This window comes from Cloeon dipterum, chromosome 4, assembly GCF_949628265.1.
Source record: "Cloeon dipterum chromosome 4, ieCloDipt1.1, whole genome shotgun sequence".
Lineage (NCBI taxonomy): Eukaryota > Metazoa > Arthropoda > Insecta > Ephemeroptera > Baetidae > Cloeon > Cloeon dipterum.
Window position 1 is genome coordinate 8,441,519 of NC_088789.1, and position 236,484 is coordinate 8,678,002.

The 236,484-nt window shown below is 39.4% G+C and overlaps 34 protein-coding genes and 2 long non-coding RNA genes across 58 annotated transcripts; 18 read left to right on the plus strand and 18 right to left on the minus strand.

Moving 5' to 3' along the window:
- Positions 1-1,144: 1,144 nt before the first annotated feature.
- LOC135943635 (ras-related protein Rab-32-like) lies at positions 1,145-24,573 on the minus strand. 2 transcript variants are annotated; one of them, XM_065490277.1, is made up of 7 exons: positions 24,286-24,570; positions 14,118-14,150; positions 11,959-12,055; positions 11,315-11,371; positions 3,529-3,589; positions 3,072-3,255; positions 1,145-1,418 (listed from the first exon to the last, which is right to left on the minus strand). In XM_065490277.1, exons 1-7 carry the CDS (start codon positions 24,419-24,421, stop codon positions 1,255-1,257), a joined length of 732 nt encoding a protein of 243 aa, XP_065346349.1. In that variant the 5' UTR covers positions 24,422-24,570; the 3' UTR covers positions 1,145-1,254. The 2 variants fall into 2 exon arrangements, with proteins under 2 accessions (XP_065346349.1, XP_065346350.1); XM_065490278.1 differs by lacking the exon at positions 14,118-14,150 and having other exon boundaries at positions 24,286-24,573.
- A 369-nt stretch (positions 24,574-24,942) lies between these two features.
- On the minus strand, positions 24,943-26,298 carry Phf5a (PHD finger protein 5a). Its single transcript, XM_065488532.1, has 3 exons — positions 26,106-26,298; positions 25,665-25,855; positions 24,943-25,149 (listed from the first exon to the last, which is right to left on the minus strand). The coding sequence occupies exons 1-3, from the start codon at positions 26,155-26,157 to the stop codon at positions 25,060-25,062; spliced, it is 333 nt and encodes a 110-aa protein (XP_065344604.1). The 5' UTR covers positions 26,158-26,298; the 3' UTR covers positions 24,943-25,059.
- Positions 26,299-26,930: 632 nt separating this feature from the next.
- Positions 26,931-34,156, plus strand: LOC135942412 (mediator of RNA polymerase II transcription subunit 25-like). Its single transcript, XM_065488529.1, has 12 exons — positions 26,931-27,089; positions 28,485-28,621; positions 28,687-28,732; positions 28,790-28,914; positions 28,964-29,183; positions 29,235-29,787; positions 30,885-31,377; positions 31,429-31,591; positions 31,812-32,303; positions 32,658-32,966; positions 33,101-33,283; positions 33,705-34,156. Exons 2-12 carry the CDS (start codon positions 28,503-28,505, stop codon positions 33,843-33,845), a joined length of 2,844 nt encoding a protein of 947 aa, XP_065344601.1. The 5' UTR covers positions 26,931-27,089; positions 28,485-28,502; the 3' UTR covers positions 33,846-34,156.
- Positions 34,157-35,610: 1,454 nt separating this feature from the next.
- Positions 35,611-43,438, plus strand: LOC135942413 (uncharacterized). Its single transcript, XM_065488530.1, has 3 exons — positions 35,611-35,640; positions 37,160-37,339; positions 40,526-43,438. The coding sequence occupies exons 2-3, from the start codon at positions 37,178-37,180 to the stop codon at positions 42,995-42,997; spliced, it is 2,634 nt and encodes an 877-aa protein (XP_065344602.1). The 5' UTR covers positions 35,611-35,640; positions 37,160-37,177; the 3' UTR covers positions 42,998-43,438.
- A 1,044-nt stretch (positions 43,439-44,482) lies between these two features.
- Positions 44,483-46,768, plus strand: LOC135942361 (nuclear transcription factor Y subunit beta-like). The gene is made up of 4 exons (XM_065488434.1): positions 44,483-44,686; positions 44,821-45,003; positions 45,425-45,492; positions 46,753-46,768. Exons 1-4 carry the CDS (start codon positions 44,483-44,485, stop codon positions 46,766-46,768), a joined length of 471 nt encoding a protein of 156 aa, XP_065344506.1.
- Positions 46,769-46,910: 142 nt separating this feature from the next.
- LOC135944520 (uncharacterized) lies at positions 46,911-52,789 on the plus strand. Of its 3 annotated transcripts, XM_065491525.1 has the most exons (4): positions 46,911-46,970; positions 47,338-47,417; positions 48,984-49,163; positions 49,704-52,789. In XM_065491525.1, the coding sequence occupies exons 2-4, from the start codon at positions 47,340-47,342 to the stop codon at positions 52,167-52,169; spliced, it is 2,724 nt and encodes a 907-aa protein (XP_065347597.1). In that variant the 5' UTR covers positions 46,911-46,970; positions 47,338-47,339; the 3' UTR covers positions 52,170-52,789. The 3 variants fall into 3 exon arrangements, with proteins under 3 accessions (XP_065347597.1, XP_065347600.1, XP_065347598.1); XM_065491528.1 differs by lacking the exon at positions 47,338-47,417 and having other exon boundaries at positions 46,926-46,970; XM_065491526.1 differs by lacking the exon at positions 46,911-46,970 and having other exon boundaries at positions 47,187-47,417.
- An 885-nt stretch (positions 52,790-53,674) lies between these two features.
- LOC135944535 (uncharacterized) lies at positions 53,675-55,460 on the minus strand. 2 transcript variants are annotated; one of them, XM_065491557.1, is made up of 3 exons: positions 55,129-55,460; positions 54,741-55,059; positions 53,675-54,383 (listed from the first exon to the last, which is right to left on the minus strand). In XM_065491557.1, the coding sequence occupies exons 2-3, from the start codon at positions 54,989-54,991 to the stop codon at positions 53,795-53,797; spliced, it is 840 nt and encodes a 279-aa protein (XP_065347629.1). In that variant the 5' UTR covers positions 54,992-55,059; positions 55,129-55,460; the 3' UTR covers positions 53,675-53,794. The 2 variants fall into 2 exon arrangements, with proteins under 2 accessions (XP_065347629.1, XP_065347628.1); XM_065491556.1 differs by having other exon boundaries at positions 54,741-55,460.
- A 379-nt stretch (positions 55,461-55,839) lies between these two features.
- On the minus strand, positions 55,840-57,717 carry LOC135944534 (uncharacterized). Its single transcript, XM_065491555.1, has 3 exons — positions 57,589-57,717; positions 56,887-57,268; positions 55,840-56,726 (listed from the first exon to the last, which is right to left on the minus strand). The coding sequence occupies exons 2-3, from the start codon at positions 57,243-57,245 to the stop codon at positions 56,063-56,065; spliced, it is 1,023 nt and encodes a 340-aa protein (XP_065347627.1). The 5' UTR covers positions 57,246-57,268; positions 57,589-57,717; the 3' UTR covers positions 55,840-56,062.
- A 318-nt stretch (positions 57,718-58,035) lies between these two features.
- Positions 58,036-63,820, minus strand: RtGEF (Rho-type guanine nucleotide exchange factor). 4 transcript variants are annotated; one of them, XM_065491539.1, is made up of 14 exons: positions 63,617-63,794; positions 63,199-63,268; positions 63,010-63,145; positions 62,763-62,952; positions 62,489-62,704; positions 62,168-62,366; positions 61,891-62,112; positions 61,496-61,574; positions 61,301-61,439; positions 61,174-61,246; positions 59,433-59,640; positions 59,285-59,374; positions 58,614-58,704; positions 58,036-58,350 (listed from the first exon to the last, which is right to left on the minus strand). In XM_065491539.1, exons 2-14 carry the CDS (start codon positions 63,259-63,261, stop codon positions 58,122-58,124), a joined length of 1,935 nt encoding a protein of 644 aa, XP_065347611.1. In that variant the 5' UTR covers positions 63,262-63,268; positions 63,617-63,794; the 3' UTR covers positions 58,036-58,121. The 4 variants fall into 4 exon arrangements, 3 of the variants coding, with proteins under 3 accessions (XP_065347611.1, XP_065347610.1, XP_065347609.1); XM_065491538.1 differs by having other exon boundaries at positions 62,763-63,145; positions 63,199-63,287; positions 63,617-63,817; XM_065491537.1 differs by having other exon boundaries at positions 62,763-63,145; positions 63,617-63,813.
- A 168-nt stretch (positions 63,821-63,988) lies between these two features.
- LOC135944533 (histone PARylation factor 1) lies at positions 63,989-65,970 on the minus strand. Its single transcript, XM_065491553.1, has 6 exons — positions 65,781-65,970; positions 65,215-65,488; positions 64,877-65,159; positions 64,520-64,752; positions 64,208-64,461; positions 63,989-64,149 (listed from the first exon to the last, which is right to left on the minus strand). Exons 1-6 carry the CDS (start codon positions 65,883-65,885, stop codon positions 64,099-64,101), a joined length of 1,200 nt encoding a protein of 399 aa, XP_065347625.1. The 5' UTR covers positions 65,886-65,970; the 3' UTR covers positions 63,989-64,098.
- Positions 65,971-66,263: 293 nt separating this feature from the next.
- Positions 66,264-69,958, plus strand: LOC135944527 (T-complex protein 1 subunit beta-like). Its single transcript, XM_065491544.1, has 8 exons — positions 66,264-66,408; positions 67,117-67,426; positions 67,490-67,619; positions 67,675-67,978; positions 68,276-68,403; positions 68,457-68,809; positions 69,293-69,496; positions 69,550-69,958. Exons 1-8 carry the CDS (start codon positions 66,406-66,408, stop codon positions 69,720-69,722), a joined length of 1,605 nt encoding a protein of 534 aa, XP_065347616.1. The 5' UTR covers positions 66,264-66,405; the 3' UTR covers positions 69,723-69,958.
- LOC135944526 (cytochrome P450 9e2-like) lies at positions 69,947-72,734 on the minus strand. Of its 2 annotated transcripts, XM_065491543.1 has the most exons (8): positions 72,576-72,734; positions 72,029-72,240; positions 71,805-71,962; positions 71,550-71,756; positions 71,143-71,495; positions 70,718-70,942; positions 70,404-70,655; positions 69,947-70,177 (listed from the first exon to the last, which is right to left on the minus strand). In XM_065491543.1, the coding sequence occupies exons 2-8, from the start codon at positions 72,206-72,208 to the stop codon at positions 69,984-69,986; spliced, it is 1,569 nt and encodes a 522-aa protein (XP_065347615.1). In that variant the 5' UTR covers positions 72,209-72,240; positions 72,576-72,734; the 3' UTR covers positions 69,947-69,983. The 2 variants fall into 2 exon arrangements, with proteins under 2 accessions (XP_065347615.1, XP_065347614.1); XM_065491542.1 differs by having other exon boundaries at positions 72,029-72,734.
- Positions 72,735-72,909: 175 nt separating this feature from the next.
- Positions 72,910-75,520, plus strand: LOC135944528 (cytochrome P450 9e2-like). Its single transcript, XM_065491545.1, has 8 exons — positions 72,910-73,100; positions 73,377-73,575; positions 73,635-73,792; positions 73,982-74,344; positions 74,399-74,556; positions 74,671-74,892; positions 74,948-75,199; positions 75,252-75,520. The coding sequence occupies exons 2-8, from the start codon at positions 73,378-73,380 to the stop codon at positions 75,428-75,430; spliced, it is 1,530 nt and encodes a 509-aa protein (XP_065347617.1). The 5' UTR covers positions 72,910-73,100; position 73,377; the 3' UTR covers positions 75,431-75,520.
- A 14-nt stretch (positions 75,521-75,534) lies between these two features.
- LOC135944536 (ribonuclease P/MRP protein subunit POP5-like) lies at positions 75,535-77,106 on the minus strand. 3 transcript variants are annotated; one of them, XM_065491560.1, is made up of 3 exons: positions 76,965-77,106; positions 75,967-76,184; positions 75,535-75,896 (listed from the first exon to the last, which is right to left on the minus strand). In XM_065491560.1, the coding sequence occupies exons 2-3, from the start codon at positions 76,159-76,161 to the stop codon at positions 75,624-75,626; spliced, it is 468 nt and encodes a 155-aa protein (XP_065347632.1). In that variant the 5' UTR covers positions 76,162-76,184; positions 76,965-77,106; the 3' UTR covers positions 75,535-75,623. The 3 variants fall into 3 exon arrangements, with proteins under 3 accessions (XP_065347632.1, XP_065347630.1, XP_065347631.1); XM_065491558.1 differs by lacking the exon at positions 76,965-77,106 and adding an exon at positions 76,671-76,756; XM_065491559.1 differs by lacking the exon at positions 76,965-77,106 and adding an exon at positions 76,274-76,559.
- LOC135944519 (transient receptor potential cation channel protein painless-like) lies at positions 76,965-81,266 on the minus strand. Its single transcript, XM_065491524.1, has 4 exons — positions 81,229-81,266; positions 80,593-80,777; positions 79,910-80,529; positions 76,965-79,854 (listed from the first exon to the last, which is right to left on the minus strand). The coding sequence occupies exons 2-4, from the start codon at positions 80,743-80,745 to the stop codon at positions 77,901-77,903; spliced, it is 2,727 nt and encodes a 908-aa protein (XP_065347596.1). The 5' UTR covers positions 80,746-80,777; positions 81,229-81,266; the 3' UTR covers positions 76,965-77,900.
- Positions 81,267-83,410: 2,144 nt separating this feature from the next.
- LOC135944530 (uncharacterized) lies at positions 83,411-86,610 on the minus strand. The gene is made up of 6 exons (XM_065491549.1): positions 86,477-86,610; positions 85,187-85,313; positions 84,642-85,042; positions 84,278-84,591; positions 83,875-84,076; positions 83,411-83,811 (listed from the first exon to the last, which is right to left on the minus strand). The coding sequence occupies exons 2-6, from the start codon at positions 85,292-85,294 to the stop codon at positions 83,487-83,489; spliced, it is 1,350 nt and encodes a 449-aa protein (XP_065347621.1). The 5' UTR covers positions 85,295-85,313; positions 86,477-86,610; the 3' UTR covers positions 83,411-83,486.
- A 612-nt stretch (positions 86,611-87,222) lies between these two features.
- On the minus strand, positions 87,223-91,320 carry LOC135944529 (trichohyalin-like). Of its 3 annotated transcripts, none has more exons than XM_065491547.1 (9): positions 91,059-91,320; positions 90,894-90,982; positions 90,297-90,428; positions 89,904-90,246; positions 89,213-89,369; positions 89,091-89,164; positions 88,586-88,734; positions 88,419-88,535; positions 87,223-87,938 (listed from the first exon to the last, which is right to left on the minus strand). In XM_065491547.1, the coding sequence occupies exons 1-9, from the start codon at positions 91,117-91,119 to the stop codon at positions 87,717-87,719; spliced, it is 1,344 nt and encodes a 447-aa protein (XP_065347619.1). In that variant the 5' UTR covers positions 91,120-91,320; the 3' UTR covers positions 87,223-87,716. The 3 variants fall into 3 exon arrangements, with proteins under 3 accessions (XP_065347619.1, XP_065347618.1, XP_065347620.1); XM_065491546.1 differs by having other exon boundaries at positions 89,022-89,164; positions 91,059-91,319; XM_065491548.1 differs by lacking the exons at positions 87,223-87,938; positions 88,419-88,535; positions 88,586-88,734 and adding an exon at positions 88,807-88,907 and having other exon boundaries at positions 89,022-89,164.
- A 1,273-nt stretch (positions 91,321-92,593) lies between these two features.
- LOC135944532 (proton-coupled zinc antiporter SLC30A2-like) lies at positions 92,594-100,047 on the plus strand. 3 transcript variants are annotated; one of them, XM_065491552.1, is made up of 9 exons: positions 92,594-92,715; positions 93,506-93,763; positions 95,093-95,244; positions 97,606-97,716; positions 97,769-98,069; positions 98,451-98,658; positions 98,988-99,093; positions 99,157-99,291; positions 99,646-100,047. In XM_065491552.1, the coding sequence occupies exons 2-9, from the start codon at positions 93,741-93,743 to the stop codon at positions 99,783-99,785; spliced, it is 1,176 nt and encodes a 391-aa protein (XP_065347624.1). In that variant the 5' UTR covers positions 92,594-92,715; positions 93,506-93,740; the 3' UTR covers positions 99,786-100,047. The 3 variants fall into 3 exon arrangements, with proteins under 3 accessions (XP_065347624.1, XP_065347622.1, XP_065347623.1); XM_065491550.1 differs by lacking the exons at positions 92,594-92,715; positions 93,506-93,763 and adding an exon at positions 94,125-94,219; XM_065491551.1 differs by lacking the exons at positions 92,594-92,715; positions 93,506-93,763 and adding an exon at positions 94,856-95,024.
- Positions 100,048-100,079: 32 nt separating this feature from the next.
- On the minus strand, positions 100,080-103,045 carry Ir21a (Ionotropic receptor 21a). The gene is made up of 9 exons (XM_065488435.1): positions 102,887-103,045; positions 102,621-102,829; positions 102,381-102,529; positions 102,060-102,325; positions 101,886-102,009; positions 101,365-101,548; positions 101,087-101,267; positions 100,612-100,874; positions 100,080-100,272 (listed from the first exon to the last, which is right to left on the minus strand). The coding sequence occupies exons 1-9, from the start codon at positions 103,020-103,022 to the stop codon at positions 100,087-100,089; spliced, it is 1,698 nt and encodes a 565-aa protein (XP_065344507.1). The 5' UTR covers positions 103,023-103,045; the 3' UTR covers positions 100,080-100,086.
- A 1,900-nt stretch (positions 103,046-104,945) lies between these two features.
- On the minus strand, positions 104,946-122,442 carry LOC135944522 (uncharacterized). Of its 6 annotated transcripts, XM_065491531.1 has the most exons (20): positions 122,212-122,433; positions 114,388-114,493; positions 111,205-111,262; positions 111,066-111,136; positions 110,554-110,733; positions 110,137-110,346; positions 109,972-110,076; positions 109,592-109,696; positions 109,435-109,539; positions 109,281-109,385; positions 109,119-109,223; positions 108,960-109,064; positions 108,796-108,900; positions 108,625-108,729; positions 108,458-108,562; positions 108,182-108,391; positions 108,016-108,120; positions 107,852-107,956; positions 106,871-107,133; positions 104,946-105,824 (listed from the first exon to the last, which is right to left on the minus strand). In XM_065491531.1, the coding sequence occupies exons 2-20, from the start codon at positions 114,491-114,493 to the stop codon at positions 105,555-105,557; spliced, it is 2,523 nt and encodes an 840-aa protein (XP_065347603.1). In that variant the 5' UTR covers positions 122,212-122,433; the 3' UTR covers positions 104,946-105,554. The 6 variants fall into 6 exon arrangements, with proteins under 6 accessions (XP_065347603.1, XP_065347602.1, XP_065347604.1 ...); XM_065491530.1 differs by having other exon boundaries at positions 108,625-108,900; positions 122,212-122,442; XM_065491532.1 differs by lacking the exon at positions 107,852-107,956 and having other exon boundaries at positions 122,212-122,436.
- Positions 122,443-124,632: 2,190 nt separating this feature from the next.
- On the plus strand, positions 124,633-129,243 carry LOC135944523 (transient receptor potential cation channel protein painless-like). Its single transcript, XM_065491536.1, has 7 exons — positions 124,633-124,670; positions 125,340-125,520; positions 125,574-126,007; positions 126,580-126,921; positions 127,361-127,989; positions 128,044-128,392; positions 128,444-129,243. Exons 1-7 carry the CDS (start codon positions 124,660-124,662, stop codon positions 129,060-129,062), a joined length of 2,565 nt encoding a protein of 854 aa, XP_065347608.1. The 5' UTR covers positions 124,633-124,659; the 3' UTR covers positions 129,063-129,243.
- Positions 129,244-129,896: 653 nt separating this feature from the next.
- On the plus strand, positions 129,897-134,186 carry LOC135944521 (transient receptor potential cation channel protein painless-like). Its single transcript, XM_065491529.1, has 3 exons — positions 129,897-130,156; positions 130,548-130,688; positions 131,228-134,186. Exons 2-3 carry the CDS (start codon positions 130,557-130,559, stop codon positions 133,793-133,795), a joined length of 2,700 nt encoding a protein of 899 aa, XP_065347601.1. The 5' UTR covers positions 129,897-130,156; positions 130,548-130,556; the 3' UTR covers positions 133,796-134,186.
- Positions 134,187-136,185: 1,999 nt separating this feature from the next.
- LOC135942947 (transient receptor potential cation channel protein painless-like) lies at positions 136,186-142,493 on the plus strand. The gene is made up of 7 exons (XM_065489305.1): positions 136,186-136,397; positions 136,864-137,018; positions 137,380-139,952; positions 140,733-141,493; positions 141,549-141,630; positions 141,686-141,769; positions 141,845-142,493. The coding sequence occupies exons 2-4, from the start codon at positions 136,872-136,874 to the stop codon at positions 140,770-140,772; spliced, it is 2,760 nt and encodes a 919-aa protein (XP_065345377.1). The 5' UTR covers positions 136,186-136,397; positions 136,864-136,871; the 3' UTR covers positions 140,773-141,493; positions 141,549-141,630; positions 141,686-141,769; positions 141,845-142,493.
- A 578-nt stretch (positions 142,494-143,071) lies between these two features.
- On the plus strand, positions 143,072-149,168 carry LOC135943441 (transient receptor potential cation channel protein painless-like). Its single transcript, XM_065489972.1, has 5 exons — positions 143,072-143,255; positions 144,492-144,632; positions 144,784-148,122; positions 148,261-148,303; positions 148,444-149,168. The coding sequence occupies exons 2-3, from the start codon at positions 144,501-144,503 to the stop codon at positions 147,355-147,357; spliced, it is 2,706 nt and encodes a 901-aa protein (XP_065346044.1). The 5' UTR covers positions 143,072-143,255; positions 144,492-144,500; the 3' UTR covers positions 147,358-148,122; positions 148,261-148,303; positions 148,444-149,168.
- A 578-nt stretch (positions 149,169-149,746) lies between these two features.
- LOC135944518 (transient receptor potential cation channel protein painless-like) lies at positions 149,747-154,390 on the plus strand. Its single transcript, XM_065491523.1, has 3 exons — positions 149,747-150,093; positions 150,641-150,853; positions 151,223-154,390. Exons 2-3 carry the CDS (start codon positions 150,674-150,676, stop codon positions 153,794-153,796), a joined length of 2,754 nt encoding a protein of 917 aa, XP_065347595.1. The 5' UTR covers positions 149,747-150,093; positions 150,641-150,673; the 3' UTR covers positions 153,797-154,390.
- A 65-nt stretch (positions 154,391-154,455) lies between these two features.
- On the plus strand, positions 154,456-155,458 carry LOC135944537 (uncharacterized). Its single transcript, XR_010575344.1, has 2 exons — positions 154,456-155,052; positions 155,115-155,458. It is a non-coding gene; the product is annotated as an uncharacterized LOC135944537 (long non-coding RNA).
- A 448-nt stretch (positions 155,459-155,906) lies between these two features.
- On the plus strand, positions 155,907-161,332 carry LOC135944517 (uncharacterized). Its single transcript, XM_065491522.1, has 3 exons — positions 155,907-156,219; positions 157,935-158,155; positions 158,324-161,332. The coding sequence occupies exons 1-3, from the start codon at positions 155,922-155,924 to the stop codon at positions 160,916-160,918; spliced, it is 3,114 nt and encodes a 1,037-aa protein (XP_065347594.1). The 5' UTR covers positions 155,907-155,921; the 3' UTR covers positions 160,919-161,332.
- A 392-nt stretch (positions 161,333-161,724) lies between these two features.
- Rtel1 (Regulator of telomere elongation helicase 1) lies at positions 161,725-166,332 on the minus strand. The gene is made up of 14 exons (XM_065491258.1): positions 165,932-166,332; positions 165,618-165,831; positions 165,013-165,440; positions 164,848-164,952; positions 164,397-164,795; positions 164,017-164,132; positions 163,592-163,961; positions 163,418-163,537; positions 163,227-163,364; positions 162,929-163,168; positions 162,511-162,846; positions 162,271-162,456; positions 162,067-162,211; positions 161,725-162,012 (listed from the first exon to the last, which is right to left on the minus strand). Exons 1-14 carry the CDS (start codon positions 166,031-166,033, stop codon positions 161,933-161,935), a joined length of 2,979 nt encoding a protein of 992 aa, XP_065347330.1. The 5' UTR covers positions 166,034-166,332; the 3' UTR covers positions 161,725-161,932.
- Positions 166,333-167,104: 772 nt separating this feature from the next.
- Positions 167,105-182,643, minus strand: AlaRS-m (alanine--tRNA ligase, mitochondrial). 2 transcript variants are annotated; one of them, XM_065491260.1, is made up of 12 exons: positions 182,279-182,643; positions 170,583-170,756; positions 170,387-170,532; positions 170,025-170,322; positions 169,842-169,972; positions 169,680-169,792; positions 169,433-169,623; positions 169,216-169,381; positions 168,870-169,160; positions 167,894-168,621; positions 167,616-167,840; positions 167,105-167,561 (listed from the first exon to the last, which is right to left on the minus strand). In XM_065491260.1, exons 2-12 carry the CDS (start codon positions 170,616-170,618, stop codon positions 167,331-167,333), a joined length of 2,556 nt encoding a protein of 851 aa, XP_065347332.1. In that variant the 5' UTR covers positions 170,619-170,756; positions 182,279-182,643; the 3' UTR covers positions 167,105-167,330. The 2 variants fall into 2 exon arrangements, with proteins under 2 accessions (XP_065347332.1, XP_065347331.1); XM_065491259.1 differs by lacking the exon at positions 182,279-182,643 and adding an exon at positions 170,887-171,214.
- Positions 171,555-173,183, plus strand: LOC135944383 (pseudouridylate synthase 1 homolog). The gene is made up of 7 exons (XM_065491264.1): positions 171,555-171,814; positions 171,866-172,082; positions 172,145-172,418; positions 172,471-172,606; positions 172,663-172,782; positions 172,837-172,979; positions 173,031-173,183. The coding sequence occupies exons 1-7, from the start codon at positions 171,665-171,667 to the stop codon at positions 173,080-173,082; spliced, it is 1,092 nt and encodes a 363-aa protein (XP_065347336.1). The 5' UTR covers positions 171,555-171,664; the 3' UTR covers positions 173,083-173,183.
- On the plus strand, positions 173,479-182,285 carry LOC135944380 (transient receptor potential channel pyrexia-like). Of its 2 annotated transcripts, none has more exons than XM_065491262.1 (4): positions 173,479-173,741; positions 174,907-175,065; positions 175,295-179,590; positions 181,489-182,285. In XM_065491262.1, exons 2-3 carry the CDS (start codon positions 174,907-174,909, stop codon positions 177,860-177,862), a joined length of 2,727 nt encoding a protein of 908 aa, XP_065347334.1. In that variant the 5' UTR covers positions 173,479-173,741; the 3' UTR covers positions 177,863-179,590; positions 181,489-182,285. The 2 variants fall into 2 exon arrangements, with proteins under 2 accessions (XP_065347334.1, XP_065347333.1); XM_065491261.1 differs by lacking the exon at positions 181,489-182,285 and adding an exon at positions 180,786-181,050.
- A 602-nt stretch (positions 182,644-183,245) lies between the features above and the next one.
- On the plus strand, positions 183,246-184,513 carry LOC135944384 (RING finger protein 141-like). Of its 2 annotated transcripts, none has more exons than XM_065491265.1 (4): positions 183,246-183,567; positions 183,622-183,793; positions 183,847-184,061; positions 184,123-184,513. In XM_065491265.1, the coding sequence occupies exons 1-4, from the start codon at positions 183,431-183,433 to the stop codon at positions 184,268-184,270; spliced, it is 672 nt and encodes a 223-aa protein (XP_065347337.1). In that variant the 5' UTR covers positions 183,246-183,430; the 3' UTR covers positions 184,271-184,513. The 2 variants fall into 2 exon arrangements, with proteins under 2 accessions (XP_065347337.1, XP_065347339.1); XM_065491267.1 differs by having other exon boundaries at positions 183,381-183,567; positions 183,612-183,793.
- Positions 184,501-187,360, minus strand: LOC135944382 (protein SPT2 homolog). Its single transcript, XM_065491263.1, has 7 exons — positions 187,088-187,360; positions 186,882-187,025; positions 186,628-186,748; positions 186,193-186,553; positions 184,900-186,072; positions 184,760-184,842; positions 184,501-184,695 (listed from the first exon to the last, which is right to left on the minus strand). The coding sequence occupies exons 1-7, from the start codon at positions 187,163-187,165 to the stop codon at positions 184,613-184,615; spliced, it is 2,043 nt and encodes a 680-aa protein (XP_065347335.1). The 5' UTR covers positions 187,166-187,360; the 3' UTR covers positions 184,501-184,612.
- A 1,458-nt stretch (positions 187,361-188,818) lies between these two features.
- On the plus strand, positions 188,819-200,026 carry LOC135942178 (uncharacterized). Its single transcript, XM_065488171.1, has 12 exons — positions 188,819-188,931; positions 190,832-190,884; positions 191,083-191,161; positions 191,223-191,419; positions 191,490-191,632; positions 192,405-192,546; positions 192,600-192,807; positions 193,374-193,624; positions 193,709-193,920; positions 193,984-194,053; positions 194,103-199,581; positions 199,640-200,026. The coding sequence occupies exons 3-11, from the start codon at positions 191,127-191,129 to the stop codon at positions 197,948-197,950; spliced, it is 5,106 nt and encodes a 1,701-aa protein (XP_065344243.1). The 5' UTR covers positions 188,819-188,931; positions 190,832-190,884; positions 191,083-191,126; the 3' UTR covers positions 197,951-199,581; positions 199,640-200,026.
- Position 200,027: 1 nt separating this feature from the next.
- Positions 200,028-209,245, minus strand: LOC135942179 (protein inscuteable homolog). Its single transcript, XM_065488173.1, has 9 exons — positions 209,033-209,245; positions 207,190-207,743; positions 202,749-202,964; positions 201,765-202,118; positions 201,378-201,570; positions 201,149-201,320; positions 200,728-201,088; positions 200,419-200,542; positions 200,028-200,356 (listed from the first exon to the last, which is right to left on the minus strand). The coding sequence occupies exons 2-9, from the start codon at positions 207,723-207,725 to the stop codon at positions 200,225-200,227; spliced, it is 2,088 nt and encodes a 695-aa protein (XP_065344245.1). The 5' UTR covers positions 207,726-207,743; positions 209,033-209,245; the 3' UTR covers positions 200,028-200,224.
- A 13,903-nt stretch (positions 209,246-223,148) lies between these two features.
- Positions 223,149-224,327, minus strand: LOC135944373 (uncharacterized). Its single transcript, XR_010575324.1, has 6 exons — positions 224,257-224,327; positions 223,940-224,204; positions 223,766-223,880; positions 223,632-223,704; positions 223,319-223,579; positions 223,149-223,265 (listed from the first exon to the last, which is right to left on the minus strand). It is a non-coding gene; the product is annotated as an uncharacterized LOC135944373 (long non-coding RNA).
- Between the last annotated feature and the right edge of the window lie 12,157 nt (positions 224,328-236,484).

Genomic DNA, 236,484 nt, shown 5'->3' on the forward strand with positions numbered 1-236,484 from the left:
ACTCGGCGGGCGGGCGGACGTGCGTGCGTTTAATTGTCGAAACGCGCGGGCTTTTGTCGCGGAAATTTCACTTTATATATGGCCAAAAACAAACCCGCGTGCATGCAAGAGTGTAATCCGCGCGTCGCCCTTGATAAAATACCCGCCGCGGCTGCTTTTATGCCTCCTTTTGTGTCGTCCAAATCTGCGTTGCTGCACGCGGCTCGAATTCTGCAGTCGAAATTCGAAAATACCCAACCTATCCATACTCTACTCAATCAATGGCCGTTCCATGCTTTTCAGAGGGGCAAATTAAATCTGCTCTAGACTCTGAATTTTGGCCAAGGTTAAAGAAAAAATATTCTTTGGTGAATATAAAGTTCAATGGCAGTGTTTTTAATGCTGATAATATCTTCCAGTAATTGCTGCGTGAAATTAGTTCCAGGATTTTCCATTTGGTCAGCAGGTTTCTCAGTAATTGCATGCTCAAAGTTCACAAGCTAATTGTTCTCTGAAATGTCGAACACCGTGGAGAGGATGCCTCGTTGTTACTTAAGTTTGCTCCAGTGAAGCGCATTTCTCGTGGGACTAATGTTAATAATTAACATTAAAGGGCATCACAGCCTTCAAGTTGAATTCCATGCCGTCGGTAATGTTGAATACTTCATTATCAGCAACAATATAGTGATGAAAACTACATACGTCGCTTAACCTGTTAATCATTAACGATGTACTGGGAAAAAATTGTGTTTGAAATATGCAATTTTTCCGGCTGTTCTTGGCCGCTTATTACATTTTATCATATAACAAGTTTGAAGCGCAATTTATTCTCAAGGACGTGTCTTCAGCAAAATTAGAACAGATTCGATAAATTTTCCGGCACAATTCCTTCCCAAGGAGAGTTTCAAAATTATATTTCCAGAGAAAAACGAGTTAACGCGCCCAGGAAGAAAGAAGTCCGCCACCGTTCGATCTGGTCTTGATTTTCGTTGAATTGGCTCTTCTCAATTTTCGCGCGGACTGAATTCCGTCCGTACGAACATTCAGCAGCTGACGCGGCGTGAACGCTTTTTCGCGCACAAAGGAAGAATTTTCGGCGGCCGAGCGAGCTAACGAATGAATGAAAGGCCGCTTCCGTCCTCAATATACATACATACACATATGCTGCGCTCTAGGGCTTTTTATTATATAAATATACATGCATATCGGACTGTTTTGAACAGAGTGGGTTGGTGGGTGGGCGGGCGGGCGGGCAGGGGATGATTGGATTGCGAGTTATCCGCAGCCGCACGGCTTCTCGTTGAGGATGAATCTGTTGAGCGGCGACGAGGTGCTGCTGGCGTCCAAGGCGTTGGGTTCTTGCAGCACGATCGAGTCCTTGGTCGCCTCGACCGCCTTCATCTCCAGCACCTGTTCCACCAGATACGCCATCGCCTCGTCTGCAAAATCCACGCACTCGACTCAAAGGCACGTACATATGCTCTCTCTATTAAAAATTTCCCTAGCAAAATGTTCAAGAGAGGCGAATTTTTTTTTATTTCGGAACGCCATTCAGTCGGAAAATTTAGTTTTACGCTCAAACTGGGTCTTTTTTTTACTCCCGGTGTTATTTGCTGTCGTTGGGCTTTGAGTTCTTTCAAAATGGGCGATTCGCAGCAGGAAAAAGTGTAAAATGCCCATAAAAATGAATCAATATCAGCTCAAGGACGGTGGAGTTGAAAAAGCCTTCATTTCCTCTTCTTTTTACCAGCATCAATAACGCAGCTGTCGCATGTGTATTTCTAAAATTGACTTTTCCACGTGCCCGTCACATTCCTCGCTTCATTTCACCACGTATCGCGGCCCGAGGCAATGTTCTCTTTCGCGTAAGAGCGCATAATCATTTCGATACTTCAATATTTTTCAGCGGCATACACTCGGGATGGCGCATTTTAGTCAAACGAAACGTTTGCTTTGGAGGAAACGTGATATCCCTTTTAGATACTTTTCTCAATCATGCAAATGTGCTCTTTCATATCTCAGAACGTACCAGATAAAATTGCTACAAGCATGCTAGAATCAGCTATACCTTCACGACTCTTTCCCCCTTTAAGGGTATGAGCTATTTTTACAATCCCGAGCTGGAAATTTTCTTTCACCAAAAAGCAAATTCTTGAAAGAGTTAAAGGCTACTCGTTGGAAAAATAAATTGAATAAATATTCTGAGTGCTTACGTACTTAAATCGTAAGCAGTTTTTGCAGTTGACTTTCAAGCCGTGCCACCATGTGACTCCAAATTCCTGAATCTAATTGCACATATGATTTAACTCAGTGAAAACATTATTGAGGACTGACGGCTAGAGGTACAAAATCGAGGAAAAGTCTTGCACGTTCTTTCACTGCACAGCGGCCCCTTAGACCTTTCCATGAGCAGCACTGAATTCATGCCACCTTAGAAAACCATTGACTGCATTCAATGCTGAGCTCGGTAAAAAGATTACACGAAACGAAATTTTAAGAAAGCGCGCCACTCATCCTCCTTGTGACAAAACTTTATCTTACAAAAACTCACAAACCTAAAATTTCATCCAATCTTAAAGGATGAAAATCTTTCACGAAAAATCCAGGGACATTCAAAGACGGCGGTGGGCTCCAACCCTACAAAGATGATTTTTGGCAAGGTTTCCCATTTGAGAATTTAATTTAGAAAACAGACACTGCAGAAACAACACACAGGGAGTTTAATTTAAATAAAAATCTAACTTTTGCAAATGGCTCTCCTCTGTGTAGATTTTGCATAGGATGGGCATGGGTGCCTAATTAAGTTAATTAAAAACCATTTTTTAGTTATCTTCTATTCTCAAAGTTTGAAATTGTTAATTGTTTGAACGTGAAATTAATCCTGCTTAAGTTCTATTAAAATAATGATTTTACGTGAGCCTTAAAAAAGGCAATAGTCAACCCAAGAGCAAAGTGAAAGTAAACTAAAGTTTGCAACCCCGAGCATGCAAATCCACTGGAAACAAACATGAATATTTTTCCGGGCCAGCGGCCGCCGTGAGAGCGCAGTTGGCCCAAGGCGTTTTCACTGACGAGCACACACACACACTCACCTATGTTTACATTTTCCTTGGCTGAAGTGATGAACCACGCGCCAATCGCGTACTCCCTGCAATACCTGCTAATGACGTCAGTCTGGATTATGCCATCGGTGAGATCACTCTTGTTCGCCATCAGCACGATCGGAATCGGCGATCCGTCCGGCAGGCTCACTTTTTCCCTGATGTCCTGGATCCACTGAAAGCCGAGAGCGGTTGGTTGAGTGCGTGTTTTGCTCGGCACATATGCCCGAATTCCCGCCCGCTGTCGCCGCCGCTTCTCTTAATCTGTGATTCTGCTCTGCGCGTGACTTATTATGCGGAAAACTATCCAATTTCGTCGGGCTTGTCGCCTCAAAGCGGCCTAATGCGCGCGTTCGCTGTGCAGAATCAATTTGAGTACACACGCGGGGGAGCCGCGTGAAAAGACTACTTATCACAAACCATAAACCGTGTTCTTCTCGGTGCTCACCTTGTGCGCCAATTGAAACGTCTCCATCCGCGAGACGTCAAACACGACGGCGGCTGCCACCCTGCAAATTGGGAATTTCGGCTTGATTCATCACGTCATTTGGAAGCGTGGCAGTGAAGTGTTTTTGATTAGTTTCTCGAGTGGGATTGCTGAAAGCAATTGAGGTGTGTGGGTTTATACCGAATTGAATAGGAAGAAGAGAGAAAATCGAGAATTTTCTACGCCCGCGTATTGCATCAGAGGGGGACTTTGTGGGAAAATAATTAAAATTGACAGTTTTGTGTTTGATACTTTTAAATTAAATTCCACATCAAACCACGCGTAGGCGGGTGCCATGACAAGGTTTTTCACATAATGACCACTGCGTGGGATGCAGCAAATTGGAATTAAAACGCTTTTGCAACATTACGCCGAACACTCTGCCTGATTAATTTTCCGCTCTCTCATGAAAATTCCAAGTCCTTTCTCTCGGAACGAAAGTTCCGCATCGCTTTTAAGAAGAAACAATTCAAAAAACCACTAAAATAAATTTTAGCGCGTCTAAACAGTCGGTGGAGAGCAAACAAACGATGAAATTATAAAGTTAAGAGTGGCGGAAAGCTTCCACTCTCCCTCTGGAATCCTCTTATTCGCGTTTGGATGCAATTGGAGCAGCGTAAAAACATCGTTTATTTACCCCCCCCCCCCCCTCGGGAGTGTGTATAGGTGTGCATATCTTTTTTGGTGGAAATTAAGTGCTAGGTTTTAAATGTTGGCTGCCGGCTGTCAGCTGGGCGAAGGTACACTCTTAACAAGTCTTCACTCTGCGGCACATCGGCGGGACTCCCTCATCCAACCAGCCCTTGCTCTCTCTCTCCTCTGCTAGCATGCGATGCGCTATGTGATGTGTGTGTGTGAGAGAGAGCCTCACATTGGCAAGAGTGCTTTCAAGCATAAGCGTCATAAACCTTTTTCTCCAGCTGACACTCGAGTGCCATTTCCAATCTCTAAAATCTGGAGGGCGCGCGCACACGCACGCATTCCTTCTTTTTCCTCCGCAAGTGATCGTTCTTCTTTATAAACTTCAAGTTTTCGCCAGAGGTGAATTATTCATCGCCCCGCAAACGCCAAATTCTGCTGTGAGAGCCCCCAGCTCAAGCAGAGGGCTCTTCTTCGGGATTTTTTCTAAGTTTATACGCTTGTGCGTGGCGTGCGTGTGTGTTTGGGAAACACGCTTCTCATTTATAGGCATGGCATTCTCGTCAAAACGCCGCTTGCACATCGTCGCCCGTCACCGCCGCACCGCGCGCTTCGTGTCGCACACACGCCGCGTTCCCAGGGGCAATTTCGCATTCTGATTTATGCCAGCAGGTTAAATTCAACTATTTCAGAGTGGAACTGTCGCTTTTTTATGAATAAATCCGCAGATCGCGTATGGTAAAAGGTGTCATTTCTCATTCCATCGCAGAGATGGGGAGTCTTGGAAATGGGACTGCCGTTACTTCATCCTGAATCTTGAGAGTGCACAAATTTGCGCTCAAAATATTTACATATTAAACTGAACGACAGGCATATCGTTAGAACCATAAATATCTTGAAAATGTGGTTCACGCCAGATGATTCTCATAAAATTCGGCAAATATTAATGTCTACATTCAATATCTTTGAGTTACAAAATATAACTTATTTTTTACTCTCAGCAGAATGTTAAATTTAATTTTTGGCATTGGTCTCACAAAAATACAAAAATTTTTGGCCACTATTTCATACACACAGCAAGATCTATTATATTCGGAAATACCAAGTACGTTTTTCCTCAACATTTATTTTGTGGCTTCAAATTAAACTTCTTTCGTGATTTTTTTGAAACTTATCCCGTCCAGGCTAAATATTAACCCTATTCTAGATGGAAAATAATAGGGCTCTAATTTCAGCTTTTAGGAGCAACAATAATCCTCGATGGGATCAGTAGAAAATCGCTATCCCATTCTAAACTGAGCAATAAAAGGTGGGAACAGCAGTGCGCACGCAGAGAGTGAAATATGGTCTAGCAATACCACTGAAAAGCACTTTCCGCAACTATATTTGTCTTTTACTACGGACAATTCCACTCGAATGACACATGAAACCTCCAAGCGGATAAAAATAGCAGTAAAGTGCAGGAATTTACGCTCAATTCAGCTGCAACGCAATGCACGTCAATCGCGCAGTTAAGGGCAGGACTGTTGAAATTCGTTTAGCACGTCATCCTTTGCTGAATGGAATAAGAAAAAAAGGCACGTTTTTTGTCTCAAATGTACACTTGGTTGTCAGCAATTCTGGCGAAAACAACGACGTAAATCCGACGCCCTCTTCAATTCCTCTCCAGTTTTATCAGCCATAAAGTGGCAACTTTGTTTACGTCCGTCCGTCCATCCGGGCTCGCACCCTAACCCCTGCACGTGACGAAAATAGGCAACCGGCCCGACGCGCGCGTCAGACAAAAAGCCTAAATTTAATCTCAAGGAATGAGCATAATATTTCGCAGCAGAAGCAGCCGTTGACACTCACTCGGAGGCGGGCGAGCGGGCGGGTGCGCTTCTTCATAACGAGAGGAAATGAAATCCGGGCCTTATCTCGACGACGGGAAAAAACTGTTTTTACAACGAGCCATGGAAAGGGGTGAAGGGTGGCTCTGGATTTCACTTTCATCGCAATACATCTTGCCACTTTCATCGGCCCTCTCGGGCGGCGGCGCGGCTCGAGAGTGAGCGATACGAAGGCGACGTGTTTTAGGCAAACTGCTTCCGTGACAAAACCACCCTGCTGTTCGACGACACCCTCTCTTCAAAGGGGGAGACAAAAAGGACGTGCGCAATTATCGCCCTATCACCGGCACATCATTAGTGGGCAAAACTACACTGTAGCCGGGGCCGGGACGTATCGAGCCGCCGGAGCGGCGCACAACAACTACACAATATAAAACGGCACTTTTTCGCAGCCAGAAAAAGCTTGTGTCCCCGGTGACTTTCGTCGGATGGCATTATCACACCAATAAATTGCGGGCACCAAAAAAAGCAGCTTAAATTTTTGCCTCTGCGTCATCGCTTGCTGCTGCTGATGGCAACCATGGGCGCGAAGAGGGTCAGTAAAGGGTGGACGCACAGGCAACCCTCTTTTGTCCCAAAACCAGTGTAATTAGATTAATTATGGCAGTTTTTATTCTACCCCTAACTTTTCTGGCATCTTCTGGTGTGCTTTTTTTGCAAAAAAATAAACACAATAATTTAATTCAACAGAGCCCCCATTTATACTTTGGCTATACACATCTTTTCTAAGCCCGTTAAAATGTTCAACATAAGGCAAAGATTGAACAAATTTGACCAAAGTTTAATGCGTATAATGGTAATTGTAATCTAAAAGTCCTATTTCGGAATTTTTCATAATTACTTGTTCGTGTAGCTTTTTCAATAAAAATATCAACGCTAATGGGGTATTTTGTCTGACATTAAACTGTTTCTTATATCTATGGAGTCTATCATTTTTTCAATTATCAGATATTTCTTCAAATTTTAGAATACAATTTTTATGATAAAATATGTAAATTAGATTCTTGATATAATTATGCCAATGAAGGCAGAAGCTTGCGAATTTGTCATAATTTTCAGAAGATATTAAATGCAGCTTCCTCGGTGAATGTACATTTCTGTAGAAATACAGAAAAATAAACAGCTCGCTACACACCAAGGAAGCTAATAATGAATATCTTCTGAAAATGAAAAATTAGAACTTACAAGGGAAGATATTCTGAACACTTCATAAACAATTTTGAGAACTTTTAAATTCTAAAAATGTCTTAATAACAATTTTTGAACTCCCAAAATTCATTGCTTCAGCTTAGGATGCCTTCCCTAGAAAGTTTGAGTAAGTTAAGATACATTTTTCAGATTTTTTAATGTTCACTAACTTGAAATCATTGCAAAGGAAAAATAGCTCTGAAATATGCAGTAGCAAATTCATTTCTGATTTAAGAAACGTTATTTCTGCATTTAGTAAAATTGGAATTTATGTTCATTTTACAGCTAGAGCAGTTGAGGGCTACCCGCGTGTCCGTGTCACATTGCCGCTATTGTGCAGTCGCCTGATTACGGAGCAAATGAGTGTGAATGGCGCAAATGTAAATAGCACGGTGGCGGCATAGTTTTGCATCAGTATCATGCCGTTGGGTGCGATTCGCAGGCGCGTCCCAATCAAAATTATATGCTGAAGAATGAGTACATATGTACAGCGTGCACGCGCTTCTATTGCCGAGTGCTGCTAATGCAAGAGGTGCGCGTTAGGGTTTCCATCCGCCTTGTTAAAACTCGGGTCACGCTCGCAAAGAGTGAAAATTGATCGATCTTTGCCTGATAAATTCCACTGCCGCTGTGTGTGCCAAATTCAATGCATATTTATGAGCGGTTGATAAAAACAGACCAGTTTGTCACCCGTCCAATTAAAATTGGCCTTCGCATTCGCTGCGATATGATTTAAATCATTGTTGTACAAAGATCATAACTCACTAATTGTGATTTTCTAATTCAAATTTATTGCCATAATTTTGGACTTTTAACCAAAATGTTGCGGATTTGCATAGTGTAAAATTGTAAAATAATTATTTCAAGCAGATTAATTAAGCTGTACGGTTCACACAGACTCTCAACTCCAATCAGGTGGATTAATTTGTATTCAGGGGTTTAAATTCAATTTGAATATTTTGATTTGGGAAGCCTAATTATTTAAAATTAAGGTTACAAATTGAATATTTGACATGGATGGCTTCTTTGAGGTTTTATACATAATGCTTTATAAAAAGCTTAATTTTAAATTACATTTTTGAATCAAATTTTTTCCAATTATAAAAAAACGTGGCTTTTCCCCGAAATTTCCAGCCTCTAAATATGCTCTGAATCTGAATTTCTGTAGTTTTTTTTTTTAAATTTATCTACTTGAATAACTTCCTTCACTTTATATTCTTACTCAATGTTAGAGATGCTGTAGATGCTACCTAATAACCATCCGTTATTCAAGTATTTCATGGTACCAACCCTTTCTTGCCGTTTTAAAGTCGAGTATATTCGGCAAATCGCTTTTTTAGCATAGTAAGGAGACCCTTTGAAAATACATTTAAATCGTATGGGGAAAGTTCAGATAAACCAATAAATGGTCGTCTTCCAAGAGTATTTAAATAATCGCATTCACATGCAGAAAAAACTGGATGAACGAGAGTACGACCTTTCAAAATCGGGTCCACCGAAGCCGAAAAACAGGGGTGAGATAATCGCAAATTCTTGGCAACCTTGTCAGATTGCAATAAAGTGCAAAAGCATCTGACCGTAAGGCCCCTTTTGCCGGATATAGACGCGCAACCACAAAGGGGGAAACTTGACTAATTTCCGTACGCACGGCTGACCAAGGAATTGAAAAGACGAGACCGCCTATCCGCCCTTTGGCTCTGCGCCTTATCTAATTCGGCGTGCTGGAAACCGGTTGAGGTAGGCAGATAAGTTTGCGCTTAGCAGGAAACTTTATCACGTCGCAGCGGCAAGAAGAAGAGATCAATCTGAACTCTGGCAGCGTGTAATTTATCGTTTGTTCTTTCGTTCTCCAGCCCGCCTACCCGCCCGCCCGCCCGCCTTTTCACCCGCGCGGCCAGATTGATTCTCTCTCAATGAGTTATGCACACATATCGCGAAAAGTGTGTGGTAAGCCTCTCCTACGCGCGTGTGTGCTCCATCCGGTCGACAAGCGCCATCAACCTTCATTAAAACCTTCTTGCTCTGCTAGCAACCGTTTATTTTCACTAAGCCACCACTGCTGGGGTGCGTTAGTCGTCGGCGCGGAAAATCGTGCGGCTTATTTAGAGTTGGAGTGCAAGCAGAAGGAGAAGTCGTTGCCTATATATGCTGGGTGTCAGGACAACTGCCATTCGGGCCCAGACTGATTAAACAATACACACGTCTCCTTTCTCCCATATAGCGCTGGAATGCGTTTTGATCAAATGGGAGCCCTCCATTTTGAGAATGGTTGGTATTAGCGGTGTTCTCGTAGTAATTCTCCTAAGATGGCACTAGACGTGAAGAGGGTGTCTTACAAGGATTTTAATTGCAACGTAAGAGTAAAAGTGGCTCGAAATGCTCACAAAGCTCAACGGGCTGAGAGGCGCACCGGCGCCGACTTGCCAATTGCTGCTTTTCTCACCTTTCCAGCGGCTTTAATATCGTTTGACAAAATTGTGCTATTATTGTTGCCCTGCAGTTGATATAGGGGTACATTTTTACTAAGGCAATAAAAAACACATAAAACTCCTAAACCCCTTTTCGACGCACATTCAACGACCTGGATCATCGAGATGAACAAGAAGATGAAGATATGAAGATTATTATTAATTGATGAATAAATTTTATAATTATATATTGAATAAAACCAAAAATATTTTTGGGTAGTGCCTTCTTTACTAACAATAAGGGAAAAGTTTTTAAGTGGTTAAGTGCCCAAAAACTGTTTTCTAGTTCAACGTTACCGCCTGTGGAACAACCTCCCACCGAATTTGTGTCACAATGAAAATCAAAGTGCTTTACAAGGAATTAATTTTTAAAAGAACAGTTCTTCAAGGAATATTGAACCACCTATATTTTAACAATAATATTCAAACTGAATTTATTTTGTCTGGATATAGTAATGTATGGGGCAAAATGATCCTGCATAACCACAATAAAGATTACTTTGAAACTATAACCCAAAAAACCATTCAATCAGATGGGGATTTTGCAATCGGATGGGGTGCATGTGAGAACATCATCACCTGAGTGTACTACCATGCTGAATGTCAAAATAAATTTGAATTACTTCCTACCCTATAGCATTTACCAGACGTTAGAGACGTCACAAAGTATACTGATCGCAATCTCCGTGTCTACTTTTTTTAGATTTTGTTCTCGTTAAGACAGTGGCCTATTTTAAAAATTCCAATGGCTCAAAATAGTTTTATTTTTTGTATATATTTCGCTTAATATGTGAATTTATTTTTTGTAAGTAATTATATCATTTAAACACGTCGGAATGATTATCTTTCGGGATCTACTTCCTATTGTCTTTCTGGCCGCATTCGCCCAAAACAGAAGACTCGGGGCCCCAGAAGGTATAATAAATAAAAATTAAGGGGAATCTAGAGATGTTAGAACTGTGGAGTCTGACGGTGAATACTGCTTGGGGAATTGCGAGTGAAATAATGTGGCCGCTAATTCACCGAGGAAATCTTGGAGCGAGTGTCGCAGCCTGCACTCGAGTGGGTCCTGGCATGGGGTACAAAGGGTGCACACACGGCGCCAGAGGGGGGCGGACAATCGCGCGTTCTCTCGCACAACACGCTGCGAACAGAGGCTCCAAGAGAGCAACAGTTGAATGTTTGCTCAGTCTGCGAGAATTTCCTGTGTGTTTTGGAAATGGCAAACGGCCATTATACTCTCTGGCGAGGAAAAATTGCTCTGCAGTGTAGTTAGTGGTACTGGCTGGGTTCTCGCTGACATGAGAGGTATAATATGAGTGTGTTTGTCCGTCTATCTCGTTGATGAGGCCGCTCTCGGTTAATGAAATAGGAGCGGGTGCGCGTGTTTGGCTTTCAACCAGTATTTTTCGCGCGACTAATAACACGAACAGGTCGGCCGGGTGGCACATCAGCCAAAATTTGAATGGAGCTTCCCATTCGCTAATGGTTTGGAATTTCGTGTGTTAGTGAGGGAGAGTCTGGATGTGTTTTGTGTAGTTGAGCAGCGAAAACCGCACTTACGCGTATTTGTAATAAACTCTGGTCATGTAGCCGTACCTCTCGTGCCCAGCAATATCCCTGCAACATTAGAATATGCGGCGATCATTAAATTAAGGTTTATGCATTAACCCTGTCCAATAAAAAGCAATGCGTGGGGAGAAGCCCTGTTTTTTTGCAGCAACAAAAATCGTGAAGAATTGTGGAGCGTGAAATCCTGCGCAGCTGTTGAATAAACAAACTGGCGGCAGGCCAAATGGCCCATAAATTAATTAATTTGCTTTCCAGTACGAGAATTTAAAACGCTTTAAAAAAACTTTCGCAGACTTTTATTCACTTTGCTTTATTCGAGCACAATTGCGTTATTAATTCTCCAGTCAGTATTTGCATATTCTTCCCTTACCAAAGCATTAAAAAATCATTAGGCACCACCACAATGGCATATCTAAGACGCTATTTCCGTATTTACATCAAAGGCAGCAGAGGGCAAAATTCAATAATTTTCCCATTAAGCTGGAGAGCAAAAGTATGAGAAGTCGAGTGGGTAAAAACGAGGAAGATTGAATATAAGGAATTTTATTATCAGTCCCAATGACGCAATGGCGAAAAGACTGGGAAAATCGAAAAGGCTTATTGTATCGCACAAAGGAGCGGAAAATCGAATTTACCAAAGCTGTAAGTTAATTTTGGTTGTTCTGTTCCACCTGAGCTGCTTCAAAGAAAAGTCTGCGCCGATTGTGATTTTGTACGTCGGAGAAAATCTGCCTGCAACGAAAGGAAGAGAGGGATTCAGATACAAGGCAGCCACGCTCCGCCGAAAATCTACTGTAAAATTCATGAAACAATAAATTCTGCATAAAATGTTATAGCTCGCATGACAGCCGAGGAGAAATAAAGAAAGCTTGGCGAGAAAAAGAGTGAAACACGCGCAGTAAGGAAATGTGTCAGGAGCAGCTGCAACCGCTTGACAAATTTCTCCTGGAAAACCGCGCTCGCGATACATATGCCGGGGCGAAATCATAAATTATAATATTGCATTTCAAAATCAAAACACTTTCTTTGCCTTTATATATGAAAATTTACTGACTCGAAAAAAATAACACAAATTTACGGGAAAGTGGAAGCTAGAAGAGAAAATAACTAAGATGAATTTATAAAATATTTCTCTATCAATGTTCCGCTTCTGAGCCCATAAAGACTTTGCAAAGGAAGAGATTTTGGCATTGCCACGGCAACGTTTTGCAGAAAAAAAGATGAGTAAACCGATCTGAGCAGCTGATGAAAAAGTGGAGCTTGCGACGGGCGGACGACCAGTTTTCCTTTTTTGCATTCGTTCGTTGGGCATTATTTGCAAGGCAATGTAGCAGCTAGGTAGGTCTTGAAGCGACTCAAAGGAAAAAGCTCAGCGTATCAAATTAAAGTGTCTCGTTGGCAGACTGAAGGGAGCGTTCCGACGCGCGTGCTCTATTCTTATCTCAAACTTGCACACCCAAAACAAACTCACGCTCGCTGGATTGATTTATTGAGCAAATAAGTAAGTGGCGGGGCACACGACGGGCAGCCCAAAAAGACCAGACCCCGAATATATACGTGTGCATGCTGCTCGCAAATTAAGTTTTGCGCCGCTTGTAAACAAACAAATTGTCTGTTTCGCGCGGATTACCGTGCTTTTTCTTCGCTAGCCAGACAGATAATGTGCCGCGTTTCCCGGGGAAGTTCTGCAATTTGCTTCGGCCCATTTTTCACCGCGTGCACCGCATTGTTGTCGGATTGTATTTATTCATGAAAAGTTCCTCCGCGGGCTTCCATTAAAAAACTCATTTGCAGCGTGATGACAATCGGCACATCAGTCGCATCGCTCCGTTTACGACAGAATAACAATAATGAAGAATTCCTCATAAAATCGCTCTTTTAATTAAAACTTCCGGTATCGCAGCAGCAGGCCTGCATGGAGGTGATAAAAATGTTGTTTTCTGCCTGAATTTCCAGGAGTCGCAAGGGAATTTTGTAATTATTAGCTTGCGAATTATAAATAAATTAATTATCTGCGTCAACCTTCATTCTGTAACTAATGTGTATATGTATATATATATTATTAAATGTTTATATATATATATATATATATATATATATATATATATATATATATATATATATATATATATATAAACATTTAATCAACAGCTAAAGCAGACTATACACTTCCATTATACGAATTATGGTCACAGCCTGATTGCTTCTGTTTTCATTAATTGAATGGAAACACTGCTATGCTAAGCGCTTGTTTCCTGCTCTATTTGTGAGGTAATTGCCGAAAATTTGGGGCGGTGGTTTGGCGAACTTCCCTCGTTAACGACAGCATTTGCATATCGCGCGGCGGACACGTCGTTCGGAACACGCGCAACGGTGGGGAACAGATCTGGCTGCTCGTTGTCGAAATTAAATTGCACGCGAGTGACTCCACGGCCGAGGCTAAACCCGACGAGGTAAGACGCCTTTTGCAACTGCCGGTGGTAAAAGTAATTAACTTTGATTGCTATCGGGTTAGAAGAACTTGTCGAACGGAAGGGTTGAGCGACCCACTTTTTCTACTCGCCCTTTTTTATTTTTATTCCGTCTTCTCCTTCGGTTTTTTCATCAATTTAGGGTCAGCGGTGCTTGGCTAATTGAAAGTCGCGTCTCTCGCTCTCTTTCTCCCTCACACTGACACGAGGCAAACGCCGTAATTGCCTGCTCGCGAGAGCGAGCTAGCACGGTCGAAAAGCTAGTTTTTGCGTGTTGTCTGAGCACGAGCACGTACAGGGGAAATACAAAATTAGCAACTCACCCTCGGTGTATCTTTTCACGATGGCCGTTTTTCCTGTTCAAACAGAGAAAGAAAGGTATGCAGTGGTTATTAAAGGGGAACTATTGCTCTTTGTGTGTGATAGAAGTGCTTAATGAACCTACTCGTTTCTAATCTAACATCAAAAGAGGTGCAAGTGCGAGAGATTCACTCGAGGGAAAACTTGGCAAACTGCGTTGTGGAAAATCATTGCGCAGTGCTTTGACTTCATTTTCATCGGCATAGAATATAAGCGTGCAGTTAAATTATCGTTTTCTTATATTTCTTGGAATAAGTTCAGTTAGTATTAACCAGTAAGTCAACTTTTCCCCATGCGTCTCTAATAGTCAGATCAATATTAACATTATTGGCTTGGGAATTTAGATCTTTTTTTCGGCAAAAAATGTCGAAGTATATTTATAGTATCTTTAAAAAATGGACAGGCTTCTACGATCTTCTCTGAGTGCAAGTTAATATCTTGGGATGGTCAGAAATTTCTAACACTGTGGAAGCGGCGATTGCCAACAACTGCTATCAATGAAATACAAATTCAAATGTTGCAAAAATCGTCCTACAATTGAAACAACAATAAAAATTCAGCCCTTCGTCGGAAGTTACTGGCAATCGTCGCTTCTGCAGAGTAAATAGTACTTCAAGAAGTGTCAAAACTTCTGCAATATTAACATTATTGTAGAGGAAGAATAAACAACAATAATTAGGAGGAAATTATTATTGTCTGTTTTCGTGTGTATTTATCCATGATTTAGTTGGCCAAGAGAATACTGTATGTACATATAACTATGGAAGAAAATATCCCCAGGTCACAGTCAATGAAAAATATTTGAAACGACAAAGAGTTAATGTTCATACGCAAGCTTGCAATCTTCTCTTTAAGATGTAAATATGGAAGCAGATTGGATTCTAATATTTTCCTTGTTATTGAAAAATAATACTTTCAATCAAAAGGGTACAGCACCCTCACTTGATCATTACATCCACAAAATTGATTCATGATTTCAACCCAATTCCATAATAAAAAATAGCAGGACAAATAAGCAGCGAAAATTGCTTAAGAGACCAGCTTTAAATCAATGCATCCAGAAATATAATAATATCATTGGAATCGAGTCGCAATGCAATACAAACTTTTGTTAAGAAGGGTATAACCTAATTTAATTAAATATAGTTATAATCATGGATTTAAGAGTTCCGAGTGCATTCCAAGCATTGAAGAAACCCCGCTTTGCAACTCCTGTTGTCCCTTTCCTGTTCAGCATGAAACTGAATGATAAATTCCAAAGAAATACATGGGAGGTGAATAAGAGGCTTACCGAAGATTAATTTGGATCGAAGCTCTGTGGAAATTGATTCGAATACGCAAGTTGCGTGTGAAATGTTGAAAATGTTACATGTAGCTCACAATCAGTTTTCAACTCAAATATTTCGCAGTAAATAAATATTTTACGAGAAAATCCGGTTCATATAAATTAAAATTTAGACTTGAAAGCAGGCTCGCTAAAAAACGAGTGACGTGCGATCAGAATATCAAAAGTGAGGCGGCGGGCGCACAGAAGGCAATAATAAATCGCGTTACGTGCACGCAGTTAAATAAACTTGAATGGCGGTGAATCTGGCATGTGGGCAAAAATGTTGTCCAAACTTCCATCACCGCTCGCTCGCATTCATCAAAAATGATGATGCATGATATATGTTGTATGACCCCCCTCGGGCGAGTTTTGGTGTAGGCGGCGTCGTCTGCTGGTGGCGGACTGATCCCGGAACCAAATCCGATTAAATTGATTGCGCGCGGCGTCGATTATCGAGAGGATCAGCGAGCGGAAAAGTTGTGCAGTTGCATTTTTATATGAAGCAGATTGCTGACTGCGCGCGCCAGCACACGCCGTTTTGTAAATTCTGTCGCGAATAAATCACCGGGGCGCGACATTATTGGGCGTTAAAATCAATTTGCGGCTGCTGGGGAGCGAGAGGGATGAGGTATTAAAGCGGTATAATCGCCCGTTTCGTCGCAAACAGTGCGCGAGAAAAAAATTGCCAACGAGGGCAGCATTGGAAATGAGAACGGCAAAAAACGATCACGACAATCGCATAAATCATTTGAATAATAAGCGCCATCCAATGAATGAATGAATGTGTTTTGATTACATTAATGACGGCTGGTTTATTTTAGTCTCCAGTTTTCGGGGATGGAGAGAGTTAATTTATTTTATTCATATTTTATCCTGCCTGAAAAAGCAATTTGTCCAAGAGGTAATTATATATTTTTGATTAAGTATCAGCACAGAGTCTTGGTAGTATAATGCGTGCACAATGACTGTATTCTCAGAACTCTGTTAAGTAGAATAAAAGGGGAATTTAAATGATAATTTTGTGCCGAATCACAGCCAGCTATGCCTTCAAAAAGTGTTTCTTAAGCTATAAAATGATAATGTACAACCGCACGAAAAGAAACTTCAGGCCTATTTTTTAAAAAACAGGCCAACACGAGAGTTATACACCATCCCAGCACAAGTTTCTCTATTTAAATTATGTTTTTCCCCGGTAATTTACGTAAACGTTTCAAAATAACTTTGTTTTTAAGGAATTTCAGATGGATTAATTAATTTATAGAGTGATCCAGATGGATACGACTTTTAAGATCTGATTAAAAAAGGTGACTAAACAGGCAATTAAAGGTTTTTTTGGAAAATGTAACAATTGAAAATTATTAGAATTGTTGACTTCAAAAAGAAGTTGATGTGCAATAAACAAAAGAGGGCCTTTTGATTCAATTAAAAAAAAATAATGCCAATTTTCTCCAAGATTCACAGCGCTTGACCATATTTCTTGGCAGATTTCGATTCCTCTAATCGAGATCCATCTTCAATTCAATTCAGTTAAAATCTCTAAAACGGGTCAAAAAAATATTTCAATTTCAATTGTGTGTTGTGTGCTTAATAAGATTTCAATTACTAAACCGGGGTTTTGAAGAATCAATCCTCTTTTATAATAAGTTCCGTTTTCATAACAATGCACCGAGCTAGAGAGACTAAAAATAGTAATTCTCTCAAAATGTACTATTTCGACTTCAAAAATGAAAATTATTTTCACCAAAAACCACTTGTCTGAAATCCGGAATTAGCCATGGGAAATCGCAAGACTGAAACAAATAGATTAATGGTTCACCTGTCTCATTATTTTGTGGCTTCACATAATCTTAGACGTTGTTCTAATGGCTTCAAATGACATTATTAGCATAGCGATGGGAAGCTCCAACAAAATCAAGTTGACCGTCTTAATTTCAAAGCCCTTTATCCCTATTATCATCGCGAGAGAATAATTTGTTAAAGGAGGAAAATGCATTTGTGTCGCAAAATCTCAAAGTTCTCAAAGTTTGCTTTATATGCTGCAAGTGTAAATATCGTGATGTCTTATGTAGCTAGTTTTACTGCCGGCCATGAACAATGAAATCGTGCAATCGACTTAGTCTTGTTTTACATAAGTACATGTGAGCTACATAAAGACCTATTCAAATTCCTGAGTATATGTGTTCATGCTTTGCTATCAGAGACGCTAAATCTTGATACAAAGGCATGAACAATGTTGATGTTTTGAGTCAAGAGGTGCAACACGCAACCCACACATTACCACGCTATTCAAAGCAAGAAAGGAAGCGAAAATCAAAGCAAATTAATTTGGACAATCTGGATGTTTTAAAAAGATCAAACGCACTGCATGGTGCGTTACAATATTTTGTTATTTCTTGATGTGAGGAAAATAGCTGGTTTTGGATTAAAGTGTTCGACCCAAACCGTATCAGCGAGATCGGCTTTTCAGATAATTTTGCTGACCAGCGCAAATTATTTATTCTGGCTCTCAAAGGGAAGCCGCATGATATACATTCGAACCGTGTGCTGGCGGCAGAGGTACTCAATCACATTAAATTATGCCTAATTTCCCCTGGAGGGTATCGCGATGACAGCTGCTGGCGCGGTCTGTGATTCAGCCTTGCCCTTGCTGCTTTTCAATGAAATATAATATGAAAAACGGCTCCGTCGAGAGCCGGAATTAGCTGAGAAATCAGCAACGAATGTGAGAGTGTGTACAACGCTAATTTGCACGTTACACGGACCATTATTTTTCACGCACGTTTTAATTTGAATAAAAAACCGGCAGTCAGCCGTGCTTTTATGCAAATTTCATGGAGAGCAGCTCTTTTGCTGCTCGGCACAAAGAGAGCGCCCTTTTTGCCTACCCCCATTAACGGGGAAAACATCGCTCGTTTTTCTCTCACTCTCCACGCCGCGACGAGGGGTTGTGAAAAATGGTCGATTTTGTTTCAGGCATTATTTGCGATGAGGGCACTTAATAATGCCTGCTTCACGTACATAAAGGAAACTCAAGCCTGAAATGAGAGATGCAAGCAGCTCATTTAGACATTCTTGCGGCTGGGCGCTTGACAAAATATTCTTTGGTTGCAAAAACGAGCCCAAGAGCGGGGAAGATTAATTGAGGCGAAATATTCAACGCTGCTTTTCTTTTCATTTTGCCGAAAATATGTGAGCAACAATGGCTGGCATGTAATATATAACATTGTCAACCGCTCGATGATTGCTACTCTTCTGTGGTATTTTAAAAATGATAACCAGTCTGTTTCCGGCATTTACAAAAAATATTTGCAACGAATGAGTTTATCTCTGTATGAAACGGCTTAGAATGTTGCAAGAAACACAGCGTCGCCTTGGTTTTTTGTCTGAATTTTTGTTCAAAGGAATGGAAAGATATATTTTAACATTTTTAAAATCAAATCAGGTTTCGTTCTTTGATAATTAAGCCTTCCGTCCTGGTTATTAAAAGAGATAAAACCTTAATCATTCTTTGATTAAATTTTTTTTATTCTTAGATTTAAGAAAATTTACCCTTTGTCTAGATTTGCGAGATCAAGTCCGGTGTTTTGCCTCTCAAAATGGTTTTCAAAGACACAGGAGGTTGTTAAGATGATCTTTTTGCCAGTTCTCAGTGGTTTATTTTTCTTAATTAATTGTAAGAGCAATCATTCCTTAAAATTAGGACACAAATAAATTTCACAAGCATGTATATGTAAAAATTACAACATATTTTTTACCTTTCATAGGGCAGGATTATACATTGTTACGGTTTTGGAAATAATTTAAATTCAGGGCTCAGATTGTTTACGTTTACTCGAACCTAAATAATATTGACAGCTCAAAAGGAAATCAATAAACTTGTCACGTAATATTTCCACATTTAGGAGAGCTATAAGTTTTTTGTCAAAATACCCGGTTTTTTTAAAGTGACAGTAACTGTATCTAGCATCAATAGAGCTTATAGAAAGCAAAAAATAAAATAGCAATTGTAAATTGTAAGCGACCGACTTTTATACCCAAGTGTACCAGCGTGCAGAGCAGCTTCAAAAAATTGAGTTAATTTCTTGCTGGTAAGAGTGCCTTTTGAAAATCCCATTTCAATGCGTTAAAAGATGTACTTTCCTTCCTTATAATCGGCTCGAGAAAGCTCTTTCTCACACTCTTCATAACGCATTTGCAAAATCAATGAAGCGTGTCTCTGTTTCACGCCCCCGCACTTGTCGCCAGGAAAAGAGAGCTTGAGTGGGCGCGCGGAAAAACCTGGCAGAGGGTGCTTCAAAAGTGCTGGTGGTTTGTTTTCCGAAAACAGATCTTTTTGTTTATCCAAATCTGCTTGAATGATAAGACTTTTCTCCTCTGCTGCGTTACATACAATGATCTGGCGGAATATTTTCAGTGAAAATACACGACCTCAAAAATGAATTCCTCTACGACGACGACGTAGCAGACACTGCTGAGCAGAGAGTGGAGAGAATAAGTTCGCTCCGGTGAATTTGGGGCCCACCTCGCTCTCGTCAAATTACACCGAATGCCACGTTTGTTCAGTGCACGCTTCAATGGGCAGCAAAATCCGCAAGGCACGAGATGTAGCAGCTAATTAAAGACGGGCCAAGAACTTATAATGTTGAGAGCAAGCGAGGGATGTGAAAAATGAATGAGCCAGCATTTTAATCCAACATAAATTGTTAAATATAACTGAGTTTTAAATATGTTGGTTGTGTTTTATGGCCATGATTTTTAATACTTCAACGAATTTATAAAAGCTAGGCTCAATTTGAGAAATCCAAAAAATAATTTTATTAAACAGATAAAATGTAAAATATGGGGAGGGGGTTCGCAGCCTCGTCACCAGAGACAAATCATTTTGGGTTTATTTTGCTGTTAGCAGCTTTATAAGCGAACCTTAGGAACGATTTTTATTTTTAACATTTTGGCCACAGTTGAACTTTTAATTAAAAATCGATTAATTTATGAGCTGATCTTCATCTAGAATGTAAATATAGAACTGTGTTTCACATCCCCCAAATGAAAGGGATGAAAGCAATGCTGTTGCCGTGTACACTTTCTCAATCAGCATTGTCTCGCGCCCGTCGGACTGGAGATGCCAAATCGAAAGAGAAGCGGCGCAGATTGAAACACGCGCATACGATTTGCATGAGATCTGCTGCGAATTTTGTACTTTTCACGGCGAGCTGCGGAATATTTGCCTGCAAGCTTCTCTTGAATTCGTTCTCTCTTCTTTTCGCGCTGGATTGAGACGAACGCCGGCGAGCAAAAGCGGAGATTTTGCATTTTCCCGCAAAGAGCAGCAAAAGCTGCGAGCGCGAGTGCTTAACGAGTCTTTTTGCAATGAAATTTCCATCTTAAAGGCGCGCACACTTAACTTGTACTCGTTTGTCTGTGATTTGTTGTAGACAAGACGCGAAATTCTATCGTGAAGGCAAAGCAATTTTTGAAATTAATTCTTCAACTTTTACAATTTGGTTAATTCCTTGTTAAAGTTTTAATTCGATGAAGTTTAAGATATAATGTCGTTTATGTGTAATCTAATAAAATTCCTAGAACCCCCAGAAAGTTTTGTGAAAGATTTTTAATTAAAATTTACTTTGCGTCTCTGTTAAGAAGTAATTTTAATGATTGAAAGACATTTTGATTTACCGTAGCAATTAACACAGCTTGTCTGAACTGTCCGAACTGTCAAAATTCAGTTTCGTTGGTTAACGTGCAGATGCTTGAACTGTATTTTAATGCTTTACTGTCATTATTTGGTTTCTTAAAATTAATATTTCTAAAATGTTTCAAATTACTGGAATATTTTAGGATGCATTTTAATAATTTGAGCTAGTTTTATAAATGTGAAAATTTAAGAATAGTATTAATGAGAAGATCATCTATATTAAGCAAAAAATATTTCACTGTCTGATATGTTTTTACTGAAAAGTGCAGGTTTTATAATCACCCCACCGCAAAATCGATTAGAACAATCATGCCATGGCTTATTTCGTGTAAATTTCGGTTGCAGGCTAATTTATTCGGAAACTTTTGGGTTGATGTATCTGCATACTTTCAGCTTTAATAACAACTGTTCGTGTGCACCTTAAATTTAATGACTTGTGTCCTGGCACTTAAAAAAATAAGATAAAAATAAAATTTTTAAATTCCTGCATATGAAATTTCCTTCGAAAATAGCCCGGAAAACGTGCCAAATCAGCTGCTTCAACTGTTGAGCACATTTTTGTGTGCGCATTCCACTTTATTTGGAATCCGCGCAATATCAGCAATTTCGCAGGAACGTGCGCGATTTCGCTTCCGGTCTTTAACGGATTATAATTTTATATAAATACATAATGTGGTGCGCTCTTGCCGGGAATCACACCAGCATTGACAAGGCCGTCGCGATTTATTCATAAAAAGCAGCGGCTGCACGTGTATGCACACTGCACTCTTATATATTCATCGAGAGCAGCGCGCAGCAAAGGGACATTGCTCCAATTCCGCGTACGCGCTTGCCGCTGGCGCGCATTATGCAGCCGCGCTCTATATATATAGCTTCTATATCTAAACACTGTAGTGAGCAGCTTTAGAATTACGACATTCGCCGGCTCGGGATTAATGAGAGCGATATATATTTTTTAATGTCAACCGGAGCTTGTTTTCGCTGGTTCAATACAAGGCGATAAATTTGCAAGCAAAGCGAGTGCAACATCATCAATGATCTACCATCCCTGTCAGAGTGTTCGCGTCGCGCTCGCTTTAGTCTGGAGCTGTCAATGTCGGAACACTGTGTTCCAGTTATGTACTGCTGGATGTTAAATTGAGTTATTACAGGTTATTATTTTGCATCGAATAACAAACGACCGGCGAATTTTTCCTCCTTATTTCGCTTGGAGCTACTTCGCCTGGACAGAAAAGGTCATCGGAGAATAATATCGGAATCCGTTTACTTCGAACCCCTTTGAAATTGGAGAAGATAATGTCTTTGCGCGTGGGAATGAGCTCTACATTGTCAGGAGAATATCAGGTCCTAGTCAATATTTGTTGTTCGCCAATTCATAACAATTTTTCCCATGGGCTCTCGGGGGGAGGGGGTGACAGTGGAAATTTGTATTATTTCTGGTATATATTATATTTGAAAAAAATTAAACATTTTTAACGTTTGTATTTTTATTTTAATTTCTATGCAGTTAAGATTTTTAACGAAAAAAAAATTTGGTTGGATACAAAGTGAAACAAGGGCAGAAACAAGGTGAAACAGAAAGTGAAAAAATTGCATGAGTCATAGTTGCTTTATAATTTTTCGTGTTACGGTAATACATTCTCTTTGTATGCATGGACACAAAATACTATTTGTTTTGCTGCGATTAGCAGCTTGCCGAGCACCAGCCGATAACTCGTCCGAATTGGCTGAACTTGTATAAGGTTGTAAATAAATATTTCCTTTAAAAAAGATGCATGCGCCTTTTGTAGAATTTATAAAATGTTAAGGAATCTGCAGCTGCGCTGCTCAATGAAAAAAAATACACTGTATAAATGTAGAACTTGGAGATTGAAAGATGCATATTTTTCGCAGCGCATATGCACAACCTGATACTCACTTTTAAAATACGCACAATGACAATGCTGCATTTCTCTGCTATTTAAGTGCCTGCAATAACCTACAATGTGCTATATTGATGTGGAAAAATGTCTGCGAGTTTTCTAGTAAAACCAATTTCATTTTTTTAAGTCTAACACGAAAATGTTTCCATTTTATGAGATAATCGCAAAATTTCTAATATATTCCAAATTGATAAATCAGTGTAATCATCAGTGCAACGGGAATTGGGTCTGGATCTGTTTTAATCAACGAAGTTCATTCAAACAAAAATTGTGAGATTAAATTTTTATTTTGTCTGTATGTGACCTGCTGGTTTATGAGATGTTTGTATATTTAATTATTGTTGTTGGAAGAAATGAGACCATCTTTATAGCAAATAGAGGTTGCTCAAAGAATAGAAAAATGCAACTCTTGTAATTGCCATATTTAATTATTAAACTCTTGCTGTTCTGAGTTCTGACAATCAATTTTGCTATATATTTACTTATACAGCATTTGAAATTTGAGTTTGTTTTTAAATAACCTCGATTTCATGCGAAATTTAGGATTGGGGCCTTACAACATGCTATTTCAGCATGCGCATCCTCAAAAGACAACCGAAATTGGAAGCATTTTTAATGCTTTTCCTGCTTTTCATTCATTTAGCTGTGAGAGGAGACATTAATTTAGATGAAGCCGTCCTTCCAAGCATGTTTAGCTGACACTAAAGTTTTGAAACTGATATTTCTTTTTCTTTACAAAGTTCGTTCATTAGTTAAGAATAATATTCTTAACTACATATTATGTAGAATTCTTTCAGAAAAACATCGATACCATGGACCATGATCAAGTCATCGAGCACGTCTCTAGTCTAAAAATAGTTGTGAATAAACGTACTATACCCACAAACCGCAGGAGAGGCAAAGAAGGGAAAAATATCGAGGAAAATTACGCTGATCAGTCGACATTCACCTTAATTTTTCACTTACAATTAGAATGAAATATTGAAAAATATGAGATGATTTGAGTGCTCAAATTTATTTCCCAAACTTTTATTATAACAATATATCAATACGTTTATATTAAAAAATTCAAGCATAAATAGTTGTACTGATTTGGATTCTCGGGGCAATTTTCATGCGCGCGATTACAGCACTACAAGACACTATAGGAGTCGTGGGAAAAAAATATTCAAACGTGTCTCGCTTACCAACACCAAATTCACCAACGATGAGGAATTTGAAGAGCAGCTCGCTGCAGAGCAGAGGCGGTGACTCGCACCGCGTGAACTGCCAGCAGGGCTCATTGCCAGGGTCATCAGGGGAGGTGCTGCAGGACTTGTCCATGTGCGCTGAAATCCCTTCATACACTAGCGGCAGACAATTTTACAACCTCGGCCGACGAAATGCGACACCACTCTGTCAATCTACCTATATAAACTTGGTTTTATACACTTCTGTGCAGCCCGCTCAGGTTCTCCCTGCCTCACTTTCCGCATTGTGCGGACTGCCAGTGCTGTCATAGAGCAGGAGATGGCGACACCCTGCCTTGTCTTATCGGGTTTCAACGGCCTGCTTTATTGCAAATTTTAAGCTTATTCGATTTGCTGTCTTTGCGGGGTTTATAATAACAACTGTTGGCACTGAAAAGGGCTCAACGATGTCAATATGCTTATGTTGCAAGGCAACATCTTTGCATTTATAATCCACCACATGCTTTTCTAAGGAAGGGTTTGGTTTCATACTACAGGAACTAGAATAAACCCCCCAGGAGCGTAACATGAGGCTCAACACATTTTTAAGTAATAAAATTGTATATCGTTCATATTGTTTTGACATTGGTTTAAAAAAAATTATCTTTCATCAAGTTCATCAGTTTCCTCAGATTTTATTTATGGAACAGTAAAATGAGAAATATTAATACAATTTTACTTATTTGAAATGTGGAATTTGTTAAACAATGATCGCAGAACATGTCCAAACGTCTATCTCCTCTTGAATCCGTATTTCTTGCGCTCGTAGAAGAGATCTGTTTTTGAGCTTCCCAAGTTTACAATTTTTGGGCATCCATCTCTCTGAAATAATGATTAGAAGTTGGTTAAATATATTGGTTAAGAAAAACCATAAAATAAAAACCTTATACTAAAATACCGCTAAAGATCTTGTTTGGATTTTAGCAAAAATGGTCTAGCAATTCATATTAAAATTTCTAATAAATTGTGAATCTGATTTTGAAATGATGACAGACCACAGCAATGTGTTTTAATTAACAATGAATCAGAAACCAACATGCAGTCAATTTTTTCTCTTTCATATGTTTGAAAATCCGATTAGAAATATTTGTATACATTTTTTTTAAATTCCATCAACTTTGAAAAAAAAACACTTTAGACTAGTCTCAAACCGCGAATATAGATCCAATTCGTGATAATGTAACTATAATATTATAAAAAACTGTTTGCATGATTTTTATGATAGTAAAATGATACAATCATGAAATAATGTTAAGCTACATTAAACTGGACTTCTTATGATGAGAAATCTTTTTTGATGTAGTTTTTTTTTTAATTTAAAAATATAATATACGCACATCTTTCTCCTGAATAGTACACTCTTTGCAGTAGTAAGCGTCCGAGACGCCCGGTCCTCCGCAGATGACGCATCGGCCTTGGTATGATCCATAATTGCACTCATCGCAGATTCTAACCAGCGTGCAGGGTCGCACATAGGAGTCGCAAATCACGCACTTGCCATCGCACTTTTCACATAACCGGCCAATAGCTGTAAATAAAATGGAATTTAAAATACAATTACAAGACGAACATAAAAAAGGGTGCCGGACGGCGTTGGAATAGTGCACAATTTGATCACGCCTTATCGCTTATCGTGTAGTGCAGAGCAAAGCTATTATGTATTATAATTTTTATGTATTAAAGTTGAAATAATATTATATCATTCGGGACACTCAGCTTGAGGCAAAATAAAGTCCATTGGAGCAAGTGTGTGCAAAATTTGTTGAGCAGAAACATACCAACGCCTGGCTGTTTACGGCAAAAAATCAAATCGGGATGATGCTTAGCCATGTTGCCTGTGAAGTATGATTATAAAACAAAAAGTTCCGTTCGACTTGGTAAATATGAGCTAAAACTCATCCAAGGGAAAAGCAAAACAGTGGGATCTTCAAGCTGCTCTGCTCATGTATTTCGAACGATGTAAACACAAATGCCGGCTGCTCCAATCTGATTGGTGGCAGCCCAAAACAAAACATTATCTTCGTGAAAATAAAAGACCCGCGAATTTCAAATCTTGGAAAGAGTTCCACCAACAAAAGCAGTCTTATCTCCCGGAATCATGAGTGTTAAAAGCCCTCTGTTCTTGTGCTATCCTATTATATCCTCATCAATCATCAATTTTGGTCTTATGAATGATTTCATCGATTGGCGTTGTAATTTGTTCGTTTGAAGTTGAAACAAACTTTTACTATTTACACCTTTACATTTACAATCCATGTGGCTTGGTCTTCACAAAATACAGGGAGAATAGGAGTGAAATAGTCTATACCAGACAGCATACGATAAGGACAGTCCCTGCTCAGTGCTCACTCATATGGAGCGTCCGTGAGCAAGCTAAGAAGTTCAGCATCCACTGGCAGGTGGCAGGATGATAGCTTTTTCAGCTAATCAGAGGCCGTCTTGGAGTTTGTTGCCTGTTACGCCCACGAAAAACTCCGATACACACCCCTCATCGCCTCCCTCTGCACGTGGGCGTAACAGGCTGCGCCGTATAGCTGAGAGAGGGGAAAAATTCCCGTCTGTAAATATGTCGGTGTCCGCCAGTCCTAGCTAAACCATCCTTACCATACAACAACGATAACATAAAAACAAAAGGAAAAGAAAGACGGAAGAACAGGAAGAACAGCGGTGCTGTGTGATTGGTGTGGATGTGACTAGGCGAGGAAAACGGCCAGATCAAGGACGAGAGTGGACGAGCCAACAATAATTTTGGCTCTCGTCGGGTGTGTTCTAATTTTTCCAAAATCTTGTGATGATTATAAATTATGTGCATATACATCATAGATACTAAAACGCGCTTCAACGTCATCTCAAGCTGCAACCCACCCCCAATGTGCGAGACTTAAGGTTTCTACGGCAAATCTTGTCTCCCTAATATGTATAATATGTAACTTTATTCATGTATGTATCTCATTTTAATATAATTATTATGATTAATTGGGTTGTGGCATTAAAGGGTTGACGTTTTTTTAATTTTCTTTGAGCTAAATTAAACTTTTCGAGATTATATTATGCTCTGAGATAGGATGATTGCGGCCTACTCGCGAAAAATCACGTGTTGTCAATTTCCAAAACACACCGCTGAGTAACGTGGGCCTCTGTGGGACAAGCTCCTGTCAGTTCAGCTATAAGAACTTTGTTTAATAACAAAAACCGATCAAGACTCGATTTGCTGTGTGTATTAAACAAACTCTTGAGAGCGGTTATTAGCTCCATTGGGTGGGTATGAAATGGGCTTGTCACCTCATGTATTGTTTTCCCTGAACCCCTGATATGTACAGCTTAAAATTGAGGTGACAATCCTTTCTCAGACCCACTCATTGAATTTTCCCATATTCTGCATTAATTATTCTTTTATATTTTACTTTCAACCAAAGTCCTAGAAAATAGAAGAGAACACAAAAGGCTGTCAAACTGTATTCTACAATAATTATAATTTTGTGATTTCATAACACTTATGGGTCTAAGATAAGCTTGTCACCTTAATTTAAGGCCGCCCCCTCACTCTCATAATAATAACATTGATGCACGGGTTTCATTGGAGGAAGCCAGCCCAGAAAAGAAGAAACTCATGTTACTGCCCTAGCTCCGTGTCTTTTATTCAAACGCTGGCCATTTGTCCCGTAAAATTGATTCACACATGCAAGTGCAAACTAGCAAGCAGCGAGTCAAACTACTTTCGCAATCCTCCCAAGTTCAAAATTTAATCGACCATTTCCTTGTAATGATAGTCCAGCGTAGGCAGCAACAAGGCGCTTATCAGCATGCACTCTAATCCTTAATATCACTAGAATTGTCACATTTCAAGTGCGAGCTAGCCTAAGGCTTGTGGGGAAATTTTACTGACCATTTTTGAGCATTCTTGAAAAGTTCATTTATGAAACAGGCTAAAAATCTTGGGCAAGGTTTATTAAGCCAGGGCTCGATATTAGTCACGTCTGATATACCTTCATGCTATATGAGAAAGTGTCAAACGAAAATTTACCTATTTAAAATATCATGTAAATTTTATGTATTAGCTCAAGTTTTACTTACAATTAGAATAATTAATTTATGCATACGTGAAGTAACTTCTGTTGTTTTTTAACATATCAGTGCCATATGCTCTTATTTTTCAGGAAGTCTGACAGCCCATAATGGTTTTAGGAAACTCTGAACTTAACATGGCTGATGTTGTCATTGTCGTTGAAGGCACAGGTTCAAATGGTGCATATATAAATGACCTCAAAGTCAACTACATACTTCCTACATTGGAGTAAGCCTTATTATTTGAATTACTTGTGTCCTGTCACAAATTGACACGTTTTTTTGTCAATCCAGGTATTTTAATCAAGGTTCAATTGAGGATAAAGACTACATTCCAGAAGTAAGCATTCAAATTTACTTTAAGAATTAACACAACATGATCAAATCATCATTTCAGAGTTCCACAACACTGTACGCTCTAGTTATTTTCCATGCAACTGACTGTGTCCCTTACCTGACAACAGAATGCTTTGGACCTTTTCCAACACCTCAAAAATTCCTCGTCATGTTGGAGTCCTTGGAGTAAGAGATCTTGAGCTAGAAATTACTCTATAACTGAAATCATCTCTAGATTTATAGGTGGCAGGGGCGCATCACACGCTCACATAGCTGAAGGTCTGGCCACTGCTATGCAGTGTTTTGATGACCTACAGCTGAAGAGAGAAGCCAACGCAAGCCCTCAAAAGCATTGCCTACTTATCAGCAATTCGCCTCCGTACAGCGTCCCAACTGCAGAATCGCAAAACTACTCGGGCAACACAGCAGAGCAAATGGCCGCCTTGATGCAGGAGGTGAGATAAGATTGCACCTTAAAAACCAAAATAAAATATTATGCTTTGCAGAATGGAGTGAATCTGTCAATCATATCGCCACGGAAAATCCCAACGCTGTTTAAGCTTTTCGAAAAAGGCGGGGGCGACCTTGCAGCCTCGCAGACTAAAAACTACGCCAAAGACCCACGCCATCTGGTCCTCCTGAAGGGATTCAGTCTGAAAGAGCGACCCGTGAGTCCCATCCCGCCGCAGCCCACGGTGATGCCTACCGCAAACTTAGGCAGTCCCGCACCCCCGCAGCCGCACCCTCCTCAGGCGAACGCTCCCCCTGTCTTCCGGCCGTCAATGGCGCCTAACAGACCACCGCTTGGTTTCCCTCAGAACCAGCAGCAGCAGCCTTTCAGAATGGAACAGCCTCAGATGCGACCTGGAATGAACCCCAGGTGGCCTCAGGCACAGCAGACCATGATGCAGGCGCAGCCAATGCGGCCGGCCATGCCTCAGCAGCAGCAGCAGCAGCCGCAAGCACAGCAGCCAAGTCCCCTGATTGCGCAGCTCCAGCAACCTCCTGCAGGAGTGAATGTTATTGGACAGCCAGGAATGAATCAACAGTTCCCACCAGGTTTGTCCAATTTATTTACACATATCAGAATTTCCTCTTAACCTACAAAGATGGGTTCCTATTTTAATTTACACTGCTTCCCTCTTTTTTGGGTCAAATTTTTTATTCTATTGATCCACATTTTGTGGGCAGATACCAAATTGATTATAAGGGCACTCGAAAACAAGCTTGTAGGAGTGGGTGTCAGAACTGTCAGATGATTGAAACACAACAAGTAAATCAAATATATCTATTTTTTATTTCACAAAATCAACAAGTGGTCGTGAAATCCAGTGTTAAAATGTTGTGTACAGTAAGAGAAAGTGTGAAAGAAATTACCACCGCTCTCAACATCTTCACTCTTCCAGCTAAAGCATCAGCTGTCTGCACGGCATTCCCTTTTCTCGCTCATGTCCCCCTCCAGTGCCTCACATGTACAATTATTCAGAATGAAATTGGGTTTAACTTTGTTGTTATAACCTACGGTGCATCAATTAGTGAAAAGTAATTAGTCACTTATTTAGACTAATTTAAAGTCAATTTTGCCGGAATAAATTGGAATCTAATTTTCTGGAAATTGAGATTTTGGAACTTAAATGGGAAACGTCTGGAAGTTTCAAGTACCAAGTAGTAGTGGAGAGAATCACCACAAGCTTGACCTATTCAATGACGACACATTGTAATTTAAGTATGTGAATTCAAAAGATATAGCAACTCATGTTAAAAAGAGAATAATTTAATTTATGAGTTTAGAGTTTAGTCTTTGTTACTTTTAGCAAATTGATCATTTTGATGGAGAAATCAGGCGGGAAATTCAGAGTTTTTTTAGAAATTTTGCTTTACCATTTCCTTTGCAGTTAGACAACATTAGTATTGTTTGGGTCTTATGGGCTACTACATTATTCTCCTAATGTTAAGCAACCTGTTTGTTTTAATTATTTTATCTTGATTCTTGGTAGATGCCAATGATGGCAGAATTACGTGTGGCAGTCATAATTGTAAAACAATTATAACAAATTAATGTAGCTCCCTTGATGTGTAGCGAGCTCTGACCCTTTTTTTAATTTAAATTAAAAGGCTGAAGCTATTTTATTACAATTCTCAAAAACTTGTTCCAGGTGGCAACATGATGAACCCCATGCAGCAGCAAATGGCGCAGAACATCCGCATGCCGACAAATCCCGCGGTTGCAGCGCAACAAACGCCCGCACAATTGCCTCAGCAACAAGCTAGCCAAAACCAGCCAACGCCGCAAATGTCTGGCATGCAAAACCAACCACTGGTCCAGCCTCAAACCATGAACCCTCAAATGGCCCAGCAGCAGCAACAACAACAACAACAACAACAACAACAGCAGCAGCAGCAGCAGCAGCAACAGCAACAACAGCAACAACAGCAATTGGGCGGAGTGCAGACCCAAATGCAAGGCCAGCAGGCGCCGGGCCAGGTGCTGGCTGGAATGCAACAGCCTGCCGGTGGCAGGGAGAGACAGACCATCTGGTCTGGCTTGTTGGAATGGATGGAGAAAAATAGAAATTCTGACGCACAAAGGACGTCCAGAAGCGTTCCCTGCCAGGTCTCAGCAAATACTAAAGATGGCGAGCCTGAGTTGTGAGTTTTTACAAAATCATTTGGATGTATTTTTTATTCTTAATTGTTTAGGCGAGCGGATGGTTGGCCGTCCAAGCTTTTGATGCAGCTGATGCCGAAACAGTTGATTGGAAGTATCGGAGGAACATATTTGAAGAATTCTAAATCAGTTTTATTCCACCCGCAACCCTGTGAGGCTCTGGACGCTTTAACTAGAGTCATGAGTTCTGGTTTTGTAAGTATCTGTCTGATGAATTTTGTCACTACACTCCTCACTCAATCATGATGACACTGAACGGATATTTGAAGTGGGTTTGAGGTCCCAGTTTCACATTGGTCGATCACCTTGCTAACTCATGAAACCACTTACACAACCTGAATTGAGCCATCAACCGCTTTCATCGCTTCTCTAATATTCAGTGTTTCAAAAATTCAACTATAATTCATAATTCCAGGCTGGATGTGTACACTTCACAAGCCAACCCTCAAGTGCTTGTGAACTCAAAGTTCTCATCCTGCTATACACTGCAGAAAAACGCGCTTACTTGGGCTTCATACCTAATGACCAGACAGCCTTTGTGGAGCGCCTTCGCAAAGTAATTCAGCACCAAAAGTCCACCCAAGCCATCCGGCAGGGGCAGACTGGCGGCCCAGGAATGGTTCCTGTGGGGCCATCGCCTGGACTTGGCCCGGCCATGGGCCAGATGCAGGCGCCCATGCAGCAGCAGCAGCAGCAAGCACAGCAACAGCAGCAGCAACAACAGCAACAACAACAACAGCAGCAACAACAGAAACAACAGCAGGGCATGATGATGACTTCGCAGACCAATCCAATGGTCATGGGTGGCGTCCAACTGACTCAAAATAATGTTCCCGGGCAGATGCAGCCGCAGATGGCAAATATTGGCCAGCAGAGGCCGCAGATGAACGTTCAACCTGGATTTGAGGTTAATATAAGCATCATCTTTTGGGAATTAACGTGAAAATGATAAAACTTCTAGTTTTAGGTTGACCTGAAAAATTAAACAGTTTTTTATGCTTTACGTATTATGCATAATGTTAAGGCAAAATATGACAGCTTTCATAGTTTGAATGGAGGTGGAAAATCAGGTCAGGGTGAAATAGGAAATATATTTTATCGTAACTTAAAATCGTGGTGTGGTCACAAAAGGTGGCTATTTTTTAACATCATTTTTGGATGTATCACGTTTAGTACACGAATAGTACCATTATTAATGCATGTTGTGTCATAGTAAAAAATTGAATAGCTAAATAAATGCAACAAATCTTATCAATTTCAGGCTGGAGAAATGGCTGCGGGACAGCAGCCTGGCATGATAAGGACTCAGGGCATGATGCCCACGCAGCAAGGCCAGCAAACCGGCATGGTTAGCGCAGAAGCTATGCAGCAGCAGCAGCAGCCAGGTCCAATCAGAGCCATGCTTGGCCCAACACAGCAGCAAATCAGGCCGCTGCTGCAGCAATCGCAGCCTAACATAGAAGAGGCCAGACAGCAGAACCTGCGGAAAATACAGCAGCTGCGACACACTCTGGAGCAGGCCCAGCAGCAAGAACAGCAGTACAGCCGTCAAATGATGGAGGTTATCGGGGTAAATATCGACTTACCTGCTCTATTTTAAATATAGTCAAGCTTTTCTTTCAATTAGCATGTTGTGAACTAATTTTGCTCTAGTACTAACTCTTTGTTGAGATTGGCATTTAATTTTGCTCATCATGTTAATAGTTCCATGGTGATTCTTTGAACCTCCAAGAAGAGCAGCAAAACCAGCTTCGCGCCCAGCTGCAGAGACAGATGAATATGGCTCAGCCCATGCAACCACAAGGTATGGCCCCGCAGCAACGAATGATCCGACCTAGCGGACCTGCCATGACAAGTAACCCTGGACTGAGACATCTGTTGCAACAGGTACACCATTTCTGCATCTCTTCCTGGAATATTATGAATTAGCTGAATTCAATTAAAAATTTTCTCTTTTGAACTGGCTACTTTAGTTGTAATTAGTTTAGAAAGAAGGATCATCTCAACATTATGGTGTCCAGTTTCCAACTCTATAAAATCAACTCTTAATTTTACTTTATGTCAAAATAATCAAAAGATAGATAGGTATGTGATTTATTATATATTTTGCCCTAATTTATAGCACCTTAAATGTGACTTGCTTCAAGCTGAACTTAATGTAACGCTGTTTCTAAAACATTAAACGCAATGCCAGCCAGGCACAAATATAATGTAGAAATTTCGAACTGAAAGAGTCGCAAGCCGCAACTTAGTGAACTTCTTATTTGATTTCTAAGATAAATCTTAAAGGACTTGATAAATATTTCAGCAACCACAGTATCGTCAGCAGCAACAACAGCAGCAGGTGATAGGGATGAATCAGATGGGTGGACCACGGCAAATGAACCCCCAGCAACCTCAACAGCAAACCCAACAGTTTCAAGAGGATGCCTACGACTTTCTTGGATAGCTTCTCTACTAGCTGATAAATTTTTGTACGATATACATTTTTAAAGATCTTAATGAGTTGTTAACAATTTTCTGACATCTCTGTAAAAATGGTTCTTTGACCGTAAAGTCAGTATGAAACGATTGGATATTTTTAGCTTCATTTAATTTGTAGAAATAAATCAAGATTATACCATTTGAACTTTTAAGCAAGTTGTGTCATTAATAATTGCAGTGTATTATCTTAGTTTCATATATTATATTGGTGATGTCATTTAATGATGCAATACTTAAATTAAATCAGATTAAATCATAGACAGCAGGATGACAGTATTTAACTAATTTTACTTATTTATTCTTCCCAATTTGTTTATCGCCGAGATGCATATTTTAATGTGCATAGTGCAGCTATTCAAAATAAGAAAAAAAAATATTTTAACTCATGGTCAGCGATCTACGACTTGATTAAAACTAAGCAATGTACAGTTGAGAGCATGAAAAGAATCTCTACTTTTTGATATTGCCAGACTGCGCTCTTCAGGCAGCCCTTTTCCCCCTCAATCACCTGCTCCTGACTTGTTTTTTGCTATCATCTGCTATCTGATTTTGTTTCATATGTATAGCACTACTTGCATTCTACAATTTCAGCGTTTGGCATCTTTGATCTTAGGTTTGACACCATTAATGAAGATTTAACAAACTGTTTTAGTTATTTAAAAAAAGGTTTTTTTAATGTAAAATTGGCTCCTGCGCGTGTTAAGTTTTGTTGTAAAATAATTGTACCTCTCAAAGCAATCTATATTTGCTTTCTAATATCTTGAAATTTTTTCTTTAAATAAGTCCTATATGAAGTTAATGACGAGGAAAAAGTTAGCACAAGCACCGCTAATAACTAATAATAACCCTTGGGAATTTTCGTGAACATACTTAATCTGGCAATCAGCTCTCAGGCTTCATCAAGCTATGCTATATATACTACATTCACACGTCGTGAAATGATTTGGTCAGTTAGAAGCAGGTTTCAGAAATTAAGAAAATGGAAATTTCTACAATGCCAGACTAGTTTATGCGTGGTCCAGGTTGCATTACAAATATGATACACATACACTATTTTGCTATCTTGTTTGTTTCCCTGCGTTGCGCGCAGCTGCGCGCGTAAGTTCTTGCAGAACGCATTAATTAAAAGGAAGCCTAAAAATGCGTATTCCAAATAATTATCATTCAAAGTGTTAAAAGTTTATAGTACAATTATATTTCTTAAAGCATTAAAAAGCGTGATTATGATTTCATCATAATTTTTATGTCTTTTGACTGCATTATTCGGAAAAAGGACACTGAATAAGTCTGCTGCTCCTACTCCTACATTAGAAAGTAAGAGAGAAAACATTTAAAATTTTCTAGTGATTTTTGGAACAAGAATTAATAAATTTATTTTCGGTACGGTCAGTGTGGGCTGATGGCTGATTAACCACTCGCTTATTAAATATCAAGTATGGTAGTGTTTCAGTTACAGCGTCCACGCACTTTTTGTGACTCAATTAGTGGCCACTTAACAAATGTTTATTTCACAGAGCATTATTTCACACTTTTTTACAGAGCTTACCAGGCGTGAGCCTAAAATAAAGCAGAAACGTGGGCACGTACCGTTATCCAAACCTGTCAAGAAAAAAATGCAAAATAAATGTTCTCCAATAACAATAATGAAGGGTGGACGCTCCACCCACTCGTTTTTCTTCATACAATCACTCCGTTTTGCTTTAACAAGTCATTTTCGCAGTAAAGCGCTTTGTGGACAACCGTCAGCCAAGCATCTGCAGGTGAACTTATTTTTTGCTTTTCTCACTGTTCTATGTACTTTTTATATAGGAGCTCTTGATAAACGTTATAGATATTTTACCATTAAATTTTGCTCAAGAAGTGAAAGCTTTTTTTAATATCTACTAAAAAGTATACCTCGATCGGGATTAAGCCATACCTTTGACTCGTCAGCAACCGTTTTTAAAATGATCAAATATTTTGTAATCATTTACTTTTTGCAACATTCTTTTAATTTAAGGAAAAACACATCTGCTATCATGCCTCTTACTGTGGATCTTGTTATTATTTATATTTTTCTTTCATTGTGTCGCAGGTATTAAAATACCACTCTTGTATGATTTTCTTTCTGCTTCACAGAAATGTTCTATTTTCTCGAGGAAATCTCTAGTAATGCCCAAAAGTGGTGCCGCAGAAACAAGAGTAAACTATATTTAAGTGATAAACCATGAACGAGAAGATTCACGAAATGTTATTACCTCATTTTTTAAATAAGTAATTATTTTTCCTGTTTATTTAATTAATATGTTTTATATTTATTGACTCTTGCACGTGTTAACTTTTGTTTTAAAATAATGGCCCCTCTCGAAGCGACCTATTCGCTTTCCATCTTGAAATGATTTCTAAAAATAAAATAAAATGAATGATGAGGAAAGAGTATGTAGCACAAACACCGTTAAAACCCTTGGGAATTTTCTTGGTGTATCTCGTTCTGGCAAAGTGGAAACTTGGATCAAAATTTAAGTAATCAAATAGTTTCTCCAATCTAAATTCTCATTTAAAAAATAAAATCGGAGTCTTTTGAAGCTGTTGGCTAGATTCCCAAAAAATATAAATTATATAATACGCAAAGGATGTGGGGTTGCCACTGTGTGAAGAGCGATATAGTGATGCAAGTTAATAATAAATACCGTGCGCTATTTAAACAGAGAGCGATTTTGGTTTGCATTTACATTCTCGGGGCAAAGTAAAGCTGTCAATGTCTACTCTCTACTACACACTTATTTATATTGAATTTATTCGCAATGAAACTATGTTTAAGTTACGAATGTTTTCAAACAATTCAGTTCATAATTCTTTTAAATTAATGTTAACATAATTATTAGCCTTTTAAAACGATTTCAAGGTTGTGTTTCAAGAAGTTCTCCCCATATTGAGCCATACAAACTTGCAAAAACATTCTGGCTGGCCCTTCATTTTTACGATAAACTTGACAGTGATAAATTGCTACTGTGTGAAAAGTGAAAATCTGAGTGACATTTTTATCTCTCCAAATTTTTACAACTTGTTTTTTTAGAAAAAAGCGAAAAGCATTTTGCTGTTGCTACTTTGCACGTATACGTGTTTATGGTCTGTCTACGCGACTATCGTAACCATTATGTCTTATTTCTTTGTAAAATGACAACCAAATGTCATGAATTCATTCGTATGATCTAGATTTATTAGCAAATATAACACATTACAAATTTTGCTCACCTTTTTTCTAGAGATTAAAATATCGCAATTTTCAATATTTTGTAGGATTTGATCGTCAAAAAGATGCCGATTTTGGATAAGATGTGGAAGATACGTGAAAATGTAGAGCAAGCGCTCCGATTAGATGACCTTTTGGAATTTCAAAATATTTTATCCAACGAACAAATCAGCGACTCTATTCTTTCTGAATTACTCTTCAACATTTGTTCGACGGAAAACGTAAAAGTAAGTTTTGCGTAAACACAGTTAGAAACAGAAATCACCTTTGCACATAAATAGATCATCATGATATTGTGTGTGTATGTTATATGATTTCTATACAATTATTTTTTGATTGCTGGTTTTTTCTATGGGGAAAAAGAAATAGAAATCTTTGACATAATATGAACTCTGATTTTTTATCCTTTAAAATCCCCTGGTGAAGGTAAAATGTATTTGAGCCACATTCCGTCAAAGCAACAAATTTCTGTCCGGGGGTCGATGGATTTTGATGAATTTTTTTTTTGCGGTAATTTGGCCCTAATTGTACTACAATACAATTGAGAAAACTCCGACTTTCCAATTTTTGCGGGTGTTGCGGGTGTTAAAGGGTCAAAATCTGGGAATTTTGAGTACTTCATAACTTTGCTCAGGGTGGTCCTAGAACAAAAATTAAAAAACTCGCAAACTCGTCTTAACAAGACAAACAACTTTTACATTGACCTCAAAGTGGTAGGTCAAAGGTCAAGGTCATAAAAATTGATTTTTTTTATTTTGAACTCAAATTTGAAAATGAATATATCGAAATTTTTTATTTTTTTCATGACCATTTTGTAGAGCATAAAAAATTGAGTTAAAAACGTTAAAATTTGGAATGGCGTTTTGCCTCATTTTTTTAATAAAAAATGAAAACTTCGAAAACCCTTGTTTTTCGAGGTTGGTAAAAAACGATGATTGACCAAATCTCGACTTCTAGTCATCCGAATTTAAAAAACCGCATACCGTTAGACTCCTCTCGACGTCCCTAAGTGCATTAAAGGGGTATGAGACCCACCAACCCCCAACCCCCTTTTAACCCCCTAAATAACGTGAAATTTAGAATTTTTCGTCCGTTTCAACAACTTAACACGACGTTGACGAGTAATTGTCTTCTTCAAACCAATTCATTAACTTAGTTCACTCAAAGACGAGTCAAATGGAACTTATTTTTTGTAAATAGGACCACCACAACCTGAGATTCGGGTGCACAAAGATTTTTTTCCAAACGCGATGCAATAAAATTCTGGATGATCGACCAAATCTCGACTTCTAATCATCTGATTTTGAAAAACCGCATACCGTTAGACTCGTCTTGACATCCCCAAGTGTACTAAAGGGGTATGAGACCCACCAACCCCCAACCCTCATTTCGCCCCCTTAATAAATGTGAAATTTGGCATTTTTTCGGTCGTTTCAACACCTTTATCTTGACGTTGACGAGTAATTGTCTTCTTCAAACCGCAATTCATTAACTTAGTTCACTCAAAGACGAGTCAAATGGAACTTATTTTTTGTAAATAGGACCACCACAACCTGAGATTCGGGTGCACAAAGATTTTTTTCCAAACGCGATGCAATAAAATTCTGGATGATCGACCAAATCTCGACTTCTAATCATCTGATTTTGAAAAACCGCATACCGTTAGACTCGTCTTGACATCCCCAAGTGTACTAAAGGGGTATGAGACCCACCAACCCCCAACCCCCATTTAACCCCCTTAATAACGGGAAATTTAGCATTCTTTCGTCCGTTTCAACACCTTAGCACGACGTTGACGAGTAATTGTCTTCTTTAAACCAATTTAGTTACTTAGTTCACTTCAATACGAGTCAAACGGTACTTAATTTTTGTAAATAGGACCACCTTTTTGTGTTTTGTTCGAGATTTGGTGCTCACCGAGCATTTTAATGCATCCGCGTCTTAATAAAAAACTTTGTGCCACACAAATATCAGGTTGTAGTGGTCCTATTTTCAAAAATTAAGTATCGTTTGAATCTTTTTGAAGTGAACTAAGTAAATGAATTGGTTTGAAGAAGATAATTACTCGTCAACGTCATGATAAGGTGTTGAAACGACCGAAAAAATGCTAAATTTCACATTATTAAGGGGGTTAAATGGGGGTTGGGGGTTGGTGGGTCTCATACCCCTTTAGTACACTTGGGGATGTCAAGACGAGTCTAACGGTATGCGGTTTTTCAAAATCAGATGATTAGAAGTCGAGATTTGGTCGATCATCCAGAATTTTATTGCTTTGCGTTTGGAAAAAAAATTTTGTGCACCCGAATCTCAGGTTGTGGTGGTCCTATTTACAAAAAATAAGTTCCATTTGACTCGTCTTTGAGTGAACTAAGTTAATGAATTGGTTTGAAGAAGACAATTACTCGTCAACGTCGTGTTAAGGTGTTGAAACGGACGAAAAATTCTAAATTTCACGTTATTTAGGGGGTTAAAAGGGGGTTGGGGGTTGGTGGGTCTCATACCCCTTTAATGCACTTAGGGACGTCGAGAGGAGTCTAACGGTATGCGGTTTTTTAAATTCGGATGACTAGAAGTCGAGATTTGGTCAATCATCGTTTTTTACCAACCTCGAAAAACAAGGGTTTTCGAAGTTTTCATTTTTTATTAAAAAAATGAGGCAAAACGCCATTCCAAATTTTAACGTTTTTAACTCAATTTTTTATGCTCTACAAAATGGTCATGAAAAAAATAAAAAATTTCGATATATTCATTTTCAAATTTGAGTTCAAAATAAAAAAAATCAATTTTTATGACCTTGACCTTTGACCTACCACTTTGAGGTCAATGTAAAAGTTGTTTGTCTTGTTAAGACGAGTTTGCGGGTTTTTTAATTTTTGTTCTAGGACCACCCTGAGCAAAGTTATGAAGTACTCAAAATTCTCAGATTTTGACCCTTTAACGCCCGCAAAACCCGCAAAAATTGGAAAGTCGGAGTTTTCTCAATTGTATTGTAGTACAATTAGGGCCAAATTACCGCAAAAAAATTCATCAAAATCCATCGACCCCCGGACAGAAATTTGTTGCTTTGACGGAATGTGGCTCATTTCTATCTCACGAATTAGTTGACTGGCAACTCCACCAAGATGCACTCTGGAAATTTTCTGATTGTGAATTAAAAATTTAAGTATAATTTTAAAAACTCAATCTGTCTACAAATCTGAATCAGATTTAACACAGCATTGTGTCGGTAACGTCACTCAATGCACTAGATTTTTCTCAGTGTCTAAACACTCAACAGTTTTATCACCGCAATTTATTTGTCAATTATTAATAATATCGGCATTTTTTTATAAATTATCAATGCACTCTCTGCTTTTTTTATAAAAATCAACCTCTATGTTTAAATTTCTAATATCGAAAAATTATTTTGAAAGGAGGAAACCCTTCACCGATTTGCTGCCGAGATTCTCGATCGCCACAACGTGCACCGAAGTAGTGGGCAAATCGCGACGCACGCAGCAGCCCTGCGAGGCCACTACCGTCTCCTGCATCTCTTAATTAATCACCCTGAGCACCCTGCCGATGCGACTCTTCTTAACCAATATGGCGAAACGATAATCCACTGCATCATTATCGGATTATTGCAACGCAAAGAAAGCACGTGCAAAGCCTTTTTCAGGAAGATATTCAGTAACGGAGACACGATGGAAGAAAATGCTCTGAAGAGCGTGCATATGCTGAGCGATAAGAATTGCGACGTGCACGCTAAAGTTGACTTGTATGGTACGCCGTATTCGACCGTTCATCTGGCAGCCAAATTTAAACTCTGGAAGCTGGTTGACTTTTTCTTGTTGCAAGGTGTCAATATCGAAGCAAAATTCGATGACATCACGGCCAGAGAATTAATAAAAGCTGCTCACCCTGACTGGGTGAAAATGTACAAAAGCTGCAAAGATTACTACTATTCCGAAGATAGCTTAGATGGCAGAGAAGACTTGGTCTACACCCTGCAGAAACCGTTGCTTAGTGCTGCGGAAAAAACGCCGTTTTTCTCGACCTGGCTGCAGAAGAACTCTTCTAATCTCAGAGTCAATGAATCCTTCAAGGGAAAATTCACCCTGCTTGAGTGTGCAGTAAAGAACCGCCTGCTAGATGTGACCCGCTTGCTCATTTCGAAAGGGGCCGATCCCAATCCAGCTCTTTTCGCAGCAATTGCTGCCGGACCAAAACACTTTGGTCTGCTTACAGAATCCGAAACTAAAATTGATGTAGCCATGGTCGTCCAAGGTAGTCGCAAACACACCCTTCTCCACAGAGCGATCGTGTCAACCAAGCCTAACGTGGACGTGGTCAAGTACTTGTTGAAAGAGGGAAAGGAAAGGATTCCGCACTTTTTCGACTGGATCAACGCCAAGGACGGTCAGGGCAAAACGGCGCTGAAGCACGCTTCCAAATACATGCTGAACGACATCGTCGACGTCCTTCTTTCAAATGGGGCCAGCGTGTTTATAGCAAGCAATGACGGCAGATCTGCTCTTAGCCACATGGAGCCTGAATTCTTGGAACAAAAACTCAACAACTATTTACAATTGAGCAAATCACATAGCGGTAACGTATGTGTCGAGATAGATTTTGCGTTTTTCGACGATGCACAAAAAGAATACCGCGCCAGAAAAAAGGGGGGCATGCTTCCTGACGTAGAGCCATTGATCACGGTAGCCAACTCGCAGTACCAAAAGCATCTACTGCAGCACCCAGTCATAAAGGCTTTTCTTTATTTGAAGTGGCGGCGCCTCAGCTGGATATATTGGTGTAATCTGGCTTCTTATCTGGTGTATGCTGCATCCGTCTACTCTTTGCTATTCAGCATTGATTTCAGGAGAGCCGGCACAAAAGCACCATCGTCTAATACGTCTAATAGCTCGTCAAACATCCGTCCAGAGATCATCAGCCCATATATGCCTAGTTATTTTTTCGACCTCACAATCGTAACCTTTGTCTTCACAGTTATTTTAACTATCAGAGAACTCATTCAATTTTTACTGTTCGCCAAAAAGTACATTTTCATATTAGATAACTGGCTTGACCTAGTAACTCTTGTAATGACCTATTGGTTCATGATTGTCCCGAACAACAGAGAACTGGCATCCTTTCTTGCACTCATTCTGGCTCTGAACGTAATGATACTAATGGGTCACCACCCTCAACTGGCCGTTTCCATCCGGTTGCTCTTTGAAGTAGCAAAGACATTTTTCAAGTATTTCTTTGTTTATATGATATTAATCATAGCTTTCGGTTTCGCCTTCGCATACTATGTCACAACATCCGAGTGTCAAATAAAAGGCAACTGCGATACGTCCTATAACAGAGTTATCTTCTCCATTTTCAGGACGCTCACCATGTTCGCTGGTGGTTTTGAAACTGGCAACCTTCAATTTGAGAAGGCGTCCCACGCTGGCCGCATTATCTATTTAATCTTTGTATTTTTGGTACCAATCGTAGTAGTGAGCCTGCTGAGAGCGGTGGCCGTCAGTGACATGCAGCGAGTGAAGAGTGGAGCGGACGTAATTAATCTGAAATCGCAGATCAGATTCTTCCACGATGTGGATTCGTATATTCTGAAAAACATTGGCAAGAATGGCTGGAATTTCGAAATCGTTAGACGGTTCTCAAAGTGGATGTACAAAAAGACAGCGATACTGAGCAACCTTCATGCCTGCTTTCATGGGAACAGAAAAATATTGCAGATTGATTATAACGAGTCTAAATTGAACAACCGGTTTGGGGAAATCGTCAGACATGCGTTTATAATCGCTAAGAAAAACAAAGAACGAGATGATAAAGCAAGGCGAGAAGAGAAACTACGTAGCAAGATTGAAACAAGCACTGCACCGGTCTTAAAATAGCTGATTTAATTCCTAGTTGAATCTCAAAATATGGGTTAATCTCGTTTTTTTTTAGATTTCGTCTAAATTGGCACCAACACACTCATTTAACTTTCATAGTTAGATATAATTAGAGGATGTTAGCGCTGGTGATAACGATCTATATTTTAGAGCCTTTGCGGCACGCGCGCCTCTAACTGGACTGTCGCGTCGTTGTGAGAAAATGTGTGTGTATACAACATAGCAAATGAGCTTGAGTTTTAATGGGATGTAATGTTAAGTCAAAATTAATTTTCGACTATTTTTCCCATCTTATTGGTTTTCGACTTTTTGAATCATGCATTCTCACTTTCTACTACACTGTTATTGATTATAATGGTAAAACCCTTAGATTTAATGACACTCTTGTCCGTTTCATGAAAGATTAAATTATTTACATGTGATATCCCTCCATCAGAACTTTGATGTTTCGTTTTCTTTAAATTGTCATATTTACATTGAAATAAAGATATATCCATTTTGTTTAGATTTTGGAAACTGTAGGATGGATGAAGCACTCAAAATAAAGAGCTATATTTTGAAAAAGCAAACTGCTATTGTTTATTATATGCGCTTCGACGAAAATAAAAACATAAAATGCATGCAATCGCGACGCTCATATTATGGCATAATATAACATCAGCAACAGGAACGCCTGAATGGTGAGAGGAAACTGTGCCGCCGGACAGTCTGTCAGCGCGGGGCATAATGTTTTTAAATTTAAAATCTCATCGCTGTGTATCTATATAGCCACATTTCTCATTTCTAATCTTTGAATATATACATTTTTTCAAATTCCTTAAAACGTAAACGATGCCATCTTAACCTCACGCGCGAAGAAACTCAACATATTTTTGTAGTGTTCAAATTTTCGGGATCTGAATGCAAACCATTTTATCATCCAACACGTATTTGTATCCCATTATTTTTTACATTTCAATTTTATACGCTAATAAATAAATATAAACCTAGGTCGGTGGCATAATTTATAAGTTTTTTCATGAATTCTCTTGGGACACACGAGTTTTTGCTAGTAGCTTGCTATCAGGGTATCGCCTATCTTGAATGAAATAAACCGATAAAAAGGTCTAACAAGGAAACAGAGCCAAAAGTCTAAACCACGAAAAGCTATTTCCTAAGCCTTTTTGACATTTCACAGAGTATTGTCTGGTATTGTATTATTAACAGAAAAGCTATAGGTGAACTTTCTTTAAAAAAGGCATCACATCGCGCTAGCAAATTTGTTTGTTAATTAAAATTTGATAGCTACATTGAATTCTAGTGCGATTCAGGGTGTTTGACTGTGAGGCTATACAAACAAATATTTTGGCAAGGAAAGATGAATTTGTACATTAAAACCACACCTTGAAGACAAATAAACTCAAATAAAATTAGTTAAACGGAGTTTATTTTTATTCAACATCTGTATATATTAAGCTCATTATTATGATTCAAAATATTGTTTTTATGCATTATTTACTTTTTTTACAAATTTTTCAAAACTTTGGCCCGACACAGCAGCAAATCAGGCCGCTGCTGCAGCAATCGCAGCCTAACATAGTAGAGGCCAGACAGCAGAACCTGCGGAAAATACAGCAGCTGCGACACACTCTGGAGCAGGCCCAGCAGCAAGAACAGCAGTACAGCCGTCAAATGATGGAGGTTATCGGGGTAAATATCGACTTACCTGCTCTATTTTAAATATAGTCAAGCTTTTCTTTCAATTAGCATGTTGTGAACTAATTTTGCTCTAGTACTAACTCTTTGTTGAGATTGGCATTTAATTTTGCTCATCATGTTAATAGTTCCATGGTGATTCTTTGAACCTCCAAGAAGAGCAGCAAAACCAGCTTCGCGCCCAGCTGCAGAGACAGATGAATATGGCTCAGCCCATGCAACCACAAGGTATGGCCCCGCAGCAACGAATGATCCGACCTAGCGGACCTGCCATGACAAGTAACCCTGGACTGAGACATCTGTTGCAACAGGTACACCATTTCTGCATCTCTTCCTGGAATATTATGAATTAGCTGAATTCAATTAAAAATTTTCTCTTTTGAACTGGCTACTTTAGTTGTAATTAGTTTAAAAAGAAGGATCATCTCAACATTATGGTGTCCAGTTTCCAACTCTATAAAATCAACTCTTAATTTTACTTTATGTCAAAATAATCAAAAGATAGATAGGTATGTGATTTATTATATATTTTGCCCTGATTTATAGCACCTTAAATGTGACTTGCTTCAAGCTGAACTTAATGTAACGCTGTTTCTAAAACATTAAACGCAATGCCAGCCAGGCACAACTATAATGTAGAAATTTCGAACTGAAAGAGTCGCAAGCCGCAACTTAGTGAACTTCTTATTTGATTTCTAAGATAAATCTTAAAGGACTTGATAAATATTTCAGCAACCACAGTATCGTCAGCAGCAACAACAGCAGCAGGTGATAGGGATGAATCAGATGGGTGGACCACGGCAACCCCAACAGCAAAATCACCTAATCAAATTTACTCATTTTTATAATTTTTTTTCTTCCCAATTTGTTCATTGAGATGCATATTATTTTAATGTGCATGGTGCAGCTATTCAAAATAAGAAAAAAATATTTTAACTCATGATCAGCGATCTATGACTTGATGAAAACTAAGCAATGTACAGTTGAGAGCATGAAAAGAATCTCTACTTTTCGACATTGCCAGACTGCGCTCTTCAGGCAGCCCTTTTCCCCCTCAATCACCTGCTCCTGACTTGTTCTTTGCTAGCCCTTCTGGTATCTGATTTTTTCATATGTACAGCACATTTGCATTCTACAATTTCAGCGTTTGGCATCATTGATCTTAGGTTTGACACCATTAATGAAAATTTAACTAACTGCTTTTAGCTAAATTAAAAAAAAACGATATTTTTATCATAGTAATTATTGGCTCCTGTGCGTGTTGAGTTTTGTTGTAAAATAATTTCCTCTCAAAGCAACCTATTATTCGTTTTCTATCTTGAAATGATTTCTTAAAATATGTCCTATGAAATTAATGACAAGCACAAGCTAATAACTAATAACCCTTGGGAATTTTCGTGAACATACTTAATCTGGCTCTCAGGCTTCATCAAACTATGCTATATATTACATTCATACGTCGTGAAATGATTTGGTCAGTTAGAACAGGACTCAGAAGTTAAGAAATGAAAAGTTCCACAATGCCAGACTAGTTCATGCGTGGTCCAGGTTTCAATAAATATAATACACATTTACACATACATTATTTTGCTATCTTGTTTGTTTCACAGCGCTGCGCGCGTACGTTCTTGCAGAACGAATAATTCAAAAGAAGCCTAAAACTGCGTATTCCAAATAATTATCATACATAGTGTCAAAAGTTTATAGCCTAATTCTATTTCTTAAGTCATTAAAAAACATGATTATCATTTCATCGTCATTTTTTATGTCTTTGACTGCATTATTCGGAAAAAGGACACTGAATAAGTCTGCTGCTCCTACTCCTACATTAGAAAGTAAGAGAGAAAACATTTAAAAATTTCTAGTGATTTTTGGAACAAGAATTAATAAATTTATTTTCGGTACGGTCAGTGTGGGCTGATGGCTGATTAACCACTCGCTTATTAAATATCAAGTATGGTAGTGTTTCAGTTACAGCGTCCACGCACTTTTTGTGACTCAATTAGTGGCCACTTAACAAATGTTTATTTCACAGAGCATTATTTCACACTTTTTTACAGAGCTTACCAGGCGTGAGCCTAAAATAAAGCAGAAAAGTGGGCACGTGCCATTATCCAAACCTGTCAAGAAAAAAATGCAAGATAAATGTTCTCCAAACATCCTGAAGTTTGGACGCTCCACCCACTTGTTTTTCTTCATACAATCACTCCTTTTTGCTTTAACAAGTCATTTTCGCAGTAAAGCGCTTTGAGGACAACTGTCAGCGAAGCAGCTGCAGGTGAACTTATTTTTTGCTTCTCACTGTTCTATGTACCTTTTATATAGGAGCTCTTAAGAACGTTATATAAATTCTTAACATACCATTTTGCTCACCAAGTTGAGAAAGCTTTTTTTATTATCACCTAAAAACTATGCCTCGATCGGGATTTAGCCATACCTTTGACTCGTCAGTAACCGTTTTTAAAATGATCAAATATTTTGTAATCATTATTTACTTTTTGCAACATTCTTTTAATTTAAGGAAAAACACATCTGCTATCATGATATTACTGTGGATTTTTGTCATTATTTGTATTTCTTTCATTCTGTCGCAGACATTAAAATACCACTTTTGTATGATTGGCTTTTTTCTCTCTGCTCCACAGAAATGTCTGAGAGTACAAAGCTATCTCTTTTCTCGAGGAAATCTCTAGTACTGCCCAAAAGTGGTGCCGCAGAAGCAAGAGTAAACTAAATTTAAGTGATAAACCATTAACGAGAAGATTACCGAAATGTTTTTTTAACTTATTTTTAAAATAAAGTTATTATTTTTCATGTTAATTTAATTCTTATGTTTTGTATTAATTGACACTCGCGCGTGTTAAGTTTTGTTGTAAAATAATGGTACCTCTCGTAGCAACCTATTCGCTTTTTATCTTGAAAGCGAACCAGCCCGTTGGCTCGCATAGTTAAGGCACTCTCAGGAGTGTCAAAGCAATGGGATGTATTTGAGCAGTTCGGAGATCTAATACTGGCTACCCAATGTCAGAGATGGCAAAAAGTGGTCAGTTTAGTGACTCGAAATGCTCAAATTGCTCAACGGGCTGGGAGGCGCACCGGCGCCGACTCGCTACTTGCTGGCTTGCACCTTTCCAGCATGCGTGATTTGGCTTCACGGGACGAATGTCTAGCGTTTCAATGCAGTCCTCGGTGCGGAGGCAAATGGCCCTTGAGTGGGCTGGGTCCCTGTGCGGCCTGGTGCCATGGCGCCCATGTTATCCGTTCGCGGTGTTATTGGGACCCGGGTTTCAGCATTCGTGCTAGTGCAGTGAGCGCCCTTCCCGGTCCTCGAACAGGGATAATAAGAGCAAAAAAATAATTCTAAAAATATTTCACACTCCGCACTCTCTGCGTGCACACATTCATTAAATACCTGAGTGAATATTTGGGATATAACACTATATAAAATGAATGTTGTTAAGGGAATTTTCTTGAATTAAATCGTTTTTGCACAGGAAATTTAAGTAATTAAATAGAATTCTCCAATCTAAATTCTCCTTAAAAAATAAAATCTTACATATTGGAAAACAAGTAGCTAATAGGAAAATCCGAGTCTTGTAGCTGTTGGCTGGATTCCCAGAAAATAAATTATTATACATAGTGCGAAGAGCGATATAGTGAAGCAAGTTAATAATAAATACCGTGCGCTATTTTCTTAAACAGAGCGATTTTGGTTAGCATTTGCATTCTCGGGGCAAAGTAAAGCTGTCAATGTCTACTCTCTACTACACACTTATTTATATTGAATTTATTCGCAATGAAACTATGTTTAAGTTACGAATGTTTTCAAACAATTCAGTTCATAATTCTTTTAAATTAATGTTAGCATAATTATTAGCCTTTTAAAACGATTTCAAGGTTGTGTTTCAAGAAGTTCTCCCCATATTGAGCCATACGAACTTGCAAAAACATTCTGGCTGGCCCTTCATTTTTACGATAAACTTGACAGTGATAAATTGCTACTGTGTGAAAAGTGAAAATCCGAGTGACATTTTTATCTCTCCAAATTTTTACAACTTGTTTTTCTAGAAAAAAGCGAAAAGCATTATATTGTTGCTACTTTGCACGTATACGTGTTTATGGTCTGTCTACGCGACTATCGTAACCACATGTCTTATTTCTTTGTAAAATGACAACCAAATGTCATGAATTCATTCGTATGATCTAGATTTATTAGCAAATATAACACATTATAACTTTTGCTCACCTTTTTTCTCCAGATTAAAATATCGCAATTTTCAATATTTTGTAGGATTTGATCGTCAAAAAGATGCCGATTTTGGATAAGATGTGGAAGATACGTGAAAATGTAGAGCAAGCGCTCCGATTAGATGATCTTTTGGAATTTCAAAATATTTTATCCAACGAACAACTCAGCGACTCTATTCTTTCTGAATTACTCTTCAACATTTGTTCGACGGAAAACGTAAAAGTAAGTTTTGCGTAAACACAGTTAGAAACAGAAATCACCTTTGCACATAAATATATCATCATGAAATTGTGTGTGTATGTTATGATTTCTATACAATTATTTTTTGATTGCTGGATTTTTCTATGGGGAAAAAGAAATAGAAATCTTTGACATAATATGAACTCTGATTTTTTATCCTTTAAAATCCCCTGGTGAAGGTAAAATGTATTTCTATCTCGCGAATTAGTTTACTAGCAACTCCACCAAGATGCACTCTGGAAATTTTCTGATTGTGAATTAAAAATTTAGGTATAATTTTAAAAACTAAATCTGTCTACAAATCTGAATCAGATTTAACACAGCATTGTGTCGGTAACGTCACTCAATGCACTAGATTTTTCTCAGTGTCTAAACACTCAACAGTTTTATCACCGCAATTTATTTGTCAATTATTAATAATATCGGCATTTTTTTATAAATTATCAATGCACTCTCTGCTTTTTTTTTATAAAAATCAACCTCTATGTTTAAATTTCTAATATCGAAAAATTATTTTGAAAGGAGGAAACCCTTCACCGATTTGCTGCCGAGATTCTCGATCGCCACAACGTGCACCGAAGTAGTGGGCAAATCGCGACGCACGCAGCAGCCCTGCGAGGCCACTACCGTCTCCTGCATCTCTTAATTAATCACCCTGAGCACCCTGCTGATGCGACTCTTCTTAACCAATATGGCGAAACGATAATCCACTGCATCATTATCGGATTATTGCAACGCAAAGAAAGCACGTGCAAAGCCTTTTTCAGGAAGATATTCAGTAACGGAGACACGATGGAAGAAAATGCTCTGAATAGCGTGCATATGCTGAGCGATAAGAATTGCGACGTGCACGCTAAAGTTGACTTGTATGGTACGCCGTATTCGACCGTTCATCTGGCAGCCAAATTTAAACTCTGGAAGCTGGTGGACTTTTTCTTGCTGCAAGGTGTCAATATCGAAGCAAAATTCGACGACATCACGGCCAGAGAATTAATAAAAGCTGCTCACCCTGACTGGGTGAAAATGTACAAAAGCTGCAGCGATTACTATGCCGAAGATAGTTTAGATGGCAGAGAAGACTTGGTCTACACCCTGCAGAAACCGTTGCTTAGTGCGGCGGAAAAAACGCAGTTTTTCTCGACCTGGCTGCAGAAGAACTCTTCTAATCTCAGAGTCAATGAATCCTTCAAGGGAAAATTCACCCTGCTTGAGTGTGCAGTAAAGAACCGCCTGCTAGATGTGACCCGCTTGCTCATTTCGAAAGGGGCCGATCCCAATCCAGCTCTTTTCGCAGCAATTGCTGCCGGACCAAAACACTTTGGTCTGCTTACAGAATCCGAAACTAAAATTGATGTAGCCATGGTCGTCCAAGGTAGTCGCAAACACACCCTTCTCCACAGAGCGATCGTGTCAACCAAGCCTAACGTGGACGTGGTCAAGTACTTGTTGAAAGAGGGAAAGGAAAGGATTCCGCACTTTTTCGACTGGATCAACGCCAAGGACGGTCAGGGCAAAACGGCGCTAAAGCACGCTTCCAAATACATGCTGAATGACATCGTTGAGGTCCTTCTGTCATATGGAGCCAGCGTGTTTATAGCAAGCAATGACGGCAGATCTGCTCTTAGCCACATGGAACCTGAATTCTTGGAACAAAAACTCAACAACTATTTACAATTGAGCAAATCACATAGCGGTAACGTATGTGTCGAGATAGATTTTGCGTTTTTCGACGATGCACAAAAAGAATACCGCGCCAGAAAAAAGGGGGGCATGCTTCCTGACGTAGAGCCATTGATCACGGTAGCCAACTCGCAGTACCAAAAGCATCTACTGCAGCACCCAGTCATAAAGGCTTTTCTTTATTTGAAGTGGCGGCGCCTCAGCTGGATATATTGGTGTAATCTGGCTTCTTATCTGGTGTATGCTGCATCCGTCTACTCTTTGCTATTCAGCATTGATTTCAGGAGAGCCGGCACAAAAGCACCATCGTCTAATACGTCTAATAGCTCGTCAAACATCCGTCCAGAGATCATCAGCCCATATATGCCTAGTTATTTTTTCGACCTCACAATCGTAACCTTTGTCTTCACAGTTATTCTAACTCTCAGGGAACTCATTCAATTTTTACTTTTTGCAAGAAGGTACATTTTCATATTAGATAACTGGCTTGACCTAGTAACTGTCGTATTGACCTTTTGGTTCACGATTGCCCCGAACAACAAAGAACTGGCATCTGTTCTTGCACTCATTCTGGCTCTGAACGTGATGATACTAATGGGTCACCACCCTCAACTGGCCATTCCCATGCGGTTGCTCTATGAAGTAGCAAAGACATTTTTCAAGTTTTTCTTTGTTTATATGATATTAATCTTAGCCTTCGGTTTCGCCTTCGCATTCTACGTCACAACATCCGACTGTCAAAAAGGCAACTGCGATACGTCCTTTAATAGAGTTATCTTCTCCATTTTCAGGACGCTCACCATGTTCGCTGGTGGTTTTGAAACTGGCAACCTTCAATTTGAGCGAGCGTCCTACGCTGGCCGCATTATCTACTTCATCTTTGTATTTTTGGTACCAATCGTAGTAGTGAACCTGCTAAGAGCGATGGCCGTCAGTGACATGCAGCGTGTGAAGAGTGAAGCGGAAATAATTAATCTGAAATCGCAGATCAGATTCTTCCACGACGTGGATTCGTATATTCTGAAAAACATTGGCAAGAATGGCTGGAATTTCGAAATCATTAGACGGTTATCTAAGTGGATGTACAAAAAGACAGCGATACTGAGCAACCTTCATGCCTGCTTTCATGGCAACAGAAAAGTATTGCAGATTGATTATAACGAGTCTAAACTGAACAACCGGTTTGGGGAAATCGTCAGACAAGCGTTTATAATCGCTAAGAAAAACAAAGAACGAGATGATAAAGCAAGGCGAGAAGAGAAACTACGTAGCAAGATTGAAACAAGCACTGCATCGGTCTTAAAATAGCTGATTTAATTCCTAAGTTGAATCTCAAAACAGGCCAATCTCGTGTATATTTTTAGATTTTGTTTAAATTGGCACCAACATACTCATTTAACTTTCATAGTTAGATATAATTAGAGGATGTTAGCGCTGGTGATAACGATCTATATTTTAGAGCCTTTGCGGCACGCGCGCCTCTAACTGGACTGTCGCGTCGTTGTGAGAAAATGTGTGTGTATACAACATAGCAAAAGAGCTTGAGTTTTAATGGTAAACCTGCTGCTGCTGCACCTGGTGGCAGGCACGTCGGGCACTTCGCGGCCGCACAAGTGTAATGTTAAGTCAAAATTAATTTTCGACTATTTTTCCCATCTTATTGGTTTTCGACTTTTTGAATCATGCATTCTCACTTTCTACTACACTGTTATTGATTATAATGGTAAAACCTGATAATTATTCAACGCCAATTTTGTCCGTTTCATATAAGGTTAAATTAATTACATGTGATATCCCTCCATCAGAAATTTGATGTTTCGTTTTCTTTAAATTGTCATATTTACATTGAAATAAAGATATATCCATTTTGTTTAGATTTTGGAAACTGTAGGATGGATGAAGCACTCAAAATAAAGAGCTATATTTTGAAAAAGCAAACTGTTATTGTTTATTATATGCGCTTCGACGAAAATAAAAACATAAAATGCATGCAATCGCGACGCTCATATTATGGCATAATATAACATCAGCAACAGGAACGCCTGAATGGTGAGAGGAAACTGTGCCGCCGGACAGTCTGTCAGCGCGGGGCATAATGTTTTAAAATTTAAAATCTCATCGCTGTGTATCTATATAGCCACATTTCTCATTTCTAATCTTTGAATATATACATTTTTTCAAATTCCTTAAAACGTAAACGATGCCATCTTAACTTCACGTGCGAAGAAACTCAACATATTTTTATAGTGTTCAAATTTTCGGGATCTGAATGCAAACCATTTTATATCATCCAACACGTATTTGTATTCCATTATTTTTTACATTTCAATTTTATACGCTAATAAATAAATATAAACCTAGGTCGGTGGCATAATTTATAAGTTTTTTCATGAATCTCTTGGCACACACGATTTTTTGCTATAGTTGCTTTTTATCAGGGTGTCGCTTATCTTGAATGAAATAAACCGATAAAAAGTCTAGCAAGGAAACAGAGCCAAAAGGCTAAACCACAAAAAGCTTTTTCCTAATCCATTTTGACATTTTATAGAGTATTGACTGATATTTTATTCACAGAAAAGCTACATATATATAGATGAACTTTTTTTTTTTTAAAAAAAAAGGGAATCACATCGCGCTAGCAAATTTGTTTTGTAACTAAAATTTTAAAGCTATATAGTTCCTGCTGCATTGAATTCTAGTGCTATTCAAGGTGTTTGGCTGTGAGGCTATAACAAACAAATATTTTAACAAGGATATATGAATTTGTACATTAAAATGACATTTTGAAGACAAATAAACTCAAATAACATTAGTCAAACGGAGTTTATTTTTATTCAACAGCTTTTTACATTCAGCTCATTATTATGATTCAAAATATCAATTTTTTATGCAGTATTTACTTTGTTACAAAATGAGCAAATTTTTCAGAATGTCTAATTTGCGGCCCAGTTTAAGAGTAGATCCATAAGTTCATCTTGCCCTTCTGTTCCATCGTTATCGCCGTGCTCCTCTTCTGGGTTTTCGTCGTCTCCCGCCCTTTCTTGGTCTTCATTATCTGGTTCTCCTTCGTTATCATCGTTTGCCATTTCTTGGTCGTCATCATTTGAGCCCCCTTCGGTGTGGAAAGGAGTGGCACCACCGTGATATTTGGGAGTACCGTCGTGACTGACATTAGGATTCAAATCCCTCTCCTCGCCAATTGGGACGTTGTTGTCGGCGGTGCCGTCGAGCAGTTTGCACTGTTTATCATGATCCTCTACAAACTTCCTGTGCTCTTCCTGCGGAGAGTCAAAGCGATCCCACTCGCTTAACTCGACCTCGCAGAAAAAGCAGGTTGACTTATCTTCATTGTCGCGACCGGTTTTGTAGAGCCCAGTCTTGGCTAGCTCATACGGGGGCACTTTCCAGGCCTTCGTGTGCTTCAAAAGGGAGTACAGCCTGTGCATCTCGTAATGCATTGGGGCAGCCGTAGTTGATTCTGACAGCTGATTTGAATTTCCATTCCTCCTTCCTCTGCATCGCCTGCAAACAAATTGCGAATCAATTTATTTATGTTTAAATTAGTAATTATTGTCATTTTTATTTCTCTGAACTGCACTGACTGTATATTAGATATTTTCTTGACTTCTACTTGATTTTTAAATTTTAATGGACGCAGGATCAAAATAAGCCATTTGATTTGGAATTTGTCGGAGAAAAAATTGGAAACTGTCCAAATTACTGGATTTTTTAACATGAATTTTAACAATAGCAAAATTGAATTCGTCCAAAAATTCATTTTGTGTTAAGGGAAATAGATCCCGAAATTTTCAATTTTCCGTTGAGTGGAAATAGTTTGTGAAATAGCTTTCCAAAAACGGAACAAACTATTTTATGTACCTGTGTATTCTTCTGTCTGGAAGCGGTATTTCAGGGTTCCTCAGGTGAATAACTAGAGAGCAGTAGCAGCAGTGTATGGTCTTGAAATTTTCACTGAAGTAAAGCCCAGCAGCAGCAAGCTTATTAACCAGGTCTAGCCTATCGTGTTTTAGGAGATCTTTCGGAAAAGAGAGCAGTCTGTGGATTCCTATAGAAACACACAATTTCTTGCGCACGATAAGTGGCAACATTCCCGTGTATCGATCCCCCATTATTGAGTGAGTTCTTCGTTAAATGTAACAGAGGATGACTGCAAAGTCTATGAAGCAGATCGATGAAGCTGTATAAATAGCAATAAATAAAGTCTAAGACTTAAAAGTCTAATACTTTATTTGATTTGTTTACTTACAATTTGTCTATGAAATAATAATTATATGTTCCACGTTGCTGCTTGAAATGTTCTCTCCTGTATGCGATTCAAAAATTTATGTTGTGTTATTTCCTTGATTCGCCATATATATTGAGTTCAAATTCTATCCGCGCTTGCTACAAAATTTGCAAAGTCGCTCGTTTTGGTTCCACGAGAAAATTTAATGATAACAATATTATAACTATCTATCGTAAAGTGTTCAGACTGATAAAAACAGGGTTTGCTATAAAAATTCAGCTCAATAGTGTCTGCAGTTGATACTCATCTCTATACACGTGGAGGCTAAACAAACAATAAGGAAAGGGGCCCGCGGTGGGGGCTATATAAGCTCAGCCTAACTGCCTGATTTTTTGTTATCTCTATACCTTATCTCAACTTTTTTACAACCGCAAACGCAAAAGTCTTAAGTTGCAAGTAGAGCAGACAAGTTTTTTTCCAATATATAATAAATATAGTCATGTTTATTCTCTTTAAATATCTATCACATTAAATGTCAAGTCAAAAATAAAAGTGAGATTCTAAACAGTAATTTCTAGCTAACAAAATGAGAAAAAAACTTCGCTTGCTTGCTATGAAAATTTATCACGAAAAATAAACAGCTGTATATGCAGCATTTTATTTTAACTTCCTTGCATAATCACGCAGTTTCAATAGATCAAGCCAAGGAAAATTTGAACAAATATTCGGATATTGTCGTATAATTTTTTATTATTCAGTATATAGTTACATTTCTATTTTAGCTCTGCAAGAGAGTAAGCCATGAAAAGAGATAAGCAATTATTAGTTATTCTTGTTTATTCAATACATAGTAATACATAGGCATTCAAGATATTATACACAAACAAAGATTCTAATTTTTAAATTCAAACTATATATGAAGAAAAATTAAAAAGTTACCCTTGATTTTACAGAATTATTTGTATTTCTTAAAACCCGTAAAAACCAAACTATCTCCATCATTCGTAACTACTCTTAATCCGTACAATCGACGGGGGCGAATCAAGCCATTCACTTTTCGCAGCTCAATGAAAATCGCTTGCAGTGGGGTTTTGGGTTTGTGTGCTTTTTCCTCCATCTCATTGAGCACGTCAACCAACTCCAACAGCATCAGGAATTCGCGGAGGCGCTGCATCATTTCCTCTTTGGACAATTGCTCATCCTCCGGTTTGAAAGTCGCTGCGCCGGTGTGCTTTGTGCCAATTCCGTCGTGCTGGACGTTGGGGCTCAGCTCTATCTCCCTACCAATGGGGATGTTGTCGCGCTCACGGTCGGCCGCTCCGCTAAGCAGTCTGCACGGCCTATTCAGCTCCTTGGCGAATCTGGTGTGCTCGCCCAATGCGGTGTCATCGTCTCTCCACTCGCACAGCTCGATTTGGCAGTAGTAGCATGTGCATTTGTCCTCACTGTCCATCCCGGACTTAAAAAGCCCGGTCTTGGCCAACTCGTAAGGGGACACCTTCCAGTCAGGGTACTTCAGGAGTGAGCACAATCTGAACGCCTCATACTGCATTTGGAATTGCATTGCGCTCTCGCTCTGAAGAGGCAAGTCGTTTTTCTGGCTGCTTCCAGTGCATTTACTGAAAGTGGTTAGATAAAAAAAATCAGTAATAATTATTTTATTATCATTTAAAAACCATATTAGTATAATTTTACATCCCGATTTATTTCATAATTGAGATCAGCCCAAAACACAAAGTGAATATGAAAATTACGAAAATTAATAAAATATGTACTCACTCATGAGGGTTTCCCTTGATGCTATCCACATCTGTTACGTCAACTTTAAATTCACAAAATTGACAGCAAATGTGTTTGTAGTCTTCAGCGATGTAGATGCCACTGCTCACGAGCTCCTTGCTGAATTTGAAGTAATTCTTGATCATTCCCATCGGCAAAGTGAACAGTCTGTGGACGGCGAATTTCATGTCCAGCTTCGCTCGCACATCTTCAGGCACCACACGGTGGCTGTCGATGTCCCTTTCCGCCTTATACTCATTTTCCACCTTATGCTCATTTTTCGCCTTATACTCATTTTTCGCCTTTAACTTCAATTCAGCAATGTCATCTGCTCTGGTGTCATCTTGTAGGTCCATCATTGCGAGAAGTTTTGAAATAACCCCTGTGAAAGTAAGACTTTCTTAGACTCCTCGGTCGAGCAAAAATGGTAAATTGCAATATTCAATGCAACACGGTGCGTCGTCGGTAAAGTCTAGAATTTCTATTTTTAACAATGATTTTCGTGAAAAATTGACCACGTCAGAGGCAACAGCAAAAATAAAGCTGTTTGAGAATACAGCGGTGAAAGTTACTGCACTCGAAAATTGTGGAAGATTTTAAAATGTCTCTTCGGTCCACAATTTAGCATTTCAAATGTACTGTATAATATGCTATAAAACGCTGCTAAAAAGCTTCACAATTAATAAATCGAAATTAACTCACTTGAAAGGTTGGCGATACACGTTCGTCTCTCGTACAGTTAAACAGTGTGCAACCTGGACTTTGTACCGCACTTTTATAAGTTCACGCCCGCAGAAAGTCTATATTGGGCTAAAGTCTAGCTTTTGAGCTAAGCGCAGATCGCGGCCTTGATATTGCGTCGTAAAGCGCAGATGCTGGACTTTGATGTTTTGCTAACTTTTACGCAGATGGCTGTAGTGTACGCCTAGACTTTTTTCATTAAAATTTCAGAATATTTTTTCTGTTTTAAAATTCAAAGCAGATAATAATTATGACTGCAGTTAATTTAATAATGATTAAACTACAGCAATTTTTGTATTTTATAGTAAAATTTAATATATGTAATAAAAATTTTATATAAAAAACTTTAACTTTTTACGCAGGATGATTTATTATGGTTTAATTATATCTGAATGATTAAAACCAGAATTTGAAACTTGTAAAAATTTATTAGTATAATAAGGCCTTTGTGCGGAAGATAATGCAGTTTTGTGTACAGTATTTTATTTGTATTTTTAATTGGCGTGAGCTGCAATTGAACCCGTTTCTTTTTTGCTATCTGGAAGCGCCGAGGAATTTTCGACAGCAGTCTTGGAGCTATTGGCGGCAACAAGCGCGTTAAGGGCTTGCTGGAGCGCAATTCTGTGACATTCTTCAGTGTCTAGGCGTCTAATCACGCCTGCCATTTGCGCTGACAGTCCCTTCACTTGATCTCTAAGAGCGTATACCGTGTCCACAAGACTTCTGGAGAGCAAAATCATGAAGGCATAAATTGAATTAAATTTTAGAAACTAAATGATAAATGCATCAAATAAGAATTGAGTACTGTTTTTATTCTTTTTATGTATTAAATGAGTTTAAAATCATCTATAGAAAACAAATTGAAACAAATTTTTAGGTGCCACAAGGAAAGTGAACCATTATTGTGATTCAGCTACAATCTTCAAAGTTATATTATCAATTTACATTTCACATACAAAATACTGAGGGGTTAGAAAAAATCTTACTTTTCTTGGACGTTGGTGTATCCGCCAGAATGCTCCTCGACAATGATTTTCTCTTCTTCGGCGATCAGCACCTGAGGTGAATCAATGAGGCCTGCACAGGGCGAGGATGCGATAACAATTTTGTGAGTTTGCAAGCATTATGGCTTTTCCATAACACCAAACGAACCAATAACCACTAAGAATTCTAATTTTCTTTTACAATAAAACCCATTGAATTTCAATCAAAGTAGGACTTGCGCAAGCCCTTGCCAAAGCTCCCGCAGCACCAGGGTTGCATGGTGTGCCTGCGCGCAGTAGGGTAGGGTCTTAGGCAGGGTGCATCCTCATCTTCCTCCTGCTCAGAGTAAAAGTGGACAGCGGCCGGCTCCTCAGACAGATACATGGTGCCTGCTCGGGGAAACGGCGGAAAGCAAAAAAATTGACATCAACGAGCAGCTTGCAGTGCAAACGCAAACACTGATTCACATGAAAGCAACGCAACGTCACACACAAAGTTAGGGTCTATGGGTTGGCGACAACTGGAAATAAAATAACCTCGTTGAAGGTTTAGTTAAAACGAGCAAATCACATGTTGAGTGCAATTTAGAATGCACCTCTTTGGATTGGTGTTCAGTTTTAGTATTCTTAGTGGTTATTAGCTCAAAATATTAACATTAGAAAAGAGGGCTCACTTGAGTTGAGGGTGTGTCTTGTTTTGGAACTCAAGCAGTAGGCCTCAATCACGCTGAGAATCTGTGCGTCCTCCTCATAACTTCGCTCTTCTAAGAATACAAATTAAATTTAGAATTTAGTTAATCTCAGGAGGAGGGAATGAATTACCCCTCTTTCGGGAGTTTCTCTGCTGGTCGATTGACTGCGAGCCTAGGACGAGTCCCGCCCTGAGCGGGGGTTTTGGTCTTAGGCAGGATAGGCTCCAACCTTTTAGTCCTGCAGGATCTGTCCTGTGCGGTGGGGGCGACGGTTGCGTTTTCCCTTGAGGTGTCGATCCCACTGACACCGCTCGAGCAGCTGGAGCCATAACTGGTGCCTATGAAAATTATAAAGAAATGACACTCAGATAAACTAGGACGTAAATTTTATCAAGCTCGAACGAGTAACGTTGGTAGCCATTGGAAAATATCTACTGGCAAATTGCTTTCTCAAAAATGACGAAATATTGTTCTCGTTTCCTTTGCAAAGGAGTTTCTATTCCATCGGGCCAAAATATACTCCCAGCCACAAATAGACTAGAAGCAAAAACGGGAGCAAAATTGTGGAGGCAAGACATAAGAGGCGGCGCATGCTTTGTTAGTGAATTTAGCAACACGCACGCTTCCTTGCCTTCGAGAGGGTCAGCCACCCTGAGCTTGGTCTTGAGCCACCAGTGGGCGTAGAGTGCGGACCTGTATACGCCTTGCTCGTGAACGATCCGAGGAGGATGCGCGTCAAAGTTGAGCATTTCAGTGAACGAGGTTGGCGACACAGCCAAGCCAGAGTCTGACGAGGAGTGCTGGCTGAGCCGACTGTCAAGCAAGTTGCTGTCCTTCTTGGCGTCCTCGACCTTGGAAACCAAGCTTGACACAAACATAGGCGGATCATCCGTACTGCAAAGGGCATGGCCCCGCTCCAGCTTCCTGGCGCGTACAACTGTGTTTTGTCGGCTATTGAAGAAGCCAAAGTCCTCACAGTTGGTCAGAACTTTGAAAGCGCCGCACGATTGTCCATCGTTGTCCTGTTGTGCCGACAGAGATCTTTCCGTGGACGGTCTCAGCGTCCTCAGCCACCTGGCCCTGCGCATCTGTCTGCCATCAAGGGCTAGCGTGGGCACTAGATCATCAATGGCTTGCTGGCTCTCATCGAAGGAAGTGGTAAGGTCCGGACAGCCAGTGGACAGCACGCTGGTCTCCCTGAACGCGGGCAGACTATAACAGCTGGCTGCCATGCTGGGCACGCTGCCGAACGCCTCAGAAGTAAACTGCTGAAGACTGTGGCACTTTGCAGGTGATCCTTCGGAGAGGCACCTTTCACACAGTTTGGTTCTTCTGCTCATGGGCACTTCACCCTGGCCGCACCTCGAGCAGAAGCGCATCCACATTTCCGCTTGACTATCCTGGCTGTCCTGAGCTGACATCACGCCGTTTCCGGCGAAGAACAACACATCCTTTTGCTCATCCTGCTCGAAAGACGCCTCCAGACTGACGTCCATCTGGGACATGTGTTTGTGGCCATGGACGACCCACTGCAGCCTGCGGGTGTTGGACGCGGGGCGTTGCAGCTGGCTGAAATGAGCCGGTGTGTCACTTCGGTGTTTCCCGCAGGTTCCAGAGCGCTCTTCCAATTCAGCAACGGACATTAGAACTTTGGTCTCGAAACGGGATTGGAAAACTGCTTGTCTATGGCCGACTGTAGATTCCGTTCGCTGCACTCGCAACCTGGCGGGGGCATAGTAGGGGTTTCGTGGCTGGGAGTACTCAGGGTACAGGATCAATTTCAACAGGGAGCGCGAAATAGAGCCGCAAGCGACCAAATGGGCAAAAAACTGACTCAGGTACTGATACGGACTGTAGCCTACAACACTCACACTAATATTAGACAGGCTGACTGGGGAGGTGACGCGGTGGTGGGGAGAACTGGCCACTTGGTGCTGCAGCGAGCTGAAAAAAGGAACAAAATATTTCAACAGCAATTTTATATTTATTTATGCATACTTGGTCTTCTCCTTGACGATCTGCGAAGGTACTGAGGAATGCTGTGGCAGCAGAGATGACTGCCGTTGGATCATATCCACCCATCGCTGCTGCTCCTCTTTAGACTGGCACACCGCCACAATAGGTTCGATCATTGGACCTGAAGAATGAATGGCTCGTAATATTAAAACATACTTGATATTTACGCTTGATTACTTGTGATCTCAAAGGCATTTTTGAAAACTTCTGTGTCTTCTAACTTCTTTATTTGAATTGCTGACAGCTGGAGCTTACCCTAAAATAAATATAGTAATACTAAGTGAATGGGATAATTTGTTTATGCTTAAGCCCTCTCCAGATTTTATGACGGTCAACTTAAAACCATAATAGAAATAACCACATATCAAAATTTGCACCTTTCGCAAGCCTTTCTATTTTTGTCTCCTTGTCAGTCAGATATGAAGTTCAATAAATAATTGAAGGGCTGTGCAAAAAGCTTGCATTTATGCTGAGTAAAATATTGACATTTTTCCAATTTTAAATTAATATAAAAGTGTTTAAAATTTTTAATATATTATCAAATTGTCCAAGCTTATAAACATTAATATTACCTGGTATATAAATCCACTCATGCGTGAAGAAACCGCAAGGACAAGCAGAGTCCTGGGGAACAGCACAAGGTATCTGTCGCTGTGCGTGTGTCCGACAGCCACAGATCCCATGTGGATGATGTCACCGAGAGCTGACACGTCCTCCCCCTCCCAGTTTCTCACTGTTCCAGAGAGCACCTCCAGCTGCAGCTGCTTCTGCCGTCTGATAGCACTGCAGCTCGCCTACCAAACGGACTTTGCTACCCCTAGTCCTCACAAACTATAAAAACACACTCACAGCCATCTCCTTGTATACGTGCACCGCTCTTTGCGTGTCCCCTCGGTCAGGGTCAGTCTCAGATAGGTGCCGGAGAACCTCCTGCAGCAGGCCTTGGTATTTGTCGAGCCTGCGAAAGGGCTTGCTAAGGCCAGCAGTCAGTACTAGCAGTCCTGGTGACTGGGCTCCTCTTGCCTCCATGAAATTATTCAGAATTTCCCTGTGAAAATTTGGAAAATTAAATATTAAGTTAAGGTTACCCTTAAAAATAAATTTATATTGGGGTTTCAGTTGAATTGGTTTTTTACTAATTAAAAACGACTATAGACAAATTACACTTGCCTCTTTGTTTCCAAAAGAGCTACAGCGAAAGGATGGTTTGCACAATAAGTCTGCAAGCACTCAGATAGTCCAGGTGCTGTCGTAAGGAACAACTTTCCAACCCTAACTCCATCACCAGTTTCTCCTCCTTCTTCCATGCTGGCAAGCAACCTTGAGTACTTGGCCAAAACATCTTCAATATTGCCAATCAGCTTTACGTACTCATCAGAATTTAAGCTGCAACAGCAAGACGAGATTTCAATATATCACTTTATTACTTTAAACGAAAACTCACATGTCTGCAGACTTCATTGGTCTTAAGTAGGTGACAAAAAGCGTTCGAAGCTCATTAACGTGAACCCTCTCAGAGTCCAGTAGATCCTTGAGGACTACGCCTTTGTATAGTTTCTGCTGGGCAGCTAGGTCGATGGGCAGAGGTACAGAATTTGGAGAGTTTTGCCCTGACAATGGGCTGCTAGATAAAACTATGTATTGATATGTTAAATTGCTATTCCATTTCAAATTGTTTCCTTTCATTTTACCTGTGGTTGGCGAGGGTTTGTATTCTGTGACATAGTTGCTGGGAAACCAACCAGTTTTACCATCAAGCGTGCCTTCCCACCAGCCTCCGTCTTCTCGCTGAGTGATTGATATAATTTGGCCTTTCTTGAAACACAACTTAACGCAGAAAATAATATCAACCAAGAGAAAAATAATTTGGTTAAAATCACCTCATCATTATTTGTCCCCTTGAAAGTGTATATGGCCTGCACGTAACTGGAGGGTGACTCCATGCCTATCCTGAAAATAGAACAAGCATCTTACGTGCACATTCGCGAAAACAAAACAATAGTTTAAGTGCCATAGACAGTAACTATAATATAACTTGTAATTTTATCCTACTAAAAGTAAATTTTTGTTATTAAGTTGTTTAAAATATCAACCCTCCCTGAGGTGGACAACATAGTGTTCAATGCAGGAGAGACAGTCTATAAATTTGACTCCCTCAACAAAATCAACATCCTCTCTTAGCATATCCTTGAGCCAAAACGGACGCTGCCAAAAATAGCCTATTCAGCACACACATAAGAAAAAATAACATGGTGTAAACCTCCCTTTGATACAACGAAACAAATGAGGAATTTTCACCTGAAATAAGTCTTCGTCCAAATATGTGGATCAAAATTAATCTGTTTTTTACATCTCCTTGTGCTTAAATTGTTGACGCGGGCTCATCATCCTAGAAATGCATCTGGGGCGAACTTGTTGTTCTGACTGTGAGTAGGTAGGAAAGAACTCTCTTCTCTGACAAGGGGGGCGCGGCACCAAAGCAGAAAAGATCTCAGCGCTCAGGGGTACCACACAATGCACATAACTTGTTGGCGCACAGAATATTACTAATTTGTTTTACTTGAATAATGGTTGATACAGACAATTTTTTTTTTGAAAATTTTATATATTGCCTAGCACTTGCCAAGTTAATTTACTAAGAGTGATGTTATATCAGCGAGATATTCAATATAAATATGAAATGTTATCATTTATTTAAACCATGGCAAAAAACAATGTGAAAAACAAGCATGAAGACCGACTCAAAAATTTTCACCTCCATGTGATGACAATACAAATTTTCAAACAATACTGAGAGCACTCCCTTTCTTTCTGCCACTTTTGATGTGCGCCTGTAGATATATTGATTATTGTTAATTAAAATTTGTAATGGCAATTATTTAATTTTACTTTTAAAATTTCGGCGTACTGGGGTCTGCCAAGCAGTTGGTAGGTGGCCACAAGCACACCCATGATTTGGGGATGAAACAACTCATTTCCATGGCAGAACATGTTGATGCCTAGCTCAAGTGGCCCACCAAAGTCACACTCATCATTGGCAATGTTGGCGTATGTTATCAAAGAGTCCAGGGCCTCCATCTCCTTGTTCCTTCGCTCCTCCGTTTCAGCTCCACACACCTTGTCCAAGAGCTTTTTCAAATTGGCTGCAAAGAAAATTTTTGAGGGTTCGACATTTTATTTTTTCTATCTCAATCTTAATACTTTCAGTCTCCATTTTGCGGTAGCCCACTTTTGTTTTTTTATCACACTTGACTACTAAGCCTCCCTTGTGAAATGCTGGACACACAATTTTACGTTTTCTGGCAAAGAACTCAGACTTGTCATGCATGTTAATTTTCTCTTCCTTAGCCTTCTTTTGCAGTGCCGTCTGCAACCTCATAATCTTCACTTTTGAAAATGGATCAGCAGATTTCAAAGAGGAAGCAACCAAAAAGCTGAAAGGAAAGTCACACTATTTTACTTTAGAGCACCAAAGAGAACATTTCAATTGGCGTCTTACAACTTTAATAATTTTGAGGAAATAATTTTGTTTTAATAAATATCACACTATATACTTACTCAACTGTGGCAAAAAGACTGAGCCCTGCGTCCTTTAAGATGCAATCTTCAGCTGCAGCATTTGAGACAACATATGAAGGCATTTCATTAGGGTCATCTCGGTAGTAGCCCCAATGCAACTGCTTCTGGTCGTCACCACGAAGCAGAGTCTGTACTTCTGGAGGGTCATAGAAATACCGCCAGTGTGTCAGGGTGTAAGGTACCTGGTGCTCATTTTCTTTCAGGACCCCAGCCAACACTTCAAATGGTCCAACTAGAGAAAATTTGCAGTCTTTGAAAGCCTCTGAAATACCATCATTTATTATAATCATACATTTTGACAATTTTAAAAAAGGTACCCAAAGGCTTCTTGGGATTTATAGTCAGGCACACATCCCAAAAGGCATAAAACTCGTCTGGCATTTCGACAAGAAACATGTTCTTGATGATTCTCTTTGCGTCCTCCTTGCCAACAAATTCCAACTCCGAATCCTTCTTCTCAGATTCCTCAACTTTCTGCTTCTTTGTTGGAGGAGAGCATGTTGCAGCGTCTGTTTCAAGTTCCGGACAGCTGCTGCTTTCAACATCAACCGCTTCGTTTCTTCCTGGGGACGTTCTTATCTCTGGTGACTTCTGAAAGTCCGAATTGAAATTCATTTTCATGTAATACTATGCTATTTTCTGACTCTGTCAAGGCAGGGTTATAGGAAATAGGGGATAAATATTATTAAGCTATTGTAGTCACTACTCCTCATCTTGTAGTGTTTGTATGGAAAAGTTACATTTTCCGCTGTATTACACATCTTGCCAGTTCTTATGAGAATCCTTATTACATATAAAATTTGGGTGGCGAAAACTGCATAAGTACATAGTAGCGGAAAGTGTAAATTTACCATGATGTATGTTTATGTAGATATGTACTAGCCTTTTTCTCATGTTTGAATTTTTTGTGATGGGCCTCGTTTTTCTGGTAACATAATGGACCGTATTTACAAGGAACTCGATCGTCTGACGCATCCATTCTTTCCATTTTAAAAGAAGACGAGGAGCCTGTGCGGCTGACGACGACTTTTTCGGCTTAGGTCAGCTTAGGTACTAGATGATACTCTTGTTGTTTAATGTTTACTTCTTGAAACTTGGACGTGGAAGGAGAATCAAGGAGAGAATGGAGGTGTGTTGCCGCCAGATTTCAGGGGTATGGGAGTGTATGGGAGTTTCGAATGGTATGTACGGAAAAGAAATAACTATCACAACAAAAAAGATAATCTTTTTACTTGATAAATTCAATAAAACTTTTCGGGTAACATTTTAATGACAAAATCTCTTGAAAATTGAAATCGAACTTTTCATATATACCTAAATGAAAGATGGAAGTATGGGTGATTTAAATCAATATTTTTTACTCCTCTTGCTTTGCCCATGTTACGCTGCTGCCACCTATTGTCAGTACTCGATCATTTACAATTATTTCCGTGAACAGAAGCGTGGTGTTTATTTCAGCGATATTTTGTGATTTTTAAGCACATTTCGCATAACATCAATCAGACATTATGGTAAGAAGTGAAAATAATATGTTGGTTTTGTTAATCATGGTAGTTTTAGTCGAATTTAGTGGAAATCCCGTATATTGTGCCCATCGCCAAGCGGTGTGTGGGCGAGACTGATGCACATGTCACGGTTCTGGATTGTTCGCCGATTATTAGACCATTTTTGCTTTTAATTCAACTAAAGTTGGTTATTTTAAGGCTCCTGCATGTGTATTTTGATTTAAAGTTTGCAGGAGCTATCATGTTTGTCATTTATTCTAGGAATTCATAAGTTTGTTAATTGATATTATGACATGCTTGACCGGCTAGGAGTATGGTGGCATTTCGAAAAAAAAGTAACGCCCTATTATCCATTTGCATTAGCTGCATTATGAACATAAAATAGGAATTTAACTTTTTTTCAAAGACTAAAATAAAACAATAGACTTGTCAAAAATATATTTCGAAGGAATATTTTTAATACATCATATGACATATTATTATAAAACATAAATACATACATATATACTTATTTGTATTTATACAAGGAGGCTCAAAAACATTACTTATTTTTTTGTTGATTTTAAAATTAGTTAAATTTTGCTTCTGTTGCCACATGCATGACATTGTGTAATAATTGAAGGTCATCTCTTTATTTTATTTTTCACGTTTCATTAGTACATTTTCAACCAGTAAATTGGATGCCATTGTGTAAGATTTAATTTTCAATTTCAGGTTTCCCTAAACCCTGTAAGAATTTTGAGGAATGAAGCCGAGGAGGAGCGTGCCGAGACAGCACGTCTGTCAAGTTTTGTGGGTGCGATTGCTGTCGGCGACCTGGTGAAAAGCACCCTGGGTCCCAAAGGCATGGACAAAATTCTAGTGGCCCACGGGCGCAGTGCCGGACAGGTGGAAATCACCAATGATGGCGCTACAATCCTCAAGGCGATCGGGGTGGACAACCCTGCAGCTAAAATTCTCGTCGACATGTCCAGAGTGCAGGATGACGAGGTTGGTGACGGTACCACTTCTGTCACTGTTCTTGGTAAGCAGTTAACTTCCTGCTTTTCTAAAAATGCTAGATTATAAACGTGCTTGAAAACTGCAGCTGCTGAGCTTTTGAGAGAAGCTGAGAAACTGATTGAGCAGAAAATCCATCCTCAGATCATAATCGCTGGGTGGCGGAGAGCCACTCAGATTGCGCTAGCCTCATTGGAGAAAGCGTCCGTGGACAACAGGTGATCATCCTTGACATGTCTAAAAGCTTCAATCAAATTAACCTTAAAATATTAGTGGAGATCCAGAAAAGTTCCACGAAGATCTGTTGAACATCGCCAGGACCACCCTGAGCTCAAAGATCTTGTCCCAGAATAAGGAGTATTTTGCGAATCTGGCCGTTGAAGCCGTTGTGCGACTGAAGGGCTCAGGTGACCTGAGTGCTATTCAGGTGATCAAGAAGCTGGGTGGCTGCATGGAAGACTCATTCCTTGACGACGGCTTCCTGCTGGACAAGAAGCCTGGTCTGCACCAGCCCAAGCGCATTGAGAAGGCCCGCATTCTTATTGCTAACACGCCAATGGACACCGATAAAATTAAGGTATCAACATCAACAGTCTGGTAGATATGATTCAGGAACATAAACAGCTTAAACAGATCTGTGTTATTTTAATTTGTAATCAAATCTATGTTATTTAAAGAAATGCTTGAAAAGGAAGAATTTTAATCAAGTGAAAACTTATCGATGACGATGTTAAACAAAAACCAAGTTAAAAATATTTGGAATACCATTTAACTTTAGCTCCTATGTTCAGTAAGAAATGAAGCGTAATATCTTATTTGATATAATTTAGTTTTCTAAGTTGGATCAATAAGTATTAATTATATTATGTTTCAGGTATTTGGATCTCGTGTCCGTGTAGATGCCGTTTCCAAAATCGCCGAGCTGGAGTTGGCTGAAAAAGAAAAGATGAAAGACAAAGTCAACAAAATCGTGAACCACAACATCAATGTGTTTATTAACAGGTAGCAAGCACAGCTCCTGTCCTGATATCCATAACTAACTTTGAACTCTGCAGACAACTGATCTACAACTACCCTGAGCAGCTGTTTGCCGACGCAGGTGTGATGGCCATCGAACATGCTGATTTTGCTGGCATCGAGCGATTGGCTTTGGTCACAGGTGGTGAAATCGTTTCCACCTTTGATCATCCTGAGATGGTCAAATTGGGACATTGCGATCTTGTGGAAGAAGTAATGATTGGAGAAGACACCCTGCTGCGCTTCGGAGGCGTACCTCTTGGTGAGGCGTGCACTGTCGTCATCAGGGGTGCCACTCAGCAGATTCTTGATGAAGCCGAGCGATCTCTGCATGATGCCCTCTGCGTCCTTGCCGCTACGGTCAGGGAGACCAGAACTGTTTATGGCGGTGGTAAGTACTTTGCCATTAAACATATTTACATTTATAAATGTGATAGATAGTGATTTATTGCAAAATATGTTTTGGTTACGCGAGACAGTCCAAACAGCTATTAAGCGCATTTTCTTCCAAATAACTAACAGTTTCCCTTGTTTTTTTCTCGAAAGCAATTTGATTGCAATTGTTTTGAGTATCTATTTCTTAATTTTTTTCCAGCTCTGAATTGTTGAATCATGAACGGGGTTTTACATAAGTTCACTGTAGACTACAAATTTTATTGATAGAAATACTGTTAAATTCTCAAATGGGTTCATAAAACAGTTGATAAGCTCAAAATTGGTATGCCACAACAACTACTTAAATAGTAATACGATGGATGGCTAAAATCCCCCAGTAATTTTCTGTGTTGCTTTGTGGGTTGAAATATTTGCCAAGTTGGTATATAAAACAATCTTGTTTATTTAGTCTAAAATACTATCACTTTTTGTTACACAGGTTGCAGCGAAATGCTCATGGCCAACGTGATCAACGATGAGGCAGCACGCACTCCAGGCAAGGAAGCCGTGGCAATGGAGGCATTTTCCAGGGCACTCAGGCAGCTGCCCACTGCAATCGCTGACAACGCAGGATATGACTCTGCACAGCTGGTCAGCGAGCTCAGGGCTGCGCACAGCAAGGGTGAAAACACCTCGGGACTCGGTAAGACTATTAAGGCTTGTTTTAACTCACTTTAATACCAAATTTATATTTAGATATGGAACAAGGCGTGGTAGGCTGCATGAAAGACCTTGGCATCACTGAGTCTTTTGTGGTGAAGCGGCAGGTGCTGTTGTCCGCCTCTGAGGCTGCTGAGATGATCCTGCGCGTGGACAACATCATCAAGGCTGCGCCAAGGAGGCGCGGGCCAGACAACCGACCTTGCTAGTTCTTCACAGGCGCGTATTCCACGAAGCTACTTATCGTTTTTTGCACATTAACTGTCGAAGTATTTATGGAAATAACTTCTTGGTTATTTTTTCGCTACTGAAGGCCATGTAATCAATTTTTGGCACATCAACTAAAATTAAAACAGGAGCAGTAATTTATCTCATTAATTTTATAAAAATCTTTCTGCTGATGGAATTAAACTAATTAAAAATAAAATTGCAATTTACTGAATAATTTTGATTCTTAAGACCTATTTTATTTATAAGCTTTCTGGGTCCACAACTGGATCCTCCCGTGATCTCAGTTTAAGAAGGAAGCCTCCAATTGGTGCATTGTCCAATTTCTTGCGGTCCAACCTAATTGGGTACTGGTCAGGTGTGTTCAGCTCCAATTCGAAAAAGGCAAGGGTATATGCCAAAGCGATTTTCACCTCTAGCAAACCAAACCGGTTACCTGCATGAGCAAAACAGATATTAAATTTCTTGACAAGCTTTTGTGGTCTCTAAATTAGTTATCAATATATTGAGGAGCTTTTTATTTCATTACAAGGGAAACAGTTTTAGATGGAAACAAACTTGGGAGCTCAACCAATTATGTATCAGCCCTAGAAATTTAAAGCCTCTTTAAAGTCAAGTGTTGATACATTTTTACAACAAGTAACTTCTTGAAGTATACCGACCTATGCAGCTCCTAGGTCCTGAGCCGAAGGGCATGTAGGTAAAAGGTGGCACTTTGGCCTTACGTTCCTCACTGAAACGCTCAGGGATAAACTCCTCAGGGTCCTCATAATAGCGTTTGTCCACTTGGAACGAGTAGAAGGGAATTCCTACAATATCCCCCTCCTTGAAAGTGATGCCAAATTCGGGCAAATGTAGGTCCTTGGTGCACACTCGGTCACCAAAAGCCGCCACAGGGATCAGACGTTGCACCTCTGCAACAATAGTTTTGATCTTTAAATGGCGATCGTCTCCTCGTAGACCCTAGATTTTTTACCTGCAATAACCATGTCAAGGTACTTCAGGCCCTGGATGGCGTCATACGTCAGCTTTCCCCCCTCTGAATTGGCGAACGCTACATCTACTTCCAACCTTAGTTTTTTCTGCACATTCTCTTGCCCAGCTATTACAATGCAGATTATTGATGCTAATGCGGAAACCGTTTCAAATCCAGCCAGAAAGAAGGTGAAGGCTTGCGCCAAGATGTCCAAATCAGACATAACTGTAACAATATTATGGATCTTTATTGATTGCATCAGAGTTTCAGGTATTGAATTCTGTGCTCTGTGCTTCACTATCCTTATGCATTTTTCAGTACTTCATTTCAACTAGTGCTTTTAAATAATATTAACAAATATTAATATTATTTAAACGCATACAATTATTATAACTATTAATTAAATTAGGTAGTTGTCACACTACTTGTGTCTGAGTCTACAGGCTTGTTGGCGTCCTTGCACTTCTGGATTTGCGCCTTGCGTTCGTCAATCAGCAGTTGGATCATATCGGGTCTTGACTTATTGTTTTCCTCTCTGTATTTAATGGTCTGCGAGATAATGTTGGTGAAGAAGTCTTTCAGTTCCGCCGGAATGAAGGGAATTTTAAGCAACTGCATAAGCTTGGGCGCCAGGGTATATCCTAAGATGACCAGCCTCCTCCGTTTGCCAGTGAAGTCCATCAGGCTAGTGCCTTTAACAAAGAACTCTGAATTTGAGTCCTGCAGCGAATTTGATGGCGTGCCAAACGCAGTGGTTGCAATCACGTCCGCCGCAAACCTATTTTGGAACCAGCTAAAATGCGGCAGTTTTCAGCTTTGCTATGATTTTTACCGTCTGAAGGTAACTTTCATGTCTAGAGGCTCGTCAGGATTTGATCTACTGGACACGAATTTAGTGAACTGAACGCCAATTTGCACCATCAGCTCAGTCATTCCACGTAACTTGCTGCCAGTGAAGGCGGGACTAAGGTTGTGTCTCATTTTGCGCCAGTCGTCACCCTTGAGGCTCAACAGTGACCGCGCCAGTAGGTCGTCCACGCTGAAACTGTTGTTCAGAATGTGTGTAGGTAAGGGATAAAGTCTTTACTTCCTCCGGGCGAACGGTTGTCGGTCTGTAAAGTGGTCAAACTGCTTGACTGTCACTTCGCGTACCAGTTCTTTATCAACGATTAAGTATTCAGGTGTCATTCCCATGTAGAATCCAGCATACTTGAGGTTTTTAGATACAGCCTCTTTGTAAAGATCCTTTTGTTAACAGTAATTTTTAATTTTGTTTTCGCTGCATGACTCGTGTAGAAGTTTGGCTCTTACAAGCAATGTGTCGCTCAGCGTCTTCTTTCTGAGGATGGCTGGCCCGAGGCTGCCCAACAGGAAAGTAGAATGCAAAGTGTAAACGCCCTTGCGCTTCCAGTACGAGTGACACCAGCTGGCATAGGCTATATAAAGAACCACCAAGCCCGCAATTGCCCAAAGAATGAACATAATCATCATACAAATATAATTGGATGCTGAGCCGGCAGGACCTAAAAAGTTTAAATATATTTTTATGTTTGTAGCGATCAAATTTATACAAAAGCCACTTATATCAAGCTGCGCAACCACAAAAGAGTATAGTCTGAGCCACTTGAATGGTAATATCTTATCTGATAAAATTATAGGTGTGTAGGGAAAAGTATAATTATCCATCAACTTGTTTTCCCCAAAAGGATTTTTTTAAAGACAAGTCATGCACAGGAATTACGCAGTGGCATAATATTAAAATCCTAAATTTTGCCTTACATTTTAAGTGCAAACTTTACAATTAATTATGCTGCAGTCAATATTTTTAACTATAAAAAATATATAAAATATTTCTTGCCTTCACTGTCTCAAACCCCTTTGATGTTTTTGTATGCCAGAAGAAATCTAAATTGAATGCTTGATACTTCTATCCCTTATATGCTTCTCTAGCAAAGTGCGCTGGCAGCAGCAGCAAAAATCTGTCTGCTCTTGAAATTATCTGAAGGCCACAATGCAGTGGAAGGGGGACAAAGAAAATAAATATTATGTGCGAGGCCTCATCCTGTGGGCGCATCGCGCAAAAATTAGCTGCACTTTTTGCTAGATTTTGCTTCAAACCCAGTAGGGCGTGGGTGTATAAAAGTCAGACAACATATAACAAAAAATACTCCTAATATATGTATATATTTTTGTAGCTTTCCAGCTCCAGTACAGTATATTTTTAGCCCAGTGCAAAGCTTAAAAGGAATTGGGAAGGTTGAAGTGTTAAAAAGCGTGGGTTTTGCTTGATGCGTGAGTCACCGCAGTGCTAGATAATACAAACTAAACATCATCTTGTGAAAACTTCGCCGCGACTGATAAACAACGCTCCACAGATTTTCAAGTAAGCTGGGTCCTTTTTGACAAATTGACGGACCTTAACAGTCCCTTAACAATCCGCTAAAATTAAAAGACATTACATGTAATCTTAAACAAATGTTTATTGCTTGTTTATTCTCACCAGACAACAAATTCACGGCCAAAATGCTGTAATTAAATAAAAGATTTTTTGTAATGTGATGTTTTTTTTTGTAAAAGCAAATCATAAGAAAAATTCACACAAAGATATATATGTTGTTGTGATCTTGTTTTTAATTTCAAGATTATCTCTTTTTTGCAGGATGTCCTTGATTTTGACAATTATATCTGCTGCCTTTGTGGCTATCGTTCTTGGGCTGCTCTACCTTTTGCTTGACCTCAGTGGAAGTCAGAAATATTGGGAGAAAAAGAAAGTCTATACCCTGAAAAATAAAACACCGATCTTGGGCCATTTTGGCCCTCTTGTGCTCAGGAAGAAATCATTCTCCCAGCTAATATACGTATAGTTTTCAAATGAAGATGAGCCAAAATAAAAACTTATTTTAATAAATTTCAATAGGATTTATACCAGGATATTAAGCAAGAAGGTGTCAATTTTGGAGGCATGTATCAATTTCAAAGACGTGGACTAGTTGTCAACAATCCGGAGTTGATAAGTGAAATCACCATTAAGCAGTTTGAAAATTTCATGAATAGGAGGCCTTTCGTAGATCAGAAGTAAGAATATTACTTACCTTAAATGTTTTTATTTTTAGTCAAAAGGTAAAATCTGTCTCGTTATAAATTTACTTGTTGAACTCTCAAAATTTTCTTTTTCGAGCAATTTTTTTTATTTGAGTAAGCAAAAAAGAGTTTTTAAATATATAAATCAAGTTTTAGTTATCCCTTTGTGGCCACTAATTTTAGGACAGACCGATTGCTGGGCCGTTCTCTGCTTGGTCTGCAGGGCGAAGAGTGGCGTGATATGCGCCACCACCTGAGCCCTGCGTTCACCGGCTCCAAACTACGTGGGATGTTGAGCCTGATCGAATCCACATGTGACAAGTTCAATAACTTTCTCGCGAAGCGTGCGGAACTGGTCGATGAGCCATTGGATATTTACAACTCTTTCCGTCGCCTGGCCGCGGACCTCATTGCAACCACTGCATTTGGCGCGCCTTCTAACTCGATTTCTGACCCAGAATCAGAGTTCTACAAAAATGGTATCAAAATCATGGACTTCAGTGGCAAGAGGGCACCTATTATAATTGGATACTTGCTTTCGCCCCCGTGAGGATACAACACTTTGATATGGGGTGATTTCACTTTTCGTTTTTCTCTCAGGTTGATGAAATTTCTTGGTATTCCGTTCGTCCCACAAAGTTTGACAGACTTTTTCTCCAAGAAGATCTTCGACACAATCAGGTTCAGGGAAGAGAACAGTAAGTCCAGAGCCGACATGATTCAGCTGTTGCTTGATGCAAGATCAGATCAGAAAAAAGGTAATGAAATTATGCAGGCATAAAAAGCCAATCGCCTTCTCAGATGAAAGTTAATTGATTTTACTGGAAGTTCGGGTGTTTTGAAAAATTGATCAACTTTTTAATTTATTTCAGACATCCCTAACATGGACATAGCCTCTCAAGCATTCACATTTTTCCTTGGAGGTTTTGACACAATGGCCACCGCCTTTTCCTTCACCACTCACTGCCTAGCTCTGCACCCTGACGTGCAAGTAAAGGTGCGAGAAGAAATTAGAGAAGTGATGGCCAAACACAACAACAAGATAGACTATGAAGCCGCCAAAGAACTCAAGTACATGGAAATGGTCATCTCGGGTAAGTTTTTTCTTTCAAATTTTTTTCTCTAATTTTAACAATAAAATTGATTCAGAGGTGCTTCGGCTGCATCCAGTTGCGCCTATGTCAGACCGGATTTGCGGCTCCAATGTCAGCTTTCCCGAGTTTGACCTGACTATCGAGAAGGACACGTCTATTGCTATTCCCATATACGGACTCCACACAGACCCTGATTACTTCCCAGAACCATTCAAATTTGACCCTGAGCGTTTCACCGAAGAAAACAAGAAAAACATCAAGCCATTCACGTATCTTCCCTTTGGTGAAGGACCTAGGAACTGCATTGGTATGAAAGCAAACCTTACTTAAATCAGCGCTTCTACTAAATATCAATTTAGGAAAAAGATTCGCTCTATTGGAGCTGAAAATCGGGCTGTCCAAGATTCTGAACGAGAACCAGCTGGAGGTTTGTGAGAGAACGAATGTTACAAACCCAATGGTTTACACCACAGCCTCCACTCTTGTGCAGCCAGAAGGAGGATTTTGGCTCAAAGTCAAGCCATTGAATGAAGAATAACAACAATCACTATTTTCACATCTATATAATATTAGCTATTAATTTTTCAAAAATGAATGTTAGCGCTGCTGAAATCATATATGATGAATAAATAATAAAATAAATCAAGCTATAGAATCATCATATACCTGTATTTTCCTTAAGATGATTTAAACTTGCACATGTTTATTTTTTGCTTAATTAAAAAGACAAGTCACTGATTAATATTCGACCGTTCTTCCCCAAGTTGTCGAAAGCTTAGAAAAGCTTCCTGCACTTTCTTGCGCTGCTCTTCATCTTTAACCAGAGGAAGAGTGCCTTCCAGCTGCTTAATGTGGAAGTCCCTGAGAAACTTGTTGCACTGCATTACGGAGCCACCAGTGTAAATAGTCTTCAGGGACACATGCGCACCTTCCAGTTGCGTTACCAAGGGCACTGCACTTGTCACTAGTTTGTGAGGACCGTGGCGCACCCTCACATAAGCTATCTGTAAACAAACCACAATGTCGTGATTAGTTGTGGCAAACTATGATGGCCATGGTGGACGAGGAACTTGCCTGTGTCCTTTCACTGCAATATTTAGCAAGGAAACCATTCCGGATGGCGGCCACGCCAAAATCTCCATGCAGAAGCTCCACTTTCTCCATCAGTGCGGAATACAGCGCTTGAGCTCTCATCCGCGGCTTAAGTTTGCTTTTTGACTCCACGGGAACCACTTCCAAGACTAGGTATCGGTTCTTAAACCTCACCATGATGATGAGTTAATATAGTTTTTCTGAAAAGAGAGGGTAAAACTGATAACTGCTACTGGTTGTTAATTTGTCAACATTAATAAACATAAGTTAGCTTTGCTGTGTAAATTACCATTAAAGTGGAATAGGTTCATTATTTTTGTCTTGCGCCATCCCAATTGGAGTTAGAAACCCACCTCTGTTATTAAGATTAAGAACTTATATAAGGAGAAGAACAGATCTGATGATGATGTTTGCTTTACGTTGGCCTGTTTCCCGTTTTTATAATGTCCAGCCCCTATTCGGAGCTATAGTAATATATTATATGCATAATTATGGTATCTATGTATGATAATTTACTTTTTTATGGCTGAGATCAGATTATGCAGCATTCAGGAAGCATTAAGCGTATCTGCATACATCTCTGATATTAATAATTATGTATATTATGCGATTGAAAAGGCAGTAATCAATTGAGCGTGAGAATAATGAGAATAAAGAAGAACTACTAAAAAAATACAGCTTCTTACACTATGGAAATTAGTTCTGTGTGGAGTCTCTCTGGTCGAAGGCCTCTATCAAGCATGCCATGCACTGTTATTTTTTACTCAATGAAAATGTAAACAAACAACATGCGGTGAACTCATTGCACTAAAAAGGGGCGTTACTACTTTCGTTTTTTGGCGCAGACTCTCAAAGTGAAGTGGAAAAGTGCTGAATGTGTATTGTATAGTGCAGGTACAAATAATAAATAATACATACACATAATACTAAAGTAGTGCTAAATAGTGAGATGTGTGCGATGGAAAAGTTTGAATACATACGTATATACAGTCAATCGGCGCGGCGCCCTGCGTGCACCCCCAAATTTCGAGATTCGAGGCGCAGGGGCTGGCCCATGGACATCAGGTGGACACAGGTTGAGGAAAGCGGCGAGCAAGCTATGGACCAACACGGATGTCACGGATACGGATATATAACCTGACTGAAATATATATACAAAGGTAAGCGAGAGTTTTTATGTGTTGATAGAAAACAATTTTGTTCGGTTAGGCTCATCTTGTCTCGCGAATCTGTATACGTTGCTGCAAAGATCATCAATTTATGTATGCCATGAAAGATGCGCTGAACGTGAAAGATCTTTGAGAAGAAGACCAGGAGCTAGTCTGGTTAGAAGGACCCAAACCCAAAAGTCTTCAAAAGGCCAATAGTGAATTATTACCACAAATCAATTATTTTATTAATTAATTAATATATTACATATTTTAATCTTCATTATTTGCATTTATCAACGTATAGTTGGATGCTGGATACACATAAATATATATACAGTATGTATTACAGTTATTACTGCTACTATTATCCCAACATATACATATGTAGATACAATAGTTTAATATAAACAAAATAGTAAATATACATACATACTAGTACTTTAAAAGAAAAAATACCCACACTTTTCGCCCAACTCATACTTTTCTAGGTAGGATAGGGTTATAATGTAACAAATTAATTGATTCTTCCCATCAGAGCGAGAAGGGTAAGTGAGCGAAAAGCATAACTCATAAAATATAATGATTACAAATTTCAAGGGTGTAAAATGTTAAATAATTTGTACATATATTTATTTTAATCAGAATGACAATAATAATATCTCTGTTGAACAGCATCATAGCATGACCAGATCATGACAAAAATACGCAGTTAACAATAAAAGTTGGTCGATGGTTTTCACGGTTTTAAAATTTTGAACGTATTTCTCAAGCTTCACTCAAGCTCTTATGGGGACTTCCTGTCTCATTCAATTCTGATCGATTCCGCAAAAAATTGGGGTACTTTGGCCCGATTTGACCCTTCGACTCGTAGCTTACGACATTCATAGCTTCCTCCACAATTGAGTTAAAGACGCTTCTATATCTCGCCACTCTCCTCACACAATCATAGCTGCAAACATCGGGGATGACGTGATAGTTGTCGTTTAAAAACACTACCACTTGGTTATCCGCCCTTTTCATTTCCCATTCGTAACGATTTGTCCGCCTCCCTGTAAGCTGTTCCCCATCTGTCTGTGAAGCCTCCACGTACTGACTGCAGCACCTAAAGATCGTGCATAATCTTTGGCTCATCCTCGCAAATAATGATGGGGGTATAGCGCGAGCAGCTTCCACATCTTGACTGCTGCTACCTTGGGAAGGCAAATTTTGCCCATCTGACACGATGACATTTCTTTTAAGAATCCCATCGATCAGAGTGAAGTGACCAAACACAGCTATTTTTTGCCTATTTATTTTGTTGAACTTCGTAAGAAAGTGCTCTAAATCATAAAAAATTCGGGCTTGGTATTTGGACGAGATAAGTTTTGCTTGGTTCCTGATCTCCTGTATATCGCTGACGGCCAAGCCGTTCAAAAGATTGACCATTACAAATGACACGACGAACATGAACGCGATGAAAATTATATGGCTGACCACAGGAAGATAGTCAAAGTCTATATCTCCTGCATCATACTCATTTGACATCATCACGATCGCCTTAAAAATTGAATGTTTAATCGTATTAAAAGAATTTTTACACTCTTCACCGGTTTTGCAAAATGGGAAGATGATATAAAATGCTATACCAAATGCTATAACAAGGCATACGTACACCAAAAGGCATTTAAAGAAGGTCCTACAGACAATCAGGAACATTTCAATGTAGATTGCTAAGCTAGGGTGCTGACGACCTATCATCAGAGTCAGCTCTGCAAAGGCGAGGAGAACGAGAATGGCCGCTAAGGTTTCACGCTCACGTAAAAGCGTTAATACGGCCATGACAATGATGATCAGTTCCATCCAGTTTTCCCATATTTTCCAATAATGTAAACGGTATAGTATCATTTGGAAAACCTCTCGTACAAAAAGCAAAATTGTGGTGACTTTTAGAAAGAAAGAGCCTTCAGTGTATTCCCACCAATTTTGATCGCCTGCTTTGATATTGTACGAGTTGCACGCAAAGACACAAACGGATATTACAAATGTAGCGTAAAATGCAAAGTTAAGCCAAAACGCCCAGAAAAGACGGTACCATTTCAAATGTAAAAACGCCCTTATAACAGGGTGCACGAGGAGACTGGCGTGGGTCCGCGAATCTGCTAACAGCTTCAAACCATTCATTTCTAAATGTTCTTCTTGTGCAGAGTTATCGTTTTGTATCTGCTGTGATCTCTGATCTACCAAAGACGGACGATTCCTCGTCCTCAGAAAATTAAAATCAAATGTAAGGTTGTAGTCCTTATCAGCCAGATTCAATTCATTTGAGAGACGCAACTGCTTATCAAGATAATTGTGGAGCAAATCGACTCTTAGGTATTCGAAGGTGAATTTGTCAGTGAATTTGTTTTTACTAAAGATGGTGGAACCATACTCTAGCAGCAACTTTGACAGATCATCCCGTTGCTGCCAAGCTGCGTATTGCAGAGCAGTGCACCCCTTTCCGCCTGAGCTTCCAACGTCAACTGCTTCAATCCAATCGCTAAATTTTGTATCGTTTTCCTTGGCTCTTCCGAGAATGAACTTTACGACATCATAGTTGGGATCTTCGCAAGTGACGGCTCTATGCAGTATAGTCATACCTGTTTCATAGTCTTTGTCTTTGGTCACGTCCATGTGGAAATCGTCCACCAACACTTGCAATCCAGAGAGCAACCCTTCCTCCACGCAGTGACACAAAAGTCTGAAGGAATAGAGATCATATAACTATAGGAAATTAATATTTAACTCATAGTTACCTTTTTCCATGTTCTTCCAAAAGATTCACTCCGATTCCATTCAAAGCGCGTTTCAATTCTTGCGTGTCACCAATTGTTGTTGCCAAATTTTTAAATTCTCTTTCAATATCTGTGTATGGGGTGGTGGTGGCAGTTTGTCTGCCGTCACTATCAGTAAAGACAAGTTTAGGAACCCAATTTTGGTTGTGTTTCCGTATCAAGTCCCTCGCGCTTTCCCCTTTTACAGCCTTGTCGATGTTTACATTTTTGTCTAGGCAAAAGGAGACGATTTGCCAGAGCTTTTTTTGGCATGCTAAGTGGACTGCGGTGAATCCATCCTTGTCTGGCTTGTCTAGATCACAACTTTTCTTGTAGAGCAGCCTGATGCAAAGCAAAGCCTTTTTTTCGCGATCCTTATCCACGCAGCCTTTTTCAATTCCTGCAATGGAGCAGTGCACCGGTGATTGCCCTTGTCCATTTTCATAGTTCGCTGCAGCAAAATTCTTTGGATGGTTGAGAAGGACAAAAACTAGATGATGCAGTCCCAACTGAGCAGCTTCGTGTAAAGGATAATGCTCTGAACTATTGAACACATTAAAATTGTTCAAAAGTAATGTGGCGAAATTACATCGCGTATCATCCTGCCAAAACAATAAATTAAATCATTGTTTATCACCATGCGTTAAGCTGTGTTGTGTACTTACTCTGCAGCATTTAGAGGTGCAAATTTGCACCATCGCTTCAAAAGGATCCCTATCGTTGAACTTTTTTATCAGCTCTTTGAAGTTTGAGATGCTATCATTTCTAAGAGCTGTTTCAACTTTTTCTCTCACTGTCCTCAGATCTGGTGTTGACATCTTCGCGTTGTTAATTCGTGTCACACAACAATCTGCCAAAAGTTGAATTTCATTGAGTGCGAAGTATAATAACTTTGATATAATTATGTTTTAAAATAGATTGAATTAATGCAATGCAGAAGAGCGCTTTCGTCAAACTGTCTAAGACTTTCGATTTCTGCTGAAAATGAAAGCGGAAATAATATTTTTAAAACAATTACAATCAATTAATCATAGAGCGTGTATTATGACTAAAAACAGTTAGTTCTTCTTCACACAACAATCGAACTAAAGTTTTTTTTAATCTTAAAGATGACAATAATTATTAGGGGTAATTGGTCCCTTTACAAGACGAAAAATTTGTGCACCCGGATATTATGAACTTAGTTTAACGTTTTAACTCGTTCCATTTATTTTGAAGCTCTTATAATATACTAAACTTCAAGTATATCTAAAACATTGTCTCCTTTGTTTAAATTTTAAACATCATATAAGAAGTCTTACCTCTTTTCCTGTTCACTACGTACCATATGATGAGAGAAAAATACAAGCCAATGAACTGACTTAAGACTTTCGTTTGGGGCGGTGGCCTCCGCTATGCGTGTTACGTCAGACTTGGTGGGAGATTTGGCAAGCGCCCTCCCAACTCGCTGTCTCGCCTGTCTCTGTTTGATTTTATAAACCAATTTTATGTGATATATTATGGCGTTCAGACTTCAGACTACGTCCAAATCGCTCGATTTTGATAACAAATTTTTATTAGTCTGCCCTACACAGCTTGAAAATGTTTGACTCTTTGGGAATGCAAGATCATTCACGTCTGATATATGGTATGGTGAATAAAATTAATATTATACTTTAAATTGATTATTGTTTATTCCCCATTCCAATACAAAATACAGTATCATCACATTTACACACAAAGCATCAAGTGATATTAAAATTACTACTAATGCGTCACAAATTACTAATATTAAATACCAAAAGTCAGATTTTTTTATTCAAATATAAACAATGAATCAAAAAACATTTAATATAATAGGAGCATAATTATACTTCTTTCTCTCTCCCATATGATTTATGCATACATCCGTGCAGTGTGAATTTGAACACAGCGTACGCAGCGCAACATACTGGGTTTCGGCAAACTCTAGACGATCAGCGACAAGTCGCCGTTACCGTCTCTGCGCTCTAGCAGCACCCTGTGCACAAATGCTTGCGTAATTTTCCCCTGCAGCCACTGCTGGCTCCGCTTGCACTGAATTCACCTTTGAAAAATGTTAATCAAATATTTAGATTAGTGCAAATATTATGTGGTTCTCTTTTTGAAAATCTTTTTTAATCAAATGGAATATAATTTGAACCCTTAATTTATCACTTTGAATTGTATATCATTTACGTAATGATACAAAGCAAGGTAAAATGCTGAAAATACCTATTTGTATATTATGAGAAAAAGTCGGGAGTGTCCGGCGTCTTATCAACGCCAACATCATTATTTTATCTCCCCCTATTTTCTGAAATATATAAATTGATGCAGCTGAAAACATCTGCATGTGGGATTTCTCCTTGGCGTGCTGCTGTGTAGAGGGGATTCGAGGTCTTTTTTGTCACTGCTGATAAAAGTTGCGCGACCAAACAACAAAAATTAAATGCCATTTGGAAACGCCGAGAGCAACCTTGGCTGTGGCGTGAATGATTATTCTGTTTTTAGCCACTCGATCCCTCCTCCACACTCAGCAAACAATTATTGTCATCGCTCAGCGTAGCAAAATATTCCTCCTGAACACCACGTTGATAATGGTGCATAATGTTCTTTGCGCCTATGTGGGCACAGTGGTCACTAAAATACCACGCCAAACCATATTATATTCTTGTTTATTCTTGCAATGGTCAATACAATAAATACATTGAATAGAAAATTTAAAAGCAAGAAAAGGCGATCAGTACTAGCAAAATAAAGCTAAAACGATCAGCAATCTAATGAAACCAATTTGATTTGTGTTACTCAGAATAAAGATTTTTAATTTTCTGTGAACATATGATAAAGTATAAATAAACATGAATTTGTTGTGTACAGATATACTATTTTTACGTTCTTCTCTTTGGTAAAAGCACATATTTTCATTAAAACCCGGATTTATTTTTTTGCACAGGCTGACGAGCTATAAAAATTGCGGTGCAAAACAAGTTAAATGCTTTTAATGAAAGTGAAATCGAATTTAACAATTATTCAAACACTCAACATTGAATACAAGAGATGGTAATAAGGTTGCATCTGTCGTTAGGCTATTTTTCTTGCTGCTAAAACCGCAACAACGTGCGCGTGAGAAGAGCGACCACTACTTGTTGCGTCTGGAGCGGTGTGCTCCGAATGCGGATAAGTTGTGTTCTCTCTGTTGGGAATGATGCAAGCAGACCTTGAACGGGCAATCTAAAAATATGAACCTAAATGCAAATGGCCCTATATTGCCACTTTTTAATTCTTACGCAATGTCATCCTGAATGAGATGCACATTACATAATTATTTCTCTGCTTTCGCCTAGTTTACATTGTATGTATTTCCGTGTATATCAATTTTTAGCATTACCACCTGATCTAATTGTCACCAACTTTGCAAATTATTTCTATTCGATTCTAAATGATAAATTTTACTATTTTGGCTTGGTTATTTAAACAAAATGATACTATTTATTAATCATAACCGATTTATTAAACATGTCTCCAGATTATCTTTTGCAACTTTCGCACTCTCTTTCAATTAGTTGTTCGGTTCTCCATTTTTTACTTCTTCCACGGGATCAGCTGTAACATATTTTTTCCAAGAACCAGCTTTAAAAACTCCGAGGTCATCACAGTCCTCTAATATTTCTCTGAACCTCCTGCAGAACAAGGGGCCCGAGTACATTTTAAGCATTGGCGTCTGTTCCATTTTCAACAAGTCATCCTCAGTTAAAGCGTCAAGGTCAAGTGCATCTTCTGAGTTCGCGATCACAATTGGCATGATGAAACAGCCCAGTAAATAGCCCGCCATTGCATACTTCTTGAAGTCCTTTTTCACATCAGCGACAGAACCAAAGAAGTACCTTTGAATTATAAAGAGCATTTTAATGTTTTTCAAAAGATTCGTTAAAATTAAATTCACGCACTTTCCAGCATAGGTGATTCCTCTCTCGTTCATGGCCTGCTTAGCCGAATCGATGTAGATTTGCAACAGCTCGTCAAAGTGTTTATTCCGCAAATCTTGGTTTGTGCTTGAGAGGAAAAAGTATAGAAGGTCAATGACCGCGGGCACGACTCTGCTCATTTGGAAATCGATCAGAACACAGTGCTGCGGATCTTGTTCTCCATCTAAATTCGTTCAATTGTTGAATTAAGGACGTGGTTTTATTGCAATGGACAGTGTTACAAGTTAGTTAACTGACTGTCATTCATCATAACAATTTATCAGCGTCTGTTTTCATCAGCTTTTGCTATATAGCTTTTGGCATTGTCGTGTGGAGAAACTTTACTTCTCTCCCTTGAATTACAAACGACCTATAAAATATTTACCAACGTATTTGAAGAGAATATTATTGCTCCAGGTGTCGCCATGGGTTAGCGTGTACACGATATTGTCCCGCTGCTCAGGGTCTTCAGGCAGACGCATGTTTTCCTGCATCAGCTCCGTTACGCATGGACCGAGTTCCCTGGTGATGGAAGCCAGCTCGTGGAATCTGAACGGAAGGTTGAACTCAATGGCGTCGGCCAGTGCAACCATGGTCATCTTGGCCCAAGGGGCCATTTTATCGCGGTTGAGATCCGAAAACATGGTGTCAGGGTATCGTTTTCGAAAATCTCTTTCAAACATCTCTGGCTCGTTGATTCTGTGGATCGATTAATTAATCGGCGTTGCTCCTCTAACTCATAAACGCACCTGAGCGCGACACCTGCGCCGTGCAACCTTCCAATCTGCTCCATGACGAGCTTGGTGTGCGCCAGGTCGAGGCCTAACTTCCTGTCCCTGGTTCTGTAGCCTAAGGGTCTGAGGTCCTCTAGCACGACGGCGTCCTTAATGTCGTCCATCTCAGCGTAGAAACATCGCGGGTGGTTGCAGGGATCACCTAAGAGAGCCAGGAGCTCCTTGTACATGCGTACTTCACGCAAAGTAATCTCGCCCTCGCGGACCATTGCAGCGCGAAACTCTGAGGTCGGCAAACTCTTGACTATTAGCGACATGTCATCGCCGTTGTCTCCGCGTTCTACTTTCACCCTGTGCACGATGCACGCGTAGTTTTCGCCTGCTGCCACTGCTGGTTCTGCATAAATATTTTTTACCTGCGCAGGTGGAACACATTATTACTAATTTTCTTTGTACCAAATGAATCTTGAATTGGTTATTCATGTGTCTTTCTCTGCATCAAAATTGTTACCTCATGTCCGATATTAAAACATTATTTAAACTAAAAATTGCTTCCAAACCTTGATGCCTGGGAAATCTCGTTGCAATACAGACTGGAAAAATTCTGCGGTCATCCATTCTGGCACAACTTCAACTTTCTTTTCGGCTTCACCTGCATTGTCACCCATTTTCTTTCCGCTGAAATCCCTGTAAGGAGGAAAAAATAAAATATACTTAACGCGTTACAGCGGGCACAAGAGAAAAAATAGTGCGGTACAATCCACAAAATTTAAAAAATTAGCAAATTCATATAGTGCCATCTTCCAGATTCAGTGTCTAAATAGTTTTAATGATGCAGTAATATTCGTAGTAAGTAAATATATGATGCTAGCTATAATTTATTCAATTTCTCTGCTTTTAAATCATTCAATTTGCTCATATAGTGTTCTGAGCATTATCAATATGCTGCGCTTGTAGTGGTTTGCGCGGCTATCAAACTATTGTGTGTGGTACCCTTTAGAGTTAAGACAGAATGACAATTTAATCTCGATAATGAAAAAATAGAACGATGGGAGCATATAATGTAGATGATAAGGAAAGATTCAACATTGGGTACACTAACAATTGCGAGTTCAGTTCATTGCTCCGTAAGGAATTTAGACTTGCGCAGAAATAGATGTTAAACTAATTGGCTTTCTTGACTCTAAAGCAAAAAAAAAACACTCACGACCTACTATTGAGTATAATTCATTATTTGCACGGTTGTGATCACAAATTTTCTACTACCCAAAATGCTGGCTATACTAAAAGCCTCAAAAAGCTATGTACTTGCTATTGTCTGAGCACAGGATGCACTATCGCTTTGATGCATTGTTGGTCGTAGCTGCAAGGTTGTATAAAATGCCATCGCCCAAACACGAGTATTTGCTTTTGTGTCCCTATTGGCTCGTTATGCCAATTGTGCTAGTACATAGGTAAAATTATATTCCTGCAAAATTCGGTAAAATGAAAAAAAAAATGAAAAATCGAATGAATGAAATAGAAATATATTTCTATGTGTACCAATGCGCAAACAGAGCTTGCAAAAAAAAGCACAAAACTTTAAATTACAGGAGTAATTTCCTCCACAACGAATCTCGACAACATTGATTTTGACCATATAAATTGTTCCACTTCATGTCAATTTTCCATAATTTACCTTTTTTACAAAACCAAAAGTTAATTAAAAAACAGGCTGAAGATTTTTATTGATTTAATATAAATGTTATCTTGTAACAGGTGCGTGGTCCCTTGAAATTAATTATTGCAAGTCAGCACAGATTTGTACGCTTTAGATGTTATTTTTTTTGCAAGTGATGTAGGGCACTAACCTGCTCCGCGGATGCTGGAATGAACCGTTGCCTTCTCTGGGTCGGTGGGGAAGTCAAAGCGCGTTGCGACTCTCTTGCAGCTCAATGAGCGTGTGAGAGTGCCGACCACTTGTTGCGCGAGAGATGCGTTTGGCGATGGCGCTCGAAGAGTTAAATGATGACGTGATGTGGCCTTGGTGCAAATAAAAACCTTACGATTAACTGACGAGAATTCGGTGGGATCTCTATGATTAAATGTCCACTCGTAATTTCGTAAGAAAATCGATGCCATAACAGTTTTTATGTTCAAAGTGTGCTGCTTGCAATATAGGCATGCGAGAAAAATATCAGTAAAACCCGGCCTGACTCTTGAATTAATTTTTCCGCGTTTTTATCATAACTTTGATGAAAACTCAGATATTTTTCGAGAATATCCATATCCAATGTGCGTTTGCTTATTTTTCCTATATCGCAGTGAAATTGATTGCTATTAATTGCCGTGATAGGTCACCTCGTGGCCACTGGTGAGGTCAGTGGTGAGGTTTGAAATGGATTAACTGCGTTCTGTCATGCGTTTGAGAGATTTTAGCACTATACTTGTTTTCCATCTAGTAAAATAAACTAATTTATTGTTGCATCATGTTCATGCCAGTAAAATGAAATTCGTGTTTATATATATATATATATATATTGTATTAATGTATTGTTGCCAGCAAAATACACTCATGACCATCACCATATTGATTTAGATAAAACAAAGGAACAAATTAATTGCTAAAAGTCTTGATGATCTTTCTTTATTTACAAGTCTATTACAATGTCTCGTTGATTCTGTTCAAAATCGACAAAGTATTTGGCCAGCCAGAGAAAGCAAAATTTAATCCATTAAAAGATTCAATTGTGCAGAATCATGCAATTGGAATGTGACTAGTTGCAATTGTGAATCAATAGTATTATTTACCATTATTTTATGTCTCATCATAGCACAAAAATAATGCCAAGGTGTTATGCAGGTACAGTTTGATGCTTTTCCCTGCAAGCTGATAGTTTTTTAACTTAAAAATGAGCATTGCTTGAAATAAAAAAGTAGAATTTTACAGGGAATCAATCATTTAGGCTCAGTAATGGATAAATAGCCTTTTGGTGAAATTTAAAAGAGACAAATAATCTAAAGGATGTTGAGTCGGATTCTTAACAAATTGTAGAAAACTAAATGAAAATGCTCAATAGTGAGCAGAATTTGTAGGAAAGCGAAAAATAGCTAGGTACTGGCATGCTCCACAGTCACAACACAATTGGCCAAATCACTGGCAAAGTTAGTTTGCGAGATCTGACTCGGAGAAACACTCCTTTTGGTCAGGGTTAGAGTGAGCGCCCTTGATGGTAAACGCTGCTCCTCCCCAGCTGGCTGATTCTCTTCATTGGAATCAGGGGGCTGGCACCTGGCAGCCAATTCGGCTGCGGCCATTCTGTTGTACCATTTCTGCAAAATTGCGAACGTCAGATTTAAAGAGGATTCTCAGTTCAATAATGTCTGTCTTGCGTTCTATGGTTTGAATTTACGAAAGTGTTGTGGGGAAATTTAAACGCCTTTACTGAAAATTCTTTAGGGAAAGGGATGGAAAACACCTAAAATGGTGCAGCATATTGAAAGAAAAGTATTTATTAGATTTTGTCATTTACAAATTTTAGGAAGGCATTTATTATTAAAAAGGATTTAAATTCAAGACTTTTCCGTCAAAGCGTACAAACGTCTTTAATTTTTTTATGAGGATCTCACTAAAATATTTGATCCAATCGTTTTCTAATGCTAATAATCTTACATGCGCAATTAATAAAGGACAACATGCCCAGTAAAGCCCTCTTACAAAAACATGCAAATAACAATACACTACATTTCCAGTATTATTTTCGCCAAAAAAGATGATACAAAATTATGAGCAGGTTATGTGGTGCATCTCACCTGTTGTGCTTTTATTGCTTCTATGGCCACTGGAATTTCCACGGAAGTTACTGGCGGTTTGACCCCTACTTTGGCGAATTGTTCAAGCAAGTCAGGAGTCAAGACCACTGGACGTTTCTGCATTGATGTCGTTAGATCTGTATCCTTCTTCGAAACAAGTTCTTTACCTTCATTTGACCTGCTCTGCTCCCTGACCGTCGAACTTTTCTGGAAGGCTTACGCGGGATACCTGCAAACAAGGCTTCCATACCTTGCGAAAGACTGTCTTCAGCGTCATCCCGCACATTTGGAAGAGTCTTTGGTTCTTCAGGAGACACTAAAAATGTTTCCAATTAGCCATGCAGTCAAATTGAAGACGAAAGAGAAATCTCTTGTTAAAGCCAAAAGCTGGTGGTGACTTTCCCGTATTTTTTTATTTGATGGTGTTGAAGCTCAACGACAAGAACTTCAGGGCACTCATGTTAAATGAAGAATTTGCTGTGTTGTAAACTATGAAACATAAGTCTCAAGTAACTTAGTTTAATCAACTAAAATTATTGTGATCAAAATTTTGCAAAAGCTTGTTGGTGCAGTTAAAGAAGCGGGTGTAAAATTTGTGCTCACTAGGTGTGCTAGCGAGGGAAGAATAGCAACTGGCGGGTGTGCACGGAGTTTGCAGCGCCTCGATCTTGCCTAGGTAACTTAGAAGGGTGGCGCACAGCTGCCGTTCCACCTCATAGGGTTCCACGTTGTTCTGTTGCTCCCTTCTGCAAATAAATATTAATGTGCGCTTGGCACTTCGTAAAGGTTTTTACCTCTCCTCGGCCCTGGCCTGCGCAAAGGCTTGCTTTTCCTGCTGTCTTTGCTTGTTCACCTCCGTCCGTTTCTGTTCTCTGTACTCTGAGTAGGCAGCCTGATCTCCCTTGAAAGCAGCCCACTTTTTGCGCTTCTTTTCGTGTAGAACGTCCAGTTCTGTAAAAAATGTTTGTTGGTTACTTATTAGAGCAGATATTTTGAGCAGAGGAGATAATTATTTGACAAACAAGCTGTTGGGTGAAACTATGAAGAAAAAAATCCCATGAGCAGAGAAGAAGAGTTTCGTTGCTAAATTTCGATTTAGAATATGATGGCAAATTTTTATAACTTAATGTGTAGGAGAATAATTGCATTAGATGCAAATTTTGGCACTTTATAGCTGTCTCCTCGTATCACAAATTGGGCTAAAAAATTTGTACGATCAATTATTTATATTTGAGCTTCCAATGGTCATGTGACCATCAAATGAGCATGAATCATACAATTAAAGGCATTTAAACTATGTTTCAATATTGCTTAAAGCACTGAAAATTTCCAGCCCAATTTAAATACTACTGATTAGCAAAACAACAAATATAATGGTTATCGCCAACGGAATCAACAAGTACTATCGGCTGCAGCAGAGCGCATTGTATTTGTATTAACTAAAAATCTTATTTACGGATAAATATATTTAGTTTTTGTGCTAACCTTTCTTAAGGTTTTCAACAAGCTCTCTGTTTGACCTAACGGTGGTGTGCAGCTCGTCCTCCTGAGTGCGGAAGTCTCCAACTTGCCCCGAGATGGCGTCGCGTTCGAGTCGAAGCCCCTGTTGAGATTCTCGCAGCCGGTTGAGCTCATCCTTGGCCTCGTTGTACTGGCGGACGGCCTTCTTGGAGCGGCGCAACTTGTCGATTTCAGCCACCAGCCGCCGCTCCTCGGACAGCCGGAAGCTGTGTTGCTGTAATTGCGTCTCTAACTTGCGTGCTAGCTGCTCAATCTGCTCCTCGGACTGGTACTGCAGTTTGCTGCGCAATTGCGATGCAGCGTCTCTCTGCAATATTTCATTATTTTGAGGAAATAAATCATGATAGGATGACATACCTTGGTGTCGATCTGTTTCTTGAGGTCGTCCAGCTGGCCAATGATGTCCTTCCGCCGCCTCTGGGCAACTTCCCTTTTTTCTTTGACCGCCTGCAGCCTCGCCTGGGGACTGTTTGAGCCCATCGCCATTTGCTAGAAAGTTTTTTTTTACCTAGACATCATCCTGTCAATTGTTGTATTAAGTGCATTCAATAATATCTAATTAGACCTTTGTGGTTGTTTATAGCGGCATGTGACGTCAAATTCAATTTATTTTGTTGGTCTTGCATGCAATTTAAGCTTGATATTTTTAGCCACTTGTCAATTTCAATATTTCCAAAATTATTAACTAGTATTTTATGTAAAATGAACAATAAAAAATAATAGACTATATAAAAATGATATCAGTGTAAAGCGTTGACTCACTTCCATTATGCATATTTCCCAAATAAGCAAAGCAAAATCCAAAGACGTGTTTGTGTAAAAATTATTGAAACAATACTCGGTGACTAATTGCTTATCGCATCTCAGTATAAAAAATAACCCGTAAAGAATATTTTGAAATATTATGGTATAATGCTCCACCCGATTTCCCAAATTCGAATTTCGGCAACTCACCAGCTGGCTTTCGGCTGTATCGATTTGAGCTTTGATTTCGGCAAACTCCTTCTCGAATTTCTGTCGGTTTGGGGCACTACGAGTAATTACTGAAATAAAATTTAAAATGCGAAATTTAAGATCGAATTGCAATGAAGTGATATAGTTAATTAAAATTCGGTTTACCTTTAGGTTTGAGTGCCGGCTCGTCGGCGTCGAGGTCGTTGTTATTGCTTTCAGCCTCCATGGCGAGGCGCTGGGCGAATCAATGCGTCTTATCTTTCTTTCTCATTTGCCTGGTGATAACTGATTAAGGTGGGCATTATCTGTATGCCTTATTATTTCGCCTTAGAGCTTCTCTTTTTGTTCGTCACTCTTTTTCTCTCAGCACCAAAATTCCGCAGAAAACACAACACATTGCCCCACCCCCTCTAATCGAAAGGAAAACAAACCGGCTCGACCAACCACAACTCATATCCTTTTAAATGGAGCAATGTCAGTTTTACCAACTTTTTAAGGGCTCATCTAGATACGAAATTTGGACCCTACTTTGCTAAGGTTATAAAATAAACTAATGGAATAAAAGTGAAAAAGTTAAAATAATTATTTGCCGCCTTAATAAATTATAATCTTCTCCTCCCTGCTCCTGCTCTCTTTATTACAAAAACTACTTCAATATTTTGGCGTACAACCGTGCGTTCACATAATATTATATATTAATAATATATTATTATTGTTATACACATAAACAAACAGGTACAATATTTTGCTTTAAAATTTAAAGATGCAATATTATAATATTCGAGTCATACCTATATATACATAATGTTCGAATTAATTTGCTCTAAATAAAATTTTTACCTGCAATGGAGGGGAGGTTTAATTTACTTACTACCCAAACATATTGAATGACCCGAAACTCAATCTGTTAATTTTTATCTACCCTCCAATATTTCAACTTTGTGGCACAGCTAGAGGCCTTCTTCCAATCTTATTTTCCTCGATTCCTTTACTATTGTTCATTTGAAAATTTTGAAGAATTTAGGCAGACCGCGGCCATCGATGAAAATTTATTTGGAATCTTCCTATTGCAATATTTTCCTAACAGCACGGAATTGAATCGTTACATTTTGATTTTACAATTAGTTCCATGTTTGAAACAATTCCATTTTTACTTAAAGTATGCTAATAAGTATTTTTATTAGTATTAATCGCTATTTTTTACTACGCCCAACCTTTGGCAGGAACATATCATTGTATTATTAAACGAATAAATAATCATTTACCTTTTTTTGTGTAGTATTAACTTTGTGTATTGCTATGGGCCAGCAGAGCAAGTTTGTCCCTTTGCCTGCCCTCATAAATAAGGAATCAAAGCATTAGAGAGGTTAGTTCAGTAGTGTGAGAACATCAGATCTATGATTGTCCGCTCAAATGAAGCACTTATAAATACTTAAGTTCTCCTTCAGACATGAATTCGGAGACAAAATGTACATGAGAGCAGATTTCAATTAAAAATCCTTAAATTTTATGCGATAGTTTTCATTCTTTTAAAAAACATGCGAAGAATGACTTTGTGAAAATGATTGAAACTCCGCCCATAATTAGTTTTTTTACAAGAATAATTGGAGTTGGAAGTTTCGTCTTCGCTTCACTAAAAATGCCTGTGTTGGTGCCGAGTGCATCCAGACAGGGAGCGTCCCATACGTGTGTTAAGTACACACCGTCTCATTCACGATCAGTATATCTCATCGAGTTGCATGTAAAGGACTTACAAGTTACGTGAGAGATACGCTAGAAGATTACTGTCCGCACGATTCGAGAAAAATTTCCTGGGCTCGAGGTGAAACCTGCTTGTTTAATCACTCGTAACATATACTATTCTGGTGCGATCAGCAAATCAGTGATTTCCGCCCAAGCTTGGAAAAAGTAACAATATATCAGGTGCTTTTACTTTTTACTTTGAATGATTTGCCTATATGATCAAAATATTAGTACTTAAATTAGACTGTTAATATTTTAACGTGCTGCACGGCTGGAACAAGAATTGTTGACAACATTTTTGTCGGTTTTTTGATTCAGTTTTTTTAAACCTATTGAATTAACTCATAAAAATTAATCTAATTTGAAACAATTTCCTCGCTTGTCTTAAAAGATTGTTGAGGGATTTTCATTTGAATATTTAATTTAGATTCAAATACGGCTGATAAGAAAATATTAATATTTATTTTCTCTTCAGAGCGCTAAAAGATCCGTTTCTATTCTTAATATAGCTAGGTAAATAATATTGTTTGTTGAAAGCATTACTTATTTTTCAATACACCAAGCGTATTAGAAAATAAAACATTGATCAATGAAACAGGACATGTTGTGTAAATACAAGGCTGGATGTCACTCGTGATTTTTCACACGACCCTAAGGTTCTTCACACGAACCCATAGAAATACTCCAGTAATTGTTGACAAATAATATTGATTAAATTTTTCTTGGCCCAACTCAAACAAACTACGATAGATTTCAAAACAGACGGAAGTTTTGTTTGCTATTTTTTATGTTCTTGCAACTCTCAATCAAGTCAGCGATGCGAGGAATGCTTTACATAATTTTTGTATCTCTTGTGTGTTCTCGCGCAGAAACACGTGCAGTTGCACTCACCGGTGTGGTTTCGAGCCTGCAGAATTCGAAGACCAGCTGAGCGTGTCTGTCGCACGCACCTGATTTCTTATCAATGGATGAGCGACTTTAAAAGGAGCAAGACAAACACCGATTGAGGATTAGAAGTGCCCGTGCGCCCTTCATTTATCACACTCACTCTGGAGTTGGACGAAAACCCATCGAATTTCATCAATCTACTAACATTTCAATAACATGGACTCAAAATTGCCTCTTTTGTAAGTGTTTTGTAAAATGCCAATAATTAAAATGATACATAAAAATGTATCAAACATAAAAAAATCAGTCAGAAAATCGGATCATCTGTAGTTTATTTAGAATCCGCGTTAGAAACTTTGCAGCTATATTTTGTTACCAAATTTACTACTATAAATTGGAGAAAAGTAAGTTTTGGTAAACATAAATCTTGAATTACAATTTGAAGTGCAGAGTATTGGGAGCCATTATGGATTTTTTATATTATTTTATCAAACTGAAAAGAACAATCTTTTTTGCTGTGGTAAAATCGATCACTCTTTGTTTAAAAATCTGGTTTTCTGTTGATCGTACCGCATACAGAAACAAACGTGAGGTTAGTTAAATTAGCCAATCGCTATGAATGCGAAAGCAGACTTCCGCGATTTTTTTTTAAAACGTATTGCTCACATTGACTTGTTCTGTCGAAAGGAAAGGGGGTGAGTTCTTTGTTTGAGGTCTTTAAATTTCTTCAGGTCTAATCCATTATGGAATTGTTTAAGATTATACATAATCATAACATTTAATAGTCTCTTCTAACTCGCTGTATATATCCTTAAATTTTAAAATGCGGAAAATTTAACTGACTGCGTCTAACATGTTTTTCTTAATTTTTTCTGTTGACACATATTTAACGGAGCTGATGTTATTGTGGAGCGTATGCCTTGCGTGCACGTTGTAATGTGAGAATCCGAGCGATTTTTGGGTTCGAGTGCGGGCTGATATATGCGCCTACATTTTATTTCCTAGCAATTTGTAATGACGAGCCCATTCGGAATTGGGAGGGTTGCGAAAGCCTTCCGACTCGCTACTTGCTGGTTTGCATCTTTGCAGCATATGCGAGAATGAATTTAACAGGACCCGAATGTCTAGCGTTTCAATAAAAATTACCCTGGTGCGGAAGCAGTAAAACAAGCTGGTCCTTTTCTAGACTGGGCTTCCTCCAATGAGGCCCATGTTATTCGTTTGCGATATTACTGGAACACGGAGTTTTCGCGAGTTGTTCGCTAACAGGCGGTCGCCCATCTCAAAAGAGGTGATCCAATTAATATATGCAAATTTATCTCACGCGACCTGTATTCTATCATCAAAAAGTGAAATCGCGTTGATGCGACGAGAAACACGCGCCCGCACTTTTCTGAACGCATTGATTTGGTTGCACAAACGGTCGGCCGTCCGTTTTCTGCTCTACTAATTATTACTTCTGCTTTTGCTGGAAATGTGGCGCTCATGTCAGTCAATAATGTAACAACTAGATGTTTTTGTATGGAACACAGTGTCTCAATTCGATTCGTTTACCTTTTATTTCACAGAGGAGAAGTGAAGAGTCAGTACGGCACTCTGGAGGAATCGATGTCTGACAAGATGCCTTTCCAAGCCAGTTTATCCCACGGCTTCGACGATGGAGTGGCCAAATCTAAAGTGCCGGCAATTGCACTCGTCAGTGATAGTGACTCTTCGTCAAGTAAGTACAATTCATCAATGTACTCCAAAATCCATCCCTTTAAAAATGAGTGTCTTTGGTTTATACCCCATCTAAAGGATTTTCATTTTAACTGATTTTTTTGGTTTGATCCCGTGTCAACAGTTTTGTTGCGAGATTTATTCAGAAAAAAATACTTAATTGGTTATTCGCTTGCGTAAGGGAGTAAGGGATTTTTTTTGGTCATATAGTGCATCAATTTTTTTAACCTCCACTGCTAGCACATCCCTTGGGCTGCAAGCTCACCTAATAACCCCGTCGAGCGGATAACATGAGGCCCAAGTGGCCGTAGAGGAGTTTGGGTCAAATAAGGCCACTTTTTCGCCTTTCCGCACCGAGGTCTTGAAAACGCCGGACATTTGTCTCTAAGGCCGCTGGAAAGGTGCAAAAGCCAACAACTGTCCCACAAAATTATCAAAATATCTCTCATTGCATTGACACTGTAAAGAATACCTTAACATTGCGAGCCACCAAAGGTTCAAATAATTTGTTGGAAAAGAGGTTATTTGTATAAGTGGTTTTCATAGGGGCGTTTCAATCAGAACGCTATCTAGGCAGCTCCTCTGATTACTCACTATCCAAATTTTTGCGTTTTTCGAATCATAATTTGTTTCAAATCAAAGTTTTGTGAAGATCGAGTTAAACCTCATTAGGCAAAAATGATACTCTAATTTATCATGGTTTACTTCAAACAACAACGTATTATTGGTTTCAAGACGACGATAAAACTTAAACACAGATTATGTGTTTTGTATTATTCTTATTATCTAAGAAAATGTGGATTCTGAAAACTTATGGAAAATTCTTGTTGCCAATGCATTAATGATACAGTTAATGCCAAAATTTACCTGGGTTGAAAATTATTGCCCTGTATAAATCCACTTCAATCGTCTATGTAATTTGGAGTTCTTCAAAATATTTAAGACCTTTATTATGTCAACAGTCCCGTTTTTGCATTTAATTTTGTATACAAGTCATTCCAACTTAGCATGTTGTTATTTTAGACGTCGGCTGTATACTGTATTACAACGCCTAGAAATATCACCTTTGTTGAGAAACTCCCAATACTATACAAAGACGATCGAAGGCTATTTTATTGAATTTGTATTTATACTTAGTTCTAATCATTCTCAATAGAATTATTATAAATCTTCTATTGTTGTTAAAATGCGTGACTGAATCGTGTCAGAGAGTGGTAAAAATAAATTATTTTCATATTTAATTTTCCCTATTTGGTTGAACAGTAGAATTTTTGTTTTGCAATATTTCCATGTTCTCAGATAAGTTAAGTTCGCAATAATTTAACCGCAAGTGAAGTCAAACTAGTTTTCAAAACGTTGAAGCTGAAGAGTAAAGTCAGGTGCAATGGCCTGGAATTGGAGTATCCCAACCCTTAATTTTACTGATGAATCTCTAATTAAAAGGAACATCACTGCAAAGCAAATTGTACAAAATTATGAACTGTATTATGTTAAAAAAAACCGCGCAAAGAACCATTAGATAATTTTCAAGCCAGGAGGATGAATTCTGTTTTTAATTTAAAACATGAATAATTTTGAATGAAAAATTGACATTGTATTTCCTCGTTGCCAAGTGCGTCGATTTGTTACTCCAACTAGTTTCGGCTTAACAACTAAAGCCCTATATTTCATAGGAAAAATTATGTAATAATTTCACAAAATTCCAGCTTTATAATTCTTTTTATATTTGCGTGCATACATTTTTAAATTTGAATTCTGAGAGATCCAAAAAATATCGGTTAATTTATGTTCTTTAGCTTGAGGTACACGTCCACACTCACAATTGAACAAGAAAGCATACAATTTTGTATTAATTAAAAAAATAATATACCACAATACTTGCACAATCAACAGTTTTAAGATGTAACGGCATGCAACCTTTCAGTGATATACGCTAATTTTACAAAATATAATGCATGGAAAGTGTGCCAAATATCAGCGCTCTTAACTGACCGTTAGCTAACTTGTAACTTGTTCATATCTTTATATGTAGTAAAAATTTCCTTCATACTAAACAATTAAAAATTGTAGAAAATGCAACGTCCTACAAATTGTTTCACAGGCTTAAAACAAAATGATCCAACTTGTCGTCATTGGTGAAACGCTGGAACGTAAGTAATAATTTAATGATTTTTATGACAGTATTTTTTACTCTATCTCATGAATGGGTGCCAGCTGGAGCCAGAACTTGTCGAGGCTAATAAAATGTTTCAACGTTTGCCCAATGATGACAAGTTCGAGTTTATATTCATTCTGCAGATATGCCACCCTCAAGTGTGAACACCTTCAAGTCATTATAACAAATATTTTGCTGTCTGTTCAGGTGGCGAGCACTGTCACAAGGACCGTGGCAACACAGTCGACCAAGCCGCACGGCGCAAGCTGATCACCGCCAGCATCTTATGTCTGATTTTCATGCTCGGTGAGATCGTAGGTGAGTCCTCATTGTTCATACTTAAGTGTACATGCTCAAATTCGTCTGTTAGGCGGCCTGCTATCCAACAGTCTTGCGATCGCGACGGACGCGGCGCACCTGTTGACCGACTTCGCCAGCTTCATGATTTCGCTCTTCTCGTTGTACGTGTCGACACGGCCGGCCACGCGCCGCATGAGCTTCGGGTGGTACAGAGCCGAGGTCCTGGGCGCGCTCACCTCCGTCCTGCTCATTTGGGTGGTGACCGCCGTACTCGTGTACCTTGCCGTCCTCCGTATCATCTCGGACGACTATGTAATCAACGCTGAGATCATGATCATCTCGTCTGCCATCGGTGTCATCGTCAACATCATGTAAGTTTGCCAATTCACCAGTTGCATAAACCCTCAGTGTTCGAAGCCGCCAACAGATGGCGCCTCCGTATACTGTCGTAAAAAATTTAATTTTAAGGCACTTCCGCTGCGATTTCAGACTCAATCCTGCCACTGTGCATTCTTCACTTAATATGCTTTCTTTAGACGTGCTGAAAACCAAAATCAGTTCAGCCATTAGTAGAAACGTTGGAAAAGATTTGATATTTCAAAATTAGCTTTTTTCGTCAATGAGTATCAAGTAATGATATTGTAAAGTAATTCTTTTTATGCATTTTCTAAGCAAATCAATCATATATTCTACGATTTTACATTTCGTTTGACCCCATAAAGTCCAGAAACAATTTTTTTTTAAACTTCCAGAATGGGTTTGACGTTGCACCAACATGGACACTCGCATGGTAATTCACATGGCCACTCGCACGAAAATTCGTTTGATCCAGAGAATGGCCTTTCACATTCGCACAGTTCTGCCCAAAACATAAATGTTCGCGCCGCGTTCATTCACGTGGTTGGAGACTTCCTGCAAAGCGTCGGTGTCTGCATAGCCGCCTTCATAATCTATTTTAAGGTGAGCTAAATGTTTAAATTGCTGGATTTTGTTTTAATTTAAGCATTTTTAAATTTTCCAATAGGGTAATGGTTTACTATGCTAAAGCTTAGTTAAAAAACGGTGATTTTTATACCATTTTAATTGTCGTACCAAATAAAATTTGCATAACAACAAATTTTGACATTCTGAGATGCAGTTAAAATTTCTGGTATCACATAACAAATTAAAAATTTCCAAAGCCATCTAATCATTTTCTTCTATAGTCATACTCTACTGGTATATATAATATTATTTCCTTCTTGTGCAACCTTTTTAAAATGTTAAAACTAGAATATTCTCATTTTCAGCCCGAGTGGCGCATTGTGGACCCAATCTGCACGTTCCTCTTTTCCATCCTTGTGTTGATGACCACCTTCGCTATTCTGAAGGACACCCTCAGGGTCTTGATGGAGGGTAACTTTATATTTTAACAAAACCACTGCATTCAATTGATTTGTTGTTTTTTTCTATTTGCAGCTACACCTAAGGGTATGGAGTTTACAGACGTTTTGGACATTTTGCACAGGACGGATGGAGTGTTGCGCGTACACAATGTCCGCATTTGGGCGCTGAGCATGGACAAAGTCGCATTGTGTGCGCACGTCGTAATGAGTAAATAATTTTAATTGTCTTTTTTACGATCAATGTGAATTTTGCCTTTAAGAATGGTGTGAATATTAGAATTTTCAATTTAGATAGTATTCAATGAGAGGAAAAGATCAGTTCTTGTTACATATCTGAATTTACAGAGTATTTTACAGTCTGAAGATATTAGTGGATTTTATGAATGTGTTGTTTGACTCCTAGATAAATAATTATAATGGCTTTATATTCAACACTTATACTGTATAATGACACAAATGATTAAAGCAAACAAATCATTTATAAAAATTAAAATTTTTCAAAGTGTTTAATATTATTAGCTAATTTGTTGTATCTATTTTAATGTAATTTCTGTGTTTGCAGAACCTGGAGAACAGTCAGAGAGAGTGTTGCGGAATGCTGAGAACAACATAAGGAAGCGGTACAAAGTGTTCGAGTTGACCCTGCAGGTTGAGCCGTTTGTGGAAAGTATGGATGTCTGCGATCAGTGCGTCTGCCCATGAGCCTGGCAAAAAGTGGGGCAGACTGAGAGAGGGAAAGAAGACACTGACTAACTTGTTTTTGTTTTTATTCAAATATTTATAAGCTTGTTGTTTTTACCAAAGCAAAGTGTATCAACACAAAGGCCTGAGTGAGAAGTAAGGGTACAGTGTTCAATAATTAGCATTACAGCTAATTTTTTTATGAAAGAGAAGTGATATGATAATCTGAAATTATCGTCAACCCAAATGCAGTCTAATAAAGACAACTCAAATTCGTCAACAATGTTCATAAATTTTAATTTTGAAAAAAACCCTTTAAATTCTACTTAGTTGAAGGGGGTGATTGGCTGCTTATTTCGGAGAGCTGTTTTTCAGCTTGTTCCCGTTCCACCTGCTGCTGTTGTACCATTTCTTCGTCGGATTGCGAATGAGTTCTGCCTAGAGTTGTGCCTTCAGTCCTGCCATCAATCCCCATTTCCTCATCTTCTTCAATCACATGCCGCACGTCCTAAGATTATTAGAAATCATTGTCTGTATTTTTATCAACATTTAAGATTTGTATCTGTCATTTATATGACTTGTGGGAAGTGAGTATAAATAGTATTTTGACTTAACGCTTACAGTTGTAAAGAATTTAAATATTAATTGAATGGATACCTTTGAGCATGATTTTTTTCATGATTTTCAAGGTTTGCAGCAACTTGCTCAGTTCAGAACAATTTTTGGGACTAAAACTAATGCACCTATGACAAGACAAAATTTCCTGGAACTTTCCCTTAAGGCGTACTCGCAGTGTAACAATTTTAATCACAACTACCAAAATCGGCAAAATCAAATAGCATCTCACCCGATCTGGTGAATTTGGTGTAAATTGTGCTCCCTTCTCAGGCACCATCTCAAGCATCGAACCCAGGGTAGAGCCTCTGGCACCTTTTGACCAAATTCTGCCTGAACGCAGTCTCAGGGAGAGCTGCGAAGACTTGCAGCTGTTGGAGCCTGACAACACCGACACCTTGCGTCGCGCCTTGTTCACTGAGCTGCTGATACGAGCCGCGATCTGGTTCACCTTGAACCAGTAAATCACCCTTTCGCACGCCAAGGAAGTGAAACCTAGCAAATTGGATTGGATCAGGCAACTGCTGGTGTGTGGGGAAAATAATTTAACATTAAATAAATACATCAAAAATAATAACTTTTTGTTCAACTGAAGCAAAATTTAAATAACTCGTTTTGGCTAACCAACTTTGGTCCCTCTTTTATACTAGTTTATTCTAGATTTTGCATGTGTACGAGGAAAAGAGGTGTCAAACTGAATTTCAAACCCATGATCACTCCTGCTCCAAGGATGAAAAATGTGCCAGTGACATCCTCCACGCTCAGCCTGCGCTCGTGAGGCATCTTTTTTGTGTACTCAACGCGAATGGTGCCTGTGGCTGTGTTCCTGAGACGGCGGCGGTGCTCCTGATACGAGATATCTTGCTCCGCCTTCGCGATGAAGCCAAACTGCATGCACAGGGAACAAGAGTTAGAAGCGCCTGCGAGCTGTGTACCATGCAACCTGCGAAACGCGGTCGTTTCGCGGGCTTGCCTGACTCGTTACCTGCGATAAGAGGTGGATCCAAGGGTCGATGGCCGGCCGGATGGCGGGGGTGGTGAGGAACGAGGGCAGCAGCGGCAGGAAGCACTGCGTGCCCAGGTGCAGGGCCTTTTTGCCCGACAGGATGCCCTTAAGCTCGTCGCTGCTTTCGTACTGCAGGCGCTCGCGGGACCCCAGAAACGCGTAACTTGCGGAAAGTTTGACATTTATTTCAAGGAAATTGTTGTTTAACTAACAATTTTTCTCTAAATATTTTAAAATTTTGAACTTTCTAAAAATTCCTTATATTTTACAAGGATTTTACAGACACTTATGAATTAATGCGTTTAAAAATTAAAATTAAAAAATGTATTGAAATTAACTTAAAATAGAATTGATAAAAAATAACAAGTTAAAATTAATTGTTTCGATGTTATTTTTGCTAACTCAATGAGCAAGAAAAAAACACATTAAAAATGGCGTTGTTTTAAATCTTATTTAACCATTTTAAGTTCGTATTTCTAATTTCAAAAGGAGATTTTTACCGGGCTGATTTGCTGACGTTCCTGATTCCGTCCTCGACCTTGGGCAGCCATTCAAACCCCGCCTGGATGTGTCTCGAGACAGGATCTTCCGCGTCCTGCAGCCACTTCTCCCAGCCAGAGCTTCCTGAAAAAAAAAACACTTTGCAGATCGAGCTATTGCAGTTAGATTCTTACCCAGGGTGCCCCAGCGAAAGCCTTTGATGTTCAGGATTTCTTCAGCCGACTCGACGGTGCTGGGGAAGACGGGCATCGTGACGAAGGCGATAATTGACGACGTGTACGCGGCCGTGATGATGACCGTAAAGATCCAGTAAAAGGTGAGCAATATCCTGACGCTGATGCGGTCGCTCCACACGCGGCCGCGCACGAAGAAGGCGTTTGTAAACGTGCCGAAAACCAGCCAGAAGGCGTCCAGACGCGTTTGAGACGCCCTCGGCCGCCTGAAGATATAATAATTATTTCATAAAAACTTTATGCCGAAAGTTTCAAGCAAACCCTTTTGCATGGGGGCTGGCTGCCGAAGCCATCGATAGGAAAATGTAGACCAGTGTCAGGATAATCCAAACTACCAACTGAAACGGTCCCAAAATAGCTCTGTGGCGTGACAATGCGGTCGATGCTCGTGTGAGAAAAACGGCACAGTCCTATGAATAATTTTAGTTTTTAATGGAAAAATTTAGAGGTACCCTTTCCAGCCATGATCCAATTTTAAATTAAAATGGAGTAAAAGTGCACCTGAGTATAGGGCACCGTGGTGGCAAGGTCGTGCGTCTCCCTAGAGAAAAAAACTCCACCGGATGCAATCTCTGCGCCCAAACTCGCAACAGCCTCCTTCAAGGGGTTAGTTCCTTCGTTTTCAGCCACAAACTTAATTGTGAACGTGAAGTTGAGTTTGTAAGCGAGCAGTTCCACAATGGTGCGTTCAATGCCGGACCACTCTGTACCTTTAAAAGTCACATAAAAATAAAGTGGTAAGACGTTTACGCAAAAGATTTTTAAACCTGTCTCATTCGGTCTATGAATGCTGTAGGGAGGTTCATTGCGCACGATTACCGAGATCTGCGTTGGAAACCATGGATTGAGAAATTTGGTCGACATGACGGGTCGCTTTCGGTGAGCGCTGGCAATCACAATCATTTTCCACGGTCGACCATCCCATCTTTAATACACACACCATCACAAAATAAATGACACAACAATTTATATCCGATCTCTAATCTACATCAACGTTCAGCAATGACATAATTTTTATTTATAACAATATAAACTGTAAATGCTGCTGATTTTTTGGCAAGAATTTTCACTATACATCCATCCATTGAGTAAATTTTTGTTTGGAAATTACAGTTTAATTGAAAATATAATGCATTTAATAATAATTTCATTCAATTGAAAACATAATGGAAAATTGCTATAATATATTGCTGTCAAAATAATTATTTCCATCAAGGATAATTATTCGATGGAGCAAAATATGAATTTACTAGTTGACAGCTTCACCCTTCAAAATCAAACTTTTTTTCTATCTAAAATGTGCTTATATATGAATTATAATAAAAATTACTTGTTAACAAACTCTTCTACTCGCCACAAAGGTGAGGCGGTGACAAGCATGAGCGCCGAGCCATGCGACGTGCCGGCCCTGCTGATGGCCCTCGCGTCCTCCACGTGCTGCACCATGAACACCAGGACCGCGCAACTTCCGTCCCGCGGCACTGGACTCTGTCCCACCGTATTGATCGAGCCGGACAGACGACCGTGCGTCAGTCCCTTTGAAAAGCCCGTGGCGATTTATTTTACCCGTTCATTTTCAAATTAATCTAAACCTGAGAAAGCTCGCCAGACAGCAGCTTTTGAACTCCGCAAGAGTTTTCGAGGAAGCGATCGTAGCGCAAGACGGGCACGCAGCTGGAAAAGTATGTGTCTAGCACGCGGGACACCATCCGACTCAGCATCAGGTCTTCAGGACATTGGTTTTGGTTAGGTAGACGTAACCCGACCTGGGCTTCGGAAGCTGTAAAATTTTATTTTGTTCAGAATTATTGTATTTTGATTGGCACATAAATTTTATTTGAAAATAATTCATTTAAAACATTTTTTGTTTTCTGCCTCTATATTTATTTATTATTTTAAAGAGGAAGAAAGTTGTAGCACAATATTTACAATACAGCAGCCGAAACTTTATAGTTGAACAGAACATTTCTGTAGAAATACGGATGCTCGCAATACACCAAAGATGCTGCATATTTAATATAAAATGAAACATTATGGCAACCTCGAGTGCCTCTTCCTTCATTGGCGTTAACCAAAATTTTGTAATAATTAATATTGAAATTTTGCATATCAACGTGATTAAAATTATTTTAATAAAAAATGAGAAAAAATATCTCATCAATTTTTCAGTGTGAAAACAAATTTAAATTTTAAAATATTTTTAATGCTATAGAATTTTCTCATGAATTTAAAAGTTCTGTTAGTTTTATGTGGCTAATTTTACGTGGGGGGGGGCTTCCTATTTAATCGAATTCGGATTCAGATACAATAAAATTGAATAGCTGACCTCTCGAGAATCTTTTCTGGTAGTTTTCGCTGGTACCAAAGTTGTCAACCCATTCATCCTGCTCGAATTCATCATTTTGCTCTGCACTGATTTGATCGTGGCCTAGCTCGCCGTTGATGCGAAAAAAGTCGCACTCGCTTTTCCACTCGCCATCCACGTTGGTGTCGCAAATGATTTGCAGTCCGTGGTTGTTGACTGGCAGCAAAAACAGAATCAACAGCGGCAAAGCCATCTTCGGCCGATGCTTCGGAGGGACTGACCGAAAATAACAACAGCCCAGAGGCAATCAAGCCAGCACCTGACTTCTGCATCATTTATTATTGCTTTTCAATTTGGAATAATTGGTTGCGTGTGTGATCAGCAGCGGAATGACGAGCATGGGAAATTTTTCTGAAAAATTAATATCCCTCACTTTTGGGCTGAGACTTGAAAGTAATTTCCAAGCAGTTTACACGCAGTCTTAATTTTGAGTGAGGATACAAAGGCAATAAAATCGCAGATTTTGATAAATTGGTGTAAAATTTATTGAAACAACAACCTAGTATTTCATAGCTAGAATAAATGAAAATATTTTAACAGACCATTTAGAGCTTATGACGTCAGGCAAGCTGCGAGTGATTTTATTTCAATTCAAGGCAGTCCCTTTTAAGGCATTTGTTACAAGCACAAAATATTCAGTGGCAGTTTAACAACTAGTTAAATTGGTTGTTGTGCAGATTAAACAGGGTGCTTCAAGTTAGACATTTTTTAGTTTAACAAGTCAATATATGAGAGTTGTGACTAAAAACGAAGTTTTAGTAACTACATTTAAAACGTTATGGTTTATCCAAGTAACTTTCAAGATTTTGATTCTCTCCTCTAAATAAGTATGTATATCTGTGTAGTTTAATATAGTGTACAACAAGCTTTTCACAGCGTTTCCATAAAAATATCTCGCGTCAACCCTGCTTTGTGACAGCTCATTTATCTACAGTCAAAGTTTTTCTGCTTATTGTCAAGAAACATTTTAATCACAATACATTTAAAAATATGGCGTCAACGAAACGCAAAAAATCTCACGTTCAGCGCAAAAGTATTATCTGTCGTCAATTAGAAAGGAAAGGTATGAATTAGATGCCAGTGGAGGACTCGTGGGAAGAGGAGCCCTTGGTAGCGAAGCTGGTGGTGGTCGTGGTGGTGATGGTCTCGCGGTAGCCGTTGGCAGTCTTGGTGCTGCTGGTCGTCTTGCTCGTGCTGTTCGCCGACTGGCTGGAGCCGTTCACCTGGCCGTTGCTGTATTTGTCCACTGTGTACACGTGACCCTTCAGGTTGCCAGTGTAAGGAGAGTGCTTGATGCCAAACGAGATGGATGGTTTCGTGTCCACCACGTTCTGGTAAGCCTGGGGGAAATCGTAAATTCCAGTTTAAAATCTTTGGGGATTATATGTATTCAATTTACTGGTTTCATTATCTAAACTTTTGATGCAATAAATCAATCATTAAAAATGTGAAACACAAATCAGTGAAATTCTACACAACAAACTGAAAAAAGCTAATGCTGCGTCAGCCATCGACCACAAAGTCGAAAAAGCAAAAAGTGCTGGAGGGTCGTAAAGCCCAATGAAACTTAATTTTTAAAAGTTATTTAGCCATAACATGCCGGCAAAGAATCTCAGCCGGCACCAGACAATAATTGCGCTTGAGCCGTTGAACCAGCTGCCACTTCAATATTGCGCAGCTGAGACCTCAAGTTCATTGATATTTTTCATAGCAGAAGTATTGAATATTGTTAATTATATGATATAATTAATAATAATAATTAGACCTAGTATTTTTAGGTTTAACATTGGTCTACACTAGATCACACCTCGGCCAAATTTAATCAAGATCTGAATATCCATGCCAAGAGTGGTGCGAGTCTACGATTTTATAGTGCCTTTTTTGTGTATCTTACTAAAATTGCTCCTAAAATAAGAATTTTTCCAAGGCCTGTCGATTTATTTTATGACTCTAATAAAAAGCAGTTGAAAGATGCAGTGTTATTTTGTCACGATTTTCAGTGAGCATTTCATCAACGAAACAAACTCTTTCTACGATTATAAATTTTAAAACACAATGTAGGAAAGCAGTTTTATTAATCTATCAATTTTCCCGTTTGATTATAATTTCAGGTTTAACACAAGAATGGTTTAGAATAAACATGCGTGTTAATGTTAGTAAAAGGTTTAGAAAGTGAAACCTTTGGTTAGTACGCCTAGCGAGAAGAGAGTTAGAAGGGGATTCCCTCGGTCGGCAAGAGCAGCCTGTGAGGAATGTCCTGCGCGAGGAAGGGCGAGTGTCTGATCCCAAACGAGTGGGCGGGGGCAGACGACGAGGCGAACGTGACCTGCTTGGTTAGTACAGTGACCTAGAGAGAGCACGTGTTAATTTTCAGGGTGGCAGCTACCTTTTCCGGAGAGTAGACGCCGGGTCCGGGGATCTGAGTCGAGTCGGTGATGACCGCGTGGCGCGAAGAGATCGAGTAGCACGGTGACTTGTTGGCCTTGTACTGCTCGACGTTGGCCTCATTGTAGGTGCCGGGGCCGGGAACCTTGACCCGCTCGTCCACCGGGTCCTTCGTGCGGCCGGAAATGGTGAACGATGGCGCCTGACGAACGTTTCCTTCCTTCGACGTGCCCAAAACCGGAGGCATGTTGTAGACGTTTGGTGCTGTGAACGACAAAAAACACGATTTAAAACAATAATTTCATCCAGATATCATTTGATACTTTGGCAAAAAATCTTTGGCACATTAATTTTTACTTTAATATGTCAGCCTAAAAAACATAAATTTCTTACATTAAAAGATCGGATATAATATATCTAATTAATATGCCAATGTTAAATTAGAGAAACAATTGTCCTATACGGTGTTGTAACTTTCACTAATTGTAAGGAGATTTGTTTAAATTTAGAATTTTAATATATGACTTAAATTATTGTCAGGGGAGTTCATCAGCCAACTCACTAATTGCTTTATTTAGCGAAATAGTGAGAGCGAAGGAGTGCGATGTTAGGCTGAAGGAGCGCGAACAAAGAGAGGCAACGGCAACCAACGAAAATTTGTATTTGACTTAGCATTATTTTTACCTTGTACTTACTTTGATTTTTTTAATTTTCAGTATCTGTATAACTTGAACTTGAACGAAGGATAGATTAATTTTTTATTCTTTGAAATAATTTATCTCTTCAGCTTCCAAGTTTACCATTGCTAAATGGCTTCTATTTTAATGTGAGTTAAAAATGTTTAAATTTAAAATTAGAACATAAAACCAATTATTAGTATATAGCAATTTATAAAGTCTGTTTTCAAGAAAAGTGGATTTTGCAAACCCCGTTATTTGATTAGTAGGTGAGACCCGGCCAATGGCAACAGATCTAAAGGTACCTGGGGTGTCACTGGGTTTATCCACCTGCGTTTTCAGACCGAACGTATACTTGGGTGTAGAGTCGAGAGCATCCACACTCTTTTCGGGTTCGTAAGTGCCGGGTGCTACAATTTCAAACGTTCTCGTGCAAAGAGTTCATTCACTCTGCGTGCATGATACTGACCTGGTGTGTTGCTGGGCTTTTCCAGATTCGGTTTCAGGCCAAACGTGTACTTAGGAGTGTCCTTCAGAGCATCTACGCTCTTTTCAGGGCTGTAAGCTCCCGGAGCTTTTGAAAAGTTGTACTCTCTGTGAGTGCGATTGTGCTACGGAACCGTGCTGTTCCTTACCTGGATAGTTGCTGGGCTTTTCTGGTTTCGACTTCAGGCCGAAGGTGTACTTGGGAGTGTCGGTGAGCGCATCAACAGACTTCTCAGGACTGTAGGCGCCTGGCGCCGGGTTGTTGTTAGGCTTGGCCCCCTGCGTTTTTAGACCGAACGTGTATTTCGGCGTGGAGTCGTAAACCTCGTCCACTTTCTCGGGGCTATACGTTCCAGGGGCTTTTGGGGGGTAAGTGAGAAGAAAAATTAACGAACAAATAAATCAAAAAGCCGTAATTAAATTACCAGGGGTATCGCTCTTGATTTTGTTCTCAGGTTTCAAGCCGAAAGTGTATCTAGGCGTGTCTGTGAGAGCGTCCATGTTCTTTTCGGGGGAATAAGTGCCAGGGGCTTTTTAAAATAGAGAACGAAATTAAAATTAAAATAAAAAGCTTGTTTCCAACTGTGAGTACCAGGAATGTTGTTGGGTTTATTCAGGTCAGGCCTCAATCCAAACGTGTATCTAGGCGTGTCTGTAAGGGCATCAATGTTCTTTTCAGGAGAATATGTGCCAGGAGCTTTTAACAAAGGGGAAAAACGGAACATAAATACAAAAGAAAAGTGTTTTTGATTAGGCGGTGTACCAGGATAATTGTTGGGTTTGTTCAGATCGGGCTTTAATCCAAAGGTGTACTTGGGAGTGCTGTCCATAGCGTCAATGCTCTTCTCAGGGCTGTAAGCGCAAGGGGCTGGGAAAATGATTTTGCGTCAGTTTGATTTAAATACCAAAACAAATTAGATTCCATACCAGGTATGTTATTGGGTTTGTCGAGATTGGGCTTGAGACCAAACGAGTATTTGGGAGTGTCCGTGAGTGCGTCTACATTTTTCTCAGGGCTATATGTCCCGGGAGCTAAACAAAATCACGTTCGCAGATGGAAGTTTAAAAAAATGAAGAAAATGATACCAGGGGTTGTGCTCGGTTTCTCCAACTGCGGCTTGAGACCAAATGTGTATCTAGGAGTATCTGTGAGAGAGTCCATGTTCTTTTCAGGACTGTAAGCTCCAGGGGCTTGGGTGATATTTACAAAATTAATTTTACAATAAAAAAATCATATGATTTGAATACCAGGCGTGTTGCTGGGTTTATCTGGATGGGGCTTGAGGCCAAAGGAATACTTGGGAGTATCTTTTAGTGCATCCATATTTTTCTCAGGAGAGTAGCATCCAGGGGCTGTTATAAAAATTTAAAAAGGAAAAAAAACGCAAATTTAAAACTATACCAGGGTTGTTGCTAGGTTTTTCCAACTGGTGCTTGACTCCAAAGGTATATTTGGGAGTGTCTTTCAGGGCATCCATGCTTTTCTCAGGGCAATAGGTTCCAGGGGCTATTTAAAAAATACTAAAAAAATGAAACAAAATTTAGGTAAAAACTCCCACCAGGGGTGTTGCTAGGTTTCTCTAGCTGCGGCTTCAGGCCAAACGAATACATTGGGGTGTCTTTCAGGGCGTCAACGTTCTTCTCAGGAGAATATGTGCCAGGGGCTAAGAAATCAACATAAATTTAAAATAAAATAAATTGGTACCACGTGCTGGGTTTGGTAACTGAAAATTTCAAAAGTGAATATTTCCACTCATTTTGGAAAGAAGAGGCAAAAAATTAGTTCAGAATAAATTATATTTTCCGGATTTGAGCATGGTTTTAATTAATTAGTGAAGTAGTAAGTAGTAATAAAATAAAACATTAAGCAACCAAACAAAACTTGAGAATTTATAGCAACGATTTCCAGATTATGAAGAGGAAAAATAGGGGGGAATACCTGGGGTGTTGCTGGGCTTCTCAACCTGATTTTTGAGGCCAAACGAGTACCTCGGAGTGTCCGTAAGTGCGTCCCGATTTTTCTCTGGGCTGTATGTGCCAGGCGCTACGTGCACAAAAATATTGGTATTCCGGAAACAGGAGGAAAAGATATATCGTAGCTAACCTGGTGTGTTACTGGGCTTTTCAGGAGCATGTTTGAGGCCAAAACTGTATTTGGGGGCCGAGTCGTGGGTGTCGACGCCTTTTTCGGGACTGTAAGTTCCAGGGGCAGGCGTGTCTTTGGGCTTTTCCGAATGGGGCTTCAGACCGAACGAGTACTTTGGCGAGTCCTTAAGAGCATCCACGCTCTTTTCAGGACTGTATGCGCCAGGGGCTATTCAAAAGGTGTTTATAAAGCACGGCTCATTTACCTTTAAGATCCGCTTGCGTCTTTGCAAACAATGCTCAAAATATAAGATTTCTGGCAGTTTAAGAAGCAGTATTTTACGTGTTTTGTGACTAATTTAGTCTACGCTTGTTACTGTTTTTAGTGCACGACTGGTGCGTTCGAGTCAAAAATCAATTTTAAAATAATTCTAACCTGGAGTGGAACTGGGCTTTTCATTCTGCGTCTTCATTCCGAAAGTGTATTTCGGCGCCATGTCGTGCAACGCCTTGTCGCTCTTCTCAGGGCTGTAGTCTCCAGGGGCGGGTGTCGAGTCGGACTTGGGGTCTTTCGGGCGACCGTGCAGGGTCGATGCGGGCGGCGTGTCCTTGCCTGCTGAGAATACCGCAACGGTGTGTGTAGTCAACAGTAAAAACAATTCTACTATGTCAAGTATTATTTTTGTTTAACATTAAAAATGAGTTCTTAATTTTGTATGATCAGGCTATAAAATTTTGAATAAAAGTACTAATAAAACGAATAAATCTTTGAGAAGAGAGAAAGCACGAACGCGCCTCGCTCCCACGCGCTGGCGAGTGGCGAGATAGAAGATTGAGCCGATTTTGGCGTGGGCGAAACGTGATGCCCTGATCTCGTTTAGAGGCCATTGGCTTTTTTAAACGAATAAAGTGACAGTCGAAAAGGCAAGGTCGATAAATTTGTCCAACCTTTGGCACTCAGGCCGGTCACATTGTATTGTCCTGGGCCAGGGCCGGGGCTGTCGTTTTTGTTGTTGTGCCTGAAAAAATTGAACAATTTGTGCAGGGAGTCTGTTCAACAGAGGAATCCAATGTTGTTTTGTCTTACCTGCCACCGAAACTGAAGGCGGGCGCTCTGCCTTTCTTTGAGTCGTGAGCAACATTTCCTGAAACCAAAAAAGCAAAATATAGAAAATGTATATTTTAAAACAAAGTATAGTCTGTATGTGCCCATTTTGCATGGCAGGAAGACAACACTTTATTTTACTAATATGATTAATACATATATTATAAAAAAACTTGATAAGAACGTGAATTTTGTTTAATTTTAATTCAATTTTATAATTTTCAACTAAAAACTGTGATCCAGATCAATGGTGCATTCCAACCTGTATGGTACACAAAATCGTAGAATTCAGGGACCAATTAATTGAGCATTTTGTAGCATAAATGGAAAAGCAAAGAGGAGCGGACCCATGAAAAACGATTTTAATCTAATTTTCTTTTACCACGATGTGAGAGATAAAAATAAACTTTTTATTTTAAAATAATCGCATGACATCATCAGTTTTAATTATCTTATTACTCTTCAAACGCTTATTATTTATTATGATCGACTTCATTGTTGAAACAAAGCGACACTGATATTCTTTACGATAATCATATGCATCAAGGCCTGTTATTGAATGAAGCTGCATCAATTCTATTTGAAAAGGCAGGTGAGCATGATGCAGGCGCAGGAAGTTGGCGTTTTGTGGGCACAATGAGAGTCGTAATGAAAAGCGGCGTTTGAAGGCACATAGGGCGTCGACTGCTGCAACCTTTCTCATTATCATCGGTGCCCTCCACACACACAGCAGGTTTCGAACACACACATTCAAAAGTGCACGTCACACGCGCGTTTCCTCGTCTCTTGCAAGCGTGGGACAACCGGCTTCATGACAGAGCTGCTCTTTTTTGTCTAAATTATGCACGCGTATGAGAGAGAGAAGGGGAAACGGCAAAAAGCAATAAACGAAAACGTGTGATATACGAAGGTAATTATTTTTCCTCTCCCCAGCATTGACTTTTCACAGTTACACCCATCCTACCAGTGATTTAAAGGGCCAAGCACACATATGAGATGTTAATTGCTCGCAACAACCACCATTTTAGCAATATCCGTGTACATTTTTGTATGTTAAATTTGTGTACATTTAAATTTTTGCCCGGCGTTCTCTGTTTTTATCTAAATGTCAGAGTGCTGTGTAAAACAACTTCAACTTCTTCTCGGATATTAATAATAGTATATAGTGTAATTATTTTTTCAATTGTGATTTAACAAAAACAAACTGTTGGAATGATTATTGCTGCGCAGTGCCAAGTAATATAAAAAAATTATCGGTTTTGCAGATTTAATACTAGTTCTGTGACAAACCAGTTAATTTCTGCAATCTAATAGACTGTGATAAGAAGAATTTGACTCTGTCTCTAGCCGCCAAAGCAAATACGAGCAGTGACGGGTGTTATTGATAAATGAATATTTCATGTACAAATGTGTCTTTTTATGTGCCCAAATGGCAAGAATAAGTTTTTTTAAATTATCGCTCTGTAAGATATTTACCATGCTATCCAATATAATAAATTTGATTGATAATTGTTCCTTTCAAACAACATGAATGTATTTTGACCAATTGAGAGAATAAACAAGAGTTTTATTATTAACACGCTATTTCATTGCTCCTCACATGTCATGAATTAGAAACCGATCCGCAGGCGTTATATGCAAATCTGTCGAGATTTTCTGTAATGAATATTAATAAGATGTGTATGTATTTTCAGCGTGTGATCGATTTGGGTCAGCGTGCATTTGTATTCGAGCGACAGAAAACCAAGTCCAAATATGTCTTTGATCGTACTTTTTTCACCATTTTCCAACGGCATACAATTTCATCTGCTGCTGACGATGGTGAGCAGATTCGAGGAGGAAAATTTATCGGCCGGTCGCCCTTGTACTCGGTCGGAAAGGTATACATTATGGTGCATGCGGGGCCGCCTCCGCAGCCGGCCCACTCGCGGCCCCCGCGCCTTATAAGAACATTTGGCGCTCAGCAGCCGTTACGATCGGCTCGGCAGTGAGTCAGGCGAGCAAGACGTCGTGTGGGCGACAAAAACCGCCGGCAGTCCAACCGCGTGCACGTCTCCTTTTTTCTGGAAACCGGCATTTCTAATTGATTTCATTTAATTAACACCTACAGCCACTCGTTATCTGAAACGCTTTCTTTGCACTTCACTCTCAACATCAGGCAGTTATTTTAATCACTGTGATTATTTCTTGTGCTGGTTTCAAAATATTGCACTGATCCAAACCGTTCCTTTAAAATTCCGCAAGACATAAAAAATAAATTTGCGCTGACAGGCATTATTCTTGCCGTATCTTTCATCGCTGAATGAGAAGACGATCGTTTTATTCCAGCGATGAATTACAGATTTACGCAAATTTCACAGGGAATTTGTTGTTTGCGCATAAATCTGTATAAAAAGGAGCAGAGGAGCCGCACCCTGAGGAAATCAGGTCTGCCCAAAAAGCAGCTGCCCTGGTCGACTGCCGCCTGCATAATTATATATTCCGAATAGTTCGCTGAGTAACAATCGCAGAGCGAGTGGGCAACAAAAAGGGAACACACCCCAATTACAAAGCCAGTGAGCATGAATTTTCATTGTGTTCGGCCTAATTACCCCATTGGTCATTATTGTCAAGTTACAATGGCAAATATGGCGGAATTCATTAATAAATATAATAAATGAGGGCTTCATTCCACATGTCACAGACGAAACAATAAACCTCATGGACCTTATTAATCATTCTCGTTGTTTTCACTCAGTTTTCTATGGAATTTAAAGAACACGGATAAAAATTGAACCCAACATAATGAAGCAATTCAATTAAATTGGTCTAAAATCATAATTATAACTGGCCAATTATGAATGAACTATTTTCGCAAAAACAAATAATGTTATAACTTCCCCATAAAGGACCACACAGACACAGTCCGCACAATTGGATTTGGAGCCTATATTTTTAAAATTATCATTCTTAATTGTTGCACAAAAATTTGGATAAATTTTTAAGATCTGAGGAGACGGCAACATTTGAAAATAAAAAAAAAATTTGTAGTTTGTTCAGGTTAGCAAGGAAATATTTCACTAAATTTTAAATCTTTCTCCTTTTTTCTGTTCAAACTGACATATGATGGCGCATGATCAATATTTATATTTAATGGAAAATTTTCAAAGCAGCCGGTTGTCTTACCGATAGTGGTCCTGAGGGCGACGCAGGCCGGTCCAGGACTGTTGTGCTCAGCAGCGATGGGTCCTCTCCGCTTGGTCGGCGTCCACGGTCTCTGTGTGAATCCCATCTGGAACCAAAAATCGATTCATTCGCGTGTGGCCCACTGACAAAGAAAAAATGTGTCCTCGCTTTTTTGCATTTCTATAGGCACGCAAAGCGGACGCCAAATTGAATCAACTGTCTGCGCTTCTCAATTCAATGGCAGCAAGAGAGACAGGGCCGTGGGAAAACCAGCAGCAGGGATTAAATACAGATGCAATTTCATTACAGAGCAGTGCTAATTGCTTTTCAGTTCATTTAGGTCAGGATAATTAGCAATCAACCCTTTGATCTAGTGTGCTGTGTAAAGCCGATTGATATTGGCAGTATAGCAAATAATTTTTATGAGTGTCCAAGGTCTTTGAAGCGTGGCTCCATTATCTAAATTATGGCGTAAATTATGCAGCCTTTAAACATAATTTTTTGCTTCCTTGTTGCTTTGATTACAACCCAAAGTCATGCAAGGACGGGGAACATTTTTAATCATTCTGTACGCAGACGTCAATTAAAATTAATTTTCTTTCATAAAATTGTATAAATGTCGATCTATAATATTTTGTACATTATTTAAAGACATTAAGTTTCATTTCTTTAACACTGGAACATGCGAAAAATGCGTGACCAATATAAATTAGATCTCAATAAATGATTGCAAGTTTCCAGCTTTGTCAGAAAAGAACTGGAAGAAAGCTGATTTTAAAGACGAATAAATTTTCACGGTTTTGTAGGACACTATTCGTGGCTATCATTTTCAAGCAGTCTCTTTCATCTAGAATTGTTTTCGTTGCGATTATGTAAATTTTCAATATGCAGCAAAAGGAACACATACGATTACTGAACGTGTTAATTATTTTTGTACTTCTCGTTCCACACCGTTGGTTCATACTACAAATCTAATCACATATCTCAATTTGTTACGGAGGATTGTAGGCTTAGTGTTGCACGCATAATTGCGGTTAATAAATTATTCATTCATAACTTAATTTAAATATTAACGTAGTTCGTAATCTTTAAAAACTGTGTTTTTTTTAATTGCAAAGTAGCAATCAATGATATTACAAATGTCCGGTTAATAACATTCATTTAACGCCAAGTATTCTTGCCACAAAGTCAAAGCTTGGTGACAACATGTTACTTTATTGTCTTTTACGCCTAGTAATTGTGTGGCAAACTGACAGACTGTGAGCAGAAGATCCCGCGCGAAATGGGAAAAAGAAGTCGTCCTCGCGGGTGATTCACCGCAGCTAAGCAAGTGCAAGGTTCACATTGACCCATATTCAACACTGAACCGTGCGCCTGTTTACAACTGTGAGATATCCTCTTATAAATAAACATGTACAATGATTGCTCTTCGTTCAAGGATTCTTTTGAATAGGAAAGGAACGCAGGTGCCATAAACAAAAATTTGCACGTCAAATGTGTATTCCATTTCGGCGCTGTGGAAATTCAAGGTTGTTGACCAGAAAAAGGTCACGAACCGCAGCTAAAGAAATCTACATTTGGGTTTTGTACTGATTTTTTGTGAAACTAAAAATTGCACACATCTTGGAAAAAGAGAGTGATCTAGTTGAGCAACTTGCGCAAACCGCAAGGAGCGGTGTTGAATTTGTACATGCTTTTGTGTCATGCGATTGCCTTTAATCCGCAAACTGGAACTCGAGCGCTTTTTATCTTCTGTGTTCGCAACTGGCAAGGGAACCCTGGGTGCGTACCGCTCTTTACATGCAATTATTTTTGCTTGAACCGTGTAGACTTTCATGACTTTGTCCTGGTGATCCATGTAAACACCACAAAAGTGAACACATTTGAGCAAAAAAAAAAAAAAAAACATGTCAGAGCGGAACGGACCTAGGATTCCATTGTGAATTTTAACAAAAAATCTCTTAATGGATCTTCACTTATAAACGCAGAGCAGGCCGTCTCGTGCTAGTTTTCCATGTCGTCTGCTATAAAATTACAAATTTATCGGCTTAATATGCAAATGGAGCAAAATTAAATCACGCACGCGCTCATAAACAAGTTAATTTATGATGATTCGGTCCCGTCGTGTCTTGAGACCAATTACAGGGTCCTTTCAGATTTTTAATCTCTTGATTTACGGCGGCATCAGCAAAGGTGCTGTTCAGTCCACTTCACGGCAGGATTAAAAATAAGGCAACGATTTTGTCCGCCCACGTAGCCGCTCATTTTCGCAGATTTATCATAATTACGTCGGCTCGGCATCATGTAGGCTTGAGAAGGAAAGAACTGCGAATGTTGCGAGTCGTAAAACTTTGCTCAACTGTTGTAAAATAAAATAACTCATGCACTCGGCATAATACCTCCGCTTTTCGCTCCGTGGAATAATAAGCAATGTATGTACACGGATAATAAATTAAAGTGAGTCTCTAACTTTGTATTTTACGGCGCATCAAGCAAGAATTTTTACTCATCGATCATTACGCTCTTTAACCGTAGTCACCGTGGATTATTCTCGCAAGAATGGTTTTAAAAAGGCTTTTTTACATTGGAAGTATTGAAACTTTTGCATGCATAAAATAAAAAAATGCCAAGTATTCATTTGTGTGAAGTGAGGACAAAAGTTGAGGAAGATTCTTAAATTAATTTTGGACGCAAAACCTTCAGGAATTTATAATTTATTAGAGTGGTTTTAGGGAAATGCTTATTTTATGCCTAAAAAGATTTCAGGTAGTGCAATAAATTCGATCAGGTTTCTCCAAAATGCAAAGTAAATGGGAAAATGCCTTTTCAGTACTTCATTCTATCTTATGTGGCGACGAGACCTTTAATTCTGCCCACGCGACGACCACAAATCTAGCTAATTTGTAATGATCTAGAATAAGTCAACGCGACGCGCCCACGGCACCCAAGGCGGAAGCTAAAAACGACACGATTCAACCCTCAGGCTCTTGAAAATCAATTTATATTTATCCAGTGATCTCTATCTGATATCTAATTAATTATCCTTTTAATTAATGCAGGAGTCGGTACATAACTCATCCTGCGTGTAGATTTTCGCGCTGGACGAGAAAATTGCTCGGCGGGAACATGCGAGACAGGCAAAGCTGTCAGCGCACATTTAAAATCTCACGCGCAGAGTGTTTTTACGGCGCGCAATTAGGCTGTTAAAAATGATGAAATCCTGCTTTCGAAGTTAAAAAGTCACACATCTGCGTGTTCCAATTCTGCCACACACGTTGTAGTGAAATAAAACTAAACAGGTCCATTAGAAGTCGGGCATGAATGGAAAATGCGAGAAAGAGAATGTGCTTTTCCAGTTCGTGGGAACTTCCTTTCCATCGCATGACAGGCTGGAAATAGCTTTTGAAAGCGAGGTCCGTATTCAAAACATCCGCCGCAATCAAACCTTTTTAGCAAAATCAATGAAAAATGAATAAATTTCCGCACGTTCAGCAGGAAAGAATGGCAAGCGCGCCCTTTCGCAGCGAGTTTCAATCGGTTGCAAAGGGTCTTTTGTGTCAAGCAGCGCCAGTCGTCGCTGCGTCCTCGCCAATTTGGGACAAAGAAGCGTCCAAAGCGGCGGACTAATTGTTTAGAATCCAAATCGTCTGTCGTGGGCCTCGTGTGCATGAAACAGAAGACAAAATCACGCGACGACAGAGGCAAAAGTCGAAGCGGCGCGGGGACACGCGGTGCCTGCCCCCGCGCGCGCCGATCGACGCCCTGTATTTGCTCGAATGCGGCGGAAAACACACTCTCTAATGTCAGCTGCTTTTCCATTCCATAATACACACACACGGAATTGGCATGAATGCGAGCGCAGCAGTGGCGGAACGTCGTTTGTTTTGCGTGTCGAGCGGTCCCGGCAGCGATTTCGTGCCATGCCAATAAATTTCCCGCACTTTCGTGTGCAAAATCGGAATAAATTTTTCTTTTTCTCTATCTCGTGCGTGGCTGTGAACTTGAAATCAAGCAAAGTAGCAAGATCGATCCCGCAGACCTAAAGTTCTTGGCTGGCTTTCAAAGAAAAACTGCCCTTTTCTTTGCCAAAGAAGCCGATTGCTTTTAACCTACAGAAAGTGCAGGTCTAGTTTTAGAATTTCATGATTTATTTTTAGATGAAACCAAGAAATCTATAATTCAATAAATTGATGCAAAAATTGATCAAATAAACAACTAAATTAGAAATATTTACGATCGATCGTGCTATTTTCATTTTTTTTCAGACCAAGACAAATTGTAGGACAAGTATATTATATCTCATGGCAGCAATGTAGGCAATTTTTAGTTTGTATTTAAGTTTTAAAACAAATTAATTAACTATAGGAACTTTGGATACATATTTAAAAATTACATAAAAGTTTTATTGTGAATACTCAAACCGCCACTGAGAGTCAATGATTTTCCGCGCCTGCACCGCAAGGTCTATACTGTCAGCAGTGAGTTTATATGAGTTTGATAAAATATCTGATTTCCCCCTCTCCAAACTTGGTTGGGCAGAAAATAGCACCTAGTAGCAGAGCAGCAGTCTAAATTTATCCTTCAGTTTTCTTTCTTGGAAAGTCTCGTGGGAAATGTGCGCACATGAATCGCACGCACGCATATCCTTTAAATTCAACGCCCAAAACACACAATTGATTTACTGTATATTGCAAATGGTTTCGATATCTTTCCGTGCCAACATTTGAATGAACTCAAAAAAGTTGGAAAACGTGTCTGCGTGCCATTATTTAAAGCATATTTTTCTCTGACGCAGCGGAAAATTTTAGTGTTGAGGTCATTGACCATCCTTCTACACATCCGTCAAGAATGGAAATTGCGAAAGTATGGAGTAAACAGTCATTTCTTCACATAAGCAAATGCAGCACTCCCAACATTGTGTCCCGAGTTAGCGAAGGGTGGGAATGACTATTGCAGAGGCACTGCAAAAAATGAAACAATTACAAAAAAACGTTTAAAATGTCGAACTTTTGAGAACTCGCCTTAAAAGGAATTTTAAAGTCAGTTCTTGCTGATCACTACTCTGACAATGCATAAAAGCGGTTATAGTGTGCGCGAGTCGTAACGAAAAAATTGCATGTTGACCGGCATTTTAAAAACATTCATTGCGGAACGCGAGGCCAACTTTTTGCGCCATTTCTGTTAGCCGCAAACATTATTTTAATTTATTGGGCATTCGCGTGCGTGAAAACGATGAAACAGCGAAAGACGTTGCGGACAAAGTAAACCGAAAACTGCAGGCGACGTTTTCTGCGTATTTCAATTACCAGCGTCGAAGCAAAAAGAAAAACAAATTATTCCAAGAAAGGCTAACAATAATGACGAGAGATCGTTTTCCATGTTGGGTGCGAATCGCTTTTTGCTCTAGGCCGCTGCACGCCTCGCCCAGCAACGCATCTTGTTTCTTTACACTCTGTAACACAAATAACAAAACGCGCGACCCTTTCATTAGAAGAAAGGACTTCGCCAAGGTCCATCGCCAGCAGAAATGTTGTAATTTGCGCATATTTGTACTTTTTTAAACCTTGTAATTGCTATCCCAAAGGCCGACGGCTTGTTAGTTCATTAGAAAAATTAAAGAACTCAATTAGCCCGCGAAAAATATATTGCGCGTGAAACAAGAAAGAGAAGAGAGAGATTAAATATTGATATGGTCCATCGGAATAAAAAATATATATTCACATTTGAAACACTTGTACAAGATTAACGTATCTTTCAAATGCATGTTCTACAACGTAATGAGTGACGCATTCAAATCCTAGGAGATAAATTAAGCTCTGACTTGGACCAAATTTGGAAGGCTGCTGTGGGTCACACTCAGATTGATCATGCTACATTGTTTCTGACTCGTTTTATGACCGCAATTAATTTAAAGCCTTTTGAAACGCGATTCTAATCTTGATGGACGCCTTTTAATTTGCTCTCCATCAAAATTAAACAATAGGCGGCCCCATCTTAAGAAGCTTGAATATCAAACTCAATTTGTAGCGCTAACGGATTTAAAAGCAACCTCACGCTTAACCGAGAGAGTTATTAATCAGGTCTTTTTCGCTCTAAAAAAATCAGCAGTGACAAACAAATACGCAAAATTTTGTCCTGTTGTAGACAGGAGAACGACTTTCACTCTGTCGAACTGCCAGGGCGCACAGGCAGCGACCTTTCCTCTCCTGACTGCCATGGCCTTGCCAGATGTCCCTTTTTGGCGCGGACAAGGCTCTCCTGCGCGCGGTCCAGTTTCCACGCTTGAACGACTCTAGAAAACGATTAAACTCGCATCGAAACTAACTAGCTTCCTCCTTCCAGTTGCAGATAAACAAACATCTGGGATTAAATCAAATTTATTTACCTTCTAAGGTGTCAACTTCCTTTCAAGTGACGCAAACGTAAAAAAGATAAGTCTTTCGGCTCTTTTTTAAATTTCTCTTAAGATTTTTAAGGTAAATTCTGTACTTGAGTAATTCCTTATGAAGCGGCTTGTTAACCCTGAACGAGGTGCTAAAAGTTAACTTAATATTTACTCGCACCAAAATGCAGGCACTTTTTGCCAAATTTCGCTGACCACCTGCGCACACTTTCGCCACTGGGTGCGAGGTCAGATGCAAAAAGAGAAATACAAGAGCTCATTAAGTCACGTCGTCTTATTTCGACGGCCGCGATCTCAGCGCGTCAGTCGGGCGACTACAGGCACGCATTATCTCGCTCTTACTGCCTTTTAGATCGCACAAATGAGGCGCTGCGTCTCGACACGCTTGTCAAAAACAAGCACTTATAAGGCGCTCATCTGATGATGCAAAAAGATGATCGATTCGAGCGCACGGAGCATAAAATCGAGAAGTCCATCCACACGATTTGGTTTGAGAAGGGAAAGTTGCAAGACACTGACGACAAAACGAGGAAGAGGACAAAAAGTAGAGAGTTGCCGCGGTCACTTTTGTTTTTTTCAAGAAGCAATCAATACACAATTGGACGTGCGAGTGTCCCTCTCTTGAAAAATGCATTTGGTCGCGAGAGAGTGTAATCAAGTGAGTAGGCTCATTAAAATTTCAAAACACGGCGAACAACACGAGTGGTTCGTTTTAATTAGAAAAGAGGTAGATTGCTGCAGCTGCAATCTGCGGTGTCATTCCCACGTCTTTTTCAGCTTCTCTCGGACTCGTCACATTTTTCTTGCGCTTCAACTCCAGAGTAATATAAAAAATCCCGATGAATTAATTAAAATGATAAAATTTTGACCCTAAGAAAAAAATTAAATATTGATCTGATCCGTCTTCGCCTCAAATGAATATAATCACAACTCGTTTGCTACAAGGTTGAAAGTTTAAAGTTTTGACCAATTATCCCAAGATTATTTTTACACTGACTCTCAGAGAAGTATTATATAAGTTGTACGTTTCAGAAAATCTCATGGAATGCTTGCGTTTAGCGAGTATGAAGAGCTGCTCATTCATTTTCCATATCTTTATCGCTATAAGCGGCTCCAAACCGCATGGTCACCCTCTAAGAATAGAATACACGATCATCGGAATGCACGTATATCAAAAGTTTTTTAATCAATCGAAAAAATATTTACGAATATAACTTAATTGCAATAACAATGTGTGATGTATTTAATCATCTAGATTGGCTTTATTGCATATTTAAATAAAAATGGCTTTCCGAGGCATAAATTCTTTTAATTGATTTTTCTTTGCGTGCTTAACAATTGAAAAAATAAAATAACTCTTTGCTCACTCGGCATGAAGGGATTGAGAGAATTCGAATTGTGAAACAAAAGTTTTGTTCTACCTTACGTCTCTGTCAGTGTAGTTGCGGGAGCGAGAGATGTGTGCGCCTGCGACGGCAGCTCGGCGAACAGTGTGCTGCTTTGCGCGGCGAGTGGGCACCTGTGGAGGGCCGCCGTCGCTGGTGACGTCACATGCGCCAGGAGACGTCACGCCGGCAGCGACCCCAAAGGCCGCCCTCCTCGTCCCACAGCGGACGGACAGCCTCTGACGCCCACGCGCTCTCGCAGAAGCCTCTCGAAAATCGCAAAAACTGCACTTGCTGGCGACAAATAAGGACACAATTTTAGCAAAACCACTATTCAGGCGTGGACAAGTGCCAAATGGCTCAATGCTTTTTGCACCTCATATTTTTTTTATCTTGATAATGTTTCGTAACAATTTGGCCATGGAAATAAAAGGAAAGATGTAAAAGAAATTGAAAATTCTCTCCTTCTTTAAACTAAACGAAAATTTTATTTTAGTTTTTGTGGCATCACTAAATTAGATTTAAATTACAATTTAAAATAAACTTAAAATCCGATTTAGTTAAATAATTAGTCATGCCACAAAAACTAAATTATAATTGTAATTAAGTCGTACACGATGGTGTCCAATAAATGAACAACAATAAATTAGATTTTACTCAATTGACAATTGTAACCTGTTTTTGACTACTGCAAATTTTATCAAAATAATTCGAATTAAGATCATCTAATTTAACATATGTCCATCTGGTAGAAAAATGATAATAATTAATGAAGTTGCTGGTAGTCTCTGTCAGGATATCAAATTTCAAATTTCCAAGAAACTGTTGCCAACAACTTGATCTGGCCAATAACAATTGTGTTTAATTGCAGATTAACATTTTTAAGTGATATCAACACTACTAGCTTAACAAAGAGTTGAAATAAATGTTTAAGCAATGTTTTGAAATTTTAAAAGGTGAAAAACAACAGTAATCATGGTCGGCGCCAGACTAATTAATGATGTAAGCCAAATGAGCTAGCTTGATGGTCTAGATTTTGCGTGTGCTCGCCCACTGTTGCACTTTTACGACGCATTAGATGCCCTTTTACGGTGACGTATTGCCTCTTGGAGTGCACGTTCTCTTTATTTACGGCACATACGTTACAGCAGCTTAGTACAATATCAACGCGTGATTATGATGGATTACTTTTCTCTTCTCGCTGCCGCGTCTTGTTTTCAAACCACGGCCATATACGAGTGTCATGCATGTAAAAAACACAAGAGTGGGGAAATATTGAGAAATTTACTCTATCTTTTAACAAAATGTCATCTAATAAATTCATCTAAAATCTTTAATTTCACGGTCAGTCAGTTTCATTTAAGCGCCGATTAAAGGAAACCAGAAGGTTCAAGAGATCCGGCCTTTTAAGTAGAAGCACATTCATGACGTCTCTTCATGACAACTCTCGCTATACACCGCGATGACTCAGTCGCAAATATATACTCGCGGGCGGCCAGTGTGCTTCGACTGGTGTAATAAAAGGAAAGATGTTCAGCGGTCGAAACATTGCAATTTTACCAATTGATAAAAATTAAATGAAATAGGCGTCAAATTCTATGCGCGTAGTACCTCACGGGATTCCCGTAGGATAAAAGCTATACTCAAATATGTTATTTTTGGCAGATTCGAGTCAGATAAGAATGAGCACTTTAATTTTATTCTGCAATTTTTCAACTTGTTAGCCTTCCATACCTGATTGTTTCCCTTGTGAGAATAGCCGCTGCAAAACCAGTAGATAGGACTAATTGAAATTTGGCATTATTGTTTAACAGTAGAAGGATGATTTTAAAATAAGAATTCAGTTTTCGCCTGTCACCCACTCTGTGTTGACGCGGGTCGTTTAATAGTGCAGTGCAGAACCCAATTCAAAGGGGGGGGGGGGGGGGTGTCCAAACTGTAAGTTAGCAAGAGAATTTGTCACTTTTAATTGTAAAACAATTTGAGTTCTGGTGTTTTATTTGTGTCCGATTGGATTGCAACTGTAAACCATTATTTCATCGACAAAATTCTTCATCTGAATTCATCGGTCTATATAATTTCAACCCCTCATTGTTTATACATTAACCTCAAATTGCATACATTAAATATGAAGATTTAAAAGGAAGAAATGGCAAACAGTACTAGGAAAATAAAGCTGAGCCGCAAAATAAATTTTTTCATTTTCAATATGATGGTGACGGTCATGAAAAAAGTGATATATCTCAAGTATTCACTGAGATATTTCATGAATGTGTGCACGCAGAGAGTGCGCGGAGTGTGAAATAAAATAGTCAGTCTCTAGAAGTCAAACAGAGCAGTTTATTTCCTTTCCTACATTCGCAGCCACCCCGCAACAACTACATTTCAAAAAGAAAAGTAATCTTTCGTAGCTATAAGAAATATAAAATATGTTCATGAGATGAGACTTACTGGCCACGTTTGTGACTCATCCTTCCAGTGCAAATGAGGACTGGGTGAGCAAAAAATCAATATCTATTATATTCATAGCTGTGATACAAATATTGTGACTTTGCCTAAAACTGCGAGAGGTAAACAATGGGAACGTCGATTTTTATTTTAGTTTACTTTATCTGATGCACTCCGTTTAGTTTATGCTAATGAGGTTTTGAATAACCGAAACATTCTGTCCTAGTTGGGGTGCTGGTTGAAAAAGATTATTTATGATTTTTGCAAAGAAAATTAATTGCTGGTCCCAAAAGTCGTGGCTATTCTAAATTTCCGTAATTTTAACAGTAAGCGCGCGTTGTCTCAAATTTTTATCGTTGAAGATAACAAGGAAGCGATAGTTTTTTTATCGTTGAGAAATAATATTTTTGTGTAGAAGGAAGAAGTTGCTCAATTCATTCATAAGATAATAAAACACCAAAAATCCCATTCTCTTTTCACCATTTTTTGCCTTCATACCCTTTAATAAGTGAGTTCGTGCCTTGAATTAGGGCTCCAGCGAACGGAATTTTATTATTTACACTTGAGGTGAATTAGACCGACATATTCCTGGTTCCTAATTGGTCTTGATTGTGCTAAAGTTATGTAGCCGGCTTTGTTTGCTCAACTTATCAGCATGAGCACAATATTTATTTAACACCTCTCTCCCCCACGAGCAAGCACGTATCTGCTTTCAGTTATCCAGTGTACGACGCATCCGACTCCTCTGCGTGCAGGAAAGACGAAACGATGGGACAAGGGTACTTTGGCAGCCGCCCGAAGCGCAGGGATCGCCAGCAAAAGCTGCTTATGGGTCCCGCCAAGAACATCAGGGAGCTGACCGAACGCACCCTCGACCTCTACTGGGCCAGCCGAACAGTTAGCCAATCGCAGCTCACCTCTCGCAGAAATACTAATCCGATTCTTCGCAGGGCAACCACAAGCTCGTGGCAAGCCTGCTGCGGCGTGGCGCCGACCCGACGGTTTGCCATCCGGACAGCGGCGAGGGCCCGCTGCACGTTGCCGCCTGCCACGGACACTTCAAGGTGGTGCAGGAGCTGCTGGAGAACGGCTGCGGGCCGAACGTGCGGACGGCGTTCCCGGCCGACGAGACGGCCCTGCATGTATTAGTGCGCAACTGCAGCGCCGCCAAGATTACGTGGACAAGGGCCCGCGAGGTCAAGTGCCTGCGCGAGGTGCTGGCGGCGCCAGGCCTCGACGTAGACGCTTGCGACGGCGCCGGCCTTACTGCGGTCCACTTGGCCGCCAGATTTGGCCTCTGGGACTTTGTCGACCTTGTGCTGACGAGGAATCCAAACCTGGACCTGCGCATCGACGGAGAAACCGCCAGGGAGATCATCTTCAGGTGGCCATTTTTAAAATTGAGGATTCCAAAAAAGTACCAATTTATTCCTTAGCTCTAGCTGACAACGTATCTTTCTGGCTAAAAACAATTATTCACCATTTAAAAGTGAACATTAACTATTGTAGAAATAATACTAATCAGTTACACTGAGGACAAATTTTAATTTTAATGGTGTAAAACATTAATATTTATCTCGAGCATAGTTATATTTACGCTGTAAATATTTTTACTACACAAAATTTAATTGTTTTTTACTTTAAATATCGTATTTTGCCTTCCAAAAGGGTTTAAATAAAACTATCAATATTTAAGGATAAACAAAAATATAATTTGTAAATTTTGAAAATTATGAACCATTAGACACTCAGAAAATAATCTCTTCCCCGTTATTTTAAAGCAAATAAATGTTGCAAAAATATCCCAAAACTGTATTTTTTGCTATGAAATAACTAAAATTGCCAAAAAATCATTTATAATTTACAAACTATATGCTACCTGAAATAACTCTGAAATTCCCAAGTATAGCAATTTTCTTTGACCGAGTCCTCTGATTTTCAAACCAGTAATTTCAGGGACAGCGGGCGTCAGTGGAACAACCTGCCGACGCGCAGGTCAGAGAGCCAGGTCGTTAGTACTCTCCAGATTTTGCTCGCCTGCCTCAGGGACCGCAGGGAGGACGAGTTTCTGCAGATGATGGAATCTGTCGACGACGGCGAAGTATCCAAGGTGGAGATGCAAAATTGCTTGAAAATGGCCTGCAGTTACGGCTGTCTCAGGGCCGTCCAACTCCTCCTGCACCGCGGCGCCGATCCCAACGACTTTGCCTACGAGCCTCCAGTCGTCATGGCGGCAAAACTCGGTCATGCAGACGTGCTGCAGACTCTACTCGAGACCGGAACTGTTGTCCTCAACAGGTAAGATTAACCTTGCAATACGTGTAACGAAAAAAGGAAATTGGAGTGTTATGACGGTGCTTATTGTTTTAATGCAAGAAATTTCAATTTCAATCATATTTTGGAACCGATTCCACTTTTATTTTAGTTTTAAATAATATAGCGCGAAAAAAATATAAATCTACTGCACTCCACACTTTTGGTCTGTGTTTTTTCGTTTTAATTAACAAAATATGCCAACATACAACGCTGTAAATATTGGAAAAGAAAATGAGTAAATTAAAAGAGTAAAAGACTTTGAGGACAAATTACTAATAAATATAAATAAATAAATACTAAAGAAAATAAATATTAATTTCTTAAAAATTATAGTTAAAAAAATTAAAATTTTAATATTTTGATTACTTGTCAGCCTAATAGCTCCTACAATTGATACAGATTTTCAATCGTGTCTTTTCAGATGCGATCACCCTTTGTGGCAGAGGAGTCCGCTCCATTTAGCCGTGCTTTCAGCTTGCTCGAGCAGCGCACCCAGCAAATACCTGAGGTGCATCGCTTTGCTTCTGGAGAGTAGGCACGGACTGGACTTGGACAACGTTGACTTCCGCGGCAACACAGCGCTGCACTACGCGGCCAAGAGCCCGCAACGCGACCTGACGCGCCTCTTGCTGCGTGCTGGATGCGACGTGTTCGTTTGCAACCAACATAACGAGCCTGGCTTTCTGCACGTGGGCGTCGACGAGCTGCGGGCCCACTTGGACGGATTCGTGAGCCAAAAAGGCCTGGCTGCCAGGAACCACAGTCTGGAGCTCTATTACCAGTTTTTACGGAGTAAAAGACTCACGGGCGGCGAAATGCAGCCGATGCTGCTGCTGGGAAGATCAAAGGCGCACAGACCGCTGCTCAGCCACCCACTGCTCACGTCCTTCCTGCATCTCAAGTGGCAGAGACTGAAGCCCTTCTTTTATTGCAAGTTTTTTGCTTATTTTCTGTTCGCAACAGCACTTTCTGTCTACATTTATCACGTCGTTCAGGCCACCGCGCTGCAGAGTACACAGTACGTCAGATGGATCAGTGTCGGACTATTAGGTACTTTTTTTAAAATTTGAAATGACTCAGAGAATAATTTAATTTATATTTCAGGTGTTTTTGTCTTTGGTGAAGTGTTGGAGGCTTGCGTCTCTATAAAAAGATACTTGAACAATTTTGAAAACGTGCTGAAGCTGGTGCTGATTGTTCTGTCAGTGGTGTTGCTAACAGCCGGCGAAATCATTGAGCCGTGGCCACGTCGGTACGTGGCTACGGCCACCGTCATTTGCGCCTATGTCGAGTTGGCCCTTTTGATTGGCACGCACCCGCGATTCGCCACTTACATCGACATGTACCTCCGAGTGTCTCGCAACTTTGCGGGTCTTTTCTTCCTCTTCAGCTTCCTCATCTTCGCATTTGCTTTTTCTTTTTTCGTCCTCTATCAAGATGACGCAGACAACACGTGAGGAATTATTTATTTCATTTAGGCTCCTTATTTTATTTATTTTTTCAGGTTTTTCTCAACTCTCGGCGGGTCCGTTTTCAAAACAGTTATCATGTTAACTGGAGAGATGGAGGCTGACAACCTGAACACCAACCTTTTGGGCTATCTTCTTTTCCTGGCCTTTGTACTTTTTGTGCCGATCTGCCTGGTGAACCTGGTGACAGGCCTTGCGGTCAGTGACATTGCCGCCATCAGACAAGAGGCCGAAGTGGGCCTGATTGCGGCCAAGGTTGAACTCTACGCCGACATCGAGTCCCTTCTGCTGGGCTCGGCCCTTCAAGCTCTGCCCAGGTGCTGCTGTAGTTTTGTGGACCGCAAGATTCGCTTGCTCGGCAATTTTCTGGTGGACAACAAGCTCGTCTGGTATTTGGACTTTGACAACAAGATGGAACCAGACTCGAGCCAGGTCAGCTGGTTTTCTAAGTTTGTGCCGGAATCGTTGAAAAAGTTCCGCAGGATCGAGTGGTTAGCCATAGTGGAGGAAGCTCTGAAAATTTCGTCGGCACCTCCTGTCGACCAACAGGCGTCCACCATCGCTTCTTTGGAGGCAAAGATTGAGCAAATGCAGTTGCAGGTTGCTGAACTAGTCAGCATAATTAAGAAATCGGAAAATGCAAAGCATGTTTAATGTGCAAATTTAAAAAAAATGAACACTTCCTATAGCCGGTCTTTAATTTCAATTGGACTCGTAAAAAACTTTGGTAGCGACAATTTTGCTCTATTTCAATAATTCCATTTTAAAAGGTCCTATGAAAAATCACTGAAACCGAATTCACAAAAATTATACTGTGAAATAGAGATATTATAGAGATGTAAACCAATTTGTAATTGTTTATTTATTTTATTTTTTATTCCTTTCAATTTTGACTACAGATTTTCGTGTATATTTATAAGCTTCCAAATGCAATTTATGACAAAGGCTTAAAATGAACTCTATTGACAAAACTTACAAAAAGAGGTAGTTATGCAACCTGCGAAACTCTTATGACTAGAAGTTGCATACTTCGTATAATTCAGTTTACAGTAACACAGGAAGCAGCAGAAAATAATTTTTAAAGAATGTTCATTGCAGGAAACCCCTACTAGTCAAGCAGACTCAGAAAGAAATTAAATTATATGTTTGTTGTGCTTCCTCTCATTTTTTGATAGTTAAAACTTGTCAAAAATTTACAATATACCTATGTCTTTTATTCATTGCGGGAGCAAAACGATTACATTTTGAGCAAGACAGTCTAATATGCATAGATTAAATTTAAAGAACTGTCGAGATATAAACACCCAATTTTAATAAAATATTTATTTTTACACGCTGCCGTCTTTTCACATGGCGTCGAAATAAAGCAGAATAGAAAAAAAGTGGAAAAATTAAGAGAGCCGGTTTTGAGAGTAGCTAAGCTCAGATTTTCTTGACATAATTTTCTTCCCATCAGACTGGGTGGAAAAAATAAAAACAGAGTTGTTCCAGATCCGTTTTGGTTGTGTGCCACTAGTTGCCATAGAGCGATTGGCCTCCCTGCTGCTATGCCTAATGTAATGGGAGTGCAGAGCAACTTCCATACGGCGGCAGCGCATGCAAAACATTTTTCACCCGCAAAAGGGACAGGAGGAAAAAAGTGGATCGATATTGTGAAAGCGACTCTGGCGACGCGTTTTAAAAATTGCCATACACGCGACGGCCATTCGCTGATCAACTCGCACAGAAAAACCCTGGAAGACTGATAAGTAAGTAGCCTCTGAATATTCTGCTTAAATGTTCATTTGTTGCTCACCTTTGTCATATATATGCCCTGCTTTTCGTTGCTGCAGATATTGCATTGCTTTAGAGAGGGGTATTTGTTCTGTTTGTTTTAAAATAAATACGCCTTGGAGAGTTGACGATTGCGGCTTCTGTGCGTGTAGGAACTGCACACGTTAAGATAACTGGATTAAGCGTACAACTGCTAAAATAAGCACACAAGAGCACCTGCAAAGAAATATATATGAAAAGAGCGATTCACACAGAGCTTACTATTTTGAAGGTTTAACTTTGTTTAGTAGATAAAAATGGGATGACAAACAACTGCGCATTTTGATTTTAGTTTAGGGGCACATAAATAAAGATACATTTTTACAGGTAGGAAAAATGATTGATGAAAAATTGGAGGATTTAATGCGAAAGGGTGATACAACAGAATTCAACAGAATATTGAAAACAACAACCGACTTCGATCCTAATTATCTTCTGCGCCAAATCTGCAACTCCGACAGCGTCAAGGTAAGTCACGAGAAAAAATTAATTTTTTAATATTTAATTTATTAAAATAGACTTTTGATTTGTGATAAATTCTATCAGCATGAAACAATGTTAAATGGTTACTGGAGGGGACCAAATTTTGAGGATTATACATGTATTTACTCGTCGATTTCCATGCCATATGGATATAATTATTTTTTGTTCTGTGTCAATTAGATGTATCATTATGAACCCCAATAAAGTAGTTTTTGTGGAAAAAGATGTGAAAATTATCATATTTTGAAATGTTTAACAAAAAAAGTTAGTTTAAGAGAAGCAGCAAAGAGTTGTAAAAATTGACTCAAACGATTGTAGGCTTAGTGTTATACGCATAGTACTGCGTTTAATAAATTATTCATTCATTAATCATATTGACGTTTTAGAAATGTTAAAATGCGAGTTTTATTTACTTGTTAATGAAATCAGAATATTCTAGTTACAAAAGAACAAAGAAAAATTCTTTTTTGTCTCTACGGCTCCATCATTGCGTTGAATTCTAATAAGCTCTGTCTCGCTTTTAGGAGGAAACGCTTGCGACGTTTGCAACAAACCTACTGGAAAAATTTGACGCTCATGGAATTGTAAGTCCCATTCCCATTCACTTGGCAGCGGAAAAGGGCCGAGCAATCTTACTGGCCACCCTTATTAATCACCCAAAACACCCTGCTGACGTCACCGTTGTCAATTATTATGGCGAAACGGCTATTAACTCTGCAGTTCGAGGTGCAGTAGAGAGGAAGGAAAAAGACCCGAAGAGTGAGGAAAACGCTCTTAAATGCATCAAACTCCTGGTGGATAAGAACTGCAGCATTCACGTCAGGGACAACGTGTCCAACAAATTCACGCCGGTTCACTTGGCAGCGAAAAATCAATTATGGCAACTGGTGGAATTTTTTCTCGAACAAGGAGTGAACATCGACGTGGAAATTGGGAACGAAACGGCCAGGCAGTTTATAGAGGATTTCAACCCAGAGTGGGAGAAAAATTACAAAGGAGACACGACCAAGGGCGAGGACAGCAGGGATGTGCTGATTTCCCAACTGGAAAATAACAGAAACACCAACAAAGAGGAGATTTTTCAAAACTGGATGAAAGACAACGAATCGAGTCTCAGGGTCAACGATCCCTGCAAAGGAAGATATACCTTTTTGGAGTGCGCCATTAAAAACCGATTACCTGCAATGGCCCGCGAGCTCATCGAAAGAGGGGCAAATCCGAATCCTGCGTTCATTCTTGCTCTGATGGCGGGCGAGCAGTACTTGGACATATTGAAGGAGTCCAAGTTCAAGCTGGATATTATGCAACTGGCTCAGGGCGACTCAAAGCACACTGTCCTTCACAAGGCAGTGCTGTCTGAAAAACCCACCGTGAGCGTGATCGATTTCTTGCTCAAAGAGGCCAAGAGGCAACAAATAGAGGACTTTGACTTGTGGATTAACGCGAGGGATTACAACGGGTGCACCGCCCTTCACCTCGCATCTAAACGCCATTTAAAAGATGTGATCGCAACTCTACTGCGAAATAAGGCGAATATGTTTGTTTGCAACAATTTCGATCTGCCCGCCTTCTACCACATTCGGCCAGAGCAGATCGAAGAGCATCTCAACGAACAGATACAGCTCACTGCCTCACTAAATGATGAAAATTACGGAGTTATTTTTGACCTGGGCTTCCTCAACATTCCCCGCGGAATACACAAGACAAATGAGGAGCAAAAGAAGGGTGGTAAAGAAATATACCACCCAGTTGAAAAAGATGAAAACAAAAGAGAGCAATTCAAAAACGAAACAATATACCCTGAAATGGAGCCTCTTATTATGCTTGCGGAATCGCCCATTCACAACTCATTACTGCAGCATCCCGTTGTTAGAGTCTTCCTGCAGCTCAAGTGGCAGCGCCTTTACTGGTTTTATTGGCTCAACTGCATTTTTTACCTCATCTTCGTGATATCTTTCTTCGCATTTGTCTTCAGCATCGACTTGAAGAAAATCGACAGCGATGGCGCTTTTAATTCAACCAGTTTAAGTGACAAAAACGACGATGAAAATCTTTACTTTAAACACCACCATCTATTTCAAATGACCACCGCTGTATTGACCTTTTTCTTAGCCCTGAGAGAACTCTCACAAGCTCTGTTCCTCACAGAAAAATACTTATTGAATTGGGAGAACTGGCTCGAAGTGCTCATCATCCTGCTAACATTTTTACTGCTGATTGCACCGTTCAGCAAGGCCCTTGCCTCCGCGCTTTCGCTTCTAATCTGCCTGGAAATGTTTCTCCTGATGAGCCGGTATCCGCGACTCGCAAATTACATCCACATGTTTTTCCAAGTAGCCCGAAACTTTGTGAAGTTTCTTTCGTGGTACTTTTTGATGATTCTGGCGTTTGGATTTTCCTTTTATATACTCTTCCCACACTGCAAAGGAAACCCAGAGGATGGCTGCAAAATATTTTTCAATACCATCCCTTATTCAATTTTCAAGACAGTTATAATGATTTCCGGCGAGTATGAATCCGGCGATTTGAAGTTTGACCACGTTTCCATCGTGAGCCACCTAATTTTCATCGCGTTCCTCTTTTTCATTTCAATCGTCATGGTTAACCTGCTCAACGGTTTGGCAGTCAGCGACACGCAGCAGATAAAAAACGACGCCGAACTGATATTCTGCAAGTCTCAAGCGAAATTTTTCCACGACATTGAAACAACCCTTTTAATGACCTACCGCGAGGGAGGCCGCTGCCCCGCGGCGCTAAGATCATTTGCGCGTTGGATGAGCAAGAAAATTCTTCTAATTGACAACCTTCTAGCAAAACAAGAAAATACAGTAACAGTTTTGCTAAATAAAAACAACGAAGTCAAGCCCGACGTTCGTTTGTACAAGGACAACGAAATTTGCATGCTGTTTTGCGCTTGCAAAATGTTCCCATCTGGAGTGCGAAGAATATGCAACAAATACAACACCATCGTCAGAGACGCTCTTTTAATTGTTAACAAAAATGAAGAGCGCGAAAATGAGGTATCCGCACGTCTTCAGCGCCTTGAAGAACTCGTCCAGACGCTGTTGCGTCAGAAACCAGCGAACAATTAAATTTATATCCTTCATTATCCTAAGTCCTACCGTTTCTGCATGTAAATCTACGCACTGATAATAGAGGTCTCGCGTTTATCCGATGGGAATTTTGTCCGGAAGTGATGGAGGGGCCATCAACCAGCACGCTACCAGCTGCCGGTAATTATAATAAATAGACTACGAGTTTTCAAGCAATATTTTTTAAGAAGAACAATAAACACGACTACTCTAAGGGGCACACCGGAGACACCCCTTTTACCGCCAAATCAGAGTGCCAGTGGATTCAGAAATTTGGAAGGCGCAGCCGCGGGTTCTGCTAGCTCGCAACTTTACCGTCTCGTGCCGTCAGCAGCAGCGACATCGAGCAAAACAAAGCTCGGTGGGCCTCAAAGGGCATAGACAGCCATGTCCGCTGCCGAAAGAAAAAAGATATACAAGCAGGCGGGGGACTCGAAGCTGGAGGAATGGAGCGATGACACCAGCACGAGTTTCCTCGACGAACTGGCCGCGGACGGCGACCTGAGCGACGCCTTCAGGTCCTTTGTCAAGCAGAACTGCGGTGACGGCCCTTCGGAGGCATGGGAGCTGTTGAGGAAAGGGACGCATGAACCCTCGGAAGAGATTCGCCAGAGACTTCAAACAATTTTGAATCAAGGAGGAGTCCGAGTGCTTGACATGGAAGCAAAAGATTTTGACAATGAGGACGTTAGTTGGTGCGAATTTTTTAAGAAGATGACCACTGATTTAAGAACTAATTTTCCTGAAAAACCCTGTCTCGACGCCTTCAGAGCAGAGGTCAGCGACTATAGGAAGGAAAACAAACCACCCGGAATGACTCTTAGGTAATCCAGTCATAAAATTTCAAGTGAAAAAATCCTGTATAAATTTCAAAGAGTTGTCATATCATAATATGATTCAACGTTTCCGTTTCAGAAAGCGCTTTGCGAGGAGCTGCAGCTTGTTCTAAAAAATTATGGTAAGACGAACGCATAAAATTTTTGAAGCACCTACTGTTAAAATAAAAAATTAATATTTTACTGACTTCAAACACACTAACACCAGACGCTTTGTTTTGAGACACGTATAATTGACATCAAAAGCCATCCAACGCACTCAAGTAGTGATTGTTATGCAGAGGAAATATCAATGTGTTGTGCCGACTTTCAATTAGTTTGGCTCTGGCCGGCTGTGAGCTCAAAACGAGGTGCATTAAAAGATGATAACCACTCAGGTGAATGACTCTCAGCAACGCTGATGGAGGGTCACTAAAAGATGATTTAATGGCCTATAGTTTTTATGCAATTAGAATTTTATTGATCTATCCGAAAAATCGTACAAATAAATCAAATATATTGTGGTTCGATATTATTTTAACTGACATTAAAGGTCTCATTGTGTTTGCTTGATGTCTGAAAGTGATTTGTCGTATCTAAATAGATATGAAAATATTTTGTAATTAATTTTTTACTTAAGTTTTAAAATGAATTGGAATGTTTTTAATCAATTAATATAGGCTCAATTAAATTTTGCTTCCTGGGATTAAGTCTCGTCACGTTGTTTACCAGAAATGCTTCACTCACCCTCTTCTAAACGTGTCTTTCTACAAACGCATAAAATGTTTTTTAACAGTGAAAATAAAAAAATCTTGTAGATGATATTTTGGATAGTTGCATAGTTATATTTTGATTACGGGGAACACTAAAATCATCAACCCTTTTTTATTTTGTTTTATGATACCCCTGATTAGATAATTCTACGCAACATTCTTTTCACCGGTTGCTTCACAGGTTAATACTAAACCCCAGATACCTCTTAGCATTGTTAACACACTGAGGGTTAGTGTCATTATTGTTAAACCAACACGAAAATACTCCACGCTTGTAAATTTGCACAAAGCTTTGTACAAAAATTACCCATGAATCAAAAGAGTTCCTTCTGCTGTATAATTTAATAAAAATAATAAAGTCTTATGAGCATTGCATTTTATTTTTTGGTGTTTACTTGACAGCCCCTCAAGCATAAAAAATAATATGTATAAAATCATTTTTATCATCAAACTGAAAATTAAAATATTCGCTGTAAAAAGGCGTTTATTTTTCTGAGTCTTTTTTTAATTTGTTTTGAAAAATTTATATTTTATCATGAAACATCCGTGCGAATTCATGCAAGTTAATATGTACAATACTTAACACCATGTGAACTTACAGTTATGCTATATTCACAATGAGATACGCCCAGATTGCAGAATATTGCTTTTCCTTTATTTAAGTTTCACCATTCACGTTTAAAAATTAACCTGAATTAGAATATTGGAAATGAAATTTTCAAATGAACATTGAAAAGTAAAAATAAAGTTCCTGAATTGTATCTATTGTTTCGTCCGGGAAGTGAGTCACTACAACACATGCGAAACGTCACTGGCGGCGCGCGATTGGCCGCCCTGCTGCCTCGCCTAATGTTACCTGGTAGCACAAAGAGCAGAGAGGAGTCTAGCGGAGCAGACGCAACACACCTTTTATCCCACGTAGGACAGGTGAAAAGAGGATCAATAAAGTGTGTGTAACTCTTACGACGCTCCCGATAATACGCATCCAAGAAAGTCCGATTTTCAGCCCCAAATGTAAGTAGTGTTCAACAGCTTCTTGCTATCTTTCAACTTAAGAAAATTAATCTTGGCATTTTATAATATAAAATCAGTCTTTATAAATCTGATTTAAAAGACAGATGTTCGCAGAGAGAGCTCTTACCACCTCTGTTTCTTTTTTCTGTTAAGCATTTATTACGATTTCTTGGGGAAACAAAATAAAATATTCAACAAAAGGAAAGTCAGAATGCGCATTGTCCAAATTGATTAATAATGCTCTGTTGAAATTAAAAGTAATAAATTAAGTGTCATTGGGCATATATCAATTTTAGTCACCTTAAATTCTTTTGGATAGTATCGTACAACACTAAGTTTTTCTAGCAACACACTATATCGTATTAAAGATAAGCGAACGCGTGGAGAAAACCACTTCCTTTTCCCACTTAACTAGTAACTATATACTACAGAAATCGATCATAATAATGATCTTCTTTAATTTCAGATAGAATAATGACAACAAATAAGATGGATACCGAGAAATTGATAGATCTGATGAACAGCGGTAGCGAAATTGAATTTTGCAATTTCTTGGAGAACGCTCATAATTTAAATCCTGTTCATATTCTACGCGTTATTTGCGACGCAAAAAACATTGAGGTTCGTATTTTTACAGCAATATAACAAGAGGTCTCAGCCGCGTGAAATTAGGCGGTGGCGGTGGCTAACAAATTTTTAATAATTAATATTTAAAAGTTTGAAAGTGCATACCGGCCCGAAGGGCCAGATACCATTTTCATTTCAAGCACTTTTCAATTCTTTCGAATTTTTTACCGCGGGCTGGCGCGGCTGGGACTGCTTATCCAAAGCCACGGCGGCTGGCGGCTGACCACGTGACCCAAAATTGGCCAGCTCTCACGGTGTAGCTGGCTGAGACCTCTTAATATAATAATTAAAATAAAATATTAAGCCACTTCTAGAATGGAGACGTGAACATAAAAATTGATTGATTTTTTTCCAGGAAGAAACTCGTTGCAAATTTGCCACAAAACTACTGGAAAAGCACGACGCTCACGGCAGCAAAGCACCCTTTCCAGTTCACCAAGCAGCAGGAAATGGTTACTTCCAACTATGCAGTGCTCTAATCAGGCACCCAAAACACCCCGCGAACGTAAAGGTGCGGAGTTTAAATGGTGAAACCACTATCATCCGGGTCGTGCGCGGGGCAGTGAAAAGAAAAAGCGACGCTACCAGTGAAGAGGATGCCCTAAATCTCATCGAGACATTAACAGGAATTGATCCCGCAAGCGTCCACGTCAGAGACAATGTGACTAACAAATATACTGCTGTTCACTTGGCAGCAAAGCATGGGCTTTGGAAGTTAGTCGAATTTTTCCTTAAAAACAATGCTAACATTAACATTCAAATTGGAGACGATACAGCCAGGCAATTAATAGCGGCCTACCACGAAGACTGGGTGAAAGATTACGCTGGAAGTACTGAACTGGGCGAAGATCGCATGGAACAATTGGTTTCGGAGTTGGAAAATTCACAGAAGGGCAAAGAGCAGATATTCAGCAAATGGCTAGAAGACAATAAATCAAATCTGCAATTAGACGAGCTGTGCAAAGGAGAATACACATTGCTGCAGTATGCCATACGGAACCGACTCCCCAATATGGCTAAGAGTCTTATTGCGAGGAATGCCGATCCAAATACTGCATTTTATTGTGCCCTCGATGCAGGAGAGGAATACTTTACCATCATAAAGGAGTCACAAATAAAGCTGAACGTAACGCCGTTGGACGACCTAAAGCAAACCGTTCTCCATAAAGCAGTGCTTTCTGAATGTCCAAGCGTCAATGTGGTGGAGTTTTTGATTAATGCCGCGAGGGAGCAAGAAAATGTGGATTTTGTAAAGTGGATAAATGCCAAGGACCATAATGGCTTGACCGTTCTTCACATTGCTGCCGTGCTGTACTTAAATGACGTGGTGATTCTCCTGCTTAAAAATGACGCCAATATATTCATTAAAGATGATTTCGACCTGCCCGCTTTTTACCACGTCCAGCCAGAGTTGATTGAAGAACATTTGGACAGACAGATCACACGTACGGAGCCTCTGAAAGACTACGGAATTGTTTTCGACCTCCGTTTTCTCGATGTTCCGCGCGAAAAGACAGAGAGAAGCGCGGATAAAGAGACCTCTATTATTATCTACCAGGCCGTTCCTAAGGACGAAAACAAGACAAAAGCGAGGGAATACGAAATTCAATCGGAAATGGAGCCGCTGAGAATGTTGGCGGACTCTTCTCTCCACTCACGCCTTCTGCAGCACCCTGTGATCAGGGCCTTCCTGCAACTCAAGTGGCAGCGCCTCTACTGGTTTTACTGGCTCAACTGTAGCTTTTACTTGGCGTTCGCACTTTCTTTCATTGCCTTTGTCTTCAGCGTAGACCTGAAGCATTTTGACGGCGAGGGCACGAAACTCTCCAACGCGAGCCACGCTGCTGGAGGAAAATATTTTCACAACGATCACCATCACTTGTTTCAACTGACCACAGGCATGTTGACATTTTTCCTAGCTCTCAGGGAGCTTTCCCAGGCCCTTTTCCTCACCACAAAATACATCTGTAACTGGGAAAATTGGCTCGAGGTGATCATCATCCTGCTGACATTTTTACTACTGGTCGTACCGTTCAGCAAAGCACTCGCCTCCGCCCTTACGCTACTCATCTCGCTGGAAATGTTTCTCCTCATGAGCCGCCACCCACGACTCGCTAATTACATTCACATGTTCCTCCAAGTGGCTCGCAACTTCGTCAAATTCCTTCTGTGGTACTTTTTGATGATTTTGGCTTTCGGATTTTCCTTCTACATCATTTTCCCCTTTTGCGAAAACAAGGACGACGAGTCGAAAAAGTGCAAAACCTTTTTCAACACCATATACGACTCAATTTTCAAGACGGTCGTCATGATTTCGGGCGAATTTGAAGCAGGGGAAATCGAATTTGACCACGTTTCTATCACCAGCCACCTGATTTTCATCGCATTCCTCTTTTTTATCTCAATTGTCATGGTGAATCTTCTAAACGGTCTAGCAGTCAGCGACACGCAGCAGATAAAAAATGACGCTGAACTCATATTCTGCAAGTCACAAGCGAAATTTTTCCACGACATTGAATCTACCCTCCTGATGACCTATCACGAAGGAGACAACTGTCCTTCAGTGTTCAGATCGTTTGCTAGATGGATAAGCAAGAAAATACTCCTGATCAACAATCTGCTCGCTGGGCACAACAATTCAGTGACTGTTTTGCTGCATAAAAACAACCAAGTCATTCCTGATGTGCGGCTCTTGAGTAAGAGCAGCGTTTTCAGGCTTTTTTGTGGGTGCCAAATACTGCCTCTACCAATTCGGAAAATTTGCAACACTTTCAACACAATTGTCAGAGATGCATTGCAAGTGATTAGTAAAAATGAAGAGCGCAGGAAAGCAGTAGAAGCCTCAGAAAAAATTGAAGAGCAGAATAAAGCTATTCCGGACCGTTTGCAGCGCCTTGAGGAGCTCGTCCAAACCCTCCTAACAGAGATGTGAGTAAACTCTTTTGTGTAAAAACAATCAAAATTGATGGCCTATAAAAATTAAATGTTAACTTAACGACCTCTATTTGACTATTTAATATTTTTAGTTTTGAAATTATCTGAGTGCAAACTGCTAGTACTAATTTGATGAAAGAGGCTTAAGTGGAAAATTTAAAATCCACATTATTTTTTTTTTTTTTTTGCTCTTTTTATCCTTGTCCGTCCGAGGACCGGGAAGGGCGCGCACTGCACTAGCACGAATGCTGAAACCCGGGTCCCAATAACACCGCGAACGGATAACATGGGCGCACCAGGCCGCACAGGGACCCAGCCAACCGAAGGGCCACTTGCCTCTGCACCGAGGACTGCATTGAAACGCTAGACATTCGTCCCGTGAAGCCAAATCACGCATGCTGGAAAGGTGCAAACCAGCAAGTAGCGAGTCGGCGCCGGTGCGCCTCCCAGCCCGTTGAGCAATTCGAGTCACTAAAGTAACCACTTTTTGCCATCTCTGACATTGGGTAGCCAGTATTAGATCTCCGAACTGCTCAAATACCTCACATTGCTTTGACACTCCTGAGAGTGCCTTAACAATGCGAGCCAACGGGCTGGTTAATTATATCAGTTTATTTTTCACCTCAAATATTACTTCCTAAAAATCTATTGTGTGGAAAAGTAAAAACTAAAGTAATATTAAATTCGTATTATGAGTTTGTTTATCTCAGCTAAAAAATTATGAGAGCAGCATCGTTTAAGTAAAAATTATTAATTCAAACTATTAAATTCCAGGTCTCAGCAGACACGACCGCGTAATGGAGTGAAACCATAAAATAACAGGCAGCTGGATTAAAAAAGACTAAATTAATTATTAGTCTGCTTTAGAAAAATTTTAACACTTAACATAATTTTGCACGTGCTTAATATTAGCTTTGCAAGTCTGACAATAATTAGCCCGCCAAATCGAAGCGACTGCTGCTTTGATATTCACCGGCGCAGCCGCAAAACTCTTTTGCCCCATCTGCTGAAGCAAAAGGGCTTCACCACTATGACGTTTGCTGCAACGCGGCCCCCAGCTGATCGGAGGACAACAGCAGAGCCAGCATGTCCGAAAGCGAAAGGAAGAAGATTTACAAAGAGGCCGGAGACAAATTACTAAAGGATTTCAGCTACACCCCTAATAACAAGGAGGAGCTGTTGGAAAAATTGGCTTTGGACTGCCACCTGAGCAAGGCCTTCGTGTCCTTCTTAAATGAATACTGCGAGGATGGAACTGCCGAGGTGTGGAAGCTGTTTAGGCAAGGATTCGAGGCAGAAAAAGCAAGAGAACCCACGCAGCACATTCGAGACGAAATCAAATCACTGTTAAATAGTGGAATGGTTTGTGTTAAAGCAATAGACTTTGACAAAGAAGGGTTCAGCTGGAAAGAAGCTCTCGTAAAGGTTACGGAAGACCTAAAGACTTCTTTGGATGGAAAACCGTGCAGCGTCTTATTTATAGCAGAAGTTAGCAGATACAGGCATGAGAATAAAACAAATGCAGAGTGTTTAAAGTGAGTAACAATCCATCCTCGTTGAATATATATTCTAATGAAATTAATTTTGCAGAAGACGCTCTGACGGAGACTGCAGTTTGTTTTAAAAATTGCGTTGATTGCGACTTAATTGGTGCTCAAGATAACGGATTTTGGTATATATAAGCTATGTTAATTTAAAAAAAATTACTAAAAATGTGCATTTCTCAGCTTTGTTTGGAAAATTGCAGCAGGGATTAGAATAATAAACACGATGACAGGAAGAGCTTAAAACGACTGCAAAAATTCAAGCTGGTTTGTTGCCCATTTGTTATCTTTAGGTTTTAATTTGATGGCAAATATTTTTATTTAATTTTAATCTTCTTTCAGATGGAGTTCCACTGCAGAGGGATTTCCGATGAAAATAAGGACCGTCTAAAAATGACTCAAATTTGAAATTATTTATGCGCCGCAAGTGCCATTATTGCCTCAAAAAACATTTTAGATCAGGATTAAATCCTCTCAAAGTTGCGTACGTAAAGGACATTTTAACGATATTTTTAAGTTGATACAGAGAATTTATACTATATTTATTCCGAAAAATTCGTTAGTTGTTTCTACAGCGGTAAAGAGGTGGCGTGCCGCTCTCTTTTGATAATACTCGGCGAGCTTTGCTTATTTTGGTTTTGGTGCACTCAGTTAAATTATTGATCCCCCGATCTACGCATGCGCAATTCACTCTTTTGATGGGCTTTGACACGCGCGTAGAAAAGGCACACGTGGTATTTGAAGTTTCGAAGAAGCAATTATTAGATGAAAATATGAGTGGTGTAACCTTTCGTGCAATAACCAAATTTGTCGATTTTTGTGTGTCCGTGTGATGCAGTTTTGCTTGTGTTCAAATAATCTGTTCAAAATAATGTGTACTACTGAGGCAGCTGTTGCCTACTGCTATACTTAATTACACTTCCATGAACAATTGTTCCTCAGTTCCCCTCTTAAAAAGAGGAAAATAAAATTTGTACAAAATTGAAATAAATAGAGTTTGATTCAAGAACAATTAAGCATAATAGCGATGAAAAATAGTACAGTATTAGTTTGTAATTTTGTTTTAAAAGGGCCCTACACTAATTATATTCACCTGAGCAACTCATTCTTTTTTTCCCATATGAAGCACTTCAAAAGTAACTGTTAAAATGTGCAGATGATCCCAAACTTAAAAAAGTCTTAAGAAATTGTTCGGATTCGATGTCTCGTTGGGTACAAGAACTGGATGTGAGCACTTACATATTGTCAGTTGATAGACATCATTTAAAATATTTATCAAAGCTGTAGAAAGGAAGCCTTTCAAAAAAGTATGTTGGATAGCTTAAAATACTTTCTCAAGGGCCCAAACATTGATAATTATAAGAAAGTTGTTTCTAATTTGATATTAAACACAAATTAATACAGCCAGTTTTAATGTTTTAATGCTTTTCACAAGGCAAGACAAGAATCGAGTAGCAATGGAAAATTATAATAGTTGCAGCAGTTGCAGATAAATATTTTTTGCGTTTAAGATAGTGTGAGCGCCTCGATTAGTTGCGAAAGCGCGATTGGCCTCCCTGCTACTTCGTGGATAATGGGAGAGTGCAGAGGGAACGGCTCTCATGGAGCAGTCGCAGCGCTTAATTATGCAAAACAGTTTTACCCACAGAAATAGGGATCGATAAGGAGCATGCGACTCTGGCGACGCATTTGATATATCTTGCCATTTACTGATCAACTGTCGCAGAGGAGACACCCAAAAACTATCAGAGCAGTGAGTAACCACCCCTTGATATATTTTGCTTTTCGATTGTTGCTCAATTCTTATAAACATTCAATGCACTGCTGACTCGAGGCCAACGTAATTAATAAGAATGATTATTATCATTGTGTAAACCAAAACTGACCAAAAGATTTTCAACCGCCATTGGTGCTTTTTAAAAGGTCAGCTAACGATCAGAAGTTGATTTTCTGAATTTTCCAATCATGGAGGCGAATTATTTCCACCTGTTTATTCAGAACAGTAGTAAAATAGTCGCAAATTAATATAACTTTCAAACTGAACGTTAAAAGATAGTCTGTTTTGAGTAAAATTCAGTGCCAAAGAGATCTTGTTTACTGATTTTTCTTTGAGAAGAAAAACCATTTTCCTTTACTTTTAGCCTATTTAATCCAGCCAATTGTTCCTTAATGGGCTGCATATCTGACCTAAAAAAGATTTAAGCTATTGGGACGGTCCAATAGAAGAACTAGAATATTGGGCGGAACGTTAATTTTGGATGTTTGACTAAAGGTCACCTTGCGCCTGAACTTAGAAGACAAACTGTACCGCTCGACCGAAGTTCCTAGCGGGTTGCATAGATCTTAAAATAGTTTGACTCAACAAAAAAGATTATGATAGAAGTTCGTTGCTTGAGGAAATGTAATATAATATGCTCATGCGAAAATCTAATGAAAAACAAAAAAATTATAATATTTAATTGCAACATTCAAGTATACATAGCTTTACATACCAACTAAAGAGAACGATGCTGAAGAGTCTATTGTTTGTGGAATTTAGCAACAGTTTATCTCTACGATGTGCAGAAACGAAATCGCAGGACCAACTAGCAGTTAAATTTCAGATTTAACCAAATTTATCGAAAAATGAAATGTTATATCGATGATTTTTTACTTGAATTCGATTGCTCTCGTCGCGATCTACCCAACGGTGTGCGAATCATGAGCTAAATTTCCTTTCTGGCGAAATCAATCATGAATTACAATAAAGAGACAGTGCTCACCGCTCAATTAGCTTGCACATTTCAGAGCAGAATTTCTCAGAAATTTGATCTCTTTCCCAATGTTGAGAGAGTATTTCAGATAAAGGCTAAATGGATTTTTCGCAATTTTTCTGTAAAGCTTTACTTTAAAAACAATAATCCTGGAAAATCTTAAACGTTCTAAACAATCAACTAATAATGATGAGACTCTGAACTTCACATTAATTTAATTAGCGTATTTGGTGCAGGTTTCGAAAATGGATGAAAACAAACTGAAACTGTTGCTGCTAAAGGACGCTAGATATGAATTCAGTCGCTTTTTGGACACAGCTACTAACTTGGACGCTGGAAATCTCCTGCGTATAATATGCAGCACTGACAACATTAAGGTATGTTGAAATTAACCCTGTAGGAACCCCGCATATCCTAGGCTTGGTTTTTATCAGCCACCAAATAGAGCAACATATTAATTTTGACGCTTAAAATTAAGAACTTAATTAAGATTTAATTAATTAAAAAGATATTTCAAATCAATTTTAGGAGGACACTCGATGCGAGTTTGCCTCGAAATTATTGGAAAAGTACAACGCACATGAAGGAGAGAGTCCCTCCCCGGTATATTTAGCAGCGGAAAAAGGCCTGCTAAAACTGCTTGCAACTCTGATCAACCATCCCACGCACCCTGCCACCTCGGAGTTGTTCAACAGTTTAGGAGAGTCAGCCGTAAACGCTACCATTCGTGGGGCCGTTAGCAGAGCTAACAAAGATCCTTCAAGTGCGGAAGCTGCGTTAAAATGTGTGAAATTTCTTGCGGAGAAAAACTACAGTTTGGGCGCCAGGGACAACGTTTTCAACAAATTCACACCCGTGCATTTGGCGGCCGTTAATGGACTGTGGGATCTGGTCCAGTTTTTCCTCGATCGTAAAGTCAATATTGATATAAGGATCGGAGACAAGACGGCCAGGGAATTAATCGAAGTCACTCACCCGGAGTGGATAAAGGATTACGTGGGGGACTCGGAAAAAGGCGAGGATGACCGCGATGAGATGGTTTCATCATTGAAATGCTCTAAGAGCAGAAACGACAAGGAGAAATTATTCAGTACCTGGCTCAAGGAGAACGAATTGAACCTAAGGGTCAATGAATCCTGTAAAGGAGGGTACACCTTGCTGCAGTACGCAGTCATGCACAAATTGCCAGGGATGATCCAGGAGCTTATCAAGAGGAAGGCGGATCCAAACTCTGCTCTGTTGGACGCCCTTGAATCTGGAGAGGAATATTTTAACCTTCTGAGGGCATCTGACATGGAACTAAATTTACGACAGAAGGTTCGGGGAAAACTGTTACACAACGTTTTGCATGTTGCCGTGCTCTCTTTGAACTACAGTATAAGAGTAATCGAAGATTTATTAGAAGAGGCAAAGTTTCAGCAAATTGACAGCGCCGCTTGGATTAATGAAAGAGACCACAATGGTTGCACTGCCTTGCACCTTGCAGCCAAACGCCATTTAAAGGACGCTGTGGCTCTACTGCTGCATCACAAAGCTAGCTTATTCATCAAGGACAATTTCGACCTTCCCGCTTTTTATTACATTCGACCTGAGCTGATCGAGGAACATCTCGACGAACAGATTGAGCTAACTGAGCCATTAACGGCCAATTACGGAATAGTTTTCGATCTCGACTTCCTCCAAGCATACCCAGGAAGGAAAATTAAGTGTGAAGGGGAGGAACACAAAAACAACAAGGAGAGCTACCAGTCTGTGCCAAAAGAAGACGCAAAGTCTGAAATAATCGATGAATCCATACATCCAGAGATGGAGTCGCTAAAGATGATGTCTAAGTCACCAATTCACTGCCGCCTTCTTCAACACCCAGTAATTCGTGCCTTTTTGCAACTCAAATGGCAGCGCTTACACTGGTTCTATTGGTTCAACTGCATTTTCTACCTGATTTTTGCGATATCGTTTTTCGCATTCGTCTTCAGCATCAACCTAAAAGAACTCAACAATGAAAATAAACTAACCAACTCAAGCGACACAGGCAATGATGCAAGCCTCTATTATGCGCACCACCATCTGTTCCAAATAATCACCGCAGTGATGACCTTTTTCTTAACCTTGAGGGAGCTCTCACAGGCTCTGTTCCTCACGGAAAAATACTTTTTTAACTGGGAGAACTGGCTCGAGGTGGTCATCATCTTACTAACATTTTTGCTACTGATCGCACCGTTCAGCAAAGCTCTCGCCTCCGCACTGTCGCTCCTCATCTGCTTGGAAATGTTTCTCTTGATGAGTCGGTATCCGCGACTCGCCAATTACATCCACATGTTTCTCCAAGTGGCCCGAAATTTTGTTAAATTCTTATCATGGTACTTTTTGATGATTCTGGCGTTCGGATTCTCATTTTATATTATATTTCCGTTCTGCCACGTTGGAAAGGACTGCAAAACCTTTTTTAATACAGTTCCCACATCAATTTTCAAGACGGTTGTCATGATTTCTGGCGAGTTTGAATCTGGAGATATTGAATTTGACCACGTTTCCGTCGCCAGCCACCTGATATTCATCGCATTTTTATTCTTAATTTCCATCGTTATGATCAACCTATTAAATGGATTAGCAGTCAGCGACACGCAGCAGATAAAAAACGACGCCGAGTTAATTTTTTGCAAATCTCAAACCAAATTTTTTGACGACATTGAATCTACCCTTTTGATGACCTATCGTGAAGGAGACCGGTGCCCTACATTCCTCAAGTCACTCGCTCGGTGGATGAGCAAGAAAATCATGTTGATTGACAACCTTCTGGCTGAAAGCAACAATAAGGTGACTGTTTTACTGTACAAAAACAACGATGTGAAACCAGACGTTAGATTATTTGGAGGATACGACATTTTTAATTTGTGCGGCTGCAAAATGATCCCATCCGGGCTTTGCACTATTTGTAATACATTTAATACGATTATAAGAGATGCACTTCAAGTAGTCAACAAAAACGAGGAGCGCAGAGAAGCTTTGCTTCAGTTTAAGAAGAATGAGGAACGCAAAGAAGACATTCCTGCACGCCTGCAGCGTCTTGAAGAGCTAATCCGCTACCAGCAAATGCGTTAATAAGTCGTGCACTAAAATGTGTATTAATCCAGTGCCTATAATAATTAAATATTTTATTTAGAATTTCCAATGAGGCTCGTGAGCGTTTAGGACATCAAATCCCTTCTTCGACAACAAACAGAATAAGCGCCGAGCTTCCTTTGAAATAGAGCACACACGCATTTCGCGCCCGCCAAATCAAAATGATTTTCACCGCGGCTTCTGAATCCGAGGAGACCGGCAGGCGCAGCCGCGGCAACTCTTTCTGCTGGGTCCCTCCTCATCGGCAGTGTACAAACACAACCAAAAAAGGCCCTTCAAAAATCTAAACACCATGTCCGAAAAGGAGAGAATTCAGATCTACCAGCGAGTGGGGACCAACAAACTGAAAGAATGGGCCGACGACACCGATGAACGTTTTATGAAGGATCTGGCCGAGAACAGCGACCTGAGCGATGCCTTCAGGTCCTTCTTGAGACAACGCAGCGGGGATATATCTGCAGAGGCGTGGGAGCTGCTCAGGCAAGGAGCTGTGGCAGAAAGTGCGGGCAAGCCTTTTACAGATATTCGCAACCAGGTGAAGCAGAAGTTCAACGGTGGCTGTGTTCGCATTCACGAGAGCCACTTGAAAGTTGAAGACTTAGATAAAGAATCAATGGGCTACCTTTTTGAAACTGTGACTAAAAATCTGAAGACTTCATTTCCAGAACAACCTTGCATAGCTGAATTTAGACCAGAAATCAGCAAATACGTTAAGGAAAATAAGCCGAAATCAGAGTCATTAAGGTATGAAACAGTTTTAAGATTTTATTAATGGTTAAGTTCGAGTGTAAATGATATTACTAACATATTTTTGGTGAATTTAAAAAGCATGTTTATAATAATTCATGTCCTCGCCTAACAATTTTTGTTTGTTTGTTGCAGGAAGCATTTTACCCGAAGCTGCAGTTTATTTTAAAACCCACAAGTAAGTTAAATGCTATAAAAAGTATGTTATACTGTGTCTCCCTATTAACGTTCATTGCAGGAGTGCAAAAAATACCTTTAAGAAACCTGCCCCACCACTTTTTTAAATCCCTAATAACAAATTGATATGATCTGTTGCAGAAGCGACGAATGAATTGGAGCTCGCATTTTCCACAAACCAAATGCCTGCCTGCAGAAAAACAAAACATATTTTTTTTTAAATTTAACAAACTTGCGCAGTTACAAAAAATGATCTTGAAGAGCTGTTGAATTAAATAAGCTCACATCAGTACTAGAAATCATAAACCAAACCTAATTATTTTACTGTATTACTATTTTAGTGTTGAATTTTTATATTTATCTCAAGATATTGTTAAAAAATGGGGATGGAGCCAGTAAAATACATTGATTGGGCTGTTTATTACTAAAATCTATGGTTTCTTATCTATATGTATGACATGCTCCGCGTTATGGCCATCAGAATAAAAGCCAGAAATCCCTGAATTTTAATGTTAACGGGAAATCACGATTTGAAAGATTCGACGTGGTAGACAAAGTGCGTAATACAGGAAGGCTTGAAAACATGCATTTGTTGTAGGGCATGCGCGGTATTGATCGGAGCCATGTAAATGTTCTGTATTCATTATTTGTATTAGTCTCCACTTCACAAGTTGTAAACGTTAAATCATAACATTTGCTTGCAGGAAACATTTGTATTTTTATAATTATATATGTCAATCTACGACGCAGACGTTCTGAAATGCATTTAATGCAAAATATTCAGAGATTTGTTGATGAATTGTATGCTATGAAGTGTAACTTCAAATAATGTAAAATAAAAATAATAAAAATTAATATTATTTTCACCGCGATTTTTTACTTGTGTGGGTTGATCACAATTAAATCAGTTGAAGATATATTTGAATTAAAATCTGCAACGGACCATTAAAAAATATAGATTTTGTACACTAGCATTTTTTTAAATACAAGTAGTGCCTAAGCGCTCCTTACAGTATGGAAAGTTGTCATTAGAGATTTTAAACTTGGTCTGGCCCGTACAAAAAATTAAAACATGAAATAAACTTGGGTCCTATACTTGGTTATGTTTACACGACTGGTGGTGCCTAATATGGGCTACACCAATACTACTCTTAATTTCACTCCGTTACTTTTTGAAGCAAGCTGACGATACTCTTGTAAGGAGAGAGTAAATTTAGTTTCAAAATATCAGGAAAAACAAAAGCGTACGTTTCGTGATTGAAAAAATTCAACGCAATTAATGGTTAAAACTTAGATTTGAAATCTCGCAGTCGCAATATTTAATATTTTGGAAGTTTGTGCGTATATTGATTAACACAAATCTGGCACGGTGCCAATCGATTTTGGCGCATTTCAATCAAGCGAGAGGGGGAGCAATTTATTTAAAACAGTCTTTTGTGTTTGATGTGATTGTCCACGCGAGTTGGTTGGCGTTAATCAAAAAAGGCAGTCGATGAAACTCGCATTAAGTGATTAGCCGGTGATGCGGCACGCTCGCTTGCGCCCCTCTCTATCTATGCCCACTAGTTGCCAACAAAGCCACCCTCCCTGTCTCTGGCATTCATTGTTTGAGCTGGACACGGGGCGCATATGCAACACACACACACTACGGCGTGGATCAGAATACAGAAAGCAAAGGGATCAATACAGCTAGCCGCTCTGCTCACTCGCTATAACTTCTATTATTTTCGTCATCCGCGCCCACTGCTATCAGTCGCCAAGTAGGATTCGCCCCGGAAGCACCAAAATAAGGTAAGCTAACGCCTTGCTTGATTCGAAATATTCCCGCAGTATTGCAATTATAATGGAAATATACAATCAAGTAATGAAGCCGCAGCACGTGACGTGAACACTTGAACATACGAAAAAGCGAAACGTTTCCCTATTTTCACTCGTTCATTCGAGAAAACTGTATTTCATTTTTTTTATCATATAGCAGCTATAATTCATTGATTTAGAGGTATAATCAAATAGCAAATCATTATAAATCGTTAAATCAAGTCAAGAGATTTTAAGTGTCCCGTCACAACCATCAGCGTCAGTGCCGTCAGTCCATTCCTCCATCTACATATTTAAACTTTTACAAAAAATTAAAGCATCGATCTTTTGAGTAAACAGAAAAATAAATTTGAGCTGAAGTAAATATTACAAGACCTTTGGTTCCAATATCCAAATATGCTAACGATTATTGTGTTTCAAAAGATCGTACACGAAAGTGTTATGTTTTGTGTACACATTGTATAGAAATTAGTTGTATTTTGTGTAAAGGAATTTGAACTCCATACCATTCTGATTTTAGGAATCAGTTGAGGAGGATATTTAATAAGATTAAATGTCGCTGGTCTCTCACTGCGTGGACACCTTTATCATGGATCAGAAGATCTCGGAACTGATAGACAAAACGTTGCGAGCGGACCGAGGAATCGTTGACTTTCGCAAAATTGTCAACTCCGATGCGAAATTGGACCCAGCAGAAGTTCTCTTTAAAATTTGCAATGCGGACACCATAAAGGTATATAGCGAGCTATGGTATATAGATTGAAATGTTTATATTTGTTGTGAATTTTTATAATTTTGAAATAAGGAAGAAGAGGTTTTATTACATAATATTAAGGAGATATGAATGCTTTACAGTTTAGTAGAAATAGAAGAACATCCAGTATTTCAAACGAAAAAATTGAAGCTTTTTCAAACGACACTTATTGTTATCTTTTTGTGAGTTTATATCTGATTTAAAAAATAAATTATAAAACTCTTTTTCTAATCAATATCCTTTGCATGGAACTGGCACGACAAAATTAATAAGTAATAACTTAATTCCTCCACATCAAAAGTTTCGCGTACTGTGCTATTTTTTTTGTTGAAATTGCAATTTTTGCAGGAGGAAAAACGATGTCTGTTCGCAAAAACGTTGCTCTACAAGTATTCGCCAGATGAAAGACACACTGTGACCATGGCCTACCCCATTCACCTGGTAGCGAAGAAAGGCCACTACATGCTTTTAGCCGAGTTGCTGCACCACCCTGACCACCCAGCAAATCCCCACGCTCTCACTGGCCACGGCGAGACAGCAATTCACAGTGCTGTGCGAGGAGCAGCAGAGAGAAAATCGATCTGTGATGACCTCGAGTACTCGGAGCACATGGCATACAAGTGCATCCAGGTGCTGCTGGAAAAAAACTGCGATCCACACGTCAGGGACAATATTTCAGACAAATTCACGGCCGTCCACCTGGCGGCCAAGCACAAATTGTGGAAAATCGTGGATTTGCTCCTGAGCCAGAACGTTAACGTTGAAGTAGCGATTGGAGGCGACACGGCCAGGGATTTGATTAAGGTAATTTACCCTGAGTGGATGGAGTGCTATGAAGGGTGCTCAGACAAGGACCAAGACTGCAGGGATAGTTTGGTGTCCGCCTTGGAGAGCTCCAACAAGAGTGTGGATGAAAAGGAGCAGTTCTTCAACAACTGGCTGGAAAGTAATGCGCTGAATCTCAATGTCAATGAGCCTTTCAAAGGCAGATACACCTTACTGGAATGCGCGATAAGAAATACGTTGCTTGAAGTGACACGGTGTCTGATTGAGAAAAAAGCTGACCCGAATCCCGCTATTTTCACCGCCCTTGCAGCAGGAGAAAAGTACTTCGACCTTCTGAAAACATCCGAGACCAAACTGAACCTGACAAAAATTGTTCAGGGTAAATGCATGCATACTGTCCTCCACAAGGCAGTGCTTGCGAAAAGCCCCAGCGTGAATATTGTAAAATACCTTCTTGAGGAGGGTGAGCTCGGAATGAATTTCTTTCCCGAGTGGGTCAATGCCCGGGACTACAAGGGTTGGACTGCCCTGCATTATGCCGCTAAACGGCACCTGAGCGACGTGGTAGCAATATTGCTGCAGTTCAAGGCGAACATGTTTATTTCCGACTCTTTCGGCCAGCCCGCCTTTTTACACATGCGACCCGAGCAAATTGAAGAGCACCTGAACGAGCAAGTGCGCCTGACAGATGCGTCCCTGATGGATGACGACTACGGCGTAATATTCGACTTCAATGTTCTTGCCATCCCTCGGAGTTTGGACGGTCCAGATGACAGCAAAAGTAAAAACAGTAAGGACGTTCATGTTACTGTGACAAGCGATGAGAAAAGCGAGGAAATCACTTATTATCCTGAGGTAGAGCCATTGAGGATTATGGCCGATTCACCAAACCACAAGCACTTGCTGCAGCACCCTCTTATCAGGGCCTTTCTGCGGCTCAAGTGGCACCGACTCTATTGGTTTTATTGGTTGAATTGCGGATTTTTCCTTTTCTTCACTTTGTCTTTCTTTCTCTTCGTTTTGAGCATTGACTTCAAAAGCATCAATAGCGACGGCGAATTCATTCGCGATGAAGATAACTCGTCTAACAAAAGCATCCCCAGCAATGGATTCCTTTACAAGCACCACAATCTGTTTTGGGCAGTAACGTGGCTCCTTACCGGTTGTCTGGCCTTAAGGGAAATTTTGCAACTGACATTCCTTACGAAAAACTACATATACAAGTTGGAAAATTGGATGGAGATGGCATTGATTGCCCTGACATTTTGGCTCCTGACATCACCTTTAAACAAAGCCCTCGCCTCTTTTCTGGCCCTTCTTGTGTCCATGGAAATGGTCCACCTGATGAGTCGTCACCCGAGGCTTTCCACTTACATCAACATGTTTATACAAGTGGCTCGTAATTTCATTAAGTTCCTGCTCTGGTACTTTTTCCTCATAGTTGCGTTTGGCTTGTCGTTCTACATAATTTTCCCCATGTGCCGCGGAGAAGAGTGCAAATCCTTCTTCAACACTATCCCCTACTCGATTTTCAAGACAATAGTCATGATATCTGGCGAGTACGAGTCCGGCGATCTCGAGTTCGACCACGTTTCCATCGCAAGCCATGTCATTTTCATCGCATTTCTGTTCTTTATTTCGATCGTAATGGTCAATCTTCTCAATGGATTAGCCGTCAGCGACACGCAGCAGATAAAAAACGAAGCCGAGACCATTTTCTGTGTGTCGCAGGCTAAATTTTTCGCTGAAATAGAGACGACCCTATTGGTGTCCTGCGGAAGCGAAAAGTCCTGCCCGTCATTTTGCAGATCGTTTGCGAGAACGATGGGTGAAAAAATTCTGCTGCTGGACAACCTGCTTGCCGAGCACGACAACAAAATCACCGTGTACCTCAACAAGCAAAACGAAGTGAAACCTAACTTGACTTTCTGCGTGGACGACAACTGTTGTTGTGGCTGGATGGCACTGCCATACTGCTTACGAAAGATTTGCAGCTCCTTCAACTCGATTGTTAGCGATGCCTTACAAGTGGCAAATAAGTCTAATGAATTTGATAGAATCGACCAAATACTGGCGAGTTTAATCCGTTTGGAAAAATTGTATGAAAGCGAGAAAAGCTTCGTTAAGGTTGCGTAGATGTTTTGTGTGATACACACCGATGTAAGAATTATTAATTGATATTTTAAATTTGTTGGAAGTGCACGATGGATTTAGAAAAATGTAAAATATGAGGGTGTGATATTCAAAGCAGATTATAGCATTCCCTTATTAATTGGATAGAGAGCAAATTATAATAAGACAGAAAATTTGATTATTTATTTTTATTATTTTATTTTTAAAGTTTTCTTTATTTAGTACCAAATCCAGCACATAAAAGTATGAATATAAAAAATTTGATGCATTTCAAAGGCTTTAATTCCATCCAAATATAGTCAAAATTGCGAAATTTGCAGTTTTACGAACTCTATTTTAACATGCTGGCCACAGCGTAAAAACTCACAAGATTCAGTACACTGCTTCACGAGATATTTTATTTTAAAAAGGGTGTGACGCATTTATAATTTAAGCTCTTAAAAATACTTTTGGGAATACAAAACGGATAATTGCATTTATTATTACTCCAAGTATTGTGCTGCATGTTTTCTAACTAGCGTGGAGTACACTATATGTGAAAATTGAGAATATAAGAATATTTTAAAACAGATCAATAAAGTACCATGACAAAATTGAGTACCTTCTATTAATCAATCACGGCAAGATTATTAATATGTTGATCAAGTAAACAATTTAATATTATTGACACTGGTTTGCAGCTACATGATGGATATAATACGCTGATCATATCGTAGCATTTCTAAAAAAAAATGGTTTAGCTGGAAAATAAAGTTAACTCCTGCAAAGTTCAAGAATCTGGAAAATGTTTGGGAGTCGATTGCGGGCTGCGTGCACACAGCACAATGACGAGTCCATTTGGATTTGGGAGTATTGCGAAAGCAGTCTTCAGTCACTACTTTCCAGCACCTTTGAAGCAAGTGTGAACAAATTACACGGGAGAGATGTCCAACGTTTCAACAAACAGCCCCCGTGGACTCTTAAAAAGGATCGAGAGCACACCCCATTCGCAAGCGCTTTCATTTGGCACACATAAATGGCTCGTTGCGAACATTGGCTAAAGCAGGGTTGCTTTACTCACTTTGAGTAACTAACGCCCCATTGAGTAGGCTATATTAGACTTTTCTATTTATTCATAAGACCTTTTACTGCTAGAAGTCGTACTAGGGGTACGCGCAATATAAAGCAGATGGAAATGCAACTGAATGTACTAGTACAGCAAACGTTGTAGAACTGAGCACATCTCGCACACTCATCCTTCAACATGTATACTAATCATGGTAAGCATCGTAAATGATTTCGCCACGAAATAGTTTTAATTATGCTATCAATTTATTGGCAGCTTCTTCCCCTTCAAGCAAAAAGGACGAGCGTAAAGCCAAGATTGTGTGGCCAGACTTTTGCAACGCCTCAAGAAAGTCAAGCAAATGCGACACCAGCAAGAAAGAGGCAATAATTTTTGTGCTTGTCAACGCTTCTGTGGTTGCCAGTAACATTATTATTCTGGCAATCATCCTGTTTTAAAAGAGGTATTGTAATCTGTTCTAGACTGAAAATGAGGTTGGCAAAAATACTTCCACTTGACTATTTAAAATAATGTATGCAAAAATAATATAGATACAAGTGGATGTGGTATATTATTAACAGATCATTAATTATCAAATTAAAAAGTGAATCTGTTTTGTATATATTTACATTCCTTTCTCCTAAACCTTTTAGGCCTACAAAAATTGAAATGCATTTTTCGTGTAAACGAAAATAATCTTTAATAAACCAATAACACTATGTGAGGAAATCATAAGAAAAATAAACATTTGCTGCAAAAAGTCGTAGGTTTCGATAGGAACAAAAACAACGCAACTACATTTTTAACTTGAGATGAGTGTCATTTTTCACACTTAGAGGAAAAATATACTTTTTAAAAGATAAAGCATCTCTATTTTATATGGGTACCTTCAACTTTTGAAGCTGCAGTAAAAATAAAAAAGCAGTTAGGTTTTGGTTTGCGGTTTTAACACAATGAAACGGGAGCAGATTTGAAGTCATTCATTTCGTTCACTATGTTACACACGTGTGTGCATCAATGAAGCGCAAAAAAGTGAAGCAAACATTTCCCACGGTTAATCCAGTTAATGGACGAGACGCACCAATGCCCCTATTTCATCCCGCGGCTGATGGCAGGACGGCAAAAGAGGCGATGCGAGATCATTCGCACCGCTCCCCTTTCGCCGCTGACCACACAGCATCGCTGTTGCGTCACGCGGATCTCCTCTCATCCCATCCAAATACATTCATACCAGTGTTAAAAAACCCATGCTTTAAACTTGACAACAGTGCGCGCGAGTCTGACTGGAAGGTGCCCACTCAGCATCACGACCGCCCCAGACAGATCAGTTCACTGTTTTCCAGCAGACAAGGCGAGGCACTCGACAGGGCTGTCGCGAAGTGTAAGTCTAAATCACTGACGATATTTGAGGGTGGTTAAGGGGGAATAACATTTTCATCATTATCAAGAACAGCGTGTTAATCCATTAGTCGTGTTTGAATTAATTATAACCCCTCTATTGCAGTTATTAAGTGCAGGATATAAAGAAAACAAATTATATCCAATTACGATTTAACTGTCCAGACAGAAGTTTTGACAAATAAAAATATTTTCCACTCTCTTGTAATCACTAAAACTGAAAGTTTAGAGCTTCACGCTTAGAAATCAATAAAAGTTTCTGTAACACCAGTAATTTCGTGTCACTAAAATAATAAAGGAATAATTTTGCTGGCAATCTTTTCCGTCAATCAGTATTGTGCGGCCGTTTTTCCTTTTCCATCACGGCATTCATTATTTATGAGCATAATTACCATATTGATAAATTTATTTGACACCTGTGTGAGTGTTGCGTACACTGCTAGAGCTGAAGGCGGCAGCAGGTGGTTTTAATTGCTGTATTTTAGTAAATTTCTGATCACGATCTAAAAATAATTTTAAATTAAAAATTATATAAAATAACATCTCAACACAGTCACAGAAGGAACCAAAAGGTCAATTTATTTAGACTGAGCAGAATATTCAAATTAATCACTATTACTTTTCACTGTGGGTGAAATTTTGAAGAGAATATAAAGTCATGAACGTGATAAATAGTATTTAATAATATTTTATCAAATTTACTGTTTCTGGAATAAAATTGTGAAAAAAATAAAGATTTCATGCAGGTATTTCGACTTAGGCTCGAAAAACACGCTTACGATTATCAAGGCTTTTAAAAAAGAAACAGTATAAATATAAGTAATGCCTTATGTTACACGTATTGCGGATGCTAGAGTGTATATTATGAGTGTGAATTCCATGTTCCGATTCCATGTCATTTTATAGTATAGTTTTTTTAGTAGTGTGAATTTAAAATTAACTTCTTGTAATACACTTTATAATTTTTTCTGTGTCGTCTAAATTCTGTTCTCAATATAATTAAGTCCTTATTAAACCAGCCTCTTTCATTTTCCTAACCTACGAATTAAAGAACTTGTGCATCCATCATCAGCTCGCATTTAAATCGTCATATTTTCCTAGTTAAATTTCAATTCCTAAATAATATATTCCATTTCCAACTTTGGGATCCAATTAAAATTGGTGGTGTCAGAAATAATCCTGATAGGGCATTATTCTACCGGAAGGGTAGCTACCCGGGGAATTCTGTCCCGTGGTCCCAACCCTTCAGGGGACCACGAAGGTTGTGTCTTAAATCTAGTGGAATAGGCTACTTCTCTCACATTCCATCCGCCTCACTAGTCCTGACAAAGCCGCAATTGATATGAGCTCAGAATGAAACCGCAAAGTGTGTCAAATCTTTATAGACTTAATAAGTCATTCTTAAAAAATCACAGTTCATAATATGAACAAAGAATGATATTTATATTGATTAATGTTAAATTAATAAACTTGATAGATTCATATCAGCTCTATACTTTTATTTTTTCTAATATGCCTAGAAGGAAAGTCTGGCGTATATTAGCTCTCAAGCTTGAAGCTTTGATAAGCACGCATTTAATGGCGCACATTTTCTCTTAAAATAGTCCATCCCTCATCATCGCAATTTCTGCGCTACCAATAGATACCCAGCTGCACGTCGTCAAGATAGAATTTAATTTGTTTATTTTCCAAATTTAGCGGCGGCTACAGAAAGAGAGCAGGCTGCTGTGGAAAAAATGTCACAGAGCGAAATGCGAGAGTTTTGTGCCAGCCCCAACGATGACAAAACAGTGCTCGACAAAGTTGACAGGGCCTTGGAAGTTGGTGACATTTCCGAATTTTACGACCTTCTCAACAGCAACAATAGCTTTAACCCTGTCGAGGTTCTCCGGTTAATTTGCAGCAAGGATAACGTTAAGGTATATAGTATATTATGTTAAAAACGCAATTCATTTAGGCGTGAAAGCCCCACTGCAAAAAAAAAATAAAAGCAGACAATTTTACAATGCTGCTGCTCTACCAAATTCTTTTGTTCAATAAATAAAAAGCATAACTTTTAATATTCCAATAAATGATTTAATTTACAGGAAGAGACGCGATGTCGTTTCGCCAGCATGTTGCTGTTCAAACACGACGCTCACGGCAGCGCGGAACCCTTCCCGGTTCACAAAGCGGCTGCAAAAGGCCTATGCCGGCTACTTGCAGTTTTGGTCAACCACCCTGAGCACCCTGCAGACGCAACAGTACTCTCACGAAACGGCGAAACGGCCATCCACGCTGCGGTGCGAGCGGCATCGTTGAGGAAGAGAGAAGGGGACACCAGTGTCTCGGAAGAGGCTGTCTTGCGGTGCATCAAAATTCTGGCCTCAAAAAACTGCGACATCCACGCCAGGGACAACATCTCCGACAAGTTTACTGCCGTCCACTTCGCAGCCCTACACAAATTGTGGATCCTGGTCGACTACTTCCTCAGCCAAAATGTTAACATCGACATCGAAATCGGCAACACCACCGCTAGGGAGATGATTAAAAATTTTGACTATAGGTGGGTCGTTTATTACGACGGTTGTTCAGAAACGGGAGAAGATTCGCGAGAGAAACTGGTCTCGACCATCGAAAAGTCGTCCCTGACAACCAAAGATAAAGAGGAATATTTCGAAAAGTGGCTGGAGAACAACGAGTACGAGGATCTAAAAGTGAATGAGCCTTTCAAGGGCAGATACACTTTGCTCGAGTGCGCCATCAAGAACCGTCTGCCAGAAATGGCTCGCGCTCTAATTAAGGGAGGAGCCGACCCAAATCCAGCCCTGTTCACGTCGGTTGCAGCTGGAGAGCAGTATATTAACCTGCTGAAGGAGTCTGAAACCAAACTAGACCTCTCGAAAATGGTCCAAGGAAAATGCAAACAAACCGTCCTCCACAAAGCAGCGCTTTCAAGCAGCCCCAGCGTCAACGTGGTCCAGCACCTGTTGCAAGAGGGCGAGCTGCAGGTGAAAAACTTCCGTGAGTGGGTCAACGCCAGGGACTTTAAAGGCTGGACGGCTCTACACTACGCTGCCAAACGCCACCTGAACGACGTGGTCACCGTCCTTTTGCGGTACAAAGCCAATATCTTTGTTGTCGACGACTTCGACCAACCTGCCTTTTACCACATGCGGCCTGAGCTCATCGAGGAGCATCTCAATGATCACATCCGCTTGAGCGAGTCTTCATTGATGGATGACGACTGCGGCGTCGTTTTCGATTTCAACTTCCTGAATATTCCACGAGAGAGAGTAGACAATAGAATGACCCCTCACAAGAACAACAGAGACAGCTACCTGGCGGTTGAAAAGGATGATCAAAAGCTTGTCGCAGGCCCCGTTGTCACGACCAACAGGAGCCTTCGCCCCGAAGTGGAGCCTCTGAGGATGATGGCCAACTCGCGCAATCACAAAAAACTGCTGCAACACCCCATCATCAGGGCCTTTTTGCGCATGAAATGGCACCGCCTGTATTGGTTCTATTGGTTGAATTGTGGCTTCTATCTGGCGTTCACAGCTTTTTTCTTCCTGTTCGTCTTCAGCATCGACCTCAAAAGCATCAATGAAGAGGGCGTGTTAACGTCTGCGGTCAACTCAAGTGGAAACGGAACATACTTAAATCTCATTCAAGAGCACCACGACTTTCTATGGGCGGCGACCATGTCGTTGACCCTGCTGCTGGCCCTGAGAGAACTGTCGCAACTTCTATTTCTAACGAGGAAATATATTTTCAAGCTGGAGAATTGGCTGGAGTGCCTTATCATAGTTTTAACCTTTTGTCTCCTGATGGCACCGTTCAGCAAGGCCATGGCCGCTGTACTTTCGCTGTTGGTTTCCTTGGAGATGGTTCTCCTAATGAGTCGGCACCCTCAACTCGCCACCTATATCCACATGTTTTTGCAAGTGGCGCTGAACTTCATAAAATTCCTACTCTGGTACTTATTTCTCATCGTAGCGTTTGGCTTCTCATTCTACATAATCTTCCCCACGTGCCAGAAGAGCGAGGAAGAGGATTGCAAGAACTTTTTCAACACGATTCCCTACTCCATTTTCAAAACGATCGTAATGATATCAGGCGAATACGAATCTGGCGACCTAGAGTTCGACCACGTGTCCGTTGCCAGCCACCTAATTTTCATCGCATTCCTCTTTTTCATCTCAATTGTGATGGTGAACCTTCTTAACGGCTTGGCCGTCAGTGACACGCAACAAATAAAAAATGAAGCTGAGCTCATTTTCTGCACTGCGCAAGCTAAATTCTTTGCCGACATAGAATCAACCCTTCTAGTGACCTGTCGAGAGGATGGCTGTTGCCCTTCAGCTTTCAGGTCGCTTGCCAGGTGGATGAGCGAGAAGATATTGCTGATTAACAATTTATTGGCAGAGTACGACAACAAGGTAACCGTGTTGCTGAACAAAAACAATGAAGTGGTCCCTGATGTGAGATTTTGTGGAGAAAATGATTGCATGTTGTGCTGCTGTGCGTGGAACATTTTACCTTTTAGCCTACGCAGAATATGCAACTCATTCAACACGATTGTAAGTGATGCGTTGGAGGTTATCAACAGAAAAGAGGAAAGTGATAAGATGGACCAAATGCTAGAACGATTAGAGCGACTAGAGAAACTTTTTATGGCCAAACAACTTGCAGACCAGTGAGGAAAGAACTACAATAATTTTTTGAGTCGATATAGCCCCTTGAGAATTTAAGTAAATAAGAGGGCCGAGAAAAGTATGTTACGCATTTTTGCAGGGTTGACTGTTTTAGTAATTTTCTTAAATTATACGCCAAGTCACCTAGCCGCTTTATAATTTCATCACTCTTGAAAGAATACTCAACTTCTTGAGTTTCACTCACTCCATAATAAGAATTTGTGGAAGGGCATTTATTTATATCTTTTTGTCTATGACGCATAAATTTTACGAAAACTTATGAGCGAGTTAGAGCAGATTTAATATTGTATTGTCGCTTCTCTAACAATAAATTGGTTAAACCTAACGGCTTTTGACATAGAATGAATCAAATTCTTGTGAATAAACAGAAACATAATAACCTAAAAGACATTTTAATATTATCATTCCTATATCCCCACGCAAAAGATAGCAACTAACTGTTTCTTTTTGAGAGTACCAAAATAAAATACGGGGAAGGGCGACTGTTAATATATAGATAAAGAATGAATGTTCCCTACCTACAACATCAGGTACTGGCTGCACTCTTATAACTTGCGAATCAAAGATGAAGGCAGCAATAGATATAAACCTTCCTGTTGTATGCTTATGGAACAAAATCTCATGTGGACGCAGAAGACAAAAAAGTTAATGTCGAGTTCAAGGTGTCCCACTATTGATGTAGAATTAACACCAAGTCCTTTTAGCTGTTGAAACAAGGGTCACATTGCGGCTCTTTTCTGGAAAGGGAGCCAGAGACTAGAGACTTAAAGAGACAAAATGACAATGCAAAATTGAGAGTTAGGTGATATTTTGTCCTGTTTAATCATTAAGTTAATTTTTTGAGTAGCTCCATTAAATTATCAAAAAGCCATTGATAAAAACATTTGAAATAAAACCATCAATAGGAATGTGCTGAAAAAATAAGCATGTGGATGATCAAAGTATAAAAATAGCTTTAATCGATGAGCGATGAAAATTTTAAAAACCTCTCTGATATTATCATTTGCACATTCCATTCAAAGTGGCGAGGAAGGCTTTGTATTGTGTCCTGTGCTCTTCTTTGACGAATCGCGTAAAACCTAAAACCATTGAAAGTGAAAGTTGAATTTGTAAAAGTTTTACAGTTATGTTACCTTCATAGAGTTCAACCCTCAAATTCTTGTCTCTTAACATAGGTTCTAGTGACTCTATCAATGCCTTGAAATTGCTGTCAATATTGTAATTCTTCACCATCCTGATATAGCTCCTGTACTCATCAGCACTTAATGCGTACTTTATCTGAAATTTTGAAGTCTCGAATAAGTATGGATAGATCAATGATAATAACTAAAACCTACCTTCATTAAGTAGTCTTTTGATGCTTCTCGTTTAACCATGGCACTTGAAGTAGGTTCCGGCTGAGAAGAAGTCATTTTACTTGTCGAAGGTTGAATAGGATCAATTAATTTTCTTTTCAAACCACTTGAAGAACTCAAACTTGAACTGGAGCTGTTTCTCGTGAATTTTGGCATGTAAAAATCCACCTAATTGGTTACCCAAATGAAGCAATCAGCAATTACAAGAGACAGAAGACAAACCTCAACATTTTCGTGGAAGTTAATGACGCTCTCAACCTTAGTGTCTTGCATGGCGTTGAAGAGGCCTTTGCTTACAGTAGCTTTTCTCTCCTTCTTCGGTGCCAATGGAGAAATGGCTACTGGAGAGTCCAGTGAGGAGTTGAAGATGTCGTTGTTGATTTGGCTTGTGCTTAAGCTGGGCGGAGGAGGGCCACCCAAACTCTTGGCCACCTTTCTCGAAGTGGCCTGACTGAATCCGACAGCTGTTCTTGAAGTGAGGTCCAGATCCTTACTCTCAATATTGCCAGCACGGTTGGCTGGTTGTCTTGACAGGTTTCGCGTGTCTGATGCTGGAAACTAAATTCAAAGTTTATTAACAAACCAAACAATATCTACTTCAATTTGAAGTATTTGAATAGATTTCAGGTTATTTTCTCACCATAGTTCTAGTCTTCTTGAAGAAATCAATCACAGCCTTATAGCTACTGCCAAACTGAGTGTACGTTTGAATGTGAGGCTGCAGCCAGGTGGAAAGCTGTTGCTTAAACCCTGCGTTGCCAAACCTTGTATCACAGAGCAGAATAGCACCAAAGTCACTTTTGTGCCTGATGACTCTACCAATGGCTTGGTTGACAGCCCTTGATGCTTCAAGTTGGTACCACATCTGACCAGAAATGCCCTGTAATGATATAATGCCATTAATAGAATCGAGTAATAGCCATCTTGGAAAGAATTACTGTTTTATCCCGGTTTTTAACTGTGTCCAGATACTGCTGCTTAAGGACAACACGAGGATCCTTGAAGGGTGGGTAAGGCAAACCTGTGATTATCACTGCACGTCCATTGTTGTCAGAAAAGTCTAATCCCTCGGAAACCTTTCATCATGTAAAAATAAGTTAAGTCGATTTTAATATGGGTAAAACTTCACCTTTCCTCTACAGACAGCCAAGAAACAAGCGCCTTTGCCATCAGGACCATGAATTTTTTCATAATACTCAGCCATGTTGCTCGCAAATGCATCTCGGATTTGTGATTCAACAAATATGGACTTAAATTCCAGAGATATCAATGTATAATACGAATATCACAAAGTTATTTGTACCTTGTTCTCTACAATTTTTGACCAAATTCCGAGACCCTGCCATTCATCTTGACACTTCTTCATCAGCGGGTAGGAGGGAAAGAAGACGAGCAGCCCACCAGGAATAACTCTGCTGAAATTTAGGATTGTTCTTCCAAGGGCCGAAATGTACTTAGGGTCATTTCTAGTGTTGTAGGAAGAATTGAGGGAGGTCCCATCTGGACCAGATGACACAACACCCACAAACACTTGGTCACCAGTGACCACATGACCGTTTTCAAGGGTCACTGGGATGTTGATGCCCAGTTCCTGCACAAGTGGGGGAATCGGGCTGAGCGTTCCGGACGTCAAAATAATGCTCCTTACACCTTGCTGCCACAACATCTTCATCCTAGAAATTTCAGCGGTTGGAAATATTACACTAGACTCACAAATGACATAGCTACCCAAAGGAAGGACTGAAACACCAGTAGTTAAGAACTCGACCCTTCTTAAACTTGTCACTCTTTGTGTCCAACCAAGTTTTCTTTGTTGACTTGGCTTCCTCAAAAGTTACATATAGCTGAAAAAATAATAAGTTTAATTTATTAGCACCAAATAGCACCTAAGTATAACGCATTGTTAAAAATTAAGAAAACGAATGCTTAAATCATTAAAAAATAGTTGGTTACTGGCAAGGAACAAAAAAATTCTGGTTGGCAAAATAACCAAAAAAAAAAACTTCTTAAAAAATCAAAGAGATACTTTATGATTAGTAAATTATTCATTCCAATTATGGGCAGTCATCTGATCTTCCATTTATGAGTCGCAAGAGAGACAAACGCACCTTATAATACGACTGGTTAGGGTCATCTCTGTCTCCCCTGTTAGTAAACACAACAGAGAGCAGCTCTGAAAACTTCTGCAGGCCGGCGCCCATCCTCTGCACTGGCGAGACGGAACTCGTGGACAAATACTGAACCAGTTTGTCAACCACAGGCCGCAAATGGTCCAAGCTGTTGCTAGAGATGTCCACCTTGCCCAGAATTTCAAAGATTTTCTGGCCAGGGTAGGTGGTGCCCTCGCCAGACACTTCAATCTCGTCAATTTCACTCTCCAGCCGTAAAAACATGGTCTTCAGCAGCACTAGGTCGTCCTGGTTGAAGTCCCTAACAGAGGCAGAAGTCTCCACACCAAAGCCATTCGACTCCATATGGTTCACGAGATCTTTCATCACCTTCGTAATCTTAATTTTGAGGTTTGAATGAGTTTGTACTTTAGAATTATTAATTGATCACCTCTGAGATGCAAAGCGCAACGTCAGTACTTCTAAACTGCAGAGAACCAGCCTCTTCGCAGATTTTTTCAACGTTATGAGCCTCATCTAAAATAATCACGCTATTCTGGAAAAGTAAAGGTTAGCATTATCTAAACAGGCAATCTATAATTATTAAAAAGATTACATCTAGTTGAATGTTTTGAGCCTTTCTAGCTAGAGGGTCGAGCAAGTAGTTGTAAGGCATGAAAACAACGTCAGCATTGTCCTTCAGTTCCCTTGCCATGTAGTAAGGACAGCACTTGTGAGTAGTGCCCTTCCGCACCAGATCCTCAATGTCCACAATTCCAGTAGTCTCAGTGATGATGGGGCCATTCTTCATTTCCTCGAAGCGGTTGTGAAAGACGCAAGAATGCGCCGTCACAAACTTTTGACACATGTGAATCTTGTTCATGTTGTTGCTTTCCTTCAATACTTCAGAGTGAATGCACAGCTGATCTCTTGAACCAATAATGGTGCTCTTGAAACCTTTGGCATAATTGGTCCTTCGCAGCTCATTTAGCGCTTGGGATAGTTGGGTATGTGTCCGAGAGGCGTAAATGATTTTAGGATAATCTGAGAAAAATTAGAGCATTATTTAAACACAGAGTAGATAAAAATCAATCAAACAAAAAATGATGCCAAAATTTAAATGGGAATTTGATAAAAATGATTGATCTCTTTAATGTTTCAATTGGCAGTCAAAGAGCAGGATGAAAGGAACAATTTGAAGAAATTCAATAAGAAACTCACTTATGCCCATGAGCTCCTGAGGTACTGCTGACTTTGAGGAGAATCCAAGGCTTTGCATGACATTCGTGACCGAATTAGGTCCGCCAGCTGCGCTTCTCTGTGCAGCTTGCGCCTGCATTTGACTTTTCTTGAGTCTGAGCCAGCCAAGGGAAGCGCACAGCAGACTAAGAGTTTTACCCGTGCCTGTCGGCGACTCCAACACCCCATTGACTCCCTGAAAAACGTGCATGTACATACATAGACAAAATTATAATAAAATAAGGTTGAAAATCATAAAAGATACAATTCGATTATTTATGTTTTGTGCTGTGTACCTTGTGCAGACATTCGATGACCTTTTCCATGTAAACCTTTTGGACATCGTAAGGATCGAAGGGAAAATCCACAACCACTCCATTGATTTCGATTTCAGGCATGGCAAAATTTCCAAGATGTTACATACCAGAATAACGAATTCATCAGAGAAAATGACGTTGTCAGGCCGAACGAGTCAGCGTGGGACACAAGTGAATTTTTAAGAGAGTAAAATCAGACTTGAGAACAATTTCTAATTGATCAGTTAGCCACGAAGCAGCGGCAAAAAGTTGCAAAAAACCAAACGCGCTCACTCTGTTGCTGAGTGTTGAAATCGAGCTCGAGACGAGAAACGAGATTGGATTAAGCCAGCTGATGCGCGGGAGCACCTGCGGAACACTGCCATTGGTCAGTAAGGAGGCTTGTCAAACGAATCATCAGAACAGAGGACAGAAATAATAATGCCATAGCGCGCGAAACATGTGAGCTAGACTGCTAGAAGCGGTATGCTGTATTAATTTGCTTAATTTGTTTATTATGAGCAGATTATGAGATTATACTATAATAAGCAATTTAGTTTCTTAATATATACAATCGTAAATTCGCTATGTAGCTAAAAATTTCGGTACTTTTTATAATTTTATTGTCAATTTTGTCTATTTTAAAAATATGTTGTATTAAATTTTATCTTTTTATTTAATTAAATTTGAAAATAATGTAAAATCGCAAATTAATAATAATTATTACTATTCGCATAAAAATTAGAAATTTTGACAGGTAAAAGTTATGAATTTAAAAAAATAAAAATTGTTATCGGGTTTTAGCACAGTGCGCGCTCTTCCCGGTCCTCAAGCAGGGATTAAAATAATAAAAGTTTCAAATTTGGAAAAGCCACAATAAGACTTGATTTGACCCAATAATAGTTTGAATCCATGTGTCGCATTTAGTCGAGAAACACGCAGGTGGCAGTTTATGATATATTATACAAGTCATGATAACTGATAACATATAATTTTGCGGGCAGATTTCTGCACCTCAGGCCACATTCGTAATTGAAATCATCAGAAAATGAATTAAAATTCGCTCAATCTCAATTTTTTTATCGCATGAATAGGATTTTAGCATCCTAAAGTCAAAAAATACTCTTTGAATCACGTGGATTAACATTATTTTTGTCACACTGTGCGCTTGCCTTAGAAATAAATATACAATGCAAGAGAAACCTTTATTTCTTTTAGCTATGTTTCAATTTTCATTGGTTGAATAATTGGCAAAGTGGTATGGTGCAACTTTACTAACATCAAAGTTTCATGTAACAAGAAATGTGTAGATCCTAATGCACCCCAAAAGCAAGTCATGAGCTGTCAGTGAGATGACATAAAATTTAAATATTATTTTATTATCTAATTAATTGCATTTTTATTGCTTCCTTTTGAGAGTGGAGAGCAAGAGTGAAGCTCTGGCATAATTTTCAGCCTCCAATACAGCTTTGGTGACTAGCTTTTTGTCTTCTAACTCTTCTCCAGACTTAACCTTCATCATCCACACGCTTTTGTTCTCCTTGCCTTTAGGTGGAGAACCCACAGCTTGAAATACATTCAATACAGGTTGCATCCAGGTTTCTGCGTTAAAGCCCTCCGACAACATGATCTGTTGAAGTGCTATCAATGTACTCCACAATTAACACCAAAAATTAAAACTCACATCTGGGACATAACTTCTTCCTCTGATGCAGCCATCTCCATCCCTTGAGATAAACAGAGATGGCTTCTCTGCAGAACACATTTGCTGGGCCCTGAGTAGGCTCAGAGGCTCTGGACTGTCGCTGTAAAAGGCAGAAACTACAAACATCATGTCCGAATGCTGCAAAAGCTCTTTCACTTGTTTCTCCAGAATATCCCTGCTGATGTTTTTGTTGTCCTGAGTGACCTGATAGTAAGTTTAAATAAATGTACACGACAAAATTTAATTCAACACAAAACCTTTTTATCAATTTTCTTAAGCCAGCTCTCCAATCGCCTCTTTACCACCAATGGGATTTGATCGTGCTCAAAGAATTTTGCTCTCATCCTTTTGATTTCCTTGCTTGCTTTGAAACTGTCATACTCTGGACTGTCCAAGTAGCTCTGCAGACTAAGAACCTCCTGCTCAGCCTCTTTGCCAGCCTGCAGGATGGTGAGAGCAAGATTTCCTGCAGTCGCCCTCACTGAGCGAACTCCAGTCCCAAAAGACTTGGTAGACAGAATGCAAAATTTCAAAAGGTCTGATGTGTTGTTGCAGTGAGTGCCGCAGCAGGGTTCAGAGGAAACCTGCTCCTCCTTTCCCATGGTGATAAGGGACACAATGTCAGGGTAATGTTCACCAGGGCGCTTGACAGCATTCTCAGGTAAATCCTGCAAACTCATGACGCGCCTTTTGATAGGAAGAGCGAGCTCAATTTGCTCATTGACAAATTCCTCTATGGTTTCCACGTGTTCGTCTTTTAGAGAGAAGGGCGTGGTGAAGTCAAAGGTCAGGTAGCTCTGGGTTACGTGGCATGACCTTTGATATGTGTTTGGGATCAGCTTGCGAAGGGCCGAATAGAGCAAGTGAGTGGCCGAGTGGTGCTGCATGCACAACAGTCTATGTTTGCAGTCCAGACTCAGTTTGCTTGGGTCGCCTTGGCGTAATACACCCTCCAGCACTTTCACTTTGTGCAGAACGTATTTTCCTGGATAAATGAACCTGTTTAGTTGGCATTCCAAACTAAATAAACAATAACATTTTAACCCTCGCCATGCAGTCTAGAATTTAGAGACAGTTTATGAACATCTCAAATGTTTTTCAATGCAAAAACGAGCAGTGAACTGATATCCCTATTTTTTCTTGTCTGTTGAACACTTTTTATGAAGCTGTCTTCTTTTAATTTTTTTTAAATACGAAATGCTAAATAATTCAACTTAAAAGCTACTTAAATACCATGCTTTTGAACGTCCACAATGTCAGCGGTGCCTTTTGCAGAGCACAGTCTGCCCACATCTGAAACCTGGCCTCCAGCTTCATGGTAGAAGTGTGTGTGGTCAGTCACAACGTCGCACTCACTACCAGCCTTGACTGAGTTCACCAAAGTCTTATTCTGAATGAGGGCCAACATTTTGCAGTCCATGTGCTCAGGGAAAATATAGTGACCATTTTTGTATTCCCAGTAATACTTAGAATCATCTCCAGTTGGTGGAACGCTATTTTCGCTCAGCAGCTTCTCCTCAGCACCTGCTCTTCTTTTTTTTTAAGAACATTTGAATCATTCCAAATTTAAAAGATTTACCAACTGTTGCTCTGGAACCCTTTTTCTGATTGTCTACGTTCGCTTGGTAACCCTCAAGGTCCACAGGAATATTGAAGCACTTAGCTAGACCTTCAATCAGCTCTTTGTCAACACCAAGGGAAGTGTGCAAATGAAAAGCAAGTTCTGCAGAGATTTCCTTGCAATCCTAAAAAAGGAACATGTAAATTTTAATAACAGGGAATCAAATGGAATGTACCTTGACTTGAAGGACTGCCTGCTCAAGGCCTGGATGATCATCTGGCAGGGCCTCTAGGACTGGAAATTGCTCAACTAGGGCTTCCCACTTAGATTTTGCCTGCGACTGCATTTTCAAATAAAGTAAATACTCTTGATCCAGAGTTTCTACAGTACGATTGAGATTTGCCCTAAGCTCAGGGTAAGTCTCACCTGAAAACTTTACATTTAAAAATCTGACCTTTAAATATCAAAAGATTATTAATTACCCAATATTTCTGTCACTTTCAGCACAAGATGAGGCAGAATTTCATTCCCATTCATTTGGAAAACGTTGATGGAGAGTGCAAAACACTTGCGGACAAGTTTCCTCAGCTTGTAACTAAATAGTAGTTTATAGCAGTTGAATTTCAAATTATCCCAAGAACTACTTTTGATCAGGAAAAATGCCGTCCGCCATAGCAATGCTTATTGCTCTTGAGTGATCAGCCAATATTCTGTAAGCTGTGTCCAGGATCGCCTCCTCGCCAAAAGAACTGCTATATTTATCCTTGCCAGAAACCTACAAATGGATAGTTAAATTATTTGCGCACCGCGAACCTGCGATGTATTACCTTTTGAGTAATTTCAAATAGAGGTTGGAACAAGTCAGTATCATAATTGCAGTCTACCTTCTGCAAAACCCTTGATAGCCTCTCAAGCCCCATTCCAGTGTCAACATGCTTTTTAGGGAGCAGATACAACAGTCCATCCTCTTTCCTTTCGTATTCTACAAAGACAAGGTTCCAGAGTTCCATAAGTTTTCCTCCTTTGTTGTAATATATTTCAGTGCATGGTCCGCAGGGCCCTACTGGACCCATTTCCCAGAAGTTCTCACTCATTCCATTGGGAATAATTTGGCGGCTTTTCAAACTGTGAAACGCGATGAATCAATTACACTGAATGGTTATTTGTAAGTTACTAGACAAATTTTTACCCAATGGATCTCCAAATATCCGCACAATCTTGATCAGCTTTTAAATTTGACCTCTGATCTCCTCCAAAATAGGTGACCACAAGTTTCTCTTTATCCAGATTGTAAGGTCCCGTCAAAAGATCCCATGCCATTTTACATGCATCTTCCTGGAATGAAAATGAAAACTCTTCATTTCTTTAGAATTGAGAATATTTACTTTAAAATAATCGGCAAATGACCAGTTGCCAAGCATTTCGAAGAAGGTGTGATGAGTACCATCCCTTCCAACAGCATCCAGGTCGTTGTGTTTTCCACCAACCCTGATACACTTTTGGCTATTGACAACCCTAGGTGCTGCCGGTTCCTCAGTTCCCAGCAAAACAGATTTAAACTGTAACACGAAAAAACAAAAAATAGATATATTGAGTAAACATTTTGTGGCGTACTTTTAATAAATTCGAGGCTATGATCTGAACTTAACAATAGCATTTCTTAAAAATCATAACAGTAAATTTATTGACCTGATTCATCCCAGCGTTAACAAAGGACAGGGAAGGATCTGCTCGCGGCAATACAGAACTTGACTTTATGAATTGGTGGTCATGTTTGTTTACAAAATGCTCAACAAATGTTTTCCTGACGTTGAATGAACTGTATTTTCTAGTAGATGAAAAACTCCCACGGAGAACATAAGGGAACTTCATTTTTGTAAAAAGAAATCTTCAAAGTGCAAATAGCTTTTCTTCTAAAAATATAAGAGGTGGAAAGAGAACTCGAAAGAAACTAAAACAAAAACAGCAGGTTGTGCATGTCCATAATATTATAAACGTGTGAGCATTGAGCAATTACATTTACATTGTGTTCTCTGCGCTGTCTTTACGCGGTGAGCGGCTCGCGATTGGTAGGCTGGGCTGATCATCTGGTCGGTCCTATTTTGACAGTCATACCAACGTGATCATATTTTTTGGCGATTTTTCTAACAATTCAAAAGATTTCTTTGTATAAAATTTTCAAATACAATAAGATATTTTTTGTCAACTTGGGATTGAATTTTAAAGATGCAGAAATATTCAGCAAAAGTAAAAAAAGATGGGCGTTTAAAATGTTTTGGATTTTCTTTAATTTGACTAGAGGTTGAGGTCTCTACTCTCTCGTTTTTCCTCCAGTTGCAGGTCTGTGGCCTGTGCGCCAGGTGACTGATGTAAGCAAAATAATAGCACCGCATTGGCATCGCACGATTTACCTTTTCCCTGTTAGTTCGATTATTTTGCTAATTTTGCTTTTACTGAAATTCATAAGATGGTGAATAAACCAAGTATACAAATTTTGCCACTACTCGGCAGACATTTATGGCGACGTTATTGTGCACTTGATGCCAAAAAATCAATGCAAACAGCTGAGAGCGTAAGCCGGCATCCGACATTAACTCTAAACAACAGGAAGAAAAAGGTATACAATGGTCTAGTTGTATAAATTGTGATTTTCAATCTGATTCTCCAGGTTGCACTGCTGGTTGGCTACAATGGACAAGGCTACAACAGTTTTCAAATAAAACCTGGCAACAGATCAATTGAAGACCAACTATTGATGGCCCTGCAAACAGGTGGCTTGGCTTCTGAGGAAGAGTGCCAAAATTCAGAATCCATTTTCTTACACTGTGGTGCTAAAACTGGGAAGGATATTTCAGCAGTGAAGCAAACTGTTTCACTATTACTGAGTGAGAAATTGAGCCGTGAAAATTCGTTTAGCTGATTAAATTAATTAATTTAATGCCTGCAGGCATAGACAAAAACGTAAAAGAACGATTGAATTCTCATCTTCCACCTGAGATTCGAGTCTTAGGAATTCGTCCGTTGGCAGCAGAGATCGATTCTGCCCTCATAAGGGACCCCGATTTTTGCACCTATGGCTACATATTGCCAACATTTGCTTTGAGTCCATTTGGACTAGAGAGCAAGTCGTTCAGAGCGTCACCACAACTTATCGACAGGTTCAGAGAGATCCTTGGATTGTTTGAAGGCACCAAAAATCTGCACAATTTTCTCCTTAGAAGGTACAACCATATTCCCTTCCTTTATGAGCAGATGATAATTTCTTTTGTGCAGCAAATTTGAAAATCCAGACAGCGAAAGAAGCATTTCAAAATTTGAGTGTCTCGAGCCCTTCGAGTTTGGGAACCAGCAATATGTAGAGTGCCAAGTGACCTCAAAGATCTTCAAAAAAGATCAAATTAGATTGATGGTAAATAATTTTTAAGCTATTGTTGAGTGCAGAGAACAAGTATTTGGCATTTGTAGGTTGCATTTGCTTTTGCAATAGCTAAAGGCATAGTGAAGCAAAATTTAGTGGAGAAAGCGTTCACCCAAACCAAGTTAGATATTCTTAAGGCGCCAGAGGGTGGTTTGTTTTTACAAGAGGTAATCTTTTTCTTAAAAGAGAGTTCAACTAAACAGCATAGCTACTCGTTTCAGTTGCACTACCATAGCTACAATGAGAAATTCTGTAAGGATGGAGCGCTAGAAAAGCTGTGCTGGGAGCAGGAGGAAGAGAGTATTCAGAGTTTTAAAAATGATCATATAATTCCAAACATTGTCACCAGAGTTAAAGATATATCGTAATAATCACAGTACTTATTAGTATTTGAAGATTAATAAATTTTTTCCAGCTTCATGAAATGGATAAAGGACTTGCCGATGCACACCTTTTTTAAGAAATGAGTATTCTGCATTGAAAAGTTACTTCTGGGCAACCTGAACGTCAAGAACAATTTTGCTTTTGTTCCTAAAACTAAAAAAATAAAAATACTTTTAATGTTAATTATGCAAGTGATATTACTTGTCCTAACCCAATACCTTAAGCAAAGTGGAACAATTGTTCCATTAGAAAATTAAAATGCTTAAAGCATATGAACTTATCTTCATTCAAAAGCACTCAGATAATATCAAGCCGTATGTGATTAATAAATATATGATTGTGAATAATGCGAACAAATTAACATTCCAAACAAGCTTAATAATACACTTATTACATGTTCTTTAATGGTTAAAAGACAGCGGAAGGTAAGAACGTGTTTCCTGTTGAGTCAACATTCCCATAATATAATGTATGCATGTATTTTGGGGCCTGGTGCTTTACTGCTTATGCTGCACATGTGGCTCTCCCCTCGCCGCGCAAAATAATGCGTTGAGCCTAGCCTTGGCAACAGAGGGGACTCCAGTTCCAGTGAGCGAGAAGCGCAGCCACCGAAGCAAGAAGTGCGCGGAGCAAGGTGGCCACTTAGTTGGTTTTGGTGATGGCTTGGTGCAAGAGCATTGCCATTAATCTGTGAGATTCGTAGGCACCACTTCGTCAGAGTTCATCAGTGCGCAGCAACAAAGTAAGAAATAAGAGTAAATCACGAGACGCTTTTATATTACTAAAATTCGACTGAATTTTAACTTAAATTTGTATTATTTCAACAGTACGTATTAGACATAAATTCATTAATATTACATATATTTAATTATTGGATTGTTATTGCGGATATGATGCAATGGACGCAAAGATATGCCAACGTGCAAACGGGAAATATTTTTTAAGAAAATTCCACACGGACGAATTTTGGGTTTTGAATCTATTGAATATTTTGCACCGCAATAAAGCTAAATTTTGAACGATAAATGGCGATGCTTGCTAATAAAACAAAAATTTTCACTGTACTGATATGATGTTAATTTTACATATATCTATTGCTATCACACTCAATTATCTTACGTACAACCTCTAATTAGGAGATATTTTTTTATCGTCTTTGTTTCTTAGTTTTGAACAAATAAACTTTCTAATTTAATTATTGTAAAATATATTCCATCAATATTAATCTTACGTGGAGTGTCTGATTTTAACTTACACGTTTGTTTCTTCAACGCGATGAATTATGTAGTATAGTCACACTCATGTCCCTTTTAGAAGAAACACGGTACAAATATACTAAATATAGACTATTATTTTTCTCTTTTGCTTTGAATACACTCGCGCTCGCTCTGGGCTGATTCAACATGTAGCTAAACTCCTTTTTCTATTTTTCACGCGGAGCTGGCGAAAGCAAATAAATTACATGGCCACGTTCATCAAAGACTTTTTAACCTTTTAATGTATCCGTCCATTATAATTAGTCTTGTGTTTAAGTGGTAAACAGAATGTTTAAACAAATTTTAACAATTTCTAATTCTCGTCGGAAGAACAAATAATTGTGCCCCGAAACGAACAAGATAATTTCATAAGCACTCCGACCGCTAAAACGGAATATGTGCGAGGATTTTTAAGTTTTTTTTTTAACGAAACCAAATTTAATGTCAGATCATGTTTTTGTTAAATTGCCCACGAAAGTTTTTTGCAGCGCGCAGCGGAGGCCTCGCATAGATCGTGGAGTCAATATCAGTTTTATTTTCCTGTTTTAGTGTTTTACTGTCGTATATTAAAATTAAATTAAGCGCTATTCAAACTAAATGGCGGCGACGCGCATGGAATTTGATTAAAAATGTGATCAAAATAACACTCAGATGGAGCTGGAGCAGCTTACTGGTAAATCCACGCTCGGAATAGAAGCGTTGCTCCAGCGCGGTGATGCTGCCGAGTTCGCTAACATTTTAGCGACTAGATCTACATCCATAAGTCCAGAGGAAGTTTTGCGAGATATTTGCATCGCAGACAACATCGAGGTAAGCATTTTAATTTAGAATTTTAGAATCAAGTAAAGTGGTGGTTATTTAAAAAATTTCCATCCATGAATTGAGTTTTTTATTTTAATTTAAATACATATTTTTTCTAGAAAGAATATAAGAAATATTTTAAAAGTAAATATATTGCACACTGAACATGAAGCAAAAGCGGGATAGAAAGCTAAAATTATCAATGAGTAATATTATTTTTGCCTTAATTATGTTGCAGGAAAAAACGAAATGCGATTTCGCGCGTGAGGTCCTTAACAGGTATGACGCCCATGGGAATGAGGAACCTTACCCAATATTTATAGCAGCGGAAACAGGGCAACATCAGTTGCTAGAAACACTCGTAACCCACAGAAAGCACCCTGCAGTTCTGACTGTTCTAACTAACCACGGTGAAACAGTGATTTTATCCGTGGTGCGCAGGGTCGTAAAAAGAAAAAACTATCATGCTGACGAGTGTTCGCAAGATGAGGAAACGTCTGCACTGAAAAGTATTAAGATGCTGGTGGCTAATAAATGCGACATCCACGCCAGGGACGATGTGTCACCTGGTTTTACAGCAATTCACCTGGCAGCCAAGAACGGACTCTGGAAGTTGGTTAAGTTCTTCTTAAGTGAGAAGGTCAACATTGATATAGTGATAGGAAAAGAGTCCACAAGAGAGCTTATTGTGAAACACGATTGCACCCTAATCGGTAATAATTATGAAGGAAGCGAGGAAACGGGAGAAGATCCGCGAAAGAACCTGATTAACACTCTGAGGAACCGAAAGTTTACTGTCAGGACAAAAGAAAATTCCTTTCAAGAATGGATGGAAAACAATCCCGAGCACGATTCTTTGGTGCTGAAACCCTACAAGGGAGGACAGACATTGCTGGAGGAGGCTGTTGATAAAGGTCTCCTTGAGATGGCTCGCGTGCTTATTGAAAAAGGAGCCGATCCTAATCCAGCCCTATTCTCCGCGCTACAAGCTGGTGAGAAGTTTTTTGATTTACTTACGAAATCAGAGATCCCACTGAATTTGTCAAAGAAAACAAAAGGTGAGGCAAATCAGACCGTTCTGCACAGGGCAGTGCTGTCTGAGCATCCTAGCGTCAACGTAGTCGACTACATACTAAAAGAAAGTGCTAAACACAACTACTTCTCAGAGTTGATCAACGCGAGAGACTACAAGAGCTGGACGGCCCTCCATTATGCTGCGAACAGGCACTTGAACGAAATAGTTACGATCCTGCTTGGCCACAACGCAAACTTATTCACTAAAGATTTCTTCGAACAACCTGCATTCTTTTACCTGCGACCTGAGGTGATTGAGGAACACCTAAACAGGCAAATTCAGCTTACTGCGTCGCAGACAGAGGACAACTGTGGCATCATATTTGACTTTACTTGCCTAAATATTCCTCGAGAAAAATGCACGACGAGAAAGAATCGATCACGTTATAAAGAGGGCAATGACGTGTATTTGGCAGTTGAAGAGGAGGAGGAAGATAAGGACAAGATCTTCCACCGCGAAATGGAACCTTTGAAAATGCTAGCAGACTCACCAATCCACAAGCAATTACTGCTGCACCCACTCATTAGGGCATTCCTCCTACTGAAATGGCAACGCCTCTTTTGGTTCTACTGGCTGAATTTCAGTGTCTACCTAGCTTTTACCGCCTTTTTCTTCCTCTTTGTCTTCAGCATCGACTTCAAAACGATTGACGTGGGCAACACCACTGAGCACAATAGCAGCAACGTTCTGCCACGAAGCGAATTCCTCCACGAGTACCAGAAGACTGTCCGGGTTGCCCTATTCGCACTAACTATTATACTAGGCCTGAGAGAAATATGGCAATTCACAAATTTTAAGGCAAAGTATATTTTCAAAGTGGAAAACTGGCTAGAAGTGGTGGTCATTTCTTTAACGATCTGGCTGATATTTTCACCGCAGAATAAAGCGCTTGCTTCAATACTCTCGCTTACAATCACCCTGGAAATGGTATTGCTCATGAGTCGTCACCCACGACTAGCAACCTACGTGCACATGTTCCTTCAGGTGGCCCAGAACTTTGTTAAGTTCCTGCTCTGGTACATGTGTTTGATCATTGCCTTCGGTTTCGCTTTCTACATCATCTTCCCCTACTGTCACGAAGGAGGAGACTGTAAAAACTTCTTCAACACAATTCCTACTTCCATCTTTAAAACAGTCGTCATGATATCCGGCGAATACGAATCAGGGGACATCGAATTTGAGCATGTATCAATCGCAAGCCACCTGATTTTCATTGCTTTTCTATTTTTCATATCTATGGTCATGGTTAACCTGCTGAATGGTTTAGCTGTTAGTGACACGCAGCAAATAAAAAGCAACGCAGAACTAATTTTCTGCAAGTCTCAGGTCAAGTTTTTCTCAGATATCGAGTCTACCATTTTGTCAAATTCTGCGGAAGGTTGTTGCCAGTCGTCATTTAGACCGTGGGCACAGTGGATGAGCAGTAAAATCGTGCTGCTTAACAATTTACTTGGAAAAGATAACAAAATAACCGTGTATTTGTACAAGAATAATGAGGTGGTTCCTGACGTGAGAATATCTTGTGATTGCTGCCTTTGTTTCGACTGGAAGAGGCTGCCGTTTGGTATACGCAAATTGTGCAGCCCTTATAACAAAATTGTATTTGACGCTCTCCAAATTGTGAATAGAAATGACGAGAGCAGTCAGATGGATCAATTACTTGCGCGAATGAAGAGATTGGAGGATATCATAGAAAATAAATTATTTGCAGCGCATAAAAATGAGTTTTAGAAGTAGGAATGATTTTGACTCTAATATCTTTTATATGAGACATTAAAAAAGTTTATCTTCGAGCGCATAGCGAGCTTTTTGTCCATGTTAAGCTCGCAATATCATGTGTCATATATATATATATATATATATATATATATATATATATATATATATATATGGTTTATTGTAATTTTGTTTCTAAGCTTTTATTGTAGAGCCAAAAATTTTATAGTGTGTGGGTAACATTTAAATTATTGTAAAGATGTATGAAAATATAATGGACAAAATAAAGCATATTTTTTAACAAACTGCTGAATCATTTCAGTTTTTGGCAAGAAATTTTGGATATATCAACAACTGCAACATATTTGATAATATGAAATACGCCGAGTTCCATTTTAAAGGAAATTTTGACAGTTATTTTCTCACATCAAATGATAGAATAGAGAACGCCAATTTGGATTCATTTGATCAGACAACAGGTCAATATTTAAAGGAAATCGGAGCAGCACTTTTATAACTTGTGTATACTTTTCGAGTATGTTTATCCCGTCTTTCTGTTTAGCTTCGCATTACACGAGCAAGACTAAAAAAATTTCACACAGGCGCATCTTCAAAAGAGAAGCATGGGAACTAGAGTAGTGAACACCAGACAATGTAGCTGGCGCCTATGGAACCAATTTGGCACTTCCATTTGCACGCGAGGTCGCATTGTTGCAGGGTGGTGCTGCCACCTGCGGCAGGCTGCACTATAAGTGAAGTCCATCCTGTCATCTTTGCACATTTAAATTGGCAGAATTTTCGGAAAATCCCTCAAAAAATCGAGACGGAGTCAAAGACAAAAAACCAAAACCCACTCTCGGCGCAACTTGAGACGGATATACCCCTTATCGACACAACTTGCTTGTGGTAACCCACTATTTGTCTTTTGCTGCAATCGATAAATAAGGAAGGTTGCGTGTAGCATAAATGTTTAACATTTTAGCGCAGACGCGTTGCCCACAACACACGCACATGATTTTGACTCGAAGGTGTAGACTTTTCCCATGCTTCGTCAGTCTGTTAGATAGAGCTGAACGCAACACGTACTATAGATAGAGACGTCGTGGAACGCCTATCATGTCTAGCGTAAAGGAATTGCAAGCAAGTAGGCAACAGATGTACAAGGAACTGGAACCGAGGCTCAAGGAGTGGAGGGACAGTCAGAACACAAAACTGGGCAACTTTCACAACGGTGCCCTGGTGCCTGCTTTCATTTTGTTCGTCCGCCAACACTGCGGTGCTGGGACCGCCGTAGTGCTTAATTTGTTATGGCAAGGTGTACAAGCACAGACGCAAAAGGAAGATACCGCTCAGATTCGTCAGGACATTCAGAACCACCTGGCATCTGGCAGCGACAACACTTTGCACTTAAGTGAAGAAGATTTTGACAGTGAAGATGTGGATTTCAGTAAAATATTTGACGAAGAATGCGTAAAAACGTTAACCTCTCCAAGTCGAAATCCCTGTCTAGACGCGTTCCGGTGCGAGGTCGAGGAGTACATGAAAATTCACGTCAAGTACCGGCCACCAAGGCAAGTTGCTCAACAAAAACACTTGGCTTTCTAGAAAAATGCAGTATTTTGCTTGAATTGGGGAATATTTTTAACAATGATTTAACAGTTGATTGCATTTTGTTACAGAGAGCGCAAAAAGATAGAATGCAGTTTGTTTTGAGCACTCAAGATACTCAATGACGAATGCAAAGTGAGTATTTATTCGACTATCAATTTAATTTTTTACGCATTATGTTTGTTTATATAAAGTTTAGCCACTCGTGTCTCATGTTATTAGCTTGGCGGTGTTATTTCAGACATGGGACTTCGTGAGCTCTTAGCCTACGGAGCATGATAGAAGTTCAAGAATTTTTTTAAATAATCTATTTTATATTTGCAGTATAAAAGACTTGATCCACTAGTCCTTTACTGTTAAAATATCTAATTTTATGAAAAGTGAAATTTTTAAATGGTGCCAGCTTTTGAATGACCTCATCCCTGCAAATTTTATCAAAATAAATTTGAAAAACACTTGAACTTACTCGTAAGGAACTCTGATCAACACAAACTTTTACAAGTATAAGAATTTATACTTATTTTAGTATAACATTCTTTACGGAGCTTTAAAAAGAAAGTGCGAAAATGATTGGGAATTTATTATATGTCAACATCATGGCTAGGGAGTCATTTTCAGATTTTAACCCCTATAATCAACACTTGACCTTGGTGAAGACAGACGCACACTGCACTTCTCCAATGTGAAGCCTGCATAATTATCTCTGGCGCGACACTCACCAACGACACCAACACATAACTCGATGTCAACTGTGGTTTCCGATTATTTTCGCGCTTGCTGGAATTGTTCCGTATATTAAGTTATTTTTTAAGATCGTGATCATACCTATAGGTTCTATTTATGGGTTGCGTTATTTAAACTACATTCCCAAGTAAAATAAGTGAGTGTATGTATATAAATTTTATTTTGAAAATATTGATTGATTAAGTAAATGAAGATGAGCGCTGGGAAATTTGTTTCTTATATAGAACTGAAGCAGCAACTCCACGTTGAGTAATAAAATTGATCTGCTCACCCAGCCCTAAATGCATGAAATGTTGAGTATCCAAAGATGTTACTTTAAAGTACTTAACATGGCCACAAATCTATAATAATTTTAATAAGCTTGATGAGACTTGACATCTAACTTGAAAATTTTTAGATTATATATACTTTCATTTTAAGGCATATTTTCCTAATAAAGTTTTTTTTTCTTAATTCAAACTCAAACTAAATCACTTGAGATATTTTAAGCATATATATAGTTATTGTTTAAATTACATTTCACCTCTGATTTTTATTTAACTTGCCTGGAACAAGGATTGAAAATGTGATTTGTATTTTGTTTCAGAACTCCCACTTCAACGCGCGCGTGGTTATGGCTTTTATCTACTCTTAAATAATACTAAGACAGTGCCTCAAGTCACACTCGACCACAAATTATGAATGAGGCCGTAGCTTATGTTTTGACAGCTGTGAAATGATAGCCAAAATCAGCTGGGTTTATGTTCCTTTTGCTCTCAACATTCCTGTGCGAGCGAACAATTTGGAATTCATATTATTATCATTATTTTCATCTCATTTTAATAAATAAAATTGTTACATTGATAGAAAAACTAGCGACTTTAATTTAGAATGCTAAAAAATATGATTGTTAATATTAATATGAAAATAAATTCATGACGGGTTTTAAGCATAAGTCAAATGGCACTAATAATAACTTAAATATGCAAAAATCATAAAATGTTAAAAAAACCTTGAAGTCACTTTGACAAACAATTGTCATGTTTTGATAATTATTTGGCTTTTCCGAGTGGGAATTTAGATACATTTTATTATTATTTGGTGCGAAATAAGACACATACATAAATATTAAGTAGTGCTAATTTATAAATTATTGCGTACGTATGATATATTTGTGTTGTTATGTTTATTTGAAAGTTATTTTGCGGAATTTCGCAAGGATTAAAAATGTAGACAAAACCCATATTATTTTATACAATTCTCATAAAAGAGCATGGTCACCATGTAAAAATAATAAAGACCCTTTTCAGCATTCCAGCAGTCCACGATTTTCCTTGTACTGTCGACGGCATGAATTTGGCCCAAACACCACGGCACCCAACCCAGTGCCTTACTCACTGGACACGTGATCAATGAAAACATCATCATACCAAAATATCCACACCGTGGATCGAGCCGCGAACCGGCCGGCTAGCCATGATCAAAAAATAGGCCCAACACCAAGAGCTAAAAAATATTCGTCAAGGTCTGCAGTGAGTGAGCGTGGAAGAGGAAGAGAGCCGCGCCAACAGATAAAGAAATAATGCACAAAATGAAAATTGCGTGTGGGAAGAGGCTTGAGAGAGGAGCTTTTGGTTTTCAGTTTCTATGCGTGCAACGAGTGGATTCCTGAACGGTGAACGCAAATTTATCCTTGATAACAACTGGGCTCCACAACAACAGACGAAAACCTTGTCCCAAATAAATATAATGATGTAGAGCAGAGAGGGCGTTATATTGTGTGTGTAATTTTGGTAATTTATATATACATCAATTTAATTATATTTTAAGAATAATAAAAGTATAAATAATAAATATTTTCATTCCGTCTTTTCCGATTGTATCTATTATGAAAATATGATTTTCGTTTAAAATTCAACACAATCATTGTAACCATCATAAAACCATGATGATAGTAAAGCACACACGCAAATCTTTTAAAATTATGGATGAACATGTAGCATTTAATCAAGAAAATGGAGTTATATGTATATTATATGCAAAAAATGATACATTATAATAATAATAATATAAGCAGGAAATTCGTTTTGGTTTACGTACCTATAATATGAGACCGATGACCGATGAAGAGCAGGAGCAAAAATTGCAGAATCAAACATTCTCAGAACTGAATTGATAAGATATCATTACTGCGGTTAAATTGAAAATAAACTCATGTTACAAAACTATAATTATGGACATACTGAGAGCAGGACAATAAGATTGAAATAAAAGCGATAAATCCGGATAGGATGCGATTTCAAGAAAGGCATAAATATATAATTATTGTTAATCAATGCGAGCTAATATTTAGCAGCGATGCAGCTTGAGTTTTCATATTTGAATTTGATTCTTTGATTGGCTGACTCATGGCATCAGGTAGTTGCACATTCAAATTTAAAACAACTTGAATACAAGAAGTTTAGTAGTGTAGTGTTTTAGTACGTATAATATATAATATATGTAACAACAATAGCTATGTCACGAATAATGACTCGAATCAATAAAGCTTATTTAAATCTGCGTCTTCGGCGTTTGTTTTGATACGATGAGATGCGGTCTTGGTAAGGTCTTGGTCTGGTCTATGATGAGGTGACGACAGTCATGACGTGTGATAATAATGCCATGACAAGTCATGGTACCATCTTTATTTTTTGAGTTTCCGTTCTCTTGAATCCTCTTATTTCTGGAGTTAAGTAAGATCAGCTGAAGCCTGAAGCTGTGGAACACTGGAAGCAACAAGCGGGACGAAACCCTTAAGGAGCCAAGTTCCACGAAGATCTATGATTTCACATCTAGAATATTTTGACTGCACCGTTTTACTTAATTTTCACTAACTTTATTATAAACCCCAAATTATAATATTAAAATTTATAACTATTAACAACTTTTTGTTTTTACCAATTTATGAACAAATTAAGCTTTAAGTCCCTTAGCTCCTTGCTCCTTTCCTAACACTCTGCGCATCCCTAAATGAGTTTGTTTTTTTTACGTAAAACTGTGTTGTGCATTGTGTTTACCCCAGACCCCAGACGTGTAACCTACGCGTAACCGCGCAATTTCTGTTTGCGATAAATTTGAGGGTCAATTTCCCTGTCAATCAAGAGTTTTAACTTGACTCATCTCCAGTCCAGCTCTATCTATATATATCTACGCAGATACATCGAAATGTGTGCAGATATCTGAAGCTTAAGTAATTATATTTAACGAAATATGGGACAAGGAGCCTCGGACGGTATTCCCATTCCTGACACAGTGGGCAGCATAATACAACAGGCGCGAACTATCACCGACGTAGCCAGCCTCAGCTATGATGATTTCCTCCAATGTGTCAGCCAACTTAACGCTTTGTAGATACGCCGAAATCCGCTCTCTGCATTGCAATGATTTTAAGCTCTGTCCAGGTGCAGCAGGTGTGTGGACAGCAAAGGCAGGAAGCTAGTGTTCGCGGTAAAGAGAGGCACCGACTCGTCAATTCTGTGGAAAAGCACAGTTCGCATTGCGTGCATCAGGGTCAGCATTGTCACCAACCAGATTGAGAGCCACAAGGTGCTCAACCTTCACCAGCTTCTAAAGGTTTCATACAATTTTGGTTTTCTCAAGAAAATCCTTTAAACCGTATGGCCTAGGTGTCGCACACATTGAAAGGACACCTGGTTGCGGCCGAGAGCAGCTCCTCAGGGTCGCATCCTGATCTTCTTAGCTCTTCCGTTCTACTAGAAGACATGGAGGTTGCGTCCTGCTCTTCAGGAAGCTCAGTAGAGTGTTGCATATGTTTGGAAAGAAAACCTGATGTGATCCTGCCCTGCGCGCACAGTTATTGTTTGCCGTGCATCGAACAGTGGTAAAAAGCGACCTTTTATTTAAGTGACTTATTATTAATTCGCATGGTAATTCTATGGCAGGAATGTCAACCACAAAACTTGTCCCATCTGTAGGGAAAAGCTTGAGAGCACCGACGACTCATGGGTCATCTCTGAAGCACCAGACAGCGAGGAGGTCAACCAGGAGCTTGAGAAATCCCTACTTAATCTTTCAGGTGGCAATACGTAAACTATGAGGCTGCCACATATTTATATGCATACTGGCTGTGTTGTTTATATAATGCGAATGCATGAAATGACATTACCAAATGATTATTGATGTAATATTAATCTTTGAATTAAATTTTCTATTTGTTTTAATTTTATGAGAGATGTTTTGTGCTGATGCTTGTTAATAGTTTATATATTTTAATGAAACGGACTTATGAAAAGGAACGTATCCAAATAAAAGCGATAGTATCGATATTATGAATAGGCTTGTAAGTTTATTACCTTCTGGAAAAAAATCATAAAAATATCGCATTGACAGGCTTGAAATTATCACTCGCTCCCAATATCCCAGGTAAAGTATTTACTTTTTCTGTTCCTTGCGCTTCTTTGCAGCCATTTTCAATTTCTTCTTCCTCTCAATATCGGCCAAATCCTCCATCAATCCTTTGAAGCAGGAAAGAATTCTAAAATTAGCAACACTAGATCAAAACTGCATAAGAGTCCATACCTATTTTGGCGCTTTTGAACTCTTCTTGGCTAATTTGCCCATAACTTGATTCCATGCAGGCATCATCCTCAGTGTCACCGAATCTGGAAAATGTAAAATTTTAAGATTTTCGGATTATTTTGCATAATAATACAACTTACTTTGTCTTATCGTATTTAAACATAGCCTGTATCATGGAACTGACGTCAACGTTTCCCTCCTGTGGGGTGTCATCAATAAAATCATCCATCTCGGAATCATACTCGGAGTCGCTGGTAATGACCATCTTCTTATGTTTTGACATATTTTGCGGTCTAGGTGGGTATCCATTTCCTGTGGGTCGACCCATCATGGGTCTGTTGGCTGGACTCGGCCGACCGTTGGAACTTCCCGGTCTTGATAATGGTCTTGGAGGACCAGTGGAAGATCTCTGTAGTCCTAATGGGGGTTTAGAAGGACCTGTGGCAGGACGTGGCGTCCCAGATAACGGCTTAGAAGGCCCTGGAGGAGGTCTTGGAGTTCCTGTGGAAAGTCTAGAGAGGCTTGAGGAAGGTTTAGAGAGGCCTGAGGAAGGTCTTGGAGCTTGTGATGGTCGAGAAGGACCAGAGGGAAGTCTTGGAGCTTCTGATGGTCTAGAAGGACCAGATGGAGGTCTTGAAGACCCTCCTACTGGTGGCCTACTTTGACCTGTGATAGGCGGCTTTGGAGGGGGTTTTGTCAGAGGCTGTGTTGGTCTTGACTGTCCTCCTGGTGGTCTCACTCCAGGTTTAGATATAGTTTGACCTGAACCAGACCTTGATGGTGTTTGCGGAATGGCTTTGGAGTCAATTCTTGCATTTGGCTGCGGCCGGTTAGGTGGCTGAGAGCGAGGCTTCTCTGTTGGCCGCTGGGGCAAGTTTATCGGGGCTCGGGCCTCTGATGGAGGTTTTGTATTTTGAGGCATGGACTTTTCAGGCACTTTGCTAGGCTTCATGGCAGTGGGATTTGGTTTCTTTTCGGGGGCAGTGAGTCTTTTCTCCAGGATCGAGCTTTTATCTGCATTCTTTGCTGGGGGCAGCTGCCCCTTTGATTTCTCAGCAGGCTTGGGTGATTTTTCAGTGGAGTCCTCAGGCGTAGAGAGCTTGGGTATTTTTGGAATGCGGCCAAAGCCTAACTGACTACTAGGAGCGGCTTTTTGCAACATTTTAGCCATTTTATCTCTCTCAGCTTTCTTTTCTAAGTATTCCTTTTCCTTGAGATACTCCAACCTTTGCTTCTTGGTCATCGGTCTTTCAGACTCTTCAGGAGCCTTTTTGACAGGGGCAGGTCGTAATAGTTCTTCATCTAGCATTGGTCTGTAACATTTTAAAATCCTCATCAGTTTATACAATTTAAAACCCTCTCTGCATTTAACTTACTTCTAAAATTACAGCAACTTTAAAATTATCCACAAAACAATTAGTGTAATTTGTTACCTGTCTTTGTTTTTATGAGCCTGACGTAAAATTTCATTGAAATCCATAATAGGCACTGGCGCCTTTTTGGTTTTTACTGGAGCTGGCAGCTCTTCATGGTCGCTGAAGCCATCATAGCCCCTGTCAAGATCTGTTTTCTGTTTCCTTTTGCGCCGGTGGGGCTGCTCTGCCTCCATTTGCTCGCGTTCTAGGGCCTCCTGTACGCGAGCTCTGGTGGCGTTCAGGTTGTTGGCAGGCTTTCTCGAAGGAACCACCGTCTTGGCTTTGTTCTCAGATGCATAGCCCTGCATCATTTTGGCGTACATTGCTTGCTCGGTGGCCGAGGAAAAGCCATAGTCATCTTCGTCTGGCTGCCTGACAGCTGAAATTTTTAAATCGATTTAAACGGATTTTCGTGATTAGAAAAAAAGTTAAAAAATTATTTATTTATAATACCATCTAGGGTATCCTGAACAGCATCTGACATCACAGATTTGCTAGCCGATTTAGCCGACTTTCTCATGAGCTGTACCCTTTTCACGGCTTTTGAGTCCTCTGAACGTTTCTCAAGCAATAGCTGTTGAGATTATAGAATAAACATAAATTAAGTAATACATAATTGAAAATGATCAAGAAATTTTCGAAGGAATTTAAGTTTAATTGCGAACTGTCAGGCAAAATGATTTTACATAATTTGACAATATACTGACCCTTTTTTTCTCGTCTTCCTTCTCTTTCAACATTCGCGCTTCTTCATCTTTTTGCGCCAGGTACTTTTTGACGCCAGCGGTCAGGGCGGCATCCTTGCGCGTCTCCTTCTTGGGGGGCTTGAAAGAGGTTGTTAAGTACCGGCCCTAAAGGAGCAAAATATTTAACAACGTGATTAAGAGAAATAGGTCACTTTAAATGAACGTACCGATTTGTTTCCACCGTTTTGCTTGTTCTCGTTGGCAACTTGCATTAACTTGGAGAAATCTTTGATGGATTCGTCCATTTTTCACCAGTAGTCGTTGCTCACGTCAGTGTATGAAAATACAAATTGGCTAAAGCAAACAGGAAAAACGAGACACGTGTCCAAAAAGACACGATGTCGTCTAGGTAAACATAGCAAAAGACATAATACGTGTTTTCGAAATCTGTGTGAAATAATGAGGTCCTCATTCGCCATTCACAACAAGGCACTACCTTCTCCTACTACGTTGACCACACCCACTTTAAATATTCCATACAATTCTACCCTCTAGCGAGTGCCGAACGAATTATTTTGTTTTGTATGAATATTCTCATAGTTTATTAGTACCATCTATTGGTAGGAATATCAGTTATATTGAAGTGCACATTTTTCAGAACGATTAAAAATGTAGAAAATTGAAAAAATATCTCCAGATCGGGTTAATGCGATATTCTGTTGCACTGGAACTGCATCCCTATAAGATAATAAAAGTATAGCATCAAGGAAGGAACAATTATTGGTTTCTTCTAGAATGGTGATAAAAATCTCGCACATTATTTTTCGCATTTTTCGTTTCTATTCGGCAGTAAAACTATATTATTCTGAGCTAGTGCGTTCGCCGGGACGGGAATGTATCAGGACTCCCGGAATCTCCCGGGAATTCCCGGTGCCAGGAGCCAAATTTTTGGAAGGGAACCACGGTCGGGACGGGAGTGGGAAAGTTTTTCCGGGAGCGGGAATTCCCGGTAACCTAGTCAAAATTCATATTTCACAACTAGCTTATAATTTTCATAAAATGATTAAAAAAAATTGTTAGGAATGTTTTGTATATTAGATATTTTTCACGGTTTGATAACTTTATTAACTGTCCTAATTTCAATTTGCGGAGTACAAGCTGCAATATTTCTTTTCTGTCATCCAATATTACTAAAAATGTTACAGAATTTTCTTTCATTGACGTGTGATGATTATCGCAACTTAAAAGAGTCGAAAGAGTAGTTCTTGATCAATATAAAATGCATTCTTTTAGGTTTTGTTTGAGTAATCTCTGCATTTTTACAAACACTGAATTTTATTTGCAACGTGGTATTTAACATGGCCCAGTAAAAATTGCCTCAGTGAATTTTTAAATCAACCCAAAGTATAATTTTCAACTTCAACACGGAAAATAAAAGAGCATGTAGTAAGTTTGTATTTGTAAATATGCGAGCTAAGAATTAAGTTATCAACGCACATGGTGTCTAACTTCAATTTTAAAATTTTTGGCGGGAAATCGGGAGCGGGAAAAATCGGGAAATAAGAATCGGGAGCGGGAATTCCCGGGAAAAATATTTGGTAAGGGCACCAGGAAATTCCGGTAACAGGAAACATTTTTTCGGGAGCGGGACTCCCAGGGAGAAAAATTTGCTCCCGAAGAACGCACTATTCTGAGCTGTAGATATATAAAGTGACTATTCTAGAAAAATAACCTGGACCTCGTTGAGGTATTAAGTCAATTTTGCTAATTATTTGAAATGGCGGAACAGTATTTTTAGAAATTTGATTTAATCTTTTTAAGGTTTGGCATACCTTTTTATAAATTTTGAATCCAATAAAGTCATACTATACATCATGACATACTGCGGCGCGCCGCGCCCCCTATGCGACATCATGCTACAAGCTCATTTAAGTCTAAAACCCAATATAGTTGGTACGGCGAAAGTCTAAGAACTTGAACATTTTCCGCCTGATATTGTCTCTTGCAGCATGAAGATTTTCCCTTTACGAGGAATTTGAAATTTTATTAGAGTTTGGAATGGCAGAGCCAAGTGAGTATAATTTATTTTTCCCCCACAAAACAAGTTAAGAATCCTAAGGCATTAATTTAGGTAACAATCAAATGTTTTGCCTTTATTTTATTTTATCTTTGATACATATACTATATATGCCTCTGGAAAGTCAAACAAGGCCTTTTTTATACGCACGTTTTTCGCCTTCTGCACTCCTATTAAGTACAAAATCTGCTATTTTGGGTAAACCTTTTTTATATAATTTATATCAAAATCTATGGCATAAAATTAATTTTAAGTCCTGCTTCTTCAATAAATATTTATGGTAAATAGTTCTGCACTCTTATTAAGTAGATTGATTTTGCGTTATGCAAAGTTAACTTATTCTAATTACAGGGCGCAAAAGGCGCAAAATAAGGGTGTAAATCCCTTGTACTATCTTAAAGTTTCAAAAAATCGCTCATGGGTCGTAAAATGGTTAAAAAAAGGCCATATCACAGTGTTCCCTTGGATGCCAGGGTACAGGGAAATCATCGTGGTTGTTGAAAGACCGAGTCAGGGACACAACGTTCTAAATTAATTTCATACAAAATTATTCTTATTTGTTATTTATTTCCTTGTTCGAAAACTATTTACCATAAACATTTATTGAAGAAGCAGGACTTAAAATTAATTTTATGCCATAGATTTTGATATAAATTATATAAAAAAGGTTTATCCAAAAAAGCAGATTTTGTAATTAAATACAAAATTATACTTTTAATAGAGCGTAAACATGTGAGTTTTTATAATATATCAGTAAAATGAGAAATGATCAACGCACTAATAGTTGAATCGGTTTCTTGCACGGTAGGCTTGTTGCGCAAAAACTGGCAATGCATATTTAATTACATACAGTTTGAAACTCTTTCAACCACAGGTACTTTCTATTTATAAAAAGTCATCATTTAAGTAAAGCTATTAATTTTCAACACCTTATGATGATGTGCAGTTTTCAAAAAAGTCTTATTACTTGAAAATATTATTGCTTCAAAATTATGTATTTTAAAAAGTCTACCTTCTCAAGGCAGACTTTTTGGTTCTTAATCGCAATCTGTGTAGATAATTCAAATAATGCCCCTCCCCGTCTGCAAAAGAATTGACATTTTCGCTACAAAGTTTACGAGATAAACAAAATAATCAAATTTTTTGCTTAAAAAAGCGTGTCAATTTTTTTAGTTGTTCTTTTAGACAAAACTTAAAAATATCCGCTATATACGCTCATGTTTCTCAATTACACTTAATTGCAACAATTACGTGTGATCACGTTTTCCACTTAATTAAATTCTCTGTTAGAAGAGTAAAATGTGAGGAAAATTCCGAGTGACCTCTTGCCAGCATAAACGCCTTGCAGAAGGATGGCAACTGTGCCGCCGAACAGACTTGCAGTGCGGGTAGATCGTGCCAGTACCATTATTCCTCAAAACGAAAATTATACTAGTTTTTACTAAGGTCGGTGTAGGCCGGCAGCTGCTGCATCCATAAATGCAGGTCGTCGTCGCGATGGACCGGTGAAGCATGCCGTAGTCTATCTTCAATGCGCGGATCACTTTTGATCCGTGAGACAAGTCACTATAATTGAGAGAGGATGAAGTTCTGTTCAGTCAATTAAACCTACGGAAAAGCTCAATATATTGAGATTGAAAGGGCTTTAAGATTTGCACGAAATTTAATTCAGTTATTCAGAAAGTATGTTTTTCGGTTTTAACTCTTTAATAAACGTAACGAAATAGGTTATGACAGTACCGGTCAAGGCAAGGTTTTGTCTAGAACTAGTAGTGGCGAGGATCACCACAGTTTTCTTCTTTTCCGAGTTTGGCCAATGCCGCGATCTTGGCTGCAAAGTGGAAAAAATGAGTGACATAATTAAGGGGGAACGTTACAGTGTTTTATTTTTCAGCCTAAAACGACATGAATACTTCAGGTGAAAATCCAGACTGACCTCCCAAAAAGGTTTGCTATACTAATAATACAAGCGAGAGAATTTCTAATTGCAAGCATAAAAATTGGAACATAAAAAATGGAAAATAGCAATTTTTGAATACTCAAATAATATATTATGAATATGATTATATTCTTGCTTTTTTGAGATTTAAATTGATGAACATTCTTAAAACTTTATCATCTATAACTTAACAGGTAATTTTAAAGGTGGAACCGTCGACCCAGCAAATTCTGGAATATTGAGAAGGACGATGGATGGAGCTACTGATATCGGGAACGCCGAAAAGTCAGTTTTTTCTTTATGTGTACTAATGAAAAATATTCATTTGTATTTCTTCTTTCACCAGTGTTTTTGTTCTTGTTATACACTACAATAAAACGCGAAACGATTGCAAAGATTGCGCCGCTGATGTGCACAATCTGCGCAAAACGTTGGAAGAGAAAAGAAACTACAAATTACGTGTTTTGTCATCTCCAAGAAAAGAAGATTTGTTTAGTCTTCTCAGTGACCAAGAAAAGTTGCTACAATATTTCAACTCGGAAGGTAAATATCAATCATCATTGTATTGTTTGATTATGTGCGCTCTAAAACAATTTATTTTTTTCACAAGCAGATCATGAACCGTCGGTTTTTGTCATATTTTTTCTGAGCTATGGATGTGACGATGAGGGCAACAATTTCATTTTGGAGGATATCTATGCCTCTTTAAGCAATCTAAAAAGCTTCAGCAACTGTCTTAAGGTCTGCGTGTTAAACGTACGTATATTTGACATAATTATATTGATGCTGCCAAATTTTATCATTGATAAATCCCCCCAAAAAAAATATGAATATAACTATTGAGGTCTCAACAAGTCGCGCTGTTCCGCGCTATAGCTGGCAAATTTTGGTCACGTCGGCAGCCGCCAGCCGCCGTGAATCTGGCTAATAATAAGCTGCGCCAGTCGCCGGTGAAAAAGGGTCAAAATTTTAAAAGAAAGAAAAAAATGTCTTCTGGCCCTCCGGGCCGTTATGCACTATCAAACTTAAAGTGAAAACATTGCCAGCCGCCGGTGAAAATGGCCTGCCACCGGCTCCGGGCAAAAAATTTGGACTAACCTGTCCCGCCAGCCACCGCCTTAAATCTCGCGGCTGAGACCTCTATTATGCAAAACTTATTGTTGAATGACATACTAGAGACAGTCTTCCCAATTCTTGTACACGCCAGCAATGACAAATAAGAACTTAGTGTGTGTGTTTTTTTAACTAATATGCTACGATCGATATGTTTTCACCCGACACACCTGCTTCTGTTGTCACCACTTCTTAATTTGTATCAGATAAACATTTTCATATACTAAGAAGATGCTACCAAGCATATAATTCCACTTTTTTGACGTGGAATGTGTTGATATGTACCATTTTTAATTGCAAAAAATAGTATTTGAGCCAAGCATCATAAGTTTTTACGACGCTGCTGATATTCCCCTTCATGCGATACACCGGTGGTGTTAAATAATTAATATTACATTTATCCAACAAATTTCAGCGCTTTCAGAACGAGTTGAATAGTTTGCCTAGCGAAAGCATAGAAGACGGCCACATTAGCAATTCTCCTTTTGAACTTGACTCACATACCAAATCGATGAAGAACTTTATAGCTTTTTGCACAACGTCCGTTGTACTTACTGGTGAGACTAATATGGGGAAATATTTTCAAAACTTTTAACTGGAACGTTTTCAGCTAATGATGAAGGTAATGATGGTTTAGGTTCAACGTTGGTCAACGCAATTTGTGAGATTCTTGACAACTTGGATATATCTATGGAATTGCTCCAATTTTTGACGTTAATTCAAGGAAAAATCAGATGCGAAGAAACCAATGCTGTAACACCAAAAATTAGGGTGTTTTCTAAAACTGAAAAATTTATCATCAGTCCCCTACCAATAAGGTAATACCTTTATATGTACTTGTATGTTTTTTTATCATTGGTTAACAGTAGGTCAAGCTTCCTCTTTTACTTTATCTTGATTTTTATCGGACCGTGCTCTATTGAGGTGCATAGAAAGCACCGAACTTCACTATTTTTTGACCTCAATTGAGGTCAATTAATTGACAAATAAATGAAAATATAGCAACTTCATTAATGCCTCTTTAACTTTGGTTGATTACGGTCAATGTCTTGAGACCGGTGTCGTCAAAGAGATTGCGAGGAGCAGTGAGGGTAGGGGGAGGTGAGCAAGCTATGAGAGTAGGCGCATTATTGTTAATTTTTGGTATTGTTAAATAATATTTTGGGGGTACGTATATTAAAAAGAATGCAATTGCTGTAGTAAAAGAAAAAGTAAATATATTACTGTGTGCTTACTGGTATTAAACGCACCTGTCTGAAAGTAGGGCCGGTTTCCGTTTTTATTTGCTTGAAATTTTTCAGATAGGACATTATGGCAGTGTTTCAATAGCCACGTCCTTTCATAATGCGTATTCTGACTCTGATTTTATGGTTAAATTGAACAGAAAAGATGAGGCCGTGAGCTGCTTACTGGCGAATAAATCCGTAAAATCGTTGGAACATATGCATGTCAACAGCAACTTTCATAAAAGGGAAATGAGTGCTGGGGAGGCGATCAGAAGTCGCTACTGGGCGTGCATAATCTACAGAAAAATGAGCAAACAAGTGCGTCAGTTGAATGAAATGATCTTAGAAAAACTCAACTTCAACACGATGATGGACGAGTGGAGGAATGATATATTGGAAACATATTCAGGTGAAAACTTTACAAATTAACAGTTATTAATGCTATATTTATATCATTTTTACTTTTCGCTTATTTAATTTTCATCATTTGCAGGACCTGAAGTAGATCTTGTCATGGCGTGTTTGTTTTGCTTTGTTGACAAACAAAACGAAAACCAAGAAATTTGCCTTAAAATAGATCATCAGGAGCAGTCCATACCCATAGCCACTATCACACGCCAGTTGGTCGGCGGGTTGCATACAAAGGTGATAGGAAAACCGAAAATCTGTATTCTAATTAATCAAAACGTGGAAAGCTCTGGAACGGTAATGATTCAAAAAATAAATTAATTTGGAATAATTGCAGCTATGCTCAAAACTAATTTTTAGGCACCAGAGAAAAAGATGGCTATAAGAGTAACCAATCACAGTGGATGGCTGGTTCTTGTTATAGACGAACGTAAGATTAATTTAATTTTAATAATGCTAAGTTCGAAATACATTTTTAGGTCACACAGAACAACTTATCCACGTGCTCCAAGGAGATACTCTGCAAAGAGGAAAAAGTCTTCATGAACTTATAGCTCCATTGCTCGTTAAAGGTTCAACAGATGAATTGGACAGTGCTGCTCTGCTGAAATCTACAGTGCAGTATTTAATCGACTCATCCTCTAATAAGTCAACCTTTTTTGCAAAGCCAAGTCTAACAGTAAAGACAGTAAAGGACTCTGGGAATTCCTTTAAAAATAATATTGGATACAATGATTTGCTGAAAAGAGTGGTAAAAGATGCAGAAAACCGTTCCGCCGTCGTCTGGTTGTTCAGTTCGATTGCCGGAGGAGGAAAATCGACAGTGCTGCAAAAAATGGCCTATGATCTAGCTAACCAAATGAAAAACATAAGAATTGTTCAAATCTCGCTGGAAACAACAGCCCCTTATTTCAAACTTGATTGTTCGCCTGCTGAATATTTGGCTTGCGCAACTCACCATTCAACAAAGGAGGCAAAAAAGTTAACTGAATCAAAGAAATTAATAGTTTTTCTTGATGGCTATGATGAAATCAGCAGCACTGCTCGCGATAGAACGTTGAGTTTAATTGAGTGGCTCTGTGAGAAGAAACTAATGATTTTGGTCAGTGCTAGACCACGAGAGATTCGCACTATTCAAAATAGGCTGAAAACAAGGCTTATTCATATTGTTGATATTGAGCCGTTTAATATTTTCAAGCAGTTAGATGGGATGCAAAGGGTGTTGCGTAAGAGCAAAGGGGACAAAAAATTGTTCCAAAATGAATTACGGAGCATTTTTATGCAAAGCTCTCAAGGATCATCCCTCGGCAGAGATGAATGCAAGACAACAGACAACTTGTATTTGATTTATGAACAAGTCGTTCTTGAATTTGTAAGAAAAGCAGTTGAAAACAGATCTGACAAGGAAAAAGCAGCCCAGAGAATTCTAGATGGCTTGATATTGCACGCGTTCAATTGTATTACTGGACACACAAAAACTCAAGAAACCACGGAAAAGAAAGATTTGGAAAGTATGAAAAATACAAAAATAGTGAAAATCGATGGTGAACGTGTTACATTTCTTCACCAGAGTTTTGCAGAATTCCTCGCTTCCAAGTCGTTTTTGGATAAAATTGCGACATCAAGTGATTCTGACCTGGCACTATTCAAGAATTGGAACTTTGCACCGTGCAGAAAGTTCATTAACTTGTTTTATTCGTCGATGAAAAAGGACCAACTTCATGAGTGCAGCAAACAGTTACTCAGTTTTCTCGGTAAACAGCCTCGTTATTGTTTGAATACAATTTGCGAAGAGGATCTTGGACAAATATTTGCAATGCTGGAACCTCACATTTCTTTCGTTGGAGATAGTGGATTGTTTTATGTGGCAGATTGTGAACAGCTTGTAATCGATTCAGTAGGAAGTGAAGATATTGTAATGCGGTTGTTACAGAGGGCGCCCATAATCAATCGAATTTGTCGCTTATCTGTCGAAAAATTGATTGAGTTGTTGGACCGAGTTGCAAGATATAACGCAATAGCTGTATTGAAGAGGCTAAAAGAGATATTCGAAAAATCCTCGCAGTCATTGCCTGACATGATTCAATCGCAAAATGAAAATATCGACGCAGGGATCACGGCTACAGAAAATGGTCATTACCAGATTCTTGATTTACTCTTAAAGAGCGGAGTTGATGTCAACATCACTTTAATGTCGCGACTATCTGGAAGAAAAACCAACGCTCTACACACAGCATGCACAAGAGGAGACATCAATTGTTTCAAGATCCTGCTTGAGCACAACGTTGACCTCGAACAGTTCTCCGCCGAAGACAGAAAGATGTTTGGCACACAACCAGACAACATAACCGAAGGAAGTAATATAGTTCACTTTGCTGCTTATGTGGGTCTTAAAGACATGGTCTCAATTTTACACCATCACAATGCTGCGCTGATCCACACAGAAAGCACTTATGGATTCAGCCCTCTACACTTTGCAGCTTGGAAACAGAATTGGGAACTTTGTCTGTGGTTGGCAGAAGAAGCGGGAATTGATGTTGAAATTTTGGACCCACGTCGTCGCTCTCAGAACTGTTTTGAAGGTTGCAGTTCTGAAAAATGGACCATGTTTGACTGGAGGGCACAAGATTTCATGCTGCTGCTGTGCGCGAAAATAAGCTTTAATAAAGGTGACTCAAAGAAACTAAATTTGATTGCCGACCGGAAATTAAAGGGCGGACAAACATTATTGCACGCAATGCAAGAAGACAATAAGGAGATGTGCACGTTTCTCATTGATAAAAACTGTGGAAGAGTCCAGGATATGGACGATAAAGGGCGCACTGCCCTTCATTTAGCTTGCAAAAAGCATTTTAAGAGAGTTTGCGCGGTCTTGCTAAAAAAAGGAGCAAACGTAAATTCTGTTGACTGCAAAGGAAGGACAACACTGCACTACGCTGCTAAATACGGGGAGAGTAGCATAGCGAAATTGCTAATTGAGAATGGTGGAGATGTAAAACAACATGATTATTTCGGTAGAAGTGCTCTGCACTACGGAAATATAATTTTGGCCTTGGCAAATGAAGAAGACCAACTGCCGTCATGTGACGCAATACAACTGCAACCGGTCATCCCAAGCTCCAAAAAGATACTGTGCTTCAACATCGCTTTTCACAGATTGTTTACTTACCCCCCGATATTCAATTTAAAATACGGCTTGGACTTGGAAATGTTTGTCGAAGCCGGGTTCTACTACGTTAAGGAAGAGAAACAATTAAATCCAATTCTACGTTGCTTCTCATGCGATTTTGAAATCGAAATGAAAGATTTTCAAGCCTGGAGAAACATGGACGTTAAGAGTATATTAAAAATGAAGGGTAACGATTGTGAAATAGGCGTCAGCAACACAGAAAACGTGCCCATGAAAAGCTATCACGTGCCTAATTTTAAATACGAAGCAGCTAGGCTTTTCTCTTTGCTTCAAAAAAAGAACTGGTCGTACGTAACACCTCTAGATTTGGCCAAGAATGGTTTTTATTATAGCGGCGATGATGACAATTGCCGCTGTGCTTTCTGCAATCTAGAAGTCAGAGGCTGGGAGGCGGGTGACACCGCTCGTGGTGAGCATAAGCGTTGGAATCCCAACTGCCTGTTCTTGAGAAACATTCAAAATATTGACAACGTGATAATCGGCCAGGAAGCGGCTGTAGCAAAAAAGCCGGGTTACTTGAAAGGCATCAGCGACCCATTTTTGACCACCGAGAGCTTGAGCGAATGTCTAGGATCGCATTTATTACAAAAAGAGACAAGTTCTACAAATACGACAGTCAGGAACCTCAACCTCATGCTATGGTCGACTTCTAAGCACCCGAATTTCGCCAGTCTACTGAAGAGAACAGAGACGTTCAAGAATTATTGGCCGCTCAGCATGGCGCAGACAGGGCACGAACTCGCAAGGGCTGGTTTCTATTACACAGGCTCTGGAGACATGGTGATCTGTTTTCACTGCGGCATCGGCCTTAAGGACTGGGACCGTGAGGACGATCCATTCAAACAACACGCCAAATGGAGTTCTGCCTGCCAGTTCTTGCTTTTGTGTAAAGGGTCTCGCTCTATAAAAAATGTTTTGTTCGCTACCAAAGCGATCAGTGACAAGCAACCGACAGTTGTTGAGATTTTAAACTCACGACCAGGAGAAGCTAGCATGCGCTGCAAGTTGTGCCAAAATAATTGCGTCAAAGTTGCCAATCTACCGTGTGGACACATCAATGTTTGCGAGCGATGTGGCGGAGATGAATGCTTGACATGTGCACGACCGATTGAAGGAACTATTGAAATATTTTACTAATGGATGAAGGATCTATTGTTATCCCTATATCAATACACTGGAATGGGTATATATTAAATAGCTTTTCCGCTCAGTTGAGCTTAGTGTTATAATCGTGTTTAAATCTTTCAGTTTTTTGCTTTTTCGTTCAGTGTGCTTCTTTGTAAGTTGAGATAGTAGCATTGTATATCATCATTTGATAGTTCATAGAAATGCATTTCAAATTAAGATCATAATTTTGCTGTGCATCATGTGCTAAACACGTTTGCGAATTTTGAAAACTTATATTTTTATCTTTTGGCTCCTCACGCGTATAGCACACAGGATTTGCAATGCAGTTTTATTTTGAAACAATTAAAAAAAAACTTAATTTGATTATATTAATGACCTGTAATTTACTATACCCTTTATGAAGTAAAGAAATTAACGTTAAGGTTTGATGGTGAATTATTAACTCTTGGAAAGTAGATAAAAACCTTTGAAAAGGGGGTTGCATCCCTATATAAGGTAAACATTAGTAATAAATCGAGGTTTCAGTTTCAGCCAGCCGCGCTGTGTCGCGTTAGGCGGCAAATTTTGGGTTACGTGGTCTCAGCCGCAAGTCACCGTGACTTTAGCCAAAGATGCGCCGGCCACGCATACCGCCGGCTGAAAATTCGAAAAAATACATAAAAAAACTGGAGAAAAAAAGTCTCCAGTCCTCCGTGCCATTTAAAAAGTTTGTCAGCCGCCACCGGGCCAAAATTTGGCTGCAGCCAGTTGAGCTAGCCACGGCCTAAAATTACGCGGAAGTGTGACCTCTATAGTAATTAATAAGATATCAAACGATTATTACTTTACACTTGTGAGTATTTTTTTAAGTTTTTGTTAAGATTGAAAACAAAAATAATTTAAACGTAACATTAGGACATTTGCAGTATCATTAGCGTTTCTTGGTTTAATGTTATTTATAAAGGCTAAAAGTGCTATTTTTGGTTTTGATTTATCCACATTTAGAGATATTAGCCAGCCGCGCTCCGCCACACCCGCCGGCTATTTTTGGGTCAAGTGGGCAACCGCCAGCGACATCAGCCGCACAAGTTAAAACGCTGAAAAGTATAAATTTTCCGCAGAAAAAATTGGTCTCTGGCCCTTAGCACTATCAAAATTAAATTATATGAAATTCCTTCATCTGCGCCAGCCTCCTGCAAAAAGGCAAAGCCGCCACCGCGAGGCTAACTTCGGCTCCAGCCGTTGCAGCCAGCCGCCGCCTAAATATTACGCGATCTATTTATAGCTGGGCAGCTGGCCCATAGTAAAAGTGGGTGCAGCACATCACAGACAGTAGGAAAGGGACTAAAAATGAAAACAGCGTTTTTGTTTCTGCCAAAGCAAGACTTATTGTCTCGCAGGAGCAACCCAGCAGGCTACATGATCTGTTAATTCAATCTGAATTGCACGTGACTATATGACCTCAGAAAAATTTGGATAAATCGGCTTGATAGCAGCAGGATTCGCCACTATAAAGTATGATCGCCGCCTCAGCCACGACTTACAAACAGACGCAGCAAGCTCCAAGACGCTTACAAATAGCAGCAATGATGGATGAGCTGCTTTCAAGAACACCAAGAGATAATCGGTCGCAGTCTGTTATCATCACATCACGTCCACAGGTAAAGATTTGTGATAGTGATACTTAAATAATCAAACCGCATCAATGTATGTTTTCAGCGTAATTCAAAGGCGCTAAAAACTTGATGAAAATACCACGACCAACAGCAGCCCACCTTCGCTTCGGATATTTCACACCTAGAACCACATCCTTCGCTTTCGATTGTTGATTCAAGAATAAAATATTAATCACATTGCGGATGAGAAGTTACACATATACCCCTTAAGTGGCGCACAACCAGCCTCCAGTGACCCTAGACGGCTGAATAAGCTTACATTTCAAAGTGATGTCAATGTCGTGAAAAATGATTGGTATTGTACGAATTAGCATTTCAAATATATTGCATAGAACTTAGTGTATTGTTACAGTCAATATTTGAATGAACACTAAATAAAACAATATTGAAAAACATCAACTGTGGGGGGTAAAAATTGAAAGCAATTCATAGAAAAATATAGAATTTTTAATTTAATTAAAATATTCATCTTTAATCAGTAGCTTCTTCAAGACAAATAATACATAATGTTTTTAAAAAAGGAGTTCTTAAAATTAAACATATGAAGGACACCAGTGTGTGTATATAGATTACACGATTTTGACTTGATGTCATTGATCTCACTTTAGAGTTTTTGGTGCTTTAGAGTTCACACGTAGCTCTCTTGGCGGGATGAGTAAAGCAAGAACGAGTCCAGGAGTCTGGGCGCCACCAGTTCCTCGGCACCTAGCTTCTCAATTACCTCTGGCCCACAATGCGAAGCGATTTTCCTGAGCGCAGACTGGAAAAAATACAACATTCAGCAATGACTTATTTGCATCCTTCTGATTATCGCGAGCTTACAAGGCAGGCAACAAGCACCGCATCACTGTGGTTCCTTTCCTTTTCATCCTTGCACAGGCGAACTAGACGCTCAGCCCCTTGCAACTCTACAATCTGTTGAGCGACTGTCTGGGAACTGCACAACCTGCAAAGAAGAAAGAAGAATTTGTTTTGAATTTGAGTAAAAGGGAGTCTGAAATAACTTAAATGCTTAAATTGTAAAGAAAAACATTTTAAGCAAAAAGTTGCATTTTACGGGTAATCTTTTTTTATTACATACCCTTGATGAGGCAAAAAATTATATTTTAGAAGAGTTTCATTTATTAGTACCTTGATAAAGCGATTGCAGACTTCTGTTGGACCCTTTCAGCAGCAGAAATCTCTGCAGATCGCTGGAGCGGACTCGACCTAATTTGTAGGAAGCACAGCAGGGCGACTACTGCACGGCCACTCTCGGCCAGCTCTGCCCTGGCCTCAGGCACGGCAGCCATGTTGGCCAGAAGGGTGGCCGCCTGCTCCTGCACAAAGAGAGATGAGGACACGCCGCTGCGAACAGCGGCCAGCAACTGGTTGGCCGCGTCCTTCTGCACGAGCAGCATCACGCACTGCCGCGGCTCCAGGAACGAAAGGTTGGTCAGGGTGGCCAGGGCAAGCAGCAGGGACTCGCCCTTCCGCGTCTCACTTGCCATTCCTGTTGATGGAAATTTTTAGTGTTAAAGGGCAAAGAAACTCATTTGAAATAAAAACGCACTTGATAATGAGGTAACCAGCGAGTCTAGGTGGTCAGGTAGCGACTCGATGGTGAGGCTGCCGTCCACTCCGAGGGTGGAGGCCTGCGTTAAGACGGAGGCAGCCTCTGCTCGCTCCTCCTCGCTTCTTTGGTTTTCTGCTAGGATGTCTGCCAGGATCTCCACTCCTCCATCCTGACGGGAAAATTTGGTTAATAAATCCAACATTTAAGGAGTGGGTTGTAAAGCTACCTGGTCCAGGTGCCTGACGGCTTCCACCTCGCTGCAAACGATGGCCAGCGTCCTGAGGGCGGCAACTCTGAGGTTGGGTTTGGTGGCATCAAGACAGACTGCCAGGAGCGCCCTGACGGCTCCGCACTTAGCAATCAGTTTGCACAAATGGCTGCCTTCCAGGCCCAAAGCTGCGATGCTCGCCAATGCAGACCTAAAGGTTGAAATTAAAAAAACTCATATTAATTAATTTTCGATAAATTAAAAAAATCAATTTAATTTCATTATTTTTTCATAGACAAAAACCTCAAACACTCGTGTGTTGTCTTTGATTAATTAAATATAAAATATGACCCACTTCATAAAAACATTTAAATTTTCTTCGCATTAATAGTTTTTAATACCGACCTGAGTTCAAGTTCTGAGGGACTGGACTGCTCGATGAGAGAAACAAGCGCCTTGATTTCGTGGCTGAGCACCCGATCCACAAGTCTGGTGAACGAGTGTCCGAGGGCTGCCACGTCCAGCGCCAGTTGTTCCTTGCTGGGTGGCCCTGAGCAGGCACAGGTAGCTACTAGCCGGTTGCATGCGGCCACCAGAGTGGCTTCCTCCCTGGCGAGACGCTCCTGCTCTTCGGAGGGCCGCACCTCGTCCGCACACGCCGCTTGATGAGACTGGTAGCCACGCACAAATGCATCCACATGCGTGATTAAGCTGTCCGCCAGGTCCGGACAGGACTCGAGACGCTCTAGTTCCATGTGCCTGGCGGGAAAGAGGAGAGACTCGATCAATTGGTGAAACAGATAAAAATGCTGAACAAAATTCACGCCACCTGTTCCCAAGGCACGATCAAGGAATATTAATAAAAATATGGCAGGTGGAGAGCAAATCTTTGAGCATTACACGCGAGCGCAAAAAGCAATCGGGAAAACATGCATGCACGCTGCCGAAGGCTAGGGAAGTGCCGAGGAATGGCTGGGCACGCGATTTGCGTGACCATTCAGGCAGCACGCGCTTCGCTATAATTATTTCTCTGACGTACAAAAATATGAAAATCTTAACTGCACAAAAAGATCAATGCATTATTTCATTTCAAGAGGAAGGATAAAGCCATGAATTAGTTTTGGGCTGCGACCTGTTGCTGAAACTAGTAGAAAAGGACCCCATACACCCAGGAAGGTGCTTCATTGAATTTATAAGAGTTTGCTTTGATGATTGATTTTTCCTGCTTTTGTGCTTTATGGCTTGTCAATTATTATTGTATGTTTGACAACTGGCGAAAATGAATATGCACATTTTTTTAAACATAAATGTATTTTTTGCACGAAGGAAAATTCTGATGAGGAAATTTAAGTTCCTGCATCTTTGGGAGACACTCAAGAAAATACTCACTGGCAGAGCCTTGCGAATTCCGCCGAGATGACGTGCGCCTGTTGCTGGAGGGCCCTGACGGCATCCCTGGCACCGACCACCCTGGAGCAGGCGCCACCTAACCTGGAGGCGATTGCCTTGCCCTGCAGGGTCGTGGTGCATTCGGCTTCAACACGGTAGCGCGTCTCCTGCAACCACTGCTCCACTGGATCGCGACAAACCTCGCTCCCGACTATTCTGTAACAATGCATTGAAAAATTTGAATCGCTGTTAAGTGAAAAAATGTATCCACATGAACTTGTCAAGGTAGTAAATGTGAAAAAGTAAAAACGACTTTGTTGCTTGAAATCTTTTGCGGCATTGAAAAAACACGAAGATAATAAGTAGAGAGTAGTTTCACTGTAAACATGTCTATTTGATGTTTCCGGCTAAAAGAGAACAAATTTGAATGTCATAAACATAGCAACGCTACTCTTTGGTGTTTTCACTTTTCGCGCTGCGTTTCTTTTTGTGAAGATGGCAAACATAATGAGAAAAATGAAATGCACGCTGATCGCATGTCCGCACGCGACGCTCAGAAGGAAAATGAGATGGATGCGCGCGATCTCCTGCAGGATCCAATTAATGGAGTCGTAAATAATGCGTTTCTAAGAAATCTCGGCGAATTCGTGGTCAAGTGCAGTTCGCTCTGCTCATTTTCATCCGTAGCGATAAATCTCGAAAATTTGCACAACCACCGATTAAAGCAGATATTTGCCGCTCAGTTCTAATTTTCTTTGATGATCTGTAATTTTTAAATTAACCACCTGCGATTTAATTATTTCATACCTCAAAGCAATTCATCGAGTAAATTATAAAATCAAGAGCGAAACCTGAAACTTTGTTTGCATCTGCTTCAAATACAAAAAGCAAAGAGTGAGTTTTCTGCGAGGGCCACGTCCTGCAAATCGATTTTGATGAAGTGATTAGTTTCAGCAAATTATTGAGTTGATTTTGCCCGCCACACACACACACACACGCGCGCGCGCGCGCACGTTTGGCTAATGAACCCAAGCAGGGCAGTCTGCGTTTTTTCGTCGAGAAAAGACCTTTACATAAACTCGGAGTCGGTGTTGCTGCTGCTGCTGGCCTACGTGAGCAAAATCAAATAATGCTCCCGCCGAAATTTATTGTTATTCGATTCGACACACACGCGCTCACGCGAGTTAGCATCTTTTTGGCTGGAAAGAATACACTGTGGCGATCGGAAAAAATCACCCGCTTTTTGCTATCGGGGAACAACCTGTGACAAGGGCAAAGTTATTGCCGCGCAAAAAACCTCTTTCCTCCATAAAACAAGTGAATAATTTACACTGTACAAGAGGGATTTTAATTTGAAGGGAAATAGCTAGCTTAAAATTTGTACTTTGGATATCATCAAAAGTTTTAGCCTGTTCGCCTTGCTGATCTCGCTTGGAGGATTTATATGACTTTGTTTAGACAGTTTAGATGGTCGTTTAAAACTCCATTGTGTAATAAAAAGACCGAATTTATGTTCTGTAACTTTCGGTGTTTGTGCAAAAAATTGGTCTTGGCGTATTCCAATTAAAATTCCAGACGATGCAGAAGCCCAGGGTTCTTTATTGAATCTGGAGGGGCTGCGAGAAGTAAATAATGGCCAATAAAATTGACAAAGGCCGCGAGACAAAGGAGACTTCTGCGGAGGCTAATTTGTTGCGCGCGTGAAAAGTTTCTCTCTTGTCGTGAGTCCAAAAGCAACATTTTGGTTTTATACACGCTGACAAGCAGCGTGGATAGTACGCACATTGCGGTGACGCTCACAATTGTATAAACGCGCGCGACCTTCCACGCGGCCAACGAGAGCAGCAAGACAAGTAGTGGCATAATATATGTAACACCGCGCGTCGGATCAGAAATTGTCCAACACACACACTCTCTCTTTCCTCCACGACGCGAGAGACGCGCTGTTCGACAGTGAAAAAGCTAATTTTGTCTCTTCGCTGAACACCGTTGACTGAGAGTGCGGAGCCTTGGTGGGTAAAAAGCGATATTCGCAGCAACAAACAAAGGAGGAAGGAGGCACAAAAGAAAAAAAGCCGAAGATTCGCGCCGCCAATTAATTTTACGGCCCTCCCTGCCTAATTGCTTTTTTAATTGGTCCCTTGTTGTTTGCGATGCTGTGGTCGGACTTTATCATTTTTTATGGCATAAGTCCGAAAAAGCAAACGCAAAATCATAAAATAAAAAATAACAAAACACGAAACCTCAACTTTTAGATTTGCAGGAATGAAATTTCTTTTGCATTAGTACTTTTTATTCATGGTGATGCCTACCAACTCCTTCATACTTGGATTGAAAGCTCTTATAGCCGACAGAACGTCTAGAGTCGAGAATTTAAATTCACGAAGGGTAACTTCATCGCAAGTGGACAGATGCCCTTGAGATTAATCTCCTGAGCCCAATGCGAGATGAACTGCTAGCAACCCCAAGTTCCAAAAAGTAAATTTCTCTATTACAAAATCAAAAATCACTTATGCTATCTTGCTTAAAAAAACAGAACTGATCCAGAAATGAAGATACAGACAATTTGAAAAAAGGTAGGCAAAGATGCCGATTCGTGGAGGAGCCCTTTTTAAAATTCTGCGTGAGCACCGCGTGCCTGCCGCGCATGTGGGTGACGAGCCGGAGATTTATTTTTATATTGTGTTTTTGTATTTTCGCCCGACCAGCTTATCTGCAAACAAAAAGTTTTGCTAACAGAGCCTAACTAGCGAGGCAGGCGTTCAAATCACTGACGCGCGCATACGCTCAAAGGTGATTCAAACTCAACAGAAGAACCTCTTACTTATTATTTTATTTAATTTTTATTCAAATAAATTACGATTGCAATATAAAAGTGCTGAAAAGACGAGCTATCAAAATTTGGCGATATTTGATGGCAATTTTTCCTACTCTACATTTTGAAAAAAAATTAATATTTCCTAGTGTAAAAATCTAAATAAAAATTCAAATCATATTTTACCTGCGAGAAAATAATTTCTAAATATTTTTCAGAGCTTTTATAGAAGTTATAAAGCACTTGCAAATTGTTGAGAGTCAGCAAAGCTAAAACGAAGTTAAAATTTAATGAAGCAATTCTTGAGAGACATTTCAGCGTTGTAATCCTCTTTAAACTCCACCTCTTGCTGGTCGCTCTTTGTCCTCTTCAACGCGGCTCAGCATATATTTGCATAAATAAATGTGAGCAATGCGTGCGCGCACTCTGATTTACGATGCCGGTGCTCTTTCACCAGCTCGCATTAAATGCGCCCAGCACAAAATCAGCGATTCTCGTTTCGTCCCTCCCAGAGCCCGATTTCGCAACACTCCACTTTGCTCCTGCCTATAAAAATGTGGTCACGCTTCTAGACATTTGAATCCGCGCTTCCTACTGCTGAGAGATTTTACGACTTTTTCCTCTCAGACACTCGATTAGTGACTCACGCGCAATTCTTCTCGCTCCTTTGGCCCCTATTTTTCGATGTGTCTAACAGCAAAACCGCATGCGAGAAGTGTTGAAGGTGCTACATTCTTTGCCCTTCAGCACTCCCCTGCCTATGACAGGTTACACGCCGTGCAACAAATGAAAACGGGCGTTTGTACACTGTATCTGAGAAATTTAACCTGGATCAGTCAATCGTAAACTATTGCTTGAAAAAAGGAATCCTGCTCCAAATAAACTGTGTCAGTATTGGGCAGAATCCTGACAGAGACAGTTTTGGCAAATTTCTCTGACAGGGCAGCACTTTTTTAATTAAAAATGGTCAGTTCCTACCTAACGAATTTTATGAAACTTTAAACAAGCAACCTGACTGCCGCCCATGGTTTTGATACATGCAGTAAAATTAACTTTCGATTTGTTTTGTTCAACATTTCATTTTCAGTCTTATCATTTCTAGAATTGAAAAAGAGTTATTAGTCTGACTGAATAAGCCAGTAAGATAAAACCTAATTAATGACAATGACCTAGTTGTACACTTTTCCGTGTTTAATAAATACTGCATCTTAGGATTTGTTTTTCTGTTACATTGCAAAAATTTAACGCTTTATTACATTTTTTGTCTTATCGGAAGAAAGTTTTTTTTATCATATATACTGTCTGTATTTATTAAATGGAAAATCGGGAAAGGAAGATGAAAAATAGAAGTATTTTTTTGTTACAAGAGTGAATGAATGACTAAATGGGAAAATTTGATGATAACGGGCTGATCGTCAGTGGTCCCATTTCCATTTCCCTTTCTGCGATCAAATTTTTGAAAGGTATGTATATAAATCTGTTTTGAATAGTTCTTTCAAAATACATTCTACTTGAAAATTTTGAGTTTCCTAGTGATACTAAAGAACATTGTTTACGAACATCACATTGGAAAGGTGACAAACATAGAGAATTCATTCGTGAGAAAATTAAATTAAGGTGACCTACCTCGTGGTCAGGAGCAGATCCAGGGCCGGGTTGACCGGCGCTAAGGTCGTCTCCTCGCCTGGCCGCTTGCTCTTAACCTTATCGCTGCTCTTGCGGTTTACGAGACGCGCCCTGAGTGTGCCCCTGGCCGTCTTGGGGGTGGAACACTGCAAGGGGGTGCCTGGGGTGGGCGAGCCCCTCGCCCTGGGTAGGGGCTTCAGCTCGAGGGGCGACGCCTCCGATTCAGAGTCTGAAAAGCCCGAGTCCTGGCTCTTGTGGCTTGGGGGCCCGGCGTGGCCCGACACCACCAGCTGCCAACCCCGCGGACCCTGCTGGGGGCTGCCCTGGCCCCCGGGGCCGCAGGCACCCGGTGACCACAGACACTCATCCTGCTGCTCTGCGGGCCACTCGGACGCGTGGTAAACGCGACTCTTGCCACGCCGAAAGGACTGGCCGGGTGGCGTCGAGGACTCTTCCGACTCTTCGGCAGCGCCGGCGTCGGCGCCGAGATCCAGCAGACGCGAGAGCTGCGCCGCTGAGGGCATTTCTTCTAGCATTCAAAATGGGTGATGCACCTAGCAATCCAAGAAAAAATTGGGTCAGAAATACGGTTAAATAACTTCGTCCAATTAGAAAAGGTTCCTTAGAATTTTAATGAGTAACTAATTGGAGTTTTATCTTTTTACTTAATTTTCATATCTAATTTTTAACGGTTTTATTTCTTTAACATTAAAAAGTAAATAAAAACTGATAGGAAAACTATATATACCCATACTGAACACATATCATGCATTCGTTTTAACACGATTCTTCCCCTTGAACAAATTCCTCAATAAACGCAGCTGCGGTACCGGTACCTCTTACGTTAAACGGTCCAAAATTGTTAAGATCCCTGTGTAATATTTACTTGCTCTCTCTCTTTAGAGTTCATTTTCTCATTATTTTCACAGTCATGTGATGTTTTCGTATGAAGAAAAACTCATTTACGCATTTTTTTTCAGGAAGGTATATTGCTCAAATGCACAGCGTCTCTTGCGAGTGCACGCAATTATGATGACGGTCGCATTAATTTCCAGAGTGTCAGTTCACTTTGACAGACAACAAAAGGAACAAGAAGCCACACAAGCGCGCGCTGGGTGCTCCGCGCCGCGTAATTCACGTATTATTTTTCTTGCGCGCGGCTGCGAGAGGAATGACTTTTGACGACCTTGCCCCTGTTTTTACTCTTTCTTTCTTGCCCAGCAGCACAAGTGAAATATAAAGCACCGAGCCCGGCGAAATTAGCGAAAACCCAGCAATTTGACCGACGCTGATAGCATTTAATGATCGCGAGCAGCCAAATTAGCCAAATGGTCCGCGACGCCGCTCTAATTCGAAGCTTTGCGCAACACACACGCAGACGCAAAATTTAACCAACGATCACGCAAGGGGACTTTGCGATTTCTGCCTGTGTCCGCCCGCGTTCTGCCTGCGGTTTGGCCGCCACATCAAATAGACTTCTTTGAATCTGTGCTGCCGGCTCAAAACGTCAAATGTGCGCGATTTCTCAAGGGGGAAGCCAAACAAGTTTGCTAAGCACACACACGTATTCTCACCGTCCGTGACTGCAAGAATGGTCATAAATCCGAGCTAAACTTCTACGGATTGCGTTTTTTTTCATAGCTCTTCAATCAAGAGACCTATACCGGACCAATATTTGGTTTCAAAAAATAACACTTCCAGAAAAATAATTTAATTGTGACATCAGCAAAAAAATACTAAAAAATAATTATTTCCCTAATTTAAAGATTTTTTTTATTTTGAGTAAAATTTTTCGAAAAATTATAAAAACAATAAATGGAAGAAAACAGGAAAGTCATCCCACCTTATTACATATTTCAAGTCCAAGAGCGGTTATCAGTAATGCAGCACAGTAATCCTCTTTCAAGCACTGAATCCAATTTGCGCACTGACAATGAGAGACCACGCCGCTGCCAGAAATAAATATATTATGCACTGTGGGCCGACACTCACTCCTCGGCCGCTCATCAATGACTGAACATGGGAGAGGGGCTTCGGCTGCCACTCTCCTGGTCTCTCGCTCAAACCATCAGCCGCTGCTGGCCGCCTGCGCTCTCTGCAAGTCTGCAGCTCGCTCCACGCCGCCGCGCGGCCTACGGTCACATACTCGCGGAGTGTGTGTAAAATTATAATAAAACACGTACCCGGCGAGAGACCACCTGAAGTACGAGCTGAGGAACAAATTTTCATAATTATGAAATAAAAGCTGTTGACTTGCTGTGAATGTCATTAAAGCGTTGTACAAGTTTATCGCAAAATTCGATTTATCACTAAACGATGAAAAAACAGCCATTGCAAAATATACTTAAGTGACTTGAGAGAATACTAGAGTTAGTTCCTTCGTAATTGAGATAAGGTAAAATTTATTAATCTATTTGTTACAACCATCACAAAAATCATTTGCAAAAACAGTCCTCAGTATCTCGTGTTTGCAAAAATGAAATTATTTATCAAACATTTATTTAAAGCAAAAGGCAAAGGTAACAAGGCAAGTAATGCTATCTTAAATCAAATCAGTATTGACTTTTAATATGCTTTGTCTCTTGTGATAGTTGTTTGTAAATATTTTAAATTAAACATACCAACGATGTACTGATAGAAAATGCACGTGTGCCCATGAGGGCCTGTAGCTTAGACGGCTCTGTTTTGCATGCGTGTGAAATGTGCAGCCGGCTGCAATTTTTCCAATCGTGTCCATTGTGGTCCATCCACTGGCGGACGGATGCAATAAAATTTAATCTCGCCGCTTCTAATAAAGGCCTGCCCACCGCATTTTGCTCTTTGCCTGCACGCTGCTTCAGTCGGTGCCAATTTGCGCGAAAATTCAAGTGGGATTCGTCCTCACGTGCAGTGCAAATTGTTCTTGGAGCGCATAACAACAATTTTCACCCCTTGAACAAAAGGGGTGTTTTTTTAAACTTCCTCTTTCTCGGATCAACGCTGCTCTTCGTTTTTTTCTGTTCCTGTTCGTCATGAGAAAGGAAGACTATTCCGGTTTGGCTTTCAGTCGCAGAGACTTGAATGGTGGACTTTACAAGCAGGAGGGTTGCGATCGCGGAAGAGCCGCTTTCGATGTTGTGCTCCCCGCTTCATTTGTGGGAACCATGTGCAGTCGCACCCCCTTTTCATCAGTCGCGCGCGCCGGAATAACGGTCTCTCACGTGACCCCCATATCGCACCAAAACACGACGCAGTAAAAGCACACATCAAGAAGTGCAAGTCCAGGTGCGGCGCGGCCAAAGCCAGATAAATAAGCGCGATAGAGCTGCTGCGATTTTATTTGAACGGCCGCAACTGCCGTCGAGAAGCCAAACACGAGCAGTAATAAAAAGAAGGGTTGGCATCTGCACCAGGAGATCCGCCTCGCGTCCTTGAGCATCCTGTTGCAAAGCAAACAAAAAATTTCATCTTTTAAATTGCAGGGTTTAATAGGATGCAAAAACTTCAACAGTTTGTTTTTGTAGACTGCAATATTGCTTTCATTTAAAGCTTTTTTATTTGTTCACGAGAAATATTGATTAAAAATAAAACTAAAACAGGAAAAGACTTTTACAAAGGGGTTTTGGTATTTGAGTCTATTGAATGCTAGGACATTTTTTTTTAATTTAAACCGTTTAATTCCAATTTTTGTGCTTTAGCAAAATCAAATAACTTTTTTAATTTCATAAAATTTAAGGTACTATATATCCCTATTTTGCATTCAATAGATTCCAATAACCATGCACCAATATGTATAATTTGTAAAGAATATAACGCAAATAACAAATTACAGAGAGATGAAATTAAAAATCAATTGATTGGATGGCTGGTAATAAAAAGTTAAAATAAAAACACACTCATAAAAATACCATAGAGATAGAGTAAGTGGTTGATCTTAAAATTTCGTTTTGAGATTTCCTTTTCATTCTTTTTTTAACAGACCATGCCGTTAATTGCAAATCAAGAAAAATGTTCGATGTCACTGAGAACCGAGAAGTTTTTTTTAATCTATTATGTAAATAAATCAATGGCCCACTGCACAACTATTAACAATTATTTATTTCCGAACAATGCCTTCTTTATTAGAAATAATTGTTAACTGACATTACAAACAAATAAAAAGGTTTAGGTCGAATTCGTTTTATTGATACAATTATCCGTGGGATGCATGCATGCATGCGTGAGCGTGGAGAAAGAGCAGGGGCCTCTAAAAATTTCATCTACGGTGCAACATCACTTGTCCGATCGTAACGGCCAAAAGCAACGCACGATTGATTGGGGGCTGAAGGGGGATTTGGACGAGGCCGAAAAATCGTCACTTTTCCCTATGCCCGCCGCTCCATCGCGACACGTTTTTGTTCACACGCTTTTCTTTCTTGGGCCCCTCGGTCGCAACCTTTCTTTCCCGTGGCGCTGGATTCACACGCGCGCGGCTCGAAAATAATGCGCGAACCCTCTGGTTTTCCAGGCTCATAATTGCCGAGAATCGGCGTCAAGTATCCCTTGCTCGACTCTCTGCGTGCGATTTCCTTTTCTTTCGCGTACAGCAGCCGCAGCAGGTCGGAGGCAAATTATGCGGAAAATCTCACGCTGCGAATATATACCATTTGTCCGCAATGCTTTGATATTAAAACGTGCATTGTTCTGTATTCCTCTCTGTTAAACTGCGCGTCGTCGATTGAGCGTGAAATTCCTCCAAGAAATCATGGCAGCAAAATCAATGTTCGCATATTGCTGCACTGGCTGAGAGGTTTTGACGTTGGGAACATGTTCGCAACTCGGAAAGGATAACTTCAAGTAGCTCAAATGTTTTATATTATTCTGAATTAAGATAAAAATTATGTTTACGTGGTTTACGTGAATAAGCAGGGCAGCTATATTCCCATAATATTATGCGATAGAGAGCAAATGTGTAGATTACAGGGAACAACTTGAAAATAGGGGAAAGATGGTATAAAAAACCAGAATGATGACAAGCAGATTTTTCTAACTTTTTAAAAATTTGTCTTCATTAGCTTTAAATTCTTATCCTTTGTCCATATCAATTTAACTTCTTTATTGGTGCCATTGAAGGCAATTTGCACTCGAGGAGGTCATAAACAAAAAATATTTCATTACGTAATTTCTAACTGGAAATAATTTATTATATATTTATTAAAAATCAACGTCTAACAAAAATTCTTAAATCCGTTCAAACTAAATCATCATATGTGTAATAATAATTTTATATTGTTAACCGTACTCCTTAAGATTCTCGGCTCAAAATTTGCACAATTTCAATAGCTCATGCTATTTATTTGAGCCTCTTATTGAAAGCATGACCCTTTTTAAACAGCTAGGATATTCACCAGAAGCCAAATAATTTCGAAGAAAATTCTCCCCAAGAGCCCCAAGTTTATTACACGTGAGCTTGTCCAGAAATTTATTAAAAGGTGCTAAGAGGATTAACCCAGGGCTTTTCTCTAATTGAACAATGGTTTTATGGTGTACCGTCAATTCTGCTTTTTACGCTAAGAGCATTATGTCTCAAAAATAATTTTCTCGAATGTTTTGAAGCCTTTAAACGACAAAAAGGTCATAAATAGTTAACATCGCATACAATATAATTATTCACAAAGCATTCCTTACTTGATTAAAAGACATTGTTACTTATATAAGATCATAAAGCACGTCGTCTTTTATCCGCGTGTATGAAATATTCCCAGAATCGCTTAACGCCGCGATTTATCACCGACAATGCGCGTCTCGCGGCACGATAAATGAAAAATTACATTCGGCATGAAAAGCTGTCTTTATCGCCCATCGCGAGCATAAGCAGCCACAATAATATATTAATATTCTCGTTTCCGGCTCAAGAGTGCAAATCGATTTTCCGCGCCTTTCACTCGGTTTCTATCCGCCCGCGAAATAAGTAAAATTTCTCTGCTGCTTGAACCATATAACTCTTTTTTATTTCTCATCATGCTCTGCTCTCTCGCACATTTTCATCTCCCTTTTGCGATCTCAACTCGGGAGGTGATGCGCCTGCAATCACGCCTCTTGCATATACATACAATTCGGCTTTGCTCTTTCGCTGAACTTTGCTCTCGTTAAACGTGAAAAGCAGTTCACCTCTCTCCGCCGCCTTCAAACTCGTCAAATCAACAGTTTTACAGCTTGATTCCTCTGACGAAAACCGCTCCCTCTCTTATCTAATCGACGGTGAGGTGGGTATATGAAAAACAAACCTCTGAAAAGTAAGTCATTGGTTCATAAATATGTTTTAACGGATGTTTTTTGAAACATAAAATAGGAAAGTAACGAGGTCTCATGATATTTATTGAGACTATTAAAGATTTCACCGTGGCCGTTAAATTTAGCATTTATGGATCTATAAATCATATTTAACTTTTGAAAAGTAGAAAGAGATTAAAGAATTGAGTCTCTGTCTCTTATGTGAATTCAGTTAACGATTTCAAGATCTCTATAAACATATTAAGAACAATTTTTTTAAGAATTATTTTTGTTTAATAAGTATGATTTTATTTCTACAGAATGGCACGAAAGATTCTTTGAGTAACATTTGAATACATATTATTTAACCTAAAATTTACTGCAATTTAAAATTGAATCAGTTACGCTCTTTATCATCTTCTATTAATGACCGATTAAAAAAACTTAACGAATCACTCAACGATGAAACAGGAATAGCTTAACTTGCTTAACTTACTGTAGTTGACACGTTGACAGACAAATCAAAAACCATTAGTGAGACTTTTAAACCAGATTCTTTACTGAATATATTCCAGTGGCTGGAATAAACTGTTGATGCGACATGCAGCTTTTAATTTGCTCAGAGAGAAAGCATCCATGTCTGCTTAAGTCAGGTAAGTATGCGTCGAGCAGATAATTTTATACCATTCGCAAACATGTTTGCATATAATATTTGCGCACGATCTATGTACGCAAGAAGCTGCAAGGTTCTTTACAAAGTAATTAGCGTTGAAAACGTGCCACCATTGTGTTTATTTTATTAATGGCAAGAGTGCTACGCGTCAGACCTTAGAGTGGATATTGCCACTCGTCTTGTTGCTACGTGGTGGCAATAATTTTATGGCCCTTATTTTTTCCTCCATTTAATTCTTAGCAGCAATATCATTTGGAATCTGAAATTTCATTTGAAGCGTGTAAAAAACTAGGCAGTTGTTAATAATTTTAAAAAAATCCAATTGGTGCACATATATAATGTTTACTTTTAAACAATCGACAAGAAATAACTCTTGAAAAATCCAACAGTTTTTTTGCAGATGCGTCCTGAAGATAAGGCGGAATCACAGCGGGAGCGATCACGCGTGCCAGTAATGAATCTTGTCTGTTCAGTTACTCCGGTGCGATTAAAAGGAAATAAATTGCATATCAAAATCGCCACTTAGCTACACATACGTAGAGTTGTCCTCAAGGCTGTGAGCGTGACAAACGCTCTTAATTGCCTTGTGCCTTTTAATTGATCTGCGCGCAACATCGCATGCGAGAGCAGAAAAAGCGAGCCGATTCGGGAGATTATTGTTGAGTTTGCGGCTATTTATTTATTTGTTTATTTCTTACTCGAGCGAGTGTGCAATGTGGTGCATTGCAAACCAACGCTGAGATCATGTTTGTGAACATATATGTATTTTTCCATCTGCCGGGAGTATTGATCATACGCAGACAAGAAAGAGAGCATAAGTGTACAAGAGCAAAGCTTTTGATTAAATTATAACCACAGTGGCAGAACTAGCATTTCTATTCTGTTTTTGCCTCAATAAAAGTTACTCTTTTTGAGACTGTGTTTTACTGAATCTGTTCCTTCTAGATCATATTTTGACGTATGAAGATTTTGTTCGGCATTTTTTAAAATTTTGTTTTGGGATTCATATTCAACGTTGCATACATAGGTAGGAGTATATACTGCAAACACCAAAAAAACCTTTTCTATACCTTTGTATGTGCCAAAATTTACCCAGGGAGCACTTAAGTCGTAGCAGCAAAGTTTGTGAGAGTTTAAAATATTGTTGAGTTGTATTTTCTCTTTACTAGAATAATATATTTATTTCTAGACGAAGATTTACCCTGATATAAAGGTTTTCACCGTTGAATATTGATTTCGTCAAGAGGAATCGAAATCTGCCAAAAAGGATAAGTATGTGTACTGTTAAATTTTCAAGAAAATTGGAATTTGATTGAGGCTTTGTCTTATTGCTTTAATTTTTTTACTTAATGGGAATCTGATTGTAAAAAATTATAAACAACGAAACGCATTTTCAATTATTGTCTTGTATTAAACTACTTCGAGTCACTCAATTGCAAAAAAATAACGCAAATATGATACATAGACAATAAGTCTCTTTTATTTGCAGTCTGCTCAGGTTTGTTTGTAAAGTTTTTACGCTGAAAATCATGGAGTTGTGCGTGTTTAATCACACACCTGTTACAAGATATCATTGTTTAAACTGTTGGTAATATCCGTATTGTTATCTCCTACGAGACAAGAATTTAAGGCAACTCGCCCTCGCCAATCTTGAAAGATGTAGCAAAACGCATATGGCATGGAAAAGTCAGGTTACGCCACTGACTGTTCTCTCCGGCTTTTCAGATGAATTATTTGATGTTGCTGAGACTCAACATTATGCATAAAATATGTATTTATTTGCTGGCCTGCAGCGAGAGCGCGCGCGCGTAGATCATTACCGCCGATAATTGATTGTGTTTGCATAAACATTTACTCAAACATGCGCCAATGCATAATATAAACTGAGGAATGCATGCTTGCTCTGCACTTTCAAAAGTGGTATGCAAAGTGTATATATGTATAACCGTGGCTTGAAATTTCCTCATATTTCCATCCTTCGTTATAATTTTGGAAATTTATACATAGATCGACAGAAATAAGAAATCCAATTGACGTAAAAATTCATTTTTAAAAATTGGTTGTATTTTTTAACATTTGTTTACTAATATGGTCACGGAAGCGATAAAAAAGCGAGTAAAATTACCCAACAATACTCAAATTGACTAATCTACAAAAATATCCAAATACAATCTTTTGCAAAATATTACAATTTTTTTATCAACCGCATATCCTATATAGAACGACTCTGCTATTTTACGAAATTTTACGTCGATTTAGCGCGATTAAAGGAGCCGCGAAAGGTACACGAAGGAAAGAAATTGAAACGACAGAGCAAGGGGGAAGCGAATTCAGCGAATGTCAAGAGGTATCCGAGAATCGATTTGGAGTCGCGCTGTGCGATTGCGAGTGCGGCGAGAAGCAGGGCCGTTAATCTGCTCTCGGCCGAGCTGGGACAAAAAAGTGGCTGCGCGGCCGTTACGTCAGCATTGTTGCGATTGTTGTGTCCGCGTGCATCAACAAAACACTCTCGCTAGTTGCTGCTCTCGGCATGAAGCGGAGCAGCCACTTGTTTTGCTCCTTTCGCAGCATCTCTCGTCGTCGTCGTCGTCATCAGCGGCGGCGGCGGCAACCTGTTATCTGCTGCGCTCTCGCCTTCTCACCGCGGCGCGGCGGCGGTGGCGGTCCGGTAACTGTATCGCGGCAGCAAAGCAACGCGCAGCGCAGCTGACAAATTCGTAATGAGAGAGAAAAGCCGCAAGTCATTCGCTCCTCCAAATAGTCTATTCTGCGCGCTGCCAGAAGAACCGATAATGAACTCATTACGCCAATCCAGCCACTTTCAATTGCATTTTTGATTCGCGTGACTCACCACTTTCCTCTATTGGGCCTGCAATTATCGCGCAGAGGACGACTGGTATTTGCCTCACCCATGTGCGATTAATAATTGTGCATTGGTGCGATTCCAAAAAATGTACTTGAAATATATCGATTCTAAATCAACATTTGAATACAAATATTTGTGCAATACAAATAGAGGAAAATTAAAATTAAGAATATCAAGAAATTAAAAAAGCCTTTGGAAATCACCATGAAATGAGTGTTTCTTATTTGAACAGAAAATTTTGACAGTTGAAATTATATGCTACTACCTTCGTGATATCGAACTGTTTATTTTTCCGTAAAAACACATAACAGAGGCTATGCTTGGGCCGAACCTTTTTTTGTATTTTCATATATTAAGTTACCCTACTGATCTGCAATTACATCGTTTCGTAACTCTAATCTCAACCCCCGTTTTAAGAAGTTTGATCCCTTGACAAAATCATTACTAAGGGAAAACCCATAAGACATATAGCAATCAAAATCAACCCTGAAGCACAGGTCGCATAGAAAGATTTAATTCGACAAGGTCGCATTTAAAATTTAATTTAAAAATGTTGTGCAACCCATAATGACTAACGATCAACTTTTTTAAACACGCTTAAATTATCCTGCTAACCTGTGTTATCAGTCAATAATTCTTATTAACAATATGCACATTCCAATAAAAAATGAAGTCAGGACAGCAAGGTGGAAGGTATGAAAGGGTTTGGTCTTGGCGCTGGAACCCATGTATCTGTTGTTATGTACTCGTACATACTATTATAAAATCGGCGTGCAGGTATGAAGGCATTTGAGTGTGTCGCTGTTTTTAATGTGTGAGCTCATTCTAATTGAACACGATATTGCTCTCTTGCATGCGCGCGGCCGACTTGTTAGTCGTGACCTCGCCGCCGACCCCTGCGTCTTCCCTTTACATTTTTCCACTTTGCTCGTCGCGTCCACCTGCGCTGCTCTTTTCGCCAAACGCGTACTCGGGCAAAATTGAGCCGAGCCTCGAAAAAGTTTTGACCTCTGCCAGTCACGTTTCGCCGGCGACCTTTCGGTTTTCCAGCGGAATTTGCATTTTCTGCCTCTAATTGCCACCCTATTAGCATATAATCCTGGGAAAAACACAGCGCTTTACTGCCGGGATGCTCGCAAACCGATCTCTGCCGTAATTGCACGCACTCACCGCGGGCCGCGGATCCGCATTTCAGGCAAATATCCTATTTCGAATAATACGCCAATTTTACTAATTTTCAGCGAGCGTTTCTTGTTTCAAACTGGAGATTAGCTTGAATAATAAAGAAGCACTGTCGCGAACTTCAGCGGATTCGCGACCGGTTCTTGACCTTTGATGTCACATGCAAGAGATAAAAATCGAGTACGCGCTCAATTGGTGGTTAAAAGGCGGAAAAATTGCGGCGACGGGGTGGTTTGAGGACAAAGCCCGTGCGAATTCCGCGCCGACCAGAAAGCGTGCACACTGAATGCGGTGTAATGACATGAACACCAGCCGACTTCTTGGGTTTCACTTTCAGTTTGACACCGTTCAAGGCATACAATATGTGCAGTGGCCAGCGGACGGAAAGAAAAACATACAAATGAAGAAACGGTATACTGCATCCTTTAGTTTAAATTAAATGGCTGGTTTTAATCCCATTGATGTCTAAAATCTAAGGGTTATTATAATAGGGGGTCTCATAATAGCAAAGATTTGTTTTTTTTTAACTTGTTTGGACCAGAAAATTTATCTTCCCGACTTCTCCTTAATCTAAGAAAAACAAATACATTTTTGTTTGATTCTTAGCCGCAATAGTTTTGACTGAGTCCACATTTTAGACAGGCAAATATGTTTATATTAGCTAAACACACACCTTTGCCAAACAATAATTAAACTAATTAAGAGCAGGAAAATTGAATTTTAATGGACAGAAATTTCAAGAATTTATTATAATTACAATCCAGTTGTGGAGCAGCTCGAAAAATTTAGTTGCAAACAAGATTCGGTTGCACAGGTGCAGAGATGGGTGCTCACGCGGAGATCGGGCTGCGGAGAAGACGGAACCTGTTTGGCAGTGCAGACGAGCAGAGAGCAGAGAGAGCGTCTGGTGTGCGACGAAATGACAAACAATGAGAGGCAGAAATCAAAGGACAGCGAAACGAAGTAAAGAAACGCGCGCGACGCCTCAAGAATTGTGGATAAAGAGCGCTTTTGTTTTCACGGCGCCGCGAGCCCACTGGAAGGTTTTACCCACTCGTTCAGCAGGGAAAAGAAGTGAAACAAAAGCAACTGACGAGACGCAAAAGTCACGCGCGAAACACGATCTGCAAACCATACACAAAATTTTCAGTGAAAAGGGAGCTGAATTACTATACTTAATTCATTGACTGACTCAAAACACGAGTCGAATACATCACTTGACACAAATTGGACCACACGCGGCCCTAGAAAATATTTTTCATTTACTGAAAAATTCAACCATGAACAACGATTTAGAGCCATTAATAAAAACAATGGTTCCAAGACCGTTTGAAATGCGATTTATATTTTTTAAATTAATTTAATCACTTGTAATTTAAAGATCGAAATGTTGCCCAAATATAGTTTCTTATTTCATTTACCTGCAGATTGATTCTCTTAAAAATAATCATTTTGTAATTATATCTGAGCAAAAATCGGATTTAAATTAAACCAAAGCAATTATTTTTATTCTAAGGAGTACACGTGTTTTGCTAATTCAATTTGTTGCATGTTATGAGAGTATTATAAAATTTTATGTACTAATTTCCAGCTAAAGGACGAAATAGAGGAGGTTTCTAAGAAATATTAGAATGTGCGTAGTGCAAACGTCAAAGACTTCAAGCGTCTACTTTTGCTGGCATTTCCGCAATGACGCGTTTGTATTTGCGCGACGGCTGGAGGAGGACAAAAAATTGCGACACTCGCGGCGACACGCGTACCACACACTCAGACTCATCGCCTTTTTCATCTCCACCGCGTCCAATTAAAGAGGCTAGCTTTTGCGATTAAGTAAACAAATTTGCACGACATCGCAATCAATCAAACGAGAACGCCATTAAGAGCGAAACTGGATGCTTTGTCGAGACTGAAGAAAAAACTTGTTGTGACTAACTGCAATTGAATTCTATTCGTCCACCTTCCGTGCTAGACAACTTTCGAAACAGAAGGATATCATGATCTTCCAGCTCTACTATTAATACATTTCATACTTATTGCTTCAAAAATACGAATTATCCGTTGGAGACAATTTAAAAATTAATTGTAAATTACAAAAGCTGCTTCCTGCTATTTATTTATTTTTATATTATAACAGCTGGTTTTTTGTTTGCGTTTCTCTGGAAAAAGAAAATTAAAAAATGCTTCAGAGCTGGTATTCCAAAGTATTTTGCGCGGGTCAGGTTGACGTTTGTGCGATTTGCATGGTCAGCGACCGCTAACTGTATCGGTGGCGCGGGAGCGAAAAAAGTTGCAATAATGAGACGCGCGGCGTGCGGGGCGTGCATTCCGCCAATGGAACGGTGACTCGCCGAAAATAAGCTTTTCCCACCGGCGAAAAGCGATTGACGAATACATATTTTCACTGGCGAATCACCCATCCCGACGACGAGAGACAGTGAATCATCTGAAAATTCATAGCATGTACCTAATAATGCGCTCCCCATACACATATTCATCGAGTGACACTATATTGTTTCCCCTTTGTCATCAAAGAGCAATATTATTTTGTCTACTGTGCGCATTGTTTTATAATATGACGCACGTTCAGACGAGAAACTGAATGTCGATATTTCAAATTTTCTTTCAAGCATTTCCTCTCTCTTATTCACTCACCAAAAACTATTTAAATTACTATAAATCAATATTTTTATTATATTTAACGTTTTTAGACCGCACTTGTAGGAGAATATGCTTGTGTTTCCAATAAGAGGAAAAGAAGCAAACTCGACAGCTATTAACAAACGACGACGACCTGAACAATTTTTGTGCGGCTGGGCAAACAATTTTTTATGCCACACTCTTCCCCTTAATTACGTTTAGAAGAAAAGCTGTCATCATTTTTGCTGGACGATTGAGGCTCTTGAATGTTTGCTAGCAAAATATTTGCACTCTTTGCAGAGTGGCAAACACCTCACACGATGAAGTTATGTCGACTCATCCGATTTGAAGGCGAGAAAGCGAATTTCTTGCGCGAGGAAAATCGCACCGCACAATTGGCAGAAATTAGTTTTCAGATCCCACTTTCCTCAAACTATGGTTCACTTATCCGAACAATTTTTCGCTTGGGTAGCACTATGCTTTATTTATTTGCTCTTTTCGTATTTTCAAGCCCCAATTAAATCTTAGATGAATGGCTATCTTTTGATTTGCCGAAGTTTCAGCGACATGTTCGCTTTGTACAGGTGCCTTTTTCACTTTTTTTGTAATGTTTATATCAGTGAAATAAATATAAATATAATGAGTGTATAAATTTTATCATTAAAATAAAGCTTTGACGAGCTGATCAGAGTAACAACAAAATTTTTCTGCTGCGCTTCTTTCTCTTTCAATGAGCAGTTTCCTTCTGCGGTGCCCTGCGCGGCCGTCCGAGCGTGATCCGCATGCTGATCAACGTGTGCCATGCAATGGACTTCTGCATGGATGGGTCGATGGCCGCATCGCCTATCTATCATCTGTGCCTCTCCGCAACTGACAGACCGAAGGCGGGACGACAGTAGAATCTAAGACTAAAAACAATGCCCAACTCTCCAAATAAAATTCGAAATCAGCAGAGAAAATAGAGTAGGAAATATTATTAAACGCACTAGGCGTTAAACACACTCAAAATCAGCAGAGAAATTGGTTTGTTTTCCTTCAACGTTGATAGGAGCAAATAATGGCTGATTTTTTAGATTTGCAAATTTATTTATTTGCTGTCTTAGATTGCGGTAAATTGCAAAAAAATAACTGCGCTATAATAATTTTCCCACACTAAAAATTTGATAAGAAACATTTTTTAACACATTTCGAATAAAACATTTTTTACAAAACTCTTTTATAAAATTGACAAGATGTGCCGCACTTGAAGTACATTATGCTTCTGATACTTCTGACAAAATTAAAAGGCACCATGTTTAAATTAATTGTGAAAACATCAAACAATGATTAGTAGTTCAGAGTAATAAGAGACTAATCTACTGAAAATACCACACTACGTCTTATATCACGCCATCTTGTAAATAGCTTAACATATATCTGCAAACATTATCACTACATGATGAGTGATATAATGTGTAGATTTAGATTTCACATATGCCGTTCCCAATTTTATCTGCCGTTTGAATTCTAGGTGTATCCAAGCTGAATGTTATGGCGAAGTTTGTTTCCAAGGGATCGATGGTAATATTTTCCACCCCCAAGGTGAGGTCGAAATCTACGTCTGAGTGGCACCACGTGGGTTTATCGAGCTTCCCCAAGCGGGAGGCAGCTACAGCGTACATAAGGCCTTTGCCGAGTTTAGAGGCTGGCGTCGAAAGCACAAAAAAGTTTATAATTCAAATGCAATGATTTCACATCTGATCTTACTAAGATTGTTGTTAATCATACAATCGTATTTTTCCTTGGTGTCAATGGTGGCCAATCGCATTCCAAATCTGCAGCATAATTTTAAATTCCAAGCCAAATCCCGCTGCAAAAACCAAATTTCAAATACGTGTTAATCAAACAACAAACACTTATGTATTATAGAGTTTACCAAAGTGGTACTTTTAAATGCAAGAAATTTCTTGTTGCACGCAAATGTCAGTTGACCAGAAAATACAAACGGGACATTGACAGTAGAGGAATCTAGGAACAAATTATTCGTTTTTTTTTAATTTTTTTGAGACACGTCTTATTTAAAAAAGCATTATTGTTTGAAGTTGCTGAAATTCGTAATTGCGTCATTGTTACGATTTCTGTTCTAATGAAGCTTCAAACAAAAATAATGTAGTGCAAAAATAAATTATTTTACTCTGTTCATATGCAATCAAATCTCTCTCCTCATTCTGAAAAAAAAATTGATTAAAATCGTTATTTTTTTCTTCTTAAAATTTATTGACCCTGATTAAGCACTCATAGTCAGGACAAATTGCCTTTTCGAGTGGTAGAACGATAGGTGATTCCTTTTTAAAAAAGATATATTCGTGAGAATGAAGTTTACATCAGGTTTTAATCAAACTGTAATCGTCAGCTCCACTGCGTTTAGAAGTTCACCAAAAGCATCTGGAGAATTTTCCTGGCCGCATTTGAGTAGATTGCTTGCTTTGTCACAGGGATTCATGCCCTCTGGCTCAAGAGATTTATTTACCAAATTGGTTTCCAAATTAGTGAAATTTTACTTGTTGCATTTGAGCAAAAGTCCATTGTCGAAGACATGTCCAGCAATTTTTCAACATCATCCATAGCTATATTTTGAAACTGAGCAAATATTTTATCTCCTGCTAGTTTCCCATCAACAAACTAAAAATGATTAATGTGCAGTCACTGAAAAAAAATGTTAACTTTCTCCCAGACCAATCCAGTACCCTCGCCAAAACATTTTAAGAAACATTTTTCCCTCAACTCGGCTGGCGTTGAATTCATAAGCTTCTTGACTTCACCTATAAAAAATATTTAAAAATATGTTGTTGAGCTTGACATTTTTAGTGCAACTTCTCGACAGCATGTACTCCTGGGCACATTCTCTTTCAACCGTGTTCACCAATGATCCCGTTGGAGCTCTCCCCTGTGTTCAGGTGCAAAACCATTAAAATGTTTAGAATGAAATTAAAATGTCGATAGAAAACCTCGCAAACGTATCTCAGCTTTGAAGAGCAGAGTTCGTCGTGCAATAACGCATCTGGAGATACGGCCAAGCAGGATCCCTCCGCAATCGAAAGGTCAGGCTGCCCTGCCGCCCACCTGATGCACGCATCAATTTCATTCAGACTGAAATTATATGAATATATAAACAACTCAACCTGGCATCGTTCCGCAGGAGATTTTTGGACGAGCAGAATCCGAATGTCTTTTTGCATCCCTTATCTGTTGCCGAGGTCCAAAATTTTCCGCTCGTGATGCTCGCATCTAGGATTATTTTCAATGATTACCTATAGTGATAGTGAGGCTCTACAATGATAAAAATTAACTCTTAAAAACGTCGACCAGAAGAGAGTACATGACTTGCTGATGCAAGCTCAGCAGCCTCAATCCTACCGAGCAACACGAAGCAAAAGAATCTACGAACTGATTTTTTTTAAGAATAAATCAACAGTTTTTTGTCCATGAGGCATCGCACAGTTCTAGAATCATTGGGGTAACTTATCATCAGCACGCGTGTGTCATTTTTAATCCAAATCCCATGCTTGCTCGGATCTGCAAGCGAAATTTTGATAGTAAAAATGATGAAGCGTCTGCTAAACTTGATTCATTACTCGCTAAATAATTGGATACATTGTCTGCCAACTTTTCATACAAGCTTTCCTGCAAGAACTTGTATATATAAATTCTTTTAGTCAATAGAATGATTTGGAGACCTGTTTTTTGCAAGCAACTGCTGGGCACACTGGAGATTCGCAGGGCTGTGGAATTTTCAGCCCCTGATGATGTCGAATTATATATCAATAATCAAGTATTTTTGGTTATGAATTTGCTAACTTGACAGGAGAAAATTCCCAGGGCAGCACAATCTTTGTTTATAAGTCTTACAGAGTTGTCTATTTTTGAAACATCCATCAGAACACAATGACCTTTGCCAGTAAAATTGTTTGGTGCGTCGCTTGTGATATTGTTGCCACTACTGCACCAATGGAAATTCAAATCCGCAGCATTCGATCTCCTCAGACCGAAAGTCCAATAAAATCTGCTGAGTCTACTTCTGTAGTCTTTTTTTGCAAATGAATGGTATTAAAAGGACCTGAACCAGCTGAAAAATTGCGCTCACCGCTATTGACGATCATTGCATCAAAGCATCTTTTATCTGTCGGAAGGTTCAAATCAATTGGCTTCATGCCAAGTTTGCAGCATTTCTCAACATTTTGCTCCCAGTTTAGCTGAAACGTTTTTTAATGAGACTTTCAAATGCAGCGCGTATGACCATTGCTTACTAAACTTCTACCAAAGAGATATTGCTTTCCACACATTTCAACCCAAAATCCGTACGACGATGCATCTGAATCAGTCAAAAATGGTAAATTCACGTCTATAAAATAAAAGTGATAATAAGTTTTTTTAACCTCTTAACGACCCATCATTGTTAAATAAGGAAATCTAAAATATTTTAATATTTATAAAAATGAATATTTTCAATGAAAACCATACATCTTTCATGCACGGTGGTGAAGTGCATGATGGAAAAACCTTGGTTTTTTAAATAAAGTTTTATTAGAATGATATTGCAATCACAAGTGGTGGTTCATTACCTGCGGCGCTTTGGTGCTTGAAGTGGCCGGCTTAGTGCCTATCCTAATCATTTGAGTAGTCGATGGCAGTTTGGTCACAATATTGTCCTGAACTGTTGACTTTATCTGTGAAATGATGCAATAAAAAGTTTCGCTGACAAAATTAATTTTTACATTTTTGTGCGCTTGCGTTATTGCGAAAAAAAATCCAAATTTCCTTCAGAAGAAAAATGGTTTATCAGAATTTGAATTAGCCGTCAGCGCAAAGTCAATAGGAAAAGGATAAATTTGTAGTGCCTGAACTAAATCTGATCCCTCGTTGCACGGCACTATAACCTCTAAGCTTGCAGAAGATATTATCCAACCACCCAACATTAAGATTTCCTCACAAACAAAATTTTGCCTGAGCTCTATGTGTTCCAAATAAATTAATGCGTTATTGTGGAATAAGTTAGGTAAAATTAAAACTGTTTTGTTTTACATGTATATCTTTGATTGTTACTTGAAAAAATTTCATGCAGAAATCGTGTGTTGCCGCGCGAATCGCACATTACCAATCAATCTAGATACACTCATTTAAATAACCATTTACGCTACCAAAGTCTTGCAATTGGAACACCTTGCGTGTGCCGCATGCATTTATGAGAAATGCCCGGACAGGAAAGGTGGAAACCTTCCGGCGGCGAGTCCCTGATTCCAGTGTCTAAATCAGCATGAGTTAAGCCTCCAAGCACTTTTATTTGGATAGTCAAGGAGGCTGGAAATCGTACTGACTGAGTCTATATTAAAGTTGTAAAGCCACTGGCCTGTTCCTAAGATTCTTACAAACTAGAATTATTCCTGATTTAAAAAAGTCTAAATATTTTATGATTATTAAAAATTGTTATTTAAATCGTAAAATTTAAACTTTAATTATAGATATGAATGTGAGCTGATGATACTTAACAGTTGCAGTTGGACCTGGTGTGTTGGTTTGAACGAAAACTTGAGCTGATGTGTCACCCCATGCTTTCGTCTGCGATATAAAGCGTTAGAATCAATCATCAGATTTGCACGATATATTGCAAAAAAAAACAGCATTAACTGTAGTTGCTTGGCTGTAGAAATCAGGCAATCCGCCTGTAACCTCCTTTTTCAATTGAGGTGTCTCTCCTGGAACATCGGACTGGAGAAAAGTGTTGAAATCAAGATAAAGCTTTATATAACAAAAATACTGATATCATGGTTTGATTCTCGGGGATAAGATTTGATTGTGACACGTTGTCTGGCTCAGATCCAGGTGGAATTTTCGGAGTAACAGCAGCCTATAGTGAAGAAATAAATTAGCACTGGCATTTCATGTTTTATTTTAAATGTAGAGAGTGGTTTATATCGTCTTGGAAACTGACGAGATTTGGTTTGAACACATCTTTTAGTTCAGGTTGGCTATTAAGACTTCCAACATGCACCTGCTGAACGAAAAAAATCTTTGGAACTTTTATTAAAATGAATATACTGAGAGAATGGAGTCATCTTTAGGACTGAGAGTTGGTTGTAAAACATCTTCTGTCACTACTGTTGGAAGCGGTTCTGTCAGAGAAGCGACATTTTCTGATGATGACACCATCGTAGTATCCTGAAAGTTTTGATTACATCAAAACTTGTTAGACGATAGTTCGGTAGGTTTGAGTTTTCTCTTGCGCGCCTCTTTCAGTGATAATTTCTGCCTTACGAACTACTACAACTTACAACCGTGTAAATAGAGAGCGAGGTCCTCTTCATCTTCAATATGGACTGATTTGTTTTCGGATTGATACAAGAATTTTTCCCACAACACTTTATAATGTATTTCCTCTTGCGTTTCACTTCAGAATTGAGACGTTTACGTTTACTTCTGGCTTCTGCTGGGCAAAGCTCTAAAATCTAAATTAAAAGTAATCATTTCGGTGATATACACAAGCATTTCATTTTTACCATGCAAGAGAAAAGCAAGCATATATAAAAATATTTCGTTATATGCATGTCAAAAGTTCAAGACTGAAGATTGGGAGATCGGCCTAAAAAAGTGAAAAATCCGAGCTTATGATTGCAGTGAAAATTTTAACTTACTGCAAACGTAGAATTAGAACAGAGAGGTATATTAGTCAGAACTCATGGAGAATAGGTCCCAAAAAGCAAACGTGACAACCTAACAACAGAGCGATTTGTATTGGTCTGTCAGAAGCGGCCATTGCTACGTTAACAGGAAAACTATATATTTTTTTAGCAACCAAATAAAAGTTTCCAAATTTCCACTGTTGATGTTGACATATATTTTTCCCGAGCTTTCCGAATTTGACGTGTGATAGTGCTGTCACGTAAAATTTATTGCATCCACAGATTTTTCATATTTTTAATTTGCACTAGATGTATACTTCAATCTAAATATATATAGCATTGTACAATTGTTATCAAAAATGAATTAAAAATGAACAATTCCACGGAAGCAGCGTTCCGACTGGCCGTCATCGCGCGTATTTCAGTTTATGTATTTCCTTAATAAAAATCAGCGACAACTCGCCAGTATAGGAATTATGCGTTCATATATATAAATTACGGAACGCAGCACATTAAGCAGTTCTGTCGGTCGGTACGATCTCATTGTGCATTCCCGCGAGCAAAATGAGTTAAAAAGGAGAGGTTTCTCAATCAGTTAGATGCTAGTGGCAATATTTTTTAGTTTGACGCCTGGTAGAAGCGTTTGTTTATTCCCAGCGTTAAAAATTTATTGCCTGAGATAATGCGTGGTCATAAGTGCATTTTAGAAAAACGTTAATTGGCAGTTAGGCAGAGCTAAATGGGAATGGCATTTCGTCACAAAAGTGACACGCCGTGCCTTGGATCATTTTAATTTATTGCGGCCGACATTATTCAACTGGGAAATGCTCGCTCCTCGGCGGCGCATTGGAAATAGGCCGTTCCGCAGCCAAGTCAAAACTGAACGCGAGCGAGCTTGAAAGGCCTTAATTGGTTGCCACTCTCAATGACTCTCCGCGCCAATTAATCAACTGGACCGCTTTTCACCTTCGCTTCATTGAAATTACTGTCTCTTTGAAAAGCATTTAGTCATTTCAATTATGAGAATAAACCTTTCCCTGTTCAATAAAGAATAAAATTAAAAAGAAATAAAAACAACAAAGATAAGCAAAACGCAAATATATTATCTAATATGAAAAAATATCAAATTCAATTTCAAGCCTTGAACTTTGAAATGTGGAAGCTTCACTTTTCATTTTCAAATACTTCTGATGTCAGTATGCCAATTGAAGAAGTATAAAAATTGTAAAAATCTTAGGAACTTTCTTAAATGCAGCAATTCTTTTTCTAAAATATTAAAATATATGGTGTTAATCTCTCTGCCAAAACATTTTAATGTATTGTTGCTAAATATTTATCCGCAAACTTTCATTTAAAAATATTTTAGGTATTTTTGCATACCAATTTCAGGTTTAAGTCGTCCGTCAAAGTTTAATGGCACAACACGAAAGCTTTTCAACTTACTTTGTGTCTTCTTCTTAAACTAATCCCTCTTTAAACTATAAATGCCGCTTTTATGAGGCTTCACCGGCGTCAGCTCTTTTGGTTATAAGAAGATTATAAAATTCGCTAACAAGATTATACGCGAGTGATCGCACTGGTGGGAAAATAAGATGAATAAATTGACCTGGTTTTCACATTTTTTTTTCACATCGGTAGAGCATGCATGGGAGTCAGATATATTTTTTACAGGAATTGGTGGACATTCTAGCTTAAAGTGACATTTAACTGTTTTTCACCTGAGCTCCCATCAGCAAACATAAAAAACGAGCAGCTTTTTAAGACCAAATAGTAACCTGCGGTTTTGACTTCACGCGGTGGTGCGATAACGGTGCAGAGCGACTTAGTGAAAATTCTCTCCTCTTTTTACGATAGGTCATCTGTCATGTCCTGATGGGAGCTCTCAGCACCTCCCCGCGTGCGGAGTCGTTGAAATGAGATTATTTCACCAATTAGCATGCTAATTGATGATCGAGCAGCTACAGATATGGTCAACGAACATATTCCAGTGATGTCATTCGTATTATTATTAATCTACCGAACACACATATATATTCATAAGAAAACTAGGTCAGCTCAATTTATAGAGCTTTTAAATTTGATTGAAAACTTTGAAGGAGATTTTGAAAACATGACATGTGTTAAAAATAAAACTGCATTTATTCGTCGGATTTAAAGTTATTGATTGACACACATGAATAAATATTTTCGGTACAAATTTCACTGTTGAAAAACATTAGGAAATGGAGCAGGCAGGCGCCTGGTTTCTTACATTTTGAAGGGATAACGGACATCATAACCAATGTTTGTTAGATAATTCATTAAAATATTCATAATGACTGTGATTTTTATTAAAATTTAAATAGACTGGATGGCTTCTCTGCGCAGTCAGCTAATAGTGAAAAATCAGAGAGGAAAAAATTAAATGATTTGAAAAAGGTTTGGGCAGTTCTCCAACTCTTCATTAAGGTTTTGCTCTGTATAATCTTTAAATTTAACTGGCATTATTAGGATCTCTAATATGCTCTTTCCTGCTCTTAGCGTTGTTGTATTTTTTTGCAATTTCCATCTTTGTTGGGATGAGAAGTTTGACAACAGCAATAAAAAATCGTAACAATCACAGTCTTCTTGAAACTCTGGTAATTCATGGAGCCTTTTTCTAGAATTCATGTGGCAACATCTGCATTGTCGGTCTATCAAGACAAAACATGCATGCTTTAATGCGCGTTTTATGTTTATAATTCCAGAAAATCTGGTGATTTAACACCGTAATAAAGAAGTTACCTGACGTTATATTTCATAACTTCTAATATCAGGAATTTCGCTAATTTGCACAGCGCGGCCGAGTTATGTGTTGACATAATTGCCTCTGCTGCATGCGCGGAATGAGCCGGCAGCAGTGGGCGCTTTTCAAAGGCATAAAATTTGCTCTTTCAGCAGCAAATTACATTGCGTCAAGAATTTTGCAAACCACAATTGACGCAAATCGAATCGCACAATCTGATCGGTCATTATTTACCGAGCTGCTTGCCCTTTCAAAAGTGAGTAAATTAGAAGCGAAAATTCAGTCCGCATGCAGCGCAGGCCAAAATCCACGTCGTGTAGATGGTGCTGCGCGATTTCGCAACTTGATTTGCGTGTTTACGCTCTTGTTTGTTTGCCCATGTACATTAAAGTGCGAGAGTTTGCCTCTCTGATGGCGGCCTGTCCGCGCTCATTAGTTTCGCCTCAACCAACTTGTCATCCCAATAAGCCCAAGGAGAGAGAACCCCTGTTGCGACTCGCTGGAGGTGGACGCACGCACGCGATTATAGTTTATCCCTTCTTCCTCTTCATAGCGGTTGGAACCCTTCACATATTCAAGGATTTCAATTTACTCAAGCAATTGCTGAGCACCTGAAACAATTTGAATGGGTAACACTGATTTGAAAGAATTCAATTTCGGTGATTATAGTGTACAACCTAAAAAAATGCAAATTATGCATCTAAAAATGTTTAGTTATCAATTTGATCAATATCACTGTTTAATTTCAAATTTGCTAATTTTCTAGAACAAATGGGATATAGTTACCAAACAAAAAATTCTCTTTGTTGAGTGTTAAAATTTATTCATATTTTCGAGACACCTCGTGTGTTCATGTATTCAAGACATTTCATTTTTTTGCGGCGGATTTGCTGTGACATTTAGCTGTCGCTCGCATTTGCTCAGTCAGGCGTGTGTCAGCTAGAAAATGTTACAAGCTCGGAAATATGGCGATTGTGCTGATCGGCGCCACATGCAGCTCCGAGAATGTGCTTACTCATTCTCATATTTTGACATTCTGACTTATCAAAAATTCAAATGAAAGAGAAATTTAAAGCTTTTTAGTTCAATGAAGATTGCAATGCACACTTTTGTTGATACTGTTCTCTATACGAAATATTTAATTAGTCTTTTTTTACGACAAATGTTGTGTAACAAATATCCACTGGTTTTCAATACTCTTCAACTCGTGTGTTTGGAATCGTGAATACATATAAAATCACCCATAATAAAACATGAACGGGGAGTCTTCGCGCGTGAATGCTCGCCGACGAATGCACACTCACATATAAATTACATCCGGCGAGTGTATTTGCCGTATTTGCTTTGGATTATATTTACGCGGAATAAGCTGCAGGCTGGCTCGTAATGCACTCATCGCAATGCACACCCTCGCTGAGCCCGCGGCCAATAATGCGAGGCACTCGCCGCGTAAATCGCGTAATTAATGTGTTTGTCGGAATTGAATGCGATTTACGCGAGGCGTGCGCGAAACGCTAGTGACCTCTGATGCCAATGGATTAAAAGGACAATGACCACACTTTCTCGATAGTTTTAAATGTTTAATTCTATCGAATAATTCAGCTCTTATTGTTTGGTTAAGGAAATCGACGTGCAAACCAAACAGCATTGTTAAAGTTTAAATTAAGAGCGAAATTTTAATATCATTGCCAGTTTCAATGAAACATTTATCGGGGAAACTCCCGAAACTGTTAAAAAGAGTAACTAAACGGATCGCGTGAGGAGTAAGGATTTTTAAGCCACTTTTATTGTGATATTTACAGAATCAGTTTCCAGATTTTTCACTTGATTGTTCCGGGATAACTTAAACATTCTGAGAAATTACGAGGCTTTATTCCATGTTAAAGAATGTTATTTTATACAACATTACCAATATTGGCCACCCATATTGATGTTTCATGAAACACACAATGAAAGAAAGCCATTTAATTTTATAGATTCGAAAACTTTCCACATGCAATGTAACTTAATACTGCTTAGCTGATTTTTTTCATTGAAGATTGATGCATTTTAATAAATTATAACAGAGAGAAGGAGTTGAAGAGCGGGCAGTGAGAATAAAGAGCAACGCCTGCCTCATTAATGCTCGCTCAGGCCAGATTGATCTCGCATGGAATTATTCTGTATTGTGCTGAAGAGAGCAGAAATGAAGAAAACAATACGTTGGCTGCAAATCAATTACAAGCGAGCAAGAGAGAGACCGCCAATTAAGTCATAATAAGAACAAGATTTGTGCGCACCGCCACTAGCAGAGACACGCCGATCACGACCCAAGCTAGCGCACCTCGCCACAGTATTATTTATATATTGCAATCAGCATCAGACAGAGGGGAATACATTATTTGAATAGAGAAATGAGTTGTGAGAATACGCAGGAGTCCAGCCTCTTCAAAAATAACAAGATTTAAACTAAAAAACCTTTAAAAAGTGAGATTTTCCACTTTCAACTATAATTATTTGATATTGTGGGGCTGATGAAATTTTAAATAAAATTTAGATTGGATGCTAAATTAAAAAAAAACACCAAAGCAAGCCATCATTGAAACTTCTTATGAGAGAGGCAAATTAAATGTCTGCGTAAAATTTGAAACAAATTTGTAAAACTTAAAATTTTTCTGTTTGTTGTTTTTTTTTAAAACAATGATGAGAGTTTGTACATCAACGAGGACAAATGTTTGATTTAGATTTTACCTATGAGAAAAATGTACAAGTTTTGGAATGTTTACATATTAAAAAATTACAAATGGCTTGTTTGTCTGTGAAACCTGTGATGATGTGCATGGGAAAATTACCTTCCTGCGTTTGACCTAAATGCAAAATATTACATTTTGACATTTAAATCTCACATCACGGATGCAGGCGCGGAGGATGCGCGCCTCCAAGCACAACTCAGTTTCAGAATAAATCGAGCCGCTTTTTGAAATTATTTATTGGTCATTTGCTGTGATTTACCGCCGGGTGTGTTGGCCACGATAAATCACCTCTTTCATCGAACTGGAGTTTCTCTGTACTATCGCGAACATCTGCAGTCGGTCTCATCTTTCCATGCTCAGAAATCCTCTCATTTGCTGTTGAAGAGAATTCGAAGGCGAATAAGTTTCTCGTTTCCTTGGCGGACGCGAAAATTGTTTTATTGTAATTGTGGCCCACTCGATTGCATCTGATTATACTGGAAATTGGTCAATGCCGCAGCGCAAAAACCACCGCCATTCAGTGCAGTGTGTCAGTGCGTGCGTGAGGCGCGGTTTCGTGGGCATTTTCGCGAATTCGCTGCTGACAGCAGAGGAGGAAAGAATAAAAGCGCCCACGCGCTCGGCAATCGCGCATTAAAAATGCTCCACGGGCACAATGCAATCACGTTACTTTGCTGCCCATACGTCTATGCGAAAGTTGTCACTCTTGAAATGACAACGCGCGCCGGTGACGCGATCAAAAATAAATAAAGTGAACGCAAAAGTCGTAAAACTGTTAGCATAAACACTCGGGGACTAGGAACGAACACGCGCCGACCTTTGCTGCTTTTCAAGGGCCATACATCATACAAAAATGAAGTTGTCAGAAATCAAATAATGTTAACGGGTGCCAGTTGCTGCTTTTTGACTGCTTGAGAATTAAACAAAATGTGTAATAGATAAATTATCAACTTATAACATTTTATTTAGTGTTTTTACAGCTTTAAATCTCTATGTCAAAAACAAATTGTTTCAAATAAGTCTTATCAGGATTAATTATTTTTAAAATTAAAAAGGTAGGCATACCAAAACTTTTAACTCACAATATTTACCTTGTAAAATGTTAAAACTTTTAAAACAAGTGATTTTAAGAGCAATTAACGATGATATTAATGAACAAACACTCGATAAGAAGTTTTTACAGCTAATTTCCTTATAAATGGACCGTCTAAGACTTCAATACTGTATATTTCAAAGATAAAGAGTACCTCAAGATTTTATGCTTAGTAATAATTCAAAATACATTCAAAGTTTACGGACGAAATTATAAACAGATTCAGCCATAAAACCACAGCAATAAGTGAGTCGTTCTTCTCCTTTAATGAAATAACGTTTTTCTTTGCTGATCCAGCTCACCAATTTTCTGAAAATTTGAACAATTTGGTTTATTTTAAACTATATAGTGCTCACAAAATAATTTAATCAAATATTCCATACAGGAAGTAAATGTATTATACATCAAAAGAGACTCCTAGTTTATTATTTGTAAAGTAAAGAAGTGTGAAATCATTGCATATTTTTTGTATGTATTTGGTAACACGTTTACATCCCATATACATCATAAATCTTTAATAATTCTCCAGTTGAAGTCTACACAGACAGCCTTCAAGCGAAATATAAATGGAATTTGTTCGCTTCCCACAGAATAATATGCTGAGTTGATCCTATTTCAGCTAGAAATCAACGCCGCCCTTTTTTGTTCTCCGCTCTGTGGGCTTTGCACCAGTGGAATAAACAATAATCCTTCTGCTAATCGCGTCGCAATTATCAAGCGCATTCATAATAAATTATATTATGATAAATCCCAAGAAAAAGAGCTAGCCTACAAGCAAATCAGGCACACGGCAATAAATTAGCAAATGAGCAAATAAATAAGCACTGCTTTTTATTTACTACGTGTGTAATTACACTCGCTCGAGACATAGAGTTACGCTTCCAGCAGCACCGTGTTCGCCTCGATTATTACCATTATGAGAATAACGCGACGAGGATTGGACACAGGCTCGGCTTTCTAATCTGCATTATATCGCCATTGTGTTTGCAAACACATTTTTACAGCGAAATAAATTAATAAATACGACGAATATGTCGTTTGCTACGCTCGCTGGCAATATGTAATTTATTTTTCGCTCCTTGCAAAGTGGATTGAAACTTATGTATAATTATATAGCGCACGAATAATTTAATTCGATTGAAAGTGTTATTTTTATTGCTGTTATTAATTTACAAAATCTCAAGAAAAATACTATTCAAATTTCTCTCCTTATTTGATATTAACGAATTTTGCATACCCAGCCCGTTTGCTCGCATTTGAGCATAACCCAATGTCAGTGATGGCAAAAGGAGGTTAATTTAGTGACATAAAATGCTCAAATAACTCAATGGGCTGGGAGGCACACCGGCGACAACTCGCCTTTTGCTGGTTTTCGCACCTTCCTCGTGGCTTTAGGGACAAATGATTGGCGTTACAATCAACGATCTTGGCGCGGGGAGGCGAAATGATGGTGTCATTGGGCCCACGCTCCTCTGCGGCCACTCAGGGGAGTGCGTACTTTGTCAGAATAGAAATTATCTGAAAAGAGAAATGGAATTCGTCCGGAAATGAATTAGTGATTATAGGAGATTGTCTGAAAATTTGAATTTGAATCTGAACGAAACAACAAACAACAGATGATACTTGGTGACTGAAAGCAATTCTACTGAAGATGACAAATTCTACATGGGAAACCTACGGCACAAACCAGGAGCAGGTTGTGTTCTTTGATGAGCTGTCAAAGAGTACATACAATGTTGGCACATTTGATACCAGATTCAAGTGTTCCCTAAGAACACCAGCGATTGGGCAACTTTAGACAGTACAATTTCGTGACGGAGACAGCGTAAAAACTCTAAAATTTGGATTTCGCTCATTGATTATTTGTTTTTTCCTGCTCTACTCTCCTCAAAAAGTTACTAATTGTATTTTGAAGCATTTCGCTTCCTCAAGTTTAAAGTACTTCATAGAAACACTTACCTTAAAGTGCTCATTACTGACTTTGCAACTGGATAGCGGAAGGCTCTGAAGGCTACATTACCAACAGTTAAGCTGTTAGGTCAGTATTTTCATGTTTCACAAGGTAATTCGCCAATTTTTAACACATTATATGTGTGTTAACAAGGATGCTTTTTAATGCTCCAAGCCATTTATAACCGAGTGACAGCAGTAGGCCTGACCGTTCAATATTGGGAGAATTTGGACCTAGGGAGTCTTCATAAGCAGTGTGTCTCAGCTTTCTTTACGTTTTCGGGCGAATTCCGATTTTCCGGACAATTTACGATTTGATTGAATACTTTTTTCGTTTCGGACAAAGCGCAGTCATTTTGACAATTTTTATACTTTTATCATAAAAACTACTGGGAAGAGATAATTTGTAATAAACAAATTTTTTGCTAAGAAATGCAACACATAAATGGAGGCACGATCTGTCAATCACGAGAATTTTAATGGTGTGAATCAATCTGAGAAAGCTTATGAT

Excerpts from the sequence above, each read along its gene's own strand:
- LOC135943635 (XM_065490277.1), bottom strand. The coding sequence starts at position 24,421 with ATGGACAAGTCCTGCAGCACCTCCCCTGATGACCCTGGCAATGAGCCC. Across the intron at positions 3,256-3,528 it reads CGTTTCAATTGGCGCACAAG|TGGATCCAGGACATCAGGGA; the intron begins GTGAGCACCGAG and ends CTCGGCTTTCAG. Across the intron at positions 1,419-3,071 it reads CAAGGAAAATGTAAACATAG|ACGAGGCGATGGCGTATCTG; the intron begins GTGAGTGTGTGT and ends TGGATTTTGCAG.
- Phf5a (XM_065488532.1), bottom strand. The coding sequence starts at position 26,157 with ATGGCTAAGCATCATCCCGATTTGATTTTTTGCCGTAAACAGCCAGGC. Across the intron at positions 25,856-26,105 it reads CCGTAAACAGCCAGGCGTTG|CTATTGGCCGGTTATGTGAA; the intron begins GTATGTTTCTGC and ends TTTTATTTACAG. Across the intron at positions 25,150-25,664 it reads GTACTATTCAGGAGAAAGAT|AGAGATGGATGCCCAAAAAT; the intron begins GTGCGTATATTA and ends TCATTATTTCAG.
- LOC135942412 (XM_065488529.1), top strand. The coding sequence starts at position 28,503 with ATGGTTTTAGGAAACTCTGAACTTAACATGGCTGATGTTGTCATTGTC. Across the intron at positions 28,733-28,789 it reads ATAAAGACTACATTCCAGAA|AGTTCCACAACACTGTACGC; the intron begins GTAAGCATTCAA and ends TCATCATTTCAG. Across the intron at positions 29,788-30,884 it reads GAATCAACAGTTCCCACCAG|GTGGCAACATGATGAACCCC; the intron begins GTTTGTCCAATT and ends AACTTGTTCCAG.
- LOC135942413 (XM_065488530.1), top strand. The coding sequence starts at position 37,178 with ATGCCGATTTTGGATAAGATGTGGAAGATACGTGAAAATGTAGAGCAA. Across the intron at positions 37,340-40,525 it reads GTTCGACGGAAAACGTAAAA|GAGGAAACCCTTCACCGATT; the intron begins GTAAGTTTTGCG and ends TTATTTTGAAAG.
- LOC135942361 (XM_065488434.1), top strand. The coding sequence starts at position 44,483 with ATGCATTATTTACTTTTTTTACAAATTTTTCAAAACTTTGGCCCGACA. Across the intron at positions 44,687-44,820 it reads AAATGATGGAGGTTATCGGG|TTCCATGGTGATTCTTTGAA; the intron begins GTAAATATCGAC and ends TCATGTTAATAG. Across the intron at positions 45,004-45,424 it reads TGAGACATCTGTTGCAACAG|CAACCACAGTATCGTCAGCA; the intron begins GTACACCATTTC and ends TAAATATTTCAG.
- LOC135944520 (XM_065491525.1), top strand. The coding sequence starts at position 47,340 with ATGTCTGAGAGTACAAAGCTATCTCTTTTCTCGAGGAAATCTCTAGTA. Across the intron at positions 47,418-48,983 it reads GTGGTGCCGCAGAAGCAAGA|GATTTGATCGTCAAAAAGAT; the intron begins GTAAACTAAATT and ends AATATTTTGTAG. Across the intron at positions 49,164-49,703 it reads GTTCGACGGAAAACGTAAAA|GAGGAAACCCTTCACCGATT; the intron begins GTAAGTTTTGCG and ends TTATTTTGAAAG.
- LOC135944535 (XM_065491557.1), bottom strand. The coding sequence starts at position 54,991 with ATGGGGGATCGATACACGGGAATGTTGCCACTTATCGTGCGCAAGAAA. Across the intron at positions 54,384-54,740 it reads CCAGACAGAAGAATACACAG|GCGATGCAGAGGAAGGAGGA; the intron begins GTACATAAAATA and ends ATTTGTTTGCAG.
- LOC135944534 (XM_065491555.1), bottom strand. The coding sequence starts at position 57,245 with ATGATGGACCTACAAGATGACACCAGAGCAGATGACATTGCTGAATTG. Across the intron at positions 56,727-56,886 it reads ATCAAGGGAAACCCTCATGA|TAAATGCACTGGAAGCAGCC; the intron begins GTGAGTACATAT and ends AACCACTTTCAG.
- RtGEF (XM_065491538.1), bottom strand. The coding sequence starts at position 63,261 with ATGGAGTCACCCTCCAGTTACGTGCAGGCCATATACACTTTCAAGGGG. Across the intron at positions 61,575-61,890 it reads TGAGTGGATTTATATACCAG|GGTAAGCTCCAGCTGTCAGC; the intron begins GTAATATTAATG and ends TATTTATTTTAG. Across the intron at positions 61,247-61,300 it reads ATCGTCAAGGAGAAGACCAA|CTCGCTGCAGCACCAAGTGG; the intron begins GTATGCATAAAT and ends TCCTTTTTTCAG.
- LOC135944533 (XM_065491553.1), bottom strand. The coding sequence starts at position 65,885 with ATGGAAAGAATGGATGCGTCAGACGATCGAGTTCCTTGTAAATACGGT. Across the intron at positions 65,489-65,780 it reads AATTCAAACATGAGAAAAAG|AAGTCACCAGAGATAAGAAC; the intron begins GCTAGTACATAT and ends TCGGACTTTCAG. Across the intron at positions 64,462-64,519 it reads CCGCAAAATGGAGACTGAAA|CCAATTTGAAAAAGCTCTTG; the intron begins GTATTAAGATTG and ends TTTTCTTTGCAG.
- LOC135944527 (XM_065491544.1), top strand. Across the intron at positions 67,620-67,674 it reads AAAGCGTCCGTGGACAACAG|TGGAGATCCAGAAAAGTTCC; the intron begins GTGATCATCCTT and ends TTAAAATATTAG. Across the intron at positions 68,404-68,456 it reads ATCAATGTGTTTATTAACAG|ACAACTGATCTACAACTACC; the intron begins GTAGCAAGCACA and ends TGAACTCTGCAG.
- LOC135944526 (XM_065491542.1), bottom strand. The coding sequence starts at position 72,403 with ATGGATAATTATACTTTTCCCTACACACCTATAATTTTATCAGATAAG. Across the intron at positions 71,496-71,549 it reads ATGAAAGTTACCTTCAGACG|GTTTGCGGCGGACGTGATTG; the intron begins GTAAAAATCATA and ends GTTCCAAAATAG. Across the intron at positions 70,943-71,142 it reads GCCTGTAGACTCAGACACAA|TTATGTCTGATTTGGACATC; the intron begins GTAGTGTGACAA and ends ATATTGTTACAG.
- LOC135944528 (XM_065491545.1), top strand. The coding sequence starts at position 73,378 with ATGTCCTTGATTTTGACAATTATATCTGCTGCCTTTGTGGCTATCGTT. Across the intron at positions 73,793-73,981 it reads AGGCCTTTCGTAGATCAGAA|GACAGACCGATTGCTGGGCC; the intron begins GTAAGAATATTA and ends CACTAATTTTAG. Across the intron at positions 74,345-74,398 it reads GGATACTTGCTTTCGCCCCC|GTTGATGAAATTTCTTGGTA; the intron begins GTGAGGATACAA and ends TTTTTCTCTCAG.
- LOC135944536 (XM_065491560.1), bottom strand. The coding sequence starts at position 76,161 with ATGGTGAGGTTTAAGAACCGATACCTAGTCTTGGAAGTGGTTCCCGTG. Across the intron at positions 75,897-75,966 it reads ATTGCAGTGAAAGGACACAG|ATAGCTTATGTGAGGGTGCG; the intron begins GCAAGTTCCTCG and ends GTTTGTTTACAG.
- LOC135944519 (XM_065491524.1), bottom strand. The coding sequence starts at position 80,745 with ATGTCAACACCAGATCTGAGGACAGTGAGAGAAAAAGTTGAAACAGCT. Across the intron at positions 80,530-80,592 it reads GCACCTCTAAATGCTGCAGA|GATGATACGCGATGTAATTT; the intron begins GTAAGTACACAA and ends TTGTTTTGGCAG. Across the intron at positions 79,855-79,909 it reads TTGGAAGAACATGGAAAAAG|ACTTTTGTGTCACTGCGTGG; the intron begins GTAACTATGAGT and ends CTATTCCTTCAG.
- LOC135944530 (XM_065491549.1), bottom strand. The coding sequence starts at position 85,294 with ATGGGTGACAATGCAGGTGAAGCCGAAAAGAAAGTTGAAGTTGTGCCA. Across the intron at positions 85,043-85,186 it reads GAGATTTCCCAGGCATCAAG|GTAAAAAATATTTATGCAGA; the intron begins GTTTGGAAGCAA and ends CCACCTGCGCAG. Across the intron at positions 83,812-83,874 it reads GGAATCACCTATGCTGGAAA|GTACTTCTTTGGTTCTGTCG; the intron begins GTGCGTGAATTT and ends TATAATTCAAAG.
- LOC135944529 (XM_065491546.1), bottom strand. The coding sequence starts at position 91,119 with ATGGAGGCTGAAAGCAATAACAACGACCTCGACGCCGACGAGCCGGCA. Across the intron at positions 90,429-90,893 it reads ATACAGCCGAAAGCCAGCTG|CAAATGGCGATGGGCTCAAA; the intron begins GTGAGTTGCCGA and ends AAAACTTTCTAG. Across the intron at positions 88,735-89,021 it reads TTCCCTCGCTAGCACACCTA|TGTCTCCTGAAGAACCAAAG; the intron begins GTGAGCACAAAT and ends AAACATTTTTAG.
- LOC135944532 (XM_065491550.1), top strand. The coding sequence starts at position 94,140 with ATGAATGCGAAAGCAGACTTCCGCGATTTTTTTTTAAAACGTATTGCT. Across the intron at positions 94,220-95,092 it reads TTCTGTCGAAAGGAAAGGGG|AGGAGAAGTGAAGAGTCAGT; the intron begins GTGAGTTCTTTG and ends TTTATTTCACAG. Across the intron at positions 99,292-99,645 it reads GTGTGCGCACGTCGTAATGA|AACCTGGAGAACAGTCAGAG; the intron begins GTAAATAATTTT and ends CTGTGTTTGCAG.
- Ir21a (XM_065488435.1), bottom strand. The coding sequence starts at position 103,022 with ATGATTGTGATTGCCAGCGCTCACCGAAAGCGACCCGTCATGTCGACC. Across the intron at positions 102,830-102,886 it reads TCATAGACCGAATGAGACAG|GTACAGAGTGGTCCGGCATT; the intron begins GTTTAAAAATCT and ends TGACTTTTAAAG. Across the intron at positions 102,010-102,059 it reads CTTTCGCTGGGGCACCCTGG|GAAGCTCTGGCTGGGAGAAG; the intron begins GTAAGAATCTAA and ends TTTTTTTTTCAG.
- LOC135944522 (XM_065491530.1), bottom strand. The coding sequence starts at position 114,493 with ATGGGATTCACACAGAGACCGTGGACGCCGACCAAGCGGAGAGGACCC. Across the intron at positions 110,734-111,065 it reads GACCGGCCTGAGTGCCAAAG|CAGGCAAGGACACGCCGCCC; the intron begins GTTGGACAAATT and ends CGGTATTCTCAG. Across the intron at positions 108,901-108,959 it reads CAAACCCAATAACATACCTG|CCCCTTGCGCTTACAGCCCT; the intron begins GTATGGAATCTA and ends TCATTTTCCCAG.
- LOC135944523 (XM_065491536.1), top strand. Across the intron at positions 126,008-126,579 it reads GCCAGGGAGATCATCTTCAG|GGACAGCGGGCGTCAGTGGA; the intron begins GTGGCCATTTTT and ends CAGTAATTTCAG. Across the intron at positions 128,393-128,443 it reads CAAGATGACGCAGACAACAC|GTTTTTCTCAACTCTCGGCG; the intron begins GTGAGGAATTAT and ends TTATTTTTTCAG.
- LOC135944521 (XM_065491529.1), top strand. The coding sequence starts at position 130,557 with ATGATTGATGAAAAATTGGAGGATTTAATGCGAAAGGGTGATACAACA. Across the intron at positions 130,689-131,227 it reads GCAACTCCGACAGCGTCAAG|GAGGAAACGCTTGCGACGTT; the intron begins GTAAGTCACGAG and ends TCTCGCTTTTAG.
- LOC135942947 (XM_065489305.1), top strand. The coding sequence starts at position 136,872 with ATGACAACAAATAAGATGGATACCGAGAAATTGATAGATCTGATGAAC. Across the intron at positions 137,019-137,379 it reads GCGACGCAAAAAACATTGAG|GAAGAAACTCGTTGCAAATT; the intron begins GTTCGTATTTTT and ends ATTTTTTTCCAG. Across the intron at positions 139,953-140,732 it reads CAAACCCTCCTAACAGAGAT|GTCTCAGCAGACACGACCGC; the intron begins GTGAGTAAACTC and ends ATTAAATTCCAG.
- LOC135943441 (XM_065489972.1), top strand. The coding sequence starts at position 144,501 with ATGGATGAAAACAAACTGAAACTGTTGCTGCTAAAGGACGCTAGATAT. Across the intron at positions 144,633-144,783 it reads GCAGCACTGACAACATTAAG|GAGGACACTCGATGCGAGTT; the intron begins GTATGTTGAAAT and ends AATCAATTTTAG.
- LOC135944518 (XM_065491523.1), top strand. The coding sequence starts at position 150,674 with ATGTCGCTGGTCTCTCACTGCGTGGACACCTTTATCATGGATCAGAAG. Across the intron at positions 150,854-151,222 it reads GCAATGCGGACACCATAAAG|GAGGAAAAACGATGTCTGTT; the intron begins GTATATAGCGAG and ends CAATTTTTGCAG.
- LOC135944517 (XM_065491522.1), top strand. The coding sequence starts at position 155,922 with ATGCCCCTATTTCATCCCGCGGCTGATGGCAGGACGGCAAAAGAGGCG. Across the intron at positions 156,220-157,934 it reads CGACAGGGCTGTCGCGAAGT|CGGCGGCTACAGAAAGAGAG; the intron begins GTAAGTCTAAAT and ends TTCCAAATTTAG. Across the intron at positions 158,156-158,323 it reads GCAGCAAGGATAACGTTAAG|GAAGAGACGCGATGTCGTTT; the intron begins GTATATAGTATA and ends TTTAATTTACAG.
- Rtel1 (XM_065491258.1), bottom strand. The coding sequence starts at position 166,033 with ATGCCTGAAATCGAAATCAATGGAGTGGTTGTGGATTTTCCCTTCGAT. Across the intron at positions 164,133-164,396 it reads CTAACCAGTCGTATTATAAG|CTATATGTAACTTTTGAGGA; the intron begins GTGCGTTTGTCT and ends TTATTTTTTCAG. Across the intron at positions 163,962-164,016 it reads TGTTTCAGTCCTTCCTTTGG|GATGAAGATGTTGTGGCAGC; the intron begins GTAGCTATGTCA and ends TGAAATTTCTAG.
- AlaRS-m (XM_065491259.1), bottom strand. The coding sequence starts at position 171,069 with ATGAAGTTCCCTTATGTTCTCCGTGGGAGTTTTTCATCTACTAGAAAA. Across the intron at positions 169,161-169,215 it reads GGGTTCCAGAGCAACAGTTG|GTGCTGAGGAGAAGCTGCTG; the intron begins GTAAATCTTTTA and ends AAAGAAGAGCAG. Across the intron at positions 168,622-168,869 it reads TGTGGACGTTCAAAAGCATG|GAAAATACGTTCTGCACAAA; the intron begins GTATTTAAGTAG and ends TCATTTATCCAG.
- LOC135944383 (XM_065491264.1), top strand. The coding sequence starts at position 171,665 with ATGGTGAATAAACCAAGTATACAAATTTTGCCACTACTCGGCAGACAT. Across the intron at positions 172,083-172,144 it reads AACTGTTTCACTATTACTGA|GCATAGACAAAAACGTAAAA; the intron begins GTGAGAAATTGA and ends TAATGCCTGCAG. Across the intron at positions 172,783-172,836 it reads GTGGTTTGTTTTTACAAGAG|TTGCACTACCATAGCTACAA; the intron begins GTAATCTTTTTC and ends TACTCGTTTCAG.
- LOC135944380 (XM_065491262.1), top strand. The coding sequence starts at position 174,907 with ATGGAGCTGGAGCAGCTTACTGGTAAATCCACGCTCGGAATAGAAGCG. Across the intron at positions 175,066-175,294 it reads GCATCGCAGACAACATCGAG|GAAAAAACGAAATGCGATTT; the intron begins GTAAGCATTTTA and ends ATTATGTTGCAG.
- LOC135944384 (XM_065491265.1), top strand. The coding sequence starts at position 183,431 with ATGGGACAAGGAGCCTCGGACGGTATTCCCATTCCTGACACAGTGGGC. Across the intron at positions 183,568-183,621 it reads GTCAGCCAACTTAACGCTTT|GTGCAGCAGGTGTGTGGACA; the intron begins GTAGATACGCCG and ends AGCTCTGTCCAG. Across the intron at positions 184,062-184,122 it reads TTGCCGTGCATCGAACAGTG|GAATGTCAACCACAAAACTT; the intron begins GTAAAAAGCGAC and ends ATTCTATGGCAG.
- LOC135944382 (XM_065491263.1), bottom strand. The coding sequence starts at position 187,165 with ATGGACGAATCCATCAAAGATTTCTCCAAGTTAATGCAAGTTGCCAAC. Across the intron at positions 187,026-187,087 it reads AAAACGGTGGAAACAAATCG|GGCCGGTACTTAACAACCTC; the intron begins GTACGTTCATTT and ends TTGCTCCTTTAG. Across the intron at positions 184,696-184,759 it reads GTTCAAAAGCGCCAAAATAG|GATTGATGGAGGATTTGGCC; the intron begins GTATGGACTCTT and ends CCTGCTTCAAAG.
- LOC135942178 (XM_065488171.1), top strand. The coding sequence starts at position 191,127 with ATGGATGGAGCTACTGATATCGGGAACGCCGAAAA. Across the intron at positions 191,633-192,404 it reads TTAAGGTCTGCGTGTTAAAC|CGCTTTCAGAACGAGTTGAA; the intron begins GTACGTATATTT and ends AACAAATTTCAG. Across the intron at positions 192,547-192,599 it reads AACGTCCGTTGTACTTACTG|CTAATGATGAAGGTAATGAT; the intron begins GTGAGACTAATA and ends GAACGTTTTCAG.
- LOC135942179 (XM_065488173.1), bottom strand. The coding sequence starts at position 207,725 with ATGCTAGAAGAAATGCCCTCAGCGGCGCAGCTCTCGCGTCTGCTGGAT. Across the intron at positions 201,571-201,764 it reads CCCTCAGAACTTGAACTCAG|GTCTGCATTGGCGAGCATCG; the intron begins GTCGGTATTAAA and ends TTCAACCTTTAG. Across the intron at positions 200,357-200,418 it reads CGGTGCTTGTTGCCTGCCTT|TCTGCGCTCAGGAAAATCGC; the intron begins GTAAGCTCGCGA and ends TATTTTTTCCAG.